Source organism: Neolamprologus brichardi, chromosome 15 (assembly GCF_056152115.1).
Source record: "Neolamprologus brichardi isolate AB-2024 chromosome 15, ASM5615211v1, whole genome shotgun sequence".
NCBI lineage: Eukaryota > Metazoa > Chordata > Actinopteri > Cichliformes > Cichlidae > Neolamprologus > Neolamprologus brichardi.
In genome coordinates, this window is record NC_142118.1 from 16,526,292 (window position 1) to 16,770,084 (window position 243,793).

Consider the following 243,793-nt stretch of genomic DNA (forward strand, 5'->3'; position numbering starts at 1 on the left):
TAATAATTTGTTTTGTGAGGCTGGGTTATGCTGCTTTTTATGGATTTAGCCAACAAGATGTAAGGCGACGTTAAAGAGCTTGGTGGTTGATTTCCAACCCCTACACACTGGTATGCTAGTATGAAAAGTTGGATTTAGTTTATCTAATTACACATGTCTGCCACCCTTGATGTAACCTATCACTGACCATAAACATGGTGTTCAGGGTCAGCATTCACAGTCTGGTGCTCATAATCTGCTCTATACCAGTCCAGCATGCAGTCTTTAAAAAATTATTAGACCACCTGTCAAAAAATGAGCACAGAACTCTCACACACACACACACACACACACACACACACACACACACACACACACACACACACACACACACACACACACACACACACACACACACACACACACACACACACACACACACAGAGAGAGAGAGAGAGAGAGAGAGACACAGGCAAATAACAAACTGAATTCATGTTTATGTATCCAAATTTGAGCTGGCATGCAGGACTTCTCTGAAAAGTCAAAACTTATTCAACTACTAGAACTACTGCTACTAAAAGGAAAGCATGTAAATAACTGCTGTTTGGCATATTGATCAAAAATAAATAAACAACAAAAACGTCCTTTACTATTCTTTAAGAATCTTTGTGAAAAACAATAAATTTGAAAATTCTGTCAGGTTTAAAATGGGATGAAAAGTGATTCCTGAAGAAGTTGAGATGCCGTGGCTAAAAACTGGGTGAAAGTTTCTCAAGCACTCAAAAGTGTTACATAATGGGCGGCCTAGTGCATCACAGGAGCTGGATAAAAATCGCTGCCCTGATTGGACACTGTTGATCAGGGGAGGCTGCTTCTAAGAAAAATAGGGGCTCAATTAAACCGACTCACCTGTTATTATAAAACACTTGAGGCTTCTTCACTGGAGATATCCATTTATCTTTTCGTTAGTAAGGTTTAAATCATACTCATCCACTATATAAGAGCAGTTTAAATGTTAATAAAGTCCCTTTATTTTTGAAATTATGTAACAAGTGAGCTGTGAAAAGGCTATACAATAATATTCCCAGCCATCTGCTTTTGTTGCATAGATATTTAACCTTAAATAATTGCAGAACTGCCTATTATTTTATCTGTAAACATGAAAGAAAGTGCAAAGTTTAATGGATAGAATCTTATCAATTAAAACATCACTTTTTCATAGCATTGGAATCTTTACTGGTATAGTGTTTGGAACATAACCTTGGATTCAGCACTAAGGCACAGCTTTTACTTTGTACCTGGAGAGTGTTTGTATTGAAGGCAGCGGTTGCAAACTACAGGCGACTGGAGCAATCTGCTAGTGACCAAAACAAATGCAAGGAGGCTTTTACCACAGCATCATATGTCTCATTTTTGATCAAATTTAGGTAGCAAAATTTCCCATCAATACTCTGTAACCAGTCCAGTAACTGGCATTTACCATGGAATCACTGAACAGTCTTTAGACTTGCATAACTGGGTCTTAGCAACTGCCACCAGCCTCTAGCAACCACTCACATTTGGCCAGGTAATCCTCATTTTTCTAGGCCTGTGTAACTGGGGCCCAGTTACAACAAGGCAGCAATCTCAACGTGCAGAATTAAACCGTCTACAGCAGGGGTCGAGGTCCGATGTCCTGCAACTTTTCCATGTGTCCCTGTTACAGAACACCTGAATGCAATTAGTAAGTCATTAGCAAGACTATAGAACTTGACTGAATGCTGAGGTGGCAATTTAGCCATTTGATTCATGTTACAGCAGCTCATGAGTGAATGAACATTGTGCAATAAAAGTACTTTTAAAAGTCAATTTTTCCAAACACTTACATTAACTTAAATTTAGTAAGTGTAAGTGTTTAGAAAAATTGACTTTTAAAAGTACTTTTTTGTCAAGTTCTATAGTCTTGCTAATGACTTACTAATTGCATTCAGGTGTGTTGCAACAGGGACACATGGAAAAGTTTCAGGACTCCAGCTCTTGAGGACTGGAGTTTGAGACCCCTGGTCTACAGTCAGGTACAAAAATGACTTTGGTCTTTGTAACTAATTTCCTTTTAATGACAACAGTATCAAAGTTTACTTATTCACTAATTCATCAGTTTAAATTGTTAGATGTTTACTGGTTTTTGTTGTGTGTGACCACAGCTCTAAAAAAACAGCCTCACTATTGGGCTGGTATATAAAATGTAAAATAGTTGCTAAAAGTATCAGTATCAGCTTCAATAACAGGCTCAGCTGTCATGGTACTCATTGTTCTCCCTGCAAAGAGCAGAAGGAAGGAAGAAGTAAACTTGATACAGCTGTCCTGTTGGCCAGGTCTCCCTTGTAAATGATTTGGAGTTTCAGTGAAATTGTATTTGGTTACGTAAATGCTGTTTAAACACAAATACCAAGGTTGAGTGTGTATACACAAAATGAGTTAGTTTTATGAATACCATTTGTGTATCTTCCAGTATTTATCACGATCAAACAGATAAATAACACCTGGAGTGTTCATATTTTCTTTACATCTTATTTCAAGCAACAGCTTTCCATGAGTTGTTTCCTCACATATATTTTCTATGAATAAGGTTTCTACTGAATAAAGAAACAAAGGTCATATTTTCTCTCTAAAGAGGAGAAATCAAAGTTAGCAATCTGACTTTTTGTTTTTCGCCTTCTTCTCCAGCCAGGTGAGAAGCTCTTCGGGTTGTATTCTATATTTTTGTGTCCTACCAGATTAGGGCATGTACTTGTTGCTGGAGCAACACTTGGCTCATCCCATTTTCACTTTGCTACATAGAAGACATGTTACATAATTTTTTTTTTCCCACGCAGAAACGTATTTCAGGCACGACTGCAGGTCGTCAGTACTTTGTTCTTCTCTTTTTCTTTTTTAATGCATTTCCCACTACATCCAAGTGTTGGACAGCTTTAATGTGATTTTCCTTTGGAAAGTTCTGGACCATTTGCTCCTAATTTGATGATTTCTAGCACCTCCTGTTCCCACTCCCTGCCCTCTTCATTCTGTTCAAGCTGTATGTTTAAAGTCACTTTTCTTTGGAGTCCAGACAAAAGAATTTGGAGAGGATAGCATGACACCATTTATTGTTTAAAGAACAAAATTGCATGTTTGATTCTCAATATTCAACAACAAATTGTTTAAATTGTACCTAAACTGAAGCTTCAAGGATGTTTTGTCAAATGGAATTAAGTAGTACCTAAATAGATTTATTGCGTTTATTGTTACCATGCCATTATTGTAAATACCACGGGATGACATGACTCTTTGTATTGCTACCATTATTATATATAAAGTGTTTTTAAATCTGGATTTTATTTACATTTTTTCTCCAGTACAGCTGTCGTGTAGAAATGTTCCTCTACAGATGTCATAAACACTCTTTGGAAAAAGAAACAATCTTATTTTAATTTGAGATTCACATACCATGTGCTACTTAGTGATTGTTTTCCAACAGTATTGTTTTTTTGTTTTTTTTTAGCAGATCGCACACGATGTGCTTGAACATCTGGCATTCGTGTATACTACTGTTTTGCTGCCTTATGGCAATGGTCGCAACAGCATGCTTTGTAGTTTTACCCTCATAAATGGTAAATGGCCTGTATTTGTAAGGACCCCAAAGCGCTTTACACTACATTCAGTCATCCACCCATTCACACACACATTCACACACTGGTGATGGCAAGCTACATTGTAGCCACAGCTGCCCTGGGGCACACTGACAGAGGCTCATACGCTTATGAAGTGATAATTAGAGTGTACAATATATTGAGATTGGGGATAATTGTGCTTGTTTCAACAAAATATAACACAAATATCATGACTGTGCCACTTCCGGCTACTCCCTTTCACACTAAGGGTCACCAGAGAGGGAAACTCCAGGTTTTAGACCAGATGTACTTCATAATGCAACTCTAAAGGGATTTGTGTCTCATCACAGGAAGGAGCTAGGAATCTTTCACCTATTAGGCAAATCTCATGGCAATATAGTAATACCAAATCTACATTCGAGACACTATTAATTAATGTCATTATTATTAATTGTGCAAATTAACGGAAAGTTGCAGTGTTACAGTTACAGTTGCAGTGTGAAAAATGTCATCATTAGATGTCATTGATCACAGTCAACCAAATTCTGTTTTCTCATCCCTCCCTATTCAAGTACATAACCCTAACAGGCTGTCAGACTGCTGTTTACCTCAGCTGTCAATATGTGTCATCATGTACAGTGGGGCAAAAAAGTATTTAGTCAGCCACCGATTGTGCAAGTTCCCCCACTTAAAATGATGACAGAGGTCAGTAATTTGCACCAGAGGTACACTTCAACTGTGAGAGACAGAATGTGAAAAAAAAAAATCCATGAATTCACATGGTAGGATTTGTAAAGAATTTATTCGTAAATCAGGGTGGAAAATAAGTATTTGGTCAATAACAAAAATACAACTCAATACTTTGTAACATAACCTTTGTTGGCAATAACAGAGGTCAAACGTTTACTATAGGTCTTTACCAGGTTTGCACACACAGTAGCTGGTATTTTGGCCCATTCCTCCATGCAGATCTTCTCAAGAGCAGTGATGTTTTGGGGCTGTCGCCAGGCAACACGGACTTTCAACTCCCGCCACAGATTTTCTATGGGTTTGAGGTCTGGAGACTGGCTAGGCCACTCCAGGACTTTCAAATGCTTCTTACGGAGCCACTCCTTTGTTGCCCGGGCGGTGTGTTTTGGATCATTGTCATGTTGGAAGACCCAGCCTCGTTTCATCTTCAAAGTTCTCACTGATGGAAGGAGGTTTTGGCTCAAAATCTCACGATACTTGGCCCCATTCATTCTGTCCTTAACACGGATCAGTCGTCCTGTCCCCTTGGCAGAAAAACAGCCCCATAGCATGATGTTTCCACCCCCATGCTTCACAGTAGGTATGGTGTTCTTGGGATGCAACTCAGTATTCTTCTTCCTCCAAACACAACGAGTTGAGTTTATACCAAAAAGTTCTACTTTGGTTTCATCTGACCACATGACATTCTCCCAATCCTCTGCTGTATCATCCATGTGCTCTCTGGCAAACTTCAGACGGGCCTGGACATGCACTGGCTTCAGCAGCGGAACACGTCTGGCACTGCGGGATTTGATTCCCTGCCGTTGTAGTGTGTTACTGATGGTGACCTTTGTTACTTTGGTCCCAGCTCTCTGCAGGTCATTCACCAGGTCCCCCCGTGTGGTTCTGGGATCTTTGCTCACCGTTCTCATGATCATTTTGACCCCACGGGATGAGATCTTGCGTGGAGCCCCAGATCGAGGGAGATTATCAGTGGTCTTGTATGTCTTCCATTTTCTGATGATTGCTCCCACAGTTGATTTTTTCACACCAAGCTGCTTGCCTATTGTAGATTCACTCTTCCCAGTCTGGTGCAGGTCTACAATTCTTTTCCTGGTGTCCTTCGAAAGCTCTTTGGTCTTGGCCATGGCGGAGTTTGGAGTCTGACTGGTTGAGGCTGTGGACAGGTGTCTTTTATACAGATGATGAGGTCAAACAGGTGCCATTCATACAGGTAACGAGTGGGGGACAGAAAAGCTTCTTACAGAAGACGTTACAGGTCTGTGAGAGCCAGGGATTTTCCTTGTTTGAGGTGACCAAATACTTATTTTCCACCCTGATTTACGAATAAATTCTTTACAAATCCTACCATGTGAATTCATGGATTTTTTTTTCACATTCTGTCTCTCACAGTTGAAGTGTACCTCTGGTGCAAATTACTGACCTCTGTCATCATTTTAAGTGGGGGAACTTGCACAATCGGTGGCTGACTAAATACTTTTTTGCCCCACTGTAATTACTTAGTGAAAGGATTCTGACACTGATGACTCAGGAAGCTCATTTCTCTGCGATGATAGCGATTCTGAGGATGCGCTGAACTTTTTCGTTGGGAAAACTGCTGTTTTTGATGTTGTTAGGTGGTGTTAGAGTAACTATCTTTGAAGTTGATTTAATATTCTTTAGCTTGGACACTTAGTAAATAAACTCTTATACAACCTGAGACTATAATCTACCTGTTTATCAGAGGGAAAATGTGATTTTTAGGACACTCCAGCCCAACTGGCATAATGTTAATTTATAACCAGTTGTTGTTGTTGTTGTTGTTGTTTAACCAGCTCATTGTTAGCTGTCCAGAGACCAGAGAGAATCCTTGTCTAATCTGCTGACATTAAGGAATTGTGATAATGTCAGAAATAAATAAGCATATTTATACATACTTCCATGTGTTAAAGCCCTGACTTCAGTTCAGGAGATGAGGCTTTGGTGAAGGAAGACAATGATTTTTATCCACGTACCAGTAATGTGTCTCTTTCCTTCACATATTCTCTTCTTTGGTGAAGAAGAGAAACCCTTTAAATAGTAAAACCTGGGTATGATCCTTCATGTCTTTAGCCTGAAAGTGCATACTAATTAAAATATGCCTCTATGGCACATTTGAGCTCTCTTCTCCTCTGCCTTTGGCATACTATTGTATGTACTAGTCATGTCCATCTTGGCCACTGCATTCAAGATGATGTGGCAACATGGTGGCTTCCACAAACTGGTAACTGCTCCTACTTGATGCACTTCTTTTTATAAAAATGCATTGATTTGTTGAAAGATGTAATTACACACTAATCTGTGTATATTTATGAGTGGAATATTTTTCCTGCATTAAATAACCTCAAAAAGTGACTGACTGTACCTTTAAAATATATTTTAAAAACATTTATATTACATTTTTATTAAATGTTAGCATTTAAAAAAGATTAAGGCTATAGATGGAGGCAGGTTAAAGTGTTAGCTATTCACAAAACTACCAGATGACAAACGCAAACACCAGAGCTTCTACTCTGCTGCAGATGTCCACAATCTATCCCATCAGCCTCCATCTGGTGGCTTCCCACTTCTGAAAAACAGCCTCAGGTAAAATTGCTCACAGCTCATGTGGCAGATGAGGATGCCTCAGATTACAGTCAGCTGCAGTGTGGAAGTCGTCTGAGGGGAGGGGAGCAAAAGGGCATATGAAAGGAAGAGCATAAATCCTCTTTTTACAATGGACATCTCTGACTTCAAAGCAAATATGAATGAAGGGAATTTTCAAAAGCTCTGAGATTTGGGGCTGAAAATGTTTTAAGTTGCTAAATGGTTAATAACATGAGGCTGAATGTTTTGTTGAACAGCTAATGCTACTGAATCAAAATAAACTAGATAACTGGATCTATAATATGATCTGTAATATTATATATTAGCATGTTACTGATAAAATCGTACAAATTGTAGTGGACGCTGACAGCACCAATCAGAAGACCAGCACAAAACTGGGCCGAGAATTTTCGCCCATTTTTGCCACCGTTCAGTCTCATGCTGAGATTATTGACTGTGGGTTTGCTGTGTCAAGCACAGACCAGGAAACTGCCACGCGGCTACCAACATCTGACAGAGTTGGGTTTGTTTGTTGATGCAGTGGGTGGCCTGAGAACTTAGGCGGAGGGGGCTGAGCTCTGAGGCAATCTGTGCAGATGGAGGCACTGCCAAGCAACACAGAAAAAGAGATAAGAATATGTGTCCTGACAAACAGTGTGAATTAAGTCACACAGAGTTGTAAACCTAAAAATATAACCTTCGGGACGCGATAAAGCTCCTGTGTGGGTCGACATAAGAGACTGTTTGTGTATGCACTGCCCCAGAAGCTCAAATATTTTCTCTCCTATCATTAAATTTGATTTCAGCTGACTTTGGTGGTGTGGTCAGCTGTGGCTTTTAACAAAGTCTAGACACCACAACACACGTGTCTTACTTAAAAGCATGCAGCAAAAAAGATAAGGTCCAAAATTTTGGAACTAGTTCAATATAGATAAAAAAAATTTCATAGATAACATTTTATTTGGTTTTCTGATTGTTTTTGGCAAAAAAAAAATCTGGTTTCAATGTTTTTGGCATGTTTCTGTTTGGATGTGTGCACATATTCCCACCTGTACCGTATTTGTGAGCGCTTGTGTAATTTCATTTATTTATGCTGCAGCTATGTTAATCAGAACAGCTTAGTTGCTCTCTGCGTGTCCTTAAATTGGATTTCCACTGACTGCCTTCTTCAGGTGCTTGTCTCAGCTGCATGGGAACGTAAGGGACTGTTTTCGCTTTTGTCAATGTACATTGAGCTTATGCAGTAGTTGGCAGGACCTGTAATGCTCTCTCACTTTTTGTCCAGTTTCCACTTACTGCACTTGGCCGCCCCACGCTGACAAGGTGATGGAAACGTCCACATGGACAAGCTCTTGAGATCGTCAGGAACTGTCCAAGAGAAAGGAAACAAGTGCTGTTTTATGCGTGTCTGGCCCAAATGTGGCTCCACTTACTGTCAGGAGAATTTCCTCACTGCATGTGATGAATTCAAGGAGGACTGGCCGTTTCATTGGTGAGGATAGAGGAAGACGTCTGACTGCTGCTACCAAAACAGTTTTCCTCATCCGGAGAAGAAAAAGATCAAAGCACGAGGAGATAGGAGGAGCAGATTTCCTTCTTGCTTACTGGGTAAATGCAAGGACTCTATGACTCTGAGTGGATGATTAGATTGTGCAGCATTCAACATCTGAGTAAACACAAGTCGCTATAGTGATCTATGTGGAATTTTGTCCACAGACCAAGTGTTTTTTTTCTCAGATCAGAGTTGTTTTTCAGATGGTTTCCCATCAGAGATGTCGTAGGCATGAAGCAGTTTGTTGAATTCCATGGTTTCTCCATTCAAAAAATTGCTTTTCTTGTTAACTTGAATGTTTCATTTTCAAAAATTCAAAATATAATGTCGGCAACAGATTTTGGTGTCTTTAAAAATCCAAGTGGTATGAGAGAGAATTAAACTTGATCAACTACCAGAATAAAGGTATAGTGTTCATACAGGAAGTATGCTGGGCTAATATGGTGCAGTCAGGTAAACAGAGGGTTTCACTTTGAACAACCATGTTTGAATCATGGTAAAAACAGAAGTTGGTGTTTTGAAACGACCATGAAGCATGTTCATATGCCTCTGAGTAGACTGTAGATTTTTGCTTTGTGTATAGGCTGACCTTTGCTGCTACTGCTCTGATCTATACTATAGAAAAAAAGAGAATCTAATCAGCATCAACACGTTAAATTAAAATGATCACTCATACACCACAGCTGCTCTACCCAAGTTCATCATATAATGCACTACAGTTAACCTCACTAAAGTACTGCAAACTAATCAGTTAGCCTGCAATGAACTCCAATAAACTACCTGGTAAAGTATTTTCCTTTAAACTTTGAATATCACATTTAAAAAAACATAACAAAACATATGTTTAAAAAAATTCTACTCTACAGTATCAGAAAAGCTTTAACTCTCCATTTTATAAAATTTCACTTACAGATATTACTATATCTGCAAATGAAATATCGTCTTTACTTTATATTATAAAGAGCTTTGAGGCGACTGTTGTTGCGATTTGTTGCGATTTGTTGCTATATAAATAAAACTGAATTGAACTGAATATTGTGTCACACATTAACTTTTTATTAAGAAACTGTTTGAAAATTTTGTATTTGAAAATGATCCTGCCAGTTAAAAAGATTACTTCTATAGTTAGCAACACAGTAAAGCACAACAACCACAACTTTAGTGACACATACATCATGAACACATCACAAGGATGAGCAGAGAAAAAAAATCTGTGTTGAAGGTGAAAGCGGGCCTTGTCATATCTTTATTTTCATATTGCTGAGCAAGTATGTCCATGAATGACAGATTAACATAAGGCCACCCAAGAAGAATCTGTAATGTGAGACATTTTCAGGAGAGCATTGATGATCCTGTTAAAAGTGTGCAGGTGCGTATGTTTTGTAAGACGTTTGGGAAAAGGATTTTACATCAGTTTTGGCTCAAACTAAAATAACAACAACAAAAGCAACAAAATGACAGAAGCTGTCTTGAAGGCATGATCTAGTGTCTGCATCTGTAGCTTTAAGGAAACCAAGTGAAGCTGTTGAATTTTTGATTCAGTTTTTGGTTCAGCTGGCTCGGTTTTATGGGTCTGAATAGCTTCAGTGTGTTTATGTTTATATGGGTGTGTGCATTTATTGTGATCAAACAAAGTCCGAGAACATAATTCAGCCCAGTTCAGCTTTTCAGTCTGTTTAATAGGAAAAGCTGTTGACCAAATGGAATTTTATCACCTTTGACATGGCCGCTTGTGTTGTTCTTTCTAACTCTTTCTTTCTTTCTAACTCGTCACAACAATCAATGCCAGAACGTAACTAACACAAGAAACAATTTGGCCCCAGCCATCCAGCAGCCATCCAGCAGCCAAAACATTCATGCTGCCAGCTGATGCTTTTGTTGAACCCTCAGTCATCATCCCAGCTTTATCTTCTGACACTCTCATTACAAATTTGACATGTGTACATGTGCTTGTGGCACTTTTAGTGTAAAGCTACACGAACGGGAAATGTTGGTTTCCTGCCACAAGGAGATGATTGGCAGAGGAAGTCTGCCAATCATTCACCAACTGGCAGCAGCTGCTATAGATATAACTATAGATATTCAACTTTTTAATGATGAGTTGGAAAAAAACGAAATAAAAAAGACCCGTGGTTCAACACGACACATCCATAGCTACTCATTATCTCCATTATGCTCTCGTGACAGTCAAACCACTGGAGAGTTATATAAAAAAGGATCATGCAGAGTAAGTTACAAAAGCTAAAATTATTCAATTAAAATAAAATTACAATTAAAAAAAAAAAAGCAAGTGAAGCTCACTCAGTGGTTGTGACAGTTGTGCTTTGATTGTTTTTGCAGTGTAATTTCTTCTGCTTTGTTTTGAATTGGAGTATGATTTATAGTCCCGGTTTGTTTGCAATGCAAACAACTAAGACAGGAGCGTAGCTATTATTACAGAGTGATGGCAGCCAGCATCAGCCCACCCCAGATAAAGTCAAACATCATTAACAGAAACCACAACGAGACAACTGAGCTATAAGTAACAGAAACAGTCTTTTCTGTAAAAAGGTTGGTTTCAGCTGAACAACACGTAACTCAAAGCAACGTTCATGATTTTGTCAGATCACAAACAAGCCAGTTTAGCATTCTCCTAATCTAGCTACCCAAAGGTGGAGGTTTTCCAGGCATCCCAAACTGATGATTTTCTATATTAGCGTTATGTGACTGGCAGCTTGAGACCATCTGCATTTTGAATTTAAAAACACAATGACCCTCCAAACTGCAAAAATTACAAACTGATCAAGCATTAGTAGGATGAACCAGAACAGATCTGATACAAGACATCTGTGGCATCCCATGTCCATTTCCAGACTGATCAGAGATATTTTTGGAGCCCATTGGAGAACCAGACCAGTGTTTCCCAACCACTGTGGTGTGAGAAATTATCAGGTGTGCCATGGAAGATTATCTGGTTCCACCTGATTAGCGATCGGAGTAACAGGCAGAGCAATTAGATTCTCGTCCACAAGAGGGCAGTACAACTACCTGCTCTGATTAAATGGGTTGCCAACTGCTAGTAAAAGAAGAATACAAAGAAGAAATTATATAATAGTCATGCTGTGAGTGAGAAAAAGCAGCAGTAATAGCAACAGATAAATATTTGAAAAGAAAAAACTGTCAATCCAACCTGGGTCCTGGAGAAAATTCCGACCCAGATGAAGGAGCTAGCATGAGTAGTGATCAGAAGAAAGCAAAAGAGGTTCACTGGAGACAAACCAAGCCAATTCCGATAGGCCTGCTACACAGAGGAGAATTACCAATATGCTTTTTTGTGATATTTTTGTTTAGTGGTGTGTTGTATGATTTTACTAATGTCAAATATGTGCTGTGGCTCCAAAAGGTTGGAAACACTGAACTAGACAATCTAACAGAGGTGCCTAATATTGTGCACAGTTCACTGTGCTGCCCTCCAAGTAGGTAAATGATCTACTGACTTCGTTTAACTTGGATGCATTGTATACACTGATGTTCCCAAGGATAAAGACTAGGCTTAAATGAGCCCACTCAACATTTCTGTCTGTTTCTCACTTTCTGTCTCTCTGTTTTGCCTTTCTGTGTTAATCTACATTATAAGCATTCCTCAGGATTTCAGTACTTTCTTGTTCACAAGTGGGCAGAGAGTGGTACAAGAGATTGACAGATGTATTGGCGCAGCCTAAGCAGAGATGCAAATCCTGAACTGGTCTGTGTGGTTGAAGAAGGAGCTGAGCTGATTGTGAGAGCAAAGCTGCAGATTCTAGTGTAGGAAATGAGCTGTCTTGAAGGGTGTCTGTAACCCTTAGAGATGTTGTGAGGAGCACTGCCATAAAGGAGCCAATTGAGGTGACTAGGATGCCTCCCAGGTAACTCCTAGATGAGGTGTTTCAGGGATGTCCAACCAGGAGGAGGTCCTGTGGGAGACGCAGAACATGGTGGAAAGATAAAGGGTCAACTGGTTTGGGAATGTCAGAAGAGCTGGAGGTGATAGCTGGGGAGAGGAAGATTTGGGAATCTCTACTTAGACTTCTGCTACCAGACATGAATAATTTATTTACTTTTTCTTCTCTGATCTATAAAAATACACCAGTTGGCTAATACGTATTTGCCTTTTAGATCACTGGCTTTGATTTTTCTGATCATTCATTTGATTCACATTCACACCTCTGCCAAACGTAAAATGAGCTCTGTCTGCATTTTATCATCATAAGCTTGTCTGTGGTTTTCCTTTTTATTATGACCTCGGAATTATTTTCACATGAAGGCAGCCACATGTGGAGGCTTTGTTCAGAAATGTGTTGCAATGTCTCATTAGCTGTGTTTATATAATCTGAAGAAAACATGGAATCCTTTAATTTTCTCTGTGATACCAAATACACATGGAATCATTTGTTTCTTAAGCTTAACAACTGCAAAGAGAGATGGATGTTTTTGCTGAGAATAATCACATTACGTTTAAATGTCATTTTATTTAACCTTATAGAAACTTTAAGTATCATCACTTTGAAGTTAATGCCCCAATATTGTAGATGGAATAAGAAAAGACTGATGCTTGTTCAATCAGATGAGCTCTGCTGATGACCATGGGGATGGTAAAAGTTCAATGAAACTCACCTATGTGTAAATTTTGGTCATCTCCATCCCCCCGCTGACCTTTTTGTTCTTTTATGTGTGTGTGTGTGTGTGTGTGTGTGTGTGTGTGTGTGTGTGTGTGTCTGTGTGTTAGAGAGAGACCGGCAGCTCTAAACACAGAAGTTGTGCCTATTCCTGGGGTCCCCTGAGTATTTCCTGGTATGTACTGTTGGCACAGCCCAACATCTCCCAGACACGGCGATGTCAGTGATTAGTTTGTTAATCAGTGTGTAGACCATTTGATCCTCCTGTGAGGTTTTTCAAGGCCAAGGCATTCATATCACAGCAGAGAAATTTGTGTTTTTCATCAAAAAAAAACTTTTCCTGGACTCTAGAGAAGCTGTACTCACTGGTGTTTTTGATTTTCTGTAATCACTGTTGTTTCTCATTCATAATTCGTCCCATAATGGACGAATAGATTATTAACTTTTCTGACTAATCTGCTTCCATATGTTAAAATGAAATATCACACCAAGGTCCAAGACATACAGGGTTAGAATAAAATATATCGATATATTTTAAAATTTCATGTAGGTCAAAGATGACATTTTTAGATGCGAGACCAAAAGTCCAAAACACAAAATTATAAATTAAGCATTTCAGCAAAATTTTATAAACTAACAAACAACTGCAAAAGTTTGTATTTGAAGAGTCAACAGTTGTGAGTACTAGCCAGTTCTCCTTAAAAAACAATTTAAATTATGAATACAATATTAAAAGTAATTTCATAATGTTGTGGCATAGCAGAGAATCTAAGTGCAAAAAAAAATAACTTATTAACACATTTGGGATTTGAAGGACATATCTCAGGTTATGGAGGAGCCAGGCCGAGCAGATTGAGCTCAATCACTGATGGTTACCAGGAATGGGACTCACTAATTGCTAAGATGTTGATCAGACTTTTGCACATAGTGTGAGTTCAAAGTCATTTTAGCTGTGTGGTGGTAGGCATATCAAGTTACTTTATCAAAATAAAAATGTAAGGTGCTTTATACTGGGTAAGGTAAAGACCCTACAATAATACAGAGAAAACAAAAAAATAAAACCCCAACCATCAGATCCCCCCTATGAGTAAGCACTTTGGCAACAGTGGGAAGGAAAAACTCCTTTTCAACAGGAAGAAACCTCCGGTAGAACCAGACAGGAAGGAATGAGTGTCTGCCCTAAAGGTCAAAGGTCAAACTAATTTTCATTTTACCGAACACATCTTATAGCATGAAATTAAAAAATTCATTATTGCAAATTTCAAGGGCCATTCTTCTTTTTTGTTGCCTGAGGGCAATGCCATGCCATAGAAGGTTAACATGAATTAGAATGGTAGCTGTTTGGTAATTTCACGGCTAGAGAGACTGATTTTCTCTGCACTCTGAGCTGAGCTATAAATCAAGCCTCTGTAAATGGAATTCCTAATTTCACAAAGAAATCACAAGACCCATTTACTTTAGCTGTATCTTTGACAGAAAGCTAAAGACATGAAACAAATGCTCTGGTGATCAGTTCACTGGTTTATTATTGGTTTGAAGTTACCTTTTTCAGCTAACAAAATGTCAAATGTGGTACATTTTCATATTTCAGAAGCTGGGATAAATATCAAATATTTCACATTTCTACTTGATACATTACTTTTTTGTTACTATCCATGCATATTAAATTCAATATTATGTTTTTGTTTTCATTCTGTTAACAGGAAAATCAAAATTTCAGTATAAAAGACCATCGTAAATGTCTGTCAGTGGCATGTTAAAGAAACATAGACGTTAAGGTAGTGGCCATTATCAAGTACAGGGACAAAAACTCAGCACAAAGAGACCTTTAAGCATTTGAAAAAGACATTAAAGGGCATATTGTCAAGGATCATGAGACTATAAAGCCACAGGAACCGCAGGGACTGAACAAGTACTTTATGGACCAGCCTGTAAAATCTATCCACTGTGTTGGATGCATTGGAAAAGACTCTAAGCTTACCTTTTTATTAAATTCTCAGTTGCAGAATCAGCAAATCTTACTACTCTGTTACACTAAATAAAACTGCACACTGATATGTTTCCTTCATATTAAATTCAAAGTGGTTTGACTCACATATCAGGTAATGTCATTAGTAAATGTTCACTTTTCTTGACTGTTTATAGTAGCTGTAGGTGAATGGGCAAATTGAGATCACCTTTGAATTAGGGATGGTATTGATTCCCAGATATGTAATAAATGCTATTCGGGTGAATGGTGTCTTTACACAAAGACAAAACTGTTGTGTAAAAATTGAATATTGCATACCATATTTGTTTCTGTCTACATTAAGGTTTTTATCTTCTTAAGGGCTTAATAATAATAATAATACTTTTTATTTATAGGTGCCTTTCAGACCCTCAAGGTCACCTTACAATAACACGTGAACAATAGCATTAAAAAAAATATATGTCATACTGGGGAAGAGACCAGACAGTGACCACGGACCAGTCTCTAGGCCTGCGTGACTGGTTCCAGCAACACATTTCAGAGCAACCACTCACCAGATACACATTTTCCCTATTCTAACCCTGTGTGACCGAGGCCTAACCCATCAGGGTGCTCTAACACACACCTTTGTTACCCAAAGTGTATTGTGGGTCTACCATATGAATTATGGGGACTCATGAGCCTAGCAACACATGTGAATTTATATTCAAAAGAAGCTCTTTTAGCCCAATTTTACTTCTTTTTAAACATCATGCAAATGTTAACGCTGAAACAAATTAAACTTTGAAATAAATGAAATAAAATTCTGCCTGTTTTTATTATATAAGACACATAGAAAAACAACTATCCATCAATGAGGGCAAGAGAATGACACACCATCATAAAATCTAATGGGCCGAACCTTTGTTTACTTTTATGTAGGGTAGTGAACAACATTTGGATAACTATTACACAGAAGCTGAGCCATGGCTGAGGATATACACTTGCTTGACTCCAAGAATCTGAGCCAAATCTTTGATTGATTACAAAATTTAGATTTTCAAGGGACCTACATGAGTGGAAATCTCATGTTCTTACACCCGATGAAAGAAGAGCTTTCACATAAATGCTCAGACAAATATCTTTTTTTTTCAGATAATGCTTTAGGCATTTGAAAATGGGCCAGTAAATATATTTAGCTGATAAATAAACTAACAGCTGTAACGCAATACCCAAATCAATATGTTATTACCAAAACCTAATGCAGCCTACCTCGCAACGCAGAGAGAACAGAAAAACAATTCTTTGACTCAGTCAAAAGTTTAATAACGCTTTCACCTTTCCAAATATTTAATTTTGTTTTTAAATACAGTACTGTGCAAAAGTCTTGGCCCATCGCTCATTTCTTCTTTTACTAGGAAAACTGGAAATAGCTGCAGTGATTTATTAAAATATGTGCAAATATACATGGAAATACAATATGTAAGGCAAGTTATCAAGCTTGAAAGTAAGTATTTGGCATGATTATCTTTGTTCTTCAACACAGCCTGGACTCTTTTTAACAATCTTTCTTGTCATTTCTTTAAGCAGTCTTCAGAAATAGTTCTCCAGGCTTTTTGAATGACATTCAAAGCTCTTAGCTGCCTTTTCCTCCATTCCCTGTCAAGATGATCATCAAGTATTCTATTGTGTGTTTTTCTTTTCATAGTGTGTGTGTTGTCAATCTTAAAAATGAAGTGATTGGCAATCACATGGTTTCTAGCAGGTATTGTATTGTGTATCAGAATCTCACAACAGTTATAGGCATTGGTTTTGCAAGATCTCTGGCTGAATGCAGCTTTAAACCATGACAGAGTCTCCACCTTTCTCCTGACCTCTTCTGTATATAATGCCACTGATTTTCAGACTGATTTAGTTCTTTAGTTATGTGTCACACCTCAGTATTTTCTCCCTTTCACTTCCTTAAAAATGGCTGCTTGATGGCCACCCTTCCATTAAGACCACTTTAAATAAGGTTTCAGCAAACAATAGATGGATCAAATGAAGGTCCAGGTGCATCTCTTAGGTCCTGACTCGGGTCTTAGCTGGCCTATTTTGTATTTGCTGTAAAAAGTGCCTAAAGATACAGTTTTAAAGTGGTTCTTTGCTAAGTTGAATGTCATGCTAGTTGACTGATTCATACATCAGTGTTAAGTGGTTTAACAAACAAACCAACCAAAAAATAATTATTATGAAACCGCATGATTGTATTTGGAGCATCCTGGTAACGGAAATGAAAATAAGGACTAAGACCACAGTCAGCGCTCACCATTGTTCCCTACACGTGGCACCATTTTAAGCCTACTTCATTAAGCCTACTCAGCTTCTTAATTGGGTAACTCATGTTAAACCTATGCAGAATTACTTTTGGCTGGGAAAGTCTATCTCATCCCAATCTTTGTATTTTCCACATGACCACATCCCCAGTACTAATCACCAACTTATTTCAGTGATGACATCCTTTTGTTTAGTTTTGTTTTTTCTGTATAACTTCCAGGAGTGTGGGCCTTGAAGAGGCCAATATATCACTGTCTCTGGAGAAACCAGAAGCTGAAGCAAGCTAAAAGGAGTGTAATTCTATTTAGTAGCAAACAAAGTGTAGCATCGTATTTTACTTTGGCATTGGGTAAGGTCAGATGCTAGGTTCACCGACCTGTGAATACCTCCTGCCAGCCATTAATCAGACTCAACCAAAGCAGCTCACGACAGCTACCAGTGCCAGTAGCACAGCAGCAATGGGAAACGAGGTTTAAACCACGTTCTGTCTAAATGCTTTCATATGAGAACGTCTCTGACGTAGGGAAGCTCAAAGAAAAGCCAGCTAGACTGCACTCAAGAGCACTTTCCATCTGCCTGAGCACATCACACTGAGAATTTAATTCCAGTAATTTTTGTCAGGCTTTTTAGGGTCAATTTCCCACCCACTTTAAGTTTGAGGTTTTCTCTTGACCCCTTGTGAAATAAAGATATTGTCTGGGGTTGAATCTGTGGACTGTCAGGACTGGAATGATAAAAGGATGAATTTATTTACTCCACAAATAATGTCTTGTCATGTCTTAAATGAGATTTGAGTTGTTGTTCAGCACTCAGTCTTGAGAAAGTATTACTTGCATGCCTAAAGCATTTTTAATAAAGTCAGTCAAATAATAGCCGTGGTAGATTACAGAGGAAAGAAGTGTGGTAAGAGGCTAGGACAAATTATTTGTATGTTGTGACTCAGCAAGAAATGCAAGCCAAGCGCGTATGCAAATGTTCTACTGTAATTTTGTATGCATTTAATATTTATTGGGATCATCACTGATGGTGTTGTCATTTCAACAACAGTTAAAAAAAAACAGACTGTTCCAAAACAACATGGGGAGTGTGGAAGGCAGCAGCTAGGATCACTGCCAGCAGGAACAATAGTCACTTTGTGTTTCTGGTTAAGCCTGGCTGGCCTCACTGTGTTCCTATGGTCACCTCCTGCAGCTCCTGCCTGTGGGCATTCCTGACATACTGTAAATCTGCAGCTGATATGCTAGAAAATTAGAATTATAGAAGAGTCTGATCTTTTTTAATGTCAACAATGCTTGAAGTAAAAAAAAATCCTGCAAAATTCTGATCAATACATATTTATTTAAATCATTTCAATCCTCAGCGTATGAAAGGTCCTTCAGCAGATGAGATAGTCCTTAGCTAATGAAGGTCTGAGGACCTTTTGAAACTTTTGTTTTTTATTTGATTATGTCCTGAATCAAATCCTCATGTGAAGAAAATCAGAAAGCAGATATCCACAATACAAGCTGTGCCTGTAAAAAGCAAATAACTACCTTGTGTGAAGAGTAAACATCAAATCTGTTTTAAATGGATCCAACTTTTATGTGCAGGATCACCGCAGGAAGAGATCACAAGCATGTTTGTTTTACTCAACATTTTCAGGTTTCTGGACTGAAAGTTTAAGGTGTTTACTTTTCAACTCCTCCTATCAAATCCAAACTTGAGCAACCAGCCACACTACATCTTAGACCTCTGAAGTTTCTTATCTATAAGAGATGTTATAATGTTGCCCAACAACCATGTTGTTTCATTTCAATAAGGAGGGATCATTTGAAGGATCTGAGCATGATTTATTGAAATACAGAGTTTGTGTTAGTCATAAACTCTTTGGTCATTAGACTCTAATGACGCTAAATAGCATAACAGTGTCCAACAGTGGTAGGAAGTAGATGTAAAATCTAGATCTTCCTTACCTAACTTAAGCATAAGCTTCATTTAACAGCTAAAAGTGCAAAAAGGCCAAGCAATACTGCAGCACAAAGCAGGACTTTTGTATTGCAGCTTGTTGGCTAATGAACGGACTCAGACATCCAGCACACAAAGAAAAAAAGAAAATGAAGGGACTACAAAGGGATGATTCTGTGCATGTGAAAGTGTGTAAATTGCTGCTTTGTAAACAATAGTATAATCACACATAGTTCACATTAAGAAAACACTGGCAAGAAATGATGTATAGACACAGTATTTAGTTTGATAAAAGTATTGGATTAATTACTGGATGGATGTCTCATTTATTTACAATGAAGACACACTAATTCAACTTCGAAGTGAAAGTGGGCATTCTGTTTTTGCTGGTGACTTTAACTTATGCTTCCTTATTTGTTTTAGATGACAGCGTGTGATAAAAACTTGTCTACGTAGCAGTTAGAACAGGTACAATTTTATTTAAAAATGGTTACCAAATGATTTCTGGATCTGGCTAAATCTATGTAAGCACCATGTCTCATGTCTCAAACAAACAAACAAAGAAATGCTACTTTTATGAGTACAACCATGCTTTAATGGTTTTGACAGCTTTACATCCACATAAAAACTGCCTCTATGATGCTGTGGTCAGGAAGGAATCTTGTCATATCTGAAGCGGACAACACGAGAAGACAGATATGAAATATGTAATTACAAGGATAATGTCAGCATGATACCGCATATCTGTCTGACAGCGGATCGCACACACACTGCTGTATGTCTCTCACCCAGCTGTGACATAACTAATGTCTTCCTGTCAGCTCGGCTCAGCTTCTGTATTTGATGACACTGACACTCTCTCATTCCTCGGTGCAGCCGAACAAATGTTTTATAAAATGTCTTGTCCATATAAGGTCAGAGACAGGGGCTAAACAGGAGCTGTCCATTTTCCCACAGAGGTTGCTCTGCTGAGATGTATCCGGTCGTTAAGTCTGACGTCACTAGCCGTGTCTGGGCCTAAACTCCGCTGCAGGTCCATATATCAAATGATCACTATGGCATTACTGAGAGTTGAAAAACTGTCTAAAGTCTTTCATCTTTAATAAAAAGATCAGCATTCTACTCTACCAGGTGTAACAATTGAGTTTAACATCCAGGCATCCATGAAAACGGAAGTTATGACATTTAACGGAGTTAGAAGTTAGCAGGAAGTTAGCTTGCTAGCTTCTATCTAAATACAATATAGCATGTCCTGACTGCGGGGTTTTGGAAACAAATTAAAACGTACAGCTCTGTTATCACTTTCAACATAAATGAAGACAGAAAACTAAACAGCAGTGACATTTGTAGGGTTACTGAAGTTTGGCTAGCTGGTATATAATGATGTGCTACGTGACCGCTAGCGACACAGCTATGTTAGCATAATATAAACAAGCTAACTTTTTTTCCACTCAATAAAAGTTAACGTGAGTGTTCTCGGTGGTCAGGAACAAATGTAATCGCATGGCAGGATGCTGTAAAAGGACCAAACTTCAGCCAGGAGAACAACTGAGATAATCCATCCACAATACGAGGTTAGTCATTCATATACTGCTGCATGGGCTGGGCTGTAGTTACATCCTAAGGTTTTAAAAACTGAGCTTAAATAAATGATTAGCAGTAATAAAAGCCTAGGGAGGTCAACAGTGATCACTGACTGTTTTAGGAGCTTTTTGAGATTAAATAGAAGAAAATACAAAACATTAAACATGTTAACGACACAAAAGCCATATTAAACGCAGACTACTTTAGGCCCGGAAGTAGGATTCGTCACGTCATCACTTAACGACCGGATTTACACAGAAAAGGCCAACCTCTTTTTTCTTTTCTTTTTTCCTTTTCTTTCCAAAAAGGAGGACGACTGTGCTGTATGTTTTTGTTCACAAGGTTGTTGTACAGGTATAATACAGTTTAGGGTTTAGGTAGGAAAATGTGACCACAAGGTCCAAACTCCAAACTCTCATCTCCCAAGTGTCCCCCTCATCAGCTTTATTCCATGTCTTCCCATCCCAAAAACTGAATATGTGAAAATGTGTAGCTTGAAAACAATATTCTCATCTGCGATTGCTTTCCCAGTAATTCCCAAAGCTGATTACCAACCAGAAATAACACATAAGTATTTAACCACAAAATAAATTAAACAGTGCTGATTACTGTATACACATAGAGTTGGGAAACCTTTCGCTTCACTGTAGTTTTGTTGGCGTATGAAGAATCGCCATGGAAATTAAAATGAGAAAACATGTTTTGTGTTACTCAGTCTGTCTGATTCTTAATTTTATAAATTGTAAATCAATCAAGTAATTCCACTTCTAAATTCTGTAATTCATATTGTAATGAATTAATTCTCTGTGGAGGCAATATTAAATGGCGTAAATGTGACACAATGTGTCTGGCGGGCATGGAAGAAAAGCTAATGTCTTCAAAGAAAGAAAGAAGGAGAAGAGTCTGATCTGTGTTTTTATTTCCCTTTCCTTACTATTGTTTTGATTGTGTTTACCTGTGCCTTATTATCCAGCTCTCTGGTGTGTGTATTTACACTGTGTGTTCTACATCAGATTTCATTAGTTTGTTGTCTACTCTCCTTTCCTGTACCTGAGGATGCCCTGGTTTTTGGCTTTCTGGGTTTGGTTAGTTTGGGCCTTTTATTTCTCTTTACTCTAGAGTCTAGAGGTTTGGAGCATTTTCTAACCTGTGCGAGCCATGGGTTAGAATTAAGGTAAACAGTAACCCTATTAATACATAGAATATGTATTCATTTATCCTTTCCCATTTACATCGCCTTGTCATTCATGTGTTTTACTCTTCTTCTCCCATTATATTTAAAGGTTGCCAACGCCTGGTTTAGACAATGATTGCACACAGTGCAGATTAAAGTTTTTTCATTTGCTCCACCAACCTGCCAGTCTCTGTTGACTTCATATTGCTCCTTTATTAATATGATGACTGAATATTACTTGAATATGATGGCAACTCACTGACCGCTCAAAGCACTCTGTCCTAAGTCACATTCATCCATTCATTGGCACTTTTTAACTAACTATATAGTATAAACACACACACTCATAAACTCAGACTTTAAACTTTAATCATTAGTTATTATTAATCTCTTGTTCTCTCTAACACCATATTTTTATCCTTTCTCCCTCCCCTCACCCCAACCTGTCACATCAGATGTCTTTCCCTCCCTGAGCCTAGTTCTCTTAGAGCAGGGGTGTCAAACTCAAATACACAGTGGGCCAAAATTCAAAACTGGAACAAAGTCGCGGGCTAACATTAATATTTATTGAAAAAAAAATCTTTCTCCAGATATAAGAATGAATCTTTTCTTATGGACTCAAATAAGTTTTGCTGGAAAACTGAATATGGAACAAGCAAAGCTTAATACTGAACAATATTTATATTAGCTGTATAATACCAGTAGGCCAGCTCTAATAGTAATTTGGTATGGCTTCGCGGGCCAAATGTAATTTGGCCGCGGGCCAAATGCCAGAGTTTGACACCTATGTCTTAGAGGTTTCTTCTTGTTAAAAGGGACTTTTTCCTTCCTACTGTCACTTCCTTCTGTGCTTGCTCTTAGAGATTTTCTTACTAATGTTGTAGGGTCTTTACCTTAGAATATAAAATGCCTTGATGTGTTATGTAAATAAAAATGAATTAAATTGAATATGAACCTAATTTAAGCCTGCAGTCTAAGGCTGAAGAACTCTACTGGTAAACTATGTCTTATATATGATGTGCCCTGATTATTCAACATTTTATATTTGCATTTCTGGATTTAAGAGGGTGCCAATGAAGAGAAGCTAATATAGGAGACATTTGGTATCTGTCATTACTTGTACGCTGCAGCTTTCTGGATCAATTGAAGACTTTTGAGTTAGTTTTTAGAGTGATGTGATTATAATAAATTATACCAGCTGAGCCCAGAAGTAATAAATGCATGAACTAGCTTTTCAGCATCAGTCTGAGAAAGGACATTTCTAATTTTGACAATGATTTAACAATGTGAAAATGGTTGAAGGGAGTCTTACGTCTGTTTATGGTGCTTGCTGAAGGCCATATCGTGGTGTTGTCTGTGAAGGTTCTCATCATGGTGTTACTATGATTTTAGGACCAAATACAATACCCTCAGTTTTGTCTGAATTTAGATGTAGGAAATAATATAAAACCAAAATCAATTTCCCTATAAATCCTTGTATAGCCATAGTGTCTTTACTTTAAACAAAATGTAACTTTAACCATACATATTTTATTATTAAAAACTTTCAATACCAGTAACATATTTCATTTCTTTAATATGATGAATGAAAGCTGTCCTCTTCGATTGCATCTAGTTTTCTCGTCAGTAGATCCTTTACCCCCATTTTCAAGTTTACAGTTTAACTTCTGCTCCCCCACGCAGTGACTCAGTTCATTAATGAGAAACAGGGAAATAATTTAGTGTGACACAACACCACATTTATTTACAGTTTGACATTCACTCTGTGTTTCAAGCTCAATGTTATACTAAGGCATCAAGATGAAGCAGCCTGGTCCTTTTACTCGCATTACTCAAAGACAGGTTTCCTCTTTGGAAACCATAAAATGTGTAAGTGCCTTGTTTGGCAGCAAGAATTCAGGTCACTGGGTTTCTGTTCACAGTAAAGGCAACAAGATAAAGTTTAACAAAACCTGTGATCACAGGCAAACCCCACGCAGCGTTCACTGACCACGTCACAGTTTCTACACCAGCAGGGGTTCACATTCCTGATTTTCATAGTCGATTGATAATTTCTCACATGGCATGCAACATTCATATTTGGCATGAGCAGTGTTTTCTTTCTGAGACAGCAGTCAAACAATGCTACCTCAGACATGTAAACAGCTGACGTTTCAGGAAATTATTACACTTGTCTGGAAGTCTCTTTTTTTCTGATGTAACACTGATTAATCGTTTGCCTTTGGAAGTCTGTAAACTGAACGATTCATGCTAATGATTGCATCAAAATCTGTCTGCCTACATGCCTCATGGAAGAGATGCAAATCCAAAATAAATCTACAAAAGATTCAATCACAGATGCTTAAATAATTTTTCTTGTAATATTCAGGTGGCTGGACAGAGATGAAAACTAAATGCAAATGAAGTCACTGCTTTCCTGGAATATTAGCTATGGTAATACATTTCTGGGAAGAGGAATTCATTATTCACTGTCACATCAAATCTAAAAAAATCAATTAATAAAACACTCAGGACAAACTTCAGATTCACCAACTAGAATGCATTTGCATTTTAAAAAGCCAATGCCATGGTTTCTTCTCTATTTTTAATATTTCATTTACTTTTACAGAAATGTTCATAAACTCTATAACAGATGTTGTTTTTTCAGTATAACGTACCTACAGTACACCTGCAACACAGCCTACATTACTTTAGTGTCATTTACATCATGCCAGTTTACAACAATTAGTCTCCTGAAAGCATTTTATAATGTTTTGAGCACAATGGTAAAAACATCCCTTATGAGCAAACACTTGGCAACAGTGGGAAGAAAAAAATCTCCCTTTTAACAGGAAGAAGCCTGTGGCAGAACCAGGGTCAGAGAGGGCCTGTTATATGCAGGGAGAAAAAATGAACAAAGAGAAACGACAATATAACAAGAAACGCTCAGAAAGTGTGTGACACCAGTAACCACAAATAAGAAGCATGCAGATCTGGAGCCAGAAATACCTGCAGCAAAGTACAGGGTGAGAGAGGACAAAGCACAGACTGTGAGAAATAGAAAAGCGGAGGTTAATGGCATGCAACAGTAACATGTAAATCGACAGACAGTGAAAAAAGAGGGGAGTACAGTAGAGAAGCCCATTGCCCATCATGTGAGGTCACCTGATCCAGTGTAATCTTAAAATTGGAGATGGTTACTGTCTCGTAAAGTGAAGCTGAGAGACTGACAGTCTGATATTTTACCTGACCAGAGACCATTGTTCATCATCTAATATGAAAATGTGGATGGCTTCACACAGAGAAAGAGAAAGTATGCTTCCTAGTACACCATAACAGTGACTGATCTATTGCCTGTCTGCTAACTGCAAAAAGTCAGTGACTCTGAAAAATACATTGGAGGATGTACCAGGCTATGGTCCAAAATGAGCTCAGCCAGGCCAGAGGTTATACAAGCAGCAGAAACAAATTACATTGTTCTGTGTTAAGGATCAAGTAGGGATTTGAATCACCAGTTATCAAGGCAACCAATCTGCTCACTCCGTAGTGGACCGAAAGCAGAAAAAAAGCATAAAAGCCAAGTATATCTATAGCCAGTGTTGGGAAGGTTACTTTTAAAATGTATTCCATTACAGATTACAGAATACATGTCCCAAAATGTATTCTGTAACGTATTCCGTTACGTTACTCAATGAGAGTAACGTATTCTGAATACTTTGGATTACTTAATATATTATCATGCTGTTTACAACTATGTGAATGTACTATTGCTGTGATTTATTACTGTTACTGAAGGTCTGCGGCGCCGAACCGTAGTAAAGGGACCTCTGGCTAATACGTCGGGTTCTGTGTCTGGCTCGTAGCCGAAAACTAGCTTTACTTTGTTGTCTGGGTCAACTTTGCTAGCGAGAGACAGAGAGGCGTTGAAAGGCTGCTCCAACGGAACTTATTGTTTTTGGAGGAAAACACGAACACGGTGTACAGTCGAGTCTTAATAGCTTACTTACAACTGGGTTCGTCAGACACTCTTCTTGGCTGCAGTGGTTATTATTATATTTACATGCTTCCAGCTCCCGTTTTTGCTCGATGTCAGCTCGTACTTTTCCTTTTTCTCCCTCCCTCGCTCACAGACACATAACGTGTATGGCAGTCCATTCTCCCTGCAGCACGGACTACACTGCCTATGATGCTACATTCTTTAGAGCTATACCTGTAGCATTCTGCCTATTAGCTTAGCACAACAACAACAAAAAGGCCTCCCTCACCCAGGAAACACGCAGAGAGAGAGCGTCACCCTGTAACCATGGCAACCGTAACGCTGCCACCTGGAACTACTGTCAAACAAAACCCAAACAGTCCTGACCCGCCACAATATAAAACAGGGAAGTACCGCCGTGTAATCCATTTATTTCAACAAAGTAACTATATTCTGAATACCACCTTTTTAAACGGTAACTGTAACGGAATACAGTTACTCATATTTTGTATTTTAAATACGTAACGGCGGTACATGTATTCCGTTACTCCCCAACACTGTCTATAGCCTTCTAGGTGTATCACTAGACTCATCTCTGGCTATCCGGAGGCCCAACTAAGACAGGTAAACTCCAGGAACTAGAACTCTATATGGGTTCCATATTGGTTTTTATTAGCAGTAAACCCTTTAACGGTGTCTTCTAACGGAGCTCTACTGTAGCACATTCTGCAGTCCGTTTAAAACCTGGAAATAAAATGGTGACGTGACAGCAGTGATACACAGCATGACTTTGATGATGCTGTTGCAGATTTTTGATGTCGAATGGGCTCTATGAGTATGTCTCTTTGGCTGTGACTCAGACTTGCTGTATGTTGCACATGTCACATTATACTGATATAAGCATGCCTCTGAGATGACATTATACTCATGAAATAATGCCATCTTCAGTATGTGGCCTACTTTTCTATGATGCCAGCAAGGTTTATTAGAAAAGTTCAAATAAAACTTTTTTTTAAGTGGTCTGTGGTGCCAGGAGCTTCAGTTACACCATATGACAAATAGTTAGGCCATTTTATTTGGCAAGTGTTTATTTCAGCCTAATGTCCTAATACCAACTTTTTGTTAACTTTTTATTGGGCAGATATTTGCAGCCAAGCTAGACTTCTATTTGAACAGTCTCATGTCTTTATACCTCATTTCACTTGATTCTGATCTTTATAATTCCTCAAAGACGTGCACCTTAGCCCTGCAAAGTGATCCTTCTTCTCGTTTAAAAATTGGTGTATTTGGTCATAAAGGGACACTATACTGCGCGAGCTTGACCACTTGGCTGCACCATGCTCCACTCTGACAGTCTTTTTCCTCTGTTCCATGGCAAGGTTACCTACATTGCTCCTTGTTTGCCCTCCCCTTTGAAGCACTATTTTGAATGTGGACTGTTATTTTCCATGTGTGAAGCATTTCAAAGTTAGGGTGTACAGGGCAATCAAAGTGAGTATGTGAGCCTCTCCTTTCCTCTCATCTCTCTGCTCAGTGCTTAGTATAAATCTAAGAGGCAGTCGTTTTGATCAGATGCCTAAGTCCTTTCTTTCTCCTTGTTTTTTATTGGCTGGACACTGATCCGCCATTGATGAGACAATGGTGATGACACCTACTCGCCCTGTTGCTGTCGTTTGATAGTAAAGTCAGGCTTTCCTGAGGAATCTGCCCTGGCAGGGCTCTCGATCCATGTCTTTGAACATGCAGAGGGTTCCCATTAGAAAGACTTGAGAGGGAAACAACTGTAGGGGGATGAGACTTTAACTTTATGAGACTCACTCCTCATCCTATTGTTTTGAGCACAGAGAGTAGCAGGGCTATAAATTTGGAATGACAGAGACGGGGCAGATGCATGGAAATCCTCAAGTCTAGAGACGCTTGAACCCTGACTTGTGGGGAAAGGATGGCAAGAATTTCTGACGTAAAGATAGATATGGGAAGGATTTCAACAGACTGCCCATCAAAGCTGACGAGAATCTCATGAATCCTCATATAATAAATTCACCCAAGAGATAAACACCATAAACCCCTCCCTTTACGATCCTGAACTGGATACACAGAAGAAGATGGACTGGTACTTGGTATCATTAAATAAATTCTCACTAATTTACACTTCCAGAGGTTGTCCGATAGGAGATTTATTCAATGAACCTAAAACTCATGCAGCCATGAGGGTGGTTATTTTCCTTTCCTGGTCCTTATTAGGGGTTTGTTTGTTATCATAGTAAGGTAATATTGTACATCAGGCTAATGGGACAGGAGTGGGACGGCTTCAGAGCTTGCATTGCTTTGCTACATGCCAGAAAAGTTGGAAACGTAGGTTGAAACTTCCCAATTCAATGAATCTCACATGAACCCTTTAAAAACATAGATAATATTTATTCTATTTTCTTAACTATGTGGGGTGGGGATTGATGCAACACACACACACACACACACACACACACACACACACACACACACACACAAACATTTATGTTCACATTCACAGTTGTTGTCAATTTAGAGTCACTGTGGGAGGAAGCCAAAGAGAACCCGCATTGAAAGACAAGGTAGATTTGAATCCAGGACCCTCTTGCTGGAAAGTGTTAGAGCTCACCACAGACAACCTGCTAGAAGCTATTTTGGCATTTCAGACACTGTGAAACCTCCACTGAGTATTTATGAACTGCCACCTGCTATTAAAAAGACTGCTGTTGTGTTGTTGTTGTTTTTTCAACAAAAGTTTGAAGTAACCTAAACATTCCTACTTTGTTTCCCTTTTTAAAAATGCACTCAGTCTTAAGAAGTTCTCTAAACTACCTCACAAATGTGTTCAGGTAAAAATGAGCGTTTGCTCCTCCTCCACTAGACACTATAATCTGTATCTACCATCAATAACCCCCTCAAGGATGGGCAAAGAACATTCTCCAAAAGAGAAAAAACAAATTCTATTCACATAAAAATACTTCTAATTAGGTCAGAGTGAAAACAACTGGTGAAAGAAGGCTCAGTTTTGTTGGTCTGGCTGCATATGATAAAAGTTATCCACCATTCTTCCCACAGCAATAATTACCATCAATAAGAAATTGATGAATACACTCCAGATGTTAAATTAAACATTCCCAGTCTCCCCTTTCGTGCAGGACCTGCCATCTAACAACCTTTCATTGTCATCCCAATTCACAGAGATCGTAGTGCTTCCACATAGTCATAACAGAAGATCAGATGATGCTGAGACTGATAACATATGGAGCCTGATATTAGGTGACATCAGCACATTGGCCTTTTACTGCCTCTGTGGTCTCTACAGCAGAAGTTGGCTAGCACCTCTCTAAGCTAAGTGTTGATTGTGTAACACAGTGACAGTGGAGTCCTTGTGAGGGTTGGCTTCTAAACATGAAGTACCTCTGGCTGTCAATACTACATCATATATCATCACAAGGTCTTTAGTTATTAAGAGAAAAATGGCACATTATGTCAAAAGATTGTCTCACAAAGACTAAATTACGTATACGAACACAAAAAAGACACTGTTTGAATTCCATGTGAATTTCATTAAGCTTAATAAATTAAATCAGTGATTTACAACTAAGTGTTGGACTTTTAGTGGTTTCACAAAACAATTTTGAGATGCTCAACAAGATAAAGTACTGAGCAAAAGTTTTGAGTCACTTCATTTATTTATATTTTGCCAAGAAAGTGGGAAATGGATGTGATTTACCAAAAAATTTCAAACTATTATCAGTGTGTGTTCTCAGCTATGGTTTCATAAATATATTAAGTAACCTACATAATTTCCTTAGGTATTAATAAAGTATTCTGATTCTGACTAAAAATGACAAACAACTGAATGATATGAAGGTAGGTTCGTAGAGCAACTGACTCATTGTTTTATCTATAGCTCTTTAGGGTAGCTACCCTTAAAAATATTGCAAAACCACTGGAATAAATCACTGTCCTAGCCATATATTTACAGTAGGCTACAGATAAAATAGGGTACTTTACCATTAATGCTTAATGTATGCATCTACTCTGCTGATTCATTCACTTTAGGTTTACTGTACCAGTCCAGCCCCCCGAGTGAAATTTGCAGAGTCTGAAATGTGGCTTTTTTGTATTTAGAAACATGTTGATAAGGACAGAACCCTCACTGTAAAATGAGAAAACCTGCTTGAGATTCTTGACTGGAAATAGATGTTGACTTAAAATAGTTGCCGAAGGTTAGCAAAATACTTTCCCTTGAAGAGCAAAGAGAGAGGCCTGTGCATCTGACCTGAGAGGATACAGCGTCTGTGAGCATGGATTTACCTGCCCTACATTAAGTCTTTGCAGAACAGAGATGATAGTGTGTGAATGAGGTTAAAGCTAAATAACATGTTACAGACATCTCCATCGAGTCTTGGGTTCAGCTAAAAAATAAGGCATTCATAGTACCTGTGCACCCGTGAAAGTTAAATGTGACAAATGAAAAAAATTAGTGGGTATTCCTGTGGCTGATATCTGTGGCTGATATCTAGGGGGAGCATTGCTGGTGTAACAGTTGTTCTAACAAATGTCTAAAATCTTTGGAGCCATGCAGACAGATCAGGAACAGCTAGTACTAATTGATTTTCAGTGAACAGACTGGTTTTTACATGCACTTTTCTACTCTACTTGAGCAATTGTGTTTTATAAAGCACCCACACCTTCATACAAGCATGTTTCTTCTATGTCTAAGTGCTTTTTGACCTTCCCACTCTCGTGAATGCATCAGGAGCAATTTGGAGTTCAGTATCTGGCCTAAAGATACTCTGGCATGAAGACTAGAGCAGCTGGAGAACAAACCACCAACCTTCCAATTAGCATATGACCTGCTCTACCTCCTGAGCCACAACCAACAGCATTCTCAAATATACAGCTAGAAAGTAGGATTTCTAGCCTTTAAGATGACATAAGATCTAAGTGGCTGTATGGGCCACTGATCAAAATTCATTGTTGTTGGTTTCCAACAATATCATTTCATTGACGATTGCAATTGAGTATTTTGCAGCACTGTTGTGATGAACCATCAAGATAACAATAGTTTTGTCAAACAGCAGTATTCATAGCCTTGGGAATGAGGATGGGCTCTAGTTCCTCACACATGGAGAAGTTTAGAGATTATCCTTTGCCATAATCAAAGGCCCACTGTTCTGTCACTTCCAAGGAAAAGGGAAAGAAAGAAACAGTGAGTTAGAGATGGGAGTTAGAAGTCAGCATGAGATGAAAATAAAACAGAGAGGCCAAAAAGAAAATGATAAAGACAGAGAGAAGGGTAGGAAGAGCCAAAGAAAGTAGTTTTTTCGTATCAGTTGTGAGTCGAGCTTTTAGGTGAGTTCTGCCTCAGCCAACCAAAGTATGTTTTATTTAACAGAGAATGTCTTTGCAGCTAATAAATCCTTCATGCTCTTTCACACTCTTGTTATGATACATCAGTGTTTCCCCCTCCAGGTACAGTGTGTGCAGCTTTTCTGTTACCGCTAACCAAGTTAAACATAACCTTCCTGTATTCGGGTTTCTTTGGCTTCACAACATCAACTCCGTGCCCACATCCAGCAGCAGTTCCTGTACAATCTGCCGACTGCCAACAGCCAGACACACGTACTGTATAGGTGCGGACCTCTGGCTTGGGCCTGAAAACTCATTTGTGTCAACCTTACCTTGGATTTATTTCAAGATAGCACCCCTCGCACTGGCCTCCGTGTTCTGACCAAGAACAAGGAGCCCAAAAAGTGGAGTCCAAGGGGTTGCAGCACTTGTGGGAGGTCTTCCTGGGTGTTGGATCAGCATTAGGAAATTGAATTTCCATATGTATATGTGAGGTTTGACAAGGTGCCCATAATGGCCTCACAGAAGTTCTTATTCACAGGTTCTTAACTCCACGTGACATTTAGCTGAAGTAAACAAAACTCAGAATCAGAATCAATCTTAAAGCAATTCTCCTGCAATTTTATTAGCCTAGATCTAGTTTCCTGTCAGTGTTAAAAGCCTGCAGTTGTCTGTTGTATTTTTCTTGTCCCTTTATTCTTTGTTTCCTGCCTTCCATAGATTCTTTTCCCCCCAAGGATACCCATAATTGTTTTGGCTACTGTTTTCTATTTATTTCTCACCACTTTGAAGGCAGCACTGTTTGCTGGGGCATGCTGAAACTATTGACTTGAGTATTTTTCCTGTCAGGAAAATCAGTAAAAGAATATATTGTGATTCTGAGCAATTCAACCATTCCTTCCTGTGGGCTAGAGCCGAGCACATGTTGTGACACACATAATGTACTGTAGTCTACTCCATTATTTGCAAGCAGTTTTAGAGCAACTTTATGAGGAACATCTGTGCACCTGCTTATTCATGCAATTATCAAATCAGGTAATCACGGGGCAGCAATGCGATGAATTCTATCCTGCAAATAAAGGTCTTCCACTAATGTTCAGACTCTAACCATGATATGACTGTTGGCTGGAGTATATTTGAAACACCTCACCTGCTGAGATTGTGGTGCACAAACATCTCATTCTGTGGATAAAAAATGCCTTGTTGATAAGAGCCATAGCCGCTATGTATCCGTAAGTTTACCTTCTGTTAAACAGAGTAGAGTAGCACAGACCTTGGAAGTCTATATAAAGAGCATGAAAGGAGAGGATAGTTATTTTTGGCTGCATTTTTTAAAATACAAATATGGTAAATGGTAAATGGCCTGTATTTGTATAGCGCTTTTTACTAGTCCCTAAGGACCCCAAAGCGCTTATGAAGAGTTACAATCAATCAGGACCAAAGTCACCATGAAACTTTACTTTGAGAAGGCTAATTGTGTAAAACACTGGTGCTCTGGCTTTTTACAGTCATGATTCAAACAAAGTAAATTTGCTGGAAACAAATTTGAGTCATAGATTAAAACTCATTTGTTGCTCTTATTTATGGAACACCCCAGCAGTATGAAATGACCTTTTAACAACAACCCATATTTCCAAATAAGGAAATAATTTTACTGGATTTTAGGCAAGTAGTGCAGTAGTGTCTGAATTTATTACTTGTCCTTCTCTGAGGTTACTTTAGTTTTTAAGTCTGTTCCTTGTGTAACTTTCTGTGTTTTTACTTCCCTTCTTAGTTCATTTTACCGCCCTCAATGTTTTCTTAAATTCTTCTGTGCTACGTTATCCCCTTCACTGCATTGTGTTTTCGAGTCTATTTCTGGATGTTCTCTTGGGTTCTACATTTGGTTTGCTCTTATTGCCAATATCAATGCCTGTAGTACACCTGTCTCCCTTCATCATCATTGCAGTATTTGGTGTTATAGTTCAAACATTTTCCTCAGCTTTGTGCCTTTTTGCTTCTGGTCTACTTTGCAGTTCTACCTCTTCCTCCCTCAAAGCAAACCTGCTGGAGAGTCCGCCTCATATTTACTTGCAAATTTGTCTGTCTTACCCCACCCGCTAAACACTTCACCTGTTCCTAAACAACTAAAGTACTGGAAAACCTAAGGAAAGAGAGAACTATGGATTCCTATTACGCTCCAAACAGGAATCCACAACCACCTGAAAACCTGCATTCAAGTCATGAAACCCCGTAATAAGAGACTGACCTGAATCCCTGTTGAATATCTTACCTGCAAATATTCTTTGGCCTTCTTCTCCATATTGTTCATTAAAGCCACTGCACCTTAAATCACTGTCCTGCAAGTCTGTTGTCCTTGTCAAGTGTAACCTTGACAACTCCCTTTTGTAAATATCTAAGTTTACATTAAAAATCCTTTTATATCACTATTTGGCTTCAATCCCTTACTCCTGAGTTTTAGTTGCCATCTTTCCCCAAACTTACTGTCTTGCATGTCATTGAACTCTATAAAATGACTGTAATTGTGTATAAATAGAGGCTTGCTATTTATGCACAATTACATAATTTCACATAATTATGGAAGCACAGTGATTTATTAGAAATCTATTAAAATAAATAAGTCAGTGGTTATGTCAAATGTAAGAAGTTAATACGCCTTTCATTGCTTTGGCTATACACTACTTGTTAAACTCAATGCTGGTGGAAAATGTGCATCCGTAGCTGAAAGTTAAATTAATTTAAAAATGAGAAGCTTAACTGAAGCCTTAAATCTGTCTAGAGAAAGAGAGAAACCTGGTCATGTGCCATCCCCATTGAAAGCACATCATCAACACTGTTGATTCAAAATGCCTGACTGAGTTTTTTCAGTGACAAAGCCCACCTACCTCTAGATGGTCAAGAGTTTTTGTTCCAGTGCAGCCTGGAAAATCTGTCTTTGAAGCCAGAAATCGTACACTCTGGTAAAACGATTGCTGAGTCCCTAATATTGATCAACAACCCCATTACCATCCACAAAAATGTATAATCCTCATTTTGAATTATGTCTCCCTCAAATTATAATTTTGCGAGTCAAATCACTGTTATGGCACATACAGTCATGTAAATTGAAAATAATCTGTGTATGTAAAAAGGCAATCAAATTAGCAGAGTAAATGAAAAGCAAATTGCTAAATATTCTGAAATGTATTGAACTTCTTCTTATAAAGATCTACTTACTAAAGAAGATTTACTGCTCACAAATAATGACTTCATGCAAGTTTGACTTTGCCAAATGAAATCAATCAAAATCATTTCAGGACTGGTTTTTGAAGCTGCTCTGATGAAGATGCATTGACCTCTAGGGGATGATTCAGAGAGGAGAGAAGGATTACTCACCTCCAGTGACAGATGACTGCCTGGCAGGAACAGCGTTCACTCAGCCAACAGAATGTCCTCCTTCTACTTAGTCTGAGAGACAGACTTAAATCTCATCCCCTTGAACACAGGCCTTAAAATACTTTTGGTCGTTAGTTGAGTTAGATAATAACAAGAAGAAGTAAGGGGGAGAATTTTTTGTTTTTCTATTTTCTCACGGCACATATGACAACAGCTTATTTGTGTTTTTCATTGATTTAAATGAAAAGAAGTTAAGAAATAGTTTTTGGCAGGTGACCTGAGGTTAAAGTTGGATCCATGGATTGGTTGGTGCTAATGTTAATACTTTCTTTGGAGACTGAATGCATTAATAAACCCGATGACTACATACAAACATAACTAAGACTATAGCTGCAGGCCCCAGCATAGTAAAAAGGACATGTTTTTTAGTAGGTGATCGATGATAAAGAAAAGGAAGGAGCTTTTTTTGTATCTCAGGCTTTTCTCCCTGTTTCCCTTCCTTAAAAATGACTTCTAGTCAGCCTCCCTTCCACTGAGACCATTTCTGATGAGGCTTCAATGAACAGTAGCTGGATAAACTGATGTATGCCAGATGTATCTGTGAGGTCCTGAATCAGGTCCTTGCTAAATTTTTTCCTATTTCTTGAGGGCAGGACTTTCAGATACTGTTTATCTGCACGGTAGACCATATTTAAAACACATATTTGTCAGAATTTAGATGTGATTCTCAGTAAAATAAAGTTAGTTGTGTCTTCTTTATTTTTAAAAGCAACAAAGAAATACCATTTTTTTAAGAAGCCGATGGACGGTGATGAACTGATTGAGTGTTGTTCGTCTCTTAACAGCACCTGGAACTGAATATACAGTAGGTGCCCCTGTGTCCTGCAGTGAAGGGAATGCAGGTCCAGTGTGGTGGGATGTTGAACCTACCGTCCTCCACCTATTTCCACTGATGGGTAGCGCGTCTCCTCTGCAGGTGTGCATCAGCCTCATAAAGAAATGCCTGTGTGCGTCATGTTTGCCCTCTGCCCGTTTCATCATTAAGGTATCATGATGAGAAAATAAGCGCTTTGGGGGGAATAGCGGCTGGCCTTCTAGGTTTACCAATTTATGAAGCAGCTTTCATGAGCACGGGGGCCCCGGCTGCAGTTCCTGTGGAACACATAGCTATCTGTTTGCAAAGGGTGCATACATGGTCAAACCAACCTGGCTTGCTGCCCCATGTCCGTGTGCTCCCCCTTGTAACCTCTCATACATACCGCAAACTGCACATTTGCTCTTTTTTGGTCTCTCATCCCGCCTCACAGCTATACAATCCCTTTAATTCCCTCTTGCCCAATCTTTCGTCTCCTTTCACCCTCACTTGGAATGTTTTTACACAGAGTGAAAATAAACCGCCGTATACCAACGCCCGACACTCAAATCTCCTCCATTTAGAGTGTGCTTCAAAGGCATTACGGATGAAGAGGAGAGTGCACAGCAGTCTATATGCAATTGTAAACTTAGCTGCCTTGGAAATGTTTACCTGGACATCCAGTGTCATACTTTCCGTGGGTGTTGGCGTTCCTCTCAAAGAACCTATAGAATGGCGCTTTTGTAAGTGAAAGTTCAGCACTTGGTGGACCTTCCTGGCCCCCTTTGGATAGCCTCTTGAGCAAATGCTTCATCATATCCCCGCATGAGAGAAATCGTGCCTGCCAAGACCCCTAAAATCAACACCATGCTAATCATCCCTGCAGTTATTTTCACTAAATCCTGGGTAAATGCGTTTTTAAATCATGTTAATCCACTCCTTCCTTGCGCATGTGTTTTTATGTGTTAAATTAAGAGGAAGTGCATTTCGATTGCATTTACCTGCTTAGGCCTTTCACTGTAGATTTGCTTTGGCACTCACCAAGCAGGCCATTTCTTTTTACAGGACCAGCTTTCATATGTTACATAATTAAACGGGAGATGAAGGAGTGAAAGTATACTCTGAAATGGAAACAGGGTATATCATTGCCAAAATAATTTCCACACTATATCCATTGAGTTTAAGTCACAAACAGTTCCAGAGGGGTTTTAGTATTTTTGTCACAAGCCTTTGGCTGCACCACTCTGTGGTTCACTTTGGATCCATTCTCATCTCTGTTCTGCTTCCAGTTCTTGGAATGGCATATATAATTGTAAAATAGAAATGTAAATTAGCAATATTTTTGTTTTATATCTATTTTCAAAATGTAATCAAATTTGACAAGCAAACTGTGTGAAGCCTTTCTGCTTTGAGTTTGCAGCAGAGGTCATGAGATATCCCGTAAAGATGCTCTGTTTAGGTTTTTTGCCATGGATTTATTACTGCAAAGAAAACAGGCAAAATGAAATGCAATCACTGTGTAGTCATCAAAGGATACAATTATTAAAAAGTCATAATTAAAGGAAACTGTTATGACAACATTCATATATTATAACCTTTAAAAGGTTGGCAAATGAGCTAGCAGTATTACACAATAAGTAAAGAGCACCATTCTTTATAGCTGTGGTTTGGTCCCCAACATTTCCTGAAGAAATATCTGGTTATTGAAAGCCAAACGTTCCACTACTGGGTAGTTGCTATTTTTTTCTGCCAGCTCCAATGTTGGATACACATGGTGCTATATAGTCACTAGTGCACTTGCAATATCCACTATTACAGCACAAAGGAAGTAACATACAGTTGTGGAAAAGAAAGTTTTCACCGGACTCTATGCAATCCTGTGAAGAACTAAGTACACTCCACCTGCTTCCATAGGAATTAAGAGGCGAAGTAGCAGTAGTAGCAGAAGTTTTGGTAGTTTGCTTTTCTGGACCATTCAAGTTTGTGTTAACACAGTCTTCCCCGAGTGGACCTCCCAGAAAATTTACCTCATAACGTGGCCAAATTACGTAATGCAAAAAAGAACAAGTTGATCATGAACTCCTCCGTATAGCAAGGCAGAGTCATATATGAGGCGATCTGTCCAACAGCTAAGGCTTGGCCCAAACTAGGTCAGGCAATGACAGCAGAAAATCAACAAAAGAAGAGCTGACAAAGAAAAAAAAGTCAAAGTGTTGCAATTTCCCAGTGAAACTCCATTCCTCAACCCCATTGACATGCTGTTAGAAGTGTTGTATACAAATAAATGTCCTCAAACCTCAATAAACATAAGCAACGCTGTTAAAAAAAAAAAAGGGGGGGGGGGGGGGGTCAAAATTCTTCCTCTGTGTTGTGAGAAACTGATAAAGTCACACAGCAAACTATTACTTCAAGTTATTCCTTCTCGGCCTAAGACAGCTGGGATAGACTCCACCCCCCCATGACCCTGACTTGGATAAGCAGAAGCGAATGGAGAAAAGATATTCCTGCAAAAAGGTGGTTCTACATGCTATTAAATCATCGGATATACTTCATGTAGTCCTTTGAAAACTTTTATTTTCAGATGACTGTAAACCTAAAGGAATGGTGTCACGAGGCAAGCTGTTGTTATTACAAGACACTGAAAAAATATTGAGACAAAAACATCAGACCTAAAGTCCTTCAGTTGAGACATTTTCTCCCTCGACACACCGAAATTTGTAATCTAGATCCAAATCAAAAGAAAAAAGAATAAAGGAAAAAAGGAATATGATTAATAAATCTCTATTTTTCTCTAAAGCTTCCTGTCAACAGGTGAAAAATGACAGTTAGAACACAGACAAAAGGAAAAACAGCGAAAAAAGAGTCCATATTAATTTAACAAATGGACCTATCCTAGCAACAACACAGGCAGTACAGAAAACAATCTTCTCACAGAACAATAGTGCAGCTGTAGCACAGAAACACAGATCCAGCTCCTGGCAGAGACCTAAGCATTCAGAAGTGTGGTAATATTTCATTAGAGTTGATGTTCACATTGTTTATGGCCACAAGTACAACTTGTGCAAGTCTTTTGCACATTTGGCAAATATTGAGCATACCATGACACTCTCTATTAAAGTGAGGGTGTGCCTGAATGAAGATGTGAGGAACACTGATGCACAAATGATACATGTTTGTATGACAGAATGCCATCATTTTAACAGATTGATGAAGCCATTAGTTTTATGTATCTAATGTCTGAAAAGGCCTTCGGGTCAGTTTACCATTGAGCAGTAGTACGATAGACCCAGAGCCCATCAGATAACATGTCCTAGGACATTCCTGAGAGGCGGGCCCCCTCCTCCAGTGCCCAAGTACAAAGTCCTGGGGAAATAGCGACCACTGGAATGCTGGGATTTGATTGATCCAATGGATGACCAGACTAAACCTACAGAAGCTGCTCTGGCCTTTAGTACAGTTAGGACTCCTCTCCAGACAAACAGGAACTGCTCGAGCTAATATTGTGAGAGATTAATTGTTCTGTGTTGTCAGCAGCATCTGAGTTCAAAAGCTTTTTGCTTTTATTTCACCAATGGAAATTTCATGAATGTGTTCTGACTCATTCTTTGTATGCTGTACATCCCAGTCACTGGGCACTCAAACAAAACAATGAAGTCCATTGTTCTGGATCTTCTCTTGTTTTGGTTTGTTGACAGTCTGACTGCAGCATTCTTCATGTGTATATCCATGGCTATTATCCATGCTTACTCTTACAGTTCACTCACTGCTCTTGCTATCTTTGCATTGATTTGAGACAGTACACTGTTGTTTGTTCTGGAAAGAAAAAAATTAATATGAGAAATATAGTGGAGGTCAGCCAACAAATGTAACTCAAAGGTTTAAGTGTAACCACTGTTGGGGAGTAACGGAATACATGTACCGCCATTACGTATTTAAAATACAAAATATGAGTAACTGTATTCCGTTACAGTTACCGTTTAAAAAGGTGGTATTTAGAATGCAGTTACTTTGTTGAAATAAATGGATTACACGGCGGTACTTCCCTGTTTCATATTGTGGCGGGTCAGGACTGTTTGGGTTTTGTTTGACAGCTACATTCTGTTGTTCCAGGTGGCAGTGTTACGGTTGCCATGGTTACAGGGTGACGCTCTCTCTCTCTCTGTGTTTCCTGGGTGAGAGAGGCCTTTTTGTCGTTGTTGTGCTAAGCTAATAGGCAGAATGCTACAGGTATAACTCAAAGAATGTAGCATCATAGGCTGTTTAGTCAATGCTGCAGGGAGAATGGACTGTCATACCCATTATGTGTCTGTGAGCGAGGGAGGGAGAAAAAGGAAAAGTACGAGCTGTCATCGAGCAGAAACGGGAGCTGGAAGCATGTAAATATAATAATAACCACTGCAGCCAAGAAGAGTGCCTGACGAGCCCAGCTGTAAGTAAGCTATTAAGACTCGACAGTACACCGTGTTCGTGTTTTCCTCCAAAAACAATAAGTTCCGTTGGAGCAGCCTTTCAACGCCTCTCTCTGTCTCTCGCTAGCAAAGTTGACCCAGACAACAAAGTAAAGCTAGTTTTCGGCTACGAGCCAGACACAGAACCCAACGTATTAGCCAGAGGTCCCTTTACTACGGTTCGGAGCCGCGGACCTTCAGTAACAGTAATAAATCACAGCAATAGTACATTCATGTAGTTGTAAACAGCATGATAATATATTAAGTAATCCAAAGTATTCAGAATACGTTACTCTCATTGAGTAACGTAACGGAATACGTTACAGAATACATTTTGGGACATGTATTCTGTATTCTGTAATGGAATACATTTTAAAAGTAACCTTCCCAACACTGAGTGTAACAGACATCTATGTTGGTATAAAATGTACTAGCTGTAACACAATGTATGCTACCTTACCTCAACTGTAATGTAATGAGTAGCTTGGAGCCCAGTGAATATTTTGGCTGATATTGGCTATTTGCTGATACATCAGAAGCCTTTCAGCAGTTTTTAAAATAGTTATAAAAACTCAATCTTTCTTTCCTCTTTGGGAACACAAATTGTTACCTTTTCTTTCTGGACAATGAAGAAATGATGGAAACAGAAATGATGGAAAACCTGTTACATATATATAATTTGAGCTTGCGTATGAGGTATGAGGTGGCACAAACATCTAGGCAACTCACTCCACCTCCACCCGTCCCCATGTGAAGTTTTTCATCCTTTTTAATCAAAATGTATAAGAGCAGACTGTTGAAAGTCAGGAATATTTTCAACAGTCTGCTCTATGTTATGTTCAGGAATATTAAATAATGATGGGAAATTTGTGTCGATGACCACAAAAAAAATGTCCATTAACACGAATCAATAGATTAAAGGTCATGAATGCATCACAAACTGCAATGAGAATGGTTTGGGCATCTATAATGGCAGATAAATGAACATTTAAAAGGTGAAGAAGAGATGGGTGAAACATGTTTCAACCACAGTTAATTGTGCTGATCTGAGTTTTTCCACCAACATCTTAGTAAGGACTAAATAAGTAAACACAACAAATGATAGCAAAATACTTCTATGTATATAAGCTGATATATCAGTTTTCTCAAAAATCTTATATTGGTCAGACTCTAGAGTAGTCTTATATATTAGTGACAGGTGGTCTAATAAATTAATTATACACTGTATTATTCTTGTCATTGCTCTGATTAGGTGAGTATGAATCATCTTCTATTCCACCTATGCCAACAGTTGCAAAATAACCACATACTGATAAAATGTGTTAATGATTCTCTTTAGACCACCCAACTCCAAGCTTCATTTAAGAGCTTAAACAAATTCATAAGAATAACACCACCACGTCCTCACAGCGGGTTCTAGTGTCTGCTCATATTACATCTTTCATGTGCCTGACAATCGAACCACCAGACACTAGAACTTTCAAACTGTATAAGATTCCATGGGCTCATTACGATTATGTAATAAGCAATAACAGCTAACATTTCAATGAAAATGACAGGAGGTGTCGTTAACAGCCGCCTCAGACTTCACCATGTGTCAGTGTCCCCACATATGGGCTCAGAAATATTATGTTAGCGTTTAGATGGAATACATTTCTCCATAAAAGAACAGCGGACACTTTCTCACTGACCTCCATGTTACCGTTAAACTTAGATGTCTGCACAGTGCCTGGACCCTTCCTCTGTCTGGATCACCGGGTTCATGCCATGTCTGGCGGTCTGGCCTTTCGGTCTCCCTTGAGTCTAAGAGCTTACAGACTGCATAGTGGTATCTTTGTGATAGTTGGATAAATGAACAGACTGATACTGTACTGTACTGGACATCTTGCAGTTGCAGTTCTGTCTCACATGAAAATCTCTTTATTTTCTCTTTGCTTGAGCAAACAGCAAAGATTGAGGGAAACGGGACAACACTAGGAGAAAATAAAAAAGAATTCCCATTAAACTGTAGAAACACAGAATTTGTGTGAAAGCAATGTAGCTATAAGAAATTATTGATGTGTTCTCCAGCAGTTACAGTCCCAATGGAGATGATGGACAAGTTTGATGTTTTTTCCCATAATATTTACTGGAAAATCTTTAATTACTGTGCCAACCTGGGTGTAAATATTAGTTTAAACACATGCATTCCACAAATTATCCTCTGCATGTGAGCTCAGCAACAAATACTCTTATCCTTTGTCTAGAATATCTACAGATTTTAAAAAAAATCACAAATGTCACAAAAAAAAAACATTATTTACACCAAGGCTGTGGTTCAACCTCAGGCAACTGATTTTGTGATCCAGTCTGTGGCTAAGGTCTGTATTGGGTCCATTTTAGCAGTTATCAGATCCATCATTCATGAAGACATGAATAAAGTCTTTAAATGTTTGTGAAAATGGAGAATAATAATGAAATAACATAATCACACAGCTTTTTCTGTCTGACTAAAAGTTCCCACACTATATTTTATTTCAAATGATGTCAAAGAGAAAGATTATGTTTGAGAGGCTTACAGGCATTGCTTTAAACAGTCACTCAGCAGCTACTTAAACTTTCAGTGATTTGTTTTTATATCAAAATGACTTGTTCAATTATTGTTTTAGCAAAAATTACACACTTTAGGGCCCTAAACTATGCTGCCCTAAATAGGAATAAATGCAGAAAAACTATTGAGAATTATATTGAAAAGCATCAAATGAACCATAAAACATTTTAAATTGATTAACAAAAAAGTGAGTCACTTGATTCAGCATACTGAATCATGCACCCAGACATTTTTGCATTTCAAAGCAAATTGAGCAGGGAACAGTACATACTGGATGAGGTTTTGGTTTTTAGAAGTCCCAGAAAACTTCTGCGTGCAGACACGCTTTGCATTTACGAAAATGCAGATATTTCTTATTGTAGACCTTTCCAACAAAACGCAGAACACTCCAGAGTGTTGCCTTTCTTCAGGTTAGCACAATAAAGGCCAAGAATGCTTGTCATGTCACAAACTTTGAGACTTTTTTTAGGAAGCAAATGCATATTGGGTAGCAGCTGGTAATAAGACTTTAATGCTGTACATGAGACTTTGTGAAAACCCTTCTGGAGTGGCTTATTTTCTTTGCTTAGCAATAAACCAAAAACACTGGTACATATAAGTAACTGATTATGTTCTTTATCAAGGCTATTTTAAATCCAGGAAGCAGATCTTGTTTTATTTTATCAGGCTCCAGATTGGGTTGGGCAGGTGTGAATCCACCTATTGGTGGACTCCTAGGTTCTTGCTCTTTGGCAAAGGCACCTGTTTCTCATCAACCTCATCAACAGTCTGTACTTTAGGACCAGCTTTGGCACCCATTCTCTGCCAGATTGTCTGCCCCTCTTGTGTGGTAATCAGGCTCTCATATAACTCTCCTGCATTTCTGTAGACCCTTGGTGCTAATATCCTTGTCTCTCCGTTTTTAGTGTTTTCCTGCATGGCCAAAGAGTGGAGCTATCACCAGTACGACCTCCCTGTTCATTTCATACTATTGGATTCCTCCTCTGGAGTACTTGCTCTACAATCTCTCCACCCTCAAACACCCTTCCCTTCAGTGACAAAGCAAACTAGTGGCTCCCCCCATTAAGTATCTTTCTCAAAATGAACTACCCTCCTCAGAAACTCCTGCACATACTGGAAACTCTCAGTGGAGTCTCTATTAATGACTTTCTTGAACTAATCCCGCATTCCTCTCTCCCAAAGAGGGTGCTCACAGTGACCAGATCTGTCTTTCGAAGTTCCAGTCATCGGCATAACTTGAACACTGGGGGGGTCAAGAGCTCTGTCTAAATAAATAAATACATCTGAGTAAATTCCCAGATGATTAAACATGCAACTATTTTGCTTGTAATAACTGAAATGAGTAAAGAAAATCAACAGACTATTTATGCAAGATAATTCATAATTTTGTTGGGGGGGTTATATTGGCTGGGTCTGATTATTGGGGGGGGGGGGGGGGGTCATAACCCCTCTAACCCCCCTGGAAATTACGCCCCTGGCTCAAGTTGTACCAGTCCTTGACTGTGCAGGTTTTCTGTGCAAAATAAACAGTCTGTTTGGGGGTCTTGTATTAGAGTCCACCTGTCATTATCATCTTTAAAGCCCATAATAGTACCAACTCTAGCATCTTAATGAGACCAGTTGACTCTGCAGTTAAGAGTTCTCTATTTTACTTCACAAGATTAAATAAAGTAAACAATGTAGAGTACACAGGCTTTACACGGGTGGAAGTTAGCATAGTATTGCAAATTGCTTCATGGTATCTTAGCAGTGAAATAGTAAAGTAGTCATGGATTGCCAGCAACTACATTTTCCACATAAATGCAGATAAAATAAAATGTGAATGGGTTTTACTATATGAATACATAAAACTGCAGGTTGTCCAAGTGGATCATTGCAAAAGCTAAATACATGCATTCTGTTAGCTCCAATATCTGAAACATTTACAGTACAATTTAACCTGGAAATCATCTGTGTGTAAAAGAGGACAGAGCTCTGCTTTCTCCTCAGCCCAAACATCCATCTTCAGCAGTGACGTCTGGCCCTCAGGAATCAACAGCCGCTTTGTAGGGGAGCATGCAGCAGAAATACTCTTTTTGAGTTTTGATTTGATTTATAGCGGCCTATACGTCAGTGCAGAGGTAGGTGTTCCAGACTATATCAGCACTCTGTGCTGAAACATGTTGAAGTTTAGAACTACCTGAAGTTAAATCATTAAAGCATTTTGCTTCCTCACCTCCTTGTTACAGACCTAAGAGATATTAATGAGTTAACTTGATTTAATCTAAAATAGATTAACTGTTAAGTGCAGTTGGTAACAGAAATCACATTATTCACTATAGTGAACTGAGGCTTACACCAAACTGCAGACAAAGATCTAAGACATCATCTAAGAGCATAACTGATTTTATGTTTATGTACCTAAGGAATGTAAGACATCTACTCATTGTTTTGTAAGTATGTACTAATTGGTAAGATAGTATAAGTTAGGCGTTTATAGGCTGGTGACCAACCTGTTCTTGTTATTTCTGTTAACTGCTAATATTATTACATTTCAACTAGAGTTGACACTTAAGCACAAAAAAAAAATAGATATAAAATGGAGACTCCACTGTAAAGTGTTTGCAAATTATTTTAATATTACTTCAAATAACTATGAATCAGCCATGGCTCATATGAAACTGACAGTAAAATGTGGTCAAAGTTTTAAACTTTCTGCTCCTTCTATACCCTTAAAATTATGAAAGGAAAATGTGTGTAATAATTTTTTCTCATCTAATTTATAATGCGACTTTGGTTCAAAGAGACAGCAGTAGTACCAAAAAAGTGCTTTAACACTTCATGGTTACATGTTCTTTAACATGTCTGACATAAAACTCAGACACAAGGAGCTGCGTGAAATATCTTTTAATAAAGAATGTGGGCTTGTATACAGCGCTTGTGAACGTAAAACAATGACTATGTACACAATGTTTAATTAACAACATCTATTTACGAGACACTAATGAATGGGGCAGGGCTACGTACAAGGGAACACACGAAATACAATACAACTATGAGCAGTGCGGGTACTTGGAGAGATAGTAACATACACTATGAATTCACTATGGACGATACACTATGAACAGGGGAATGATGATTAATACATGAAACACGGAAGATACTATGACAGACGATTACTCCTTAGTTTGGGCTAGCAGCGGTGGCTAACATAGGTGACCTGAGGCTTAATTAAACTGTGACATTCAGAGCTGGAAGCTGAACATGGGCTGTGACAGTCACTGCCAGTGATGGTGAAACAGAGGAGAGTGGTGTCAGTGTGGAGTTTTAAACGTGTTGCAGACAAATTATTTGAATTTTTGGTCATGTTTTTATATGAGTATTCAAAAATTGTGAAATCTGTGGCATTATGAAAAAGCATAACAAATCTCCTTCAGTCGGACCATTCAGAAGTGGTTGTGCCAAAATATGACTATTTATGAATCAAAGTAAACAAAAACAAATCAGAAAAAAGTCAAATAAAGATGACATTTATTTTTTTCATGATGGCCCATTGGCCTCAATCAGGAGGAAAAACTGTGGAGAACACATAAAGCCCTTTGTGATTAGAATCAGTCTGGTATTTAAGCAAACTGCTGTTAGTCAGGCACAATAAGCTTCTTGGTCAAAGTGAATTTATTATTTCCATATAATCCAAAGGGGGTTTCACCTCTTAAACCAAAATGAAGACACTTAAAGGAGACAATCCCACCCTTGTGGTGTAGTACCATTCCAGTCCTCCACATCCACTTCCTGCAGCTGGTGTGAACAGAATATGAATTAGATTCTGTAGTCGTGATGATGTCTGTTTCAGATTCAGTTCAGCAGCAACGTTACTGTGGCACATACCTCTCTGCTGTATTTACTGACTGGTACATGGCTGGTGAACAAACTAAAACATTCGTAATACTGCCCTTCTTCCACCACTCACGCCTGTGTGAACTCTGGATCACCATATCTAAAAATCTGGTGCTCAAATATAGAGGAATGTATACCCTTTTTTTTTCCCATGACATTGAAGTTAATTAAACTTTGTTAAACATGTTTTGATGCTTTATATGGAACATGGTAAATTCTGTGTAATATTGCATTTACAGTTCACTGGGTCAAAACTTGGACTATGTGGCAGAAATCATATGCATATAACTCTTTCTCCTTTTTGTCACAGCAGAAGAAGCAGTGTAAGGAATAACTGCCGTGTCTGTGTGTTCTGGATGCTCCAACGCCCTCGCTAGTCTATAAAGAGACCCTCGGTGATTTGTTCATTCGCACACTCACACCATGTCACTATTTGGCAAACAGCCCTCCAACTGCCACAGCCACAGGCCTGCCTCACAGATCTCCTCTTTACAAACATGTTGACTTTGTCCACTTCATTTGGAAGCGGGGAAAAGAGAGCAGTGGGCCAGAAGGCCTCCTGAGAGTATGGCGCAACTCAGCCAAAGGCCACAGTGAGGCAGGCTGAAGGCCGCCTTCTGTTCCCTGAACCCTCTCTGTCTCACTGGAGTGGCACTCAGAGACAGTTTATAAAAGAGAAAGAGAAGGAATTTATTGGAAAAAAGGGTTCACTAGACTTTCCAAGTGATGTGCTGTTACTTTAACGGCAGCTTTTCTTCATAAATGATTCACACGTTAATTTATTAACTAAAAAGACGTATTAAACCTGCCTTTATTGATTCTCATTGTCCACTTTGAATTGCTGTAACAAGGTGGATGACTTTGGCATATTTGCACTGTATATTATATAGTTGTTGCGATGAACATAGTTATTCATGGTTATTTATTGTGTACTCATTCCCAATTAAAACATCCGGCTCTTTGTCTGCCAGCCTTGTCTGCAGAGTGATACTGGTCATATAGTGAGCAGTCATTACATTAAAGCTTTTTTTCTTTTAAAAGATAATAACAGGGCCATAAAAGCAAAACAGACAAGTACAACTTCACTATACTAACAGCTGGGAAAACATCTTGATAAATTGCATCCATTAGATGATCAAACTGCTAAATACACTGAGAAAACACTCAAATGTCAGTATGTTTTCCACAATTAGCAGTGAAGCAAGTCAGTTAGGTGGACCCAAATAAAACGTCTATAAGTTTGCTTGTTGAAGGAATCTCAGATCAGCTGAAGCAGTGAGCTTTTGACATGTATACAGGGATTTCTCCGTGGTCCATAAAAGGATCAAGGTGAGCATAATCTGCTGATATTCAAAATTTTAGTCCTCAATTAGCATTGAACTAAAATTTCAGGTTCTTAGACATCACCATGAGCTTTTGTATAGTTTCCTGTTTTACGTGTCTGGAGTTGACATGTGGATATATCATGTGTTGGTGCCTGCTCAAATATCTTGTGAATTTTTCTGTTGTTTTCCTTGTTCAGCTTGTTGTGATGTCGGGTTGGCATGATAGGATTCAAATGAGAATTCAAATTCAAATGAGCTCATCAACACACAAGTAGTGTAAAGAGTCATGATATACCTAAATCATTAATTTTCTTTAAATATTAAAGCCTTTGTACAAAAAATTCCCAAAATTTGTAAATCTTCAGTGTTTTGGACTCTCTTTAAAACAGTACTAAAGAAACTTTAAAAACTGTGTGGTCACTCATCCACACATTTTTTACATTTTATTCAGCTGCAACTTTTCCAGTTTTTTCAGCACTTCTTTTTCTTTGTATCCAATCCAGTGTGTGGATCAGTCCCATTTGTTTTTCTATTCTCTCAGGCATCCTCTAAGCTGACCACCTCCAGTGTCTGTTTTCAATGCTCCAGGGGTTGAGTGAATAAATGACATGTACACACTAACACACACTGGTGGTCTGTGTGTTTGGAGGTGTAAATTTAGAGAGTAAAGATGAGTAAAGTGAGAAGTCTTTGGTATGTCTACACATGACCAGCTGGCTTTTCTCTGTTATGCAACATTGGTCTGCACTTTACTGTACCCTGGGGTCTACTCAGCCTTTTATCGAGAATGTAAATCATAATGTTGAATTTACAGCACACACTCTATTAACTAAGCCCATGCACACACCTCTGTGCTAAATGTTGTTGCTGTAATAATACATCTCTACAGTCAGCAGTATTTTACAGTGAGAAGTGTGACCAAACTAACAACTAATTGCTGTTTGTCTAAATCCAGATGTATTATTTTGACCCTCTTTCTTTTTATTATTACTGGTAACAACAAGCCCTGGACAAGCTGGACACAATTCAATTCCATTTATATAGCACCAAATCACAAAACAGTGGCCTCAAGGTGCTTTATATTGTAAGGTGAAGACCCTACAATAATACAGAGAAAACCCCAACAATCAAACAACCTGCTTTTAACAAGCACTTGGCAACAGTGGGAAGGAAAAGTTACTTTTAAAGGGAAGAACTCTCCAGCAGAACCAGGCTAAGGGAGGGGCAACCATCTGCCATGAACGGTTGGGGTCACAACATATAACACTACAGGTTATATGTGTGACATGGTCCTCAAAGACAGAACATCTGTACACAGCAAGTGTGGATGACACTTGCTGTGATAAAACACCCATACAGCACAGATGACTTAAGAGAAAAACAAATTATTTTCATCACTGAAGTCAAACGTTGGAACAGATCCACACATTCAATAGTTGCTCTTTCATTTATTTTTTCTATTTTAACAGTAGTACACCAACAAAGATGTCAAACTATGAACAGAATAGTATTAAAGTATTAACTTTGGATTCCTCAAAGCAGGATTCTGTTTGCCTTGGTCACAGGTTTTTACGCTAATAGCAGGATCTTAATAAAATCCATGAAGTTGTTGTGGTAGCCTAAATCAGCTAACTTTAATAATCCATAGTATGGCAATTATAGAAAAACAAATAATCATTGCAATGATAAAATTTAAAATATGTATCTTTATTTTTCTAATGACATGTGACTGCAAACTATAACATGTACAGACTAGAGCGTGACTGATGCAGGAATTTATTGGACATTAGCAATATTTGCCGTTTTTGGATATCACTAACATTAGTTAGATGTGTTTATTTACTTACTTGTTTATGTTCTGCTTGGATCAGCCGGTTGTTTGTGGCAGTCCAAACACATGTTGACAACGGGAAAATTTCAGAGTGCCCTCTTGTGGACAAACTATGCAATGTAAACACTTTATTTTTGATATTCGTACTCTATAATACCTTGTTTCATTTTCTTCCAATCGTAAAAGGATAATAAAATTCAGTTTTAAACACACAATACTTTGGTGTGTCTAGGTGATCTTCAAGTCTATGGAAGTCCGATGGTGATCTTGCTGATGTTGTCACAACTTTCACTTTGGATATATTTTTTAACTATTTTGAGAAAAAATGGTCAGCTGATAGTTATTTAGCTTCAAATCAGAGCCCACATGAATACATCCCAGGGTTCAACTGGTAGACCAAAGTCAACACCAATAGCTGGGATTAGGCTGAATCAGACATTCATGGTTGAATTGTTGCAAGTGAGGTAATGAGGAAGACATAAACAAGGGAAAATCAGGACTTTAGCGTGATGATTCCAAATTTAACTTTTCTGTTTCTATATGGAGGGAAGGTGAAGGTAACACAACCAACCCATTCATCTTCTTTTTTTCAAGATAATGAAGAGTTTAAAAGTCTGACTCAGTATGAGTTCTTTGATTACAATTATCTGATAAGGTGGTCTCAATAGGTGCCAATCCTAAACTATTTTGCAAAAATACTCAAATTGAGGACGTCTGATTAAGTGAATTCCAAAAGTGCAAAACGTGTAGTTGGAAGAATCTGCAAATTGAATTGGTTTACATTTGTTATTTGATAATGTTGATGTCTGCAGCATGTTCCTGCAATATCCATAAGGGAAAAAAATAAGTGAATAATAATAGGTGTATCCAGGCTTTATTGGTTCTGTGGTCATAAGGCTATTTGGGCATAAATGGAAATTGGAAATGCCTCAGTACTACTTATGCCAGTGTGTGTTTGTGCGCATGTTTGCATATCTATGCTCATCTGTCATGGAGACGCGTACAAATTCTCAGAGGCAGGTGTGACAGGCCAGTACTGCTCCTTCAGTCTCAATACAAAACTGCCACTGTGAGAAGCCAAACCCTAAAAACCGCAGGCTCATTAAATGTTGCATAACAGCTCAACAGATGCTCAGTGTGATGGTCTTTTGACCGAGCTCTTTTGCTTCTCTAATAGCAGCTGATGGATGTCATTGAAACACGTGGATCACATGTTCCTATAATGATCAAGCACATGTGGAGAATTTATCAAAACCTGGTACATCCAGCTTTCATGAGAATGACCCTGCTCTCTTCCACTTTAAATACCTAGGAGTTAGAGGATACCTGAAATAACAACAAAAGCCAGAAGATACCTGATACAGAGTAGTTGTGGTGTGTGTCTGCCACAGTCAAAAAAAAAAAGAAAGAAAAGAGGCCTACTGAGCAGTAGCTGCAGATTGAACTTCTGTTTGCAAATTATAAAACACATAACAAATACACACAGTCATGGTTTTATATCTTTGTGGAAACATCTAATTGACATAATGCTTTCCATAGCTGCTTACCCAAGAATGAATGCCTAACCCTAACCATAACATAATTGTCACCTTGACACTAAAACCACACACACGCACAGACTGACAGACACACACACACACACACACACACACACACACACACACACACACACACACACACACACACACACACACACACACACACACACACACACACACACACACACACACAACAAGATTGCAAGTGGAGTGGAGTTAACAGGTCTAGAAAGCGGAGTATGCTTTAGGTCGGACTTACCTTATGACTCATAAGTTGCTACCATGTGGGTGTGTAGTTATGCCTGATTTAAAAACCTTTGATGGCGATTGCACAAAGTAAGGCCTTGAAAGGTCAAGGCTTAAGAAAACTGGACTTTGCAAAGCAACTGGTGACAACACAGAGGCCGCATCTACCTTTATTTACAGTCTGTAGGTAAACGACTGTAAACTACTGCCCAAAAACTAAACTGGTTGTCATACCCCATAACCTTTCTTAATGTACATTTGCAGAAAGATTTATTCGCATATTTTTAAAAGTGTCTTATTGCATAGTTTGTCCAGCAGAGGAGCTCTGATTCCACTGACTCGACGCTGTTTGCAGCACAGAGTATGCAACACTCATCAGTGGAATCAACTCCCAGATTCGATTTGGGAGACAGACAGTGTCTCTACTTTTTAAAAGAAATGTACTTTTTTATGAAGCCTGAAACACCCTTTAGTTTAGTTAGGCTCTGCTGGAGGAGAGTCTAAGGACAGCACTTGTTTTCACTCCTCATTAGCTTGTATACTACTAATACATGTTGGCTTTATCTTCTGTCTCCCATAGTTTGTGCTGGAGTTTTTCCTGTTAAAAGGAAGTTTTTCTTCCCACTCTTGTGATAGGGTATAGACTGATTGTCAGGAGTTTTCTTTCCAACACCATAGGGTGTTAACCTTAAAATATAAAGTGCCTTGAGGTGATTGTTGTTGTAAAACTGGCACTATATAAATAAAACAGAGTTAAATGGAATTTGATTAATGTGCGAGGTACTCGGTTGGTGCCCTTCTGGTCCGTGTGTCAAGATGTGCATTGACACATGCCCTGCACAAAGTATAATGCAGGTGGATAATGTTCATTCTAGGACAAAAAAGTGGATTTGACCACAAGGTCACCAGACGGCACTTTTTACTGAGGAGAACGAGCTCAGCTTAAAAAATGAAATATGCAGAGGCCCTCCTGTTTCTTTAGCCCCTGAGCATATCTGGTGGTAAAGGGGGTATGTGACTGAGTATCAGACCATAGCTGGCTGAGCAGTACAGACAGAGAGGGGCATTGTATGATATCCTCTGAGTAGACTCAAACAAACCCACACCATCCGACACCTCCTGCTCCCCCTTATTCTATACCTCATGCCTGACTTTTCTTTATTAACTTAGATAACATTAATTAAGCATTAATTAAACCTGGAAATGAGGCCTCAGTCAGTCTTCATTTTTACTTCATTCATCTTTTTTCTTCATTTCTTTGACAAACCTCCCAGCAGCCTGTTTTTAACTTTACCCTTTACTCTCTCCGCTTCACTGAGAGTGTGTATCACTCAACTCAGCTTTCACTTGCATTTAAATAAACAGCGACTTCCTCAGACTGCTGACCTGACTAGGGTGTCATTGTGATTTAACTATAGCAGATCACTTTAATTGGTTTTGGAAAAATTTACTTCCCTTGTTTTGGAATACCTGAGTAGTGACCAGAGATGGGCAGTAACGCATAATCCGATTACTTTTTTCGTGTAACGAGTAAAGTAAGGGATTACTATTGCAGAAAAGGTAATTCGATTATTGTTACTTTCCAGTAAGCATGCTGCGTTACTGCGTTACTAAAACCGTGATTTTTTGCGAGTGTCTCATGACAATGACGTAAGCGAGTGCGACGTTCGTGGCGGGAGAGAGTATGACAAAAAAGCACGTTTAAAGCGTGGAAGTACTGACCTTACTTTGAGTTTGATTCCGTAAAAAGTGACAAAAACATTAGCGTCCGCTGTTCACTGCGTGGGGAAAAAATTTTTACAGCAAAAAATCCCCTAAACGTCCGAGCAAGCACCAAATACACTTCCGCTGGAATGTGAAATTCACAGAGAAACTTCCGTATCCTTCCACTGACTGCTGCGGCACACCTGCACCAGGGCAAACCTCCGCCTGCCCCACTCCTGCTATACAGGTGAAAATAGAGCAACAGGACCACTGAGTCTTTGATTTTATTTATTTTCTGCTGTGTTTTACGTGCATCTATTTGAAAGAATGAGTGTAAACACAAAAAACTATTTTATTTTATATGCTGGAATATGCAGAAAATAGGTTTAAATGTTAAACAAATTTCTTCCAGTCAGAAAATGTTGCATATAATTTAATGTTTGCTTGATGCATAAAGTTAAAAGATTAAAACTAATAAAACAAGTTTTAAAAAGAGACATTTTCATTTGATTACATTTTATATGATGGATTATGCAGAAAAGGTAGAATTGGGCTGAAAGATCTATTGCTTTATCACATATTTAGGGGATAAATCATGTTTTAAAAAGTAACTAAGTAACTAATCACTTTTGAAAATAAGTAATCAGTAAAGTAACCGGATTACTTTTTTCAGGAAGTAATCAGTAATTAATTACTGATTACTTTTTTCAAGTAACTTGACCAACACTGGTAGTGACTGAGTGATCCACCGTTCAGACAGATTCCTCAGCCAGTGTAAGAAAACCAAGCAAGCACTTTGCCTGTTTGTTCGTTTCCATCAGGGAGCCATCACTTGAATTTGGCCAGTTAATCTTTGATCCTTGGAAATTCAATATCGTGAATTTACTCAGCCCTTTACAGGTTTGGACAGAGAGTCCTGCCTGCAGATTTTATATACAGAGGCTCCACTGCCAGATGATGCAAGACGGTGACCAGAAGCCAACCACAAAACTGGCTGGCTGGACCTGATAGGATTACATCACGTTGCCTGGCGATCTGTGGATCAGCTCGTGATGTTGAGGGAATCAAAGAGGGTTCAAAATCTCAATGCAAACGTCTGAGCCTTGAGTTTAGCTTTCCCGGTATTAGTGGCTCAATTCAACTAATGCTGAAAGTATCACATAAACTCTGTTATTGCTGTCATGTGTTAACAAAACAGTTGCTTCTGGAGTTCTAAGTATAAATAAAACAAAATATCAAAAAATAAATAAAAAAAACATTAACATACCCAAAGACATGTGCAGAGAGTTGTATAATGTTTTTTGCCGTTCATTCCAACACTAATGACAAATACTTTCAGACCTGCCAATTGTGTGTGTGGCTTTTTAAAATATATATAATTCTCATATTTAATACACACATTGCTTCTATTTAGCATCATTTTTGATACTTGGCAAATTAAAATAATAATGATCAAAACCACATTTGATCTTCAAGGCAGGAATGTTGGAGACACACAAGGTCTAGTCTTTAACAGATATATATCTGACTTCAGTTTGGTAATAACTACTGCACTTAGTTTACAGATATTCTCACAGGAAGCCAAAAACAATTTTAGATGATCATCTAAAATGAAACCAAAAAAGGTAAATGTTAACTTACCTTACACATAAGCATTAAACTTCAAAATATTTAAACGAGTTGAACAGGGAACTACTGATCTATATTTGTGCTTCTGGGATGGCTCTGTCAAGTTGAAACTTTAACCTCACAGCCATGACTAAGCCCAAACAGTCAGTACTCGTACTTTCTCATGAAAAACTAACGGTAAACTCTGAAGTAAAAGGGGAAAAACAATATCATATTTTCTATAATTTTCCTTATAGTTTACTCTGGTGTGTCCTCATGCTTTTTAGGGTGGGAAGCTGCAAAACGCAAACAAACTGTCTGGTGTGGAGGAATGCAAAGGTGTTCCCAACAGTCTCTCTGATCCTTTCCAATTTGCATAAACCAATATTTGCATTTTTTTTTTTTTTTTTTAAATCTAATGCATCATATGAATGATGTGTACTAGTTCAACATGAATAGACACTCAAAGGAGTTTCATTTTTCCTCTCCCTCTCAATTTATAACTAAACTTGGGTTTAGGAAGTCTATTTTATTTATTCAGTTTAGCATAAGTGTGATGGTTATGCAACAAGTGGTCGCACAAGGTGGCAAAGAACAGTTAGTTACACTGGATTGGACATGCTTTTTTCTTTCAGAACTGCCCTGGCATAGATTCAACGAGACACTGGAAACATTTCTTTGTTTCGTATTGACATGATAGAGTCACAATAACAGCAGATTTATCAGTAAATTTCCTGTTTCACCAAGGGTCCCAAAGGTAACTGTGGAGATGATTTAAGTACAGTGAACTCAGTGTCATGTTCAAGAAAAGCATTTGCTCAAAAACATAAAGCTTTGAGGCATAGTACATTACTTATCCATCAGAAGATGAGTGTCCAAAGTATGACAAGAAAACATTCCCTACACCAACAGCAGCCTGAGCCTTTGATACAAAGCATGATAGAGCCACGATTTCATGTTGTTTTTCCGCCACATTCTAGATGTCTCAGCTGAATTTAAGAATCAGACCAGGCAATGTGTTTCCAGTCATTTGTTCTATCCATCTATGTAATTTTATACCATGTGACGTGTAGCCTCAGTTTCCTTTTCTTAGCTGGCAAGATCGGCACCTGGTGTGGTCTTATGCTGCTGTATAAGCAGCATAAGACCACATCCAACTTTTGGCATGTCGCATATACAAAGACCCTCTTCTGCATACATTTGTTGTACCCAGCAGTGGTTATTCAAGTTCCCATTGCCTTTCTTTGATTGGTTAGTTGCATTAACAAGCAATTGAACAGCCAGTCCTAATAAAATGTGCAGTGAGCAAGATGCACTAAATCAGGGGTGGGAAACTCCACGCCTCAAGTGGCGGTGCCCTGCAGGTTTTAGATATCACACTGGGTCATCACACCTGAATCAAATGTTTAGTTCACTACCAGGCCTCTGGAGAACGTCAAGACATGTTGAGGAGGGAATTTAGCAATTTGAATTAGCTGTGTTGGATCAAGCACACATCTAAAACCTGCAGGACACCGCCACTTGAGGCCTGGAGTTGCCTACCAATGCACTAAATGTTTTTCAAAAATAAATCATCTGGAGACCTTCAGCAACTATGACAAAATATAGTAATGAGTCAGCCAGGAATTAATATAGGCATTTGAGAACTTATTTAAGAACTGACTAATACACAAAACTAAATAGAGTAAAAAGTATTACAGTAGACCCCTACGGGAGGAAAAACTATTAAATAATTTTGGTTTTAAATTTATTATTTATTACAGTTTGGTGTGTCTGTATTATTGCCACTATCTTCTTTCCCCAGTGTTCAAGGCTCCTTTTTTTGTTAAAAAAGTTCATAAACATGTTATTTCTGTGGTTAGTTGGTAGTATATCATCTCCACATAGAGCTTTATGTTTTTTATGAGTCTTGTTTTTTCATTGCTTGACAGGCACCTTTACGCAATACAAAGCCAATAGAGAGCTGTGATTTTTTTGCCCTCCAGAACTCCTACTGGCTCAATTATGATATATGACCCTCTAAAATCTAGTAAAAAAAATATTTCCTACTTACATCTCTCAGTCTGTGTTTCTCTCTTTGGCAATGTTCCTAAACCAGCCTGCTTGATATCAACAAAATAACATTTTCTCTGCATTATAAATGGATACAATCATCTTGGTGTTACAGCAAACCACTAAACTTGAATGCTTATACGTGAAAACTACTAAACACCATTGTGTATGTGTGATCACCTAAGAGGTTTAATTCTTTAATAAGCGACTTTTGTAAACACAGGTTGACTAACTGATTGAAGGTAAGCACTTCAAATTGGTAAATAAAGAAGCTTTGAGCTGATTTGCCAACAGAGTAAGAGGATTAGACTTGCAGATAGAAGACGATGAGACAGATGTCATCTCAAAGACTTCTTCAGTGGGCTAGCCTCCTTCATGTGATCCATATGAGTATCATTTAACATTTGGTTCATGCTACTTTAAAAAGAAATGAGACAGGATGTTGTTTTGGTGGGTTATGGAACAGATTGAAGAACTGTGCATTAAGGAACCTAAGCTAAAAAGAGTCTTAATTAAAAATGTCAGCATCCTCGTGCTATGTTTCAAAGCCGACAACACAGCTAACACAATCTGCGCAAATACATGCCATAGCTGTCTTAACAAGACATATTGTCTTAACCTTTATTAACACAACATCAGTGGTCCATTTTCCAAACTCCCTTTATCCAAATCTGAACAAGCATCCACAGCGGCCTCACCGCGCAACCCACAGGAGCCAAGCTATTTACTGCCAGACACCACAAGAAACCTCCACTGGTTAAAGCTGTTTTAACAGCACATACACTATATTAGGTAGCTGGTTTTAATGTTGTGGCTTATCTGTGTATATTTTATTCAGTCAGCCTGACATTCTGTTAATGTTAGCTGATTTGTTGTTGAGATTTGGGGTTATTTTGTTTTGTTTTATGCTAACCAGTAGCGTCTCGTGTACTCTCAAAATAGAAGCGGCTGTGGTTGTTTGTGGGCCTGCTGTCTTTCAAACTGATCAAAGAAATGTGTTGACCCAAGGGTTGTTTGCTCATTAAGTCAACTTGCAGCAGCATCTGTATTGATCTCAGCCACCCTTGTTGCAATTTTTAGTTGCTATTGAAACCAATGCAGCTTTGTTGTAAGCTAGTAAGTTAGCTTTATGTTAGCTTTATTTATTAGCTTTAAGTTAGCTTTATTACAAATAAAATACATCAATCTCAGTTTGTACCTGCTAAGATCTGACTGGTCACTCCACGTCAGTTGAAATCACAGATGTGAGTAACCTGGACGTGTGCAGATTTCCGCACTTTGACAAATCCTGGCTTCAGCAGCCAGGTGGCTCGGTCTACCACCTTCATATTTCCAGCATCATGTGGCCTCTTTTGTCAGTTACATCATGTTTAATCATAAAAAAGGTCAGCCTTTCATCAGCTTCTGGTCATGAGTTGATAACATGTACAGTCGGCATTCCTCTGGGCCTTACCTAGGTAATGTGATCCTGTGACTCCAAAGATCCCCGCTTCATGAATGTCCCTGATTAAGTCATGTGTGTTTCAAAACCCAAATATCCATCGGGCGCGAGAAACATGAGCTCTGCCTCTCTGATCAAAACTGTGATAATTCACTCCCAGGGTCTTATCAGGGCAACACTCGCATCTTTTTGAACAGGAACGTAATTGTTAGTGTTGCTTGTCTGACTTGGCACACTTAAATAACGACTGGGGTCTTGTTTGTGCAAGAACATGTGTTTTCTATGCACGTGTGCATGAAGGAAACAATAAGTGACTGTTTGTGGCACAATTACACTGTCAAACAATCTTAAGCCAGTTAAAGAAAAATTCAAATTATTGTAATTAAAGGAATCACTTGCAAGTAGTCATGACTGCACACGAAGGAATTTGTGGGAAGAAACTCTTACTTAACTAAAGACATACAACAAATCTTAAAACAGGTGTAGTGCTGCTGGAAAAAGTCTACACTTGGCCCAACTTCAGCATTTTTCTTCTAATGAAATGGAAATCCATGGAGTTGTTGATCGAGAGTAAGAAGAAACCTCCTTTCATGGGTTGGTAAATTCCAAAAAAAATTTCCTCACTGGAATTTTTTTTAAGCTCTAAACATTCAGTTGAATCACAAATAACTCTGGTAATCAAGTAACTATGGATTTCACAAAATTTCCACCAGGTTGCATAAGGTTGCAGCCTACATGATATGTAATTTCAAGACAGCCTCTAAACAACAGAGCAAGAAATGTAGCCTTTCAGCAAGCCTAAGTCTGGACTTCCATTCTTTTCATGCTTGGGATTGCTCTGTAATTTACAGCATTAACGGACAGAGCCTAACAAGAAGCATGGGGGAGTCCAGAGGGCAGGAATTTGCTAGAGTTTAACTCTCATGACCTGAGATACTCTTGCAATAATAACAGTGAAAAGCTTAGTGACTAATAAGGGTCAGCAGGAATGTAGGATGGCTAAAGTGCAAAAAGAAGTCTAGATTGAGGCATGGGTTGATTACATGTTAAAAGAGGCGAAGATACAGTATCTATTTTCATGGTATAGTCAAATTTCCCCACTGGGAGCCATGACTGGGCTGGGAGAAGTTTGTCTTGTGAGATTCCTACCATAGCTTTTTGTCATACTACTTTCTCTTAGACTTCACTTGGTGAGATTTCAGGTAAAACACTGCAAGGTTAAGTTTAAGGCAAAAGATTCATTAACTCTAACCAGGTGTTGGACAGCCTTCCAGTAAAAAGGGTTTGAAGGTAAACTTTTCCATGTAGAAATGTGTTTTTAGAACTTTACAATTAGCTAGGTGCTATAAAGAATGACAAAGTCTCCATAGGGAAAATGCTTTGTTGGAGATCAAACATGATGCAAACTGGTGTGTATCATAGCCGATATGACCGAATAAAAGCATAATGGTTCCAAAACATTGGTATTTAATGTATTTCAGTTATAAAAAACATATAAGTTATATAGGATTTTATGTCATTCAACATTTTCTGCCAGTAAGCAAGTTGTAAAATTCAATGTGTGGTTAACAAATATGTGGGGAAAAAAATAATTTATAAAGAAAATTCATTCATTTTAACTGTACATTATACTGTATTTTTACAGTATTTATTTATTTATTTAACTTCTACTTTTTGCATTTCACCTCTGAACCTGTGTTTTTGCTTTTTTGGCTTTTTGTCTGAGTTGCAACACAATTACCAGAAAAAATATTTAACAGGCTTTGTGATGCCCAAGTTCGTGCAGGCACTGACCAATACATCAACATCAGTCATGGGATAAGACTTTTATGTAAGAGTCTGGGTTCATGTTCCCCGTGCAAGTCAAAAGCAATTGCTGACTTATTATTTTTCAGTGCATTATTATTGTTATTTTCTGTTTTCAATCAGAACTTTGATCAGCTTTGGCAACAAAAAAAACTACTTGACAAAATTTCGGAAAAAAGTAAACTGGGTAAAAGAATTTCTTTGATTGTAGACGGCCCCAGTCTATCAAACCTTTATTGAGTTTATAGACAATCAATGCAGAGAGAAAAATAAACAGTAGTTTTTACCCTAATTTTGTTAAATTTTAGATATTTCTTCTAAGTTTTAAATATATTTACATAAGTTTAAATGTGTATAGTCGGTTCCACTGCTATAACTGTTGCTATTGTTGCTTCAATGGTCAGAAGCTCTTCAACTTTGAATATTAAAGTTGAAAATCTTAAAATACCTCTATTTACTGTCAAAGTAGCCTGGGGCATCCATCAATTGTGTTTATAAATAGAGATATTAAGGGCAGGTGTGTTTATATGTCTGTTATTAGACAGGAACTGATGAAGTATCCACAAGCTGTTTGTGACAGAGTCTAGGTAAAAATCTTACTATAATGATCGTAGCATATGAATGTCTGTTCCTTAATTCCTCCTAGCCCCATTAATCAATATGAATAAAACTTACTATATAAACTATCTAGGGTACTGGGACCATTTATTGTCATGCGGCGGCTGTGTGAAGGCAAGAGAGGACCCAAATGCACGGCTCTAGACACACGGGGATGAACTCAAAGGCAGGTCTTTATTAACAGGAACATAAGAAGTCATACAAAACTATACTGGGAGAAACTAAAGCTGAGGCGCTGGGAAGACACGGGAAATGCACACAACCTAGAGGGACGACGCAACACAGAACAAAGGGACACTCTGACATAAATACACAGAAGGTAATGAGGGAAGTGGGAACACACGGGGAACACAGCTGAGGACAATTACTCATGACCGAGCGGGGAGGACACGAAACTGAAAATACTGACACCGAGATGTGGACCTTAAACACAACACAGTACACAGAGATGAGCACAGAGAGAGAGAGGCAGAGAACAAGGATGAATACACGAGGGGATGAGGAGAACACAGAACACAAAGGACGGGAACACGGTACCAGAACAAACACCACAATAAAAGCATGGACACAGGGGGAATGCAAATACCAAACCAAACAATCCAATGAACATAAGGAACAAAATACAAAACCACAGGAAAACTGAGAACACTGGGTCAAAATGACCCAGGACCATGACATTTATACCATTTACAATTACGCACTTGTATATATTATATTTGTAAATAATATTTACAAAGTCATTTTTCGTTTGTTTGGTGTTTATAGACAGCCATATTTGCCATTACGCTATATACAGTGATATAATGATGATAATAATAAAATTCCATGGTTATTTATTTAGTCTCAGTCTGACCACACTGCTTCATCATGGTGAATTTTGAGTGACTTCAAAGTATTGAAGTTTGTCTGTGTTGTATTATCGAAAGCTTTTGAAAATATTGCGCTACTGTATTTTATGTACAATTTATGTCGCTCCAGGCATGTTGTCCTGAAGGGTTAATCACATTCTGTCTAAGGAACTCAACAAGTTTTATTATCTTATCAAGTGTCCTATGAATTGCCAGTCTAACCAGTGAACTCGAGCTGCATCCTGGCAGAGTCTGTGTTACTAAGCAGGCATGTTTATAATCTCTCTCACCGCTAAGGATAACCCTCCACAGTGACTCACAAATGCACACATTGGTGGTCCTTTTTCATCCTCCTCGAGTTTCTAGAACTGAGAAAGATTAACTTAGAGTTCAAAGGGCTGGTGTTTATTTTATACTCAGTCACCAGCAGTGTGAAAACATGTCTAGTAAGTGTCCTTAACCAGCAGGATTTTCTTCCACTAGGTATTCAGCTTTTGTTGCAGCATTAGAGATTTTGTTTTCACCCCATACAGTACATTTACTTGCTGATACCCCAGCAGTACTGTATATATATATATATATATATATATATATATATAATTTATTTATGGTTGGGGATTTTCTGTGTGCAGTTGTTGAACTTAATGTTTTCCTTGTGCCTGAGTGGGTTTTCCTCCAGGTATTCCAGCTTCATCCCATAGTCCAAAGACATGTTGGAGTATTTGGAGATTCTGAAATGGTGAAGCCTGCTCCTGCTACTTATTAATATTAATAACAATTAATTAATAATTAATATTAATTTTAAAAATGTATTAATAATTTGGCAGACATTGTAAGATTTCTGGTTGAACTTGAACTCAGCAGCTCAAGTTACACTATATTGCCAAGAGTATTCTTTCACTCATCCAAATCATTGATTTCATGTGTTTCCATCACTTTTAAAATCAAGCGGCTTACATCACCAAGTGCAAGGCAAAGTCAAATTTTTGCAAAAAGTTAATGACAGGAAAGAGTGCTCTAGGAATGTGAGTACATTACAAATTGTCGTTTGGTTGTGTGCTTTGCTGCAGCCTCCATATTTAAATGTATTCAGTTGAGAACACTTTATGTAGCAAATGTTTATTTTCTGACATTTCTTGTGTTCTTTTAGATTTATTTTCTGACCTTGTGTAAATTTCCCAACTCCGAGACTGAATGCCACCAGCTTAGAGTGGAAGAAAGATGCCTAGGATCGTTTATAATAGTTTTGCTTCACTCTTCTTTTTTTCCATCTTAGTCAAAGCAGTTATTTCTTTTAGTGGCTGCTGGTTTGAAACACGTGCTTGGACTAGTGTAAAACTCTGAAAAGCATCGCTCGCACCGATGCAGCAGAAGACTGCCAGTGTTTGCCACAAACCATAATTTAGGCTTAGTGGAATGGGGCCTGGTGTCATTTTAACCTTGTGCATATTAAAGTGTTTATCACTTATATTATGAGTCTCTAGTGTGTGCAGTGTGAATGGAATCCACTGTCACCCAATCTAGTGCACTGCAGGTATTAGTCTATAAGAGGTATTCTAACTCTGTGCCCTATCATTAGTTAAAGACGCTCCAGCAGACAGTTTAAAGAGCAGCAACATTTACCACTTCTCTCAGCTGACCTTTCCAACCTATGGAGCCGAATGCCTGGCATGCTGTTCAGAACGTGACTGTGAGGGCTTTTTTTTCTTTTTCATGTGTTGCTCTGCAGAGTGTTATTGCAGCACCACAGAGAGCCACAGGCAGGTTTCTCACATATGTCAAGCATGTTGCTACGTTTTCAGTTCCAAGTCATTGGCTGGGCCGTCATCTGATCAGTAGCTGGTGGTGACAGCACGCAGCGTTAGACTAGGGCAATGTGCAGGCGACCTGGTCAGCTTCGGAGGGCAAAGTGTCAGCCCACACATTTTAAAAGACTTCTCATCCAGACACTCTCATGGCTTGACACGCCATCCAGCAGAAGTCACAGTCTGTTCCTGATACTTTCTTGTGGCTCATTGACAGAGCTGTTTAGCTCTGCATGGGAAGTTGTAGCATGTTCTGATAGTTGTATTTGCTGAGTGTGCCCCCTCTCCCCTTAGCCATTTACTCCCTTTATCTCTGCCTTTTGATTTAAATTGTAGTCAGATATTGTTTTGGTGAAGTGGCCCGTGATTCGTGCTTTTCCCAGGTGTGTCCAATTAGCCCTCTTTGAGAATTGAAGGTTGAGTGAGAGAGCAGTGGAAATCTTGTTGCAGTCCTGCATGGCTGGATGGTACATTGGTGAGAGCCCAGTACCGAGCAGGAGAGGACGGATGATGGAGGAATGTTCGTGGGCTGTCATCCATCAAACTGATTTTGGAGTCTTTAATGACAAATGGATAATATGCAACAGGTTAACTGCAGTTCAGTTTATTCCTGTGGAAGGAAATTTGCTACAACAAACACATAGCTGAAACACTATTGAAAATAAATAAAGTTTTCACATTTCTGTAAAAGTGCAAGAGTAAACAGGCCATTAAGTTTAAACTGGGTTTGTTTTCAGGAAGTATCATTATATAGATACAATGACTTTCCATTTCAATAATGGTTTAGTAACTGAAACAGTCCCAATTAAAGGTTTGAAAGAAAATATGAACAGCTAAAGTTTTGTTGAACCAGCCACTTGTTATGTATAGTGCACCTATACATTATGTACTCCTTTTATACCCATTAGAGCCACTTAAGGACTGTGTACACTTAATGGCCACTTCATTAGGAGTACCTATTCAACTGCTTGTTAACACAAATATCTAGTCAGGCAATCAAATTGCAGCAGTCCTATGTAGACTAGTTCAATACGACCACCTGATGCTCAAACCACTACTGGGATTGTCCTGCACAAATTCCTAAATTGCTCATTTTGAACAAAAATAAGGAGAGGAGTAGCATTTAAAGTGTTGCAGAGTTGCTACAGCACCCCTGCTTTCCACAGTCTTCTGTTTTGGATCCTTTCCCTTTCACAGACAGACATGATACGTATGAAGAATTGAGTGGTTACCTCCCTAATGAGGTTGCACAACTGCCGTCTGCCATATTGAGGTTAGTTTTAGAAAGTACCATGTGTATGCCTCACATGGTTGGCAGTGGCAGTGGTCCTAGTGAATACTTTGCTTGCGAGCAGATTGCCACAGTTGCCTATAGTTTTTCATATTTGTCTATAATTGTTAACCACTAGCCTAGTGGTGATACAACTTGATAAAGCAATCCAGAAATGGAAATAGTTCAACTTGTGCCAACTGCACAGCCAACATGGTTCAAAGGGCATAACTTTTACTTTGATGTCAAATAGTCTCCATCTTTTGGTTTGTGACCCGCTTTTCAGTGTCGCTTCAGCTCAGAGAGTATCCGGCCAGTACCGGTAGTCAAGTCCGTCACTTCCATTCAAACTATGACTACAGAAATAAGCTAGCAACCAAACCAATCTCAAAGGGTGTTTTTCCAGTGCAAACACACATTTTTCCCTTTACACAGGGGGCTTGCCGGGGGTACTGACCAGTCTGTCAGCCTGTCTGACTGGGCCTTCTATCAATTATTTTCAAATTCAAATTCAAATTCAAATTCAAATTTTTTATTTGTCACATACACAGTCATACACAGTATGATATGTAGTGAAATGCTTGGACAACTGCTCGTGACCTAAAGAAAAAGAAAAGGCTATGAATAAGATAGGAAATAAATAAATATGAAAATAAAAAAGGGTAAATTTAACCAGGAAGGAATAAAATAAAATATAAAAAAATTAAGTTAAGAATGAGATAACTGTACAACACAAAAAGAATGAAGGGTAAATTTAACTGGGAAAGAATAAGATAAAATATATAAATTAAAGTTGAAAATAAGATAACTGTACAACAAAATACAAAGTATAGACATTTATAAGAATGTAAGAGAAATATAAATATATATACACACAATAACAGCAGCTGCAATCCACATTATACAGTGTCTTGTGCAGTGCAAATATGCTTAAAGTGATGAAGTGTAAACAAATGTCCAGAATGTCCAGTGTGTGTGTAAGAACTATATGTGTGGGTCAGTACTGTGTGGTGGTGTGATTGAGAGACCGTATCGCCTGCGGGAAGAAGCTCCTCCTCAGTCTCTCTGTGTTGGTCTTCAGGGAGCGGAATCTCTTTCCTGACCTCAACAGAGAGAACAGTCCGTTGTTGGGATGGCTGAGGTCCTTCACGATCTTCCTGGCCTTGGTCCAGCACCGCCTGCTGTAGATTGAGTGCAGGTCAGGGAGCTCGGAGCGGATGGTGCGCTCAGCTGAACGCACAACCCTCTGTAGAGCTCGTCTGTCCTGCATGGTGCTGTTCCCGAACCAGGTTAAGATGTTTCCCGTCAGGATGCTCTCTATGGTGCAGGAGTAAAAGTTCCTGAGCACCTTGGGGGGCAGTCGGAAGTCTCTCAAGCGTCTGAGGTGGTAGAGACGCTGACAGGCCTTTTTCACCACGGTGTTGATGTGACAGGACCATGACAGGTCCTGCGTGATGTGAACTCCGAGGTATTTGAAGCTGTCCACTCTCTCCACTGGGCACTCGTTGATGACGGGGGTCTGGTAGTTCCTCTCCTGCTTAGTGCTGAAGTCCACTATCAACTCCTTTGTCTTACTGACGTTTAGAAGGAGGTTGTTCCTCTGGCACCAGTTCTCCAGATTCCTAATCTCCTTCAGGTAGGGCGTCTCGTTGTTGTCAGAGATCAGGCCCACCACGACGGTGTCGTCAGCAAACTTGATGATGGTGGTGGAGCTGGTAGTGGCCACACAGTCATATGTGTACAAGGAGTACAGCAGGGGGCTCAGAACACACCCCTGGGGGGCTCCAGTGCTGAGAACAACAACTTCAAGCAAACACTCACAACCGGTCAGGAAATACAAATTTTTCCCTCACAAACAGTGGTTGCCAGTTAGTCACAGACCAGTCTCTAAGCCTGTGTGACTGAGGTCTTATTCATTTGAGCATACATTGTCACCATGATTGTCATAAAATGGCAGAAAATAATCTCACATGGTTAATGTTCACATGTCTGCAAACCCCCAATATTAGATTTGTCAACTGGAACCTTATAGGGGTCTCATGTGCTGGCTTTAACATCACCTGATCTGCCGGGACTGCAGCTAAGGTTGACTTCACAGTCTGACGGAACACTGAGGCTAAATCTTGTTTGACAAAATGTTTCGATTATGTTACAAAATATGTCATCAGCAATGATCTTACAGTGGCGTTAATCGCAAGCTACTGTTAGGTTTAAGTTTTTTTCCAAGCATTCAACACACATACAGAAATGGGAGCTATAGTGATTAAATGGAAACCAATGTCGAGTGCGATGACCTTGCTTGTGTATTCCACTCTAATATTGTTGATGTTGTTAAAAGAATCCACTGTTTATCGTAAGATGAGAACCGACACAAGGATGCATTATAAAATTACTGTATTCAAACATTCCTGCGTGTATTCTCCAAACAGCGTCTTGCTCCTTAGCAGTAAAGTAAACTGATTAGAAATGCTTGAACTGGCTATGACATGCACATGTGTGTTGTGAAGTGATTTTCCATGAGGCCAAAGAGTTGAGGGATTGGTTGTTGACTCTCACAGGATATCAGTTTTGGACGTCAGTCTTTTAAATACTCCTCCAATTTGAAATTAACCAAGCCAAAGAGACTAGTACATGAACGTGCAGATGGTAACTTTCTCCAGAGACCCAGTGAAGTTGTCAGGCGAGGCACGTACCACCAGTGGGAGAAATCCAGAAAAATGCCAAATGGAAATTTATTTCAAATAGAGTATGTGTTTTGTGAGGCAAGCGTGTGCATGCACATGCACACACAGCCATGAGCACACATACACACTCAGACCACAAGCAGTGAGTGTAGTGTTTCGTGGAGGTGAGACCTCTGATAGTACCAGCCTCTGCTTAAAACCTCTAAAGCCACTCAGACATGGATCTTCTTTATTGCTTTTGCAGACCTCCACACTCAAAAAATAAAGACTGTTATATGCAAGGAAATTATATAACGCCACGGCTTTCATCGTGAGACACACAAAAAAGAATAAACTCGGGAACCCGAGTTTCATTTTGCTCTCACATTTACAGTCATTTATTTTTGTCAGCGGTGCAATTTTAGAAACTTGTGTGTGGCCATCTTCTGTTCTTGTTTCCGAGGAATAAAACATACGTGGTTGAATAATTTGTTACTCAGTGAAATTACTCATGAGTTGCCTTGATTATTTCTTCAAGTCATATAACGGCAGTCTGCTTGTCAGCTTACTCAAGCTTCTTTAATATCGCACACCCACAAGGACACGGACAAGCAATATTGAATTCAATCAAATTTAAGAACTTGGATTTATAATGTAATAAAACTAAGCCAACAAAGTCTTCGCTGCTTCTGCAGCACATACAGTTTCTGACTCGGGCCTTTTAGGAGGCAGCTTTAATGCCAATCAGTATTAGAAAATCTATACATCCTGGCCCAACTACACACACCACTTCACAACAACTAGGTACACTTTAGAACAACAGCGGGAAAAAAAACTGGATTCACAAAATCAGGATGAATTAATATCTTATATCATAAATTACAAAATAAACTTGGTACAAATTAAAGATCATAACAAAATGTTTAAATATGGCTCAATACATTCAAGCAAAACATTGGCCTGAGTTCTCTATAGCTCTAATAGGGATATTATATAAATAAAAACAGTGAATGAAAGTTGAATGAAGACCCAAATGAACTCCATTAGTTAACATTCTCCCCTATCACCCATTTTAGCTCCTAGGAAGGCCTACAAGACAGGAGGAGAGGCGCCACTGGGTTGTGACAATTTAAATGACTTTTTGATGAGCGTTCTGAAATCAATGAGCTTTGAGCTTTCCTGACATCTGAAGAAAAAGATGCTATTAACTTAGGCTCGCCACTTACTATGGATGATCTCTTTTTAGAAAGCAACATAGATATTAAAAAACCTGTCAGCAAAATGCTACAAAACAGTCTACCTGCTGTTACCTGAAATGACACCTTACTCTACTATTAGGTAACTATACAATATATGATGCTAACTACTGTTATGTACTGTAGATCACTGTTTAGGTGCAGTTTTCAACATTTTCTGAGTACTCTATTTGTAATTCTGTGTATTTTCTCACCAATTTACTGCTATATTTAAGTTTGTTTATATGCATGGTTGGATGCATGCATGAATTCATATATCCGCACACACATTCAGAAAGCAAAATCCTGACTGCCAAAGTAACACTGAGCATCAGCTTCACAGTCCAACACCGTCTTGCTGCCCTATATTTAAAACTAAAGACTGTTTTGGTGTAGTCATTGGAGCAAATCTCTCTTTCAGGGGATGGTAGTCATTTCTATTCACCCATATACAAAGTGAGCTGTATATAGCTGTGTGGAATAGTGACTTAACTCCTGAATTCTGGGAATTAGACAGCTAACCTCCTGTAAACGGCCACCCTTGCATGCAAGCTGGGGAAAACAAAAACTGGAAGCTAAGTGGCAATAAGACCACTTTTTCCTGCTACCTTTAGAGCTTAAGGCTAGTGGCTCATCCCAGTGAAAGCAGGTTGTTAATTCAAAGATCTGTATGTGTGTAAAGTTAATGCAAAGTATCAAGAACATGTAATGAATTTAAAGTGAAGGCCGTCTCTACTGTTACCTCTCAGGCTAGTAGTTGGAAACCACTTGAATTACTTTACTGTACTAACAAGGCATATTATGTGCAATTTAAGTATTTTCTCCATTGAAAGTATTGGATGCTATCATGGGCTAATAAGACCTATGAAAGACCCTTCATTCCCCCATGACCCTTGCTTATCCAGCAAGGGTCACGGGGGGCTTAGGACTATATCAAGTATATCAACACTGGGCAAGAGGTAAGGTGTGTTTTTGTGTGGTGAAAAAAGCGCTTTGTTTCCACCTTCACCAGAAGCAGTTTTCTTTCATAGTTTGTAAAGTAGGGTGCTTTGTTTCAGGTTGTTGATGCAGTTTCCTTTTTTATGTAATTGCCATCAGAGACTGACACCCTGCTCTAAGTCTGAGATGTGTCTGGGCTCTTGTCATTGTTGTGTGTGCTATATGGCACATGGTATCGCTACATTATTGATATCACAGCATTACAGTTTTCGTTTTTTTTATCATGACTGTATGACTCACTGTGATCCATCTGAGAGTCACAGCACATACAGTTCATGTAATTTCATGGTCTGTGCTTTGAATAACCAAAGCTGAGAACAAAACCTCAAGCCAAAATATACATCCCACAAAATCAACCTATACATTTCTGGCTGAACAAATATAAAGCGAACCTCAGTGCAACCATATGGTCCGCGCATCCTACGGAATGTGTTTTTAACCTTCAAGTGTGGGGGCACTTTATCATCATTTGGTCTGTGCACATGGCATGAAGGTACACAAGTGTATTTGTATTGGCCAGGCCTGTGTTTCACATACTGAATCTAAGGGTTATTGTTCTTAATCAAGGCATTTGATTATGTTATAGTCCCCAGCAGCACTCAGGAGCTACTAGATTAATAAGCAGATACAGTGGAATGGATAAATTAAAAGTAGCCAATGTGTTTAGGTAAAAAAAGATGAGTGATAACTCGATGTCAAAGGTCAAATGTGAAAAGGACACCTGAGATTTAGGATGCCTAGAACAGGATGGTTTCAGGGAGGGCTCTGAGTTATCACCCATGTCATGCTGTGCTGTAATGTAATTTAATTACTGAAAACACTGCCCTTTGACCTTGTTGTAAATAGTAATGGCAGACATCCGCACCTTAAGGAAATCTTGCACGTGCCTGATGAATGTCTTTTCACTCTTTTCACACTGTCACAAATATTCTTCCACAACTTCACACACAATAGCTTCTTTTATGCATGTTTTTTTCCCTGTTTCAGTTTGGCAGAAGAAATTGTTCATGCTAACTGTGTCGGTTAAATTAAGCAAAGCCAACATGTAAACACAGATTTATAAAAATAAATCTTCTGAATAACCTTTAAATTATACTGTACTTTCTCTTTGCAGACATGTGGAAGGTTTAAAATCAAAATGATGTTGAACATCCAGTTCTAGACATGGCTCTGATGGGAGTGAGAGTGTTAAGACATCATTTTCTAAAAACTCTTTACACAAAAGAAAGCAGTAACCATCATGACATCCACCAGAGTGTATGGTTTGTTGTTTTGAGCGCTCAGATTTGACATTTTGGTCAGAAAGAAACTGAACTAAACATATTTGGGAAAGACGGTGGAGCAATACAGTAAAGGTAGTGACAGCTGTTACCATAGACTGTGTTTGCTTCACAGATGTACAGATGATAATTAGGTAAATAATGCTAAATATGGGCATCAGTTTGTGGTTAGCACTGTTGCCGCATATTTAGCAAGAAGGTTGTGAGTTCAATTCCACCACCAGTGTGTGGTTTGCATGTTCTCCTCGTGTTTGCGTGGGTTTTCCCCAGGTACTCTGGCTTTCTCCCACAGGAGGAGTCTCCTATGGGCAACAATCTAAATTGTGCAAATCTGTCTCTGTGTGTTAGACTGGTGCCCTTTCCAGGCTGTACCCTGCCTCTTACCCTATGACAGCTGGGATAGGCTCCAGTGCCCTCACTACCCTGAAAAGGATAAGTGGATGAATAGAATAACATTAATTTTTGCTCACCAAAAAAGAATGGCATGCTGGTGCAACCAGTCAACAAACCACAGCATTATTATTATTTTACTGCATTAAAACTGCTTGAAAAAATATTGACACCAAAAAAAAACTCTCAAAGTCCAGTTGAGTGATTTGAATTAGCTGAGGTCTACCAGACTGTGTCAGCACTCACCTGTCACCTTATCTTTACCTAACTTTTAGGCTTAATATGTGTTTATTTCTGATCTAAAGTTTGACATGGGAGCGCATAGGAAGTGATTTGCTTTCAGAGCCAGCTTCACCTGCACTCAATTTATGTGGACAGCATGTGCACAAGCCACATGGCGCTCAGCTATTCTTATAAGTGCTTAGTGTTTGTTAAATTCATTAAATTATTTTCATAGCTCCCCCAAATGTCATCCTGACACTAATCTCAGCCTTAAATAACACCCATGTGGGTGTACGCTTTAAAAGCACTTGATATTCAGCAACATAATTACAGTGCACAGTGTGTACATAGTAAGAGTGAGCAATGAGAATGTAGAATTAAATGTTTCTTTTGATCATGTGGAGTCAGATGAATGAACAAACACTTCACTACACCAAGGTTTTCCCACCTAGGTAGCTCAGATGAATGAAATCTGACTCTGATCTATCGAAATCCCCTGCAAAAAAACACTTATGGTTGCATAAAAAAATTTCAGCTATTTTATTTTTAAAAACACCACCTGTTGGGGTGTAAACCCCAGAAAAGGCATCTTAAAGCCTAATAAATCATGTGAGACAGAACATCAGACCACTTTTTCTACAGTATGTCTTATGATGTGAGCGTCTTCTTTCATTCTGTGCACTCAGTGACTTTCTTTGCATAATCGTTGTGGCTTCAGTGGAACAGACTTTGGCAGTCATGTGACTGTGCAAAAAATCTCTGTGAGACCATTTGAGGTGGACTGAATGATCTGATCTCACCGTAGCTGGCAGCAAACCTTCTCTGTCAAGACACCCACCCAGATGTCCTGCAGTTACAGACACGCACTGCCATCTAGTGCTGGAATGAGCTCTCAACAGATGACAGAGCTAATACCCTGGGCATCTGTTTGCTGTAAAGGGCCACCTACATGGAGATCTGCAACCTATGTCCCAACTCAGCCACTCATCCAAACGTACCTCCCCTGCAGACTAAAGGCTCAAATAAATCAGCACTAAAGCCTAAAATTGCAAACAAACTTGGCAGAAAACAAATCCAGACAGGCTGCATGATGACTTACTCTTATACCGTAAAATAAACATGCAACTTGTGCTTTTTTGCCTCCTATGGATGTTTAGAAACTGAGACACTTGATGCATGTGTTTTGGTAGAAACCTTGAGAAAGCCAGTGATTGAGGAGCAGAATGGACGGGGCGTTTTCTACAAACATTTATGTAGAACAACTCAAATTTTTTTTTTTTTTTTTTTGTAGATTAAAGGCTTTTTTTAAGTATTCATCTTTAAAATTTGAAAGATAAAATTGGAATTGAAAAAGTGCTATTCTATGAAGTCCATGAATAAGGATGAAACAGTCCCACACCAAATTAGGTATCATTGCTTTAATAATGAAGTAAAAATTACATCAGCGTGTCTCTTTCGATCTCTCTAAATATGCTCTTTCACTCCCTAAGAAGTAGATTTGAGGATGGTGTAAATATAGACTTATAAGGAAGAGCAATCGAGATTGAATTTTCTGTGTTTGAGGGGCTATTAGAATTCTCCAGGGAACATCACCCCCTTCACTGATGAGTCAGAGCGCTGAGAGCTTTGCCTGAGACATTCGTAAACTTTGTCCGGGGAATCTGTCACTGAATCATGTGACAAAATGTAGAAATTACCACCATCACTCCATTCCTGACATCTCTGGCATCATTTTGATGTGGTTTGTGGACGGGGACCCTGAACTCTTCATTGGGGCAAAGAGCTGCTGTGAGAACAGAGATGCTGTGTGCGAAGCACTTCTCAAAACAGTCTTACATAACCTGAACACAGTTACTAACATTAAGCTCTGATGGCTACAAGTAAATTCAAGGCCAGCAGCCAGAGTTTTTTCATTCCCTGATCTGAGGGCTTTTGTGGAGTACTGTATTCAGCATGGCCTCTTTCTCACTTGACAAAATAAGATAACAGATTACTTTGCAGACTTTCACCGTTACTTTTTAGTATGCTTTAAAGTGACTTTGATTGCTCATAGATAATTGTGTATGTTTTCAAAGAGGCTGTCTGACCATTTCTGAAACAGACACTTCCAGTTTTCAATTCTTCCTCTTCCAGCTGAAAAAAATTAGGACACATGCAGTGAAAAAGCATGGTGTGACCTATGTCCCCTGCAAGAAGCAAATCAGCTTTTCATGCAAAAGACAAGTGCAACATTCTATGTCTCAAGGAAACTGTCTAAAAATATCCACTATATCTCCCTGTTTAGACAATATCACATCTCGCTCTTATCGCAGGCCATAGTTTACATAGTTTAACCTGATATTTGAATGTAAAACAGATAAACGTGGTTAGACATTGGATATTATGCAAATTTTTTGTTCCAGCCTATCCTGTCATGGTCCTGGGTCGGTGACCCAGCGCTTTGAGTTTGTGATTATTATTTTCTAGTTTATTCTGATGTTGTATTGGTTGTTGGGGTTTGGTTGTAGTTTATTTTCCCTACCTGTGTCTCCCTCTGTGCTCTGTACAGGTCCCCGAGTTTTGTGTTGTAAAACAGTCTGTGTGTTTCCTGTTTTACTTTGTAGGTCTGTGTCTCGTTATGCCCATTAGTTCCAGCTGTGTCCCCTCCTGTGTGCCATTTCCTGATTACCTGGTGTGTGTATTTATAGTTGGTGTCTGCCTGTGCTTCTCGTCGCGTCGTCTGTGTTTCTAGGTATTCTGTGTTTCTCTGTGAACCTCCCATGTAGTCTACATTATTCCATGTTTCTTCGTGTCTCTCTGCTCCTCGCTCCATGTCCTCCGTTTTGTATTAGTTTTCCCAGTTTAGGTTTATGTTCGGTTCTGCCCACACCTTGGTTTTGTGCACTGTAAATAAAACCCACTTGCACCTCCGCCATTGTCTGCTATTGGATCCTCCTTTCTCACCCTCAACACGACTGCCGCCCCAGCCGTGACATATCCATCCCCTTACAGTGCAAAGAAGAGTAGTGCCAGTAGGCCTCAGCCACACAGGTCTAGAAACTGGTCAGTGGTCAGTGACCTCCTGGCTGATGACTGGTTGTTGTGTTAGTGATTAGTTTGCAAGTGTTTTCAGACAAATCAGTATCAAACTACCAACCGTGGCAACCTGCTAGCAACCAAAACAATTGCAAAGACGTTTTTGGTCCAGCACAGCATTCCTCATTGCAACACAATTCCTCTAATGGTTGCCAGCAACCACTTACCAACCACTCAGGGAATTCACATTTTTCCATAGAGGCCAGAAGTTACCAGGAGGTCACTGACTGGTCTTTAGGCCAATATAATTGAGGCATTAATGAATTCTGTCTTGATTCTTACTACAGATTAAAGCAAACAATAATACTAACCCTGCACTATGCAAAGTCTGTATAGAAAACCCCACCTGGGTTTTAACCCATTGTGTGGCCTTATGGTGCTTTGAAGCTACCTAAGGAGGCAAATGCTAATGTGAGAAGGCTGAGTATAAAACGTTAGCATGTTTATCCAGTCCTGGAGAGATGTTTTATTCAAAAACCAAACATGTTAACCACTTGATGACATTGGAGAAAAAGCTGGGAGATAAACCACTGTTAATCTAAAATGTATTAGCATTCATCCTCTTGGCAGCATGGATGCATGAACCAAAGTTCATGGATATCAGATTATTTATTATTTCAGTCTCGGTCAAAGTGATTCACAGACAGACAAACACTGTCATCATTAGAACAACAATTCAGCCACAGTCGATGCCTTTCCTGCCAAGAGATTTCATTTTTGTTTAGAGCCTTTCGCCAGAAAGGAAACCAAGATTTACATCCAGTTGAAAGCTTTTTATTTTGTCGCTTTTTTCATTTACCGATTTGTTTGATTTTACTCAGAATTTACTTTTGGTTCCATTTGCTGCTTAGATTTTTTTGGCATTTAAAACGTCTTGGTTAGGTGTAGGACAAGTGGTGGGGTTTAGAGTAAAATATACTTCATCATAACAGTAATCCTTCACTTTGAAAATTAAGAAGTTGGGAGTTACAAGCCCATTTAACTAATGCCATAACCTGGTGTGCCACACTTTGCTGCACAAGGACACCGTCTGTGTAAAAGATAAATCCAGCAGCTTTTCACAAAAGGGCATTAATTGATGCCCAGGAATGCATTTGAGCCAGAGTCTCCCTGTGTAGTCCCATTTGTGTCTAACTGCAAAGATTTCCGCTATTGCAAGCCTCCTTCTTAGCAATAAGCACATCCTGCTAAGAGAGATTTAGCCTTTCACAAATATGAAGGGTATTTTTCTGCACTTCAGACAAATTCCAGCTTAAATTTCTAACACCCGCAGACTCTAACAAGCAGTCTGATTTGTCTGGAGAAACCCTTGTCATGTAAATCCCTCCTTGCTAATGTAAATCTCATAATACTCTTACTGCCTTTGTGGGTGGTTACCTTTGTTTGAGAAAATCTGATTTAGTGCTACATGTTTATCTCGAACTCATTTTTCCAAAATGATGTTTACAGTAAGGCCCGGAGGACAGAAATGAACACAGTTTGTGGCTTTTCAAGTTCTCTCTGTGGACTGATCCTATACAATTCATAAACCTTCACAGTGTAAAAAATGATTTAAATGAACAGATTCATGGAGTGAAGCTGCTGTAAATAATTTAGTTCAGGGTTTTGTTTTTTTTTTGAGAAATGTGGATTAATGTATTAATAATTGGTTTCAAATGGATGTTGGTGTATGACTAATGTTCTGAATATGAACATTAGTCTGCAAATTTTATTGTTTTTGCTTCTACATAACATTTTATTCGCTCAAATAATCAAAGAAAGAATGCCTCCCTAACTTGTTAAGGCTTAAATTGCATTACTGGTGATGCTCGGTTACAATAATCAAATCAGCCTTGTCTTTAAGCTAAAACATCTGCATGATAATTGGTTTCATACTGAGACAATGCTCTCTTTAATAGCTAACATCTGCTCACAAGACTGCCCTGCTCTTATGTTACAGCACCACCATTGTGTAATTTATATGGCGTGGATGCAATAGCACAAACAGCTACATATTCACTGCAAAGTAGAGAATTATCTCCAGCTTTTGCCTACGTTGATACTTATTTGATAATAATCAAATGTGAAAAGACAATGGGTCGATACTTGAAGGAGCTTTTCTCCCTGCCAGTAAGACCCTAAAAGTTTCCGAAGATTTAATGCAAATCCACCAAATGCAAATCCTTCCGTTTTAAAGCTCAGACTTGTTACTGTGCAATTTACTTTTGCCTCGGGCAAAAGTCAGAGGCCATGTGTGGCCACAAAGGTTTGCAGGGTTGTTGAAAAGAAGACAAACAAGAGTCAGCATAAAGCAGCACACATGCTACATTCAGCCAACGCTTTAAGCTAGCATTCAGTCTGAAAACTGTCAAAACAACACATCTGATCCAATTCTTAGTCTCTTTTCTCATGGCTGTAAAAGCACTATTGTTTTGAATATTGACAGCTTTTGTTGGACACCTAAAGAGGATTTGAATCTTTTAGACTACAAGTGTATAAGAAATCTACCAGAGATTTGCCTAAAGTTACTTAAAGCCTGTGTCAGGCAACGGGAACATTTTATTTGGAGGCTGTTCATGTCCATTAACAGAACATTCATTTCGGTTTCTCTCAAAAATGAAAACAAACCAAAACATTTCCGAGATTTGGTATGTTTGGGTTGGTACATGCAGCTGATTCCTAGACATGATCAACCATTACAGCCACCAGGCATTTTAATTTTTGTGGCTGTCTGGGCAAAAGATGGTTTAGCAGACTCTTGGACCATTGCAGGTTTTTCAGTGTGCGCTGGCATGCATTCTACACATTTCACAAACCTATTATACCTTCTAGAGATTTTCCAGTCTTTTACACCTTTTCCTTGTAATTGTGGAGCATGTTGTTTCCAGTGCCACTGCAAGAGGAGTTGAGTGGTGCCTGAGTGGCTGACAGCACCAGCCATAGTGAGTTATTTGCATTGTTTTTTATTTTCATTCACCTTTTCAATGACCATTCAGAGCCTACGTAGACAGTACAATTCCAAGAAAATTACCTCTCCATCAAGACATAAATTCTTCAATCACTTCAAATTGTTTTGTATTTCTTGGCATTTTCATTGAGTTTCAGTGTAGCCGGCATGTGCCAGGAAACTTTCCCTGTTTTTAAAATGATTAAAATAACAGAATAACCAAGCGTTCGCTCAGCCTAAAATGAGGCATACTGTGAGAACAGCCTGTGTGCAGCACCTATTTGTCATGTGATGGCTGTGTGGCAGACCCAATTGTAGTTCTCAAGGGACAGAACATGAAATCAATTGTGTAATGCACAAACAGACGGGGCACGGTAACAATGAACAGAGGGAAACAGAGACAGGACAGAGTGGCTGGAAACTACAGACATAAGGAGGGAGGGGAAGTAAACAAAACACAAGACACAGAACTACAGTTAGCAAAATAAAACAGGAAGACACAACAGAACGGGTAATCACGATTAACTTGACATGGGGGAGGGACGCAGAAGGACCAGGGAGCACAGAAAGTCGAAGGATGAACACAGATGAGACTGGGACACAAAGGAACACAAAAGGGAACTAACTAGAAGCAACCTTACATCAACAGCAACTAAAACTAACAAGAAGTGTAAGGTTAAGTTATGGTTAACAGACTGAGCCTTGCGAAATAACATAAAGGCAAATGTAATGTCTGTAACCATGGAACAAATGAGAGAAGCCCTTTAACCACAGGTCCAAACAGACTGACTGGACGAGTTCATCATAACAAACAAGCACTTTCAGTTATAGAATTCAATCACAATTTCCAGTGGACCAGCTTTTAGATATATAACAAATGGACTACAGTATGAATGCATATTTTTAACATATAAATGGTGATAGTGTCCCAATCCTTTAACAAAACACAAAGACAAACTGCTCAGCAATCAGAACTTCATCAGCAAAGTCAGTGACAACAGTCATATAATCTAAAGTGGTGTATACTCATCCTTCTCTCCTCTCTTCTTCCTGTTTTTATAGCCACTTTTTTTCTTTTACTTTGGCTTGCTAATCACAATGTATAATGTAGACATCTGCAGAAAAACAAATTGTTGCACAGTTGCAACAATTTGCAACAATTTGCAACTATGCAAAAATAGATAACAGGTTCAACTGCATTTCTCATAAATGACAGAAAGCAAGGTCAGGATGTTCCAGTAATACACTTCTAATCATGGCCATCAAAACACCTCAGAAAAGTCATCTGTTTTTAATCAATGGAGTGGAAAATGATTGAGTGCATAGTCGCAAATAAAACTTGGTTCATAAGGAAAATGTGTACTGTATAAATAAAGTTAAGCTTTGGCTTGCAGATAGAACCATGGCTTAAACATATAGTAGAATGGTTATAACCCACCTTTCACTAAATATAGCACACACGTAGTCCATACAATGAGGAGATACCAATTGTGTTATTTCAACTGGGCTTTGGGCCATCATCCTGGCTGCCATGTTGGAAGTTACACTTTTGGCATACTTTTAAGGAAAATTACAGTCTTAGAGACTGATATAGTTTTTACAGTATGTATGCATTTACTTTTACTAAACTAAAGCAGTGCTTGTGTTGATTCACATTTGTTTGTGGGAGCCTGAACGCTTTTTACAAAGTGTGAAACTTGAAATGAAATTGCTAATTTCTCCAGTTTTTCAAGAAAATATATTTTTCTTAATGTCATGAGTGGTTCCAGCCTTTCTACACAGGTCTGGGGATGTCAAGTTAAGTATTTTTAGATTTTAGGTTTGAGTAAAGATGGAAAAATGCCACATTTATCCAGGTTTTTTTCCCTTTCCAATGTGATGGTTAAAATGTAACGTAAACCCAACAACAGTATACTAATTATAAGCTCTTTTTATAATTTACATTGATTTTTTTTTTCTAAATTTATCCTCATTAAGGATGGAAATAATTTAAAAAGAAGTATATGTACTTCACAGTTAGTGGTGTAAGATTTCAGCTTCTGCAAGACTGCATTCTTGTATCACACTATTTGACACCAGGTGGCGCCACAGCACAAATTTGTGTTGTAATGTCCGGCAGTCGTCGCTAAAACTGCAGCTTTTCTTTGCCAAAATCAATCCCACAATCCTCACGCACCGGCGGTGTATTCATTTGAATGGTAAAACTGTGAAACGCTTGCGATCGTGCACAGAGGGAGTTGCTTTAGTGTTTAACCAGTTTTTCACGTTTTGGATTTTACACATCTGAGGAGCGATCGTAACACCTCACAAAATGAATCGGTTGGTATTCAACTCCGGGGCGTACATGTTAAAAGTGACAACTTTATCTTTAACGAAGACATACGTTCACAAGGCTAACCAGCTAGCTAGCTTGCACTAGCGGCCCAGCTTGTTGCTTTCTACGTCTCCCGTGTTGTCTTGTGAGTTGAGATAAATGCTAATAGTTAAAGCTAACCTAGACATTACAATGAGATTATGGACATTTATTTTAATAGGAGGCGTCACGAAATGCAACTTTACACCTCTTTTGTCATCGTTTATTTTGACACTTGCAAAGCAGCAAACTAACTTTTACAGCATATTATGTTTTTGTGACGTTCAGCCATACGAGCTAACGGGAGCTAACGCCTTTGCAGCTAAAATTGAGCATTTTGGTTTAGTTTATCTTGTTTCACTGAGCTAATTTGAGTCAAACTGTTACATCTGGGAGCGTATGCTCTTGGCATTTAGCTGGCCTATTCATAGTTGTGCCACAACATAGTCCTGGCTTTTGGCTCCTTAATCTCGACTCTTAATTATTTTCCAATTTGTTTCTCCAGCAGTGTTCCTTATTATGGCAGCTGGTAAGCATGTTTGGCAACGAGAAGTCCTGAAGGTCAACCACAAAAACTCCAATGGCTTTCTGCGACCCAGCGTGCCTAGTTCTGCTGAGAAGAATATGAAGCAGGTATAAGGATATAATGGGAAATACTAGTGACTGATTGTGTAAACAGCTGCCCATGTGTCTTTTAAATCCTGGTGACTGTGAAGTACAGTTCAGTGGCATTGTAGCAGTAGTGGCCTCATCCCCTATCCTTTTGTTTTAGGTGGATATTATTAATAAGGAAGAATTAGATAAAGACAGGTGAGTCTCTTATCCACATCTGAGGGGGTTCATCAAATTATGATCACTCACTGCCTGTTTCCCACAGATCATCCTTGCATCCACACTAATATGTTTTTTGCTTTTAAGCTGTTTCAATATGAAAGTAAAAATTTCCTTTTGTACTAAACCCCCTGTAAACACATTACCTTAACCACTCACCCATACTGCGTCTGTGTACTGGTGTAATTAAGAAGCAGTGGGTTAGTTATTTTTTTGAAAATATATTGAAGAAGGAAAAGCAAAAGCAAATAGTAGGACCAAAAATTTTTTTTTGTTTGCTTGGATCAATGACAATAGGGAGCTGTCGCAAAGCAAATACAGCAACATATTAGAGGGCTACTGGGAGCCGTCACTGTATGACGCCATGGAAAAGATACACATGAAAAGCACGAAATCATAGAACGTATGTGAGAGTGGCTGTGATATTATAGGCTTCATAATTATGACTGATAAAGAAGCAAACATAGGTGTCTGGGAAATGATGTTGACTGGGGGGGCAGAAACAAAGTCTTGATGTTTAGGGGTCTTAAAATTAACAAATGTCAACACAAAAACATGTTAGTGTGGATGTACAACCAGTCACTGAACCATTAAAGCACCTTTCATTTACCATTAACCGTTATCATAGTGGCTTTAATTTGTATTTATGTTTTTTTTAACCTGTGACTGCTTTGCATCTGGCCAATCTCAACTTCTCCATTTGGCAGATTTCAGGTGCATTACAGAGTACACAGTCCAGGAAAAGTGAAGCGGGCGACATCTTGCAAAAGAAAGAGTTGTGCATTGGCGGAGGTGGGCGTAAAGCTGCACCGCAGATCATCAGATGTAGGCCGTTTATGTGACCCCGGCATGGCCAACAAGGAAAATGAGCTGACCTGCTCCGATGATGTCCGGGGCTGTGGATTTCCGGTGAACTCTGCAGAGGCCTCCAAGATGGCGGGGGCCAGCTCCAAGTACGGTGATTTTGCTGAGGTGAGACACAGAGCTCGAGCAACTGATTGTTTTTATTTCATATGAAATATGAAGGCTTGTTGATTGAAAACTGCAACACTGAAAACACTGAGTTCCTTTTTTTTTTCATTGTTTGTCTATACATAGCTATCAAAGGACCATGAAGCTATGACCCAGGTTCTTTTTGGAAGAAGTCTTCGACTTAAAGTAGCCCTAACACTATGGCGAAAAAGTGCAAGTGAATTAGTGGCCTACCTAATAAGGTAAAACACTTGTGGCTACTGTTGGTTGATGGTTGTGTTTATTGTGTAATTACTCACAATTTGTCATCTTCACGTCACATGTTTGTGGTTTTCCAGAATTCAAGACACAGGTGTGCTGCTTGACTGCTTACCTGTCTTAACAAACAAGTAAGTAATGTTATTTTTTGTTTGTTTGTTTATTTACATTTTAGCTTTTGAGTGTTTCAGCTTTACCTCCAGTGACCGTGCTGCACATTCGTCCAGTCAGCTGTTAATATACAAAGATTGTACAGTCTGTAACAATAATTTGTAAAGCAGGAAATAGTCATGTTTTAGTCACAATTCTGAAATTGCAGTATACAAGCATGCATAGTCGCACCATGATACCTATATGGAGCTGTTGAAGCATGGTGGCCTAGTGAAAACCAAACATCGTGCAGCTCTGACAGCTTGTTAGATTTTTCTGTTGTTCTGCGGTGGACATGTTGGCCATTTTTTTTATTTTTCTTCTTCATGCCTGATTGTTGACGATCACCTCATTTGAACTTGTGTTATCTCCTCTCTCATCAGCCTTCAAACAGAAGCACCATGTTTGTCACTTGGCTGCTGTGTTGACCTCATGCCCCAAGTCAAAATGATCCTTACCAGTAAATATGAAGAGTAAGTAGCAATTCATTCTAATAATATTAATCTTTTTTTTTCTTCTTGATCATTATATGAAGGTGTGCTGAGTTTAAAGCAGTTAGATTTGTCGTTTATAAACCTAAAGATGATTGTGTTCTCCTCTGGGAAGCTTAAGCTTGTCTGATAAATAGATAATGAGCAGAGGAGAGAGCAGCTAAAGCCTCTTGAAGGAGTTGAGAAATTCTTTTGACCTTTAACTCTCATATGTAATAACATTTTGGATTCAACTAACTGTTTTTTTTTTTTCTGACAGACAGATAACTGTGGGTTTACACTGGGTTCAATCCGTCATCAGGAAATGGTGGCCAGAACTTTCTAGAACTGAAAAAAGACTGCAGGACAGTTGTGCAGAAGACAGGTGAGCCCTGTATGCTTTAATAAACCTAATGCAACCTCCAGAGTTTCAATGTAGATGTTTAAAATCTTATTATTTTTCTAGTTTTCACTGTCTCATGAGTCATTCTAAATAAATCTTGGAAAGCTGGATCAATTTAAAGAAAAAAAGAATGCATGGGGATAAAACTAACAGATATTAAATTTTTAAGATGCATATTTGAAATCCAGTAAATGTTTTTAGCTATTCACTTTTGTGTTGGTGTTATGAATATAATCTGCTGAATTCAGGCATGCTAGTTGCCTGTGCTGTCACAGGAAACATCCTGTTGCTTGCTTTCATTTTCTAAACATTTGTCATCCAGGCAGGCACGCCCTTATGTTGGATCATAGGCAGTTTAAAAACAAAAAGATGATGGTATCTAGGGCTGTTTGATATAACGATATATATCGGATGACGATATTAAAAACATCTATCGTTTCATTTTACGCTATCGTTTGTTTTGTGGTGTTGCAAAATAAACTGTTTACGGCAATATTTTTTCATCGTTTTGATGGTCACTGTAGTGGCTATATTAATTTCTTAAAGTTCTCTCTTTCTCTTATATTTAATATAACCACACTATGGACGGATGAGTGCCTGCTTTTATGCGTTGTCGTTAGCAACAACGACGGTAAAACCATCGTGTGTCCGCTTTTATTATTTTCCACATAAACCTTTCATAATAAAGCTCAAGATCCTGTTGAGTTTTCAAAATAAACTGAATCACGTGAAAGAGTATGCAGAGTATTTACGGATGAGAAGCAAAAAGATTGACTTATATGGGGATATGAGATTTTGGTCGCACAGCCCTAATGGTATCCTTGAACATTTCCACAAAGACTGTGCCGAGATTGCATCTCTTTTGCACTTTCAATGTATTGGATCAGTAATTAAATCAGATTAGATTAGATTAAACTTTATTGTCATTTTACAAGTTGAAGTTCAAGGCACCAAATGCAGTTAACCTCTAACCAGAAATCAGATATCATCAATATGGGACATGAATGTAATACCAATATAGGTATAATGCAAATATACAGAATGTGAGAAAATAATAAATAAATAATCAAATAATTACAGTCATGTGATGAATGAATAATAACTATAGCTAATTAAGGTTATTTATCATTATCAGTCATCGCCATCAGTAATGTTGGTGTGTTTATTGTAGGAACATGGAAGTCATGAAGCAGCGGCTAAAGGACTTGTGGAAGGAAGGAACCCGATTATGTTTGGTTCCAGGAACTACGGGAGAGCTGGCAAAGGTGAGAAACATTACGACTGTTCCATCCCTCATAAGGGATTTTTTTTTTTTTTTTTTTTCTTCATCGTGTTATAGGTCAGAGTGAAGACCGCTACTGTTTTGTATGGATCGTTTATACTAAAGCACCACATTGATTTCTTGTTAAAAGTAAATAAAAAATATATAATAGAGCTGCATTAACGTTTTTAGAAATGAGTGTTTTGTCACACTGATATTTCTGTTGCAGAACTGTTTTCAGGCTCCACAGGTGCTCCTGCTGTTATTTCACCTTCTGTTGATCTTGGGTGGATTCAGCCAACCACTCCCATCCTAAAAAGAATAGACACAGATCCACCATAAGCTTTTGTGGTTGACCTTTTTTCAGTCTTCACATCCTGTTTTATAGTGGGAGGAGAAGAAAATGAAACCACAAAAGATTTGTTTTATTAAATCTTTTAAAAGGAAATGCATTCACTAATTTTTACATGTTTGTAGCAGCTGAAATGTCAAATCAGCATTAAATTAATTTAAAGTGTTGAGGGATCCAGTTTATCTGCATTTACTAGCTCTGACGACTTTTCATGTGCTATCTCTGCTTTGTGTTGCAGGGCATTGAGGCTTATCTGTCGCAGCTGCCCTGACAGTTGTCAATGTAGCACTCTTGGGATGTGACCACTACAGTCAATCATGACTATGTTTCGAACTGATAATGGTGCAAGAGAAATAGAACAGTTACTTTTGCTACTTCAAACTCAAACCTCTTAACTGGGACTGAACTTGACAATTCAAACACTTCCCTCACGTTTGAGCTGGAAACTCTGAAGGGAGGGCGAAGAGAGCCTTCCTGGACAGCAAATGACTGCTTCACATTGAAGTGGATTGTCTTTTTTGAGGGGCATGTTTAGTGGACCTCCATGAGACTGGGTGTAATTTCGCTCTATGAAGTGCCAAGGTCTTTGTCTCTCACTACACCACTCTCTTTCATGGAATGCAGATGCACTTGTGGATGTTGTTGATGTTTTGCATCTTGAGTTCTGCGGAAGAAGGAACTTGAATCTGCAACAGTCTTAAGTTATTAGTGCTTGTTTTTCTTGTTTTTTCGTTTTGCCTCTTCCTTTGACATTTGACTGTGTAATGTAAAATGTAAAAACAAGTGATTCTTTTAATCATCTTTTAAATAAATTGAAAATGCAATTTTATTGTTTGTTTTTTGTCTCCAGATTACAAATGATACTGGGATGATGTCCTGTTAAACCGCAGCAGAAATAAGACCACAGTTTTTTTGTTTTTGTTTTTATTGTTTTAACTGGCTAAGCTCATTAAAATTTTGAAAATACCGTTTTGGAATAGTGAATGCCAAAGTAACAATAAAAGTAAAAAGATCTTGCTCACCAAGTTAAAGTGGCTAAACGAGTTTTTAAACATGCTCCTGCAGCGTTAATTTGACCTCGTATTTTTTTTCTTTTTTAAAAATCTTTATTAAACATTGATTAGTTTTCAAAACTGCATTGCTAAACGGAAAAAGGATTTATTTTATAATATTCTTTTGTCTTTTTCAAAATTAAAAAAATGTACTGACGTGGGAAACCTTCAAGGAAAATACTTACTCTGCCTTCTAGTTCGATTTAAAATTTCAATGAGTTTCATTTTGTGCAAAAACGAGCGAGTGGCGTTTCTGGTTTGTACAATAAAGTTTTTTTGAAGTGACGTCATTTTCCGCAGAGACAGCTGATGCAGCGAGGCTTCCGCTCCTTCGCTAAACAGCTCTTGACTACATGTTGGTGCAGAAACGGTGATAAACGATTTTAGTTTATTAAAGACGAGGCAGTATGTGGCACAGGGAAAGAATACTGCTGCTACTGGCTTTCGTCCAGTCTGTACTCGTCGTAGGGTGGTGTTTTACTGAAATGGAAGCGGGGCCTGGCGCAGCTATGTCGACGCAGACTAACGGAGATCGGTTCAAAATTGAAGGAAGAGCGATAGTTCCCGGAGTGAAAACACAAGACTGGGTCTCCACGGCTAGAGTGCTAGTAGATGGTGAAGAACATGTGGGATTTTTGAGGTAAGAAATATCCATAGTTATACCGGATAACTAGCTAGCATGGTACGTGCTACAATACGTGCTAATGCTACGTACGTAGCATTAGCACCTAGCCATTGCTAGCTGGTGGTTAGGGTCAAACTCGAAGTCAAACCCGATAACGACTGCATCTGCCACAGGCAGATGGCAGGTACCAAATGTTGTAGATCATGCACATCTTTCCTTTTGTAACTCTTGTCCGAGTGTCAATCAATTAGCGTTTCATTTCAACATGAGGCCTTTTTGGTCCTACTGCAGCGGTAACCGCAGCGGTAACCACAACACAAAACGTCCACAAGAGACTTGTGTATATATAATCTATTATGTTTCCACAGCTAGCATATGTTTATGAGAAAACACCAGTACTAGCACTGGTTTGCTGCACAAACGTGTGTTGAAGGCATGACATATTATTAAACATGTTCTATAGTATTTGTTTGTCACGTGTCTAGTAATGTACAAATAAAAATAATATATCATGTTATTTAACCCTGCTATCTTTAACCATGTTACCGTATCATCCGTAATAAAATAATCATTCATGTTCTTCTTAGCTCAGAAGGGTTTAATCGATTGTCTTAGCAATAGTTTTAATTATTGTATGACTAGTGTACAGTAGTGTATTTCACCAAAGATGCGAGTATAAATGATGGCTAATACATACATTTGTCTGTGATACAAGTATAAATTCAAGGATATTGGATGGAGCACACTTAGAAAGACATTCTAAAGTTCTTGTTTTTATAAATGCGTTATTATTAGCAGAAGAAGTAGTAGCATTAGTAGTGTTGTGTTTTATGTGTCTCACTGTTAGTTGCATCCCTACTGGCTCTATTAGTCTATCAAATTGTGTACATAGATTGTGCCCAAAGGAATGATTTTGATGAAGAAAAATTTTGTTTACTGTTTTGTTTTGTTTTTTCACACACATAAAATGTATAGAAGTAGTGACTTATAACTATGCAACTATAACAAAATGTAATTTAAAAAAAGAAGTCTCTGATTATTCATAGAGTTATCACTATATTTTTATTTTTAATAGGTTATTTGCGTCACGGAATGTAATAATGCACTTTTTCACAGCTTAGGTTATTTGAAAAATTAAACAAAAAAGAAAACATTTACATTATGTAGTAGGTAAACACAGACCAAAAATAAAACAAAATGTATAATTAATAGATTGTATATAAGAAACTCATAATTTTTAATCCTACAACTGTTTATAACTTGCATAGTTCACATTTCTGTATATCTGTAATAACGGTATATCTCAGATTTCTGTATAGTTTTTTTTATTCCATATTTATATCCTGTTCATAGCCTGTACATAGCTTGTACTCACTACAGCCTGTACATACTTATAGTTATAGAATATTCACAACATACTTCATACCGTGTACATTATAACATACCATAATAGACCCATTTCTGTAATATACTTACATATCTATATTATTGCTAATATATATTGTAATATATCTATATCACTAAAGCACTTCTGGATGGATGCAAACTGCATTTCGTTGCCCTGTACCTGTGCATGTGCAATGACAATAAAGTTGAATTCTATTCTATTCTATTCTAATTCTACATGTAGTTATACATAACTATGCATTTATATGTATACTAGCAGACATATAAAGCTATACATATATATCATAACATAATATGCATACATCCACCTATATGTAGCTATATATTCTCTCTCTCACACACACACACACACACACAATTACTAACCTACTTTGCATACTCCACAATATTTATGCCAGGTTTTGTAAATGGTCATAATTAGACTATTTATATATATACTCTCACACATGCATGTATATTTACATATATATACATACATGTAAATATCTTCATACATATAAATCAAAATTTGCATTGACATTTATCTACCATATGAGCCACTGAACATTGTTGTACGGCACAGTTAAAAACACAAATGGCTTTCGCTGTTGGCCATACTGTTAAAAAATGAAACTTTATCTTCACATTATAGCCCTGCTTCCCTACCAGTGAACATTTACAGGGAACCTAACCCTTACTCAGTTCTTCATATAGTACTTGTGCAGTTTAATATTTTACAAGGTCCAGAAATTTTAACATGTTTTAGTATTTTTCTTTCTTTTTATATTTCTACCATAATGCAGTGTGCTTCAAATTTCAACTTAATAAGCATACTACTTGAATTCTTAGATACTTATACACCTAATTAGGTGACCTTTATAGATGTACCACTTTCAGATATTTAATTGAAATTTTTTATTGACTGGCAAGACCTTTAACGTTTTTACCACATTTGTTTATTTATTTGTCTTAACCATTTGTATTTCTGCTTTAGTAAGATAGTTTGATAATACTATTTAGTTCATTCTCCATTTATTTCAGGATTAATATTTTAGACAAACTTTAGGTTGACCTTTTTTTAAATTATAAGCAGCTGCTGTCTTGAAAAAATTGCTTTATGTTTTTGTTACAGAACCGATGGGAGTTTTGCTGTGAACGATGTCCCCTCTGGGTCTTACGTTGTTGAAGTTGTTACTCCCACCTATAGATTTGAAGCTGTCCGTGTTGATATCACATCCAAGGGTAAAATGAGGTATGGCCACTATAGTGAAAAACACAAAACTTGCAAAAATTAGCAGTTGGCCTGTGGCAACTCTGACCCACTGAAGCAATGTGTTATTTCACAGAGCGCGACTTGTGAATTACATCAAAACTTCAGAGGTAATTCGCCAGCCGTACCCTCTTCAGATCAGGAGTAGTGGACCTCACAGCTACTTTATGAAGCGAGAAACCTGGGGCTGGACAGACTTCCTTATGAACCCAATGGTAAGAAAATGCGTTGATTAAGTGGGAATTGCATGTGTATGTCACAAAAGAAACATTTCCTAGGATCCCACCATTATCCTAATACTCTGATTAAACATGTGCTTTCTACCATTTGTACAGTTAGAGTCCATTGGCTGTAGCCCCATTTAGAGAACTACAGATGTTAATTAATTTTGATAAGCTGGTGCACAATATTGACGATAATGAACAGAAGTTTCATGACCACGAAGTCACATTTCCATTCCTTAAAGTGTACCTTTTTTGCTCATACTTATGAACTCTTGAGCAGCTTTCTATCAATCAGAGTTGAAAATAAACCTGATTTATCTGGGGTAGTACAGGCCATCCACTGTCTGACACAAGCTTTTTTTTTTTCTTTTTTTTTTTTTAGCACCTTTCCTTTTTAAGGTTGCATTTTCCTTATGCCAAACTTTTTTTCTTGATTGGATGGCCCACAAACTCAAAAAGAGAATGTTGGACTTCTGTGCTGACAGATAAAACCGTTGAAAAAAGGAACTGTAAAAACAAGTTGTCAAAGAAGATTGCATCTGAATTTGTTACATGTCATTTAATGTCTTTGTTGCTCCTGCAGGTTATGATGATGGTTCTGCCCCTGCTTATCATTGTTTTGCTACCCAAAGTGGTCAACACCAATGACCCAGAGATGAGAAAGGTATGTTCATTGTGCTGTGTCTCTGAGCTAAATGGAAGAAAGAACAGACTTTGTGATGTTTTAAATCCTAACCCTATCCTTGTCTCCTTTTGAATTGCTTATTGTGCTAAAGTGCTAACTGTGACAGATGTGACTGATTGTGATACATTTTTAACATCAGAGAGAACATTGAGTCTGTACACAGCCTTTCTCTCTCCTTAAACAGCTGTTCATTCTCTGCCTCCCTTTCTTTACAGGAAATGGAGCAGTCCATGAACATGCTGAACCCCAACCCTGAGCTTCCTGATGTCTCTGAGCTCATGACCAAGCTCTTCTCTGGCTCCAAAGGATCCAGCAAGGCAGGCAGCAGCAGCAAAGGCACCAGGCCAGCTGCCAAGAGGAGGTAGTACTGTACATGCCTCCTAAAAATCCACCTAAAAAGAAAAAAGCTTGATTTATGTCATGGAAGCAAGGTTTTAAAGTGTCATTTTTTCTCTCTCTCTGGGTTTATTGTACAGATTTCATTAATATTAGATGTTTTGAGCACATCTGGATTTCTAATATGCTATTACAAACTGAGCAAAAATTGTTTTTGTTGTTTTTTTCTCCATACTGCACTGATAACATTTGTTGCGAAAGCTGTTATTCTTAATTTGCGCGATACTTTCTACAGGTGACCCTACTACTCATCACTCTTTTCTGTGCTAAAACCTCCATTGTATATTTTCCACTGCTGCTACTTCCACTACCTGAAAGAGAGCATATATACACAATTCAGAGATTTTCTTGTTTAAGTAACTTCAGTAATACGACTGTGAATGAAGAGAAATTGAATTTTAAGACAGATAAATTCTTATTTAAAAACCTAGATAAATAAATTGCCATGGTATATGACAGCTGTGTTTTTATTTCACACCATTCATTTCTTTGAGTGAACACATGACTTTCTCATTTTCTGAATTGTGGTCAATGTACAATGTGGTCAATGTACATGCTGTACATTATGTGCCTGAGGTGTAAAAATTAAAATGATAATCACTGGAAGTACAAAGAGAGAAATGTATGGTTGCTTTTTAAAAGCTCTACAAAGTGTAACTGGTTTTACTTTGTAATAAAATAGACATTAAAGTCCATAGTAAAATCATTATTGTAGAATGTGTTAGCACTGGCTGACAGGACATGTTTTAAAATGAAACAATAATGAGTAATGTTATTAAATATAGAGACTGACAAAATAAGCTCAGCTTAAGGTTGAGTCACTAGCTTTCTCTTGAACTTTGAGCCAAATATGTTCATCATCAGCATTTATCTATTTGTTGAGGAGATAGTCCTTTTGGCACAAAAGCTCCGTTGTTGCTATGGTTTTGATTTTGGCTTCAAAGTTACCCAGAAGTGAGAAAGAGTGAGTTTTTGTTTTGTTTGCATCATATGCATCTATGCAAGATTATATTTACTGTATATTCCTGCTGTTTCACTGATCAGTGCTTCGCAGTGGTAACGCAAAAAGATGAATTACCTTGTCTTACCTTTTTCAGGGGAAAACATTCTGGCGCATCAAGGTAGGAGAAGCATGTGGGTCAATACAAGCAAAAAAAACAAGTTTGCTGGCTGAGTTCCAAATAACTGCTTAAGCTTTTGAGTCTTAGTGTTATGCACGACGGCCCGCTGGGCACAATCACTGTCGATAATAACCACAGGGCTCAAAAAATGCTTTAAAGTCAGATCAGATGTTTATGATGCACAGAATGTGTTTTGGTGAGAAGTAGTGAATATAAATATAATCTAAGAGTTATATCTCAAGCACAGAGTAGACAAAAAGTGTCGTGAATTAGGTCAACTTGCATGCAGTTGCATCTTTTTCCAGTGATACCCCGTCCACAGGTAAATGGAGATGGTGTGACACAATTTAAAATCAGTCGTTTTCATCAAATCGCCTTTTTCCAAGGTTAAGAATGAGTTGCTGTGTGAAGAATGCGCATGACAGCGTCCTGTGGATTACTCATACTAAATGAGTTAAGTGAAAGCATCGAAATAAAAGAACGCTTGTTCTTTTCCCTAATATTTTCCAAAGTTTCAATCATCACTGTGGCTCTTAGACCAAAGCAATTTAGTGCTTATTTTGACTCTAAATGTTTTATTTAAAAGCTAGAGCTAAACTGCTAAAAACTAATTTTTACCAAATGGGTGCAAATATTAACCAAACACTATTTTCAGCTGCATTTTGGTGTTTTAGGGTTTCACGGTTGCATTTTGTATTTGAGATTAAAGAGAAACTACAGTACCAGAGTTCATTCAGCACATATACAATGCTATTTCTGCCACTGGAGGGGAAAGGAAAAAAAGGCTATTCATAATTTAAAATTTGGGGTTATCTCAAAATTTTAACTAAAGTTTCATATTATTTTCTGAATTCTGACATATTTATTTTGGAAGTTTGAGTTAGTAAGTTAAAATCTCGAGATACCGAACTCAAAATTTTCAAACAATGATCCAATATTTTTGACTTGTTGGGGGCAAAAAACTGTTTTTTTTGTCCAGTGGTGGAAACGAGCTTCCATAAACACAAAGGGGAGTTCTCCAGGGAAATAGTTTTTTTATTAGTGTTTCAGTGACATCACATGTCAACTGAGCTTTATCAGACTGAAAAGGCCGAGTCCTATTAATGAGATCAGTTAATTAATGGCTTTGTTCTTTTCATGTGGTGTTGCATTAGAGCAAAGAAACTCTCAATGCAGAACAACAATGCTGACCTGGACTCTTGGGACCAGTAAAATCTCCGGTGACGTCGGGGATTTGTTTAGAGCCATGACGTTGGTACATGGCACATTCGGGTTGTCAACCATTGGAGGATGGTAACGATTTGCCTCACCTCTCAAAGATGAATTATTGACAAATGAGACAGTCTTCAACATGTCTGTTGGTCATTAAATGTTTGCCTTGAAGTTTGTATTTTACTGTGTATATTATTACACAAAGACACTTACAGAAGTGCAGACGGACAGTAAGCACAAGCGCCTTCACAAAGGAATTTTTGCCGCTATGAGCAGAACAAAAGGCACAGAGTTCAGATCAGAAAGATACATTTAACATTACATCATAATAGACAAAAAAGTGAAATAATTTACAACATGACTCATCTTTTTACAGCAAAAAGAAGACAAGAGGTGTCCATAACAATCTTAATCTCATATTACTAGTGTTAAACTAATGCAACTGTAAATGCACATAAATGTACCGATTAGCCCTTATACACATGATCAAATATCAACAAGATAGAAAACAGAGGAAAAGACATTCACTGAACAATAATATACTGTAAACAATTTACATTCACCATTTGTGAAGTGTAAAATCCGACACAATCTGTGAAATATGTTATTCCTGTTACAGATTTGTTTTGAAATATGTGAGTTTATGCTATGTCATTTATACACAGTGCAAGAGTATAAAGGAGAATTATGAATTATGTGAGGTTGAAAGGATAGGATCAGAAATTTTGACTCCAGGATATTTTACTAAAAAAGATTGTTACAACCCCTGTAATCAGGCTTGAGACAGGCTTGCCATTGAAGGAGGGGCCGTAGTTGTTACTTGGGCCACTGGTTTGGAAAGAATACTATTTTATTACCATGTTTGATTTTTGACAGCTGTGAACAATTTAAAAGTCCTTAGCCTAAAAATATTATCAGTATGGTGTTTAACAGTGCCTGACATCACTTTTTACAAATTCCTTAAAAATGTAATGTAAAAGCAGGTTTTGTAGTTAAATGAGCGACTCAATATTGGGGGAACTACAGACATCAGACCTTTATAGTGTTTAACAGTCTCAAAGGATAAAAATTCATTTAAAAATAAATATTGACCCAATTTTGTTTTTCATTCTTACATTGTCAGAAAAAAAGACACATTTTGCAATTCATTAATGATTTCCTGCCTGTCCACAGGTACTGAAAACAGAAAACAAGACAAATTAAAAAAAAAAAAAAGTGTGTGTGTATGTGTGTGTACAAGAGATATCAGTGCAGCGTACCAAGAGCAGGTTTTGAGATTGTCTGTGTTACGAACATCTTTCTAGTTAACATTTCTTAATTCTTTTTAATAACTGTGGGTCTCGAAAAGCGCTATATAAATGCAATCCATTGTTATTATTATGATAAAGTAAAGTTAGTATGAGTTGAGCAAGCAGTTTATACACTTCCACAAAATCAGACTGGACAAAGGGATTAATAAACACGCATAAAAGCGCCTCACCTTATTGATGTAGGTCAAAAAGAAGTGACTTGATAGAAGACAAAGTGTCTGACACCCGTTACATAAAGCCATAACAACCTTTACACCGGATTTATTTCCTTCTGTACTTTTTGTTTCTTCTGCTTTTTTTTTTTGCCTCATGTAAATGTCACTTTTTTCTTGCAATAAAAGTGTTGACTGTTTAGTCATAATATATGTTATGTACCATATATTTTAGTGTCTGAGTACATTTAGATCTCAGTTGCAAAGGGATAGCAGTATTGCCCATATGGAGAGGAAGGATATGGGCGTGTAAGTATATTACAAATATTTAAATGTGTGCTCCATTAACTCGTTTTGAACTATTAATAACAGGAGTTGAAAGAGAGATATATCTCATTGCTGACTTTCCTATTCTTGTAACAAAAACAACAACAACAACAACAACAAAAAACTAGTGCCTGTATTATCCACCATACAACTTAACCAAAAACAGTTTTGTCACAGATTTGTGTCCATGTCACACAGCCATTAGCCTACAGACGTTTGATAAGATAACTTGTTTCTAAACTCAACACCCCTTAGACATCTAAAACAGACGCTGACTCAAGTGATATGTAGCACAAGGCGGTTTATCAGACTTCATACTAGGGCTGTCATGATGTCACGTTTCTGCATTATTATTGTGACCAAAAAAACAAAGATTCACAATATTGCTATTATCACGATATCTATTAAAAATAGCAATAATTCTATCATTCAAATTAATCAGTAACTTTGTTTATTGTGTCTTTTTTACATTAATTAACCTCACAAATGCATTCAGGTGGCAACAGAGTCTAAAGCCATATAACTATACAAAAGCATACAAAAAGAACAAATACACAATTATTTATGATTATCATACATGCATTATTAGCACAATGTTGATATTTCATTTTTTAAACATCACGGACAGCCCTACTTCACGCAGCTCCCTCAGCGGCCATGCAATCTGTAGGTCTGTAATCAGGCTTTAATGTGTAGAAGCAGTGGTATATCGCTTCAAGACAGACTAGAAAACATCTGAACCTGTTCGTTAACCTTTAATTATGTGAGAATGTGCAGACACCTTTCTTTCTTATAACAGCAGACGTTTAGGCGCTTCATCAGGCTCAGCTCATTTTGAACCAGCAGGTATTTTTAACACAAAAATCACATGTGGCACTTCATGCTGAAGAAGACCACTGACTACTGTGTATGTCAAGAATATCCAACAAAGTGGACAAAAGTAAGTCTGGTGTAATATTGCAGGGACACATTAAGTCATTTTATTGTTGACATTTGGGTTTTGTCCACCCCAGTATAGCTTATCCTCACCTCTCCTCCTCTTCCTCCACTGACACAGCAGAAGCATACGGAACGTCTTCTGGAAGGTCTTGTTGCAAAGAGCGTAGCACATTGGGTTGATGGTGCTGTTGACGTAGCACAGCCAGTAGCCCAGGTGCCACAGGGATGTTGGGATGCATTCACCACAGAAAGTAGAGATAAGCACCATGATGTTGTATGGCGTCCATGTCAGGATGAAAGCCAGGAGGATGGCGCTAAGAGTCTGGGCTGCTTTTTTCTCCTTCACCAGCACCATCCTCTTTCTCTTAGTAATCTGGTTCTTCAGGGCAGTGTCCATGGGTTTGGAGGTGGTGGAGGATGAGGAGGGGGAGGCATTTTTGGTGGGCAGCTCTGCTTCAGGGGGGCATGGTGTTGCGCTCACAGGATTGCTGTTTTTACCCTTTGAGCCAAGTTTAAACCTATATGAGATGCACTTTTTGCTGTTCTTTTTTTGAGGTGTGGAAAAATACTCATCTTCTGCATAATCAGTCACCTGTCCATTTTTATTAGTTTCTCCACTTCCTGGCTCTTTGAAGGATCCTTGTGGGGTTTCTACTGAAACGTGTTGTTCCTCTTCTTCTGAGGACGTGTAGCTATTAAAAGACGTGATCTGGTCTGCTTTCGCCCATGCCTCATCTGACCTCGTGGTAGTTTTTGTGGCATTACTTTGATTAGATGAGGACCAGGAGGCCTGACTCTGATCTCTTGGCTCTCGGGTGAAATGAAAACAAGAACGAATAAGAGTTTTCTGTGGTTTAGCCCCCTCTGGAACATGTTCCTTTGTGAGCCCTTGCAGCTCTGCTAGATCTTTTGTCCGTTTTTGCGTCTCTTTGTAAATCCTGCAGTAAAGAATGGTCATAATAGAGACTGGGATGTAGAACGCAGCAATGGCTGTCCCAAATGTGATGACGGGCTGTGTTAAAAACTGGATATGGCACTGGTCTATTTGCACTTTTCTCTCTCCTACAAAGTACTGCCAGCACAGAATGGGTGGAGCCCAAAGGACAAATGACACCAACCATGCCAGACCTATCATAATGGCAGCCCTCTTTGGAGTCCTCTTTGCCCTGTATGTCAGTGGCCTTGTAATGGAGAAGTATCTGTCAAAACTGATAACAAGTAAGTTCATAACTGAAGCATTGCTGGCTACATAATCTACTGCTAGCCAGAGGTCACATGCAAGGTTCCCCAGGGACCAGTAACCCATTAGTATATATGTGGTATACAGGTTCATGGATAAAACTCCTATGATGAGGTCTGCAAACGCCAGACTCAGTAGGTAGTAGTTGTTTACAGTTTTAAGTTGACTGTTTACTTTAAAGGACAGCATAACTAGCACATTACCAACTATTGTTATCAGGCTGACAATGGCCGACACCGTGGCGATGGTTATAACCTCCCAAAGGCTGTGAGGAGCAGCGGAGACTTGTGAAGTGTTGCCAAAAGTACTGTTTGAAGCATCCATTACGCTTTGTTACAGAGCTGTGTTACTGTTGGAAAATATCTCTTTGTAGCCTCATGCGGATTCAGCAGTTACCTACAATGAAAAGAGAACATCAATGAGATATAATTACACACAGAGTTGTTTTTAATGAGTTAGCACAATTCATTTTTGATCAGAGTGACAGTAGCTTACTTAGATTTTTAACTTGTATACGTAGTTCGTAAAAAGCGTAACAGATTTATTGTAATCTAAGTATAATATTTATACGGTAAAATAAAACATTAGGTTCATCATTATATATGTGTGTGTGCATGTAATGTATTATAAAATTCTATATGTTATTAATAATAATAATAATAATACTATATATTATAATACATATAATATAATAATATATGCAGTAGTATTTATTTGCTTATAAGTTCTAGTTGACATAGAGGTTTTTCATTAAGAATATATAAAACATTCAAACGTGAAAAGTTAATTATTTTTATATCGTACTGATAGATATTCATGTAGCCAAATTGAGGCCCGGAACTATCGAATCAAAACAATTTTGCCGTGGGATATCATTGGGTGTAACACCCATTTCAACTTTGCGGCGTCACACGCTCAGCTGTCCGGCCACTGTTGACAGTAATGGAAGGTAGAGTAACCAGAGGCAGTGGGAGAAGAGGTGGCCGCGGTGGAAACGACGGCAACAGTTTTGGCGATGAACGCCGAGGGAGAGGAGGCCACCACCGCGGGCGGGGTAAACGAGAACATCATCGCGGCCGTGGACGCGGAGGAGGCGCCCATGCTGCTGAATTCCATCAGCGGGTGAGAGAGCAGGGAATCTGAGTCCCCTTACGTTAGTCCTAAACTTTGTTGAAAACTATTTTTGAATCCTGTAGTTTACGTCACTGCGCTGACGCACACATTCACAGATGCTATTGCAAAGCTACATTACTTATTCAATTCGGCCTAACTAAAACTCATTTCAGGGTGATAGTTAGGCGGTGTTATAGTTAGTCTGAGCAAAACAATCCCAGCAGCTGGTGCAAACTTTGAAATATAGCTATGTATTGAAATAATGTGCAAACTCACAGTAAGTTTCGAGTCAATATGCATTAGCTGACACGAGAAGTGTGCAAATATCAGCTAAATCCATCCATGCTTATTATTTGTTGTTCGTGCTATTGTCATCTAATAAATCCTACCAGCATGCACTGTATAGGGCTACACTGAGCCCTTTTACATGTGTCAACATTTTGATCAAGCTCTTGAAATTTTTCCCACAGCAATTTAACTTTGTCACTTTACAATCTGCCTGTCGATATAACCTTAGAGGCTGCAGTTGTTTTTCCACTGGGATGTTCAGACAGTTAATGCCCCTGCCATGGTAACTACAGCAGTAGAAGAGAAACAATAGGGGCTCTGTGATTACAGTCATCAAAATCTCCCTTGGTTCTTTGGAGCTCTTGATTGCAATCTTTTTTTTTTTTTTTTTTTGGTGCATCCGTAGCTCTTTGATTATCTTGTTCAGAAGAAAGCACGGTTTTTCCATGGCAGTATTATGAAAAGATTTTTTTGCAGATGTGTGAGAAAGCAGGGATAAACGTGTTACTCAGGCAAACTTAATGAGTTCAGTTTTGGCAGTGATGTTTATTCTTTGTTTATACCTTCACCCAATTATGACACTTAGCTACCAATTATAAATAAGAGCTATGTGCTAATGAACACTTTAAAAAAATTGTCTTTCAATCTCTGAAGCACAAAATGAATTATTATTTCTGTTGCAGGAAAATCATAGTGACAGTACTAAAGGTATGCAGTTTAGACTTTTTAAAAGTTAGAACAATTAGACTTCTTTCCAAACTGTTTTTTTTCTATTGTTCTATTGTTTTTGATCTATAACACCAAAATTATTCACAGAAACCAGGATTTAAAATCTAAATATTGTGCTTTACATACATTCCCTAGCCAATAAACCCATAACAGACTCTGAAAAGTCTCTTCTGGTACTGGAGGAAAAAAAATACTTGTGGAGAAATTCAATTAAAATGGATGTTTCTATGCACATTTGTCAGGAATTTGCAAACATGTTTGGGATCTGTGTGTTTAGGCAGTCCTCCTGCAGTTTGCTAATAAAAGAGTACTTTCAGTATTAATTTATTGTTGCTTACTTCCTAAATTAATAGTTTAGTTGTGTTATTTTCCCAAAGCACAGGTGACATCTTAAAAATAAACATATTTCAATTACTTTGACTAGAAATAGAAACTCAGAAAATCCTCAAAGTGCCAGAGTTTGAATGAAGTTGCCATTTGTCCTTGAAATGGTAATTATAGAAATAGTTGCCAATTTTTTTTCCAGCTCAAAATCTTTTTTCTCCTAATTATTATAATTATTTTTTTTAGTTTACAAAGGAATGGTCCCCAAATCCCACTGCAATATAAAATCACTTTTTTAGGTGGTTTTTTCTTTTTTCTTTTTTTTGTTAGGTATTCTGGAACTGGGTTAGATTTAATTCAGAACTGCTTTAATTCTTTGAGATGATTTTGGTTCTGTGAGACGGTTTGTTATTCTACTGGATGCAGCCATCAGTTTGCTGGCGGGAGGCTGCTATACAGTTTGACATTCTTTGCTCTATTATTTTTATATTTGCCTTGAACAGGTTGAACAGGGCGTAGTGGCCAATGGATGTGCTACATATAAAAATGTTGTAGCAAGATGGATGCAAGAAATTTTCAGAGTATTGTTTATTTCTGTCCTAAGTTAATCATTTTTCTTTAACCCAGCTCACCAATACTCCATTTAAATTGGTTAAAATGAACAGGTGGATAAAAGTATGTTTCAGGTTAAGATGTTCTACTGTTGTTTATAAGAATTTGGATCAGAGGACCCTCAACTTTAGTCTCTTAGCTGACAGATTTATTTTATCTAGCTATTCTTAAGATTTCTTGTCCGATTCTGCTTTCTGATTTTCTTGAGTGTCATATTGGTCATTGTATACCCTGCTATGTTCTCCTTCAGGACCAAGATGAAGGGGACAGTTATCAGGAGGACGATGATAGCACACAGGTGTTCTCCAGGAGAAAGCTGGAGTCAAACTGGGACCGGTACGAGGAGTCGGAGAGGCCAGAGCCGGATGATGACACGCCTACTCAGAGAGGAACAGACTTTCATGTTTTGCTGGCCTCAGCAGGTAAGATGTGACCACGAGATGTTGGAGGAGGATGTTTGTTTTACCAGCCACACCTGCAAAGCTCATACAGCCCACAACAGGAGGGATGGGTTTTACCTTTGACTTTGTTCTAGAAGCTTAAGTGCTTAACAATCAGTCCGTTTTTTAACGTTTTTATTTGATGCTTCACCATCACGCTTCACTTGGCACAAATAAATGTTGACTCAGTTTTTCTAAAGAGTGTTGACCTTTCGTGTGTGTTGTAGACTTAGTGCAAATACTCCACTGAGTCAAGTTGTAGTTTTCCAAAGTTGCCTCCGTTTCCTAATTAGCTAGAAATGTTTGCTGCTGTCTTTAGGGACCTTAATTGCTCTGTATGGACATTGCTGTCAGATAGCTGCATGGGGGATCCTTGTTTGTCTTGTTTGCTAATTTCAGCCTCAGTGGTCAGTGTCGGGGCCCCTGGGCTCTCTACAGTCTCTGATTCTGTTGCTATTTCTTTCCCCCAAGGATCATAGTTAGGGAAGTTCAGTTTAATAAGAGCAGAGCTCAAGCTTTTTCAGATATTTCCCTGATTCTCAGCCCCAGTGTCGAGCTGTCACGTTTAGCTTAATATTCAAGATTGTTTATAGTTGTGGTCAGAAGTTTAAGACTCATCATGGGCCTGGATGTCATGACAATTTTGGGATTTTAATGATTCCTTTAAACTGTTCTTGGAATGATTGCACAGCATATATTTTTAGTGACTTCAGAAGGCAATAATTGTGTGCTCTATTTTAATTTATTGTGGATTTTATCTAATCCACACAGTCAAAAGGACACATACAGGCTCAAATATATGCATCCACTCATATCTTTCAGTTAGTGTTGTATGAAGGTAGTACAATGTCTTCTAACTTGACAAGGCCTGTCAACTTTAGTTATCAGGACTGAGTATAAGTGATAGTTTCTCTTTGCCAGCAAATAAAGGATTTGTTTGACAGCACTTGTTGGACTGACCAATAAGAGCAATAGGAAAGTCCAAAGAACTCATTGATAATCTAAGAAAGAGGATACCATAGATTTACACATTTTGGGAAGATCTCTTGAAGCCTTTTACTAAGATCATTGGCTAACCAGTTGTATGTACGTGGCACACGTGTACTCGTGGCAGCACTTCTGCTATAATTTTGTTCGTATTTAACAAAATAAAAATGCAGACACATTAGTTTTTGACTGCTATTGAAAATTGTTCTCTTTACACAAACTCTCTGACTGAACTAACATGCAATCCTTGAACATGTTTGCACTCTCTGCTCATATTGCCTTCATATTAAATAATTTTTTGCTTTTTAAAGAAATTATTTTAACATTGCACTCAACAACAAACAATTCCTCGCTAACAAAAAAAAGTAACTTCAAGGGACAAATTGCATTATATTTCTTAAGGTCAATATACGGCCATAAGTAGGGGTGACGTGGGCCGCAAGTGGCCCCAGGGTGCGAGTTTGAGACCCCTGGTCTAGAAGAAGTCTCAGACAGTCACCCTCAAAGGAGAGGAAATTGGTTTAAGAACAAACCAGAAACCACAAACACTCAAGCCTGCCATGAAATGGAAACTGCAGGAACACCACAGTGAAATGATTTGGCTACAAGGACAAAAGGTATGTTTGGAGGATTAAAGGGCAACCTTTTAAAACAAGGGTTGGGAACTCCAGGCCTCAAGTGCCGGTGTCCTTGATCCAACACAGCTGATTTAAATGGCTAAATTACCTCCTCAACATGTCTTGAAGTTCTCCAGAGACCTGGTAATGAACTAATCATTTGATTCAGGTGTGTTGACCCAGGGTGAGATCTAAAACCTGCAGGACACCGGCCCTTGAGGCATGGAGTTCCCCACCCCTGTTTTAAACCTAAGGGCACTGTACCAGCTGTAAGCATGGTGGCGATATCATCATGCTCTGAGGTTGCTTTGCTGCCAGTGGTACTGGTACATTGCACAAAGTGCATGGAATAATGAAGAAAAAGGATTGCCTTGAAATTCTTCAGCCTCATGTCAGATCGCACAGAGTTGGTTGTTTCAGTAGAACAATGATCCCAAACACACATCATAACTGGTTTTGGAAGGAATAACGTGGGCCAACGTTAAGCTTCTGGAATGGCCTTCCCAAAACCCTGATCTCAACTGTATTGAAAATCTTTGAACTGTGCTTAAAAGCCCGGTTCCTGCCAGGAAGACGACCAGTTTAAAGGAACTCTACCATGGACCGAGAGGGTGTTGACCTCTCAGTTCATATACTTGCGAGCCCTTGTCTATTAGAGAAAATTCAAAATAAATTCAAATGTTTGAACCCAATTTGTTGTTGTTGTTGTTTTTTAAAGTCATTACAGATATATGTTGCACATTGCACCCTGGAAAAAGAACATTTCAAAGATATCATTACAATGCCCGAATTAGCATGACATGCTGAGTATATGCAAACGTCTAAAAACAGTCTAGAAATATTTTAGGAACTTTTTTTTTTTCATTTTTCCAGCTCCTGAACATAAATCACAAAATAGTTCATACTTGTTTTGAATTCCTGCTGGCTTTCTGGTAATTAATTAACTGTGACTGGTGTAGATTTGGCAGCATCATGAGCTTGAGGTACAAGCAGGTTACCATAGCTCAGTAATTTTTTTGAGTTTCAGTGAGCAGCTTGTCTTGCCTTCTAAACATCCTGACTATTCCCAGGCTGATGGCATTGAATGCAGTAATCATGACCTGAAACGTCTGCCAACATTCTGGCTTTCATGGCACATTTTCATCTCCTTTTCTTGAGCTTTATTTGCCTTAGGCTTTCTGCGGTGACAAATCCCTCCCTGGTGATTTGGCAGTTTGAAGTTTAAAAAAAAAAGTTTTCTTTTTACAGTTACGGTCATGTTTTTTCTGCTTCCGTCAAATATGCCATGGGTACTGATTAACTGAGCTGATTCACCCTCGTCACAGTCTGGACTACTGGTTCAAGAAAGAATTTGGCTTGGGTTGTTCTTTTTTCTTCAAGTTATGTCTGTCAATTTTAGACGCTGATGAAATTGAAAACGACATGAAACAAGTTGAAGAGGCGTATCTGTAATCGTCCACTTTTCAGTAATGCTGGTTGATCTGTGATGTGTCGTTCTACAAGATGGAAGATTGGAAACACTACCGGAAATATATACTAATAGATATTTCAGGGATTGCCTCTGTTTCCAGCCTGCTACAAAAACTGGATTTCATGTTCTGGATGCAAACCTCTTTCTAGGCGCTCTGAATGTAAGAGACGAAACATGATTACTCCATGCATTTAAAGAATCAATCATACATCCTGCTAACATTTGACACTGTTGTAGTGGTGTTAAATTCTATGGTTAGCTATGATTCAGTGCCTCTTTTTCCACTTCAGTGAACTCTTTCACAGCTTTAACCACATCTCTACATGGAGTATGTATTATGTGACCAGTATATAGCTAGGTTGTTTTTATATGGCAGTATTCTTCTAAAGAATACTTTGCTGATTTATCCAAGACTGCCTGAAAATCAGCGCGGAGTCTAATACAGATGAATCAAGGGTGTTATTTTCTTGTTCTTCCTTGTTGGACTTAGTGATTTAGCGATTTTATGAAACTTCTGCAGATATAAATGGAAATGCAGTATAAGAGTTTGTACAAATCTAATGAGTTTCAGAGTCAGTATTTGATATGACCACTTTTATTCTTCAGCACAGCCTGAACTCTCTTAGGCAAGCTTTTTTGTCATTTCTTTAAGTAGACTTCGGGATTAGTTCTTCAGGCTTCATGAAGGACATTTAAAGCTCTTCTTTGGATGCTGGCTGCCTCTTGTTCTGTTCTATCAAGATCCCTCGGTGCTTTATTAATGTCGAGGTCTGGGCTCTGGGAGGCCAGTGCATGACTGTTTGTGATCACCGTCATACTGAAAAATGAAGCCACTGTCAATCAGATGCTTTCCAGATGGTATTGCATGGTAGATTAAAATCTGACTGTATTTTCACTAACATTAGATTTTACAAGATCCCCAACATCACTAGGTGAACCATGACACAGTCTCCAAAACATCTGTTTTGGAGATAAGCAAGTGTCTGCTGTAGTGAGATCTAGCTTCCACCAACTGCGCCTTATCTCTAAGGCTAGGCATTATGTTCCGCATGAGGACCTGGAGAAGCTTATTCACGCTTTTGTGACCTCCAGGTTGGATTATTGTAATTCCTTGTACTACGGTCTTCCCTCTTCTCTTCTTCTTAGACTGCAAACAGTCCAAAATGCAGCAGCCCGCCTCTTGACTGGTACCAGGAAATTTTGCCCTATTACTCCTGTTCTAGCTAGCTTGCATTGGCTGCCCATAAAGTACCCTATTCAATTTAAAATATTACTCCTTACATTCAAAACTATTAATAAATTAGCGCCAAGTTATCTTAGTGAACTTCTCAAATCACATACTCCTGCTAGAACACTCAGATCTGCCACTCAACTACTTCTGACCCAACCCAGATCTCGGCTGAAGTCCCGGGGTGACCGTGCGTTTGCTCTGGCTGCCCCGGTACTGTGGAATACCCTTCCTCTCGACCTCCGCGCATCTGATTCCATTGCACTGTTCAAATCACGACTAAAAACCCACTTATTCAATCTTGCCTTTCCCTCTAGTTAATATTTCTTTTACGATTTTATATTATGTACTTTTATGCTCATTTAAATTCTTGTTTGCTCTGTACCTGTTGCTTTCCTATGTATCAGTGACAGCTACCTGCTTGCAAACTTAGTACTTGCTTTGGTCCTATTTCTATTATCCTCCTCCTATTCTCTATCTTACTTGTTAAGCACCTTGGCATACCCTTGGTTTTTAAGTGTGCTTTATAAATAAAGTTTCTTATTATTATTATCATTATTTACAGGAAACACTCATTGTTGTAACTCTCTTCTGACCTCCTAATCGACATATTAAACCAAAAATATCAAATTTGGATTCATCACTCCGTCAGACAGGTTGCCACTGATTTTCAGTCTAGTTCTTGTGTCATTTGACATATGTCAGCCTTTCCCCCTGCCTCCCATCCTGAAGAACGGCTTCTTGACAGCCACTTTTCCACCGAGAGAATTTCTCATGAGGCTTCGATGAACAGTAAATGGATGAACATCTTTCAGGTCCTGTGTCAGGTCTTTGCTGGATTTTTTTTCTTCTTTCTAAAGAACATGACTTTTAGATTCTGTTCATCTTCTGTAGACAGGCTTTTAGGCCTGACACTTCTTCTTTTGTCCTCAATAAGGGATAATAAAGGTTATTCTGAATCTGACTTTTCTTAGCTTCCTTCCTCTTACACATTTCTGGCAGGAATGCTAAAGTACAAATCTCCCTGCACTTTGCTTTCCTTCCACATCCAGTCTCTTTGTCAGCTTGACTGAGTACGTTGCATAACACACTGCTGCAGGTAGCAGAGTACTTGACTGGATAAATTACTGTTTTGCTGTGGAAGTCTAAAAAAAGTCATCAAACATTAGATCATTTAAACTTTTGGCGCAGTAGGATGTGATATGGTCATTAAGATGCCATTATTCAAAGTAGGGTCACACCAACACATTGCACTTGGTTTAATTAATGAAAGCTAAGCAGTCATGCAGATGATTACATTTTCCCTTTTTAATGTCATGTAGATGACTTTATTGTCTTACATGGCTCTAAAGCTGCACTTACCAATATTTATAGGCTTAAAATGATCTCTATTATGACAGGTGTAGCTTATAAAAATGAAGTCTTTGGGTAACTGTTGTAGCTTTAGCTGTATGGTCTGTCTCTTTCTTACAGCTGTCAACAGGATTCCTCCTAGTACAGTAAAAGTTATTTCACCAAAACAAATATAGGTGGCTTGTAAATACTGGACTCACATTTATCAGATGGTAAGAAACATCACTTAAGATAAATCTTAATTTGTTCCTCAGCATGCTGGATTTATAAATTGGCAGCTGTTTTGTGAATTCCAGTGTTTTTCTTCAGCATTGTGTTGACAGCTTGGTGTCCTGCCCACAGTTGGCAACAAAATGAAATGGTGCTGCTTTAACTGGTTTTAACAACATTCTGGGCTGAAGACTAGTTATTGCAATTTCTGGCTTGAAAATTCACAAATTCAATGATGATCAGAAACTCGTGTTTGACAAACCTCATCAGTCATCCTCATTTATTTTTGGATCCAAGCTCTAATTAGCCGAATTCCATCGCACATGTTACTAATCAAGAGCTCGCCGAGTATGGCGCATTATTCCAAGTAGCATGTCTTCTGTCAGTTATGTTTTTCAGTTGAGTATCCAGGCATTCACACTGATTGAACTGTGCAGGCTGATGCTTTTGGGGAAAGTCATGAGGCCATTTTTAACTTCGGGTGAGTGTTTTCAGCAGTGAACTGTTTTTGTAGGATTGTGGGGTTTTTTTTCCTCACGCCATTAGAAAGTTGGAGTGTTGCAGCGCCGTGTCGCTCTCTCTCCTTCTCTTGTAGTGTAAATGCCAAAGGTGCTCTTGTGAGTTGTTTGACTCCGATCTCTCGTCTCTGTGTTTTGCCCACATTGCCAGATTAGTCATGGCATGCAGCAAGAGGCTGCCGCTCTTTAGAGGATACTTAATTGTACGTGGGCGGCGATGCTTTTAAGAGTAGTTTTTCTGGCCAATTAAGGTAGCCATGAAAACAGGAATCCACTATAAAAACCACCTGTTTCCGCTTAGCTTTTCACAAAATACTTCTTGTGGACTTGTTTATTTATTTATCTTGTAAGGGTGTTGAGGTATTTTGTTTGCTTTATTGACAAGATTTGACAGAATGTACAGGTCGAAAGTACTTCTATGTATTTAAAGAGAGAAATGGCCTGCAGCAGTGTTTCTCAACCTTTTGTTATGCACCTTGCAATTCTTACGAGATTTGAAATCCCAGGGCAGACGGGTCGAGAGCAGAGCTTTACCTACAGTGTGATGGAGGCGTTAGACGTGAGCTGATTCTTTTTTTTAAACAACATTTTAATCAAGTAGATGTTTTGTTTTCTCATCAAGTACATTATACTCTACATGATGAGAGCAAATAATATTGTGATCTCCTCTATAGGAGCTGAGTACATTTGAGCAACCCAAAACAAAACAGTTTAAATATATGAGTGGGTGTGGATTGTTTTTCCTGATATTCCTGACATTTATTGGAGAAAACAGCAAGATTTTAAGTTTTTATGTTGTTGTTGTTGTTGTGGTTGTGGTGGTGGTGGTGGTGGTAAATGACTGTGGAGGTACAGCAGGTTGTCCAGAGAGTGTGGGGATGCTGGTTCGATCCCTAGTTGTTTCAAGTGCCAAAACATATTTGAGCAAATCAGTGTGAGGCCCTGATCAGAAAAAGTGGAAAGCTCTCGGAGAAATCTATTAGCACAAACCGAAACAGTCAGTTAATTACGACCAGCACGAATTTCTGATAGCGGTGCACACGAGTGGGTCACAAACGAGGGGATGAGAAAGCACATAATCCACTAACGAAAATTACAAAGTAAGAAGTAAGTTACTGATGTGTTTCACTCAGGAAACAGCGTGATAGTTCAGAGCAGGGAGAGGCAGAATAAATGAAGGAGAATTAATATGTTTTGATATCAGAGCATCATCTTCCATCATAAATTGATGGAAAGTATGTGAAGCCTTTGTTGCTGCGGCAGCTGTTTACTGGATAAATCTGACAGCTGAGGTGGGGCACAGGATTTATCCAGATTGGGACTTCAAAAGGCTGACCTGCTGTAAACACTAATTCACTGAATTAATAAACTTACTAGTACTACTCGCTGTGCATGAGTGCTTGTACTGTTTTTTTTCCTACACGCTGTGTGAGATTGCAGGTATTTTTCAGAGGTCAGGGAAAGAGTCTGACTCACAGTCACCAACTGACAACAGACAGTTTCTGCAAATTCCAGGCTTCTTGTACAACACAATGTATTATTCAGACATTTTTCAAGCATGTTTTTGATCTGTCTGAGTCATATTAATAAGGGTACTTTGACAGACATTCCAATATGTTATATAACTGCAAAATATGTAGCAAAATGCATGAAATGTGATTTTGCAGAGCGCTTTGTGTGTGTGTGTACTGTTGAGTGAAGACATGCTGAGGCTTCTGTTTTCCCTGCAATTTGTATTATGGATGGATTTATTTGTAGCAATAATGTGACTAAAACACAAATTGTTCTGCTCACAGAAAAACTTTGCCGTCCATAATATATCCATGTAGAATAGTTTGATGTTTTGGCATTAATAATGGGGCAATTTCCAGTACTTAATGTACTTTCTGTTAAATCTTGTGTTTATATGATTCATTAAAAATTCTCCTACCCAGATTTTGTGTGTTCACGCCGTTGACTCTCAGAGTTGTCTCTATACCTTATTCCCAAGAGTATAATTTTGACCTTTTTTTTTGTTGTTGTTTTTTAAATCTGAAAGTTTTGTAACTCTTGAAAGAAACTGGCGAGTCCTAAGCTCCAAAAACCAAACTAAACCATCAGGCAGATGGCGGGAACAGTAGGAATTGGAAAATAAAGAGCTTGGTATGTTCTAAGAAAAAGAAAAAGAAGGTTATTTTAGAAATCCACAAAAAGAGAAGACTTCACAAGAGATAATAAAGGTTCCACCAAAAAACGCTGATGAATTTTAAAGTATAGTCACATATTCTTTTGGTCAGATTTGGTCAAATCCTATAAAATAGCACTTGTACAGAAGAACAGTTAACTAAAATATACTGAAATGTATGTGAAGTCAAAATGAAAGACAGAGAGATCCACAAAGAAACGGTTGTAAAGGCCTCGCAAAATATCATCAAGGAGGAAATCTGCTTTTTTATGTTCATGGATTCCAGACTTTGAGTCTGAGTATTGAGTATCTGCACTTTAGTTGAATTTGCAATCTGTGTTGACATAGAAAGCTGAAATATAACAAGTTGTGCCACTATGTGATGTATAACTTATCACTGTAAGTCAGGCTGCTGTAAATCACAAAAATAAATCGCCACTTTACTGAACCGAAGAAAGGGAGTGTTGTTCGTCAAGCAAAACAGCCGAGAAATGAATGTAGGCGGAAGGAAGGCTGCGTGGAAAAAAATAAATCACTGTCATTAGCTCCTCTTCCTGTCCTGAGTAGTGTAAATAGTTTTGTCAGCACCTTTAACACCACTACCGGGACAAAGAAATGACTCGGAAAAGATGAAATTACCCTTTTAATTTTGGCAGCTACTTTTTCTTGACATCGCTGCCAGATGGAGATTTGCAGTGAGCGTCTTCTTTAAATGAGTCAACAGTTGGACAGGTTAGAGGCCAGTTTTATAATTATAATTCTCACTGAGGCACGGCTGTCAGAACCTACAGTGTTACATAATGGCATGTTTCAAAACAGTTTGAGGGAAGTTTTCATGTAGTTGCTCTTGAATCTTAATGAGTGGAAGTGTGATTTTAAAAAAAAAAAAAATAATAATTTTTAAATCTAAAACAAGGATTCCTTGATCAACTGAGTGAAAAAATCGAATTTTTAGACATTAGAGTAAGCCTTTTTGTGCTCAAAAAAGGTATTATGTCATGTTAAAATAGAAAGTGCACCCTCTTTCAAGGTTTATCCATCATAATCAAATTAATCCGACCCTTACTTGGGTCTAAAATAATTTAAGTCCAACCTTAGTAAGTTTAATATTACGTTTATTGATATATTGTGCTGTTTAATTATGCATTTAACAAAAAAAAAGAAGACAAAGTGCAGAACCAGTGTGAAAATATAAGTAGACCCTATGATTCAAAGCTTGTAGAACCAGCTTTAGCAATATTAAGATAAAGGAGTTGTTTTCATTATTACTTTATCAGTCTGTCGTATCATTATGGAGAGTTTTTGACCTTTTCTTTACAAGGTTGCTGCAGTTCGTTGAGGTCTGGGGATATTGGGTTTGGTTGATGTTGATGTTGACTGGACCATTGGATCTCTTTCTTTTTCTGATGTAGATTTGATGGTTTGCTCAGGATAGTTATCTTGTTGCACAGCCCAATATAGGTCAAGCTTTAGTTGTTGGTCAGATTGGCCAATCACACTGTCTTGCATCCAATCACATTTGGTTAGAGAATACTTTGAAATACAGAAAGATTCATGGTCCGCTCAATGCAAAGTGCCCAGGGTGCAAGACAAGCCCATATCATTATCCCTCCACCACCAAGCTTCACAGTTGTTATGAGGAGTTTGTGCTTTGTTTTTTGTCAAATGTTGGATTGTGCACTGTGGCCAGACATCTCCACCTTGGTCTTGTCTGTCCAAAGGACATTGTTCTATAAGTCTTGTGGTTTGTTCAGATGCAGACTATGCTGTGCTTCCATTTTCTTTTACTTCTGGCTGCACTTCCAGACAAGCTATACTTTTTTGGTCTTTTTCTAATTGTACTCAGATTGTAGCTCTTGGGTTTTTAGCTGCTGTTTACCCTCTTAATTACTATGGAAGAAGTAAGGGTGTACTTTGTTTTTCACACCTTGCTTATATATTTTGGCTTAGTTATTGTGTTTTTGTTCATCTGATGTATTTATCTAATAAGAACAGAATAATAATAATTATTATTATTATCATTATTTCCTGATATGTTAAACCTTAGAAGTGAACGAAGGTGTACTTTTTTCACAACTGTAACTAAAATTGAGCAGTTGTAATAATTTTATTGCCATTTAAAATGAAACCTAAAATAGGGAAGATTTAAGCTTTGGTAAATATTTTAGAGGTTACTTCCAGTCAAGTATAGGGTATCTATATCACATATATGCACCAGTGCTTTTCTTTACATTCAGAGATTCAGAGCTTTCCTTGCTCTTGATTATAGTCTCTATTTGTATCACTTCAGGCTGTTTAGATTTCATTTGGACTTTTTATGTATCCAGATGCATTTGCTGCTGCAGTGATTCATCTCTCAGCATGGATATATGCATGCTGGACAAATTCAAGCACACGCCCAAAATCCAACTGGAAAATTTAGCACAGCCCTGATAAAGACCTGTAGACATTTGGTGAATTTCCTTTGCCAGTCTGTTTAAACATCTATAATTGAGCTGTTGGGAGATACAGTGCCTGACTTTGTGTTTGCAAAAGCTCTATTAAAACCTCTACTCTACTTGGTGTGATTATGAAAAATGGAGCCCAACAGGGAAATTATGTAAACAGACTGTTTGATTTGAATTGAAGGTCGAGCTGATTTCTGTTGTTTGTGGCCTGACAAATGGCTATTATGTAGCCCTTCTGCTTGTCCAAACATCCCAAGTGCTTTTAGCATTCATGTGTTTTGAAAGACTCTGATTACACCTTCTATAACATCCAGTGCTTCTAATGCGTCAGGAGACAACAGACCCTTTTCATGACTGCAGCTTCCAGAGTGAGGTAACTTTTCAAGGATGAAACCTTGGTGCTTTTGATACTTGAGATATTTTGCGAGCAGTTCATTCTAAAGCTTCTTTTGTGCAGAAAGGTTTTCATCACTTCGGTGGCGTCAGCGGTCATGAATAAGGTGAACAACAGATGCATTGGTTGAATTTTAATCTACTAAGTTGCTTTCAATTCTCAAGAATTCTTTTCTTTTTTTCCTCTTCTTTTTTTTTTTATTTTTTTTTTTTAGCTTTACAGAGTCAGTTTTAGTCCTCACATCGTCGGAGGTTGATTATTCTGTTGCTAGGAGAAATGAACCAATGATGCAGTTCCCTTATTCTGTACATGTGAGTCCATGCGCCTGTATGACTGGGAAATTACTGCCCAGTTATTTACATCCTCACACTGTCATCTATCTGTACACATTAACACAAGGATCAATCCTGCTCCCCCGCAGCTGTAGTTTACCAAGGCTGCTAATGGGCCTCTATCAAAGCTCAATCATAATGAAACAAAAGGAAATCACATTAGAGCTTCTGTGATTCGGCTAACCAGATTGACACACACAAGGATGATTTCCTAACTGAGATTAATAGTCCCAATCATTCCATTAATATGTATGTTCCGGTGTTGTTATAGATACTAGATTTGCCATGTACGCTGGAAGAGACTGGCGTCAAAGCAGAGGAATGAGGCCAATTATGTACTGTCTGGTTGGCACAAATAGGAAACAAAGCATTACAGGTGCTTGGTTTGTTTCCCTGGAACTGCTCATTAAGATGACGCCAGTGGGGTTATGGTGTGAGGTTAAATAAAGCTGCGGGTGGATCATAGACACTTCACTGAGATCATCCCACTGATCAGCCCACCCACTTTCGTCTTTAAATACCCGTGCCGTTGTTTGAGTGCCATTACATTAACTTTTTATTTTCACCAGATTATGAAAGGTCGAAAAAAATTAATTTCAGTTTTACAAAGTCACAGTTGATGGGCTTAGATGGCTTTTTACTAATAGATTTTTGACATAATTGCCTGAAAACTGATTTGATAGTTGACTGAAAAATTGTAGCTCCAGCTGCAAGGCTTTTTTTTTTCAGTCTCAATTATTTTCTCCATTACATTTTTCTGTGTTTCATTAAAGAAAATTATAAAAATAAATCAGTTTCCTATAGAGGAAAAATCTCTGAATTGCTCTTTTCATGTGGCTTTTTATTAGAGCTTTGTGTTTTAAAAATCCCAGAAAATATTATTTATGAGTAAAAGAATTTTTTTTTCCAATCAAAGAAATAAAAACAGTTTTAGCTTCTCAAATGTGATAATTTGTTGCTTTTTTTGGTGTTACATGTTTTTGCCGAGCAAGACAAAACATTTGGTATAACAGCTTCTGTTTGCGTTTCAAGAGCAAAGTAATAATTAAGAAAAGAACAAGTAAATTAAAGGACATTGAAAGCCACCAAGTCTCAAAGTTTTTATGCCTCCAATAAAACAGCAGATCAAGCGTCAGGATGCTGGCTTATCAAAGCCATGATTTTTAATGATACTTTAAACTGAATTACTTTACTTGTACCTTCTGCATTAAGTAAATGCACAACATGCCAGCAAACCCTTTGTGAATTATTTAAGTGTATTTAAGGTCAATTAAAGCATGTTTTTATGATGGTTTTAAATCCACACAGTACAAAATGTACTGCACAGCTCTTCAACTGTGAGCCACAGAACATGTTCCACAGTTCCTTAATATAGTAACTTGGCCGCATTTGCTATTCAGTAATCAAAATTTTATCATGTCAGAATTTCTAATACATCTTTAGTAAACAGTAAGTAGGGTCAGTTGACAGCTGCTCCTCTGAGCTCTTTAATTTCCTGCCTAATAGCCACTTCAAACAGAATACATACTCACCCTGTATCGCTCCGAACGAACACAATGCTCCAGCAACGGGCATGTGGCCAAGTGTTTGATAGGTTGTTTTTCTTTGACTTCGTCTTCAGTTTGGCAGAGTTGGCTCTGTAGATCTTCCCTTTGACTGTTTGCCTCACACTTTCTCTTGTTGGCTTTCTCTTCCCCTCTCCTGTTCTCCCTCGTTGACTTTTTTCCTCTGTGCTCTTCTCTCCAACGAGGTGAAAAACACATTTGCCAAATATAGGTAGGTCATCACACTGTCTCGCATCCTCATCAGTTGCTAAGTACAAAGCACTTCGATGCAAACAGACCGGTCAGCATCACCGTGCAGTAGGCTCTAGCTCCTCAATATTCCAGCTTCGTTCTGAGAAAAGATGGTAAATGCAACAGCTGTTCGGCGTCAACGTCCATGTGACAAAACTGCTGAGGTGCCTCGATGCTGTTCAGACATTTTTCACAGAAGAGGAATGACTGAAAAAGAGCTCCTCGTTATCACGAACAATGACCAGCCGAAGGTCTCTTCGAAGAGTCTTCTCTTTTACTGAAGATGAACTCGTGAGCTCGAAAATCTTCTGAAAAATCAAAGGTAATTTCTCAGCTCCTCACACTTTCTGTAAAGTTATAGCAACTCCACTGGCAATGGAAGTAAGTAAAGCTTCTCCAGTGCTCAGGGCTGCGCAGACAGACTTTTCCCCTCCCAACAGACTCCTGCTTGCTGCTTCTGAAAACCCTGCTTGGATGCAGGCTGCGCTGTCATCCTCTCTGACACACAGATTCAGCTGTGAGCAACTACTAGGAAAAATTCCCGCATAGGTTGAAGCCTCCTGTATCAGAGCACTAGGCAATATGTAAGACAAGGGAGGAGGAGGTGAGGAGGTGGAAGAGGTGGAGTAGTAGGATGAAACATAGGGGGAGGAGCCAGAGGAGGAGCTCACATGTCTCAGTAGCAGTTCAGCATAAGCTGAATGTTTGCCTTTGCAATGGCAGACCTGTATGTCTTCATCACAGAGAAATGGCTCGCTTCTCAATCAGCTACACACGTCCCACTTCACGATGATGTTTGGTAGTCCTGAAAGCCTTTTGACCATGCGCCTCTTGTAGGATTTTTAAATTGCTTTCTCTGTTTGTTTTGTGGGTTCTTGCTGTAGTTACAAAGTAAAGAGTGCAAATGTTTTTTTTGTTTTTTGAGATGAAAGTCAACTTGCTTAGAGTCTCACTCTGTCCTCTGCGAGCCATGGATTAAATCTGAGTAAAAGTTCAACAAAATCTTTTTTTTTTTTTTTTACATTTATTGTGACTAAGAAAATGATTATATGTGGATCTAAATAACAATTCTCTTATTTCATGGTATGCTACAAATCATCTCCTTATCAAATAAAATCAAACATAAAAAATGCTGATTCAGTAACAGGAACATTTTAAAATAGACAAGCAGTTATAAAAATTCTAGGGTTTTTTTTTTTTCAAAAACTGCTTAGCAAGATTTGGGTCAGTGTTTTTGGCTTAAATTTTGTTGTGGTTTAAATCTACCTTTTTAGTCTGTTGTTGATAAGGCCATGCAGAAATATCTGTTTGCTGCATTGATTCCCAAGCAGCTCTTCATATTAGTAAGCAGGGCCCACTTAAAAGGGGAGAACTTCTGTGTCTGCTGCTAACATAATGAAACAAACACATTGATGTAAATTGTAACGCATGTTGTCAGCACCAGTCACGCGTGTAACAAGTTAAAGCAACATCCTAGTGAACAACAAGGATGTTTGTGGTACTAGATGTTATTTGTGCTGTATTTCCGTGTCAGAGTTACAAAGTCAGCTATAGCTGGATTTAGAGTTTGAAGGAGGGACAAAGAGTTGCCCCTTAGCTTCAGTATCTATGTACACAGGCTCTGAAGTTGCACTCTGACTTTTTAGAGCTAGGAACAATCACAGTGCAACTGTTATAACAGCTTAATGCACCAAACGACACAGATGCAGATCTTCTCATCATGGCTTTTATCACGCAACCGTTTCTGTTGGCAATGTCAACAAATAATACTAGGCCAGATATGACGTATAACCGCTCAGTGTTTTAGTGACGATATCGGCAGTTAAAAAGATACCTCCATGTTTACTTATTGGGAACAGTCCCTTTATTCTTTTGCGTGTAATCCAGGCTAAATCCCTAAATTCTTTTCATCCCAGACATAAAAACATTTGTAAGTTATTGCCGGATTTGTTTTCAGCAGCACGAATAAGTCCTAGTCGAGCAAGTGGAAATTATATATTTCAAACCTAATTAAAACGAGAAACAAAATTTTGGCATGACGAAGAGTTGCAGAAACTTGGTTGGAACCCTGCTGCTTAATTAAACACTAACTGAAAAAGGACATTACGAACTCTAGAGTTAATACAGTAATGTTTATCCAAGTTGTGGAACAAATGAAGTCACTTGGTGCATAATAAATTCCCATGCTGGCATAGATGAATCTTTTTCACAATAAAAACAAAGGAATTAGTTTTGAAAATGATTGCTGAATTATGCTTTTATGAAAATGGAGGCCTTTTTTTCTATTACTCATCACCCTGCTGCCCCAGTCAGCCTCCAGACCCACTCACTGAAAACGCATATGTCCGGCTTTTTCACAAATCGCATCTTGCTTGAGCAGCTGATTCATCTGTGATTAAACTGTGTGACTAGAATGGGCTGAAGCTTTTTTCCTTTAATGGGACTATATCATGCATGTTCCTCTGAACCACCGATTCACTGCCTTGCTATTGATTATTCCAGATATTGAAAATGCACGCATATGGATTCCTCAGTTTCTTCATGTAATGAGGCACACATATACGCTACGATTGCCTAATATCTGTTGATTGGAGACATTGTAGGCTTCCACCTAGACAATTTGTCACTTTGACACCAGAATTATGTCAAGGTACTGTGGACCAACACTGGACAATGGTTATTTTAGGCTTGACTAATAGAAGCCTAATTAATCAGCCATAACTGATGAATTGTGCTTCTTACAGTATTTGAAGATTATCATATACGTTTGTGGAAAAAAGTGAAAAAGAAAATTTAAAAAGGGAGCAAAAGCAGGTTTTTAAAAGTATATTGTGTTTTCCCTTTAGTTTGTTTAATGTTTACTTTGTACTTGAGATGAGCTCCCTCAAGATGAAATGACTTGTGTAACCTGTATAGGGCTTATGTAGCACCTCTCAACTCGCCTAACTGTCTTTCTGTTGCACCTGTTCACACAGTACTTCATGCATCAGCGGCACTGAAACTCCCACAAGGTTCTTGGTTGTCATTTGGAGCAACTTTGGGCTCATTCTCTTGCCACAGGATAAAAGCCGATGCAACGATTAGATGACAGTTCATTCTTTCAGTGCTTGTGGTGTATTTTATATTTGTGCCCAGTCATGGTGTGCCAGTGATTTATACTGAGACTTAGTTAATTGTGCTTGAGGTAAACGGACCAAGAAAAAAAGTCCACCTTCCTGGAAGCCTTTGCAGATAAGTTAAACTGAATTCCAGAATATTGTTATCCTTTGCTGCTAATGTTTACTCTGTATGTTACAAAGCCCAAGAACCCAATCCAGTTGACTGGACAACCATAGACGTTTAATTGCTGATCTGACAATGTAGGACCTTTGCAGCTTTTTTGGGAAATGCTTAAAGATCAAGGCTGTATTGCATGCATGAAGCTTTCTCATGTCCTTGTAGAGAAAACTTCTCTATTTTCTCGGTAAGTTAATGTATTGACAACCGTGTTACCTGTGGACAGCATCTGAAGCTGTCAAAATATTGATTTATAGGTTGACTATAGATTTTTGCCCTCACATGACATATAAGAGTGGCAGAATAACATTGTAAAATAACCTTTAACTCCCCCAAATTGAGCTAGTTATTTTAAAACCAGTGTGGTTTCAAAAAATACAAAAAGCAAATTAGTCATTTAATGGTGCGATTCTGTTTCAATTAAAGATAATTGCGTGATGTGCTTCACACCTCCCACACTGTGTTGCTTATCTTGTGGGAAATAACACGAGCGGCGGTGATAATATTTGGCATATAAAGCTTTCCATTAGATGCATAGCTTCCAAACATGTCTGGTTGTTTGGAAGCTATGTATTTTTACATTTAATGTCAGCTCAACCCGCTCATTAGCTGTGGCCAACCAACTGTTGCATTTGTTACCGGTCAAATTGGTTGTTGTTCAAGCAAAAACCAATCTGTGTGCAACCAGTTCTCTGGAAGCAAACATCAGCTACAACTGCTTAGTTCAGATGTAGTCTTCCCCCAGAGTGAATAATGTGCGATAATTATGCGATGAGTCGTTTTATAAATGAGCTTTCTAAATACTACCCCCCTAAGGAAAACTTATTGCTCTCATTTCTCTGAAGTCCTGAAGAGCTGACCTTTGCATATGAATCTCAGTCTGAAATGGAGGTAACAAGAACAAGATGCTCTTTAATGGAGAGTAGTAGTTGTTAAATGGTATGGTTAATATATGAAACATATTTTTACTACACAGGTTATTCTTGTAATAAATCATCAGAAAGATAAAATCGTATGTAAAAGCTGTTTACTTGGCTACTAATTAATTGATTCTCCTTACCTTTCTGTGACCACCTGGTCGTATTGTGCCATGTGGGTGTATAGATAGAGACGTCAATAACTAATGCATTTATACTAATGCATTACAAGCTACAAATAATCAATATGAAATGGTTTTTCACCGCTGCACTGAGTAGACTTTGACCTCTTAATTGATATCTTCCTATAATGGTCTTCAGTGGAAGATGTCTAGCAGTGACTGTGACTTTTGTTAATGTGAGGCTTTTCTCGTGTGATGTTACCTTCCTGTAGAGCTGGTCTCTCAAGGTCTTGATTTCCATGATGAAACCACTCTGCATGTGTAATCCAAGAGGCCTTTATCTCCTCCAAGTTTTTGATTTGATCACTTCTGAATAAAGCAGTTGAGGCCAAAATTATTATTAAGGCTCAAAGTTTTGAATGTTTCAACCCGGAAACATGGCTGTTTAAGTCGAATCCCTTAGTGGTGAAGTAATAGAACTAAATTGTCGCAAAGTCCAGTTGTGCTAACGTAATCATGTATTTAAGAGCCAGACACTGCCCTGGTAAGCTTCAAAGTATTTAACCAGCACTGCAGGCTTGTACAGTGTTTTCTTCAGGAGGCATTCAACAGCTGGCAATGTTGGCCCTTTAGCTTAGCTCCTGCAATGAAGATGAAGGTAGAAGTCTTTATGTGCAAACTTTTATCCAATGAAATGAGAACTATAAGACACTCTCTGTGCACTTTTTGTTGTTGTAATGTTATAGATGATTTTTCTTGCTTGTGGCAAGTTCTCATGTCGCCGCACTGTTAAAGGCAGCTTTTCAACCAAGCAGCATTTTACTTATGGGTGTGTCTTTGCTGTCTGACTATACCCTGTTTGCTTTTTTTTGGATGAGTGCATGCAGGTGAATCTCTGTAGCTTATGCATATGTTAGGTGCACCAAGGTGTGACCACAGATAGATTGGCCAGTAGAATTATTTGCTGAATCATTACAATTTTGACAAAATGTAATCTTTGTTTTTTCACCTTAGTGTGACCAAGTGTAGACACTACGCTACAGGAAAACACTAAACTACAAATACATGACTTGGATATTCCCACTAGACTGAAAATTAGTATAATAAAAGCACCACGGTTGGGCTGTTCGATATAACAATATATATCGGATGACGATATAAAAACGTCTATTTCATTTTATAGTTTCATTTTACGCTATCGTTTGTTTCGTGGTGTCGCAAAATAAACTATTTACGGCAATATTTTTTCATTGTTTTGATGGTCACTGTGGTGGCTATATTAATTTCTTAAAGTTCTCTCTTTCTCTTATATTTTATATAACCACACTACGGACGGACAAGCGCCTGTTTTTATGTGTTGTGGTTAGCAACAACGACGGTAACAGCATCGCGTGTCCGCTTGTTTATGTTCCACATAAACCACAATAAAGCTCAAGATCCTGTTGAGACCTTTCAGAATAAACTGAATCACAAAAATCTGAAAAGAGCAGATTATTTACGGATGAGAAGTAAAAAAGAGCCGCCAGGTGCTAAAAAATAAACCTTAGACTCAAACGTTAGAACAGGCTTTTCCCTGCAGCACGCCGTGTAATAAATACAAAGAAAACGGCGGCCTTTACAACTTATGTCTAAAAATGTATAGTTTCATGCATCTGTTAAAACACTTCAGCTACATGATGCGCAGCTGGAAACACTTCCCGCAAGACGAGCTGCCCGAGATTCACTGAATTTACAGAAAATGTTACATTTTTGTGATTTATATCGTTATCGGGAAGATAGATGTCTTATATCGGGATATGAGATTTTGGTCATATCGCACAGCCCTACACCACGGTGTCCACAGCTGCCTCTGCGCAAGTCCGCAAGGGAACAGAACCCTGACCTAATAATGCAGACACATTCTTGTTGACACGAAATCAAGAGTGATGCACCACTGAATAGAAGTTGGGCAAAATATTGATACCCAGCATATTGTATTGTTTTCTTCTAACCCCAAATATCAATATTTTTATTGAAGCCTCAGGCGCTCTGAATGGATCCCCCTGCAAATTTAAAACAGTGACTTGGAGTCACTGTTTCCTACTTGTGGTGGTGCTTAGCAAATAAGTGAAAGTTAACCAACATGCAGTAACAAAGAAGGAACTCACAAAAAATGGCAGATAAGAGAGGAAAGCAAATCAGGGAGCTAATTAAATAATAATGGTAAACATACTCTGACACCACATGGCAGTGATTTAAAACATAATTGTTACTGATAAAAATTTTTTTTAAAAAAGGAATGTCATAAAACACACAAACTCTTTTCACTGCAGCAGGTTTCTCAGTGAACAGAAAGCTTTCATGTGTCTTTGTGCATTACAATGAATGACTCTGTGTTTAAGTGCATCTTCACAGAGTGCAGGTGGTGGCGTGTGTTTTGTGTCAATGAGACTGCAGCATCATGATTCAGTCACACACGGACAGTTCTGATGACTTTACTACAAGAAAGGACGGACTTGGGATTTCTGAAGCAAATATATCAACTGGTGTGGCTGCTCTGGACATCTTGTTTGGATTTAAGATCTGCGGCGGCTGTCACATTTCATCCGCTCAAGCCTTCAAAGGATTGAAACATTTGTGCTTTCTGGCAGTTTAGTCTTTATTTAAGGCAGTCCACGGGTCTTTATTTAGCTGCTAGTGGGTGTATTATTCTTATCTTCTCTGACCCTCAGACTGTCTTTATATATATATATATATAAATATGTAAAAACAGAAGAAATGCCAGTAATGCTGTGCCTGTGAGGAAAAGCTTAATATTTTAGAACTGAACTAAACAAAAAGATGTATCAGTTTGTCCTGCTTACAGATCTCTTTCTCAGGTTTTTGTTCATTTTATTTAATTTCCTGCGATTTATTTAGATTCTTATTGACAGCAGATTGAGACACCTAAAATATTATCTGATGAACCTGATAAATAATTTGCTTGTTTATGATAACCGGCCAATTTTTTGCACAGCTTTTTTTTTTATTATTGGTCTTGATGAGGCTCTGTGGCTCTTTATACATTTTGAACCAATTTCACCCTTTGAAATCAGTTCTAGCAGTGCACCCAGCTGAGTGGGATTAGTGTATAAGTAGAACAAAATACCTTGTTACAGGAACATTTTGTATTGCTTTGTTTTGCAAGACAATACTACCATTTTTTACACATCCGGGGGCTCTAAAGACATTCCCTGGCCAGTTTGATTTACCAGAATCACAGCTACCAAAGACATGATGCATGGTGCTTTTTTATCAAGAATGAAAAAAGTGAATGGAAGTTAATTAAGTTGTGGTTAAAAAGAACAAACTCTCAGAGGGGAAGCAAATTAGAGAGTTCATTTGTCACATTACTAAAGCTGAGTAAAAAATGATAAAATGTAAAACCCTCCTAAACACCAAAAAACAGTGAATAAGTACATGTTTGCAGCCTTTGTTCAGTATTCTTCTTAAGTTAGCAGATCTTGTGTAATCACGATACCAGCATGTTTGGTTGATTGATTAAACTAAACATATTGACTATTGATGTTTGCCCTTCGGTTCGGGTGTATTGTTGCCCCCAGCTATTCCCCAAGCAGTATCGAAGTTGAAGTTATGGATTTTGAAATGTGTTGGCTGCAGCGGTAGGGCGAAATTTTTACTTTCAGGGTGAAAGTTCTTCAATCCGATTTTACCTTTTTCACTGGTACCTACATAACTCAACTCAATTTTTAGAGGTTTACATTAGGTGATAATACCTAGTACCAAGTGCTTATTTTTTTTAGGACCTACTGTGCCGGGGTTTCAAGAGATCTGTGACGATCTGAAAATGGGACATTTACAGACTGCATGCCACAGATTGGCCAGTCCATGGCATCGCTCAATGAGTCATGAGAACGTCTCCTTCACAGAAATCAAATGAGGCAAATGGCTGCAAACAAACAACACTGGTTCAATGATCACCATACCATCACCTCGATGTCGTCCATTGTTGTGGCATGTGTCGCATCCAAATGACATCATGTGACTTTTGGCCATGTTGCTATAATGACCCTAAGCACACTGAGGTGGTCCTCAATTGTAATGGAAAACGATCAAAGCCATCAATAGAGTGGAGCTGAGTAGGTACAAGTGAAAGAGTGGCACTTCATCAACCGTTTGCCAACTTGTAGGGGAATTCACATTTTACTCTTGTGACTGGTGGTTGGCAGATTGTCACCGACCAGTCTCTAAGCTTGCTCAACTGGGGCCTAATTCAGCACCACTGCTGAATGGAGCTACAAGCTAGGGCCTCATTCCTTGCCATTGCACTGAGTTTGAGTTGAGAGTTGTTGTGCAATAGAACATGTAGAAGTTTCCACTCCTGTGTCCAACACATTTGTCGTGAGCTACCTACTGCATTTTATTATTCTCTGATTCCGCCACACTTTCCCCCTCGTTTGTTCACTTTTAAACTGTGAGGTTTGCCGTCCTGATTGTTTTGCTTGCCAGTTTTGGCAGTGTACAGGTGTTGGAATGTCCGTGTAAGGCTGGAAAATTTTAACATTGTGCCAAACCTTAGATACCACTGTTACCATGGGCAACTATCACGATATTGTGACATGATGTTTTTTTCCCCACTTCTGCTACAGAAGTAATGATTCACCTCTGTGGCAGGATATAATTTGTCGTGTTGCATTATGCAGTAAGCCTACCCTCACCGATATCTGTGGACAAAATGATAAAATACCTGCCACTGAACATTACGACCTTCATGGAAGATAATATATTGCTAAGTGGATGTTTTATCACAGTATACTTTTTTCCCTTGTTTTTAGCAAAACTTCACCAATTTCCCAAAGCGCGTGAAGGATAAAAGAGCTACATTAGAGTTACTGAAATGATCCGTCTGTCCTAAAAAGGAGTTTTTCTTTACAGATTATAAAACATACTCAATCTCCTCAAATACAGCTACGACGTCTTGTAAACATGTGAATGTAACGAGAGGTTATGAGACTGAAATGTCCTACAGGAGAACAACCCTGTGTGTTCTCCAACTGCATCCACATTTTATAAAAATATGAAAAAAAAACAGCACTTACTGTTACCTAATGACGTCCATGAAAGAAAGTGATGGGATAATTAAACTAGATTCACATCAAATGCTAAATGTGATTGATGAGTTTTGCAGAGAAGTGCTCGAGCTTGAGCCTCTTACCTCCAAACAAGCCGCATGCCAAAGAAAATACATGCCTAATGAGAACGAAGCCTCGAGTGGATTGGAGCTCTTCTGATATGACTTTGACATAAACACAGCCTCACACAATAACCATTAAAAGTTAAGAGTAAATAGCTTCGGCCCTCTTTATTGTCTCGCCTGGTTTGCTCTGGATTTTAATTGCAATTAGCGCAGACAGTGATTTATCGACGCGTAGTTGGGTTTCAGCGCCATGTCATGTTGGGCTAATTGGTTTGGTTAAAAAGGCGTGACAGGGAGCATGCTGGAGGTGCTGGGGCTCTCAGAAAGACAATCAGCTTCACACATCGCAAATTGGAGTTTCTCTAAACGGTACTTCCTGCACATTTTCTGTAATCTGTGCATCTAATTTTTCACCCTTCTAGATGTCATTTTTTCCTCTTCCTTCAGCCCTTTTCTCTCATTTCTTTACTTAGATTTCCCATTCTGTCTGTCTCCCTTAGCACTGTCAAAGACATCACATGGGATTTGTCACTGTTATAATAATAACAACACTCAGTTGCTCTTAAGTTTTTTATGAGCTGCCTTGCTTTATCTCCCCTCTTATCAAGTGAGGATCTGCCACGACAGCCAGTTTAAAAGAGAAGTAATCATTCACTGATCACACACCATTACTCTCGTAGCAAATGGAGGCAGAAGGGCGAGCAGGGAATGTGTGTATTCCTCTTCCAGTCACATAAAATGTCAACATTTCACTGCAAGTGTTAGTGGAGACTGAACAGTGGTATTGCATCTCCTTACATATCCCTCCTGTTTCTGTTCAGCCAGTCACTGCTCCAGCAAAGAAGAGTAATCAAGGTTAAGGCGGGACCGCAGTTTTATACAGTGAGTGGATTTTGGTTGGTGAAGAGGACTATATACATAAGATGTGGTCCTGTTAACAAGGGTGTGAGTGGTTGCGTGTCATCTGGTAGGATACCTTGGCTTGCTTAGGCAGATGAGGTAACATCTGGAGGGCCCCACAGAAATCAATACAAATTAGGACATTTGTGGGATTATGATTGTATTCAGCTGTCAATGGTTAGAAGGGATACTGATTATCCCTTAATGCTAGAGAACGTTTTATATGACTAGTTTGATGATTGTCTGTGATATCAGTAGCAAGTACTTGGTAACCAGCTACACATGATCTGTACAGGTTTCGGCATGAAAATATCTTTCAAGTCAGTTCCTTTCGCACTTCTTCTTGGGGTACCCAATCTCGGGTCGGGGTGATGATGATATCTCCCCTCCTCTCGCTCCCCTTTGCCATAGCATGTGTATTGTACCTCATCAATCAGGGAAGAACTTGATTTATGTTGTAACACTGAGTACACTACTAGTCGTTTCGTCGTATAGAAGATTCCATAGGTCCCTCGTCCTATTCATGTAAACCCTTACACACCCCACTGATGGGGACCGAACTTACGACTAAGGTACTAAGGTTAGGAACACTAAATATATGAACATATAGTCAGAAAATGAAGATGTATTGACATTAAATAATATAGAAAAGCTTATTCTTGATCAAATAGCATTTTTAATTTATGTTTGTATTATTTTTTTATTTAGTTATTCATACATTCATAGTTATTTTCTACCTCCATTAAAAATGTGAATAATATGCATCACAATAGCAACCACAGTAACCTTGAACATAAAAAAAAACATATGTTAAGAGTTCTGTCCCAGTTTAACGGGGATCATGGAAATATCTTCAAATAGTTTGTTTTGCTTAGGCTGTGTGTATCAAGAATACACTTAATATAAAATCATATAAAAGAGAATAAAGAAACAGATTGGAGAAGCTACAAACTAAATGAATAAAGAAATACATTTCAAAGTCCTAAAACACCACTCTCTGATGTGACTTTTAGGTTGGAAAAGCTGCAGTCTTGTTACAGTTTATACAAATTTCCTCATCGTGCTTATAACCAGGTGACAGAGAACCAGCGTAGCCTGTCTTTATCATGACTGTACCAAAGCTTGACTGTCACACTGAGCATATCTCAGGAGATGAGTGAAGATGAACAGCGGTGAGGTGAAAGCAGAGTGGCGTTGAGTAGAGCAGGAAAAGAGCAGAGTGGAACAGAAAGGCAGGAGCTAAGCCAATGACAGCGAACAACACATCCCAGATATAAAAGATGAGAGTGGGCCATAGATAGCTCAGCAAAGCCGCGGTTGCGAGCAGAAAACCTCATTTGTTAAAATGGGGTTCAGCCAGCAAGATGTCAAGAGACAGGATACCACATTATACAAAAAGTTACACAATGCCAGTTAAGCCACTTAGCACACGGTATGAGTGAAGCAGTGTTTATTCTCTGAGAATAACTCACCGAGGTTTACTGGCCAGACTTACGCACTTAGACAATCATTTGAACTTTGAATTGATCTTTTATCATTTGTGTATACTGACGGTATATGTGCTGGCATGGGTTAGGTTCATGGCATTTAACAGAATTTCCACACAGTATGAAAAAGGTTCCAAAGTTAAATTTCACCGATTAAATATAACACAGTAAAACATATCTGGAAAAATAAAACACTGAAGATGACTAAAAATGTCCTGCAGCTCATTTAATATTTACTCTTGGTTCCCAACAATCACATGGCTATACTTTATTTATTTATTTATTTTTATGTAACCGTAGACCTCCAAATCACGTAAGTGATCACACGTAAGTCCTACCACAGTTCAACAGAAGTATTAACAGTTTTCATACCGTAATAATAGTAGTTATCAATTTTTTGAAAGAATAACTGTAAATACATAAATAAAAGTGTTGTCAATATCTTACACAATCAAAAATAACAGTCAGATTTATATAAATTTACTGGGTTTGCTTTAGAGGACGGACAATTACCACACCTCTACTTTCATAAATGAATCTACTTTACAGATTAGAAGAAAACAGAAATCTGATAGAAAAGTGTTACGTTAAAGATAATTCATTTTGCCTAAATTAAGATTTTAAAATCCTTAAAAAAAAAACAAACTCACATGGGCATTTATAAAACATAACAAACGTAAAGTAGCTAAAAGCTTCATGAAGTTTGGTTGATCAGAAATACTTTATCTCCGTCTGGAACCTGAAAGGTCCTTTTCCTCTCTGAAAACGTCAAAACTCAAACCGTTTACAGCGCTTGAGAAACAGTTAATTAAATGCATTTTGTACTATTGATTATTTTAACTTAGTTAAGCCTTTAAAGTATGTTTTCAAGCAAAACTGACTAAATGTTTCCTATTTGTGGATTTTCACTTCTGAAAATACTAAAAAGGCAAAAGAATTAATTGACTAATCAATAATTAAGCTCACTGTGGCAGCTTTAGTACAGCTAAAAATTTTCAAATGAAGCCCAGATATTATTGTTATATGTGAACTAAATCATAGTACCAGTATTTAGTAAAATACCAGCCACGTTTTTCACACTGCTGGGTGACACATCTGAGGCGGCACATTCCCTGTAGACGTTAGACTCTGAAAACAGCATCAGGGTACTGAAGTTGAGCAGAAATGAAAAGTCTGCCTTTTTCATTCTCTTCGTTGTCTCGCTTATATGTCCTCCTCCTCTCTTTTTGTGTCTTATGGAGGTTTGACAGAAGTTTCTCTCATCCCTGCTGGCAGCAGTTGCCATGGTTGTATCAGTGCCTCTGAATTACATGCAATGATATTTCCATGGACACAGATCAGGAGGACACTGGGCTTTGAGATGTAGGAGGGAGGCAGCTTACCACTGTCAGCAGATCTCTGTGTTGGACTGAAGGAGACTGAGTGAACGGGATGTTAAACAGAGAGGAGTAGGAAACAGAAAAGGAGGGAGAGTGCTAACCAGGGACAGTTTTATGTTTTAGTACAAATTTAGCTTTTCAGTTCACCTAAGTTTAGTTTATGCAACAGCCACCTGAAGGTATGGTGTGGTCTCCACAATAATATAGAGAAACCCAATGAGCTGCACTTGGCAAAAGTGGAAAGGTAGAGTTCCCTTTTAATAGGAAGAAACCTTCAGCAGATCAGAGCTCAGGGAGTAGCAGCCATTTCTATGGTGCATTTAGCAGAATATCATCACAGCTGAGCACATGGTGGGGATGGATATTTCCAACTAAGATTACAAGCTTATATGTATATATATCACACACACACATATATACTTAAATGATACTGGCTCTTTAAATTTTACTGGCATCAGCCCTAAAAACCGTGATGAAAACCTTAAATGATAGGAAAAAATTAAATAATTGGAAATAAAAACAGCAGAAGATCACTTCTAGTTAAAAATAATGTCTGAAATTTGGTACATTCTAACATCAGAGTAGATACCATTGCCTCATGGTGGCCTTGCTGGTGAATAACTGATTAAATATAAATTACTATAATTCCTTAGCAGTTAAAACATTTTTTTAAATCTCATAAATTAAAGCTGATTACTTAATACCAGATCAGTTGTGGTGACTCAGAGACTCAAAGGTAGAAGACACATAAAACAAAGTTCTTCAATGGCATGGCGACATAGCTTTATTTTAAAGGGTCAGTAGACCTGTGTAGTTAGGTGAACTAAAAAAATATAAATGATGTAATTAATAGATAGTTTAGCAAAGCTCATTTGAGTTTCAGCTCACAGCTTGGTGATTAAATTCTGGCAGCTGTTTCTTGATCTTATCACTGAGCAATGGTTTCCTCTGATTTAGCAGAATATTTTTAGCAAATGATCATTGATCTGTTTAAGATGCCAGCAGCGATGTGGTTCGATTTCTCGTCTACCAAATCCCGGTCTTATTTTCTCACAGTTTCCCAGTGAAAGGGAAAATCTTTGTCTCAACATAAAGGTACTCTCAAACGGCCGTCACATAAAGCTGACATTTCCATTCCTTTCTTTTAATCCATCTCCTTCACTGTCATTGTAACCTCGGTAATGCTCCTTTTCATAACTCATCTTTCTTCACCCTGTTTGACAGCAGGGACTCAGCCTGAAGATAAAAAGCCCTCCTGCATTTTCTCCTTCTTGACCTCCTTTTGCTTCTTGAACGACAAATCACTGACAACTGCAGATGGTGCTAATGGTCACACCTGAAGGCAGAGTGTCCATAATACAATATGCAGAGGGCAGAATAACAAAGTGCGAAGCTGCATCTGACTGCAGCTCTTCTGTCAGATCTCCCACTGACTGTCCATCTGTGTGTGGCAGACTGACCACAGTCTGTGTACTTGAGGCCAATATCACCTGATTCATTTTCAATATCATACTTTTGTGGTCAACTGATGATTATTGATGATATGTATATAATTTTTAAATTTTTTTAGAAGTTGCTGAAAACTTCCTGGATCCCAGGGTTGCTTGATTTATCGATTTATTTATTGATTTATCTGTCAATGATTTCAGATGATTTACAAAATTATGATTTACTATTTCATAACTACACAGAAAAAATATTGTAAAGAAAAGGTCCAACTATAAGTACCACAGTGGCCATAATGCAAGACAGACCCCACATTAAGAGCTGTTCTCAAATGCTTTTTACTTCTTAATTAGACATAGGTGTAAAAAACAAAACAAAATAAAAATACAAATAATTTATATCCTTAGTTTTCCTATTTGTTAGGTGTGTAAAAATTGTCATCACAATTGCGTTTTGAGGCTTGGATGGTGTTTATTGAAACGTTAGTCTTGTGGACCACAGTCTACAAGGCTGCATAGCAACTGCTTTCAAAAAGGTCTGTTTTTATTGTAATACCAATACTGATTTCTTAAATCTTGTCTCCAGTGACAGCCCAGTGCCCATAAAATGATACTTACAATGAGCAAAAAAACTAAACTAAAAGAAGCAAACTAAGTTAAAGAAATAAAAATAGAAATAAATAAGAAAATCCAAAACCTTAATCATTATTTAACAGATGGAAAATATGGGTAATTGCTAATAATTAAACAGCTAATGTTAAGTGTGTACAACATTTATGATTGTTTAATACTTAAATACTTTTGTTGTTCAAATAGAGCTTTACTGACCTCAGAAATCTTTTTTTTTTATGAAGCCCTGAGTTTCAGGCTTTAAGATGCTTTGCCAAGCTTGTTGTGCTGCTGTTCATGTGTTCAGCTGCTAGTGGTGGGAGGGGCTTGAAGCACACCTGTCTGCAGGGGTGCTCTGTGTTTGTAGCTGTAACATGTTAGTTAGCAACAAGTTGCTGCCAGGTTAACTGATTCCTCCTTTTACTGTTTATGCTAAGTTTAAGTTGCGTACACAGGAGCCTGCCAGTTGTGCTACTTTTGCATGAAACCTTTTTTTGCTAGCAACCAAGCATATTTTAATCTGTCATCCAGTTCATTTTTTAGCCAGTATGTAAACTTAAAAGGGTAAAAAGAGAAAAAATATAAAGTGTTCTGTTATACCACACTCCCCTCAGCATTCATCCTGTCCCTAATATCTTCTCTGAATAATAATGTATATAATAAATCAGACAGAACTCTCTCATCAACCTCTCTCTGTCATTTTTAACACTAAAATCTCTAGCAGGTGTCTGACCTTGAATTTTCCTTTAAGTGGAATAAACTTAAACTAGACTTCTTTATACCCTCTGGAGTTTTTGTTTTAACTTTATTTTTTGATGGTTTTAGCACTTTTTTCATTGATTAATTGATGTGTCCTAGCTCTGCTAAGTGTTGCGTTATCTCAGATGAGCTGTTCCTTTTAGGTTATCCCCACATTCTTTACTTCACAAAGGAAGGATGAAAATGTTGTGGGATTTAAGAATATTTCGATTTCAGTTTGAATAAAGAAAGCCTTCCATTATGTAGTGTAAAAATTTCTACAAGCGACCTGTTATTCCAGCAAAATGACATCCTCCTGGAACATTGTGGAAATAACCACATGCAAAAATGAGGAGCTGTAAGAGTGGTGCTTCACATCTGACATGTGTCCTTGTTGTTCTGGATGCTGTTTTTTGACTCAGGTGCTCCTCGCGCGCTGTGCTACACTCAAACAACACAAGTTTCATCTTGACAGTTTTCTCATTTGTTCATCTGCGTATCTGTCTGCTGAGTGTGTGGCACCGCTGCTGTGCGCTTATTAATAATACATCCTCAGCGTCTTTGTAATGACAAGAGCCCTCAGACCGGTAATGTTGCGAAAGCAGACTAGCTCTGCTGTAACGCTCAAACTGATCAAGAGTTTACACAAAGCTTTTGCCTTCCAGAGAAAAACATCGTAGACATTGTGGACATGAAGGCCACTTGGTTGGTTTGCACAAGCTCTGCAGAGGCAGGAGCTGTGTTTGTGTGAAAAAATACTAAAGTGAATGTGTCTGTGAGTTTTAGCTTTAAGAGATAGTTTGGGGATTACACTGCTGCGGTCATAACGCCAAAACGTTTTTTGTTTCTGTGCATCGTTTTCTCACAGGGGATTCGTTCACGCATTTCCGGTTTGCAGAAGAAAAAGAATGGGAGATGGACCAGCTTGATATCAGTCAGGTAAATTATATCACCACCGCTCTTTTTTAAAATTGATTTATGGAGTTTTACGTCTTTAAAATACACAGCAGTTACAGTTATAAAGAATATTCCGATTAAGATATCAGATTCATACTGTTGTTGTAGTACAGTGTTCATGTGCTTAATGTTGGACAAAAGAACAAGTTCATCCATTTACTATGAAGACTTTGAATCTGATAGTGCTCTCACTCACCTAAACTGTAGATACAAACATTTGTTTGCAGTCTGTGTTCTCATTTGTTCTCCAGATGGCAGGGATTGTTTTGGACCTCCCAGCTCTTACCCAGATTCTTCAAGAAGTGCCTTTGCATCAGAAGCTCGACCTGGAGCCCGAGCTGATTCAGGCAAGTATCTCGCACAGTGTTAGCTGATGCCCAGCACACTGTGGTTGGGTGTTGTTCAGGAGAAAATGCAAATTACGCAAGAAGGAAACACAGTTGCTTAGGTAAAATTTAACCACAAATATGTTTATATGGAGAAATTAGGTTTTCTGTGTTCTGTGAACAAAAGATTTTATTTGCAACTCATTGCATTCATTTATTACATTTTACACAGCATCCCAACTTTTTGGGATTTAGGGTTCCAAGATATGGCATGGAGGCATGTCAGGTTAAATTAAGTATATATAAAAAAACTAAAACAATAGATTGACCTTTTTGTATTTATTGATACATGTCTGGTTATTTTCACCCAGTAGATTAATATACTGTGTTGATTACCTTCTGAGAAAAAAGAAAATATGGCTTCTGTATCTTTGTGTTTTTCTCAGAGACATTCATGACAAGAGCAGTTTTTTTTTTTCTTTACCTGATGTTTCAGGTCTCAGCACCAGTAGAGCTGCCCAGTATGACTCTAGCACCTAAACAGGAAGTGCCAAAAATGTCCAAATTCACACCTCCATCCACAGCTTCAAAAAGCCTCAGCATCAGCCAGAAAGTCCCCGTGGATGCAAACCCAGTGGGGGGCTCAGGCTCACAGCTTTCTTCCTCGGCTGCTGCTACTGAGACTCTGGTGGATGATGCTGACGAAGAGCTGGACAAGCTGCTCAACTTACAGAAACCAGCGTCAGGTGATGTAGGAAACGAGCCTGTCAGTGGTGCAGAAATGGAGAGTGCTGTTACAGAGAAGGGCAAGTATATTTAATGATAGTCTGTCCCTGCACGTTGAGCGATGTGGGATAGCCTGGGGGAAATATAGAAGATTAATGTCGCTCTTGAGTCTGTGTGGAGAATAGTAAGCTTCAGTTAGCTCAGTGTAAAGAAAGAAATTCATTAATAATATTTACTGTATATTTACTTTGTCGTGCACAACATATATCTTTTTGACGGTTGCGTGAGATCATAATCTTTTAACTGGAAAGAGTAAGCAAAACATGGCATGCTAGCAGTTTAACCTTATAAGTGGCCATTGTGAAACTTTGGGACCTAGAGATTCAATAGCTATAGATCTTAAGAGTTATTTTATTATTATTTTTTCTTATTTTGGATTGACTAGTTTTTGTTTTTACGTCATTTGATATTTTGATTTTTTTTTTAAAATTCAGTTTAGTTTCAGAGTGGATTTTTTTTTGTTTTTTATTGTTGAAATTGTTTGGTTTTAGTTTAGATTATTGGGCTCATTTTAGCGTTTTTAGTTATTATTGTATGACGGTCATGTGTCGTAGGCAACATTTGGAAAAATCAGTACAGGCATTACAAGAAAAACTGCTTTTTGAAAGCGTTTGACTCACCGACATCCAGAGTCTCAATAAACAGCCATCAATGGCGAGATGTAATAAAATTTTACCCAACTACCCAAAATACTAACACTAAGGATCTTTCCTACATATTTTTATTTTAATTAGTTTTTTTTAAATCCAAAATTGTAGTTTTTGCCCCTCAGCCGTAAAAAACTGATTGCTTATTATTTTTACCCTGCCAGGCGGTCAGCATGGACCTAAGCATGCAAAGAACATTTTTAAAAAAGTATTTCTTAAAAAAAACAAACAAAAAAAAAACCCCTACAATTTTAGGTTGTTTTTTTTCCCCACACACATGGTGTTAGATTAACTACTAGAGAGATAAGATAAGCTACCAAGGATGTTAACTTCCACCTTTTGTGCTGGCAAGTTACTTTGGGCAATGTTTAAAGCCTAATGTTAACGCAAAAAAAATAATTGATGACTAAGCAGGCTGTTCTTTACATATTGAAAAATATCCAGCTATTACTGCAAAAGCAGCAAATTAAGACATTTTCTTGAAAGCAAATTTTTCAGTTGCACTGAACACTTACCGGCTCATAACTCTGAAACAGAGATTCATACCACACAGAATTATTATTTTTTTTTAATACTTTTAGTATGTTAAATATACTAATGTTACTGAGTTTTAGAGATGCTGGATGGTTGTTGATTTTCTGCTTTGCATGATTGCAATATTCACATGTGGTGTAATTAAAGCACAGATAATGAATTTAAAATTACTTAGCAAAAGGTAAGTTTAGAGGAAAGACTAAAAATATGTCTCCCATCATGTTATTAACCTGCAGAATGTGAGGAAGTGAAAGACGTGACAGCAAAGCCGATGGAGGTGGTGAAGGAGAAAGACATCGCACCTCCACAGTCTGCGCCCAGCAAACAGGAAATGACTGAGGAAGACCTGGAGGACTGGCTCGACAGCATGATCTCCTGACCCTCAGGGAACGTGGTCATGGCAGTTCAATCGCTTCAACTTCCATCCTTTGAAAAATTACGTCCACCTGGAAGTTTGATGCTAAAGTTTGATGCTTCCTCGTTTCACATGGACCTGTCCCCCCCTGTGCTGTAAGAGAGGCAATATGTTTTGTTTTGGAGGTGTAGAGGTTGGGACAGTACATCTCGAACATTTGTGAGTGTATGTCAAAACGTTCCTGGAGCACACCCTGTTTCAGGGAGAATTCTCTGTTCCCTGTGAAAGTTTGACTCTGGAGTGTTTTGCTTCAGAGGATTGGTGACAGACGGGTAGTGAAAGAGGTCACAGACGACAAGTTTGGTTCACTGCGTCACTTACTTTATTCATTTCCTCCCCCTCATCAAAAAAGAAATGCAGTTTACCAAAGCTACTACATACATATAAATGGCCAGACAAGAGCGGGTAACCAGTTTGTCGTCAATAAATTCCCGAACCAAGTTTTGCTGTTTAATTGTCCGTTTGTTGTGGGTTCCTCTACTGTAGAAACAAGTGCAGGTGGGCAGGACACCACAGTTCAGGAACAAAACCAAACTAAGCAACATTTACACAAGAATCATCTAGATATTATACAACAAATATTTCTTTTTCTTTCTTTCTTTTTTTTTTTTAAATGTAAAAGCCCAAAACTAGCTTTACCTAAATTTGCTTATAGCTAATCCAGAACAGAGCACTGCTTGTGTTAGGAGGGGCAAAAATGATATTTTTTTCTCTTTTGCATAGTTTTTTTTTCATAAGGCACATCGGCACTTGATAAACACCTAAAGTGAGAGTTGTCTCTGGTCCTGGAAGAACCATCTTCATGTCATCAGACAGGTTTGAACCAGCTTTGAAAGGCAAATCAGGTCTCACTCATTGGATTTTAACTAGATCATTACTAGCAGCACACATCCATTCACTTGTGGTTTGGGTAGGAAGTGACAGTAACATCCTGGCGCTAATCTAGAAATTGTGCATATTCCGACATTCAGTTGTCATGCTGTAACCCTTCACAATTATCAGATGTCTACAAACAACAAATTGTGCAGCAGGTTGGGGTTAAGCAAGTGAAAAAAGGCAATGTGAATCAGAATTAAAAGAATTATTTGCATAAAAGAGGCGTAGTGGCAGGAGGCTATTTCAGTAACAACGAAGAACACGCAAACCCGAAATGTCCAATCGTCAGTTGTAAATCTTAGAGTCGTTATGTTTTGCGTTTGTGTCAGAATTCAGATTTTTTTTTTTCCTCTTTACATTTTTCGACACTATGACAGTGTGTGTTCTGGTAACAGGGTGAAGTCAAGTTCAATGTCTTTTTTCCAGGTAGAAGCAAAGTGGAGATTGGGGTTCAGAGCAGCAGACGAGGCGGCCCGCTCTAACCCAGCTGGTCCTCATATTGCTTACGGAAGCAGTCTCCAGTGGGGAAGAAGTCCCAGCATCTCTCCTGGTACATCTTCCACACGTATGATTCCTGAAAAGGGAAGGGAATGATTTAAAGGGGCCACAACTGCACATAGTTTTGGTTATACTCATTCACAGTTAACTGTTTCGAGTAATATGGCGAGATCTTTTTGTACTGTTCAGTCTTGCTGACCTCAGTCCTCAGAAAACTGTTAGGGCCAGATTTACCTACAATCTGCGTCATCACAAAAACCTCCTTTGGCTTTAAGAAGCTACTGTCATGCTTTTACTAAAGAGGCGCAGAGAGAGGCTAGTGAAAGACGCTGGTGAAAGACGTGGACACAGGTGTTTCTGTGGCTTGCGTTATTGCATGCATGCATGCCAACGTAGAAAAAAAAGCACATCTTATTTTGAACTTGTTGTGATAGTTGCTGCAAGGACTGTTCATTTATTTGAAATGAGAATGGGAGAGTGGGAGAGACTGGGTGCGTATCTTGCACAGGTGGATGCCTCAGAGCTCGGAGTGCAGTGCCAGAATTTCTCCTGGAACTCTGGGTCCCACATGAAATGGATTAACTAATAATCCCAATACCCAGTGGAGCAGTTTTCAGTGCTTTAGGCTTGGCCACATTTCTACATAGAGATCAATATATTATACAGACATCTCTGTTTGTCTTTTATCAACAGTGTACACTTTTTTTTAGACTCCTATATACTCCTACACACCATATTGAAGTATTAATATATTAAAGTGTGTTAGTTTGTTTGATTAATGTCTAAATGTTATGATATGTAATATTGACTATAGTAATTATCTACAGTGTCACACCGCATGCAGAAAATAAAAGCGATGTGCATTAAGCCACATGAACACATATCTAATTTGCCAATCACATGGCAATGACTCAGCAGACAGGGTCAAGACAATTTCTGCTGCAATATTTCGATACTGGTCAGAATTTAGCATAAACAATGTGAAAGTATCCACCCTGTCTCATATCAGTGGGTCAGCCCGATGTTGATGGCTTAATAGTGTGGGAGATATTTTCTTAACACACTTTGGGCCCCTTAAACCAACTAATTTGACCACCACAGCATGCCAGAGTATTAGTGTTAACCATGTCTGCCCCCCCAATGTGTCACTGACCACAGTGTACTCGTCTTCTAATGGCTGCTTCTAACAGCACATCATGCCATGTCTCAAAGTCATTTTGAGCTGATTTCTTGAATGTAACAATGAGTCTAATGTACTGAAACGGCCTCTAATGTTATCAGGTCTCAATCTAATCCGGAACTGAGAATTTGAGATTCATATCATGGGCGTGTAGCTGATACCATCAAGTCAATATGGAACAAAATCTGTTGGCAAAGGAGGGTCTAACCTGGTACTATCAACGTGTACCTAATAAATAGTCTGTGTTCATTGTTATAACAGCAGATTGGCCGTTACACAGATTACATTTTTAAACAGTAGAACGGGATATGACGCAGCCGTCCTCTTGATGAATCCTGTGCTCCACCTGAGTCTCAGACCTCAGGACCAAACGCAGTCGCCAGTAATTTCTAGCAGAAGCTTTCTCCCTTATATGAAAAACGTTCAGTTTGTCTTATTTATTTATTTCTTTTTTTTAAGAGAGGAATGCGTGTAAAATCTGTGTTTATGCAGTACTTTTGTTAGCACATTAGTCACTCGCTCATGCTCCCTCATCAGGTCTGTCTGTTCTTGGCCCATGAATAGACTGACTACATTCTTGTTTATAAATCGGTGGCTTGTAAATAGATTAGCCTTTAGATTAGAACTTTTCTTTCCCATCATTACGTTTTTGTAATTGCACTATCATGGTAATAGGCCTTGCATAGTAAATCTGGCTCTTTGTGTCACAAATTTCAGATGGTCTGACTGCAAACGATAGAACACTTGTTTGGTTGCATAATTATTTTTCCTAAAACATAAATACTATGATGATATATGATGTTGTGAAATAGTTTCATCCCATCTGCAGTGACTATATATCCCGACAGTAGACAGATTAAGGATGTAGCTCAACGGCATGTCAGTGATTACACTGTTTTTGTGACTTATTCACTCCTAGTAGCTGAATGCGATCCTTTGCAGCTTAAAGGAATAACAAGTGCAAGCTTTCTATTTCTTTGCTAAATTTGTATCATAAGAAAAAGTACACGAACATCAAACAGAAAACCAAGTTGAATCTCAGGTGCACAACAATAACAACTTAATATCAGAAGTCAAAGAAAGCCCACGCATTGCTTCTTTCTCCAGCAAAGCTGTACCTTGTGCAACATTTCAACCCACTTGATATGTTGCATAAGTAAACCTACTGAAGTTAGAGTCTGTTACATTCCAGTTTTTCCTTTTGTTCTTTTGAGATTGGTCACAGACGGCAGATTATGCATATCGTGTTTAAAATGACCAAATACTACAGACTGGTGTTCGCTCACATACCTGACCCGTATGCTCAGTCTCATCCTTGTTAATCAGATACATCAGGAAGAACCTGCAGACAGGAGGCGCAAGTGTTAAAGAGGGAAAACTTTAGTCACATTACGTTTGGTCATATTTCTGTACTTACAGGTAGTTGGCTAGGTTGTGTTCTTGTAAGGTGTGAGTTTCAAAGCCATGAGGCGTCCGGTCAAAGTAATCATTCCCAATTCCACAGATGAAACATTTGGTCTGGAAGACAAATGAGTGGGGATCGAAAATTAGTGATGACTGTCATCATCCTATTTGAACCTGCCAATTAGATTTCTGCTAATCAGTTTTTTCTTGTGAAATATGTTAAGGAAAAAGAACATACAAATGAATAATAATTTGAATTATTGAAAGCTAAAATGGAAACAAATGCACAATAGATGCAAAACAAGAAAAAAAGTTTGCCATACATTCTGATCAAGTTACCTTATCAACATTTAAAAACAACACGTATTGACCAAAGTGTCGTACAACTGAGAGAATAAAACAATTGGAGCAATAAAACATATTACAGACAAAAAGGAGAAAAATGTCTAAATTAATTATTGCCTGCAGTTATTTGTAATATTTATTCTCAGTTAATTTATCAACAGATTTATTTATTTGTGCCAGTTTTGTTCCTCTGCACAGTGTGGCTCACAGGAATAGACAATTAATTAGACAATTAAGTTAGTCTGTGGCACAAGGGAATAAACTAACTAATGAAGAAAACACTCAAAAACAATTCGAGTTGGATTGACTGACTACAGGATTATTACATCACCAGCAGCGTAGTGACCAGAGACTGTTTAAAGTCAATGATATTTGTCAACTTCACGCAACGATGGGTGAAATAATCACCGGTGATTCAAAGTCACGTTAAACTTTTCTCTATTTTTAGACAAACAATTGAACCACCAATGAGAACACAGGATGCCGGTGATTAAAGTTATGATGGGGTTGTAAAAGCATTAGAGGACAAACAGGTATCAAAGGTTTGTTTGCGACCAACCATCAGCTAAAGAGCGATGGAGGCAAATAAATCGCTTCCTGTGTTCATGCTCCTTAACTCACGTAAAGCAGGAAGGGAATACTGTCACTTACTGAAGCAACAATATAGCTGGCAACAGACAGCTTGGTTAGAGCAGTCTTACCTCCATGTCTTCTTTCACCTGCTCCTGTTGGTCTCTCAGCTCACCAAAGGCATCAATGATTAAACCTGTAGAAAGGTGCAATGATCTGTTAGAGGAGCATGAGAAGAAAACAAAGACCTGTGCGGTTTTTAAGTTAAACGCAGATAATGAGAAATAGTTTCACATACCCTGGATGATGGCCAGCAGGATGACAATGACAAAGAAGAAGAAGGTGATGTCAAACAGGATGCGGTAGAGCTCGTATGGGTCTCCAGCTGGGTCCTCTAATTCATCTCCAATACCTCCTCCAGCTCTCACACCCACGTACATGTGGAACATATAGCACTACAGAGGGGCGGAAACAGGCATTAAAGGAAGCTACACCTCATTCAGTGTTGGCTGGGAAGTATGAAAGTGGAAACTTCTCTTTTTTCATTCTATATTTCAAACTACAAAACATGGCTGAAGACTGAGTGTCACTGGAGCTGCAGCTGGAGGTTCTGAGCCATCTATTAGAGTAAGGTTAAAAAAAAGGAGTCATCAAGGTCTACGTTTTACAAAAGATTATGAAAAATCATTTGTAAGCTGTTACTTTACTTCCAATATAAAGACTCTATTTAGAGGCTTCATTTGTAGAAACATTAACTAGGAAAAAATGTATAAAAGATAAGAAAATGCTGTCCAATAGACACCTTCTACCTCTGGACCCTGAACAAGGCTAAGAAGCAAACATGTTCAAGTCAACCATTCAAACTAAAAGCCCCATGTTTTTTTTTTTTCTCAGCTCAAAATGTGTCCTTGCTGAGGAATGAAGTCTTTCATTTTCACTACCACAAAAGAAAGGTATTTTTCAACTTTCAGCCACTTTCACATGAATAGGCACCGGAGGTGGTCAGACATACCGTCATCATATCGTCGCACTTCATGTCGGGCTCGTCTTCATCCTCGCTCTTATTGTAAAACTTCCTGAAGAAGTTGAAGGCCACCACGGTGTAGAGATAGACGACCACAGCCAGCAAACCCACAGTCAGCACGAGCTGAAAGGAGAGGAGAGTCATTTTAATTGGATACATTTTATCTGAAATTCTTTTAATTAATCTCAGTGACGATTAGAGGCAACAATAGAGGAGACGGACTCGTCTCAAAGGCACAATTGGGGCCTTCTTTTTTTGTTTGACTGTAAATTTTGAGAGTAATTTTTGCAGTTTCTGTCAGAACTGTAGTAAAGTGTCAATGCTACTGTGGGTTTCTTTTCTTTTTTTTTTTCAAATAAAGTTCTGCACTAAAGTACTTTCTTAGCTTTCATCAGTACTCAGACTTTCAAGACCTTCAGAAGTGCAAGACCCAAGGTTTGTGCCATCACACATCATCATCAGGGGCGATCATGGCTCAAGAGTTGGGAGTTCACCTTGTAATTGGAAGGTTGCCGGTTCGAGCCCCGGCTCGGACAGTCTCAGTCGTTGTGTCCTTGGGCAAGACACTTCACCTACCGCCTACTGGTGATGGCCAGAAGGGCTGATGGCGCGATATGGCAGCCTCGCTTCTGTCAGTCTGCCCCAGGGCAGCTGTGGCTACAACCGTAGCTTGCCTCCACCAGTGTGTGAATGTGTGTGTGAATGGGTGGATGACTGGGTGTGTAAAGCGCTTTGGGGTCCCTAGGCGGGACTAGTAAAAGCGCTATACAAATACAGGCCATTTACCATTTATCTTTCCCCGTTGATGCTTTGCATATGTATACCATCTGTTTTATATACTGTCATTCAGTCCAACTGTCGAAACTGTTGAAAAGAAGCAAACTTTAACTCCAGTCTGGCATATTTCAGAGTGTTAATAGGGCCGTGCCCTGTCTTCCTACATTAGACAAAGATGAAGCCCTAACAAGCCTTGGCAACTAAATGCCTGAGCTGATGAGCCGACAGAATCAGACCATCATGTTCTGCAGAAGGCTTCGTTGAACATCAAGTAAAGAGACAAACAGCAACAACAACAACAAAAAAAACCATTATACTGTCATCCATCTCTTTGCTCATTTAGCAGTTAGTTTTTAGGCACCTCCTGACAGCTTTTGGAGTCAGTAGGAATGGCCTATTCCTGAAAAATCCAAGCAAAATCCTTGTCCGTGTCCTTAACTGTTTTATGTCTTTTTATTTATTTCTCATGACTGTTTATCTAATATTCCATGGAGCAGATTTCTGAGCCATTCCTTGTTTGTATTATTTTCATGATCTGATTATGCATTCAGTATGAGTCACGATGCTAGTTCTTTCATCCCTGTTTGGTCTCTGTTATGTATCATAGACTCAGACAAAGATTGTTTGCTGAAACAAATACATTTTATACAGTTTTGAAACTTTTTAAAGATAAGCCAAAAATGCACCAGGAACCATTTCTTTCTTTGTTTGAGTTTAAGCAAGTAGAACGCTTGTATTGTGCGATTGTTGCTTTTCTTTGAACTCTGGCTCCCTCTGCTGGTAAAACTACTTGCCTGCTTGCCATTGTGAGTAACAGATGACAGGATGGTGCGAAGGGTCTTGAATCCCATGGCGATGTCCAGCAGATGAGCAGCAAAGAAGAAGTTGTTGAAGTGTCCAAAAATAGACATGGTGGTGTACCAAATGAGATACAGGAAAGACTGGAGGAGGAAAAGGTAAATGTTTTTTTATGAGGCTCTTTTTGAACACCACACTGATGGTAGATGTGATGTGGACTTAAACTTACATTGTCAGTCAAGACCACGCCCAGTTTCCAGATGTGGTACTTTGTATCAATGGAGCTCAGCCTGTTGATGACAAAGTGAAAGGTGTTTGTGTTTACATATATATTTAAACTCATCAACAAAAATTGAGTTTGTACTTGGTCAAGTCATGTTACTAGAGATAGATAATAGAGAAGGTACAGTTTTGTAGTTTCTGTGGCAGTTCTTGCCAACGACCAGGTGCATCTCTTCAAAATTGTTCATCTCTAGTCAAGGAGTGTCTTAAAAACCCTCCTTGACTGTACTCTATTACAACATTGGAGTCACGTAATGTAATATATAAATGTGTTTACTGCATGCACATCTCTGAAGGAGGAATAAGAAAACGGGAGGTGTGTTCTCACCAGGAGACCAGGGACGCTTCTTTCTCAACAGTTTCCACTGTGGGGTCAAAGTCCAAAGCGCTCTTATCTAGGCCTAAAAGCTCAGCAATGCGTTCTGCTCCATAGAGATCACCATATTTGTTAATAACCTGCACATATAGAGGAGCACAGGAGAGAACATGTTCATTAGTTAACTTTAACTAGCAATAGAAAAAAAACAAACAAACTGAATGGCATGCAACTAACTGTGTAGTATCTAATGTAATGCACAACTGCCACCAGAGGGTGGCGTTAATGTATCTATAAGCTGTTCGCCAACCACCATTAGAGGCTCTTCCTACACCTCCAGCTCCATATTTTATTCGTAAGTTGTTTCGAGGGCAGCTTTGCATGATTCACAGTTCAAAACGATCTTTATTTATCTTATTTAAAAGTCAACACATACATAGTCATCTGACAGTGGGTGGGATGGGGAACAATCTTAGAATAACAGGCGAATAATTCCCAACAAATCATGAACTGTATTTTTGCTTAAAGTGGCTTTCTATTACTCCAAGCTGTGGGTAAGAAAGTCTAAAGTGTTTGAGAGTTTGTCTAGTATTTCAGTTTATAGAAAGTGACACTAGTCACCCTTAAAACACAAGTACCCTCGGGGGGTATTTATTCTTCATATTTAGCCATTTTGTAATTTAGAAAAACAAATATGTGGTTTTTCCATATTCAGTGTGAGCTACACCGACATTAGTCTAATCGCGCTAAAGGGTCAAGCTTAGAATATAATACAGCCTGTCAACCAGCTTCCCTGACATAGAAGATTAAAATTAAATTAAAAAAAAAAATCATTCAAAACCAGCATGAAAAGGTTTTCAATTTAAGAATAGGCTTAATCCCACCTTAATCCAGAAAAATGGTCATCTCATTCCTCCACACTCACCTTGCGCTTGATAAATTTGTCCCAGTAGTTGTTTGGGAAGGATCTGTAATGGAAAGTGAACAACAGAGACTCAGTTCACCTGTTGTAATATTGTCTAATATTTAACCCTAATATCAGATATTTAATGATCAGACAATTAACAAACGGAGACATAAATGAGAATCAGAAATCCATGTGGAATTGGTTTATTTATCAATCAATCTGGGCTCAATCTCCAGCTCATCCAGTCCATGTGTTAAAGCATCCTCGGGCAAAATACTGAAAACCAAGTCGCACCCAATGCATTTATCGGAGTGGGAAAATTTAGATGAAGTGCTTGGGATAGATAAAAGCCTGGTATGAATATTTATGTGACTGGGTGAAGAAGACAGTAGAAAGCACTTTGTGTGCTATAAAGGTAACAGTCTGACCTCCAAAAGTTGATTCTGTTCATCTGGAAAATGCTACGTCCAGATGAACGTATATTTATATACAATTTTTAAACCAGATTTATCCAGATAATTTCAAACGAAATCCAAACCACATTTTTAACTCACGGGGTGTTGATGACAAGTCGATCCCACTGGCCTTTGATATCATCGTCAGATGGCTGCTCAGTGATGTACAGCCCATCAAATTCAAGCTTTCTGGCAATTTCCTTCTCCCGCTTAAAAATCACCAAAGGAACCTGAAATCAAAACATTGGGACAGTAAGACTGCATCTTTTAGAAAGTGACCATTTTCAGCCAAACAAAGGCATTCCCCACCTTCAGGCAGTAGTACCCGACCAGGCAGACGAGCGAGATGACTGTGTGGAATATTGCCAAGAAGCGCAGCGTCGGTAACATGTAGCCGGTGCTCTCCTGAAGCACAAACTCATCCATGTCAAAGAACGTGTTCTCGTCATCCTCTTCGTCAGCACCCCAGCGGTTTTCATCATCAGTTTCTTCCTCACTTTCACCAGTGACCTGAAGCGCAAAAAATAACTTGTACACTCACATAATGAATATATTGGGACATTTTTACCAGATGTTTCCAGCTTTATCTTTGCATTTTGCCTTCTATGATCGTTGGGAACGCCTCCACTGATATGAAGCTTTTCAGGAGTTGATTGATGTCTCTCTGCTACAACACAGCACTCAACACGTTGCTGTTTTAAAGGCTGTCTAAACAGACTTTTTTTATGAAAGTTTTGGTCAAAGGTTTAATGACTTGTTTTAGACTTCCTTGTTTTGTGTTTCTTATTTAAGTGGCAGCGCAAATTCACTTGTGATATTCATGTCATGTCACCTTTTGTCACTTTTCAGTTTTATGGAAATTCTGTGAAAATCCACTTGGACTGAAACTTTAACGCTTGAGTTACCTTGTAGAAGAGCAGAATGAAGTTGATGGCAAAACACACAAACAGCGCCAGGAAGCGGAGGTTATAGAAGTTACGAGCCAGGTAGTTCTGTGAGGAAAGAAGTTTCACAGTAAGACTAACTATTGATAGCTTTCAAAGTGTGCCCACATTTTAGAGATAACTGCATAAGGAATGAAACCAAATATGATGACTTACCAGCGTCTTGTTCAGATAGACATCCAGAACTGCAAAAATACTGGACATGAACGCAGGTGCTGGCTCTTTAGGCTGACTTGACCTTGTCTTGGGCTTCTCCTCTGTCACTGGCTCCTTAGCCTCCTCCTCCTTTGGTTTATCCTCCTTCTCTTGGTTCTCTGTGCTGTATTTATCATTTTTTATTTGCTTTTTAAGTTCATTTTATTTTGATTGCAACTACTTTTAATTTCACTTAATGTTACTCACTCTGCTTTTTCTGGTTCGTTCTCAGGGGTTTCAACCTTCTTGGCAGCAGCTTTCTGCAAAAAACATTTATATAAGATGAGAGGATGGATGGAAGGGGAAATTAAAGGCAAATATCTAAATTGTGTTTGTGACTATGGACCTTCTTATGATCAGTGGAGGGCTCAGCACTCAGCTCGCAAACATCCCCCAGGCCTGGCTCCACATGTTTTCCTCCTTCTTTTTTAGGCGCGTTCAGCATCTCTAACATCATGTCAACCTCTACAATGTCCCCTGTTGGTGCCATGGCTATGTCCAGGTTTCCTAATGATTCTATAGCCTCCACTTTCTCTCCCTCTATCACATCTCCGTGGATGCCAAACTGAGTCGGGTCAGGCATGTTTCCGAGGATGTCCGTCACCTTAATGTTCTTGGCTCCCTCGACTAAACCTCCACCAAACATGGAGGACCAAATGACGTGGAAGAAACCAAAGATGAGGCTGTAGATACCCTTAAAAAAACCAGTGAACAGCATCCAGAAGAAGGCAAAGAAGCCTGTGATTATCTCCTTGATGCTCAGCTTCTTGAGTTTCTTCAACTTCTTGCGCATGTTTTTAATGGAAAACATCTGGCGGACGTGTGCAATCTTGCTCTTGACTGAGCGACATGCGGTGGTGAAGGCAGAGGCAGACTCCAGGGCGTGCTCTTCCTCTGCAGTCAGCTCCTCCAGGATGCTGTGTCCATCTTCCTCTTCGTCCTCTTCGGGCTGTTCAACCACTTCTGGCTCAGAGATCTGTGAGGCCAGCTGCATCTCAAAAATGGTGTCCTCGCAGAAATTCACAAACATCTCCATCTTCTCGCTCTCTCCGCCCTCGTTCACCACGTCAAAGATGAACTGACGCTTGGATTCTTTCACCTGCGGCTTTTCCCACTGCTCGCGGCTCGACTCACTGATCTCAAAGTAAACCCTCTCGATTCGCTTTGCGCTGCCCATGATTTCAATACGACCCAGGTAAGGCTCAAAGTAACTAAGCACACTTTCAGCCAGATCTAAGAAAGTGGCAAGTCGGGAGTCATGCGGCATGTGTTCAGACAGGTTGGTCAAAAGGACTGCCACGTTGAAACCGATGTCTTTGGCTGGCTCGTGGAACCGCTCCACAAACTCCTTGTAGTTGAACATGTCATTCTCGTCCGCCTCTACACACGAGAGCAAGAATTCGATCTCAGACTGGCTGTACTGCTTCTGGCTCTCCATGGACTTCTGGAACTCCTTCTTAGAAATGATGCCTTTACACTCAGGGTCATATTCCTTGAAGTTGTCAGAGGTCGTGAGATCCTTCAATTTAAGGAACATGTCGAAGAACTTGAGAATCATCTCCACATTGCTGGAAGACTCCACCAGGGTGTCAACCATCTGCTTTCCAATTGTTCCATTAACCACATTACCTGGGAAGTAAGGCACACATTTTATAATCATACACAAAGACAATGACATATGTACTTAAAAGACAACTTTTTTTGTACATGCGTATTTAGTCTTTAAAGCCCAATAATTTTTTTCTGCTTTTGGTATTTTCTCCAAAATTACATTAAAACTTCATCCTCTTACCCTCAAGCAAAGACAGTAGCATGACCACCATGTCTTTCTGTAAGTCCATCAGTTCTTTCAGCAGCTCAATTTGACTGGCATCCTACAAGTACATGGTCAACTATCATTCAGTGGTTTGTCTTAAGCAATTAGCCATTTGCACTCAATGTTTGGTGTCATGGCATATGTAAGTATCATAATAAGAAGTGACATGTTTTCTGCTACAAAACAAACTATATGCTGTGGCTGCAATGCTTTACTTAGCGATGCACCTCCTCACAGAAATGAAAAAGTCTATTAGCCTGTTACAATTGTACAAGTTGCATCATACCTGAGACAGCTTCATCTGCATGTTGGCGAAAACATGCAAGAAGCCCACCACTGCATCCCACAGTCTGCTGTGTGCTAAACTCTGCTGGTTCCCAATACATGGACCCTGCAGGGAAAAAAATACAGTGAAGAAAAAACATCATGAAATATTTTAATCCCGATTTGACAAACTCAACAGTGCTGACCGAGAGATCAGCATCTTACCTGGATGTACTCAGTCAGCGAGTTAAATATCTGCTTTGCTACAGATAACGCTTTGGAAAAGTTTCGCTTTCCGGTTTCATCAATTACTTCTTTGCCAGAGTAGTACCAGTAGAAGTCACTGATAGATTCCTGAAGGAGAACCACAGTGAGAAACAGGTTAAACAAACACAATAAAGATGGTGACGATCATACTAAAGATGAATCCAGCCCTCAGTTTTGTGCTTTAATCACCTGAAGACGGAGCAGATAGTCCACAGTGCTGATAATGATGTTGACTGTGGTTGTGTTTCCAGTTTGGGTTCTCAGAAAATTCTGGAAATCTGAAAGATGAACAAATATTCTCAACGCCTCGATGCTTTTTTGTAAAAACCGGTGCAATAAACTAAACTTGTGCAAACAAACTCTTGTGTTTCCGATGAAAACGTGCATTTGGAATAAACTCAAAGAGGGCCTCACCTCCATTGTGGCCCTCGCACAGAAGTTGCAAAAACCGGAAAAGATCTTTAGTAAACTCATCATTCTGTAGCACCTTGGAGCCTTGAGAGGAAATATTTTGGTGAACACAGCTGAAACTCTGCAATACTTACTGGTAACACTTCATATTGTAGTCTTTGTAATAAGTGTTAGTTAACAGCAGTAAGGCTCTTATAAGTCCTTCTTAAGATGTTAATACGATGTTATATACATAGCATACTAAACAATAACATATAATAATGTATTATAAACTATGAACTTAATAGCCAACTATGTTTTCTTTGCAACTATTGCATTTAATGTGAGAACAATGGCTTACAAGGTTAGTAAATATATTATTATTAACTTATTAATAATGCTTTTCATAGCTCTGTCTTTCTGTCCACTATGTTCTTAATAAATTAGACATAAAATAATAAAAGCTAGCTTAAAAAAATAACAACACATACACTGTAAAAGGTGGTTAATTTGGGTTGCATAATGTTAATAATCATTCTGTCAGGAGTTACAAGCATCTTATTATACATTAACTAACACTTAATACAAGAACCTTATTATAAAGCATTACCTTTTTATTTCAACATGAGAAGGAATAATAACAATAATAACAATAATGCTAATAATATATGAATCTCCCTTCAAAAGCAATTAATATGACGCAAGCAGGACAGGTTTCATGGTCCAAACATTTTGAAGTCCAGGGCCTTTAGATTGCAGATTCAAAACTGAATCCAAAGTGCTTTTTTTTTTTTTTTTTTTTTTTTGTAAAAATGCTCTTTCCTTAAACAACAGTGAAACACTAGGACATTTCCATAAGCTGGAGGAAGCCTGATAACTTTCACATGCAGGCCATGACTGGGCCTGACAAAGAGCGGACAGACGGGATTACCTAATTCACTTTAAAAATCAGCTAGTTAACAGAGCTATATGAAATGAGCACAGTACAGTTCTTTAAGCATATAGAACCATGTGAAAGTTAAACATATGTATCATAACCAGCTTTGTGAAATAGGCCCCAAGTAGAAAGCAAGACAAAGCTTTTTAAGGCTGTGGAATGATCCACAGACCTTCAAGTCAAACCCTTTGGAAGTGGCACTGATAGCCTTAGACTGACATATTTGAGCATCAGTAATAGGATTTGCATTAGTAAATGTTAACATGAAGGGAATGGGAACAAATATCACAGAAAAGGACAGTCAGTGGATTCTGAAGATCCACTTTCTGTGTACTCTAACAGTTGGCATGCACAGTGTCTCCCTACAGGCATCTGGGGGAGGGCAGGGCTGGGTACCATATAAAGCAAGGAGTATGGACCACAGATATGGAGGGGACATTCAGGGTGAAAGCATAGCCATATCAGCATGATCTAAATTTGCTATTTACCCCGCTCAGTGTGGACTGCCATCGATGGGTTTTTAAAATGACAGGAAGGAGACGAACAATACACGAAGACATAAGCAAAAAGAGAGGACATTGAGTTACAATACCAAGAGATATGAATATATCAGCTACTAGTGAAAAACAAAGACATGCAGTTAAAAAGAAATTTGTCTTCTGACGGGGAGAAAGGAAAAAAATCAAAAATCAAAATCATAGGGTTATTTCTATGTACCATCTAATAAGATGAGGACCAAATAAGAATTCAGTCATGGTGAAAAGTTGTAACGTTAACAGACACGAGTAGTAACAGTGAACTGTTAAACACAGAACTCAGTGGAAATGTTTAGCAGAGAACTGAATGATGAACAAACAGACGTTGTTTGATGTGAGAAGCATCAAGTGAAGAGTGCTTTTGTTGGACGTTAGAGAGAGATGATAGGTCTTGTTTTAATGCTGGACCATGTCCTCTAAGACTAAATATTTTTATTTAACCTAACCTTCATTAAGAAACCCATACAGTCCCCCCAACATAATCCCATATCTTCCACTGTATAAAGTTCAAAAATATATATACGAATGTAATTTACTTTTACTTTGATTACTGCAAAAAAAGACATTAAAGACACCACACTGACAAGCAGCAAACTATTTCTATTAATCAAAATTTACATTTATAGCAATGAAATTTTGATTTCGAAGGCCATACAGAAACTATGAATTAGCATTAATTAAGAGCTTTCAATAGATGCTGATGTTAAAGTTGGCATGGTTCAGCATTAGTTCAGTGAGGGGTGGGGAAGGGTATAATCTTCTGTTGGGTGTAATCAAGGATAATATCAGGTGTTTCAGCAGCAGGCGTCTACTCTGAGAACCTCAAGAGAAACCGTTTGAAAGAGAAAACAAAGTAGATGTCACACAATGCATCTAATGAAAGTCCACTTCACTTACTAGAACCTTCCTCTGTCACCATGCCGAGTCCTTCTGCTTTGTTCTGTCTCTCAAATGCATTCAAGTCCAGGACACTAGGAGAAGAACCTCAAAATCAAATATGAGCATATGAATCATGTGTTTGTTTCCAGGAAGAATAATATCATAGTACCGACCTGCAGGACTGCATTAGTCCTGAAAGACTCTTGAAAAAGCCTGCATCTCTTTTTTCTTTCAAGTAATCGAGCATTTTCTGCGATGGGTGAAGTAAAGCATTACAGTCTTGTCAAAAAAAAATGAAATGTGAAATTAAAGTCATAAACTGGCTGTATGCACACACAGTGCAGAATGACCTCACCTGCTGAACTTGCACGTTGCCTCCATTTAGGATGGAGATGCCCAGTTTGAGGGTGCAGGTCACCATGGGGCCCAGACGACCTGATAGCAGAAATTTAAGATAAAAAACCAAAAAAACCAAAAAGCAGCCAGTTAAGGCAATTCATAATCTCTACAAACAAATACAAGCACGCACTTTTCTAAATATAGTTACAAAGTGATTTACAGATCACAAACAGGTAAAAATAAGGCATGAAAAACTTAAATGGAGAAGACAAGGAGGACAACTTAGACCTCAGAGGATTAAGAGCAACCATTTTCTGCTGTAACACTGCTTCGGACACAACAGTAAATCAGCTGCGTAGCTGAGTGAGAAACAGATCATTACCTTTACTGGCGCTGATCATCTGCAGCACCATTTCAGCAGCGCCACGAGCGTGCAGCCTCGCCTGCTGATAAAGGATCTTCTGCTTTTCCATCTCCTTCTCCTGAGAGACGAACACACACATACAGTAATGAGGAAAGCTACATTTTAAGGAGACTGACCACCTTTGCTACCAAGCCCCCACCAGGGTACCTCGAATGTCTTTTCTTTCCCTTCTTCCTCTTCTTCTTCCTCATCCTCTGCACAGCTCTGAGAACACAAAGGCTCACTTCAGGGTTTGATTTCATTTTCCACCTGCTTAGATTTCATTTGCTGATAATTGATAAATTAAACTTGAAAGAACACTACCTTTGCCATCATGTCTGCATACGCAATATACAAAGGATCTTCTTCCAAGTAACTGAGAAAAAAATAAAGTCATGTTGTGTTAATATCATATATTCTGCTGGTTAAAGTACGCAAAACGGACAAATTGATATGGATTAATTGTTAGACAATTATCACAGCAGATACCTCAAAAATTGGCCAAAGACAAACTTGGATACACAAAAATTAAAACGGGCCACAGGGCAAAATATGTAATATGTGATCTGGAAGTGAACTGCCCCTGTAAATTTAGGATTTAAAAAGTTTGCTAATTGCTTAAAAGCAGACTCATAACCATCTCACCTTCTTTCTGTCAGAGCATTGTGGCTGAAGTGGAGAATGAGTTGGTGGAGAGGGTCGGGCTGGATCTCAGCCACCTCCTCTTCCTCCTCCTCCACAATCTTCATTGGTGTTTTCTGCACAGGAGTGAACTATTAGCTCTGCTCAAATCGCAGCTGCTTACTACTCAATGCACGAGACCTTTGATTCACTGACATCTTTGCAAACTCACTGACACTTTCACGCATTTGTCCAAAACACTGAAATGAGTTGTTAACATTCACCTAGTACCAGCATGCAGATGATTTTGATTTTGATTTTTTTGGTCCTGGTAATCCATGAATAGGACAAGACGTTAAGAGTGACTCATGAACAACGGAGTTGGAACACGTTTTCAAATGCATGCATGTTACAGCAAACAGATGCAAGCAGTAAGCCGTTGGGTGATATGAATTTGAACATGGGGAATGATCCAGACGGCAAAGGAGCCTAACAAAGAGGGACTGTCAAAACGACACAGTCTTCGAGAGTCCAAACTAATCTGACAGTTTGGTCAAATAAAACTGACAATAAATTAATAATCGTCCGAAAGGAACAGATTATAATCTAATCATCATGTATTTAAAGCTTTAATCAGTGAGAAATCTTTTTTTTTTTAAAAATGAATTTGCTGCACATCTGCAAGATCTAATATGAAATGTGATCTTCACATGACTACGCGAGCATGCCACTGATGTCACGGCCACAGAAAGTACTGGAATTTCACCTTCACACTCACACTACAGACTTACAGAGTACAGCAAAACGACAACTGATGGGTTGGATCCAGATCGGACAGCCAAACAGCTAGTGACAGTCTCCTATTGTAGTGAAAGGCCCTCCTTACCACTGCTGTCAGAAAGGCATAGCCTGCTTTTCTAGAGCTGTGAGTGCCGGAGCTGGCCCTGTGTCTCCTGAGTTGATCATGCAGCCTCTGACCCCTGACGGACCTCTGTTTGAAGGGTTTTGCGCGCCTAGAGCGGGGGACCCTGGGTGCTTTGGGCGAGGTCCCCACCCGGGCGTGCTCCCATGGCTCAACAGGCGCAGAGCTAAAGAAGCATTCGGCAGACAGGACTGGCAGAGGGGTGCCAACGCAGGGCACATGGGGCGAGGGCAAGGCTAGCCCAGTACTTACTGCCAGATCCTGAACTAGCTTCTCCTCAAAGGAGTACTCCTCTGCCTCTATCCAAAGTCTCTCATAGGCCGGGATGAAGAAGTTGATAGCACGATGCCTGGGGAGGGGGAGGTGGGGAGGAATGAAGGGGGGTAGGGGAAGGTAAGAGTGGCATTAGGGTAGGTTCTGGTGAGTTTTTGGTGGAGACAGGAAGGAGAGATGTTGGGAGGAGGAAGGGATTACAGGAAGTGCATTTCAGGCAGGGTGGTGATTGGTCAATGTGGGATCCACTGGCTCTTCTGACTGGTCATGTTTGGTCTCTAAAATACCTGCAGTTACCTCATCAAAGGAGCATGCACACTTTAGGAGGCTTTTTGTTTTCTCATCTTAATGAAACTAATCATAATGTTGGAAACCAGCTGATCAACTTAACAAAATCAAGACTGATATATTTCTTTCTGCCTTTCTTCTTCTCTCCTTTCTTCATTGCTTCCTTTAGGGTTCACCTGAAATGAAACAGAGGCCTGCGGCTTGCAGTGCATTTCCACTTTCCAATATAGTTTGTTTCACTCAATTCTCAGGCTCAATCTAGCTGACCAATCAGAATCAACAGTGCAGAGACAGTTGATTGCTAGGCAGAGATCGGTCCACAGCCTGGTGGATGAAGGGGGGAGGTTGAACAGATGAAGCATTCACCCCGTAGTTTCACTTTACCGTCAGCAGGGAGAACAGGCGGTCAAAGCTGGAGGCTTTGAATGCCCTTTCCAGCCAAACCTCCCGATAGCCATTCAGGAAGTAATTATTAATTTTGTATCTGAGGGAGGATGAGGTAGTGTTATGCAAGAAAACAACACAGAGGAGAGAATGTCATTAGGGAGGTGATGAGGGGTTTTACATGGGCACACAGTCAAGAAAAGAAAAATGAGCCCACCCTCCCACAGCTATTTGGTGATTGCTTGTTATGTACGGTTAGATTGAGACAAGACAATGTCTTAACTGGCTTATTTAAAAAGAGAATGCCAATATTTAGATATTGACATTTTTTTGCGTTGTCTGAAATGTTGCAGGTGTTTGTTTGTTTGTTTTTAACTCACCTGGGTAAATTGTAGAGTGGAGCCATGCGGAAACAAGCCACTACAGCACGTTTACGCTGTTTCGATAGCAGCTTGTGCCACACACACTTTTTATTCCTAAGTGGTTGCTCCACCTAAAAGAAGATAGTAGACATTTGTGACTATACAAGGACGCTACACATAGCTTTTTAACTACCCTTTAAGACTGGGATTATTCTACAACCACAATTCAATTTATTGTAAAAGAATATGGTTAATGACAAAAGCAGCGAGTAAGCTAGCTGCATAAAGAAATAAAATGGTATTTGAGAAACTGAATTGACTAAATGTTCTAGAACATGTCAATGTCCGGTAGTGGACTGTCAATATGTTTTTACCTGCTCCAGATGGAAGACTGCAGCAGAGATGCTCTGGACTCTGTCCACTGTATGCTCTGGGTTTGCTGGTTCCTCGCTCTTCACCACAACATCTTTGTACAGGTTCATCTGCCACTGGACCGCTGGATCATCAGACTATATAACACCGAAATCAATCATTTAAAAAAAGACTAATGAAAAAAGCACATGAAATCAACAGTTTTATTACCTAATCTACTCTAAACTACTGGAACCAATCTTACCTTGTCCTGGAGATGGAGATTCTGACGCAAATGCTCCTTCACCTCATCATCTGTGTCTTTCTATGTAGGGACATGCAATGTGGTGTTATTAAAAGATTTCTTAATTCAATTAAAACATCAGATTGTTTGTGCAATGCAAAAGAAAGCACAACAGCCTGAGAGAAGTGCACCTATGAAAGAAAGTGTCAAAGTATGATGACTGCAGTGCTGATGGGAAAAAAAAGACCAAACTGACTAACCATCTATCATCATCTTAAAGATGGATGCACAGACTACACTCTACCTGTAGACCTACCAGTGATGAGAGCAAGTTGCACTTAAGTAAGCAAGTATTCCATATTTTTTTGGACTTGCAACTTCATTAAAGTCATCTATGATCTAACATAACAGATATGTATATGTGGACCTCTGCACGCCGTCCCTACAGATGCTGTGATCTAAAATTCTTTGTTCCAGGTCCTATTTTGTCAGCTCACCAGGCTGTAGCGTATCTTGGCCAAAGAGACGAGCTCCTGGTCTCCTGGGGTGCACATGTTAAGGCCGATGGGTAGCATCTTCTTCAGGGCGGCTACAATTAGAGACGTTTGAATGGAGTAGTATTCACCACGCCGGAGCTTGTGTTTCCTCTCCTGGTCCCCACCTGACTACAGAGGTTAAGAAAATATAAGAGACATAACATAAGACGACTAATGTGAGAGCTGAAGGTAATCAGAGACTATAAAAATAATGATTATTTACCTTGACCTTAAACATACCTTTCCTCTTATTCTTTATTGTCATTATTAAAGTTCTTGAAAATTGAGAGTTTAGATATTAATTAATATGAGAATCTTCAATTCTTAAAGTATATATATAGTATGTATATACATATATACACATATACACATATATATACATACATATACATACACATATATATATACACATACATATACATACACACATATATATATATAAATAAATATATAAATCAAATTTAAGTCAATTTTATAATATACTTAAGGGGGCAAAAGGTGTTTCACCTACAAACCATTCAAAAAGATGAATCGCAACCGAAGGGACCAAAGTGGAGTCTTTCATCATAAATCATTTAGCAAGCAGAGTCCTTCAAAAGGTGAGAAGCTTTAAAAAAAAGCTTTCCTCTGTGAGAATTGAACCAAGACACTCTGAGAGTACCAATAAATCAAATGCTCAGCCAAAACAAATAAATATCAAACTTTCTCTGTGTCAGCTGGTTGAGAGGCTGCTGAACGACATGCTGTCATCATCTAGATTTTTAAGAGACTTTATTACCACAAAAATGTCAAATGTAAACCTAGCGTAGGTGTGAATTTAGGAGTGTGAACTCATTAAGTTGATTTATAAAACAGCTCACATTTGCATATTTGTCTTGTTCAGCACGTGTTAAAGGGGCGATTAAAAACATAATAAAAGTGCTTGTTCAAGTACGTTTTCTTTAGATTAGCAGAACCTGTGATATTGGAACATCAACAAAGGATATTCAGATTATGCTTTTCCAAAGTGCTGATATTATAAAGGAAAGAAGAGCTACGTGAATTCAGCTTAAACCCAGAGATGATTAAAATGTACTTTCCTTTATCTGCTTCATGAATAAGGACAAAGGTCATCTACAGTCTTGTGAAAAAGAAAGTTGTTGAATCGAGATTTTAACAGGATGCATAGTCCTGTGAAAACTTTCATTTTAACATCACAGTATAATAAAGTCCCTCCTTAAAAGGAAAGAAAATATTCATGTTATAAATTCATATTAAAAGAAGCTCAAAGAATGATTATTATCATCTGATTACCCATAAAATCTGATCAGGACTTCTAACATGGTTCATTCTCAGCAAGGTGATAATATTTGTGAATACTTGTTATTCATTAAATCTAGTTAGTCTGACCTTATGACATTTTTCTTATTATCAGTTAAATCTATAGTAGGATCACGTCCAATAATAGCATGTTAAGTTATATTTCATATTTTCTTTTTTTAATGACATTTCTTACTTTATCAGATTCAGTTATATTGTTGTGAGCGTCAGTTAGTGTCTAATCTTTTTTACATCTTACATTTCACATCTCTTTTTTGGATTTCTTTGTGTCAGCTGAAGCTGAGTGATACAAAATTAAAACTAAAGATATTTTAAAGCTGTTTCAAGTTTCAAATCATTCTGACACAGGAGCAAGTCAAAGACCCACATCCCCATCTTTACCTTGGACATCTTAGTCTTGCCTTCACCAGTTAGGAAGCCCAAATTGTTGATTTCATTCTGAACCACAAAGTTTTGCTCCTCACGCTTAAAGTTCTGGATTCAGAGAACAAAGAAATAACGTGACTGGAATAAATGAGTTAATCTTGGTATTGTAACTATTATCATGAAAGACTGGACAGCGAGGCTTACATGTGACTTGCACCAGAGGATGAAGATCTCAGCCACCATCCTAAAGAGCTCAGTGGAGTCTCCGTCCGGCTCCTTCAGCCACCTGGACCTGGAGTGGACAAAGACATAACGCATGTTAAGCTGGGAGGACTTAATATTTGTCAGATTACATCTGTGCAGGACTGGACCAAAAAAACCCAAAGCAAAACAAACAAACAAAAAAAAACCCCTCAGTGTATTGAATGTTGACATAAAAATTGCAAAATCATTAAAATCCACTAAATAGCATTTTAGAGATGGTCAAGAAGTAGCGTGTATATATTTTGCACCTGTTGTTGTCCACATAACGAATGAGCATGGGGTAGAAAGCATAGAGGTCCCTGCAGAGCACAGCAAACTCGTCCAAGATGAGCAGTTCTGCCTCCTGGTTGTCACCTTTGCTGTCAGCTTTCAGCAGCTCCTCTTCAGCCACCACCTGCATATGCAGTGCATAAACAACAATCAGTTTATTAGTATGAACATCTTCAATAATAATCCCATCTCTCCATCCTCTCTCTGAGCAAAGAAGTATTTTTATTTTCCAAAAAAGGATGTAAATATACTGAAAGTTTACACCACAACTTCAGCAGCTATTAATTGAGTCAAAAAAAAGTACTTGAACCACAGACGTCACTTGACAGTGGATATAATGTGCAACTACAACAGCATGTACAGTATATTTTAAGCGCTCACCTTCACCGTCTTCTTCTTTAATTTATCCAGTGTGGGCAGGAAATGGGTTCTGAGCAGATCTGCTCCAGCTTTGCAGATGATTGGCTGAGAATAGACTGTGAATAAACATCCGGAAATTATTTTCTCGGCTGAGACACTGACATTTTCAAGAATAAGCCAGCTTTTGCAAAAGGTCTGAGTCACAGTTTTAAAGAACACAGGTGAAAAGTCATCCCTTAGTCCCTGGAAAAAATATGTTAGACAGCATCTCCAAATAATTTATTAGAATCCCACGACTGGAATACATTTACTGACTTCTCTAACAATAATACTGGGGGCTTACCGGCAATCCTCTTCATCCAAGGAGCATCATCTATGCCCAGGTTGCTGTTGAGGATCTTGAGGATATTTCCCAGAATGATGCTGAGGTGTTCAGAGGTCACCATGGTGCAGCACTGAGCATCTGGGGGCGAGTTCTCTGGACCTTTCTCCCACCAGTAGGACAGATAGTTACACAGCATGGGAAGGATTACCTCTATAACCTGCAGCAAATGGGCAGAAGGCTGAATGTCTGAATCAGAGTGTGTGTACTGTGACATAAGTGAGATTATCAATGCACAGCTTCCAGAGTTGATTTTATATATTTTGCTATTTTTTTATATTTCGTATTTTACATTTATTCAATAATATTAAATAAAATACCAGTTGATTAAAAGGTTTATTTCACTTATGATAACTATAATAACAATCAAAATTAATGGAGCTGAGGCTGAGATGGCCTGACTTCCAGTGGCCTGACCTTTTATGCTTCACCTTGGATTGAGCACTTCCAGTAATACAAACTAATAGCATGTAAAGTAGTCAGCAGTTGCAATATAAAAATCCAGATGTTTGTTTAATAATATTAATATCCCATAAACTCTTCTGACCTGTGGCATGTCACTATAGCGAGCACCAGACTCTGACACATCATTGACGTCTTTGAGAAGTTTGTCAAGACGAGGCATCTCTGGGCACATCTCCTCCACTGTGTCAGGCATACTCAGGACTAGAACAGGAAAACAATCGCTGTGATTAATCACAGAGATTCTAAAAGCTGGCATTCTTAAAACCGCCTAATAATAGTATATGTTTATCAAAAGACATTATATAGTAACAATCAAATTAAAATAAAAATGAGGATCAGGGAGATTCTTACTGGCTCGCTCTCGAGGGGTCTTGGTGTTGAAGACTGAGAGTGGGTTGTGAGCGTTTAGATGAGGCTCCAGGAAAGCTACGGGCATGGCTCCAACCAGAATCGCCAGGCTCTCCCCCAGTGCTGGCAGATGCCTATTTATGATACAAATCAACATGTAAATTTGCATAATGTGATATTACTTATGCAAAATAAGCACACAGATAAAGACACTAGTCAAATGTCAAAATGTACAAGAGCAAGTTACTCTTGTAGGTGGAAGATTTTACAGGTGCCAGAAATAGGCAAAGACATATTTTTTGGCTTGTGTTTGTTTGTTTTTTTTAACACTTCTTTTTTTCTTTTCCCCTGTTGGCAATCAGAAACTTTAAAACTTCACCGCTGTTATTTTTACAGTTTGACTTGGCTGAAAGTTTCTCATTCAGAGCAGCTTTTTAAGATGTTAGTTTTGGGGAACCGTTTTTAAAATTTCTATTTATTTAGTTATTTACTATTTTAAGTAGATCTATATTAAATACAAAAATGTATAATTTCAGTCAAGACCAGTGAAACCACAGTGAAAAGGAGATCCTTGGGTGGAGGTGGGTTGCAAAGTGGCTTGCAGATGCCCAGCAGCTGTGGCAGACTAAAGGAGCTATGAAATTATCAACTAGATCCAAAGAAAGGTGTCAGCTTATGTGAACTGACTTTAAGATCAGGTGATCTTCCAAGATTGAGGATCAGACTGGCTTAATGGAAGCTTGAACTTAAACAGTAGGCTTGATTTTTGCCTTAATTTTGTAACAGATGCCCTTTCCCATAAAATGTGCATATAAATCAAAGTACATCATTAAACAATGAAGTATTTAATAAGTGCATGTGGTGAAGGTGTGGTCCTCGGCTCAGCTGCAGGGAAGGGGTGGTGCCAGGAGGCAGGTGAAGCCACAGGTGGTAGCGACTGGAATGATGACAGTGTCTTTTCTTTTCATAGTGAAGCAAAAGACGAGCATGGTGTGTGTGAGCTGAGACCAGCGCTAAGTAGAGACTGTAGCATTGTGTGTGTACATGACAATAAAAACTGAGAACTGTGAACACAGCCATTGCGTGTGTGGGTCCATCTTACAGTGCACACAGTATGTTAAAGAAAAATCTTGTCAGCCATATCATACTTACCTGTGTATAATACCGATTTTCTGTATTAGAAAAGTTTTGCCTCCTACCTCTCCACAAACAAGTTCTTTCCTGTTCCCAGAGAGTACAAACATGTCAGAATTCTGTAGCAAGACAGCTGGACGTCATCCACTGAAACAAATAACATGCATCCATTAAACATCAGCAAAAAGAAACGAGAAACTTTGAGGGAAAACCAGTATGAAAAATAGGAAAGTATATTAGAATATTCCTATTGGAAAATCCATATAATAGGAATTCTGTGCAAACTGAGAATATAAAGAAGGCTTTCTTTTTCTAAATCAACTGTTTCCCATCTCGCTTTTGGTGTATTTAACTGTATTTTGTTTATTCTTTTCACTTTTCTCTTAGCTAACTATGATGAATAACTACAGTATGACAGTAGAGAACAGCAAACACTGAGCATGGAAACTCACAAAGCAAGTCCACTCCAAACTCGTATGTTTTGATATGCTCAAAGAGGGCAGTGAGGATAGGCAGCAGTGCCACTGTCACATAGTTTATGCTTTGACTGACGCTCTTCATCTGGGCACGGGATTGCATGAACTTTCCCAGTTTCAGCATCTCCAGCAGCTTCTCCAAATCTTCTGCTGCATTCTCAAAGAAAGTCTTTAACCCGACTTTTACCAGCTCCGAGCCAGTCTTCATCACTGTTCTGTAGGAAGGAGGGAACAGAAAGGCTAGTATGCATGCAAAAATACTTTTTTTTATGAGTTAGTGGTTTAAAGATAATACATGCGTGTCTTTTATTGAGCTTTATTACAAGTCTTATGAAGTAATACGCACTTACCTAGTGTCAAGTGAGTGAGTAAGGATGTGCAGACAGCTCACCATCATTGCTGAATCACTTCCTGTGGGATATATTTAATATAGATACTGGAAAGGATTGCAAACAAAAAGCCACACAAACATATGAACAGAAGCAACCTTACCAAAGAGAGAAATCCTGTGTCTGACAAGAGCTGCCAGCTTACAGAACAGACTGGAAAAGAAAGGAAGTAAGAACGAAACTGAAGAAGATGTTAGGAAAAAGCAACCGAGTGAAAGAAAACAAGAAAGGGCTTTATGAAAATACAAGAAAACACACTGATCAGCAAAAACATGATGACAGTACCTGGTGACCATCTCCTTCTCTTTATTGGAGGCACAACCACAACTGCTCAGGTTCTTACTAGGTGTAGACAGGAAGTACAGACAGTGGTTTTTAAATGTTTGATCAGTCAGGGGAAGCAACACCTGGGAAGAAGAAATAAACACTTTAATTAATAAAAAAAAAAAAAAAGTAACTACAACAGCACATCAGAGGCTCAGTTGCAAACAGAGCTCCCAACCTTGGCAAAGAACTTGATTTCCTGGTCATGAGGGGATTTGTCGGTCTTCCCACTGGTGGCCATCGCCTCTGGATTAACGATGTTGAACACCAATGTCAGCCAAGGCTTTTAGCACTGAAAAGTACTAAAAAAGTACATCAGCATCTGTGTATAAAAATGCAGCAGACTTACCAAGATGAGCAATGAACTCCTGGGCAGAGTCAACATTCTTCAGCAACCTCTTAAGGAACTTGTAAGAAAAGCGTTTTTCCATTGATGATGAATCCTGCTCCATGTCCTTCAAGCCTCTGTGAGACAGAAACACTACTGACTACTAGAAAGTCAAAACTTGAAGGTACTAACTGTAAATTTTGAGATAATAACATAAAATTTTGAGACAGCAACACAGCCAAAAAATGCTTTTCCAGTAGTGAAAACAAGCATCCGTAGTAGCAGAAGTGCTCATTAGGATTTTCCCCAAGTTTTCAGGATAGCACCGGTAAAGTGCTATACAGTTGCCTAAATTTTCATTTATTATTTCTTTAAAACGTGAGCATTAGGAGGCTGACCTTGTGATGACATAGCCGCTAATCTGCAGGAACTTGAAGAGCTCCTGGGCCTTCTCTCTGTCTCTGTACTTCTCTTTAGCTGTCAAGGTATCATAGGGTACCAGCAGTGGGTGGGTCCCTCCTCCTGGACAAGATTGAAAAGTCATTTCAGGCGCTTTCTTTTGAACACAAATAAATAACACCTCGACTGCTGTTCATAAAACGTCACTACGATTTGCACACCTTTGCTGACAAGCTCAGTTTTCTTCTTCTTGGCCCAGATGTTGTGGTAATTTTCTGCAACCACCTCCACCATGCCCTGCAGAAACAGAAAAAGTGCAGCTTTACTCAGTTTTTTTTGTATTTTGTATTAGAAGATACATGGGAACATTTAGGAAGAGTCAAATGAAACCCAACCTGTAGCTCTCTCGACAAGGTGACATTGTGCAGATCCATTGGAGCGGGACTGAATCCATTAATCTACAAAGTAAAAAAGAAGCAAATTGCTTTTGAATCAGTGTTTTAGCTTTTGCACATTTTGCCAGCTAACAAAAAACAGCAAAAGATAATACAGATGAAAGGATATGATGGATGGCTGTGATTTATGAACAGCAAACGGAGAAGTTTTAACTGCCAACATCGCTAACAGACTGAAAATTCATTTATTGCCCTTCCACTGTCATCCCTACTGGATCTAGCAGATTTAATATTTAGGCTACTAAAAGACTGCAAGTAAATGTTGTAGACAAAATGCTAATATATGCATATATCCACACTTTACTCATAGTCAAGTTTTTTCCATGCTGCATTTCTGCCTCAGTGGCTTTTAATCGAAGATTTCTCAGGATCTGCTAAATGTTAATTGTAGAATTTTTGTTCATTGACTCAAAAATGATCCCTACCCACGCTTAAAATCTGTGTTTTAAATGCTACGCTGAAAAGACTAGCAGTAAAAATATCTCCTGTCTGAAAAAATGTGAATATTTTCTTTTATTTATTTTACTACAGTACGTGCTTTGAGTTCTCTATGGATCAAAAAAGACTCTTTAGTTAAAAACAAAGCAGACATTTCTCAGTTCCCAAAACACAGATTTCCATTAAAAAACTGGTCTTGAGAAATTAAGCCTTCATTAAACTTGTATTCATTACTGATACAAGCGATCGGGACTGTTGCTTGGTGTTTATTATTCTTGCATGACAACAGTGGTCCTGCTATTTACTTTTTAATGGGCTCCTGTTATAAATGATGTCTGCTTTCTGTAGCGTGAATCACCAAAGACGGAAAAATGAAAAAGGAGCATCTAGGGAATTGTTGTCAGCTGATGAGATAGTAAATATGCATCACAAAAGGAAACATTTATAAATGTGTTACCTGGGACTCCGAGATCTTCCGCTGTTTTTCGCCCTCTCGTTGCTGGAACATCGCCTCACCCTCTTTGGTCCTCTCAATGTTCCAGCCCATAGCCAACATGCTCTTCAGTGACTCTCTCACTGGCCAGCGATACGTTTCTCTCTCCTACAGAATGAACACATTCACAGTCTAACACTCTGTCCTGTAGAAGACATGCAGGACTATATAGAATAGGCCTACAGACCAGATGTCACAGCTTAACAAAATGTGAAAACATTTATACAAAAATCAAACAAACACATGTATTTCTTTTCAAACTTCTGATAAAAATGTCCTTGTAAAATCATTACTTATGATATGGCTTTTTTCTTTCCGCCTCAGAGAGTTTTCAGAACATAGGTGTGTGTCTGTCCACCTTTGATAGTGTATGAATTTGTTTGTCTGTGGCTCCACCCTTGCATATTTTCTGGCTACCTTAGCAGGAGTTTTAGAGTTTATCTTACAGAGTATATTTGGCCTTTACCTCTAGTTTTTCACCAAACACCTGACACATAACCTGAGTGGTGCATTTGCCCCTTTGGTGGATCCAGCCACTGTTCACAGAATTATGAATGACATAGCGAAAACGATTGTGAGATTTTGATCCACCATACGATATCTTATAACACATTTTGTTACCAATGACTTCGTTTTTCAGCATGACAATGATCCCAAAAACACACAATGAAAATAACAATTCTTTTCTAGTCTAATTCTTCTATCCAGCCATAGATTGGCCTCCCCAGAGCCCAGACCTCAACATTTTTAAAGTATTGTGAGATTATGTTGACAGAGTACAGAACAAAAGGCAGTCAACATCTAAAGAAGAGTTTTAAATGTCTTTCAAGAAGCCTGGAAAACTATTTCTGAAGACTAATTAAAGAAACTGACAGACAGTTGAGAGTTAAAGAATAAGGATGTCCATAGCAAATAGGGCCATCACACAGCTTCCTCAGCTGTGTGAGCACTAATGTGCACGTACCTTCTCACTCAGAGATTTATAGGGCTTCAGGAGTGGATGGGTTTTGGCCTGCTCATCCACAGTGTCTCCATGTTTCCAGCCCACTGACATCTGCAACACAGTTGCATTTTATTAAACCATGAAATGTAAACAGGTTTAGTAAAATGGCTGAGACTACAAAGTACAATTACAACTTTGCATTTCTTTGGATTTTTATAACATAAATCGACTCCAAGCATGAGTGAAGAAAACACTGAGAACACGGGGCACGAACCTTCTCTGAGGACCACTTGTCATGGGAATGCTCTGCATATTTGTTGGCAATGTACTCAAGTTTTTCAGGAAGGGAGATACTGAAAAGTCAAAATTGTCTTTAAGTCATAACATATGAATAAAAACATTTAGAAACATGAAACATGCTGCTTTAACAAGGCTGCATTTTTAGAACACTTACTTGGCAGTGTTGATGGGTTTGGGGTCAAAGTTACCCTGTGCGTCCATTGATGCCTGCTTCTCCAGCGTTGCACCTAAACTGGAATCCACAAAGTCTGGAGGCAGGGCCCCAGCGATTGCACACAGGCATGACTTGGCCATTTTGAAAAGTTCAGCATCATATTTCTACAAAATGTAAGAAGAGAGGGAAAGAGGTGTTTAGAAGTTTCACCATTTCACTTTTATTTTTTCAGAACGTGTCTGCTGAGACTACTACAGTGAAGCAGAGTAGGATCAGCCCCCCTCCCAAAAAGGCATGAAAATGAAAGCTGGAAAAGTCTGCACCATGTAGTGACCTGTCACAGACTGATAAATGATTCATCTGATTTGGCTTTGCCTCAGCTGCACTGCTCACAAGCACTTCATTGAGCTTTCACTTCACTGCCTCTGACTACTGAGATCCACACTCAAGTGTTGAAAACTCAAGATTTAAAGAAATAAATAAGAATATATTTTTTAAATATCCCAGAACAGAGTTTTAGAAGCACAAGCACCACTCAGCTACCAAACATTTTGTTCTGCAAAAATGCAGATCAGAAAAATACCACTTCTAGTCCTGGTTCATTATCGGAGAACAACAAATACGCAAAATACAGAGAATTTTTACAGCTCTATGCACACTGGGCCAGCTCATCTTTAATAATAAATAAATTCCTGGTTGTACCTTATGAGAAAGGGAGTCAAAGATTCCCCAGAAGAGTTTCTTGGTGAGAAGGAGCTCCTCCTCAGAGGCAGTACCAAAGCTGCCCATACCAGATGGCAGGCAGTAGTACTTCCAGTTCTGCTCGTAGTGATTGGTCAGCAGCTAGAAATAAGAAACACAAACACACACATAAATTCCTGAATATTTTTACACTCCAATTGCGATTGCTACAATCATGTTGTTTAACTCTGGAAGTTAGGAAGACAACGGGTTCCCAAATTTTACATTCCAGTGATTGCCTGTGTTATTTCTTCAATAACCTTTTTGACTCTTACATCAAACACATATTAACAAGAAAGTGTTTTGCGTCTCACCCGGAGAGGTATCTTGCAATATTCATTGAGCATTGGAACGTCGAACACCAGACGTCTGAGCAGCTGCTGCATCATAGAGGGACGCAGGTGTCTGTGAAATAAGTGCAGAATTACATCTGTGTAGGCGGAATAGGATTTTCTCTTATGTACATGTGCTCACATCCAAGAATATTTTAAGAACTGTGAGAAGGAAAACTTTTATGTTGTAACCTTGCGTATGTGGCAGGCATATACTCTACGCATCATGCTGCACAAGTCCAGGTAAGGACATGGATCAAGGTCACGCTAAATGTGTTAAATTTACACTGAAATTAAAGCAGCTTGAGCTGCTATAATTTTCTACCATCAGACAAAATTTGAAAATTTTACACACAAACAAAAAAAGATGCAACCATTGAAACATTTGAAAAGTGAAGCCAGTGCCCTAAACCTGCATTATTTTTAATGGCCTGCAGGGGGAAAATCCAGATTTCTTTCATTTAACTCAGCTAAGACTAAATAAAGCTAAAGAAGCCTTACTTGCAGATTGCCAGCAGACACTCTTCAATGGCATCCCTTTGGGCTTTGGTGAGTGAGCGGCCTTTTGACAGCCTGTAGATAGTCTGCAACGTGGAGTCAACCAGCTGTGCGTGGTGCTCTGTGCTGCCAAAGAGAGCGGCACAGCGGGTCAGCAGAGGCAGCAGAGCTGAGCCGATGTACCTGTTCATGGCCAGCGCAGTCTCTGTAGTGCTCAACACCTCCTGTGAGACAGAGAACAATGCATGTAACTGAAAAAGGAAGAGCAGCCCAAACTCTACACGCAGAGATTAACAGAAGGTGGAAGTGATTATAGGTTCCGCCAAATGTAAATATTATGCAGTTCTCTAATAGCAGAAAAGGACAGCAAAGCTGAAGAGCTTCAATTTCCACTGATGTCACAGATGGGGATAACTGATTCATTAAAACCAAAGTTTGAAAAGTCTTTCTGTAACTTCTTGTTATTTTTGTGGGAAACAGGTGTTTGTGATGGTGTCATTTACCTTTTGCATGTAAATTAAGTTCCTGATGGATACTTTTCAAAACTGGAAATGGCTTACTGTGAGCCATTCAACCATAAATAATGGCCAGACAATTTGTTAGTAGAAAATGAATCTGCACTAAGAGCAGTGAAGGTGGGAATTTGTTCACAATTTTCTCCCTTTAAAAAACAAAAGAATAATAACAGAGCAAAGTAAAGGACTAAAGGAAAATAACCATAGTTGAACTAGTTGATAATTACTTCGCTGTTTTAGACTATATTGCGTTATATTTGGTCCATAGACTATACATAAGACATACATAACATATTTTGGGTATGTAGAAGTGTGATGAGAGCAAAGGTTCACTTAATCACCTGTCAAGTCATTTTAAATGACTCCAAGTGTGTACCTTCGATGCACAAATTCTCCTTACAAAGAGCAAAAACTCACCAAAGGAAATCCAAACTTTATATCTAGTTTCTTATCATCTATCAAAGCTCCTCGGTCTGCAGCTTGTTTTTACCCTTTTGCCACTTTCAGGATCCTCTGGCTCATTGATTTGATTGACTGTCAATCTGTGCTAGACTGATAAATGGATAATTCAACCAAAATATTTCAAAATATTTCTTTCAAAGTGCTCGCAACTTCCCAGATCGTTCTGTGTAGCAAATGACCGGATAAATTGGGTTACGAAAAAATGTAGTTTGAGTGTAGTTTTTATACTGAACTGTTTAAAAGCTAAGGGTGACCTGATCAGTAGGCCGATTATTATGTTAATATTTCTGAAAATTTGCAACAGGCTTAGTGACTGTTCTGAGCAATCGGTGCTCATGTTTGATAACATTTACAGATTTGATGAGCAAACTAGAAACCTTCATTTCATTATCAGTAAATGACAGAAGACTTAAGATCTCAAAAATGTAACAGGAGCAGAGACGACAGAGACGATTACACCTGTCAGGTATAACTAGAGCTTACATCCTTTGCATTTGCAGAGACTAAAATGTACTTTTTCAGGAAGTGGATACAAGTTCTTTGGCAGGTAGTCATTGACAAAATGGGACTTTGATGGTGAAAGTGCGTGTGTGTGTCGTGAATGTTCTAGGACTTACCGTGTCCAGAGACGCCGAGGCTCGGAGGTCAGGCAGGAAGCCAACCTCCAACATCTGGAGCAGGAAGCTCTGGTCCTCGATGCCGTAAACTCTGTCCAGGAAGAGCACCATGGGGGCCTTGTGGTCGGGACAGAAACAAGCTGACATGTCTGGTTCAGTCACTGTGCCATCTGAAGGTTGATGGAGCAAAACAAAAACCAATGAAAGGGATTCAATGAAGAAAGTTTCAAATGCAACATGATTTTGGAATAAAATTAGGCTTTAGAGTTTAAGGGAAATGTAATCCCAGACACGATAAGCTGAGGAAACCAAGCATAAATGTGAAATGTATTTATTTTCTGGTGTTCTTGCTGTTGAGCATCGTTGTAACCCATAACTTTATAAGCAAGGCACAAAGTAGAAAGGTACTAAAAACACAATGCAGGCATATTTGTTTTCCACAGAGATTTAGAGGGAAGCAAAAGCTCTCTCCTAAGTGATGTCTCCTGCCATTGCAAAGGCACTTACAATAATATACGTCTAGTTAGCAGAGCTGTGATGATACTCTGCAGAGTTATGAAATTATTTCAGCTTCCTTAATCTGGCAGTACAACACACATGCTGTACCAGGCAGAGTTTTTATTATTTGCCGTAGGCAGTAAGGTAATGCAGCATGTTTGTTCAGCAGGATGTGGCAAAAACTGTTTGTGATCTACAGCAGCCCGGGTTTGCCTGTCGAGTATAAATTAGATTTTTAATCAGACTACCATGCACCTTCAGCCTTGAATCTAAACCAAACAACATTTTTCTTTCCCAGGTAGACATCCCGTCTCACCTTAATTCACTTCTGTTTATGCGTTTCCTTTTAACAATCAGAAACTGCCTAAAGCAAACTTAGACCGGCATACCTTTATTAACGACAGGCATTTTGAGGGGGATGCTGATGACGCCCACCAGGTCCGAAGTGGGAACCAGAGAGCGCAGGATGGCTCTGATACGCAGCGCCTCACCTTTACCTGCATTGATAAGCTGTAAGAGATGCACAGGCACAAAACAAAAACAATCTCTTTCTCATAAAAGTCCCTGTGACAGTATACAGAATCTCATTCTTCAGCTCAGGCTGTTGTCGAAGGCCTTACATGCATCTCAGGAGCACAGCGTCCCAGCAGGTCAATGAGGGCAGAGTAGAAGGACATGATGGCGTTGCCCATGTGAATCACTTCCCCTTCCTCCTCACCAGACCTGAAACAGACAAACACACTATATAAAAATTATACGCACAGTATAATAAATATTATCCTGAACACGAGAAACATTTCTTGGAAGTTGCAGACGAGCTCTGCAGGGTGGTTTGAGGATACAACGGGCAACAGAGGCGCAGTAAATTAGGCAATTTTGTGAGGATTTATAATAATGTTTTGGCACAATACAGGATCTCCTTGCAGGCTATTCTGTTATACATATTGATTTTGAGCAGCTTTCCAATCTCTCTCCCCACTTCAGGCCATACAAACTTTCAACATTAAAATGCAGTCAGTGTTACAGGCTTCGTATACTTATGTAGAAAGGCAGGGACAAACAGCCAATGCCAGGGATAATGTATTCCTTTCTTTTACATATTCTTCCAGAAAAGTACCTTTTTTTATATACTGTCCTTAGGCTCCAATTATGATTTAAAATCTCTTAAAATTTTTATTCAAGACTTGCTTTAATAACACCTGGGTTGCAGTTGCATTATAAGACTTCTATGTTTCCAGCAGTCGAAAAGGTTTTTCATTTTTTCCCCTCTTTTTTTTTTTAAATGTCAAACTCATCTGAGATAAATGATCGCTTAAAAAAATCTGTGGTTCTTAAATGTGTCTTCAAACACATCATGCTGCTGAAGTAAATTATATTTTGCTAAATAAAAAGTAAATTAAGAAGATTTTCTTGTTTTGGTAGGAGTTTTTTTTAAAGAGAGAAAACAAAAGACAATTATTTGATAAAACTCCACTTTCAAACAGCAATTACTGCTCTCTTTCTCTTCACTGTTCTCTTGCTGGGCAAAGGCAATGAAATAAACTTAGATCTCTTTTCCCGTAATGTGATATGGCTCTATTTGAGGGTCTAGCAGCAAAGAATAATGCTGGTTTAGCTAAGCACACAGGGAAATCTAACTAAAAGTAACAATTCACACAGAGACCCAGATAATGAGAGCCTTAATCACAAGTGACTGGCTTTAGAGTTTCTGAATGTGTTTTTTAGTGTCTCGTGGTGATAAAAATGCTGATTTTAAACACTGTGGAAAAAGAAAACAAAGAACTGGTGTCGTTTTTACCCAGTAGTGACTCCAGCAGGAGTCTTGGGCAGGTCCAGGGCAGGATCTTCAGAGATCTTGATGGCCTCTTCCATGGCAGCCAGCAGACCCTGACCTCCCTCGCCCCTCAGGGCTGGGCCGAAACACTCTGGACGTCTGATGAGCAGCTTCACCACCACGTTGGCATTTTCCTCCACGCTCTCACCTGGTGTGAGGAAGAAAAAAAAAAAAGGAGGAAAAAAGAGCAGACCAATGGAAAGGAAAATTGTTATTATCCCCAAAAGGAAAGGTGAGAGTCAGCAAGAGTGTAAAACCCCTGAAAGTGGTATTCAGCAGCTGCTAAAGCACCGCTACATTTTTTATCAAGGAAAAGCCGACTCACATTTCCACGTGAGTCCTTAGCAGGACCCTGGCATCCTTCCCCAGTGGATTTTTTTAATTTCTGTGCAGTTTTTCATTTCTATTCCAAAAACAGCATCACTGTTAAATCCTCTGCTGCTTTAATACACAATACTCACATTTATACAGATGCAGTAAAATCACCCTAGACTGTTTCTTTGTTGTGATGCCATTTTTTTGTTTTATCTCAATTCTTATTTATTGCTCAGTTACACATATTCAGTGACTTAATTAGATTATATTTTCTTTAAATGTCTTTAAAAAGCATCTCGGAGGTGTCCTCAGGAGGTTGAAGCTATGGGAAACTTTTTCTAGTTTGTAATAATACTTTTTATGTAATACACTGCACGGTAACTAGTTTTTTTTTTTTATCCTTACCACATACGAATATATGAAAACACTCAATATAAAATATAGTTTTTGCTTTGTTTGCTTTGCTTACCCCTTGCCAAATTCCTCTGTCTCCTTTCTCATTCCCAAGTTGTCTTTATACCACGTGTTCAGCTTTTAAGTATTCTTTGCACCATGTAGGATTAGCCTGGTGTCTGACCTCGTCTGTTCTCCTGACAAAGTCGAACTGACCACGTGTATACTCAACTGTATGCCACAATTAAAGCGTCTTTGAACTTTAAGATAGCCTCTGGTGTCATGTATATCAGGCTTAGGTACAAGCAGAGGCTTCACACAATGGTACACTCAGATATCGACAAAAAAGGTCTGTGTTTACAGGATAACTCCACAAGCAATGTTTTCCTGCCTTATTTAACATTTTCCAGTCTGTTGCACTTCTAATCAGCATGCTGATGGGTGCAGTCGGCATGCTTTGTTGTGAAACAAACCAAGGGCCAAGTATATCACTGCACCAAAACGAGCAGAGGAACAGAATCGCCAGGGGATGAAAAGTCATCTTAGTGCTCAGTATAAAACATACCGTTGCAGAAAACGGCGAACCTCAGGAATGAGAGGTAGCGCTCTCCCTCTATGGGGTTCCAGCCGAGGTCTGGGTATCCCTTAGCCACCAGCATGGCGCAGCTCTGAAGACCACAGCCTGCTAGGTATGTCACCACCTACGGTCAAGCAATTCTGCTTCACTCCTGGGTATTATAATGGCACACTGTCTTTCTGACTCAGTGTCAGCAACAGTGACAGCTTGAAAGCCTCTGCTGAGCTAAGCTTTTCCAGCTGTCACAAAATCATTCAGCACTTTTTCATAGAAAACTTTGGTGGCCTGAGCTTTCTATTCCTATCTGACTATAATTGTATGTGTCATCTGAGTAGCGCTGCGTTCTAGCATTGACAGATGATTAGCACGTATTCTTCCTCTTCTGTGGCCTCCTCAAACTTTATGAACACTGAGCTGCACATAATTGGAAGAACATGTCTTGTGGGTTGGCGAAAGCCAGATTTTAAACCAAAACCAACATGGTGGCCTAAAATGTGTTGGCAAAAACTTTCGAGATGAAGAATAAACCTAGCAGCAGAATTCGATGCAAGGTTTAGACAGTGAATACGATCCTGTATCCACATAATTCCCTAAGTCTTAATGTTTGACTTTATAAATAACTAATTGGATCCTGCAAATGTTTTATAGTACAATCTGTTTTAGTATTTGATGATAATATGAACATGTGATCAGTATACTGGTTGTACATTTAGCTAGTTGTACAGTTCAGTTTCATTCACAACTTTCCAAACTAATTTTAAACACCACATCTGCTAAAACAACAACAAGTTATGGTCAGAATAGAAACTGGCTACAATCTAACGAGCCTGCAAACATAAAGTGCTGTGTGATTTTTAGCTGTGCTGTTGAGTATTTCTTTGAGTAAGGCTGCGATTTCATTCGTCATCAAACCTTATCCAGATCAGGCTCCTCCAGGGCCAGCGCCAGACCGTTGTTGTCCATCACTGAGGACGCTGCGACATCCAGCGGAGTGGAGCCCCGCATAGCTTCAGAGGCTAAACACACACAGAAACAGGCTGTCAGCAACAGAGCAAACTTTGCATTAGTTCTGCATTAAACAACAGGGGGCAGTGTACCGACACAGCACATCAATCTTGATATTCTCCAGTCTGCGTCTTTGAAGCTCAGAATACCAGGTCCCATTAATCAGTTTGTCAACACCTGCCCTTTTTGCAATATTACTCCATTTTTAAAGCGTCATTGCAGTCGAGCAGATACTACAAAACCACTTAATATTGCAGCACAATGCAGACTATGTTACATATTATTAATTTATAGGAAAACGTGGCTTGTAAAAGAGGCTAATTCTAAAAGTGTCATATAAAAAGGGCAACAACTAGTGTGTTTTCATTCCACTATCCTCTTCAGATCATGTGACCCTGTCCTCTCCCAGAGCCAGGTGCTTTAGTTTACGTGTTACACAGGCACGCAGATCTCTGTGACTCATGTCCTGCTCTGCACGCCTAAATAACCCTCATTTACTGCTCGCCATTCTTCTCTCCATCAGCTGCCTCCCTCTGTGCCCCTTACACTTTCAACTTGATATACTGGCATTTTGAAATTGAGCCTGTTACTCTTCTTCACCAGCTGCTTCCCACAATATTAGCAATAAGTCTGCAGTGAAAAAACTGTTGTAGCCTGTAGCAACTATTGGTTTCTGCACACATTATGTAGCAGTAAAAAAGTTTAATTGACGCAGTATGGAGAATACTCGGGAACATATTCAAATGCCAAGGCATCCTCATAACCAGTGTGTTCTCCACTGTCTGTTTTTGCCCCAGCTTGTTCCTTTCCTTTATATTAAAAAAAATCTATTCAATTTCAGTACTAAGATTTCATGTATCAGGACATAATAAATAAAACCATCTAATCCTCATCAGGTTCTAAAATTAGGTAAATACTTCCTAACCTGTACCATACGTGACAACATAGCAGTATATATTTAACAAAAATTGAGTCACAATGTCAACGAAGTGTATGAAAAACATAAGTACACCCTTACAGATTTCATAGAATTAAGAAGTTGGAGCCACGTATTGCTCATCGAATACACCTAATCGTCAGCAAGTGTGAGCACCTCCATAAATGCAGAGGTTTTGCTGGTCTGAAACATTCAGGTGTGTGTTAACGCAATGCCAAGGAGCAAAGACGATAGAATTGACCTAAAGGCACCACTGTTGTTGCCCGTTAATCTGGGAAGGGTTCTAAGACCATTTCCAGTTTGAAGTTCATCATTCTACAGCGAAGAAGATTATTCAGAAGCATACAAAACAACTCCCACTTTTCGCAGGAGTGGACATCCCTGCAAACTAATCCCAAGGTCAGACTGTGCAATGCTTAGAAAAAATGCTAAAAGCCCAAGAGAAACAGGATTTGGGCATGTTGTAGTAATTGAGGCAACCATGAACTCCTTTGTTTACCAAAGCATGTTAGAGTCAAATATGAAGCCATCTGTCCAACAGCTACAGCTCAGCTGATGTTGGGTCATGCAACAGAGCAATGGTCCAAAATGCAGCAACAATTCTACAACATAATGGCTAAAAATTAAAAATCAATGTGTTGCAATGGCCCAGTCAATGTCTTAAGACAGCTGTGCTGTCTTAAGACATTAAGTTGAGTTGTTTTTTTTTTTTTTTAAATAAATATTGAAAAGGCAAAATATACTTACCCAATCCAACGCTGCTGTTCTCCAGCAGGTAGCTCAGGTGGTCAAACATGGCTTTCTGGTTTTGCCGGCTAATACGGCAGAAATAGCACAGGAAGCGACAACAGCTAGCTACCATCTTGGGGAAGGCGATCTCCTGTGGAAGAAAAAAGTAGACTGTATGGATCAATCTGCAGCCTTTGAAGAGGCAAGCACTAAATAAGCTGCAGTAGGAGCTCAGGAATATTAGAATTGTTTTTAATGTCACTACAGGATGCAGAGTACTAGATGCTTGGCTATGATAAAGGTATCTAAACTATCATAAAGAGCATCATGGAATCAATAAATAAAATGTATTTCCTGTTTTGAACACAGAAACTGAAAAATTATTTGACCTTCAAGCCCTTTTGCATTTAATGCTTTTAGATCTGTGCCATCCTCATTTTTCTAAGTCCTCACATGGGCTCAGTCCAAGCCTCAGGCTCAGCATAAATCACTAGAGTCATTTGCTCTGTAGCAGAAATGCAGAAAAAGTAATTGACAGCAGAGGAGGAGAGAAACCCCCATTTTACTTTAGGCAGATTACAATCTGCAAAAATGCAAAGCACAGAAAATCACACTTATCAGACAACTGACAAATATTGAATTTCCAATCATGCCAAAGCTTCCACCTCTAAAGGCAGATTTGACAGAAACTTTGAAAGCACAAACAATTTTACTTTGAGAATATACAGCTTAAGTTTCTTTGTTGATTCCCCATATGGGGTCCTGCTGTGCGTGACCGGGAGCAAACTTTCTGTCAGTGTCCGAGTTCAGAGATTTATTCCTTCATAATATTCTATAAACCATCTGTCTTGATTGCGTGATAAAACCTACGACTCGCACAATCTCATAATATACAGCACCATGCCACGACTGAAACAACATCAGCGGTAATCAAACAGCAAATATTAAAAACCTGATCTATATTCACGACTGTCACTGTATATGGCCACAGCAAGCGAGGTACACGTATCAAGTGGCATGAAACCAGTCAGGAATTTATGCTATGAGCCTGTGCGATCACAGTGCCAGAGACACACACGAAGGTCTGAATGTCTCCCTGAGGTCCGTCTGTCTGAGGTTCACTTCAAGCTTGGCACTGGCTGCAGCATTAAATCGCAACCAGCTCTTCCAGCTTCTGTCAGCACCACCCAAAAAGGACAGGTCTGAGTGGCCTCCTGTCACCCCTCTGATGCCTTTACTCCTCTGTCCTCTTCATTACGCTGCGGTTTTTCTGGGTATTAAGCTGTTTCTCTTGGCTCACTTCAGCCTCTTAAGATAAAATTTGTTTTCCTGAGATCGGTATACAACTTATTAAGCATTAAAAGTTCTGTCAGTCACAAACTCCAAACTCTTCCCCCAAAACTAAGCATTGTAACAGAAAATTAACCTGCAAATGTTTTGCTAACAGATTTACTGTATGAGTCATTATGCAAGCAAAAATACCCAAAACAAAAACACGCTTGTTTACGTTCTTTAAAACTGACTTTTTAATTAAGTCACTTTTCATTTTATAACCACTTTTTATTAACACAATCTACACATTAATCATGATGAATTGTACCCCTAATTATGGTGAAAGGATAGTGAGGTGAGGCCACATAACGAATAAGAATCCGTCAAAAACATGTACAAACTTCTTTAAAAAGTTATGAACAGGATAAGGAGTTTTAAAGAACTTCTCCAAGAGTTAAGATTGGGAGCTACTATTTCCATACATGACGAAAAAGTTAACAGAGTTTCAATGAATACAATCCATTAAAAAAGGACTGACTCGATAGTTTGTAGCGGTCAAGGAAAACCAAAAACATGAGCAATGTTAAGCTCACCTGTGACTTGTCTCCCCCAAGCACGTTCACCATGACCTCCATGACTGTCTCATGCATGCCCAGCACTCTCATCAGATTAGGATGCTGGTAGAAAACCTTGTTGTTCATGATGTCACTATGAACACAAGAAAGCGATTTATAAAGCCCACAGTACTGTAACAGTGGGAGAGTACACTGTTCACAATGATATATTTCTAGAATCAGGCATCGTTTTTATCATTTATAAGAGTGTGCACATCATAATATATTTTCTTACCTGAGCCCATCAATCATGAGTTTCTCCTCTTCCTTGCCCATTCGCACTGATAGCAGAGATCTGATTTGACCCAGAGATACCAGCAGGTTAATAGCATCTTGCACGGATGCGGCACTGATGGTGTACGACTTCTTCATGGCCCGAAGCAGTTCCCCGATGCCGTCATACTGTCTCCTCAGCAGGCTGAACATCACTCTGACCAGCTCTGGGTCCTGAATGTGAGACTCCTGAGCCCAACTGGTTATGGTCTGGGAGATAAGCTCCTTCAGGTTTGCTGGAGAAGAGACAGTTCAGTATTCTTAAATTGAGAAATAGAAGCAGTAAATAAAGGTTGCTCTACAATCATGTATCTGTCAAAGCTTCAGTTGATTTTTGTTGTCTCTCAAACCTTTGAATGAGCAAATTGGAGAGAAAAAAAATCTATGGACCGGGCACTTCAAAAGCATTGTTCATTAGGAAAGATGGATGATATGCTCTTTATTTTTTCTCTTTTTGTTCCAGTGATATACAAAGACAAGCTAATTAAACTGTAGTATGGGTTTTAAAACTGTATCTTTTAAACCTAATCTTAAAGTCTCATAAAACTTCCCTCTTAAGGACGCCAAGTACCAATAGAACAAGGACCAGTGGAGAAAAACTTGAAGTCATATGAAGTTGTAGCTAAATGCTGCACCTCTCAAAACACTGCAATTCCAAAACCATCGCTGAACTTTGAGCGTTTAAGCCAAATAGCGCAACATCTGCTGAAAACAAAGGGCCGGATTCAAGCAGAATCATAATGAGACACGAGACGGTGTAGATGCCCTGAAGGTGAAAGTGTTGCACATTCACATCTGCTCTGAATCATCTCAAACTATGGCTCACAAGGGAGTCACTGAAATCTTACGCAGTCTGCGTGCTAATCTGCAAATGACAGGCAAAAATATAGAGACATGAGCACTGGCACAGTGCTGTACTCCAAAGTCAGCATAAACCATGAACTGAATTGGCTAAATTAAAGCTCTTAGAAAATGTAAATTAGTCTATTAGTCAGAACTAATTGGGAGCATTAATATTTTGTCAATATACTGGATGTAACCCCACAATCATCTCGTGATGAGTCTATGAGGATACTGACAGCATATCTGAAGCACGCTAGAGTGATGCAGGAATATTAAGAGAGGAACAAACAAACAAATTTAATCACAAGTTCAAGCCAAGGCGGTTGATATTAAGTCTGGCATTTTAATCTTGGAAAAATGCTCCTTAGCTGTTGGCAAACTAAAAAAAACAAAAAACCTTATGGATGATTCCAAGTTTTTATAACTTCTGAGTAATCTGACTAATTAAACAATGCTGTGAAATCAACAATAGGCGCTTCGATGCTTTTCATCAAAAGAATAAGGAAGCAAAAGTTTTAGAGACAAATTACTGGCTTTAAAGTTTTCTAACAGTGAATGAACGTTACCGTCAGTTAATGAAAGTAATCATCCCCATCCCAAAAGGACTGACTAGGCATTAATTATATATAATCTGACATATAAAGATCCGACAATAAAATTACACGTTGAAAAAATTAGCAGCTCTAACTTTGTCAGGCAAGAGAAGCAGCTTATTTCACCCGTCCATCCATTTGTCAGACTGCTTCATCAATTTATTTGATGAACAAAACAGACAATGCTGCAACACTGAGTAAAGTGAAAAAGCAGAATTCAACCCATATTTCACTCACAATAGAACACAGCAAACGTGGTAAAAGTTTAAAACGTGAAAATGTACACTTTGAAGAAAGAAATAAGGTTATTTTAGATTTCATGGCAGCCAAACCTCTCACAAAAGTTGAAACTGGGCCATGTTTACCACTGTCAGGTGACAGTCTGTTAATGTCTGGGAGCTGAGGAGACCAGTAATAATGTCCAATGGTGTAAAAAGGGATTCTAGGGATTCTCTTAATGTTATGATGTGTCCAAAGTTTCAGCTGGTAAAAGATCTGGACTGCAGGCAGGCAAGTTCAGTATCTGGACTCTCCAACTATGAGAGCATACTGTTGTAATAGATGGAGTTAGCAGTTTAGCAGCATCTTCCTTAAATATGCAAGGACTTCTCTGAAAAAGATGGCATCTGGATGAGTGAATATGTGCCTCTAAAACCTGCATATATGTTTTAGCACTCATGGTGCCTTTCCAGATGTGCAAGCTGCCAGTTCCAGAGGCAGTAATTCACCTCCATACAATCAGAGATGCAGTTTTCCACTTTTCTTTAGCACATTTTTAATGAGCTTTGGCCCAAAGATGGTGGTGTTTATGGATTAATTTTACATGTGGATTTTTCTTTGCATTAACCTGCATTTGTGGAAGTGTATTCACAGACAAAGATTTCTCCATCCAATACTGACACCGTTAATTGTGGATTGGTGAAACTTTGTCTCTCTCAGACGTTTTTTAATTTTTTTTATATCCAATCATGTTACTGATCCATTGCATGTTAATGTAATTAGTTGCAAAATGTTCCTCCAACTGTTTTTTTGTACCACTCACTTTTCCAGCTATTTGTTCCTCTGTCCCAACGTTTTTCAGGCACATTACTACCAAACATTTCAACATAAGCTTATTTTTTTCATGATATAATAAAATTACTCAAATCAAATATTTAAACTATTTTCTATGTTTTATTGTGAATAAAATACAGTTCATGACATTTGCAAATCATTGCATGCCGTTTTTATTTAAACTTTACTTAGCATCGCAACATTTTTGAAATTGGGTTTGTAGACATGCTAAAGCAGATCTATCAGGATAATCTTGAATCAGAACATCCGTCCATTTATAATGCTTTTGAATAATGCAGGCTAGGTGTGGGAGGCTGGAGCAAGGCATTAAAATTTATGGCAGAGAGTCTTGCAGGAACTGTCCATTAGTCTTATTCTATTATTTGAAACAGAACAAAAACATACTTTGAGCAAAGGGCAGCAAAAAAAGAAAAAGCTTGAAGCAAAGAACTAGTGATTGGAAAGTGTTTCGTGGTCTGCAATATTTATATGGATAAATCGGTACCACTTTATGATTTTGAATGTCAATATAATATTTAATGCTAAACATAGTTATGTGGTATATGTTTAGAAACTGATAGCAACCACAATAAAGTCCTGCTTACGTGTTGCAGCACCAAGATAAAAAATTGAAATAATAAACCTTAGCAATGCATACGGCAGTGCAAGGTTGAGTTATTGTTAAACTTCAGTACAGTTACTGGTCGCTAGCTTGTTTTCTTCTTTGGTGTTAAAGGCTACTTACTGGGGGCAGCCTGTTCAGTCTCTGTGGGTTCCTGCTCTGTCTTCTGTGGTGGGCCCTTGATTTTATACAGTAAAGCCAGAAGACGGCCTTTAATTGAAGTGTCCTGTTCTTCTTCTTCTTCCTCCACTGGAATTCCTGCCAGGAGAAATGGAGGCGCTCAGAGATTTATCCTGGTATACCGACTGCTTCCATGTGCATTGTGTAAAGGAAACAAAAACCCATTTTAAAGATCATTCTCATAACATGAACATATTTATGTTGCCAGATAATGTTAACTTAATTTGCAGAGAACTTTTTACAACACACAGTTACAAAGTGCTTCACATTTTAATAAAATAAGTGTTCCCAACATAAAAGCAGACAATCATAGAATAGTATAGGTTCTTCTTACATTCATTCACACATACATTCATTCCATACAAGCAGTTGGTGCGAAGAAGATTGGGGAATATAATAACATACTGTATAAAAATGATCAGCAGTCATTTAAAACAAACAAGTCCTGAAAGGCTGAGGATGGCTGTTCCAAAATTAGGTGCAACAAGCTCTGGATTTAAATTAAGAGTGTGAACCAACCAGAAGTCTCTGATCAGATGATCAGAGAGACAGGCTGCTGGAATAAGGTCTTTGCTGGTCTGTAACGTAAGAAGAACCCTGACAACTTACAGCTTAGAACTTTTTTAATATTAATTCAGAGTTTCACTTGAATCCAAACGAGTGAAGCTACAATGTGTATGTATCCTTTGTGTATTGTCAGCACAAGAACTGGTCAGAGAATCCAGTCTTATTAATATGAATTCTGAGCACCACAAAGAATAAAATCTCAAAGAAGTGGGGTGGAGGTGGGATGCAAAGTGGCTTGCAGATGTGCAGCAACTGTTGGCAGAGATTTTCTAGCAGAGTCCTCAACTTATTTTTGAGTACAGTGTTTTAGCTCGACTTCGTGGCCTGTCTGAACTAATGCTATGGTTAGGTTTGTGTGACAAGATGTCCTCATCAGAACTGTCAGCAGTTGGACTTTACCACAATGCAGCCGCAGTTCTTCATGGAACGAGTTGAGCTCATCCTGGATCTCCACGGGACAGGGGCAGTCCTCACCTGCACTGAAATTCAACAGGATGTTTATCTGCAGAAAACAAAAGAGTGTTTACATTATAAGTTTATAAGACAGAAAGCACTTGAGAACAGCAACATGGAAAATTATTTTAGATAGGAAGTGAGATCAAAAGAAGGAAGGAGAGTGGTAAAGAATGAATAAAAGAAGGATTGCACAGTAGAGAGCAGTGGAAAGTCACAGAGGCAAGCACATTACCATTTTAGAGTCACAGCATAATTACTCATGTAGTCTCCTGCGGTAAGTGCTCACATGGGCTTGTCAGATAGTGGCCATCTGATGAACTCAGACAGAAATAGTCTGAGCATTTTTATATCACACCCAGTCAAATGTGAAACTAAAAACATTAAACAGGTATTTACATAATATAATGCAGAAAATACTTAATGTATCATGTAGAACCACAGATCTGCTGTGCTTGCTACAGGTCACAAGTTAACTATAAAACACTAAATATAAATGAGATGCATCCATCGCAGAGTCCAGGTTAGCCTATTCCCATGTCTATTTTAGGCAGAGCTTTTTAATAAACCACGGGAGGTTTCTTATTGTGGAGAATCTCGCTTACAGTATGCACCTGCTGCTGACCACCAAAACTTAGTTTCAGGGAGTATATCTTGGAAGTGCTTATCCTCAAGGTTTCACAGCTCAGAGGATGCACAATTAAATATTTCAAACATGAATGCTTTGCAGTCATGCAGAAACCTTGTCTAGTCACTACCAGGTTGTTTTCAACAATACTACAGGACAGGGCAAGCGATGTGAACACAGAACACATCAGAGACTTTATTCCTTATTTTCTTTCCTTATTTACTCAATGTTTCCTATTCTCTAGTCTGGCTCAGAGACATGCTACAGTTTACATAAATATATACTATCTAGCAGAACACTGGATATTGGATTTTCACAGCAGCGTAACCTCGTTTTGTTTTCTTCTGGCTTCAACAGACAATGACCTCCAGATCATACTGGAGAGATTTTCAGTGAAGTGGCAAGAATGGTTCTCTAAGGCCATGGTCCTCAGCCAGAAAAGGGTGCAGTCCCTCCTCTGGGTTGGAGATGAGTTTCTGCCCCAAGTGGAGGAGTTTAAATATCTTAGGGTCTTGTTTACAAGTGACGGGCAAATGATTGACTGAGATTGACAGATGGATCAGTCCTGCTCTGATATCTTCTTGTGAAAAAAGAACCAATTGAAATAGTTTGGGCATCTGAACAGGATGCATCCAAGAGCTCTCCTAGTTGAAGTGTTTCAGGCAAGTCCCAACCAGAACATGCTTTAGAGATATCGGTTATATCTCTCAGCTGGCTTAGGAACACTTTTGGTGTCCCATTAGATGAACCATATGTCTGTTTAAAGTGCTTCCCTGAATAGACTGCAACCCAGAAAAGCAGTGATGGATGGATGAATGGATGGATGGATGGTTGGATGGCATTTTTACTTTGATAAGCTTAAGATTTTGCAAACATTTTTCACAATGGTCTATAGAAAAGTTCATTAATCATGTGTCAGTTGTTTAAGTTCATCTTCTGCTTAAACATATTTGACTTATAAAAAATGAACTGACTGTAACATAAAGTGCTCCTGTGGGACTAATAATAATTTTACCCTGTAAGAGGCCAAAGGTTTAACTATCACTGCAGGGCCAATTCACTCCTAAGTTAATTTTAGCTGCACATATGGCCCAGTTTATCCTTCGGGAATTCCAGCAGAAAATAAAGTTAAGAAACTGAAAACTAAAAGGCAATTAGAGAACTGCAGCACCTTGTGTTCTGGTGTCTGCCTCTGACTCTGTTCTATTCAAGGTCATAGATTTTGTTTTTACCCCAAGGTCTAGGCGATCCGTCCAGGGTCTTATGACAGTATGCAAACAGAAACCACCTTGAACATAAATTACATCTCAGAGAATGAAAACACTTTCTCATACACTGGTCCCTCTGCGGTGTTGTACCTGCTCCTGCGGAGGTGAACGAAACTCTTTGGTCTTTTTGGCAGTGACAGCGGCAGACATGTTGAGAGCCAGCATTAGCTCATTGTAGCGGAACTTCTGATTATACTGCAGCTTGGACACGTAGCTGTCGGAGAAGGAAACAATGGATTCGATGCGGTGCTTCAGCTCACAGTCACAGAAGTAGTGGAGCAGCTCACACATCTGAAAAGGACAGAAATCTGTGAACAACTCAAAGGTTTTCTGTTTCTTTATGTCTCTATTGGTTTTGATTTTGTTTATTTCACTGTATGAATGACATTTTTTTTTTATTTAACTTCATAGATCCATCTGCATTATGCATGATTATTATTAGCAAGTTTTAGTCATTTATAGAACATTAGTATTCAGCCACTGCCTTGCTTTCTACTCATGAATTCACCTCTCAGCAAGCGATAAATCATAAAAAATCAAAACTGCTGACAAATGGGGAATTAGTGTACCTAATCTCATGAAGGCAAAATTAAATTTTAATTAAAACCTTGGCAGATAAATTGATGGAGTTAGTTTAATTCAGCTATTTCCTATCTTCAGTTTATCACTGAGCTTAAACATCTGTGCACGATTATTGTCATCACCTGGCGTTTGACAGACTCTGGCAGAGACTTCTCCAGCAGGCCTTTAACTTGCGGTTTGCTCTCCTTGGTCTCTTCCTCCCCTGCTTCTACAGCCTTCTCCTCATTCTTGCTCACCTCCTCCTTCTCCCCTGACACGGCCACCTCATCCCCCTTAACTTCCTCACCCTCTTTGGACTCTCCAAACACATTGGGGTTGATCAGGAGGAGAATCAGCCTCACCTCATCACTGGTCAGGACTCCGATTATTAACAGCGTTCCAATCAGTTTCAAAATGGGAACAAACTGATACTCAAGACTCCCACCTACTGGGTCTCGGATGTGTGTCCCTCCACCTTGCACTGCCTCGGTTAGCATGCTGATGGCTTTTTCCTTTAGGATACCCAATGGGATCTGGGGGCTATAGAGGAACTGTTGGCGTTTGGTGTTGATGATTCCCACAGGGGAGAAATTGACCCGAGGTTTAAGGGAGGTGCTTAGGTCCACCCCAGGAAGTGAATGTCGCTTGGACTCATCTGGGAACAGCTTGATGGAGCGCGTTTCATCCGTCACAGGGATAATGAACTCGTTGTTCATCATTAGACGGGCTTCCTTTGCTGTCTCAAGATGAATGCTGACAATAAGTAGAATTAGTTCAATCATAGCATGAGTCTAAAGACACTGGCTATTACAAAAACACGCAGAAAAATGATTCATTATCTCTCCTAAGAACTATGAATTATGCTGTATTAGTATGATTTCCACAAACCAACAGTACCCAATAACCATAATACATCTGTATGAGATAATAGTTGTGGTGATGAGTGCCTGACAAGCAAATAAGGTGCTGATTGCTCAAACTCTTTAACGCTTTAACATCACTGCTTAAGTGAATTTTCAGCAATATAGAAGGTACGCATGAGTTTGCTATTTGACATCATGTGAAGAAAAGACAGTTTAAACAACAACACTGAGATGTGAGGTGGAAAAACAAACACAGCAGAGGGATTATTAAGATTTATAGCACAAATTTGCTCAGTGATCTCACGTAATGCTGCATCAATTTAACAGTTAATGTTGTTGCAGATGACACTGTCAAATCATAATTCCATCATGTATCATCATTAAATGATCCGATGAGTAAAAACACGGCAGCTTTCTTCTTCTTTTGATGCACGGCGGGTCATTGACTGAGGTCATTTTTTTAGTAAGATAAATTAAAAATCAAAATTCACACCAGCTGAGCAATCCATCCATAGCAACTTACATATTAAGTATATAAAATATATTGAAACACACAAACACACCTGATAAGGACATTGTAGAAGCCCTCTCTCAGCATGCCAGAGAGGTACTGATTGTCGATTGTGTAGAGAAGCTGTGATTGGTCCAAATGGCTGCAGAGGGCGTGAGCTACACGAGTGTTTCCCAGTGCACAAAGGGCACAATACAGCTTTAGTGTGTGGTAGTGGAACTTCCTTAAGTCTTCGTGCTCAGATAACTCCATTATGTCCAAACACCTGCGAACAAAGACACCACAACAACAAAGTAAGCTCGAGTAAGTCATTTACTCTGCTGATCACAGCAGAAAGACTTTGCATTAACTTAATGAATATCATCAATTTTCTAATTAAAACTGTTTTTTTATGTAAACAGCAAACAAATGTATGACTAAAGGCCTGTTTACTCATCATTAAAACTTATTTTCCAGTATGTATTCTGATATCAGAATACACAAATACACATGCTACGAAACAAGAGTTCATCTATGGGGTCGTAAAACACATTAGAAACCTCTTAGCATCTCAATCCATCACAGTCTGCAGTTAACATGAAAATTGTAGCACTGTGCATAGAATTGACTGAGATTACTTTATACAATGTCACATTATGTGTGGTTTGTAGTTTGTCGCCTTAATGTTGTTATGTCCGCTTACAGGAGTCTTTGCGTGTTAAAATGCACATTTGAACTGTATGAAATAGGAACCATTGAAGTTTCTAGAACATTTTTAAAGTCTATGGTCCATGTCAAGTATTTAGTCAGACACATGGATGCAGCAACAGCAATTAAAAGTGTGAACATTTGTAAAACATTAGTAGTGTAGCCCTAAATCTATCTAAAAATTGAATGACAGGCTTGATTAAGTGTATACGCAAAAGGAGAATATTCATTGTGATTATGATTCATCTGGGCAAAACTTTAATGTCTTTGTTAGCAGCTACCTTCAATTTAATTACAGTGACCCTCACCAGTGAGTACTCAGCCCAGGTAGTGCCAAGAAGTGTTTGTTCTGCAAGCAGCTAATCTGTCTTAAATGCATTTCATCAGCCCAATTCACAGTAAAGAATGAATGACAAGAAGTATCTATTGTTACTTCATCATTTGTCTAAGGAAGCTAATTTAACTGCTATAAATGTGAAAAGACACTGAATGCACTACATCCTCCCTAACAACTAAAGGGAACACAAAGTAACACTTTGTAAGTGAAACAGTCACTTGTCACTGTGTTTATACGGTTTATAGAGTATTATAATCACACCTGTTTTCTTCAGGTATGTGCACAGCCATCATCTGCATAGGCTCCAGACACTGGACCACCCAGCCATGTCTTTCACTAACGCGAGCCGTCTCCACATTGAGAAAGGTATTGGGCATCCGGCTCCAAAGCACTGCCACAATTGTCTGCACATCCAACCGTGGCGGACACTGTGGCACCGGATTCCTGTGCTCGCTCTTGAATATGGCTGATGAGAGTGGCATGGCATCCTGGGATTACAATGAGGACAAGAAGGAAAAAAATCACATTAAGTAGAAAATTTGATTAAATGAAGACTATATTAATATAATGAAAACTATATTAAAACTATATTATATCCACATCCTTTCAGTCAATATTATGCAATCAGTTATTTTTATATACGTAGTGCTTTCTGTGACATCCTTTCTTCACTCTATCAAATAGTGTCCTGTGTAAATATGTATATTGGTTACTAGTTTTCCAAACACACACAAAATTAATCAGTGCAAGAGCATCCTAAATGGGTCACCAAGTCAAAATATAGGCCAGCTGGGCAGTCCATGACTATGAATGAATGGCATTAAAAATTCAAGACCTCTTAATTAGTGTGAGAAAGATAAAGTAAATAGCTGTTTCATAACTCGATGAAAAGTGCTTAAAACTGTGTACAGTGTTGTTTGGTTAGGACAGAAACAAACCTTTATCTTAACAAATTCAAACTGGAAGAGGTTTGCACTGGTGGGGAGGACAAATACAGCAGGGAAGAGCTTGGTATTTGGTTCCACCTGAAAGTAAACAAAGCCATACTTATCCACATCAGCCTATCCTGTGTTTATAGCAGCACCAAAATGAGACAAAAGTGCAGCAACACATGCAGAACGGAGCTCTTCCTTGAACCCAGCCCATGGTGGAATCTGAAAATTGATATATTTAATGCAATGAGCACTGCGCTTGCCTCGTGTTTGCTCTGGTGGCAAATTGAACTAATGTCAGAAGGCTTTTAACCCCTAAGCTTGTGGATTAGCTGAAGTTTGAAATCCAAGTTCAATGAGTATTAGATGGTATACTGATGACAACCATCACAGACTTTACAAAGAAAGAGAACAAACAACCAAAGCTTTGATGCAATAACAGGACAAGAAGCTTTTCATCAGGTTAAAAGCCTTCTGGTTCCCTCAGAGGGCTTTCCCCTTCTTAAAAAGCCAATTCATGACTAAATAAAGCAGCGAGAAGAAAGGAGAGAAACAGGAGATTATGCAAGATAAAAAAGGAGAACACAGGCGGTAGAAGCTTCTCAGTGCACCATTTCCATGTCTAGTCAGGCATTTGATGTGATGCTTTAAAAACCAGAGATGAGAACAGCAAGCAAGGCAAGGATTACTGAGCCGATGTCTGTCTTTGTATGACTAGTTCACAAAACAGATGAGAATTCAGCTGTTTAATTTCCCAACTCTATCTCTCTGCAGGTTTAATTTGCTGTGGCACAAATTAATTAATGACACCTGAAAGGATTAAAGGAGGGAAGATTGTTCCTAGAGTGTGTGGGCAGTACAAATATGTGATGAGTGAAATTGTTTGAGAGAGATATTAATTTAAAGGCAGTGACTCAAACTGCTTAGAGTTTCTTTTCTTTTTGCGTTCAGGATATTAAAAAACAAACAAACATGTGTGCCAAAGCAGGGGAAGAATACTAAACCACAAGAGAAAGTCGTAATAGCTTACGTCTATTGAAGTTTACGAGCCAAACCTTGCGCTTCACTCCTCTGCCAACTGATATCTATTATACTTACTTACCTGATATGATGTGGGGAGCTCTTTGCCATTGGCATTGAAGGAGACAAGGCCAGTGGCCAGGTCAGCCAAACAGCCAATCTCCAGGTCGGAGCTAGAGCGGCTGGACGAAGACGGGGTAACTGCGTCTGCTACACACACCATGTAGCAGTTACTCCTCTGAACACTGCGGCAAAGCAACCACAACAAGAACTCAGCATCAATAAATACAAGTAAATGCAAATAAGCAGAGGACAACATAGGCAACTTGGGGGGGTGGAGGGGTGTCAAACAGGAGGCACAATAAATTTTCATTTGGTCAACACTCATTGATCTTTTGCCTCATTCATATTTGTTACACACAGAGGCCATCTTCCCCATTTACCTCCCTGGATGCTAAATAAGGATGAAAACCAGCTATGAAAAGATAACTGAAATGTTTTTGTTTGGTCCGTCTAAAATAATTGTGAGCATGTTCGCCATACTGATCAACACATAGCGATGACACAGGTATTAGTGGTATAAACTTTGAAATGCATGCTTTTTTAAATTATGAACATACATTTGCAAGGATGGGTTATCCCCGGATGGCAGTCATTTAAAAAAATGAATGGCCATATTATTTGCTTTGCTTTTAATTAGCTTTCAAGAGAGCTTGGAGCATTACTAAAGGATTTTTTCTTGTAATATTTTTTGATGTTTGTGCAGCTCAAATTGGATTCCTTCATATTTGGTCACAAATGCAGCTACATTTAGAATAACTAGTAAAAATCTAAAATTTCAGTGCCTATAAGACATAACACACAAAAAATGATCTGATCCTTAGGAAAAAAGTTATTAAGGAAGGTATCACCACAGAAATCACACGTCCCACTGGAATATTAAAGCCTCTTCAAATAAAAGGATCAAACATTTCATATGAACTCCAGATATTAAAAATGCAGGGAGCATACCTCTCATGGACCCTGCCCCTCTCATCTCCCAGCGTCACTGTGACCGTGCGTGTTTTGCTGAGGCTGAAGTTCTTGCTATAATAATGATAGTCGGGTGTGACCCAGCCCACCCACACAGAAGCAGGGTCCTGTCCAGCAAACACTCGCACTGAGTAGTAATACTGCCAATTAAAAGAAAAAGGGCAAACAGTGCTATCGGTTAATCTGAATATACAGAGAGTAATACTATAGTTTTTTTTATTTATTTGAGAATCTATGTGGATTTACAGTTGTGATGCTTCCAAAGTCAATACTTCCATCTTCTTTTGGAGGATGGCTGCAGAAACAAAAAACATGACAGTAGATTTAAGTTATCTTAAACACTATGGGCTTTATTTTTTAACTTTAAGTATAAATTGAGATGTCTGACCTGAGCTTCAGTGATTCATCCAGGAGCTTGTCTGCAGAATAAAACTCCACAGGCATGCTCAGTCTACAGTAGACCATGTCATTGTTGCTGTTTTGAGTGCCATACGTCTTGTGAGTGACCTTAAGGCAAGGAGGACTGTCGACTGTTCCGTCAATCCTCGTCACCTGAGGAGTTAATGAAACCCAAAGCGAGGGATCAGTAATATCAATGTGCCCATTAACAACAGCTCTAGTGTTTATTATAAATAGCTCTCTAGGATTAAAAAAAAGCAAATCTCAACTCTGGCAGCAAACTTAAAAGGCAATAAAAACACTAATGATATTGAGAATGTGTGTACCTCAATATCAGGGTGGTCCTCAGGTACATTGAAAAAAGTGGGCAGGCGCTTGCTGAACCACATGGTGACCTCTCTGTTCATGTTAACAGCAAAGGGCTCAAAACCCTCCTGTAGACCACACATGGTGTAGTACTTGAAAGTACTGGCGTCCTTGCCCAAGTTCATACGGCCGATCTGAGACATGCGGAGACTGCACACGGGGATGAAACCTGGTGTATTTAGAAAAATGTATTATTTTAACATGTGCATTTTACATGGTCGTTTTAGATCTTTAGATCTTTATTTCACAACTTTACTTTATTCCTGTGTGACCATCTTTTTCCAAAGTCAATGGTTCATTTACAGAGTTATAAGCCAGTGTCACAAAGGACTTAATTAAAATGAAACACTCTTATCATTTTAAGCTTTTCTTAAAATCTTATGCAAACAAACCCAGTCAAACTCCCAGAGACACTTTGGAGGAAACAGGCAGAATAAATTAAGTTGGCTTGAAATACAAAGCCCTCACCATCCTCTGTTTCAAAGTCAGTGAAGCAAAGCTCGGATCCTTTACTGGTGATCAGGAGTTCTCCATTGAGGGTGAAAATCATGGATTTGTCCTCCATGTTGATCATGCAACCAACCACGTCGCCCTTTTTCCAAGGATGTCCAAAGTAGCGGCTGCCTGCATGCATACGTCGTCCCTATATATAAAATAACAAGAATCACATGTTTTTGTCTTTGCTAATAAACGGAACAACAATGTTGCTTAGGTTTCTGTGACTGTAGGTATTGTTAAAATGTAAAAGATATAATATACGGTGAAATCCTCAATTTAGAAAGTTTATGGCTGAACTACATATATTTTGTTACTCTTATAACCATGCAGTAGTCTCATTTTTAGATTCTAATTAGTGTAGCAATGTCCATGACGATACATCTAAAGTATCCAGATCTTTCAAAAAGTTGCCTTCAGACAACTTCCCATGACTAGTTTAAAAGAAAGGATACATGCAGTTTACCCGATATCCATCAAAGACGAAGGCTTGGTCGTCTACTCCGAGCTCCACATCAGGTCTGCAGCCTGGTCTGGCCCAGCCAACCCTCATGTCTCCTCCACTCAGAGCCTCAAACTCAAAGTACCACTTCCCCGTCTTCACCGCGTAGGTCTGCTCCACGCGGAAGAAGCGTATCGTCTCGATGCTCTGATCATCAAGCATGTGCTCAACTTTAGGCAAAGATACGAAAACCAGAGGATTTAACACCATGGATACACATGCTCATATTTTCAGTACTACTATTAGGCTTTACAATCAATCCATAGCTATAATGAGGATTCGTCAGTGCCGGCTTTCAGATTGAAGAAATGTGTAAAAATATTGTATGCATAACTATGAGGTGTACCACATATATTTGTAGTATATTAGCAAAATCTGTGCGCTCCTAAACATTTACAAAACCTTAGGTGAAAGCAGTGCTGTTGCTGTGGCCTTTGAACATACAGTAGATGGTCCTGTATCAGTTTTAAGAGCTTTAAATGACTGCGGTGTCAGCGCCAGGGTCTCACCCTCTTGATCTGGTGGGTCGATCTCATATCCATATCCAACCATAGTCCTGATAGCTTCTCTCAGACTGTCCCTGTTAGATTTTTTGGTGCGTTCATCCAGTAAAGCATATGGCACCAGGCGAGGATTACGCCTGCTCTTCAAATCCTACCACAAACAGTGACAAGAAACTGTACTAGTGGGCTAAAGTCATTTAAAATTAACGGTAAAAACAATACATGAGTTTCATTTTCTCCATTTCAAATGCTGCACGAACTTTACCTGCTGGATGCCATAGGTCCATCCTTGTTTAATTCTATCTTTGGCCCACACATTGTGCGCATTTTCGGCCAGTTTATCAACTAGAACCTCTTGACCAGCATTCAGTCTCACATCAGAGAGTTCCAGTGGCGCAGGCTTATATCCATTGGACATCATGTAGCTACAGATGATATTGATAAGATAAGATACGGGTATCTTACAATCCAACTTTTCCCAAAAAGTTGGGACTCTCTATAAAATGTAAATTAAACAAAGTGCAATGATTTGCTGATATATATTTTTTTTTTCAAAAACATATTTTAATTGCAACAGAGCACAGAAAGATCTAAGATTTTAAGAAATTATTAGTTTGTTTTAAATTTAATGACAGCAACACATCCCCAAAAAGTTGGGATAGGATCAGAATTACTACTCTGCAGAATCCTCTCTTCTTTTAACGAGAGTCTGAGGAGACTGCTGTACCTCTGAGAGGAATGTAGTTTCATTCTTGTCTGATATAAGATTCTAGCTGCTCAACAGTCCCGCGGATTTTGTCATAATGATGCTTTCAGCTGGTGAAATGTATGTCTTGCTGAAACATGGAAAGGCTTCCCTGAAAAAACCCAAACTAAAACAATTTGTTTTCCTTGCTGTAAGTAAATTATGGATTTTCAGATCATTGCATTTTGCTTTTATTTACATTTTACACAGCATCCTAAATTTTTTAGAACTGGGTTTGTACATAAAAAAGGACACTGATTACATAAATGCCTCAAAAATTCAACATTTTTTTGTTGTTGTATCTGATAAAAAGATACATAGAACTATAATATAACTTAAATTTATAGGAAGTCTTACTTTTTGGGTAATTTGATTTTCTTCAGATCCTCTTCAGCGTGAATATTAACCTGGGCAACATGGCATCCCAGGGCTAAAAGGGTCCTGAGGATAAAAGGAAGAGCAAGAAAGTCTATAACCGGCATCAATATTCAAGCTTCATTACATTATGTTAGATGAAAATGATTCTTCTGAGTGAGTTCTAAATTTTTAACACTGTTCATTAGACACTGATAAATCTCCTCCGATCAATATAATAACACTGAACAGCACTCAGGTTGGGCTGCGTGGAAAATGCCATTTGGGTCTCAAACTAGATGTAATTGACAAACTGCATACCCAGTTAAACTTTCCTCTAAGAGGCGGGCGTTTTATTGAGCCAAGCCAAATGTTTTTACAGTGAGATGACTCATTAGTTGGCTCAAATAAGCTTTGGATCCAATATTTGTTAAAAAATCAATAATGGAATTCACTCAGGAGATGCAAGTCATTACAAGCACCGCTTTAATCTTAGCCTTAATCTGCTTTTGCTCAGCATTCAGGAGGGAGGTAACTGGATTATCCAGAGGACAGCCCAGGCCTTACTTTAGGGTTTCACTGGACATCTGCAAGTTGTAGTTCCTTTCAGTTTCAGGCAGCTTGGCGAAATCCACAAGGCAAGGGTGCTGCCTCTTGTTGTCATCACGAACCTGGAAAAAAAAAATGAAAAAGGTAGCAGTCAGGTGTTACTACTGCATGTGTCATCTCACCACACCCACTGTTTGCTCTATGAACCTTCTTGTCTTATAGATTTATAAGCAAAAATGGCTCAGAATTCAGAACCGCAGCTGAATTTATCTGCAGTTGTTGCTCAGAGATGCAAATTTTGTTTGTTTTTCTCTGCCTAATTTGGGCCTCAGGTGGTGATTTTTTTTTCCTTTCCTTTTTAAAATAAAGTGAGATAAGCCCAGTTCAGAGAATAGACTCGGCTATCTGTGAGAGTGGATGGGAGGAAATTTACAGCTGCACGCAGACTCTCAATAAGACGCTGCCAGTGACTCCTCCTGATAATGCACTCTGCTGCTGACAGCAGTTAAATAGAAGGGAAGTGCACACGGGGTATGAAAAATACACAGTAAACCAATACACAAAGATACAAAGCAATGATGCTGCGTTCAACTTTATTATTGTCTTGATCCAAATACTGAATCTTTCTGTTTGTCCAGAGAGTCTTGGGTTGTGTGCAATGTCACTCTGAGCTCCCTGAGCTTGTTACAGCAAAATGAAAACATTAAGCAGCTGCTTGGACCTAAAGATTGTCCCTAATGAACTATAGGACCTGGGCTAACCCCAAATGAAGCTTTCTCCCAGTCTTAATTAATCTGAATGTCATACTCTTGGAAGGTGAAACGCTCATTAAGTTTGCTAAATGGCCGCTGTTGCGATGACAGTCTTGTTGGGAAATGATTCTGTGATAACCACACTACAGTACAAAAGAAGCAGCATGTGTGATCAGACTTCTAACAAGCTGTTCCGCAGTAAACAGGAGTGACTGACAGGAAAATGATGGGAGAATGATAGTGGAAAGCAGTGCAGACAGGAATGATTAAAATGTCTTTAGATACAGAGGACTTCAACTATACTAACACTGAGCAATTTAGAGATTGACAAACAAGCTCAGTAACATAAAATTAGATACTCTGCATGAGTGGATTTGGCACCGTGTCAAATTTTTTACTGCTTGTTGGAGTTTTTCTAACATTGATGAACTTTATTACAGATTTGCTTTTTTGAGGTTAAGCTTGAATCTTGCATCGCTCTATTTTAAGTTTTTGTTGTTTACTTTTTGTTAAGTTTTGGATAAAACATTGTTTATATATGTCATTTATTTTAAAACAGTGAAAAAATTTAGCTCCCAATTTAATCAATTAATGGCACATTTAATTAATTATTTAATGATGTACTTCATAACTCTGGCACTTATGGCCCTCCATAGTTTTCATTATTCACAAGAGTATTATGTGTAATACTTTCTTGGGAGAGATCAAGTGTTGCCATACAGCTGAAACCCTCCTCCTTTCTATAAAAATAAGCACCTCTATGTTACAGGCAAATTAGAGAAACTTGAATGCAAACACTAACATGCAAATATTGCATGGATCCATTCCACTTTATCTATGTTCTTAAGTCTTACAAACATACTTTCTGAAGCAGTGAGATCTTCAGACGCCATCGCTGACATCACTTGCCTGTAAAGGAACAAGCCCTGAAACGTTCTTCATCAAAAAAACTTTCTGGATTTCTCGACACACACTCTGAAGCTCGACACATTACATCCCATCACTAGTGAGTAGGGTTTACTCAGTTGTAAGCTTAACAATTTCACGTGAGTGTCTTTTTTTCCCCTCTAGCTATATATGTTAACAGGCCATTATACCTGTAGTCAGGGACTGAAATCTTCAAATTAATGAGCCATTAACAAGCATTTCAATTTTGACCACTTGAGTTGACCTTTATCAGTGTTTCCAGACATACCAGATAAATATATTCCAGATGAATCACAGGTTTACCTTGCCATAGGTCCAGCCCAGTTCAATCTTGTTCATCCCCCACAGTTCGTGAATGTTTTCTGCCAGCTTGTCCCGGATGTTCTCCAAGTGAGGGGGAAGAACAATCTGCAGAGAGAAGGGTGAACAGATGGTACAGTTGGATTCAAAATTATGCTGGACAAAAAAAAAGGCTGACAAATGAAAATCGTTCTTCCTCATGTCTATGCAATTGTTAGATCCCTAGGGGTTATGCCAAGTTTCCTACCCTTTTGTTACACTGAGGTAGAAAGTCAGCACCTATTTTCCATTTGTACTTCAGAGCCACTTCTGCAGCACTGAATGTTAAATTACAGGTGCGTAACACAAAATGAATTCCCTGAAACCGCTGCTGGCCCAGTAAACAGCTTTGTCTTCTTTTTAAACAGCACTCAAACAAGAAGGAGCAGAAGAGAAACAGCAGCAATCATGTACCCATCATGGACATTTTATAGCACACTTTTTAGAACCAGAGCAAACCAACCAAAAGAACTAGAATATAATTTTACTGTATATTCAACGCAAGTGTTCACACCGCTGCTTTTAATTTCCTTGGGTGTAACATCACTTTAACATCTCACCTGACAGGTATCAACAGGAGTGGGGATAAAGGAGGCCTGAGAGAGGAACTGGGTGGTTCCCAGCAGATCACGGACCCCATCGTGGTCCCTCTTGTACTCCTTCACAGGCTCTACATGCATCTTCTCTTTGGGCAACAGTGCTTCATAACACGGAGAGTAACCGGCAGGTGGCAAGAACTTGAAATCTCCATGGCGACCGCCTAGCAGGAACCGGACCCTGTGATAAGACATTGATGACGGTAAAAGGCAGAAAATAACTTCAGCTAACATCCGTCTACATCTCTGGCATTACATAATATCAGGCTCGCGGTAGAGACTTAAATGTTCTTCTTTGGTTATTTTCATTTTTTTATTTCATTGTTTACTGGTATGCTGTAGGGATAAAATGTAAGATAAAGCATAACACATCACATAAATCTAAACCAAATATAACTTCATTTGAAAGGAAAACATTTTAAGAAATGGTTTCAGGTTTATTTTTCCCCTTTTGGTATGACCTGTTCTGTCTTATTAAGATAAAAATTAAGATACCAGGAAGCTGCAGCACAGTAACAAAATTACTTTAATTTGGTGCTATGCCATTGGTTTTTGTGTGAACCTACAAAAGTTCATAAGGTGCAAATTCATCAAGAGCCTCAGCAAAAACACCCCCCAATAAAACTAACATAATTTCTGTTGAAAATGCCTTTACTGATTATGCTGGAATTATAAATGCAGAGCCTTACTTTACACCTGCAGAGAAGCTGACTACAGGGAAGAAGAACTTGTCTGTGTTAAAGTCCTCGAACATGCCCTGGACAGGCTGCCCGTTGATCCTGAAGGACATACTGGGAGCTCCCAAATCCAGACAGCAGCTGACCACATCGTCTGAGTTCAGCAGGTGCTGGTTAATGGAGGCCACGGCCCTTGGGATTCGGCCTAGACAACAGCGTGCAGAGACAGATAGGGAGGATGGATGGCTGTTACAGCTGCAAAGTCATTGCAAATGTAGGGCAGGATGATGGGCAAGGAGAAGAGAAGAGAGCAGAGAGGTTGGGAGTTGGGTGGTGAGTGCTTTAACAGGAATGTCAGGAAATGGATGAGGGGAGGTGATGGGTCTTTTAGCAGATTTAGAAGGGAAGTGAGGTGAAATAGTTTTTATGCTGTTAGGCTGAGATTGAAAAAGAGAGGGACTAAGAGACTTATACCCCTGAAGCACCAAGAGGACAAAGATATGGACTCAAACTACTGACTGGTTCCTTCCTCTTATGCAGAAAGAAAAAAAAACTGCAATCAGCTGGCACTTTCAGTTTAAATGCAAACTGAATAAGTACGGCATGCATATCAAAATCATTCGAGACGTTGCAAGGCTTTTCAGAAGATGTAAAAGAGAAGTCTAACAGGTAGAGGTTGGAAAGTGTAATTTTATATCAGTGTCCCAAAGATGAAAAAGCAAAGTAAGGAGGGGACAGCAGGCTCCTGCATTATTCACAAACGGTTCTGTCAGGGCAAAGTCCTTCAATAACCCTTTTTTAATTCCACAAACTTGGAGTTACCTAACTGCAGTAGTGCAGAGTAGCATGGAACAAATTTAACAGTTTATATTATATAAAGACGAGATAACAGAGCAAGTCAAAAGCCAGACTGTGCTTTTTTCAGCTTTCCAGGCCCATCAATTTTGCCTTTTTGCAGTAAGACTGTCTTTGACTGCGCATGGTTCCTAGTAATACACGACACATGGACAGAATAAGGCCAATGGGCCAGAACCAGACCGCTAATCATCTCAGTCTGAACCACAAGATCTTAAAAGAAAAATGAAATAAACAAAATAACATGATTCAGAGACAGATCTCTGAAGTTTCTCAATGTGATTGACTTCACTGAGTCTGTAGCATTACTTCATTGAATTCTAGTGCTGTTAGTTTCATTAGTGACTCTAGTGACAGGGAGTAGTGCAGGAGTAGGCAACTCCAGACCTCAAGTGCCGGTAATGAACTAATCATTTGACCAAGGGTGATATCTAAAACTAGCAGGACAGCAGCCCTCGAAGCCTGGAGTTGCCCACCCCTGGTGTAGTGCCTACCAAAAAAAACTGCTTAGATGTAGACTCGTTAAAATGTTAATTTAAGTGGGGTTTTTTTTTTATGTTTTCATGTAATACTTTCATTGTTGGCGGCAAGCTGTAAAAACATTACCTTGTAATTACTGTATCATTTTCTCTTAGTTTGATGTTTAGGGGAAAGGGGTTGGGGGAAAACATGGAGTTTATAAGTTATAAACTCTTTATTCAACACACCTTGTTTTGAACTGAGGACACAAGAGTCAGTCATGTGATATCTCTTTTATGGCATGTCTGATGTCTGAAATATGACACTGCCTAGCAGTTTCCAGGAAAAGAATAGAACCAGACAATGGAAACCCAATCAGTGATAATGGCTATCTGGTTACTCAATTTCACAGTTCCATAGACCTACACAACAACATCATTCTTGTTTTGTATTTATAGTTAACCACTGCACAGATTCAGCCTGTACAACCTTTTTTGTGCATACTACCTATTTTCATTCTCAAAGTGATGTGATACCCTGACTCACCATGAATCATCCAGATCAGTGCATAAACTGTTTGTTGTCAGGTAGATTAAACGTAGGATAAAAACAGCACCGAACCTTAAGATTGTATGCATCTAGACTAAATATACATTATCTCTATATTTTCTTACATGTATGGATTTTGAATTTCAACCACATATGAGATCTACCAGCAGTGAAATATTAAATTAAGATGCTCACCTGACCAGAGATGCAGTCCATCAAAGCTGTAAGAGTACAGGTCATCTCCAACACCGTTGCCTCCCCACCCTTCTCCTCCACCGGGGTACGGAGCATATCCTTTAGTGTTGGCCCAGCCTACCCTCAGGTGGGTCGGCTCATTGGTTACAAAGTGGTCCACTTGGTCAATGACCAGCTCATAATACCACTTCTTATACTGAGCTGAACCTTCAGCTATGCCCAGGAAGACATTTGGTCTCATACTGGAAATGAAAACAGGGAAAGTCAACACTGGATTGAAATCGTCACTCCAAATTTCCACTCTTTAATCAGCTGTGTATACTGGGGTTACTGCATCCAGCAGCGGTGCAATACTTTAAATTTTCTACCTCTGAACATCATTGACCAATCGAGTCTGAAGCAGCAGGTCCCTATTGGGAAGGAGGTTGTCACAGATCAGATTCTGATTGGCTCTCACTGCCACTCCATTGCATACACAGAGGGAACAAAGGACATCCAGGATCTGACAGAGAAAAAGACAACACTTGTGTCAGACACTTTTTCCTTTTTGTGTGAAAATATGTCACACATCCACAGTGTGTCAGTGTTTCACATGCTCCGAGCGGAAATGATTAGTTATTCAGACAGATTCTCTGCAAGCTGTGATGCTTGGAGCACATTCACAGTACGCAAGAGGGCCTTCAAGCAGAACTATCGTCCTCCACCTGCCATTCATGATCAGCAACTGCTGTTTACAAGAAAGCTCTTTGATGTCTTCTAACAAGTAACAGTGTAAATATTAGGAAACTGACATTTAAACACTGTATACACAACACTCGGCTGGAACAAGTGAAACCATGATAAAGATTTAAGTACAGTTTTAAAACCTAGTTTGACAGCTTGATGTTTTTTAACAGTTGTAGAGGCTTTATAATCCAATGAAATGTCTTTAGTGTTTAGTGTTGGTGTTTAAAAAAAACAGAGCAACTGGCACCAAAGTTGATCCCAATTTGGACTAGACCACAACGAAACACTGGATATAAATCTTTAGAATTCCGTAATGGCAAGGAAAGATGTCTCCCACCTCTGCCCGCAAAGGACGAACCAACAGCCAAAATGTGACAACGACTGAGCCAGTTGTGTTTTTGCACTGACACAGTGGAGTATTTTTCTTAGCCAAGTGTTTTCATGATGCAAATTCGAACAGCATTTGTTGATTGCTCTGAGAAAAACCAGAGACAATGATTGTGTTGGCACTTCCGGATTGACCCATTAAAGAAGTGGTAGCTGTAGAACTATAAACTTGTCATGTAAAAACCTTATATTGGGAAATCAAACCACACTTCCGCATTTTTAGTGGTGATTGATGATTCTATGTATGCATTGGCAATCCTAACTCAACTTTGACTTCAACAAATCCTCAGCCAAGGCATAAAACCAAAGCAGTCTGTCTGTCTACCAGCAAGAGCATTGCGAAAACTGCCAAGGTGAATTGTCTATACTCCACGAGGAGCATGGACAAAGGAAGAACCTGTGAAATGTTTGGCGTGAAGCCAGGTTGTTTTCTCTAAAATTAGTAGATATGGCACTAGACTGGCATTGGCACAAAAAGCTCCTTTCTTGTACCTTTTCTAGCCTAATATTTCTGCGTACCTTGTGGTTGCGTCCATGCTTGTAGAGCAGAGAGACGATGGATTTAATGTGACCTTTCTGGATGATGTTCAGAGCTTCTGGGCTTTCTACCAAGATACAGTGGAGGACTTCCAGAATACCTATGGAGTTACACAAAATGTTTGTCATTTAACAAAATAAACATTTAGACCACATCCCAACATCGATAGCACATTTTTGTCCTTCGCGACTATCAAAAATCTTAAATTGTTTTAGTTTTTTTCCTCCTCAATTTTTCCACTGAAAGTTTCTCATCATACCTGATGAAGACTCCAGTCTTTCGAGTTTGCTGACCAACCAGTCCAATTTTCGGGAAAACTGGGTACAGTTGTTCCGGTTTCCACGAATCAGTGCAGCTTAACAAACAACAAAGATTTCATAAAGAAAATATTAATATTATAAAAGTGCATTCAAGCAGCAGAATATCAGGTGACAATTTGACTTTGACTAATGAATAAGCGTCAGGTTTTCCTGATATGACATATGTGCATATGAAAACTCATTAAATCTGAATAGAAAATACATGAGAAAAATTGTAAAGGCACTATTAAACCAAGACCTCCCCCATAAAAAGTTGAGGTGTATTCTCTTGTACCAGCCTCTACACCTGTGGGTGACATTAAGAAGTCTCTTTATCAATATACTGTCTCATTTCTCACCATTTAGATTCAGGGACAGCAGACGGATAATGTCTGTGAAACACTTTAACAGCCCTCTGTGCCAAAGGAATACTGATGGGTGTCTAATCTCCTTTAATTCTGCGCTCTCAGCCAAGCTATAGTTCAAAATGAACACATGGCTAGATCCACAGTTCGAGTCAAGGGCAAGGATATTCACTGTGACTGATGTGAATGTGAAATTCAAAGGTCAAAGACAGGCAGGAGAACCTGGGGCTGCACAGACTACAGGCTTTAAACCATGGTTACATAATCATACAGTGTATTAAGATATACTGTAATATTGCTAAGGCTTTAATGAAGACATAAATTTAAAGTGAAACGACTTGTCCCATTGAGTCCAAGAACAATTATATCTCATATCATCATTAAAGAAATAAATGACAAATAAGGAAATAAGTAGATTGTTCAGTCAGAAAATAAATGCGACAAAGCAGCCATATTTATTTTATTAATGTGTTTATCCATTTTAATATTACTCAGTTTTTGCACACAGGACATTAGAATGTGTGCCTCCTTCAAGACGTCTAGAGAGAGCTAATCACGAAGACTGCTTCAAGAGTAGAAGGCTGTGTTAAAGAATAGCGGTCATACCAAATATTGCATTTCAAGCTCATTAGAATTGCACAAACTCTGTTTTTGCCCTTAATAATGTATTTCCACATATTTGTAGACATGTTTCAATAAGCTGCTATAGCCATTTCCCATTTCCTAGCAAAATATAAAAAAGAGGAGTGAATCAAGAAATGTGCATAACTACTGTACATCTTGCATCTTGTGTATTATAAATACCCACTAAAGTCTAGAATAATGCAAACCAGCCAACTAGAACATCGTTATTTCAGATCTTAGACTTACATCTGCATTTTGGAATGTAGCTTGGTGTAGACACACAGAGGAGGTTACACATCTATAACTCTAGGAAAACTGGGCAAACTTTACCTGCTTAAGTTCAGTAATGTCTCCACACTAATAAAAATCTCTTCAACAGGTGGCCATTGTAAATAGTGGTGGGATGTTTTTATGTTTATCTTTAATACACAGCCTGACTTATCTTCTGGGGATCGTAACTTTTTAGGGCTTCCAGCCAGGATATCTGGGTACCAGAAATGCATGCTAATTTAGCCTCAAATAAGCTAATTAAATTGACATTTTCATCAGATTACAGCTGATGATATGTAGATTTAATTTTTGCAAATGAAATCCCTCTCTTCATAGAAGTTTGTAAAGATCATCAATAGTATAATACAGTGAGGCTCATGGAAAATTCCTGTTTGGGGTGATATTGATGTCCATAATCTCATCATTTAACAAGCACACTGCCTACTTGGACAGATAACAGACCAATAAGAGAGAGAAGGTCAGAGCAAACAAGGCCCCGACACAATTCATCATGCAAAATCTGCTACGCCATCCTGCCTTCTGCATCCTTGGGGGTGACCTCTCTGTGGGGATGGCTAGAGTGTACTCAGAGGAGTGTATTTGTGGGTTCTGAGCATGTGTGTTTGTGTGTAATGTGTGGAAGTACATGTAGGGGAGGTGGTAATGATTACAAAGGCAGTCAAGGTGAGCCAAGTGGAAGCTGTTGATGGGAAAACTCCAATGACAGGAAAACAAAGTACCCAAGAGAAAGCGGTCTGAAATAAAACTTTTCAGGGTCAGAGCTTTAGCATTCATGGCTCAGTGTGAGGCCCTGAGAGAATCAGATAATGCCAAGACCTGCGATGGCTGGCATTTTGTTAACGATGCCATTTTGCCTTCAAATAGTCAGCTCGATGCTCTATGATTATATCTACACTGCTTTCAAAACACACGTGACCTAGATGAAAGTGAAGGCAGACTGTAAGACCGCAGGAGGCACTGCGTTTACATTTAAATGTCATGTAAGTGCTGTGACCAGCTTTGAACTGCAGATGTGGAAGAAAGGAAGGAAGGAAGGAAGGAAGGAAGGAAGGAAGGAAGGAAGGAAAAGAATGGCATTAAGTGTCAATTAAATGATGCGACCAGCTGCTAACTCCAGATGTGGAGTGAGAATGTGAACAACATAAAAAGTGAGGAAGTGAAGACAGAAGGGAGTAGAAAAAAGATAAAATAAAGAAGGTGGGAAGCGAAGGAAAGGAAGGAAAGAAATGAGGCATTAAGGATGATCTAAAAGCTACAATATGGAATGCAGGAAATAAGGGGTGGGGAGTTAGGGAGATGAGAAACATAGAAGAGAAGGCAAATTCAGTGAAGACACTGAAGGTAGATAAATACTACACGTCTACCCTAAACCAACAGCTGACAGTGTTTAAAAAAAGAAAAGAAAAGAAAAACAAACGATGTGGATATTTCATGTGATCACTCAACTGTTTACCTAAGAGTTCATAAAGCAGGTTGAGAATGTCCTTCCACGCTGCGCCAGCTTCCTCCCCAGCCACCTCCCCGAAGTGGGCTGCACTGTCGTACAGGTTCATTCGATCAATGCATTTGGACAGAAGACTCAGCATACCCTGAGAAAAATAAAAGATATATACATAATTATTGTGTATTCTTTTACAAGAATTGATAATAACTGAATAGCAAGGAGCTAAACAAATACAGATGATGAAAGATTAATAGGGACTCATTAAAATACATTAAATTTATGTAACCAAAGTCAAAACATACATTCATTTAAGGTTTTAACCACTTTTTCCCCCCACACACACAAAAAAACCCCACATCCTGCATAGCATCATCTAAATGAGAAACATCATCAGTGTATGAGAGGTTTTCTTTTTGCATAGAAATTAATCACACCACCCACTCTCACCTCCTCTTTGAAGAGGTCCTGACGTTTGATGAGTGAACGGAGAAGACACTGCTTCTCTTCATGCTCCAGCTCAGAATCGGGCTGCTTAAAGTACTCAATCAAATCATTCAGTGTCTGTAGCACCTCTTCAACGTACCCGGCCACCGCTGTAGACTCTCCTGCTGCAATGCTGTCCAAAGCTCTGGGAGGAAAAAAAGGCAGAAAAGACAGAGAGGGTGGATCAATGTGTAAAATTTTACAAAAATTTAGTGTGGAGTTTTTGCTAGAAGCAAAGAGAACCCTCCTATAATTACTTGATGAAGTTGGTAAAGAGGAACGTGGTGTTACGGATGATGCGTGCAGCCCGAGACTCCTCATGTTGACAGCGCTGGAGGATGAGCCCGTCATCCATGTGGCCCTCAGAATGTAGGCAGGCCTAGCAGGACAAACACACATGTGAATATTAATTTTTTAAACTAGGATGCAACAAGATGCCAGTAACCTGCTGGAAACTTCTGTCCTGTCAGACTTTTGAAAACTAATCTGTGTAATCTCAAATATTCTAAAATAAAACCTAAAATGAACAGGTGTAAGAACGAAAAGCATATATGTAATCACTTTTTGTGATGTGCCAGTCTTCTATGGCTAGTGAGTTTACAACACCAATGCTCAGTGAAATCTGACTTACTGTAATCAAGCAGCCTAATTAAAAAAAGCCAGGGGGGTGGGGGCAGGATTTAAGTGTAAACCCACCACCCGTCACCTCCAACACGTCTGGTGCTTTGGCATGCGGCCAAGGCTGCAAGGTCTGCCTGGCGCCAGCATGACGTGGTATTTGATGTCCCTGGACAAATGCCGGCGATGAGCAGCGTTTATATGCCACCCTAATCCTTCTGTCTTACCCAAAACTAACTGTCACCCTCCACATGGCCAATTATCACGTTTAAATGAGTTTCAGCCTCATGTGCACTCTCTGTGTGTCTGCAGAAGAGATGGGAGTGAAGTGCGGGTGACCACATCTGATGTATCCAAGGCTAACAATTTTAACGCATGCTCAATCATCCAGATTCTGTTCATCTGGATGTAGCGTTTTCTATTTTGTCACTCATTCATATGACTTCTTCAGTTTCAGCTGACTGCAGGTTTCCCCAACCTTATAAACAGTACATTTGCATAATGACTGACACTAGCACCATTGACTAACAATGGGCTGTGAGGTCAGTTTCATGATCATAAATATGCATATTGTCATGACCAGTCACAGAGAGCTGGGGAATGGCTCCAATCACAACACTGTAAGATGGTGAAAGATGTGTCCTTAGGCCCCCTCCTCGATGGCCTCCTTGACTCATCGCTCAAACCAGAGTTCCTCCCTGTCCAGGATGTGTACATGCTCATCATTGAAAGAGTCCACTGGCCTATAGGTGTAAATAGACTTAGTTGGTTGGGTGTTTGGAAAGCCAGCCATATAGCCCACTGCTCTGACTGTGTGTTATTTGCGTATGCACTCATTGGCTTTGAGGAATGGCAGGCATTTATGGTCATGTTGTAAACAGATGGCAGCTATATATATTGCATATTTCTATCACTACAGTATGTGCTGTGCAATAAATTATTTGTAATTATTCCTGGAACGGTTGTTTACTCATGCTAACCATAAAAAAAGGAGAAAAAACCCCCCAAAAACAGGTGATTATCCAACCATGCAAAGTGGACAACTGCAACAAACCCAGAGTTTTACTGTCTGTGAGTTACTTCCTCATTTCTCTGTGTAGGTTTTCAGTCATTCACATCATGGTAGTCTGAGGAGCTTGAAAAGAAGTTGTACTTTGTGAAGTCCAGTCCCCTTCTTTTCTGCTTAATTTGCACCATTGAAGTATCGACTGGCTTATATATCATTATTTGGAGCAGATGAAGGGGTCAGTAGCAGAAGTGCTCTGCTCAAGAACTTCATTATACCACCTTGATTACTTTAGTGTACAATATGCTGAGATGGAGTATTTTTTTCCAATAAAGTCATTTTAGCATAAACACACAGGAAACCTGGGGCCGGTCAGCAGTACTCCTTTTGTTTATTGGTCATGTAAAATATAATCAAGTGACTAACAACAGTACAGTGCGCTGTGCATATGGAGGTTGAAGGGAATTTGGTGCAAACTTATTAAAAGTTTGTCCTTGACCAATAAAAAACAGATTACCTGGCTATTTTCATAGCAGTTATTTTGACATTCAGCATAAAGAGAGATGTAATAATTAATATTTGTTATGGTCATGTTCAATTCAGGTGGGCATAGCTGCTGGTATTGCACTTAATGGAATGGGACCGTAATTACCTTTATCTTAAATATACACTGTAATTATACCCTATGAAGGGTCAAAATAAGTGTGTAGAAGATCTATTCAGCTTCTAATTTGATTCATCTAAATAAACATAAACAATGTGTATTTTATGTATTGTTTTGTTGTGACAGTCCTGCAGGGACAGAGCCCTGGTCAATGTATTAAAATTAAACTGTTCATTAAATGGTCCCATCTACATCCCAGCTACATTAGTAAAAGTTACTGCAAAGTCTATTGATGCATACTCAATCATCTAGGAAGGAAAATCCCAGAAGGCTGATTTTGTTCAAGGCCAAATCCAAGTTTTAAAAGAAAAAAAATGTATTTACCCTTCTTTTTAGGGGACCAAGACGAGATGATTTGGCATCTGGCGCCTGGTAGGACAGCCACAGTCCTGTTGCCACATGCATGATGAAGCACACAGAGTCTCCGTACTTGATCTCTGGGACGCCCATGCCATCAATGTCCCTCTTTGGGCCAGTATCTCCCTTTTCCTGTAGCAGGAACATACACAGATTAGCAAAGAGACTCAGACGGAAATAAAATCACTCACACACACACACACATATATATATATACACACACACATGCATGCATATATATAAGCCTGGAAATGTGACAAATGAAGATGTATTGTGATTAGATGGTAATCAGAGATGCCCGTTGCGGAGAATGCATTCATTGGCCTGCCAGGAGGTTGCTGCCGGCCTCATTAGCTCTGCTACATTTCTGGCAAAGCAGAGATGGAGCGATGCCACTGATTGCAGTCGACAGCAAGTAGCGAGAAACATATTAAAGCCAATGTTCAACATGGCGAAGCTTTGACCTTTCCAGATACAGGAAATAGCAGGCACAGGGGGTGTGGATAAGGGATGGAGAATAAGAAGGTTATTAAACAATCTATATTCTTCTAAGGAAACATGAGTTCTAAGTAAGAGCAATGTTCTGCTGCATTGCCAGGAGTATGATAGGAAAGACTTTGAAGTGATGCGAGTCAGAGGGATTTTTACACTGCATCCACTGGGGATAAAGGGATATCCATAGGAACAAATGGAGCTCTGTGAAGGTGACTCAGTGTGCACTTTATGTGGTTGTAGCCATTTTAACAAAGGATAATAATTATGGATTGTTCACATATAAAAACAACCCCCCCCCAAAAAAAAAAAAAAAATCACTGTAGATATTTTGGCAAGTTTTATCTGGATCTCTTCAGGTAAGGGAGGTTCAGCACAAAAATACATATAAATTTAGTCTTTTCTCCTATTGGGTGTGTTTTTTTAAAATCACAGATCAACAGAAAGAAAAAAATATACAACCTGTAGTTTTATCACTCTCTTGTGCTACCTTCTACTGCACAACTCATACAACAGTGTGTACCATATTCATGGGAATAAATAAAAGACTTTTCCCATTGCTGCTTCAAGTAAACCGTGTGCTCCTCTCTCGTGGTTATATCCAGCGTCAAGTCATTATTTTTGGACTACATGCTATCAAATGAGAGCCACACAAACCCTCAGAGTTCAACAGAGTGAGAGTGTTGAAATGGATGTGCAACTGCAGGAAAGAAATGACTAAAGGCAAATAAGAGAATACAAAGTAGGCATCTAAAAAAAACACTATCAGCGCATCATAATTATTTTTAATATCGCAGTGGTGAGGGTGAATTTATTTTTTCTCCCTAATTGAAAACAGCTACAGTATATGCAAACCAGCTGCAATTGCACATGGACAACATGACTGCCTGCTCCAACGTTTACAGTGTTGTCAACTCAGCAGCTATGAAAAGGTTATTTTATAGTGGAATGGCATGAGCTCATTAAGGGCTTAGAGACTTGCTTTGGGAGTTGTTGATGAAGTAGTCAGGGTGAGATATTTTGAGTCCTCTTTTAATGAGGTTAGTTAACTAACAACATTTATTTACACCAACCCCCCAGAACGGCTTCCAGATCTTGTAACTGCCTTGCTCAAAGCGCACATAAGAGTTAGCTTTTAAACAGATAGTATACAGTGTTGTGAAAAAGTATTTGCCCCCTTCCTGATTTTGCATATTTGTGATACTTTAAAGTTTCCGATCATCAAGGAAATTTTAATATTAGACAAAGATAACCAGAGTAAATACAAGCGGGAGTTTTTAAATTATGATTTTATTACTTAAGGTAGTTATTCAAACCTGCGTGGCCCTATGTAAAAAAAAAAAAAAAATTGTTCCTTAAACCTTGTGCACATCAAGATGTTTTTGTACAATCGCTTTCTTATTTCATTTCTGAATCATAAGAATCACCTTAATAGAGGCAAGTGAGGCCTGCAGTTCATTAGATGTTATTTGGGGCTCTTGTGTAACCTCCTGGATGAGTCGTTGATGAGCTCTTGGATTAATTTTGGTAGGCGGGCCACTCCTGTCAAGGTTGTTCTAAGTTTTATCCATTTGTGGATAATGCCTCTCTAGCCATGGTTCGCTGGAGTCCCAAAGCCTTAGAAATGGCTTTGAAACCCCTTCTAGACTGAAAGATGTCAGTGACTTTGTTTCTTAGTTTCTTTAGATTGTGACAGGATGTGTTGCATTTTCAGATCTTTAACTCTACTTCGCTTTGTGAGTCTGTTTAAGTGATTTCTTGAATCAACAGGTCTGATAGGGATATTAAACTTTGCTTTCTACAAAACAAAACCAAAAAAAGTAGTTAATCACATTTAATTTGAGATTTAACAAAGGGTGCAATTACTATTTCGTACAGAGCCAGATATATTTTGATAGCTTTTTTTCACATTTAAGTGTGACAAAGATGCAAAAAAAAATACTAAATCAGGAAGGGAGAAAATACTTTTTCACAACATTGTAAATTATGTTTATACAGGCAAACAGAGCACTGACCTTGGAGGCCCTAAAGCAGAAAGCAGTGGCCGTGGTGTCAGACTTCACTCTGTCCTGCAGAACCAGTCCACGGTCTTCAGTCAGAGCAAGATAATGGCCAGTAGAGAGATGGCATAGTCTGAAGGGCTGGCCCCACCGGATGTGGCTACCACTCCAGCTAAACACAGAGAACTGGTGTCACAAACTTTGAGTGCAACATTGCCCTGAAATTTCTAGACTTGGTCATCTGTGATTGTTTTCACAGCATAAGGAGAGTCAGGCTTGGAAAATGCTTTTTCTCACATGCAGCACACGTCAGGAGGTGGACTGTTTGCATTAGGTGAAGCTTGCTGAATATAGCCTCCAGGCTAGTAGTGAATTCACCCACTCACATGTGTTCATTCTCACATCCACCTCCATTGAGTAATCTCTAGAAAAAAAAAACTTTCTCAGCATTTTCTATTTTTTCCCCACCATGGAACCAACGGGGGGTTGATTTGATTCTTTTGTTGCAATAACAGGTAACAGGTACTCTAAATTGAGACTGTCGACATAATTTAATATTTGAAAAGTAGTTTTTAAATTATTTTTGCCAGGTTTTCTTTATAGAAGAAAAAAAAACACTCCACTATATTAACACAGACTCTGCAGGCACAATATTTAGTGGTCTAGACAACTGAGTTATCCACATAAATTGCCCAAACTATTCTGCATGTTACACTGCAAATACAAAGCTGACTTCATTCTAAGAAATTAATATCGCACCAGTAATGAAAGAATTTACCATATTTCCCTTCTTCCTATTTAAAAGAATGTTCAAATGCATGTAAAAAACAACCTTGAATCGCACTACCAACTAAAATGATTTCACATATCAACTTCAGAGCAGCTCCAGTTTCTCTCTACAGATGATGCAATTTGGGAAACATTGTTCACAATTCTCCCTTAAGTCAAAAGTAGAGACATGAGCCTTAATAGTCGCACCTGTGGCACTTTGAAAGTGTACTGAGTCTGACAGGAATTCCCAGTGAGAGCTGGCAGCCGATGTAACTGGTGAGAAATAGCGTGGGTGGCCAGTTAAAGGAAAATGTGAGAGAAAGGGGGACGGTGATAGAAGAGAGGTAGTTCAAAGCGGGTGGTAAACAGAGCCTCGAATTCTGGAAACTCTGCCAGTTAATTGGTACTGACAGCTCGGAGAAGAGATAGATGAAGTTTATATATAACCTGGGAACCTATAGCCTCCCACAATTTCTTTGTATTTTGTTAAATAAAGGGAAATATTTGCAGTCATTTATTGAAACCTAAGGAAACCTAAATAGGAATATAGTATAATGCAAAAACAGAGTTTGCGCTACACTGATGCCCCCCCCCCCTCCCCCGCTCAAGATGATCCCACACTGCTTCAAAAATGTTAAGATCTAGGCTCAGGGGAGGCCAATCCATTGTGTTTGTGCGTCTTTAATCCAGGTATGCTTTTCCTACATTGACAGTGTGTTTGGCATTATAGTCATGCTGAAAAGCTGCCAATCCAATGCTTTCCAGATGGTACTGTACATTTCTGCATTCATAATTCCATTAATTTTGACAAGATCCCCAAAACAACTGGCTGAAATGCAAACTCTAAACCATGACAAAACCTCCGCTATGGCTACACATGGCTGTAGAGGCACACTTTGTACCTCTCTCTTGACCATAACTGACGACAAATTGAACTAAAAATGCAAAATTTGGAATAATCACCCCTTAAGACATTCTGTTACTGATTGTTATTCTAATTATTGTGTAATTTGGCAAAGTAATTTCTCCCCATTTCCATCATTAAGAATGGCTTTGTGACAGCTGCCTTTCCACTGAGACCATTTGTGAAGAACCTTTAGTGAACAGTAGAAGGATTAACTGAAAGGCCGTATTGATTTTAAATCCTGTGTCCCCTGTTTGTGTCCAGTTACTTAAGGACATAACTTTCAGATACTGTTTAATTACAGTAGGTAATTTTTTTAGGCTGACCACTTCTCACCTCATCCAGTTTAGATAATAATATGTATTCTTTTATATCCCACTCAAATAAAACAATCCCTTTGTGTAATTTCTGAGAGAAACGTATCATATTATTTATTTTATTTGTGTTTTTGAGTCAGATGTTACCTGATCCTCAGTGGCTCCACTCTCCACAGTGAACGGGCCCTTGATGCTCCCTTGCCAGCCTCATAGTTGACTATCCTAAAAGCAGAAGACACAAATGTGGACCTCGGTTAAGTGATTTAAGTGAGAGAAACAACATGAACAGTCCAACATGGTATGCCTCTGTTAAAGCTAAAAACACCCTCTGTGAACTGGTTCACAGAGGGTGTGAACCAGTTCACAGAGGGTGTTAATTTAATTTGTTTTTGAACATTTTGATGTTGTCAAGAAAAATATCACAGTGTCTCCATATATACGATTATTCCTGCTTAAACCTCACTGTGCAGGTCAGAAAACAAGAGATTCTTATATTTTATGATAGTGACTCAGGAGGGAGAAAAAACTGTTGGGCTGAAAGGCTATTTCAGTGCTTCTCAATAAATAACAGCCTTGTAACCCTTCACACAGGATTACAACAGAAAAAGAGTTTGCATTGAAGAAAAAAAAAAAAAAAAGAGGTCTCAGGTGAATTTTCCTCAAAAGAAAAAACACAAAAAAGTGGATTGAAAAGTAAATTTTGAACTCCTCCTATAACTTTAACATATGTGGTAAGTGTAAACTTTTGCAGTATTTCCTCACAGTTTAAGACAAAAAACAAACAACTTTTTTTCAGTTTTAAAGTGAAGCTTAAAAGTGACAACATTTTTTAGTTTATTAGTTATTATCCTCAAAACTATTTTCCCAATGGTTAGTTTGAAAGATTTAATTAATTAAATTAATTAATGTAATTACTAACCTCTGCTCCTCTTCACTCTTGTCTGCTCCAGGGATGGTCAGGCTCTCATCATGCCCATGACAGAGACGCATCACATGTCCACCAACTAAAAAACCTAAAAGGCAAAAAAAAGTTCCATTTATTCATGAAAAAGAAATCATTTATTCTAATATATGACTGCTTTGTTTTTCAGACACCATCAGTACATTAAAATGATGACAGGAAATAATACATTTTAAAATTATTAAAAGGTGGACTTTCTTTGAAACATTAACTTAAAATTGTGAGTTTAAATTAAACAGATTTTTTTTATTTAGACACACACACACACACACACACAGTCGTGTTTTCACATCCTTGTGGGGACATCTAATTGACATAATGCTTTCCTTAGCTGCTTACCCTAACATTAACCATCAAAAATGAATGCCTAAACCTAACCCTAACCTAATTGTAACCCTGACACTAAAAATTACATCTTGAGTCTCAGAAATGTCTTCAAACTTGTGGAGACGGGAATTTTGTCCCCATAAGGGCCTGTTGGTCCCCACAAGTATAGTAAACTTCCAATTTTTGGTCCCCACAAAGACATGTTAACATGGTTGTTGGGGTTTTTAAGCTTACCTACTGCCATGTTACTTGATGAGCAGGTAGGCTGGACATTCCACAGGGTCTGCATGAAGGAGGCATCCACGTGAAAGTTGCCATTGGAAATAGAGAGATGCTGGAAAAGAGAAGCACAGTTACACAGGGAACAGTTGACCTTGAGTTAACCAGCTGTGTTAGCAGCAGGAAAACAGGGACATACAACACAATTTAGCAACAGTGCACAGACGAGGAAGATGTCCAAGCGCCTGGAGTTGAAAAGAGATTAAAACATGTCGTCCTTCTCATGAGGAGGACATGTTTTAATCTCTTTTATCACTGCAGGCTAAAGGCACTGCTCCATGTAACATAGCCAGATAATGCAATAATTTCTTTGAGCATAAAAAAGAAAGAAAGAAAGAAAAATAAATACATTTGAAAAACAGCTACTCCTGGTAGGTTGCATTCAGATGAAAGTGAAAAGTCGATATGAGTTTAGCTTTAGGCTATACCCAAGTAAGCATTGATGCAAGGATTTCTAACACATACAATACAGGCAAAAGGGTTTAGCAGCTGCCAATGCTCACACCCTAGAACACCATTAGGAAGTCCTTTAATAGTTCCAAAATATATTCTACAACATGAAAACAAGTCTTTACGAAATTCCCCTGAAAACATCATACTATCATACTATAATATGAGCACCAATTGAGTTTTCTTTCATTTGCCTGTATTTGTCCTAGCATGTCATTTAAAAATGTTGGCCATCTTAATCTGTAACAGTAGACATTATGGATTAGTAGAGGTCTATAAATGCCAAGTCAAAACATCTATGCACTGTCTCTCTCAAAAACGATTTTTATTATCCTCACATTTATCCAACAAAATCACCCTGACTTGATAAAAAGACATAAATGCATTCACTGTGATGTAATGGATGACAGTAATAATGCAGTGATTGCTTTTGCATTTCTGAGGTGTCCCATTCTTCAATAGCTGAATTTCCGACAAGCTACTGCAGGTACAGGCTTTACAGTATCTTTGCCAGATTTGCTTTAATTGCATATTTTCCTCCCCGAAGGACTGGTATGGCCACTAGAAGAGAGTGCAAGTCACTTTCCCATGCCAAGCACGTCAATGTCCCTCACTTTTGCCATTTCTCGCTCTGCCTCTTCCTCTGTTTCTCCTCAAATCCCCCTCTCCTCTCTTTTCCATGTAAGTTAATTGAGGTCAGGTGTATAGCTCTGCATAGTGGAGACAGCATTAACTCAAAGCTCATCAGTCAGGCAGATGAGTTTCATAAAAAACATTATGAAAAACCTGCATGGGGTTGGAGGGGGGCATGGGAGGGGATTCACAGGTAATCAGATTTCTAGTTCAGATAGCAAAGGAAGGTTTTTTGAGTTTCCCTCCTGAATTGCCTTGTCACTCCAAAGTTGGTGGGAGTAAGACCGGTATCAGGGTTATCCGAGTGCTACGAAACTTTCCAAAGTATCTTTTCAGGCAGACGGTGAACCAAAGCAGATAACTCCAGCTATGTGGGGCAAATAATCTTCAAAACAGAACCACTCTTCTTTGCATACGGCGCATTTGGTCTTTCGAGTTTAGAGGAAGACAAATCACCTCAGATATAAAAAAAAAGAAAATACCTGGCAGTAAAATAAGAAAGCTTCCAAAACAACAGCAGAAAATATCTGAATTAAGTGAGATTTGACAAGCAAACCAGACAAAAGAAAGCAAGAGATTATACACAGAGTATCGGAAACACAAGAGTGACTCTGATGTAATCTGACTGTTCGAAGAACAGTACATATTCACGAGAGAAATCTGGATTAAAGCTGAAGGAAGAGCATCTGATTTAATGAAAACTGCTCCAATTAATCATCACGTTTAAAAGCTGCATCCTCATTTTTAGTGGGTGGATAAATGATGTCCTTTGGTGAACTACAGTGTTTTTAAGAAAAGTTACCAGAAGAATAAATTATGTTTTCTTTTCTGTAAGCTGATAAATGTTGCTTTGAATTAGCAAGCTGCAAATAAAATATACGCCATGTGCTTGTCTATTAATGCATCGTATTTAAGGCTTCCTATGATGCTAAATAACTTCCATATCATCACAAGAAGAGGTAGTTTTGCCTAAATTATTAATAAGGTTCAGTCAAGCTACTCCTACAGTTTTACAGGTGGATAAAGTTTAACTGGATTGCAATGCCAGAATTCAATTTAAAAAAAAAAAATTCATCTCTTATCCAAAACAATGAAACAGAGTCTTGGAGCTAAAACTACACAGCTTGTTTGCTTGTGACACTAGGACAAAACTAAGGAAATTTACATTTGGTGGATTATTTCTTTGTTGTAATAATGCTTCTTGGTAATGAATCCTATATGACTGGAAAGACTGTTTATTTCCCCTCAAATGGTCATCATTTGTGGCAGAGGGGTCATTTGGTTTATCATGCATACATTTATCTCAGTCACAGGTGCGCTTCTAATGCCGTCTGCTCTTGTGAAGCTCTTTTAGATGTGACTTACTAGATATCTCTCCGTCGACACACTGACAAGAATCAGGTCGTCTCCAATGCGGACTTTCTCTCCCTCAGATCTCTGTTTGGATGCAGGGTGAATGGTCCACCAGCAGGACTCTCCTATTGACATGAATACACATAAAAATAATATTCAAATAAGTGGCAACAAGTGGAATATAAAGCTTGGGAAAATCTACTGAGCAGTGCAGACACATACATGCCCTTTAAAATCCCTCCTCTCTTTGGTTAGATCCTGTAGAAGCAGTGTTCTACAGGATCTGTTTCGATATGATAAATGACCTTATGCTTTAGTTCAAATGTCGAATATAGCTATACTGTGCACACACACGCACACACAAACGTGGAGTTTGAGTATTTCTCCCAATAATTCAATCTCAAAGTTAAATCAACCTGAAATGATCACTCCCAAAGGCTGAATTCACCTGAAAGCAGTAAAATCTCTGAAGTGCCTAATAGTCATACCATACCTATTGAATCTTCTTGCAGTCCGACATCAAATGACAGCTTGTCTGTCAGAGACCTTGATGTCTTCAAACAGGTCATGTACTGGTGAGTGAAAAATGAACTAATGTTAGGTCAAATGAAACACTAAGACTAGCCATAAGAGGAATTCAGCTCATGTTAAAGTGTCTCATTAAAATACAGGGGTGAATTTAGTGCTAAATAATTAGTATATTAATCAATTAGTAAGGAATTCATTCATTGATTTTCTGTTTGAAGTTATGATTAAATGCTACTGTGCAAAAGTCTCGAGTCAGGTCTTATTTCTTTCTCTTTTTTTTAAATATAAAAATGAGAAAATGGGTGCAAACATACTTGGAGATAAATGATATAAAACCAAAACAGAATTTGTCCAATTCTAATAAGCTTGAAAGTCATGGGTACCTTTACACTTCAACTTATCCTAAACTCTCTTAGGCAAGCTTTCGTGCCTTTTCTTCAAGTAGTCTTCAGAAATTCTTCTAGAAGACTGTTGAAGGACATTCAAAGCTTCTCTTTTGATGTTGGCTGTCATTTGTTCTGTTCTCCATTAAGATCCCACACTTCTTCAATTATGTTGAGGTCTGAGCTCTGGGGAAGCCAGTCCATGACTGATAGTGTTCATTTTGCATTAGCAGTTAATGCATGCTTTTCCTCCGCTGGCAATGTGTTTGGGATGTTTGTCATGTTGAAAAATGAAGCAGCTGCCAGTAAAGTGTTTTCCAGATGGCACTGGATGGTCGAGCAAAATCTGCTGGGGCTTTCTTTGTTCTTAAGTTGATCAAAGTTGACAAGAACACCCCACTGGATGAAATGTAACCCCAAACTATGGTAAAAACATGTTCTACAAATGGCTGTAGACACTCACTGCTGTACTTCTTTTCTGACCTCTTCCAATACATATTAAAACAATATTGTAAAATCCAGAATCATTGCTCCAAGTGTCGGTTCATCTGCTGTAGATTTGTGTTTTGTTTACTCCTGATAAGTTCATCTTCCACTTATCCATATTCCTTAAACCTTTTAAGGACTACACATCATGCAAAAATATGCCGACTCCTAAGGCAACACCTCTCTTGGGGACCTTAGTGCAAAAAATACCATTTAATTTCTGCCAAACTGTGTTACCATTGTTTTTTTTATTTTTTATTTTTGTAGATTTAGCAAAAAAAAAAAAAAGTGTATTTTTCCAACAGGCTATTAGTAACAACGTATGTAAAGATACAATTTAAAATTGGTTCTTTACCAAGTTGTGTTATGTGCAGATGCAAAACTGCTTTTTATGTTGAAATCATACTGTAGGTCATTCTTCTGAAAGTATAAGGTTCAAGGACTGGACTGAAAATGGGTGACAAAGCAGCCAAAGTCAAAAGAAAATATTTGAAAGATCTCCAGAAAGCTTTGAGAACTATTGTTCAAGACCACTATAAAAAAAAGAAAGTCTTTCTTTTTGGAAATGAAATACAAAGAAACAAGTGGTGGCTCAAGACTTTTACAAAGAATCGTGTGAATTGCAGATTATGTTTTTCCAACTTCAGTTCAATCAAAAGCAACTGAAGACTTCACAATCATGTCATGGTTCTAATATTTTTAAACACCAGGGCTTTTTCATTAAAGATTTTTTTAAGTAGATCTAAAAGACATTGTCTAACATAATATTACATTTACTTTACATATTAATTGGAGTCTTATTTACTCATTTTTTGGTTTCTTTTTCATCAAATGGGAACAAATAATATAAAAAAGCAACTGTCATCAATAATGTAACAGACTTTGCTTTTCCCACATGAAGACCAATTATGTTAACTCGTGCATACTTGATAAATAGACCCCATGGTGAGCTAGGAAAATCCTTGTCCCCTTTAACTTTCTGTCATTCTTGCACATTAATACTCACCATGCCACTGAAGGAGTGGCGTAGGAGGATGGCGTGACCGTAGAGCAGGGTCCGGTGTCCACCCCCCTGACCCGCCTGCCAGGAAATAAACAGGTAATAGATTATTATCATATTTCTGACCTCTGAACCCTGACAGGTTAGTATCTCCAACTTTACTTCTGCATCAGTTATTAAAGTGCGAGTGGCTTTACGCTCTGTGCGAGCAAAGCATGGGACGTCCTGGATCAAATATCCTTTACTGAAGATCACCATTCCAAGTGCAAGCGGCAAAGAGAAAAAGAGGAACACACAAAAAACTCCATTCACAGTCAAACAAACACATAGATAGTATCACACCCAGTAGACAACTTGCTCATTCTTGTGACAAACAAGAATAACTGTGAGGTTTGGTAGCAAAACACCTGAGGAAATGTGAGGAAACAGATGAGCCAAAAAAAAAAGAAAAAGAAAAAGAAAAAGTAAAAAAAGAAAAAAAAGAGTGGATCCTTTATCATCATGGTGAATAAAGAAATTGCTTCTTACCTTTTTAATCAACCTCTAGCAGCAGAATAAAAACAAAAAAGAAGATGACCATAAGCAGCAATAACTAACCCAGGTCTGCACAAGCAAGGTTCTGGAATTCATGGAGTCAGCTCACATTTAAATGAATTAATTAAATCAAACTCAAAGATTCATACGTACACGCACGAGAAGGTTCTTGTTAATTTCTAAAGGTTCTGCTTTAATGTAATTAGCAAATTTGGCCTTAAACTGCAAAATGTTAACAGAGTTTAGCTCACACGTGTATTGAAAGTCCTATTATCAGAGCTGTGAAGAGACACTTTCTTCTCACCTACAGTACATTTAGAGTATCCACTCGGATTTAACATTTCTTTAAAGTTTAAACAATGATTAGGCCCTGCATCCACTTAAGCAATGCATAGAGGTTCTCCTCTAGTCTAGTTGTCAGCATTAATTTGTATTTAATGGTAGGTTTACATTCAAATTAACTCCCAATGGTGCCCTGAATACGACCCTTAGCGAATTCTCATTTGGCTTCAAAGTCTCACCCAGATGGCTTGAATAAGTGAGACGAAAAAGGAAATGGAAGGTTCGATCAAAAGAAAAAAAAAAAAGGAGGGGGGGGGGGGAAGAGTATCCAGCAACAGCTGGGAGGGGGGTACCGAGAGAGAGCCAGCCTGTATTTCAGGCCTGCTGTCATGCTGACACATCACTGCCAGGAACTGTGACCTTTGGTGTGGTGCCCCTCCTGTGTATAAGCACTGTATCATGAATAGCTAGTACTGTTTTATGAAATTTGCTAGACAGTATTTTGTCTCGCTTACTTTGTCTCGTATTTTGTTGCAAAAGGATAAAGGGTGTGCGTGCTGTATACTTATGGATAATTGTGGTGATTTGAAGTATTTTTCTTCTAGTCAGAGATGGAAATAAAGAGGTAAAAACTGACAATGAATTGTTCATACTACCATTTATTGTCTCTGAATCTAAAGACTGCCGTGCTGTTGCAGTAAGCAACATATTTCATGATTTCGAACTAATGTGGAAATAACTCTATGGAGTAACGCCAACAGTTACTTTCACATCTGCAGAAATCACTTCCTGGAAAGTGAAGGTAGCGTAATTTAATCATTTGTGTTTTATAGAATTGATGACTAAAACAAGTTTAATAAATCTTCGGTAAACATTTTTCTTCTCACTCCAATCTAATTTCTGAAAATTGTACAGAATAAAAGTCTAATTCATTCACACAAAATCGCCCGTACTTCTTATAACTATATATAATATAAAAGAAAAGCAGCCCCCCTTAATTCTAAAGTTTTACTCAGCAGGGCATTGAAAAACAAAACAAAACAAACAAACAAACAAATCTGAGCCATACTGGTTTCGGGTATGAAGCCAAAATGCTAAAGTAATAGGCATATCCCATGTTTCAGTATCTTGTAGTAATCAATTTATATATGAGTTTCAGTGTCCTACGTTGTTGTGGACGGACTTTGGCTCACTTTTCTTTACGATGTTGCTTCAGGTCATTGAGGTTTGTGGGAATTTGTTTATTAGTTTTCTTAACATCAGCATTTCAGTGGGTTTGAGGTCTGGACTTTGCTGCCGTCTTCCTGTGTCATGACCCAATTATAGCCAACCTTTAAATATGAGACTGTCTCTCAAACAGACAGTCTCATATTTTACTCTACCAAACCTTTGGTAAACAGAGGACCTCATAGTTGACTTTCTTACTGCAAGGTGCCCAGGTCCTGTGACTGCAAAACAAGCCGAGATCATCACCGCTCCACCGCCATGCCTGACAGTTGGTATGAGGTGTTTTTGCTGTGCATTATGACTGAAAGGACAAGCCAAAGGACAATGTCCCAGACGCCTAGTGGTTTGTTCAGATTCAACCTTGCAAACCTAAAGGGTGCTGCCATGTTTTCTTTTCTCCTGGCAACCCCTCTAAACACGCCATACTTGTTCAGTCTTTTTCTAATTGCCACATCATCGACTTTAACATGCTAACTGAGACCTGTAGAGTTTGCACAGTTTGACCTCGGGTTGACTTTGCTGAAATGTCCTTTCCTGGTTATAAGCATATGTTAAAATCCAGACCAGCAAACTATCAGAATTTCTTCTTTTACAGAGCTGGTCAAACTTGCTGAAGAACAGTTAATATGCTCTATTTGATTAGCAGTACCTGGCTGTTACTGCTTCCATAGGAATTAAAAGGGTAAGTAAGCATGAACTAAGTTCTTTTTGTTTTGTGTTTTTTTAAGAACAGACTTGCATTAAATCCTGTAAAATCTGCCCTTTTGACCAATGACCAGCTTCTGCAACACATACTACAAGGATTTCATTTTCTACCACGCTTACTTTTTTGCTGGACGCTCATCAATTATTGACCAACTATACCTCACCTAATACCTAAACTAAGATAATCCCCACAAATATATTCTTGCTTGCATTTAAAAATGTGATGTGTATGTACAATTGCCAATACTCATTTACAATTACAAGAATTAATCACTGTCCATTTCTTTCCAAGGCTTGCTGTAAAGCTTCTGAAGGTTTTATAGCAAACTGTGACTAATGGATCTTCCTAAATGTACAGTTAATATCTGATCTCATATGGAATGGCCTGAGGATGGGAAAAAGCAAAGTAATCAATTTTCCAAGGAGGAGGGAAAAAAAGATTCAGCCCAGTCTAATTTGCTAAGTACCACCTGATACATTGACTTTTATGTACATATTTAATGTGCTGTCCTTCGAATCACTGGATAACATACAGCTTAATTTGCTTTGCATTAACTTAATAAAATCACATTAAAATATCATATGCATTGTGATGTGCAGTGTTTGACATGTAGTTAATAATAATAATAATAATAACAAAAAATAATAATGAAAACATTCATCCAGTAATCTGATCCCAAGCATTAAAAGTGCACTGAATAATCCTCAACAGCTGTGCATGTGAAAACTCTGAAATCAAAACTGATTTCAGGACATTTCCTCTTGTCAGTACTCTTAAAATCAATTGATGTTAGAGACCAAACCCAGAGAAAACAGAGAAGCACACCGAGACCACAAAGCGAGTTTCCTGCCAAAATGTGGGTTTTCTAAATTAAACTAATTAATGACCAAGGATACCACTTGTAAGCTACATTTATGATATGTAGCAGAGATATTTCAAGTTGTAAATCAAGGCTTGAATTTAGTCCATGAAAAAACAAACGGGGATAATAAACGCTTGAGCAAACGATTAGCAGACTTTTAAGCGCTTACACACAAGGTATACAGGCAAAGAGATTTTACTCATGAGCACAGTTTGACAGTACCAATGGATGTCTATTTCTAGACTACCATAAGAGCTCTGAGACAAGTTAATCAATTGTCTCTACACTAGTCTGACCACTGATGAGGAAAAAGCCCCCCCCCCCCCCCCCCCCCCAAAAAAAGTGTCCTTTTAATTCTATTAATTGAAAATTCAGTGAGGTGGTAACTTTAAATGTACCACCAGTAGCATAATAATGGTGGTATAAAATATACTACCTGTCTTCTAGTTACATACATGACAAATAAAGCTTTCAAGACAGTCAAGAAATAGACGTTTCTTTAAGTGAAAGCACTTAAAGTTTCAGCCATTTAACTGCCAGTAAGTACGTCTGTCATGCACGCTGACAACATGATGGATGAACAAACTGATGGACCTACCCATTTTTCATGGTCAGCGCTCTAGTAACACACAAATACAAATAAAAAGAATGTGTTATCGGGATGTATGGCAGTCAATTACACAAAGTTGAGAGCAAAAATTTGGAGAATTATAGTGGTGCGAGGAGGTACAGCAATTTATTAGCCTTGCTACCAGAGAGTTTGTATTCTAGCCAACATCATGTTGTCTTGCCAAACAAGGCCAGCCAACAATGCTGCACTGTTGAGCACAAAACAATCTGCTACCCAGGCTAATAACAATGCAGTGCTGATTTTCCAGTGAGGGGAACCAAGTGGTTTACAAACTAAGACACTTAGGCCTCTGACACAGATGCTTCCCTATGCTGTGCAGAGCAACTGAGTACTTGGGCTATTTTGCATTAGTATTGTAAGCTTTTGTACTCAGCTTGTCTTACAAATAACCGTGATGCCCAGTAGTGGTTGGGTTCCTGTAATTGCCACAGTTGTACTGCACAATGATTCATGCTACCATCGCTCATCTCTATTCCTACAGTACCAGTGGTCTATCCAAAGTTTTAACTCATAATAATAACTGAATGCGTCACCTGAGGAATGCTTTCTAACTAAGAACAGACCATGTGTACTGAGTAGGAACAGTGACTAAAAAAATACAAACAATTACACAAGCACAACATTTTTTTGTATGTGGGTGTTTGTCCAAATTTAAATACCAGAGCACTGTTTTCTCTTTGTTTTTCCCAGAAGAAATTTAGAGTAAACAAGGGTGTATCAAGCGCTACCCATCGCCTGACCTCGCTTTATTAAATCTATAATGTGTGCTAGGAGTGCTGGGTGATGAGATTAAATGAAACATGAAATGGCTCTCTTAGAGCACAGCAGCATGAGTGAATATGGACATTGACTGGTTTACAAACCACATCCAGCCCACTGGAGGGCTTGCGTGCTATCGATGACACCCCCATGGCACTACAGAGAATCTGCCATATCCAATATTACTTACCTGCTCTAATAAACATGTCATGTAAGCTGGTGCAGTGACAGGAGGGAGAGGCTCACACTGTCGTGTAAATCAAGAGAGGATGTGGTGGATGCAGCAGTGCACTCACAGATAATTTCCCCCCCTTTCTTTCACCCTCAGTGACCTTTATTTATCTCTTATCAGGAATGTATTACAGAGAATGAAGGGAGACAGGTTCTGCTTAGAATTCAATTACAGTTCTCAGTGTTAAAATAGTTCAGAGCATTGCTAGGTCTGGTCTAAATGCTACTGGGATTTGATTGAAGCTACTTATTGATTTCAAATGCTCAAGTTTCAAATATAGACACAGTTACTCAGGAACTGTCATTAACAAATAAACCTTTTTCAGTTTGGACTGACACTTCAGGCAGCTGTGTTTGATGTCATGGTTAAAGTAAGCTTATTTCCCCCCATTCATACCACTCTGTTCTAAATTATGTTCTCATAGTTTTACGCTTTAAACTTTTCCCATAAGGAACTAAAAGCTGACCAGCTGAAAGAAAAAAAAAGCTTCAATCAAAGCAAGCAAAAAAATATATATACATACACATTTTAATTTGAACCCCTCAGACACAACCAGACAACAAAAAAGATGTAATGACCCAAATGGGACAGTTACTTGCGTCATGTTCCTTTGTGTGCTGATGTTAATTATAATTATTATTATTATTGATACGCAGCCATAAAACAAATATCCAGGTAGCTTTCACAAACATGGAGTTCTGTTAGTTTAGTTGGTCAGATCAGGTTTTGTTATGACTATTAATGTCTGTCATTGACCAGCTGGATTTTCATTTGATGCTCAAAATCAGCCTTGAAATAGGTGTAAAGGTTGGAATTAGCCTTGACTGGGAGGCCTGCAAAAGAATTCCAGTGTTTGAAGTGAGAAGCCCCTTGAAGTAGATTTCATGTATTTATATTTCCAGTACTTTGACTGCTCTGACTGTGAGGGCCAGCTTTTAAAGTTGATTAGCTATAAATAACAATAAGGTAAATTGTGTTAGCTTGAAAAGGGAATGAAGAATATTGTTAATTTACACTGATATTATGCCTTATTAAATACCAAGACATTTACTGTTAAGAAAAGAAAAAAAAGCTCAAGCCCATCTTACAGCAGACTATTAATGATAGATTACAGACTGATTAATTTTGGTTTGTGTGCATGAATGTGTTTGTCTTGCAAGCATTTGAGTGTGTTTGTATGCATTAGATAGAGAACAAGGGGACATCAGTGGGGAGGAGGAATGTACTCACCCCTTCGCTGTTCTGCCCAGTGTTAGCCAGCATCTCCTGCAGGGCTCGCACAGACAGTGACTGCTCCAGCACAAAGTTACAGACACAAAGGTCTGGAGGAACATACTGCATGACAGAGTAAAAGAAAAAAAAAATTAGCGTGCAGGGAATGAGGAAAGGACAAAAGCTCAGGAGGAACAAAATCAAAGTTGAAGAATGTAGGTATTTTGAGCAAAATCAGACTCTTCTCAGTACAAAAATAAAATAAATAAATAAAAATGTGCACAAAGTTTACCCTCCTAGAATTTCCTTTCATGTCATCTGTAGGGCCTCTGCACCCAGCTTCCCTAATCTGGAGTACTTTTTTCCAGAGATGAAAATAGGTTGATATAAAAAGAACTTGAGACTCATAAGTTCAGAGACACAACCTTTGAAGAAACCTCGTACTGACTGTGAAACGTATTCTATAAATGTATTTAATGATTCGGATGATGTGCACCATCCAAACAAACCGCTGGCCTACATAAATGTCACAGTGTGACATAGCTTTAATCCAAAACCAGCAACTAAATATGGACAAAAATACATATGATACTGGTTAAATAGCATAGGGACATTGAAATTACATTTGTGTATTCAATTTTAGATACAAATTTTTAACATGCGGTGTTAATATGTATGTTAACATTACTTTGAGCTGAAATATACTGGTTTATTTAAGCACATGTGATCGACATTGCAAATGGTGACTAAATTAGTTGCAAGCCCTTATCTTAGACCAAATCAAGTGAAATATATAAACTCCTGGCACTCATAAATAATTCTAATAACTCACATCTTCTTTGCCATCCTGGGATTATGAGGAACTGTGCAGCCTGGAGCTACAATGACCAGTTATTAGTCTGGCTAGACCTTATTCCTCAGGGCTCAGGGTTGTTTGACTCTGTTGTAATAGGCATCAGATTTGGCTTTTAGAGTGAAGAGCACATTTGCTATGCTTCAGTTAATTTAGTAATAGCTACCTTCTATAAATTATTCAGTGATGAAAGTTTTTCAACAACAGGGCGTTATGTGGTCCTGGGATGATTGTGAAAAAAATACAAAGTTTATTCAAAACTTTCATAGGGATGGTCTTCGAGAACAAAAGAAGACATTTAAAGTTATATAATATATACTGCAAATTACTTGTAGCTCAAAGGCAGTACTAAAGCTGGCCCATTCGTTAGCATCTGTTTGTCAAAGTAAAAAAATATATATATACTTTGTGATTTGCTAGATGGCACTGTTGATTAACATTACACTGGCCACAAGACATGTTAGACAGTAAGTACACAAACAAAATAGCTCTAAGTCCGTGTCTCCCAGATTTATTTCCATTTCATAACAGTCACCTTCACCTAACATGACTATCATATATCATGTCCATCTCTTTCCAGCAAAGAAGATTACAAGCAGTGATTTAAGGTACTGGGTGATTGCCCTTAGTGAGTAACACAACCGTCTGACCCTCGACCCCTGCAGTGAGGTGAGAAATGTGAGCAGAGGGGAGGGCTGCTGGGTGATAATGAGGATGGGGCTGCCATGCAACTTAACACAAACATGCACAAGAACCTCTAAAGCCACAGGGTGTCTGTGTATGCAACCGTCTCACTGCGTCCCAAAACCAACAACCTGCACACAATTGCTGTCCACTCAGATATTTATGGTTTTCTTTACCTTCCTGTACATTAGGATAAGATGTCCACATTTGCAATGTTATGAAAAAACATTTTATTAAAGGCTAGAAACCCCAAAGAACATAAAACTGAGAAAGGCTCACTTTAAAATTGAGTTTTGTCTTGACACGATGCAGCTACACCTGTGGTGTCATGCGACCTTCTACAGTGCTAACTCGCAACCTGCTGCAAACCTTGCACCTCTTATGAATTATTCACCACCAATTTTCCAATTATCATACTTCTTCCAGGCTTGGGAAGACACTCTGATCCCGCCGACTGGTCTGTGCAGAGCAGACACTGTGTCTCACTGTGGTCACATTCACCTTTAGAAAGTTTCATGTCTTTCATGCCCTCCAGAGCGAGCTTCACTCAATAAAAATGGGTAAAATAATCCTTTAGGAACAGGATTTTCCATGGCTAGAATACCATTTCTTATGAAAACTATTCAGAAGAGATCAAACTACAATAGTGATTCTATTGTCAAGTCACTTCATTTTATTTGATAAATCTGGTCATATTTCAAAATGTAGCTTACTAATAGCCATGGTCTTTGTAAGTCTGACTATAGACTATAGTATCTCATACAACAACAACCTTAAGAACCAGATTTTGTTTCTTTGTTTATGAGAATGGTGGCTAAAAAAAATAAATAACACAAGCTTTCAATGTATCTGAAGTATTGCTTATAATATCACATATTAATGCAAACATTATATTTAAAACACTGTCTCAAAAGCCCTTGTTTCACTTTGGCCTTTTCTCTGGCACTGGCAAGCAGCCAGGCTTCGTTAGAGTCTTGGAAATGGAGGTGTCAACACCCGAGATAAGCAAGCAGACTTCGTGCAAAATCACAGCTATCGCCCTTAATTCTCGACCACATTTCACACTCAAGGAGGCCAGAAGCATTGTCACTGATCCCAAGGTGAAAGGTGCCCGTGACAGTCTGTCTAGAGCTCTGCAGGTGTTGCCCTCCAGCTCAACAGTTTCAGGTGAGTGAGCAAAAGCATACCCACAGGTCCAGAAAATTTATTCAAAGTCATAATGCTCAGTGGCCCAATTAAAACCTCCAATATGCACATCTCATAAAAAACACTGCAGAGCCAGGTTTGTGTGGCCATCGGATATAACTAATGGCCACTTCATTAGTTGAAGATGTTCAACTGCTTGTTAACACAATGACACAACAACTTCTTCAGCATTTAGCCAGGCGGACAGGGTCAAGGTGATCTGCTAAAGTTCAAAGTGAGTATCAGAATGTAGAGGAAACTTTATTTAAGTTATTTTGAATGTATGTGGAATAGTTTTTGGTATTTCAGAATTTGCTGATCTCCAAGGATTTTCCCATACAACGACTCCTAGGATTTTCAGAGAATAGTCAGAAAACCAGAAAATGTCCAGTGAGTAACAGTTCTCGGCTTAATTGCTCGATGATAATGTAAGACAAGAAAACTGAGACGCCAACACAACTCTATCAGCTATTGGTGTTGAACAGCTGCCTGTATGATTAATCCCAGTAGATGAGTTTTCTTAAACAATAAAAGAGAGAATATGTGTAATTGTGTCAGAATATTCTTATCTGAAGCAATTTCAAGAAATCAAGCTGCTCAGATGAATATATTTGAAGACTACTGAACATTAGATATGAGGTTTTCCAAAACCTTATTATGCCGCTAAATCAAGAAAACAGCTTCTTACAGCCTCTTAAAACTTCTGGCTGTTCACTAATAACAAATTTTACTTGAACCTAGAAGCTAAACTAATCTGAAAAAATATTTAGCTTTTTTATGTTTTGGTCATTCAGCTGTAATACTTGTCCCATGTTAAGTCAGAAAGTGCAAAGCAGTAATTCTTTGTATGAAACTAAATTATACAAATTTATTGAAATAGTCTGTTAAAATTAATGATAAAGAATACACCATCAAAGAATGGATGAAAACCTCTGTTGTTTGAAAAATAAGGAAAAAAATTATGCAGACAATAACAGCACAAGCTGCAGTCACACAGGCCCTGAAACCAGTCAGCAACTCCCCTGGCAACGATCTACTGCTAAGGTAGAAAATGTACTTCCCAAGTAGTTGGCAAGTGGTTGCCGGAGGTTGCCTGCTGTTACCAAGTTAATTTGGTCACAGCACGATGCTAGTGAAACCGGACTACCGCTTGGCAAGTAGTTAGCAAGTGTTTGAAGACAAGCCAGTGTTTTCCATGTAAACTATAGATGATCGTGCAGTTCACTAGCAATTAAAGCAATCAGAAAGAGGTTTTTGGGAGGGCAACAACTTTCTATCGATAGCCAGGAACCTCCAGCCTCCGCATTCAAACTGGCTAGGGAATAGACATTAGCAACTGCAGTTTTCCAGGGGGTTGCTGCTTGGTTTCCAGCCCTGCGTGATGGCTCAGTCAAAATACAGTCAAAATGAGACCTCAACTGCCTCATTTCAGTGGAAAGAAAAATCCAGTAACTACACTGAATTTTTTTTTCCTGTTGGAGACCAGTTTGAAGTAGGCGAACACTTTCAATCACAAGGCAATTGCACAGGTCAACTACTGGGAGGCAACTCTGAATATAAGTAGCTATGAATTTTAGTTTAATATGCAATCAACATATGTAAACAACATCAGATTTGCTATGCAGAGTTTCAAATTTATACCTCACAGCATTAAATAACATCTAGTTTCACTGAACACATTTGGAACATGACAAGTAGTGTGAAGAAAAGTTCTGCAGCTCATCTAGAAGAGCTATGGTATGTTTTTAGTTTATAGACAGTGTTTACCACCATTTTTTAAAGGAATTGTTTAGTACAAAAATTTCTATAGTTGCTCTTCAGTAGCACAGTAAACAAAGCTGTTGGGCATCCTCACCTTAGCTTCAGATGTTGATTCCAGGTAACATAGACGGTTTCCAAGTCCCTCGACGGCCAGGCAGAACTTACGATGCTCCTTCTGGATGGTGGCCACACTCTGGAGCACCACCTCATCGTCCTGCCAGAAGAAAAGGAGGGTTAAAGCCAAGAATGTACTTAAATTAATCCACCCAAAATAAAAACCAGATATCTTGCAGACAGTTAGGCAGGGGCAGGAGGTAGTATTTTGAACAGTATACCTACGTATTCTATAACAAACAATAGCCAAAAGAATCAAGAGGGTTCTAGATGGATTTAGAAGCATATTCCAGCATAATCAAGCACAGCCAAAACAATGATCTTGAGACTTGTGAATAAAAAGAATTTTTTTTTTATATAAAAATACAATCTTTGTCTTTAATTTTCCTGATAGGTGTTCCACATGAGTTTTAAAAGTGAGTCTAACATCTAGCCTCTACAGGCTGGATACTTTCAGGGGTCCTTATAAATGGCAAGCACTTAGTTTTCCCGGAGTTTAAAACAAGTTCATGTGTGATAAAAGATTTCTGAAAATCTTCAAAAGGAGATTGTATATTTTTCAATGGCCAGATCAACAGAAGAGCCAGTGGCAAATAAAACTGTGTCATCTGCATAGAAATATGCATTACAGTTTTGGGTGGCAGAGATGATATTGCTTTTGTACAGGGTGAATAAGAAAGGTCCCAGAATGGGTCTCTGTGGAACACCTGTATAAAGAGTAAATTGACTTGGAAGAAATTTCCTGAATTCTATCATAAAGTTATTCATTGGCAATAATAAGTAATGAGTTTTTTTTCTTTGTTTTTGGCTTGGCAAGACAGTTTTGAGATTGGGGGTATTGGGGGTAATTATTCGAATCAATATTACCACGTTTATGGAGTAGGAGCACCTGTGCAGCCAAGTCTTAAGTGGCTCCACAGTGCAGTGTCTTTGCTTAACAAATGAAATATCCCTGGTCCATCTTAGGAGGAGAAACGGGTCCCTTGGGGAAGGTCAAAAAGTAGCCTGTAGCAGCTGTTAAATTAAGAATAGGATTTATAGGCATTAAGGTAAAGAAAGATGGTCTTAGATTTCTTTGGGCTTAAGGTGGCCAGTTTACTGCAGACCTCCCTATGGCTTATCAAAGTAAAAGAAAAAAAAATTCTAATATTATAGCTACACTTGTTATCTAACGCAATCTCTATAGCGTTAGATAACAAGTGTATATAAAATAGTCCAGCTGAAATTAAGTGCAAATTAAAAGTCTTGCAAATATCTGAATTCTTAGTGATTTTCAAAAACAGAACTTTGAGAAACTTTTTCAAGGAAGTGATACAGACAAAGTTTTAAAGTATTTCCAGAGGAATCTGGAGAACTGACCAACACCATCAACCAACACTGGAACAAAATGGGAATTTTAGAAAGATTTTCACAACAATATTCACGTAAGTTAAAGAGACGTGTAAAAGTCTGTTTCAGTAGCTCTGATTGCTGCTGTTAGAACACACCATGTAGCCGTGGGATGTTTATCCAACAAACTTGGGATCTTGTTAATTATGTTGGTGACTGCAGCTCCTGCAAAACAGTAGGTTCTTACTGACTTTGAATGGATATTCCTTGTTATTAAGTCTGGTAGTACCAGCCCGATGTCCAGTATCCAGTGTCCAGCTGTTTTGGGGGTTTGGGAGCTTGCCGATGACTACTACATTGGAGCACCCCTTTTGTTCAATTCAACAGCAGAAAAGGAGATAAACTACATTAATCAAAGTACTGAGGGCAACCAGTTTGAAGTGATATCATTTCTAAACCATTTACACAGATTCTGGTATCGCTGTGAAATAAAGACAGACCTCAACTCAATCAGTACAACAAATGAACATCTGTATCTGTTAGAGTGGAGAGCGGGCAGGCTCTATTTGGCAAGGCATGCACGGATATTGATTTGTTTGCGTATGCAAGTGTATAGTATGTGTGGTGTGTGCATGTCTCCTGCCAGCTCACGTCCCACACTAATCTGAGCTGATGGTTGCCATGGTTCTGGCTCCCACCTCCTTCACAGCAGTATTAATTCAATAGATTTAGATACAGGCTGTACAGCAGCCACAGACTCAGGAGGCAAGATAACAGACCCTAACAATATTTCAAATAACGGCACATTGGAGCCTAAATCATAGGGAATTTGGTGTGACTGCAAAATAAAAGCCCTAGCATGGAAAATCATTTAAGTGGGGGTTTTATTTGCCGAATAATATTGATGCATAAAGCATTCAATTTCAGCTCATACAAATCCTACAATATAGGAGAAAATTGTCTCCAGTCGGTAATTTCACACTGCTTTATGGATAAAAATGAATTGGAAACAACTGAAAGCATGTGTCTTTCAGGAGCCATTTTCTCTAATGACAAATCTGTCAATTGTTTTAAGCAGACGTAAAATGTTAAAACAAGGTTGTAAAGGTCCAAAGTCAAGCTGTGTTTCATATTGGTCTTACTGTTTCTGGCATCTACATATAGGAGGTATTCATATATCAAAGGTGGGCCAACGGAGTAATAGGCCTGGATTTGCATGAATCAATAGTCTTTAATGTCTGCATACTAAATACATGGCCAGAGCCAGTTCACTTACCTTATTTAAAAAATAAAAAAAACATACATAAATAAAATGAACAGGAGAACGGTTCATCTGGCTGTTTCTTAAAGGTTTTCCAGTTCAATTAAACTGGTTGTTGCACACCAGGAGTCTTTACTTCCAAACTTCCATCGTGAAAAAAATGTGTCAAATGCTAGAACAGGCTCTTCAGGTAGCCTACAGCAAACAGCAGCAAATACAGTATATAAGGCAAAAACAATTCCAATAACCTTGAACATAAATATCTGGTCCTTAAACCTCAACACAGTCTGAACTCCCTTAGACAATATTTATTTATTTAAGTAGTCTTTTTATTTGTTCCCTCTCATGAGAACGTGATCCCACACTGCTTCAATAATGCTGAAGTCTGTGCTCTGAGGAGGCCAATCCATGACTGACTCTTCCGCTGTGTATTTGTTTATCCACGTAAGCTGTTATTGCATAGGAAATGTGTTTGGGATCTTTGTCATGCTTAAAAAGCAAAACTGTTCCCACTAATGTGCTTTTCTTATGGTGGATTAAAACCTGGAATTTCATTTCTGTAGTCATATTTCAATTCATATTGAGAAAATTTCCAACACCACTGGCTGAAATGTAACCAAATAGCTTCTTTGAAATGTTTTTTTTGAAGATTCAAGGAAATGGCAAAAAAATTGTATTTGTATAATAAAGTGCCTAAGGACACCATTTAAAATTGGTTATTTGCCAAGTTGTCTGTTATGTGTAAACAACACTGGTCCATCCCTTGAGTTAGGTGCCTTTTTGTGCATGAATGACTCATAGGTCAGGGTTAAACAGCTTAAGAAAAACAGAAGAACAACAACAAAATAATTCCTCTGAAAATGGTCAGCTACAAAAAACAAACAAACAAACAAACAAAAAAAAACCAACCCCCCCCCCCCCCCCCCCCCCCCAAAAAAAAAAAAAAAAGAAAAGAAGAAGAAACAACTTTGTAACCCTTTCACTTATAGTGGTCGCTACAGTGGATAGCTATTCAAAGGCTGTTTTCTTGTATTTGTGTCAGTGTTGGTGGTATACTTGGAAATACCAAATTCATAAGTCAAAACATATGTTGTCCACCTAAGTAGACATGTAAAAAACTCTCTGAAAAGTACATGTTAAAAATATGAAGTTCAAAAATAGTTTTGTCGTGCCTAAAGATGAATAAAAAAAATACGTAAGAAAGAAATCCTGCTTGAGGTTGTCATAATTCATGCATGAAAGGGTTAAAGACCTTCAAAAAGCTCAAGACTAGTTTGAAGAACAAAAATATACAATAAACTATCTCCTTGGAAGCAAAACATAAAGAAATGAGGGAAATGTTCAAGACTGTTGCACAGTGCATTATATATTGATGTGGGTAAACACCACTCTGCTGGCTGCAGGTCCTGTGAAACACTGACCAGTGACTTTAATCCTACTGGAGGCTTTGATCCACATGAGCAGCAACTGGATTAGTTGACCTGAAATGGCAGCAAGTACATTTCACCAACTTTAAGTTTAAACACAAGAAAAGCACATTTCTAATGTCTCACCACCACTGAAATACAGCTAAAACAATGTCAGAAATTAATGTATAAAGAAACTAACAATTGGATTTTTAAGAAGCATTTAAAAAAAAACAAAGTTGTGGTTTTAAAAATATATTTTGGTCGTTCTGTATGATCCAAGTGAAACAATCCAGTGAAATGTCATGGTGAAATAAGTAGGTGGTCAAACTGGCACAGTACCGCACATGGGCATCATTTTAAAAACCCACAATCCAAGTGTGGGCTTCAGGAAAGTGATTACTGATAGCAGAAAGCATCAGTATTGCCTCAGAATCGATGCTGCAGCTTTCTTTGTAGTAATGTGATGGAGGAAACACAGTTTGCTCTTACAGGCTACAGATAGAGAAACTCAATACGGCCACAGGATGACCCAAGACTTGTCACCTCTTTAAAATCAAGTAAATACGGCTCTTTCTTTTCAGCTGTTTGGAATTCTGGTGGCCTTGTGAAACTAATGGGGCCTGGCACCATTACCAGCATACTATATTTACCCTAGGGTGACTTGACTATGACCAAATCACAGATGGCTTTTTAGTGAAATTATCTGTTTGTTAGTAGGAAAAAGTTGCAATACAAGTTGAAACTCCTTCACTGAAGACTGGACAACTATTACGGATTTGTGCATATTTGAAATCAATAAAATCAGACAACCACAGTGTCTTCCAGAGCCAGCTTCACTTTAATAGTGTTGCTTTAGAACCAGAAGTGGTCAGAGTTGCACTGAGATCAGGAATCTGCATAAACTGAATGACAAACTGTCATCTGAGCAGCATGAAGCAACAGGAGGAAGAGCAGAATGGACGATGGTTCTAAATAAAAACAACCAGAGGGGACACTGTAAGGAGTGAATTTCTCCCATAAAAATCCCATCTCTATGATCAGATTCCCAAAAGTAATGAAATGCCCATGTGTGGCCACAGCCAAGACACTTTAAGACACTTTCTGTCTGTCTCTGCACTCTTGACTTGAGTCCAAGCCAGAGAATCTGGTGAATCTAAGGCAAAGTGATCCCTGTAGAAGCAGTGTGACCATCTGCTAGACAGCTAAAGACCAGCATCATTACTATGTATAGGGCCCTGTCCTGTAGCAGGAGGAGGTAAATGAGGGTTGGGTGGCTGATTCCTCAGCTTTCAAGTGTAGAGCGGGAACTTGACCCTGCCCACACCAAAACCAACCCCACCCGTCCTCTGAATCCTGTGAGTTTGACACATCTCCTATCTAAAGAATACAAAATCGTTTCTTACACTGGTTAGAGATTTCCTTGTATGACCACTGGAACTGTGTTGACTCTCTATCAGACTTGCAGCATTTCCTACACTCTTTTTCTTCATCTACTTCGATAACTGAACAGCCAGCCTGGCTCAACAGACAGCAACAGGTGGGCGTGTGTGCGCTGCCTGATGCATCCACCAACTGACACCCGAGAACTCCCCATGCTCCAGCATGCCAAATAAACTCCCACAACTCGCCCGGCGCTGACACCAATGTGAACTTGAGAAAAGGTGAATCTGTTCAATCCCTCAGTGTTTCTATTTTGATATGCAGGCTTTGCACACGTTCAATGGAGATCAACACAGACAGGCTTTGGTGGTTAGAAATGTAAGGAAATCAAGGAAATCCCAGCACATTCGTCTCCTTGTTCACACTGCCTCAGTGGGTAGTCTGTCAAAATTGCCCTGTCTGCTCAGGAGTCGTGTTTCTCATAAATGTCAGGCAGGGTGCTAAGTACAGATTGAGCTACGAGTTTTCAGTGAAGCTTAGCTAACAACATGGAGAGCAAAACAGATACAGTGTAGATGAGTGAGAACTACAACCTGATAAGCTTGATATACATTGATGTTGATGCCCATCTGATAGGGATCTGATATCTAAGTTTCTGATATGGAAAAACAAGATTTTTTCATAAACAACTGCTTTTCAGATCTAAAAATTTCGTTCATTCATGACTGATCAGTCAACTCCAAGAACTTCACTATAAGTGAGGATATTTTTCACAATCTCACAACCTTATGTTAATTTTTTATAACCTTGAAGAGCCTTAAGTAAAAAGAAAATGATAAGAGAAAAGCCTGACAGACTGTAGTGGCAGTGAGAAATAGTACTCGAAGAAGACAGGAGTACTGAAAACCTGATAAATTAGTAATCTGACATTTTACTGTAGCTTTATGGGCATTTTTCAAAAGCCAAGATGCCCCTGAAGGTAGAAATTATCTTCTGCACTGAATGAGAGCTAATGACCCAAGTCAAAGACTCAGTGTTTCTGGTTAATGGGCGAGGTACGTCAGATTAGGCCACAGCCTGTTTTCTGCTCTGCCTCAATTTTTGTTTGAGACAAACTGAACTTTAGCAGAACAGTGAGCTGCAATGTTATATCTGTAGCTTCTCTATTGAGACAAAGATGCAACAGTCTTTAGTTGGTAGTTGGTCTATCTTAAGGAATAAATGATGAATTGAAGCCCAATTCATTCTTGATTGTCTTGATACTTAAGGTAAAAAAAATCTTTAAAATTATATAAATGCTCAAACAAAGCAAAAAAAAAAAAAACAAAAACAAAAAAAACATGATGGTATAACACCATTCACACCTGAAAAGCTATTTGGCTATAAGATTCATGAAATCGCTCCATCCTTGAATCTCACACAAGTATAAAACCTGGAATCCAGTTATTGATTTGATCTTACATTTATTTAATATTTATTCTTGTCATGCAAAACATACTCATTACAATTAAGGTGTTTTGTTAAAAAAACAAAAACAAAAGACGAATAAATGACAGCATTGTCCAAGAAGGAGAAAGATAGTTTTGTCCTTTCATTTCAGATGTTTAATCCACAGCACTCCCTCCTGGAATAACAATTCATCATCTATACAAGTCTGTGTGTGAGCAGCAGTAGCTGTTACACTCCGTCAGTCAATGTTTTGAGTCATTAACAACAAAAGCTAGCCTCCCTTCTCCCTTTACTTATAAATCTCTTAACAAAACACACATTCAGCCTCAAAGTACAAACAAAAATCATTCAGCATAAAAAAAAAGTACAGAATAATTTATAGTCGCCGAGCAGTAAATTATTAGCTATGTAAATTATTAACATTTCATATTGACAGAAAGCATAATGTGTTTTTCCGAAATATAAGGGAGAAACATTGACCTTTGCAGTCATGCTTCCTGTGTAGTCGCTTACTGCTCCAGCCCTCCTGTCAATTCTAAGTCATCTTGTTGTTTGAAAGGCAAGCCCTGCTGTACCTTGTCTAATTTCACTTCTCTTGACAATGTGTAGCGGGGCCCTGAACTCAGTCGGTTTTGATTTAACTTTAAGTTTCACCTTTTTCTCCTCTACCATCTACTGGTCTATAAAAAAACCCTGAAATGATCTCACTAGACAAATGTGTTGTTTTTCATTTATAGTTAACCTTTGTTACAGGTAGCAGCCATTTTTAAGAAAAGCTGCTCAAGATGGGGTTTCGCTTTTACAGCCCGACACGACATTAGGAAAGAGTTATACTGCACAATAACGAGTCCCAAAGTACAGAAACAAAAATCAGCAAAAACAACCAATCAGCATTCAACTTATTCAAGATAGTTTCCAATTCAGCTTTATACCAGTTTTTAAATAAAATAAAATACATTTAAATTCTCTTCATAGAAAGCCCAGGTCATTTTTTTTTAAATTCTTGAATGTATTAGTGCCATATTGGATGTAATTATATAGTTACTTTCAACTGCTCCCTTATCACAAGGAGTCCACAGCAGGTAGCTCCGCATGTTTGACTCGACAGATGTTTTAGACCAGAGGCCCTTCCTGATGCAAAGAAAAAAAAAGAAAAAAACAGAAGAAGATTTGTTCCCCCACCGCGGGAACCTTTTGTTTGCCAATCAAATGTGTAAACCACTATGAGTATGAGTCATATACAAGATATGAATCAATCTGTCTGTAATAATCTGCTTTAGATCCTCTACCTTTAACGCAACCCTCTCATTAAGCCAACTTTCTTCTGATTGGCTGTCTCTCACAAACCGAGGGTTTAAACAGCAGCTGGGTGGAGCAGCTGTTTACACAGCCAAAGCTGTGTGCCTGAGGTGATGATATGATAGCCACTTTCACTAACATGATATAGTAGCAGGAGTATAAAAAACATAGTCTAAAGCTTGAGTGCTCTATCCATTTTTGGGGTTTTTACATATAATGCTGAGCTTATTGTTTTAAATCTATAATAGTATTCATAGCCGTGAAAAAGAGAAGAAAAGCATTATAGTTTATCTGTCGAACACTTCAAGTGGTTGAAGATGAAAACTTTCCCCCCATCTCTCTCTTTCCACTAGAGAAACAACGGATCTGTCTGGATTTAAGACATGACTGAAAGATTAATTTTAATCGCTTCTATAATAATAGCTTTTTCACACTCAGTAAACTACAGAGGAAACTGGAACTTTTTAAAAATAATACTCAATTAAACTCATTTAAGCTTTTGTCATTTGTAGAAAACAATGAAACGCTGATGTCATGTATAATCAATACATCATTTATTTTGTTCTTGTTGTCATCTATAACTACTGCCATGGGGATTTTCACAAAAAAACTAACCCTTAAGAAAATATCACAAAATATAGTTTGAACTTATCTGACAGTCTTGGAGAATCCTTGAGGAAAGTCTTTTTTTTTTTAATGAAACATGTCTTCAGCACATGTTTAAAAACAAGAAAACAAAAACAGGAATCTCGCAGGCCTCAGGAGCTACACACCAATTTGTCACTGGAGATGCATTTTATATTGTACAGTCACTGTCATGCTTAACTTGGATACATATTAAAGTCTTTTATATGTGTAGGTGTTCATAGGCAAGTTTGTGTGAATACCTGAGATAACATCATGGCTCAAAATGAATAATGCACCACACATCTAAGCTCTATATTTTAAAAAAAAAGAAGAAAGAAATAAAATTCTGCATTCAGGTAGGTTTTGCCCGGCGGTACACTGCCATGGATCACAGATTCCAAGATTTATATGGTGTCCTCATAACAAATTGGATTTTCTTGGCTTAGTATGCATATTGCTTTAGAGCAGCTTCAAATAATAGAGGCCACCATGCGTGCAAGGCCGAGACGTCCACCTCAGCAGAAGCGCTGAAAAATCGAGGGGGGAGGCTTGAGATGGAACTGGGGAGTCTCTCGGTTTATCATCCTGTCTGATGAGACAGAGTGGACACAGGCAAAGTGTAGTGGGTTGTGAGAAGATTGTGTATGTGTGTGATCGTGAACTGAGAACCAGACAGGAAGAGAATTGCAGAAATCAGGTGAAGAGAAGACAGTCACCTGAGCCTTCTTTTATCCCTCTAAGCACTCAGCTCCTAGCCTATAGCATCAGGTGTATTAGTCCACATGCTGTCAGCACTGAGTGTGTCAAATTTGATGCAAATTTTAGCTCTGATGCTACTGTAGCCTCACACATTTTAGGGCAAATACCGCTTCTTCAGAACACATTTCACAAAGGTCAAATTTTAATTCCCCCGACAGACTGAACAACTGTGGCTCAATAGAAGACGTGACAGGATAAAATCATTGAGCATTTAAGCGTTTTGCTATAGATCAGTAGCAGTCTGAGACAAGGTAAACCTCCCTCCGCACAAAGGCTAGACATGAATTCCAAATCCATCCTGCTGCAAGATGTCATTTCTACACTGCACCCGCCATGGCTGGATGCACACAACAAATAGAAGTTCACTGAAAAACCGACGATGAGAGAATTACTGGCGACATGACAAACATAATAATTATTTCTAAAACAGTGGAACATCTAAAAATGCTTTTAAATGGTGGGATCAGTAATGTAAACAATACTTCTATTTCTGTCATGTTCATTTAAAATGACGTGGAAATGATTCCTTGAACTTTATTATTACTGTAAAATGCACTTGGCACCCAACTGACTGTATGCCAAGGTGTCCCTGTAAAAATGCTTATCTGCTCAGCACACTTAAAGCTCCTATAAAAAGAACTTGTGTCAAATGGCAAAGAGAAAATAATTAACTGCCATCTGAATCTGCAGCTCTGCTCATCTCAAAGGAGTTTTATCATGATGTACAGTTTATTGTTTGGTAGATTGGTTTGTTTTAGTTCACTCTTACTACCTTGAGTGCCGCTTCCACTCCAGGCCGGGGGGGTGGGGAGAGAGCATATAAATTTCTCATGCAAAACAACTAAAGCAGTCACTGTATGAAGTGTTCTTGTAGGTTCTTGTAGTTTGGAGAAAAAAGAAAAAAAAACAAAACTGAGAAGATACACTTGTGAAGCCTTAATTAATCCTCTTTTACCTTTTGAAAGGTAAAAAAAATGCTAACTGGCTCCTGTAGGAAAAACACCATTGTGGCCAAAGATGTAACAAAAAGCTAAACTGTGCTGCGCTTAACTGAAAATGAACTACGTGACCTAAGAGACACTTAAACTTTAAGAGGCTCGGTGCCTGCACCTTTTGCTGTCCTCTGTTGATTAATGAAGGCAATTATTTAGGTTGAGGAGTCCGCTCACGCTGCTGCTGCACCTACTGGGATTCGCATGCTGACTCTACCTGGACCCCCACAGCAACTTGCTGCACAACGTCTGAAGCTGAAACTGAACAGTCTATCCAAGACACAGACTACATTTGCTTGGATTCCTGGTTGGGATATGAAACTCAAGACATGTAGGTTGAAATTATGTTGCTCTATAAAGTGACTTTAGAGATAATTATTGATTATGACTGCATAATGTTTGCTCATTTAACTGGTTACATCTTATGGGGACAGCATTTTTGTGGGATAGCAAAACAAGGCCTAGCTGTGTTAAAAGCAAAAACAAAATATGAAACTTTTATATGCAGCTTTTTGGGAATGAACACTTACATAAGGTCTCCAGGTGAAGGCATATCCAAAAGCCTCACACTGGGTTAAGATACACGAGCCTTTCCCTCCTTCATGTTTTATGGGCATTACATAAGCTGTTCAACACTAGTTAAAATGGCTGGAAACTGAATAATGAGAAGATTAGGTATCACTAGCTTTAGCAAACAGAAGAACAATGACAGACAGACATTTTCCTGCTAATGCAACTCCACGTGAGCTTATATCTATATCATCTTGTGTGACCAATTCATTTATTGTTCAGTTAAACAGCCCTAGTTTTGCATGTAGAAATCTAAAGCATGGAGAAGAGTCAGTGCACGACCGTTACGTCAAGGTTGTGTAAATGACGACGATGGCAGCAGCCTTGCTGTCCTTCAGTTCTGATGACTGTAAAGAACTGGACCTGCCAGAGAACACGCTGTTGCTTTGCCATCACAGTGTGTTCAATCAATACAGAGGAAATCCTTCTTATTCAATTTAGATCAAGCTCAGGGAGGTTCACCTGAGGCCACAGGACAACACTCCATATCTTATTAGAGAGACAAACTTTGCAAGGGTGCCAACTAGTGCAACGTGGAACATGCTCCATCCTTCAATCAGGCTACAGTGGCACTTATTCTGTTGTGTATGAGTAGTCAGCCCTGTTATATTTCTTTGAAGCCCGCTTGAAGTGGATAGTTCATGCATTGTAGTGCTTTGTCTCTATGGACACATCCCGAGCGGTCACAAAAAACTGGCAGGCGCACAGATGTCCGCATGAAGTCTTGCTCTCACACGCTCAGTGGATCCTTGCAGAATCATGATATGGAAATTTTAACATGCCCATTACTTTTCAGTATTGCTGGCTATGCTGGATTTAGTCGTCTGCTATAAATGCAAAGCTGCCTCTGTGAAATTATTCATTATTAGTTATGGGGACAAGCAAGACAGAATATGTGGTCTCATTTTTCTCCAGTTTAGTTTGTGAGTAGCTTGAAATCAGAGTTGAACGGCATTACACTTCATTTACCGTCGGATATGGAAGCCATGCAGGACCATAATAAACAAAAAAAGAAAATGAAACGTCACACCTGTATTTCCACATTTACGTGTGTTATTTAAAAATAAAAGAAAATGCAATAATCTGCATTATTCTGTATCCATATTACATTAAACAGGAAAAGCTGTTTACACTTTATTTTCAAATAGAGTTTTAGAAACACTATTCAAATATTTAAAATGGAAAGTTAAATGGTATACATACACACAATGCAATTTATTAAACATTCAGCAAGCATTTCCATAGTGAAATAGTTAGAAACTGCATCCGCTTGCAAAAAAGGTGAATGAAATTGCACCATTGTATTTTAATTTTTTTTTTTTAATTGACAAAACATCTGAATATTTCCCAAAGTATGACAGCTTATAACTTCAAAGATTAAACCTTTTTAACTTTAAAATACATAAAATGTTCATAAAGAGGTGTCAAAATTAAACACGCAAATTATATCGTTGCATTTTCATCTCTGCTCAGCACTAAAATGACCTTTTCAAGATTACAGGATTTCATTTTAACGTTGCCTGAAACAGATTTTCATATTCAAATACCTAACCTTAAAGAGTGGATGCAAAACCACTCGAGAAAAAAAAGAATAAATGTTATGTGCACTCTACCCCACTCATTAAGCACCACAAACAGTTACCCTTACTGTACATGAAGAAATCCTCCAAGATGTAATCTGGTAATTATTTACTCACTTTAAGTTTAAAAACTCAGATTATCAGACATGGATTAAACCTAGTTTTAGCTTTAGCTTTAAGTCTTTAAGTCTTGGACTAAGATCAGTGCATATTTTCTGCAAACCTACTCAAAATGTTTCAACCAGCACCTACCAACACGTTTGATTGAAACCTGAAAGAACAGTGACACTGTCCATTACTTTGACACACTAAGCTTCAGAAAATGCTGTATATTACTATGTGGTTTAAGCATTTGATTTCTAAATGCTACTTTATCCCCATAAAAATGGTGTTAAAGTGCCATTGGTGTTGTGCGTCCCCTGCTGAAGCACTGCCCCTGGTGTGGTTTAGTTTAGTGCCAGGCGAGCAAAGCTATATGTGCTGTGGAAGCATCATCTTTAAAAAGGCTAAATTTAAACCCCTCGAGTCCTCGCCTTGGTATGCAGAAGGCTGCCAGAACAACATAAACTCCAAATAAGCCCAGAGGAGCTACTGGTGGACTGCAAGCCGCGAATACCTGGCTTAAAAAGTGCAACAGCAGCTCACCTGGACAACACAGGTTTTATTATTTATTTATTTTTAAAGTGTGTATAGTGCAAACATACCAATAATACTTCTACAAAGAAAGCCGCAGCTGAACATAGGTTAAACCCAACCCAACTGATACTGTAGCTATTCCTGTCAAGCTTTCTCATGTGACACTGGTGCATTTTACAGAGATAATGTTGGAAATTTTAATCAGATTGGAAGCAAAACAAACCAGGCTTCTTGTTTTCAGCCACTGGCTGAGCAAATAATGTTCTCTGGCAGATTTTGCTGTTTAATTATTCCAACTTATTTATTTTTCAGGCAAAAACTCCACCAAATGGTCTTAGTATGAATTTGAAGACTATAAACATGATTGTGGTAAAAGAGCCAGGAAAAAAAGGAACCTACTTTTATTAGACCTGGGTCATTATTCTTTCATCCTAAAATACATCCTTAATTTATCAAGCTTGCATACTTAATATGTTTTTAAAACTACGGCTTTTAGGAGAATGATTAGCTTATAATGCGTCTGGTTATTTACTACAAACACTGCTTGTAACTCTCTCTGCTCTGAGGAGAAAAGAAATGCATAAATCAGTACCTAAATACTCCTTTTTTGTATTTTCAGTGGCCAGAGTTTAATAATGATTAACTGACATATGTTAACAGAGGAGTGTCAATGAACAAACCTTAATCCGAGCCAAGTCATGAACTCAATGCCACGAGATTAGTGACTTTTATTCTAAATGAAAGGCTCAAAGAAAGCCTGGTCTTAATCAATGAATGCATCATTTCATTGTATCATAAGGTGGAGTATTAATCATCTCCCTGAATCAAAGCAGAGAGTAAGCTTCGGAGGTACAATATTAAGTTTCAGAAGCAACTGCTGTCTTCACCTTTGACAGAGAAGCTCTCATGACTGCCAGCTTTCTCAAAGTTACACATCAGCAGCGTTGATGCTTAAAGCGAATCACAATGTCTGGGCCTCTGTTACCATATGACAAGATTAATCCAAAGCTGGACACTTTGCACATTTGGCCATTTAATTACATTGTTTTTTATGTTTTGTTTTTCCTTAAGATAGCAGCTGCAATTACCAAATATTTGGTCGGGTAATTATATTCCTTCCATATCCATAACAAAAGCCATACTACAATGTCACTTGTTGGCAACAATCATTTAAAAACTTTTGACCGCTACCTTCACAAAAGACACATCACTTGTGCAAAGGCTTATCCCTAAATGTTCAACAGTTTGTAATGGGGTGTATTTCAATTAGCGCTCTTATTTTAAGGCTTCCTGTGGGGGCACATTTCTCTCACCACAGAGGTTTGATAACAAGGTTCCCCCCCCCCCCTCACAAATCGCTGTTGTCATCAAATAACTGGGATGCCATTGTGACAGTAGAATCTGAGAGGCATGTGTCAGCATATCACAGGCTTCACAAATAGTGGGAGCTGTTAAGAACAAGGTCCGCCTACTGCTCATAATCAGACAGACCTCTGACATATAGATCAGAGGTAATTTATATATCACCATCTCTGGGGCATCGATGAACGAATACGACACTTAAACTTAATGTGACTTAAAAGATCTTACTAGCTATGAAAGCTGCATAACCCAAATATTTGTGGCTCTGGATGAAGTCTCAAAACAAGCCCTCAGTTTCAGCACGATCCTTGACTGTAGATTCTAAAAGATCCAAAGAGGGTCTAATGAAAATGACTACAAGTTCCTTCTTTGAAAAAAAGAGTCTAGAGGTGTGAGAGATATTATAGCGGCTAAACTTCCTGAATAGATGCAGTTATAACCAATTTGTCCCCAACAATACATCTAGCATTATGGAAGAATTACATTACAATGGCTGGAGGGGTATTTCTACAGAGGCTTCACTTTTTCTGACATCCTGTTGCTTTCCTTTAATTTGTGTATAAAATTCAAATCTATCAGCAGACGTCTGAAACTTGCCTGACTTATGAAATACGTCACAGCTAACAAGCATTAACTTGCTAAATATAGCAGCTCATTCTGCAATTCACTGCAACTTTGATGTCAATCTGCGAATTATTAACATAAGCTTGAGCAAAAATATGTACTGTAAATCATTTTGGTACCACTTCAAAAACAATTTTTATGTCAAGTAAGAGTATTTCTGATCTTTAGAATCTCATTAAATTTCTCATTTAGACAACAGATTAACAATAACTAGAAATTTGGCCAATTACAGTATATCCAACAACTGAAAAACTCTTTCCAATGTGCAAATCGGAAAAAAGTCATCTAAATGCTTCCTGAGATTCAAACACAAATAAAAAAAATAAAGCTTCATAAAGAAGTATAAAAAAAAATTGTAGCCATCGCTTCTGTCCATGTTGTGGGAGTCATATTATTGCTCACGTAACACCAGGGTCACAAAGCTTCAACAGATAATAAGAATACGAGCGCGGTCAAACCGCTATGATAGCTTTTCCCACCACACCAACATACAAGCTGTCATATCATTTACAAGGATATCTGCTGTGCATAACCACACAGAGCAGCTACACCGTAAGCAATCTGCGTCAAACAACTAAAATAGTAATCGCAGAGGGTGGATTGCGTGTGAGCACAACTTATTGAAACTCTTCTCCCCCAGGCAAAATAATATAACCATACAAAGTCAAAACAGCAGCGACTGATTGTGTGCGTTGGGCGAGGGGGGGGGGGTGGTGGGGCAATGTTTCTCGAGAAATCCAAAAAGGGATGATGGATGGATGAAAATGAGCAGGGAATGCGTTATTAAACGACATGATGGTGTTCACCTTTTTTTTTGCCCTTGCACCTGCAGACGGGTCTCATTGAGATTCGCCTCATAAAGAGTCACGTCGACAGGTGCGCCGTGGCCGCGGGCTGCAGCGTGCAACCTGCGGCAACTTCCACAATCATTAATCATGCATATGCGAAAGCAAAGTTAACCACCGGCAATGCGTTAACAAAAACTTCCCTAATAATTCCCCTCGGATAAGAGATTTCTTTAATTCACGAGCCGTCTGCTGCCTCTGAATGCGTTAATTGGCGATAGGAGACTGTGAAGTGTATGATGTGAACTGGTTCTATCTGTCCGCACCGAGGAAAATTTCTTTACTTACAGTTCTCAAGAACTGGATCTCATCTTCCCCTTCTCCGCCCTCAGCCATGGCTGTGAAGGAGCCTGCTTAGACTCTGGAAGCCACCACTGACTGCTGGCAGAAACGCGATGCTGTGCCTCTCAAGCCGATATTAGCAGAGAGCACATCCACAGCCATATAGGGCAGCCCGGCCGAGCCCCCCTCCACTCCTCTCCTTCCTACTCCTCATCCACTCTTCCTCCTCCTTTCCCTCCCCTCTCCGCGCCCCGACGCCTAGCAGCAGCGGTGCGGATCAGCGGACGGACGGGGCATCAGGGGACGAGCTCCCGGTGGTGCTAGTGGTGATGATGATGATGGCAGCTGATGCTCTCGTGCGTACGAGGATGGGTCCTTGTGCTAAAATAGTATTACTTTTAAAATGTTTGCGGTTTGGTCTCACTCCCTGTCTGATAATGACGCATGCTGGTCTTGACTGGCAGCAGTGGGGCTGAATGCAAAGTTATGAACGTCCCCGTCTCTCTGTCTGCACCCCCATCCTCTCCCCGTCTCCGACACTTAGCAGTTTTTTCAAAAATCTGGAGACTGGTGTAAATTTAGTTTCGAGAAATGCTCTGCAAGGTATAACTTAAAAGTGTAAAAAAGTATAAAGAAAATATAAAGTTATGTTTTCACAACGTGGAATCAGTGTAGAGACTTAAAAAAAAACTTTTTTACTTGTTTCATGTTGAACATACCTAAAGTGTTGCTTCATTACATGCTTAAATACCTGATTTTATGTAAGGAATATTGAATATATATATATATATATATATATATATATATAGTGCTTTTAAATGTAGTCAAAAGGTTATAACATATTTATTGCATAAAAGTTATCTGGGTGTGAAATATTTCACTCACAGTATAACTTGATGCAGTGCAGATTAAATGCAAATAAAAATCAAATAACTTGATATAAAAATTAAGGATTACTGCTCGTGATTCCAAATATTGTGCATGACCAAACTGGTATCTAACTAGGATTTGACTTCGAAGCATTTAACATCCGTCTCTATGCTAAGTAAAGCGTTTACAGCATCAGTCAGGTGTCAGTCATGTGGGGGTTTTTTTTTTAAAAAACTGATCATGAGAAAACGCACTCCACATCATGTCAAGACATGACTGACATCTAGTGGTCATCTTGTGAGGTCCCGGTACATTTTATCATGCATGATCTGTTTAGTTGTTTTCACATTATGGCCAACAACAAAAGAATAAATGTCAGTATCATCCAGGAAATTCTGCTCTTTCCTCATACAGTTTAACTAAACTCTCCGTCACTTTTACTGACTCTTTGTGCAAGTAGCAACACTATTTACACATTTTCCCATTTTTTCCAATTATACGATCCTTCTAACGTCTGGTAATTTCGTTGCCTGTTTGACTGTCTTCGACTTGCTTATCTGCTCCAGTGTCTTTATAAAAGGGATATGAGC

General features: G+C 38.7%; 5 protein-coding genes across 12 annotated transcripts; 3 read left to right on the forward strand and 2 right to left on the reverse strand.

The window, feature by feature from the left end:
- The first annotated feature begins 79,619 nt into the window (after positions 1-79,619).
- On the forward strand, positions 79,620-85,334 carry katnbl1 (katanin p80 subunit B-like 1). 2 transcript variants are annotated; one of them, XM_006792680.2, is made up of 10 exons: positions 79,620-79,779; positions 80,319-80,446; positions 80,586-80,623; positions 81,352-81,616; positions 81,743-81,858; positions 81,955-82,005; positions 82,408-82,497; positions 82,775-82,879; positions 84,069-84,162; positions 84,749-85,334. In XM_006792680.2, the coding sequence occupies exons 2-10, from the start codon at positions 80,333-80,335 to the stop codon at positions 84,779-84,781; spliced, it is 906 nt and encodes a 301-aa protein (XP_006792743.2). In that variant the 5' UTR covers positions 79,620-79,779; positions 80,319-80,332; the 3' UTR covers positions 84,782-85,334. The 2 variants fall into 2 exon arrangements, with proteins under 2 accessions (XP_006792743.2, XP_035764377.2); XM_035908484.2 differs by having other exon boundaries at positions 80,322-80,446.
- Positions 85,335-85,854: 520 nt separating this feature from the next.
- emc7b (ER membrane protein complex subunit 7b) lies at positions 85,855-94,087 on the forward strand. Of its 3 annotated transcripts, none has more exons than XM_006792690.3 (7): positions 85,855-86,202; positions 88,706-88,825; positions 88,902-89,058; positions 89,651-89,731; positions 89,968-90,113; positions 91,246-91,269; positions 92,424-94,087. In XM_006792690.3, exons 1-7 carry the CDS (start codon positions 85,970-85,972, stop codon positions 92,479-92,481), a joined length of 819 nt encoding a protein of 272 aa, XP_006792753.2. In that variant the 5' UTR covers positions 85,855-85,969; the 3' UTR covers positions 92,482-94,087. The 3 variants fall into 3 exon arrangements, with proteins under 3 accessions (XP_006792753.2, XP_006792754.2, XP_087708023.1); XM_006792691.3 differs by having other exon boundaries at positions 88,920-89,058; positions 92,424-94,084; XM_087851897.1 differs by lacking the exons at positions 91,246-91,269; positions 92,424-94,087 and having other exon boundaries at positions 89,968-90,769.
- Positions 92,631-114,007, reverse strand: chrm5b (cholinergic receptor, muscarinic 5b). Its single transcript, XM_006792689.3, has 2 exons — positions 113,209-114,007; positions 92,631-96,845 (listed from the first exon to the last, which is right to left on the reverse strand). Exon 2 carries the CDS (start codon positions 96,771-96,773, stop codon positions 95,241-95,243), a length of 1,533 nt encoding a protein of 510 aa, XP_006792752.1. The 5' UTR covers positions 96,774-96,845; positions 113,209-114,007; the 3' UTR covers positions 92,631-95,240.
- On the forward strand, positions 97,343-133,883 carry aven (apoptosis and caspase activation inhibitor). 2 transcript variants are annotated; one of them, XM_006792687.3, is made up of 6 exons: positions 97,343-97,571; positions 99,766-99,937; positions 130,390-130,460; positions 130,730-130,825; positions 131,301-131,610; positions 133,008-133,883. In XM_006792687.3, the coding sequence occupies exons 1-6, from the start codon at positions 97,392-97,394 to the stop codon at positions 133,148-133,150; spliced, it is 972 nt and encodes a 323-aa protein (XP_006792750.2). In that variant the 5' UTR covers positions 97,343-97,391; the 3' UTR covers positions 133,151-133,883. The 2 variants fall into 2 exon arrangements, with proteins under 2 accessions (XP_006792750.2, XP_006792751.2); XM_006792688.3 differs by having other exon boundaries at positions 131,301-131,550.
- On the reverse strand, positions 133,486-242,476 carry ryr3 (ryanodine receptor 3). Of its 4 annotated transcripts, XM_006792682.3 has the most exons (107): positions 242,340-242,476; positions 225,910-226,029; positions 221,351-221,455; positions 219,097-219,117; positions 214,894-214,968; positions 212,984-213,062; positions 212,503-212,615; positions 210,010-210,109; positions 209,407-209,500; positions 208,635-208,709; positions 206,511-206,667; positions 203,971-204,135; positions 201,616-201,737; positions 201,323-201,503; positions 200,885-201,020; positions 198,112-198,207; positions 197,834-197,952; positions 196,570-196,703; positions 196,202-196,443; positions 194,156-194,348; positions 193,431-193,647; positions 192,835-192,939; positions 190,871-190,974; positions 190,307-190,390; positions 189,470-189,629; positions 189,211-189,355; positions 188,666-188,871; positions 188,173-188,347; positions 187,665-187,873; positions 187,328-187,491; positions 187,186-187,234; positions 186,919-187,079; positions 185,990-186,152; positions 184,894-184,980; positions 184,217-184,443; positions 182,984-183,196; positions 181,701-182,310; positions 181,087-181,287; positions 179,047-179,149; positions 178,024-178,158; positions 174,752-175,025; positions 174,496-174,610; positions 172,649-172,781; positions 170,872-170,975; positions 169,948-170,083; positions 168,639-168,822; positions 167,461-167,563; positions 167,230-167,350; positions 166,343-166,512; positions 164,752-164,972; positions 164,233-164,323; positions 163,880-164,020; positions 163,178-163,341; positions 162,998-163,076; positions 162,745-162,834; positions 161,745-161,888; positions 160,790-160,852; positions 160,616-160,691; positions 160,394-160,517; positions 160,017-160,132; positions 159,846-159,913; positions 159,629-159,750; positions 159,447-159,496; positions 159,305-159,365; positions 158,931-159,169; positions 158,544-158,625; positions 157,348-157,478; positions 157,079-157,197; positions 156,493-156,691; positions 156,171-156,265; positions 155,768-155,913; positions 155,460-155,547; positions 155,271-155,363; positions 153,531-153,698; positions 153,055-153,114; positions 152,813-152,947; positions 152,457-152,569; positions 151,384-151,480; positions 150,234-150,346; positions 149,913-149,964; positions 149,757-149,813; positions 149,568-149,667; positions 149,202-149,281; positions 149,020-149,096; positions 148,865-148,938; positions 147,920-147,934; positions 146,519-146,599; positions 146,294-146,382; positions 146,063-146,191; positions 145,860-145,964; positions 145,550-145,631; positions 144,104-145,386; positions 143,965-144,017; positions 143,719-143,881; positions 143,524-143,610; positions 142,928-143,128; positions 142,718-142,848; positions 142,182-142,224; positions 141,269-141,396; positions 140,888-140,948; positions 140,655-140,801; positions 139,072-139,206; positions 138,358-138,514; positions 138,191-138,255; positions 137,158-137,258; positions 137,031-137,082; positions 133,486-134,636 (listed from the first exon to the last, which is right to left on the reverse strand). In XM_006792682.3, the coding sequence occupies exons 1-107, from the start codon at positions 242,385-242,387 to the stop codon at positions 134,541-134,543; spliced, it is 14,565 nt and encodes a 4,854-aa protein (XP_006792745.2). In that variant the 5' UTR covers positions 242,388-242,476; the 3' UTR covers positions 133,486-134,540. The 4 variants fall into 4 exon arrangements, with proteins under 4 accessions (XP_006792745.2, XP_006792747.2, XP_006792748.2 ...); XM_006792684.3 differs by lacking the exon at positions 147,920-147,934; XM_006792685.3 differs by lacking the exon at positions 219,097-219,117 and having other exon boundaries at positions 242,340-242,475.
- Positions 242,477-243,793: the final 1,317 nt, after the last annotated feature.

Bases quoted from the DNA above. Each gene is read 5' to 3' on its own strand.
- ryr3 (XM_006792682.3), bottom strand. From the start codon at position 242,387: ATGGCTGAGGGCGGAGAAGGGGAAGATGAGATCCAGTTCTTGAGAACT. The intron at 158,626-158,930 runs GTGAGTTTCCAT...TATTTGTTTCAG, and splicing joins GTTTGGAGTGGACTTGCTTT to TGGATGACGTCCAGCTGTCT. The intron at 146,192-146,293 runs GTGATTAAAGCA...GTTCTCCTTCAG, and splicing joins ACTATCTGCTCCGTCTTCAG to GAATCTATCAGTGACTTCTA.
- emc7b (XM_006792690.3), top strand. From the start codon at position 85,970: ATGTGGCACAGGGAAAGAATACTGCTGCTACTGGCTTTCGTCCAGTCT. The intron at 89,059-89,650 runs GTAAGAAAATGC...TTGCTCCTGCAG, and splicing joins ACTTCCTTATGAACCCAATG to GTTATGATGATGGTTCTGCC. The intron at 89,732-89,967 runs GTATGTTCATTG...CTTTCTTTACAG, and splicing joins ATGACCCAGAGATGAGAAAG to GAAATGGAGCAGTCCATGAA.
- katnbl1 (XM_006792680.2), top strand. From the start codon at position 80,333: ATGGCAGCTGGTAAGCATGTTTGGCAACGAGAAGTCCTGAAGGTCAAC. The intron at 81,617-81,742 runs GTGAGACACAGA...GTCTATACATAG, and splicing joins AGTACGGTGATTTTGCTGAG to CTATCAAAGGACCATGAAGC. The intron at 84,163-84,748 runs GTGAGAAACATT...TTTGTGTTGCAG, and splicing joins CTACGGGAGAGCTGGCAAAG to GGCATTGAGGCTTATCTGTC.
- chrm5b (XM_006792689.3), bottom strand. From the start codon at position 96,773: ATGGATGCTTCAAACAGTACTTTTGGCAACACTTCACAAGTCTCCGCT.
- aven (XM_006792687.3), top strand. From the start codon at position 97,392: ATGGAAGGTAGAGTAACCAGAGGCAGTGGGAGAAGAGGTGGCCGCGGT. The intron at 130,461-130,729 runs GTAAATTATATC...TTTGTTCTCCAG, and splicing joins ACCAGCTTGATATCAGTCAG to ATGGCAGGGATTGTTTTGGA. The intron at 130,826-131,300 runs GCAAGTATCTCG...CTGATGTTTCAG, and splicing joins TGGAGCCCGAGCTGATTCAG to GTCTCAGCACCAGTAGAGCT.